At 38.3% G+C, this 275,256-nt stretch overlaps 72 protein-coding genes and 2 pseudogenes across 74 annotated transcripts; 38 read left to right on the top strand and 36 right to left on the bottom strand.

Moving 5' to 3' along the window:
* Nucleotides 1–5,259: 5,259 nt before the first annotated feature.
* On the top strand, nt 5,260–7,448 carry GCK72_002577 (uncharacterized protein; the record flags this gene model as incomplete). Its single annotated transcript, XM_003111835.2, has 5 exons — nt 5,260–5,409; nt 6,077–6,192; nt 6,242–6,862; nt 6,974–7,286; nt 7,335–7,448. 5 exons carry the CDS (start codon nt 5,260–5,262, stop codon nt 7,446–7,448), a joined length of 1,314 nt encoding a protein of 437 aa, XP_003111883.2.
* Nucleotides 7,449–8,227: 779 nt separating this feature from the next.
* On the bottom strand, nt 8,228–11,428 carry GCK72_002576 (uncharacterized protein; the record flags this gene model as incomplete). The annotated part of the gene is made up of 9 exons (XM_003112122.2): nt 8,228–8,339; nt 8,387–8,691; nt 8,735–8,974; nt 9,021–9,367; nt 9,418–9,593; nt 9,642–9,817; nt 9,865–10,597; nt 10,640–11,220; nt 11,267–11,428. The coding sequence occupies 9 exons, from the start codon at nt 11,426–11,428 to the stop codon at nt 8,228–8,230; spliced, it is 2,832 nt and encodes a 943-aa protein (XP_003112170.2).
* Nucleotides 10,222–11,430, top strand: GCK72_002575 (uncharacterized protein; the record flags this gene model as incomplete). Its single annotated transcript, XM_053723495.1, has 3 exons — nt 10,222–10,263; nt 10,813–11,103; nt 11,308–11,430. 3 exons carry the CDS (start codon nt 10,222–10,224, stop codon nt 11,428–11,430), a joined length of 456 nt encoding a protein of 151 aa, XP_053592140.1.
* Nucleotides 11,431–12,372: 942 nt separating this feature from the next.
* On the top strand, nt 12,373–13,027 carry GCK72_002574 (uncharacterized protein; the record flags this gene model as incomplete). Its single annotated transcript, XM_003112034.2, has 4 exons — nt 12,373–12,516; nt 12,562–12,707; nt 12,751–12,898; nt 12,944–13,027. The coding sequence occupies 4 exons, from the start codon at nt 12,373–12,375 to the stop codon at nt 13,025–13,027; spliced, it is 522 nt and encodes a 173-aa protein (XP_003112082.2).
* A 182-nt stretch (nt 13,028–13,209) lies between these two features.
* On the bottom strand, nt 13,210–19,403 carry GCK72_002573 (uncharacterized protein; the record flags this gene model as incomplete). Its single annotated transcript, XM_053723494.1, has 17 exons — nt 13,210–13,692; nt 13,746–13,879; nt 13,923–14,110; nt 14,157–14,272; nt 15,315–15,389; nt 15,436–15,539; nt 15,639–15,893; nt 17,311–17,395; nt 17,440–17,516; nt 17,712–17,973; nt 18,022–18,261; nt 18,309–18,521; nt 18,570–18,687; nt 18,862–18,937; nt 18,993–19,200; nt 19,254–19,294; nt 19,349–19,403. 17 exons carry the CDS (start codon nt 19,401–19,403, stop codon nt 13,210–13,212), a joined length of 2,730 nt encoding a protein of 909 aa, XP_053592139.1.
* A 1,424-nt stretch (nt 19,404–20,827) lies between these two features.
* GCK72_002572 (uncharacterized protein) lies at nt 20,828–23,890 on the bottom strand (the record flags this gene model as incomplete). Its single annotated transcript, XM_003112115.2, has 6 exons — nt 20,828–20,918; nt 20,965–21,100; nt 21,147–21,222; nt 23,275–23,470; nt 23,516–23,669; nt 23,722–23,890. The coding sequence occupies 6 exons, from the start codon at nt 23,888–23,890 to the stop codon at nt 20,828–20,830; spliced, it is 822 nt and encodes a 273-aa protein (XP_003112163.2).
* Nucleotides 23,891–25,181: 1,291 nt separating this feature from the next.
* On the top strand, nt 25,182–28,725 carry GCK72_002571 (uncharacterized protein; the record flags this gene model as incomplete). Its single annotated transcript, XM_053723493.1, has 10 exons — nt 25,182–25,550; nt 25,596–25,895; nt 25,943–26,374; nt 26,421–26,723; nt 26,816–26,977; nt 27,029–27,418; nt 27,466–27,727; nt 27,772–28,082; nt 28,128–28,303; nt 28,356–28,725. 10 exons carry the CDS (start codon nt 25,182–25,184, stop codon nt 28,723–28,725), a joined length of 3,075 nt encoding a protein of 1,024 aa, XP_053592138.1.
* A 4,910-nt stretch (nt 28,726–33,635) lies between these two features.
* Nucleotides 33,636–35,601, top strand: GCK72_002570 (uncharacterized protein; the record flags this gene model as incomplete). The annotated part of the gene is made up of 7 exons (XM_053723492.1): nt 33,636–33,677; nt 33,995–34,151; nt 34,259–34,457; nt 34,504–34,645; nt 34,762–35,121; nt 35,170–35,454; nt 35,503–35,601. 7 exons carry the CDS (start codon nt 33,636–33,638, stop codon nt 35,599–35,601), a joined length of 1,284 nt encoding a protein of 427 aa, XP_053592137.1.
* Nucleotides 35,602–36,158: 557 nt separating this feature from the next.
* Nucleotides 36,159–36,695, top strand: GCK72_002569 (uncharacterized protein; the record flags this gene model as incomplete). Its single annotated transcript, XM_003112117.2, has 3 exons — nt 36,159–36,221; nt 36,267–36,382; nt 36,626–36,695. 3 exons carry the CDS (start codon nt 36,159–36,161, stop codon nt 36,693–36,695), a joined length of 249 nt encoding a protein of 82 aa, XP_003112165.2.
* A 116-nt stretch (nt 36,696–36,811) lies between these two features.
* On the bottom strand, nt 36,812–38,211 carry GCK72_002568 (uncharacterized protein; the record flags this gene model as incomplete). Its single annotated transcript, XM_003112250.2, has 4 exons — nt 36,812–36,924; nt 36,974–37,107; nt 37,231–37,387; nt 38,157–38,211. The coding sequence occupies 4 exons, from the start codon at nt 38,209–38,211 to the stop codon at nt 36,812–36,814; spliced, it is 459 nt and encodes a 152-aa protein (XP_003112298.2).
* Nucleotides 38,212–39,786: 1,575 nt separating this feature from the next.
* Nucleotides 39,787–40,885, top strand: GCK72_002567 (uncharacterized protein; the record flags this gene model as incomplete). The annotated part of the gene is made up of 3 exons (XM_003111903.2): nt 39,787–40,052; nt 40,577–40,728; nt 40,773–40,885. The coding sequence occupies 3 exons, from the start codon at nt 39,787–39,789 to the stop codon at nt 40,883–40,885; spliced, it is 531 nt and encodes a 176-aa protein (XP_003111951.2).
* Nucleotides 40,886–45,193: 4,308 nt separating this feature from the next.
* Nucleotides 45,194–45,450, top strand: GCK72_002566 (uncharacterized protein; the record flags this gene model as incomplete). Its single annotated transcript, XM_003112174.2, has 2 exons — nt 45,194–45,273; nt 45,324–45,450. The coding sequence occupies 2 exons, from the start codon at nt 45,194–45,196 to the stop codon at nt 45,448–45,450; spliced, it is 207 nt and encodes a 68-aa protein (XP_003112222.2).
* Nucleotides 45,451–45,785: 335 nt separating this feature from the next.
* GCK72_002565 (uncharacterized protein) lies at nt 45,786–47,074 on the top strand (the record flags this gene model as incomplete). The annotated part of the gene is made up of 7 exons (XM_003112073.2): nt 45,786–45,845; nt 45,891–46,179; nt 46,314–46,439; nt 46,487–46,641; nt 46,689–46,793; nt 46,860–46,957; nt 47,002–47,074. 7 exons carry the CDS (start codon nt 45,786–45,788, stop codon nt 47,072–47,074), a joined length of 906 nt encoding a protein of 301 aa, XP_003112121.2.
* Nucleotides 47,075–47,583: 509 nt separating this feature from the next.
* GCK72_002564 (uncharacterized protein) lies at nt 47,584–51,967 on the bottom strand (the record flags this gene model as incomplete). Its single annotated transcript, XM_053723491.1, has 14 exons — nt 47,584–48,073; nt 48,166–48,491; nt 48,541–48,651; nt 48,694–48,784; nt 48,976–49,103; nt 49,154–49,482; nt 49,540–49,678; nt 49,729–49,906; nt 50,464–50,553; nt 50,736–51,087; nt 51,136–51,263; nt 51,442–51,610; nt 51,665–51,782; nt 51,839–51,967. 14 exons carry the CDS (start codon nt 51,965–51,967, stop codon nt 47,584–47,586), a joined length of 2,778 nt encoding a protein of 925 aa, XP_053592136.1.
* Nucleotides 51,968–56,075: 4,108 nt separating this feature from the next.
* Nucleotides 56,076–57,165, bottom strand: GCK72_002563 (uncharacterized protein; the record flags this gene model as incomplete). The annotated part of the gene is made up of 4 exons (XM_003111849.2): nt 56,076–56,397; nt 56,443–56,546; nt 56,590–56,658; nt 56,755–57,165. The coding sequence occupies 4 exons, from the start codon at nt 57,163–57,165 to the stop codon at nt 56,076–56,078; spliced, it is 906 nt and encodes a 301-aa protein (XP_003111897.2).
* Nucleotides 57,166–57,771: 606 nt separating this feature from the next.
* Nucleotides 57,772–58,759, top strand: GCK72_002562 (uncharacterized protein; the record flags this gene model as incomplete). Its single annotated transcript, XM_053723490.1, has 5 exons — nt 57,772–57,927; nt 57,975–58,105; nt 58,212–58,293; nt 58,337–58,468; nt 58,514–58,759. The coding sequence occupies 5 exons, from the start codon at nt 57,772–57,774 to the stop codon at nt 58,757–58,759; spliced, it is 747 nt and encodes a 248-aa protein (XP_053592135.1).
* Nucleotides 58,760–59,212: 453 nt separating this feature from the next.
* On the top strand, nt 59,213–59,760 carry GCK72_002561 (uncharacterized protein; the record flags this gene model as incomplete). Its single annotated transcript, XM_003112151.2, has 3 exons — nt 59,213–59,287; nt 59,337–59,474; nt 59,602–59,760. The coding sequence occupies 3 exons, from the start codon at nt 59,213–59,215 to the stop codon at nt 59,758–59,760; spliced, it is 372 nt and encodes a 123-aa protein (XP_003112199.1).
* Nucleotides 59,761–66,833: 7,073 nt separating this feature from the next.
* On the bottom strand, nt 66,834–67,649 carry GCK72_002560 (uncharacterized protein; the record flags this gene model as incomplete). The annotated part of the gene is made up of 1 exon (XM_053723489.1): nt 66,834–67,649. One exon carries the CDS (start codon nt 67,647–67,649, stop codon nt 66,834–66,836), a length of 816 nt encoding a protein of 271 aa, XP_053592134.1.
* Nucleotides 67,650–71,344: 3,695 nt separating this feature from the next.
* On the bottom strand, nt 71,345–72,265 carry GCK72_002559 (uncharacterized protein; the record flags this gene model as incomplete). The annotated part of the gene is made up of 3 exons (XM_053723488.1): nt 71,345–71,637; nt 71,683–72,055; nt 72,194–72,265. 3 exons carry the CDS (start codon nt 72,263–72,265, stop codon nt 71,345–71,347), a joined length of 738 nt encoding a protein of 245 aa, XP_053592133.1.
* A 4,886-nt stretch (nt 72,266–77,151) lies between these two features.
* GCK72_002558 (uncharacterized protein) lies at nt 77,152–78,551 on the top strand (the record flags this gene model as incomplete). Its single annotated transcript, XM_003111840.2, has 7 exons — nt 77,152–77,207; nt 77,267–77,323; nt 77,371–77,943; nt 77,987–78,055; nt 78,102–78,245; nt 78,290–78,409; nt 78,455–78,551. 7 exons carry the CDS (start codon nt 77,152–77,154, stop codon nt 78,549–78,551), a joined length of 1,116 nt encoding a protein of 371 aa, XP_003111888.2.
* A 2,805-nt stretch (nt 78,552–81,356) lies between these two features.
* GCK72_002557 (uncharacterized protein) lies at nt 81,357–82,747 on the bottom strand (the record flags this gene model as incomplete). Its single annotated transcript, XM_003111957.2, has 8 exons — nt 81,357–81,509; nt 81,618–81,767; nt 81,819–81,983; nt 82,031–82,101; nt 82,152–82,371; nt 82,421–82,509; nt 82,555–82,618; nt 82,667–82,747. 8 exons carry the CDS (start codon nt 82,745–82,747, stop codon nt 81,357–81,359), a joined length of 993 nt encoding a protein of 330 aa, XP_003112005.2.
* A 635-nt stretch (nt 82,748–83,382) lies between these two features.
* Nucleotides 83,383–83,824, top strand: GCK72_002556 (uncharacterized protein; the record flags this gene model as incomplete). Its single annotated transcript, XM_003112263.2, has 2 exons — nt 83,383–83,607; nt 83,654–83,824. The coding sequence occupies 2 exons, from the start codon at nt 83,383–83,385 to the stop codon at nt 83,822–83,824; spliced, it is 396 nt and encodes a 131-aa protein (XP_003112311.2).
* A 119-nt stretch (nt 83,825–83,943) lies between these two features.
* Nucleotides 83,944–85,363, bottom strand: GCK72_002555 (uncharacterized protein; the record flags this gene model as incomplete). Its single annotated transcript, XM_003112070.2, has 8 exons — nt 83,944–84,103; nt 84,146–84,439; nt 84,487–84,601; nt 84,648–84,766; nt 84,812–84,930; nt 84,978–85,115; nt 85,163–85,274; nt 85,317–85,363. 8 exons carry the CDS (start codon nt 85,361–85,363, stop codon nt 83,944–83,946), a joined length of 1,104 nt encoding a protein of 367 aa, XP_003112118.2.
* A 341-nt stretch (nt 85,364–85,704) lies between these two features.
* Nucleotides 85,705–86,610, bottom strand: GCK72_002554 (uncharacterized protein; the record flags this gene model as incomplete). The annotated part of the gene is made up of 5 exons (XM_003112245.1): nt 85,705–85,986; nt 86,040–86,151; nt 86,197–86,375; nt 86,421–86,526; nt 86,579–86,610. The coding sequence occupies 5 exons, from the start codon at nt 86,608–86,610 to the stop codon at nt 85,705–85,707; spliced, it is 711 nt and encodes a 236-aa protein (XP_003112293.1).
* A 305-nt stretch (nt 86,611–86,915) lies between these two features.
* GCK72_002553 (uncharacterized protein) lies at nt 86,916–87,746 on the top strand (the record flags this gene model as incomplete). The annotated part of the gene is made up of 4 exons (XM_053723487.1): nt 86,916–87,014; nt 87,063–87,358; nt 87,403–87,565; nt 87,615–87,746. 4 exons carry the CDS (start codon nt 86,916–86,918, stop codon nt 87,744–87,746), a joined length of 690 nt encoding a protein of 229 aa, XP_053592132.1.
* A 6,645-nt stretch (nt 87,747–94,391) lies between these two features.
* On the bottom strand, nt 94,392–98,716 carry GCK72_002552 (uncharacterized protein; the record flags this gene model as incomplete). Its single annotated transcript, XM_053723486.1, has 11 exons — nt 94,392–94,460; nt 94,512–94,615; nt 94,668–94,750; nt 94,926–95,230; nt 95,287–95,406; nt 95,925–96,100; nt 96,795–97,406; nt 97,621–97,689; nt 97,748–97,880; nt 98,074–98,118; nt 98,399–98,716. The coding sequence occupies 11 exons, from the start codon at nt 98,714–98,716 to the stop codon at nt 94,392–94,394; spliced, it is 2,034 nt and encodes a 677-aa protein (XP_053592131.1).
* Nucleotides 98,717–103,160: 4,444 nt separating this feature from the next.
* Nucleotides 103,161–114,993, bottom strand: GCK72_002551 (annotated as a pseudogene). Its single transcript has 12 exons — nt 114,981–114,993; nt 112,851–113,045; nt 111,860–112,118; nt 111,645–111,814; nt 111,352–111,600; nt 110,848–110,987; nt 110,703–110,799; nt 104,664–104,773; nt 103,860–103,957; nt 103,743–103,816; nt 103,539–103,696; nt 103,161–103,328 (listed from the first exon to the last, which is right to left on the bottom strand). Coding segments are annotated over exons 1-12 (1,731 nt in total).
* A 975-nt stretch (nt 114,994–115,968) lies between these two features.
* On the bottom strand, nt 115,969–119,883 carry GCK72_002548 (uncharacterized protein; the record flags this gene model as incomplete). Its single annotated transcript, XM_003111997.2, has 6 exons — nt 115,969–116,082; nt 116,164–116,460; nt 116,506–116,757; nt 116,852–116,950; nt 119,229–119,310; nt 119,543–119,883. The coding sequence occupies 6 exons, from the start codon at nt 119,881–119,883 to the stop codon at nt 115,969–115,971; spliced, it is 1,185 nt and encodes a 394-aa protein (XP_003112045.2).
* GCK72_002550 (uncharacterized protein) lies at nt 117,234–118,317 on the top strand (the record flags this gene model as incomplete). The annotated part of the gene is made up of 6 exons (XM_053723485.1): nt 117,234–117,356; nt 117,401–117,535; nt 117,582–117,704; nt 117,753–118,000; nt 118,053–118,141; nt 118,190–118,317. The coding sequence occupies 6 exons, from the start codon at nt 117,234–117,236 to the stop codon at nt 118,315–118,317; spliced, it is 846 nt and encodes a 281-aa protein (XP_053592130.1).
* Nucleotides 118,521–118,915, top strand: GCK72_002549 (uncharacterized protein; the record flags this gene model as incomplete). The annotated part of the gene is made up of 3 exons (XM_003112015.2): nt 118,521–118,663; nt 118,714–118,765; nt 118,811–118,915. The coding sequence occupies 3 exons, from the start codon at nt 118,521–118,523 to the stop codon at nt 118,913–118,915; spliced, it is 300 nt and encodes a 99-aa protein (XP_003112063.1).
* A 510-nt stretch (nt 119,884–120,393) lies between the features above and the next one.
* On the bottom strand, nt 120,394–121,044 carry GCK72_002547 (uncharacterized protein; the record flags this gene model as incomplete). Its single annotated transcript, XM_053723484.1, has 3 exons — nt 120,394–120,577; nt 120,624–120,948; nt 120,993–121,044. 3 exons carry the CDS (start codon nt 121,042–121,044, stop codon nt 120,394–120,396), a joined length of 561 nt encoding a protein of 186 aa, XP_053592129.1.
* Nucleotides 121,045–122,136: 1,092 nt separating this feature from the next.
* GCK72_002546 (uncharacterized protein) lies at nt 122,137–122,920 on the bottom strand (the record flags this gene model as incomplete). Its single annotated transcript, XM_053723483.1, has 3 exons — nt 122,137–122,317; nt 122,510–122,819; nt 122,872–122,920. 3 exons carry the CDS (start codon nt 122,918–122,920, stop codon nt 122,137–122,139), a joined length of 540 nt encoding a protein of 179 aa, XP_053592128.1.
* A 1,476-nt stretch (nt 122,921–124,396) lies between these two features.
* On the top strand, nt 124,397–126,099 carry GCK72_002545 (uncharacterized protein; the record flags this gene model as incomplete). Its single annotated transcript, XM_053723482.1, has 3 exons — nt 124,397–125,149; nt 125,251–125,689; nt 125,741–126,099. The coding sequence occupies 3 exons, from the start codon at nt 124,397–124,399 to the stop codon at nt 126,097–126,099; spliced, it is 1,551 nt and encodes a 516-aa protein (XP_053592127.1).
* A 266-nt stretch (nt 126,100–126,365) lies between these two features.
* On the top strand, nt 126,366–127,658 carry GCK72_002544 (uncharacterized protein; the record flags this gene model as incomplete). The annotated part of the gene is made up of 4 exons (XM_003111912.2): nt 126,366–126,439; nt 126,486–127,037; nt 127,085–127,444; nt 127,490–127,658. 4 exons carry the CDS (start codon nt 126,366–126,368, stop codon nt 127,656–127,658), a joined length of 1,155 nt encoding a protein of 384 aa, XP_003111960.2.
* A 2,552-nt stretch (nt 127,659–130,210) lies between these two features.
* GCK72_002543 (uncharacterized protein) lies at nt 130,211–131,215 on the bottom strand (the record flags this gene model as incomplete). The annotated part of the gene is made up of 1 exon (XM_003112067.2): nt 130,211–131,215. The coding sequence occupies one exon, from the start codon at nt 131,213–131,215 to the stop codon at nt 130,211–130,213; it is 1,005 nt and encodes a 334-aa protein (XP_003112115.2).
* A 2,323-nt stretch (nt 131,216–133,538) lies between these two features.
* On the top strand, nt 133,539–134,522 carry GCK72_002542 (uncharacterized protein; the record flags this gene model as incomplete). The annotated part of the gene is made up of 1 exon (XM_003112099.2): nt 133,539–134,522. One exon carries the CDS (start codon nt 133,539–133,541, stop codon nt 134,520–134,522), a length of 984 nt encoding a protein of 327 aa, XP_003112147.2.
* Nucleotides 134,523–134,990: 468 nt separating this feature from the next.
* GCK72_002541 (uncharacterized protein) lies at nt 134,991–136,874 on the top strand (the record flags this gene model as incomplete). The annotated part of the gene is made up of 6 exons (XM_003112075.2): nt 134,991–135,118; nt 135,242–135,782; nt 135,827–135,961; nt 136,006–136,181; nt 136,234–136,594; nt 136,644–136,874. The coding sequence occupies 6 exons, from the start codon at nt 134,991–134,993 to the stop codon at nt 136,872–136,874; spliced, it is 1,572 nt and encodes a 523-aa protein (XP_003112123.2).
* A 163-nt stretch (nt 136,875–137,037) lies between these two features.
* On the bottom strand, nt 137,038–138,820 carry GCK72_002540 (uncharacterized protein; the record flags this gene model as incomplete). The annotated part of the gene is made up of 7 exons (XM_003111860.2): nt 137,038–137,353; nt 137,403–137,633; nt 137,681–138,130; nt 138,179–138,294; nt 138,340–138,477; nt 138,532–138,684; nt 138,734–138,820. The coding sequence occupies 7 exons, from the start codon at nt 138,818–138,820 to the stop codon at nt 137,038–137,040; spliced, it is 1,491 nt and encodes a 496-aa protein (XP_003111908.2).
* A 524-nt stretch (nt 138,821–139,344) lies between these two features.
* Nucleotides 139,345–140,056, top strand: GCK72_002539 (uncharacterized protein; the record flags this gene model as incomplete). The annotated part of the gene is made up of 4 exons (XM_003112236.2): nt 139,345–139,479; nt 139,523–139,653; nt 139,704–139,856; nt 139,906–140,056. The coding sequence occupies 4 exons, from the start codon at nt 139,345–139,347 to the stop codon at nt 140,054–140,056; spliced, it is 570 nt and encodes a 189-aa protein (XP_003112284.2).
* Nucleotides 140,057–140,293: 237 nt separating this feature from the next.
* Nucleotides 140,294–145,257, top strand: GCK72_002538 (uncharacterized protein; the record flags this gene model as incomplete). Its single annotated transcript, XM_053723481.1, has 17 exons — nt 140,294–140,308; nt 140,362–140,521; nt 141,616–141,788; nt 141,889–141,995; nt 142,051–142,171; nt 142,242–142,559; nt 142,611–142,918; nt 142,965–143,155; nt 143,203–143,429; nt 143,479–143,587; nt 143,635–143,871; nt 143,919–144,031; nt 144,082–144,271; nt 144,322–144,488; nt 144,555–144,807; nt 144,859–145,071; nt 145,127–145,257. 17 exons carry the CDS (start codon nt 140,294–140,296, stop codon nt 145,255–145,257), a joined length of 3,033 nt encoding a protein of 1,010 aa, XP_053592126.1.
* Nucleotides 145,258–146,684: 1,427 nt separating this feature from the next.
* On the bottom strand, nt 146,685–149,885 carry GCK72_002537 (uncharacterized protein; the record flags this gene model as incomplete). Its single annotated transcript, XM_003112173.2, has 6 exons — nt 146,685–146,709; nt 146,864–147,457; nt 147,788–148,614; nt 149,009–149,271; nt 149,318–149,455; nt 149,504–149,885. 6 exons carry the CDS (start codon nt 149,883–149,885, stop codon nt 146,685–146,687), a joined length of 2,229 nt encoding a protein of 742 aa, XP_003112221.2.
* A 3,914-nt stretch (nt 149,886–153,799) lies between these two features.
* Nucleotides 153,800–156,672, top strand: GCK72_002536 (uncharacterized protein; the record flags this gene model as incomplete). Its single annotated transcript, XM_053723480.1, has 11 exons — nt 153,800–153,856; nt 153,906–154,125; nt 154,227–154,486; nt 154,533–154,622; nt 154,671–154,825; nt 154,941–155,116; nt 155,162–155,299; nt 155,346–155,704; nt 155,755–155,869; nt 155,917–156,170; nt 156,559–156,672. 11 exons carry the CDS (start codon nt 153,800–153,802, stop codon nt 156,670–156,672), a joined length of 1,938 nt encoding a protein of 645 aa, XP_053592125.1.
* Nucleotides 156,673–157,281: 609 nt separating this feature from the next.
* GCK72_002535 (uncharacterized protein) lies at nt 157,282–162,290 on the bottom strand (the record flags this gene model as incomplete). The annotated part of the gene is made up of 9 exons (XM_053723479.1): nt 157,282–157,534; nt 157,584–158,134; nt 158,177–158,422; nt 158,468–158,689; nt 158,735–158,956; nt 159,002–160,696; nt 160,742–161,585; nt 161,631–162,181; nt 162,243–162,290. 9 exons carry the CDS (start codon nt 162,288–162,290, stop codon nt 157,282–157,284), a joined length of 4,632 nt encoding a protein of 1,543 aa, XP_053592124.1.
* Nucleotides 162,291–162,956: 666 nt separating this feature from the next.
* GCK72_002534 (uncharacterized protein) lies at nt 162,957–163,618 on the bottom strand (the record flags this gene model as incomplete). The annotated part of the gene is made up of 3 exons (XM_053723478.1): nt 162,957–163,073; nt 163,120–163,296; nt 163,343–163,618. 3 exons carry the CDS (start codon nt 163,616–163,618, stop codon nt 162,957–162,959), a joined length of 570 nt encoding a protein of 189 aa, XP_053592123.1.
* Nucleotides 163,619–163,950: 332 nt separating this feature from the next.
* GCK72_002533 (uncharacterized protein) lies at nt 163,951–164,436 on the bottom strand (the record flags this gene model as incomplete). The annotated part of the gene is made up of 2 exons (XM_003111979.2): nt 163,951–164,160; nt 164,320–164,436. 2 exons carry the CDS (start codon nt 164,434–164,436, stop codon nt 163,951–163,953), a joined length of 327 nt encoding a protein of 108 aa, XP_003112027.1.
* Nucleotides 164,437–166,930: 2,494 nt separating this feature from the next.
* On the top strand, nt 166,931–169,065 carry GCK72_002532 (uncharacterized protein; the record flags this gene model as incomplete). Its single annotated transcript, XM_003112178.2, has 6 exons — nt 166,931–167,031; nt 167,136–167,220; nt 167,271–167,384; nt 167,543–167,776; nt 167,828–168,871; nt 168,937–169,065. The coding sequence occupies 6 exons, from the start codon at nt 166,931–166,933 to the stop codon at nt 169,063–169,065; spliced, it is 1,707 nt and encodes a 568-aa protein (XP_003112226.2).
* Nucleotides 169,066–170,958: 1,893 nt separating this feature from the next.
* Nucleotides 170,959–171,354, bottom strand: GCK72_002531 (uncharacterized protein; the record flags this gene model as incomplete). The annotated part of the gene is made up of 2 exons (XM_003111871.2): nt 170,959–171,192; nt 171,244–171,354. 2 exons carry the CDS (start codon nt 171,352–171,354, stop codon nt 170,959–170,961), a joined length of 345 nt encoding a protein of 114 aa, XP_003111919.2.
* A 405-nt stretch (nt 171,355–171,759) lies between these two features.
* Nucleotides 171,760–173,915, top strand: GCK72_002530 (uncharacterized protein; the record flags this gene model as incomplete). The annotated part of the gene is made up of 10 exons (XM_053723477.1): nt 171,760–171,909; nt 171,955–172,139; nt 172,197–172,294; nt 172,422–172,678; nt 172,729–172,921; nt 172,966–173,122; nt 173,171–173,327; nt 173,375–173,632; nt 173,679–173,744; nt 173,790–173,915. The coding sequence occupies 10 exons, from the start codon at nt 171,760–171,762 to the stop codon at nt 173,913–173,915; spliced, it is 1,647 nt and encodes a 548-aa protein (XP_053592122.1).
* Nucleotides 173,916–175,184: 1,269 nt separating this feature from the next.
* Nucleotides 175,185–177,448, top strand: GCK72_002529 (annotated as a pseudogene). The gene is made up of 3 exons: nt 175,185–175,677; nt 176,417–176,632; nt 177,312–177,448. Coding segments are annotated over exons 1-3 (846 nt in total).
* Nucleotides 177,449–183,797: 6,349 nt separating this feature from the next.
* GCK72_002528 (uncharacterized protein) lies at nt 183,798–186,749 on the bottom strand (the record flags this gene model as incomplete). The annotated part of the gene is made up of 6 exons (XM_053723476.1): nt 183,798–184,163; nt 184,320–184,487; nt 184,538–184,681; nt 185,210–185,361; nt 186,147–186,345; nt 186,651–186,749. The coding sequence occupies 6 exons, from the start codon at nt 186,747–186,749 to the stop codon at nt 183,798–183,800; spliced, it is 1,128 nt and encodes a 375-aa protein (XP_053592121.1).
* A 6,629-nt stretch (nt 186,750–193,378) lies between these two features.
* GCK72_002527 (uncharacterized protein) lies at nt 193,379–196,749 on the top strand (the record flags this gene model as incomplete). Its single annotated transcript, XM_053723475.1, has 10 exons — nt 193,379–193,510; nt 193,563–193,645; nt 193,694–193,880; nt 193,924–194,054; nt 194,291–194,666; nt 194,716–194,784; nt 194,829–194,964; nt 195,012–195,872; nt 195,920–196,314; nt 196,360–196,749. 10 exons carry the CDS (start codon nt 193,379–193,381, stop codon nt 196,747–196,749), a joined length of 2,760 nt encoding a protein of 919 aa, XP_053592120.1.
* Nucleotides 196,497–197,126, bottom strand: GCK72_002526 (uncharacterized protein; the record flags this gene model as incomplete). Its single annotated transcript, XM_053723474.1, has 2 exons — nt 196,497–196,711; nt 197,105–197,126. 2 exons carry the CDS (start codon nt 197,124–197,126, stop codon nt 196,497–196,499), a joined length of 237 nt encoding a protein of 78 aa, XP_053592119.1.
* Nucleotides 197,127–198,266: 1,140 nt separating this feature from the next.
* GCK72_002525 (uncharacterized protein) lies at nt 198,267–200,847 on the top strand (the record flags this gene model as incomplete). Its single annotated transcript, XM_003112118.2, has 7 exons — nt 198,267–198,329; nt 198,528–198,905; nt 198,970–199,122; nt 199,170–199,320; nt 199,370–199,476; nt 200,531–200,737; nt 200,788–200,847. The coding sequence occupies 7 exons, from the start codon at nt 198,267–198,269 to the stop codon at nt 200,845–200,847; spliced, it is 1,119 nt and encodes a 372-aa protein (XP_003112166.1).
* A 165-nt stretch (nt 200,848–201,012) lies between these two features.
* GCK72_002524 (uncharacterized protein) lies at nt 201,013–202,969 on the bottom strand (the record flags this gene model as incomplete). The annotated part of the gene is made up of 9 exons (XM_003112104.2): nt 201,013–201,071; nt 201,118–201,293; nt 201,341–201,520; nt 201,565–201,842; nt 201,890–202,112; nt 202,164–202,438; nt 202,485–202,632; nt 202,676–202,848; nt 202,892–202,969. The coding sequence occupies 9 exons, from the start codon at nt 202,967–202,969 to the stop codon at nt 201,013–201,015; spliced, it is 1,590 nt and encodes a 529-aa protein (XP_003112152.2).
* A 448-nt stretch (nt 202,970–203,417) lies between these two features.
* On the bottom strand, nt 203,418–206,034 carry GCK72_002523 (uncharacterized protein; the record flags this gene model as incomplete). The annotated part of the gene is made up of 14 exons (XM_003111831.2): nt 203,418–203,487; nt 203,542–203,713; nt 203,760–203,912; nt 203,957–204,187; nt 204,237–204,302; nt 204,356–204,491; nt 204,540–204,832; nt 204,887–205,112; nt 205,165–205,311; nt 205,358–205,437; nt 205,491–205,594; nt 205,645–205,777; nt 205,826–205,940; nt 205,990–206,034. 14 exons carry the CDS (start codon nt 206,032–206,034, stop codon nt 203,418–203,420), a joined length of 1,971 nt encoding a protein of 656 aa, XP_003111879.2.
* Nucleotides 206,035–206,569: 535 nt separating this feature from the next.
* Nucleotides 206,570–210,239, top strand: GCK72_002521 (uncharacterized protein; the record flags this gene model as incomplete). Its single annotated transcript, XM_053723472.1, has 3 exons — nt 206,570–206,638; nt 209,908–209,997; nt 210,048–210,239. 3 exons carry the CDS (start codon nt 206,570–206,572, stop codon nt 210,237–210,239), a joined length of 351 nt encoding a protein of 116 aa, XP_053592117.1.
* Nucleotides 206,721–209,197, bottom strand: GCK72_002522 (uncharacterized protein; the record flags this gene model as incomplete). Its single annotated transcript, XM_053723473.1, has 14 exons — nt 206,721–206,827; nt 206,883–206,971; nt 207,028–207,071; nt 207,121–207,299; nt 207,354–207,508; nt 207,557–207,710; nt 207,762–207,895; nt 207,947–208,073; nt 208,120–208,179; nt 208,232–208,564; nt 208,610–208,739; nt 208,786–208,896; nt 208,945–209,043; nt 209,093–209,197. The coding sequence occupies 14 exons, from the start codon at nt 209,195–209,197 to the stop codon at nt 206,721–206,723; spliced, it is 1,827 nt and encodes a 608-aa protein (XP_053592118.1).
* A 189-nt stretch (nt 210,240–210,428) lies between the features above and the next one.
* GCK72_002520 (uncharacterized protein) lies at nt 210,429–212,063 on the top strand (the record flags this gene model as incomplete). Its single annotated transcript, XM_053723471.1, has 5 exons — nt 210,429–210,521; nt 210,564–210,713; nt 210,763–211,659; nt 211,708–211,950; nt 211,995–212,063. 5 exons carry the CDS (start codon nt 210,429–210,431, stop codon nt 212,061–212,063), a joined length of 1,452 nt encoding a protein of 483 aa, XP_053592116.1.
* A 644-nt stretch (nt 212,064–212,707) lies between these two features.
* Nucleotides 212,708–213,648, top strand: GCK72_002519 (uncharacterized protein; the record flags this gene model as incomplete). The annotated part of the gene is made up of 4 exons (XM_003112046.2): nt 212,708–212,803; nt 212,986–213,098; nt 213,306–213,436; nt 213,485–213,648. 4 exons carry the CDS (start codon nt 212,708–212,710, stop codon nt 213,646–213,648), a joined length of 504 nt encoding a protein of 167 aa, XP_003112094.1.
* A 1,225-nt stretch (nt 213,649–214,873) lies between these two features.
* GCK72_002518 (uncharacterized protein) lies at nt 214,874–215,430 on the bottom strand (the record flags this gene model as incomplete). Its single annotated transcript, XM_003112013.2, has 3 exons — nt 214,874–214,999; nt 215,050–215,272; nt 215,324–215,430. The coding sequence occupies 3 exons, from the start codon at nt 215,428–215,430 to the stop codon at nt 214,874–214,876; spliced, it is 456 nt and encodes a 151-aa protein (XP_003112061.1).
* Nucleotides 215,431–216,202: 772 nt separating this feature from the next.
* On the top strand, nt 216,203–218,727 carry GCK72_002517 (uncharacterized protein; the record flags this gene model as incomplete). The annotated part of the gene is made up of 10 exons (XM_053723470.1): nt 216,203–216,474; nt 216,841–216,945; nt 217,002–217,213; nt 217,260–217,474; nt 217,526–217,671; nt 217,714–217,828; nt 217,877–218,083; nt 218,133–218,243; nt 218,317–218,424; nt 218,515–218,727. 10 exons carry the CDS (start codon nt 216,203–216,205, stop codon nt 218,725–218,727), a joined length of 1,704 nt encoding a protein of 567 aa, XP_053592115.1.
* Nucleotides 218,728–219,728: 1,001 nt separating this feature from the next.
* GCK72_002516 (uncharacterized protein) lies at nt 219,729–221,576 on the top strand (the record flags this gene model as incomplete). The annotated part of the gene is made up of 7 exons (XM_053723469.1): nt 219,729–219,884; nt 220,038–220,430; nt 220,509–220,758; nt 220,807–220,910; nt 221,091–221,252; nt 221,296–221,370; nt 221,421–221,576. 7 exons carry the CDS (start codon nt 219,729–219,731, stop codon nt 221,574–221,576), a joined length of 1,296 nt encoding a protein of 431 aa, XP_053592114.1.
* Nucleotides 221,577–221,922: 346 nt separating this feature from the next.
* GCK72_002515 (uncharacterized protein) lies at nt 221,923–225,956 on the bottom strand (the record flags this gene model as incomplete). Its single annotated transcript, XM_053723468.1, has 16 exons — nt 221,923–221,996; nt 222,046–222,495; nt 222,551–222,762; nt 222,809–223,053; nt 223,100–223,276; nt 223,325–223,432; nt 223,484–223,655; nt 223,699–223,877; nt 223,926–224,007; nt 224,060–224,461; nt 224,512–224,742; nt 224,789–224,870; nt 224,919–225,051; nt 225,104–225,460; nt 225,506–225,778; nt 225,825–225,956. The coding sequence occupies 16 exons, from the start codon at nt 225,954–225,956 to the stop codon at nt 221,923–221,925; spliced, it is 3,309 nt and encodes a 1,102-aa protein (XP_053592113.1).
* Nucleotides 225,957–228,320: 2,364 nt separating this feature from the next.
* On the bottom strand, nt 228,321–229,485 carry GCK72_002514 (uncharacterized protein; the record flags this gene model as incomplete). The annotated part of the gene is made up of 4 exons (XM_003111874.2): nt 228,321–228,568; nt 228,623–228,781; nt 228,831–228,965; nt 229,131–229,485. 4 exons carry the CDS (start codon nt 229,483–229,485, stop codon nt 228,321–228,323), a joined length of 897 nt encoding a protein of 298 aa, XP_003111922.2.
* A 3,912-nt stretch (nt 229,486–233,397) lies between these two features.
* GCK72_002513 (uncharacterized protein) lies at nt 233,398–234,053 on the bottom strand (the record flags this gene model as incomplete). The annotated part of the gene is made up of 2 exons (XM_053723467.1): nt 233,398–233,573; nt 233,903–234,053. 2 exons carry the CDS (start codon nt 234,051–234,053, stop codon nt 233,398–233,400), a joined length of 327 nt encoding a protein of 108 aa, XP_053592112.1.
* Nucleotides 234,054–236,730: 2,677 nt separating this feature from the next.
* Nucleotides 236,731–237,767, top strand: GCK72_002512 (uncharacterized protein; the record flags this gene model as incomplete). The annotated part of the gene is made up of 6 exons (XM_003111828.2): nt 236,731–236,802; nt 236,855–237,053; nt 237,099–237,201; nt 237,249–237,373; nt 237,424–237,512; nt 237,561–237,767. 6 exons carry the CDS (start codon nt 236,731–236,733, stop codon nt 237,765–237,767), a joined length of 795 nt encoding a protein of 264 aa, XP_003111876.1.
* Nucleotides 237,768–239,823: 2,056 nt separating this feature from the next.
* GCK72_002511 (uncharacterized protein) lies at nt 239,824–242,120 on the top strand (the record flags this gene model as incomplete). The annotated part of the gene is made up of 2 exons (XM_003112203.2): nt 239,824–239,888; nt 241,913–242,120. 2 exons carry the CDS (start codon nt 239,824–239,826, stop codon nt 242,118–242,120), a joined length of 273 nt encoding a protein of 90 aa, XP_003112251.2.
* A 2,953-nt stretch (nt 242,121–245,073) lies between these two features.
* On the top strand, nt 245,074–249,294 carry GCK72_002509 (uncharacterized protein; the record flags this gene model as incomplete). Its single annotated transcript, XM_053723465.1, has 12 exons — nt 245,074–245,104; nt 245,160–245,244; nt 245,336–245,573; nt 245,675–246,106; nt 246,826–247,012; nt 247,060–247,577; nt 247,760–247,997; nt 248,044–248,555; nt 248,600–248,729; nt 248,822–248,926; nt 248,977–249,156; nt 249,209–249,294. 12 exons carry the CDS (start codon nt 245,074–245,076, stop codon nt 249,292–249,294), a joined length of 2,742 nt encoding a protein of 913 aa, XP_053592110.1.
* On the bottom strand, nt 246,226–246,545 carry GCK72_002510 (uncharacterized protein; the record flags this gene model as incomplete). Its single annotated transcript, XM_053723466.1, has 2 exons — nt 246,226–246,459; nt 246,504–246,545. 2 exons carry the CDS (start codon nt 246,543–246,545, stop codon nt 246,226–246,228), a joined length of 276 nt encoding a protein of 91 aa, XP_053592111.1.
* Nucleotides 249,295–249,344: 50 nt separating the features above from the next.
* GCK72_002508 (uncharacterized protein) lies at nt 249,345–259,828 on the top strand (the record flags this gene model as incomplete). Its single annotated transcript, XM_053723464.1, has 39 exons — nt 249,345–249,567; nt 249,616–249,675; nt 250,334–250,510; nt 250,560–250,990; nt 251,065–251,477; nt 251,534–251,604; nt 251,668–251,784; nt 251,834–251,968; nt 252,146–252,225; nt 252,276–252,468; nt 252,517–252,685; nt 252,732–252,843; nt 252,888–252,999; nt 253,070–253,184; nt 253,231–253,361; nt 253,407–253,555; nt 253,626–253,733; nt 253,945–254,058; nt 254,103–254,216; nt 254,263–254,325; nt 254,420–254,555; nt 254,607–254,944; nt 254,992–255,084; nt 255,131–255,280; nt 255,373–255,481; nt 255,533–255,607; nt 255,657–255,825; nt 257,129–257,372; nt 257,423–257,551; nt 257,600–257,763; nt 257,815–257,951; nt 258,041–258,211; nt 258,258–258,383; nt 258,432–258,661; nt 258,706–258,783; nt 258,826–259,002; nt 259,048–259,151; nt 259,328–259,766; nt 259,814–259,828. 39 exons carry the CDS (start codon nt 249,345–249,347, stop codon nt 259,826–259,828), a joined length of 6,171 nt encoding a protein of 2,056 aa, XP_053592109.1.
* A 361-nt stretch (nt 259,829–260,189) lies between these two features.
* Nucleotides 260,190–263,618, bottom strand: GCK72_002507 (uncharacterized protein; the record flags this gene model as incomplete). The annotated part of the gene is made up of 10 exons (XM_053723463.1): nt 260,190–260,292; nt 260,339–260,570; nt 260,617–260,709; nt 260,956–261,011; nt 261,054–261,173; nt 261,216–261,434; nt 261,478–261,952; nt 262,011–262,101; nt 262,147–262,365; nt 263,556–263,618. 10 exons carry the CDS (start codon nt 263,616–263,618, stop codon nt 260,190–260,192), a joined length of 1,671 nt encoding a protein of 556 aa, XP_053592108.1.
* On the top strand, nt 263,512–265,996 carry GCK72_002506 (uncharacterized protein; the record flags this gene model as incomplete). Its single annotated transcript, XM_003112058.2, has 5 exons — nt 263,512–263,703; nt 263,749–264,001; nt 264,164–264,708; nt 265,199–265,565; nt 265,608–265,996. 5 exons carry the CDS (start codon nt 263,512–263,514, stop codon nt 265,994–265,996), a joined length of 1,746 nt encoding a protein of 581 aa, XP_003112106.2.
* Nucleotides 265,997–268,568: 2,572 nt separating this feature from the next.
* On the bottom strand, nt 268,569–269,323 carry GCK72_002505 (uncharacterized protein; the record flags this gene model as incomplete). The annotated part of the gene is made up of 3 exons (XM_003112209.2): nt 268,569–268,843; nt 268,893–268,990; nt 269,070–269,323. 3 exons carry the CDS (start codon nt 269,321–269,323, stop codon nt 268,569–268,571), a joined length of 627 nt encoding a protein of 208 aa, XP_003112257.2.
* Nucleotides 269,324–272,488: 3,165 nt separating this feature from the next.
* On the bottom strand, nt 272,489–274,799 carry GCK72_002504 (uncharacterized protein; the record flags this gene model as incomplete). Its single annotated transcript, XM_053723462.1, has 10 exons — nt 272,489–272,556; nt 272,861–273,065; nt 273,255–273,490; nt 273,547–273,790; nt 273,843–273,901; nt 274,229–274,335; nt 274,381–274,490; nt 274,544–274,588; nt 274,644–274,715; nt 274,761–274,799. The coding sequence occupies 10 exons, from the start codon at nt 274,797–274,799 to the stop codon at nt 272,489–272,491; spliced, it is 1,185 nt and encodes a 394-aa protein (XP_053592107.1).
* Nucleotides 274,800–275,256: the final 457 nt, after the last annotated feature.

Here is a 275,256-nt window from a genome sequence, read left to right as displayed (position 1 = left end):
CGTGGGGGGTTATAATAGAAGATTGCCTGGTGTTTTGATATGAACCCCCACTTTCCACTGTGGGGGGCTTTAATGGTTTCATTATAACCCCCCACACTTTCTGTTCCATTATAAAACCCCACAGTTATAACCCCCCACTTTTCAGTTGGTGGGGGGTGTATTCCAACATGCGGGGAAGCTATCGGTGTGGGGGGGTATAACCGAATTTTCCCCTCTTCCTCTCTTCGCCGAAAGCTTTCAATGACATCACCCGAATTTTCAGATAAAGAGAAAAAACCAAAAAAAAATTGGCGAAATTGAAAAGTGATGTGTTTGTGTGTGTGCAGGAGGGAGAGGGGGATGATTGACAAAACATATATTGTCAGGGAGGCGAAAATTGGATAAATGAATGGAGAAAATGAAACGAAGAAGATACGGGTTACTGTAACTGTAGAGACGAATGGGCATTTGCGCGTGGCGGTGTTTGCGGACTGTGCACCGTAAAAAGTGTGCCCTGATGTAATAAAAGTGAAATTTCGGTATAGCGCGTTTCTAACAAAATGTGTATTTGTGATCTCCGATTCTGAATAGGTTCCTACTGTACCCGAAAACAACTGAATATTGACAACAAGTTCCATTCTTCCGGGACGAAAAAAAACATTTTCCGTATTTTCCGGTTAAAAAGTCATTGATCATTCAGTTCCCAAATTTACCATAAACTCTGACCTGAGGATAGCAAGCAACCTGGGAGAGTGATCCTGTCTGGAAATCAAAAATCGTTGTTTTTACTTTCCATTGATCAAACTGATAAATAGTATTAAACAAGTTGTTGCAACCAGTTGAAATGATATGTTAATGTTAGGTTTACCCCCGTCTTTTCTCTATTTGTATTTTTAACTTTTTCGATGTAAGTACATCAACATTCATTCGAGAACAACGGGTTTTTCGACAAGTTCCATTCGTTCCGAAACGAATAAAAATCGGATTAAAACAGAAATGAAACTCAAAAGTGGCACACAAAGCGAATTCAATCAACGTTTTTTTGATCATTTTACTTTAAGTTTGTCATGATATAAGTAGGTCAACTTTGAAGGTGTTTAACTGAGTGAAAGGTAGTCCCATTACAGAAAATTCTAGATAGGATTATAGAAAAACTATAGATTTACATGTTTCTATTTGGAAACATTTTGATAGCAGATCAAGGCTTCGATATACATGCCTTTTAAGTCAAGAAGCTTGAGAGTGAGAGGGCGCAGAGAAGCGAGAGTGTCTGTCGTCTCTGCGTCTCCCTCTCTCCTACATGATTGTTTTGAAAGGAGCATATTATCGAATTACTAACCGAAAACTTGAAAAATCATATGTTGTCTTACTGTAGATTCTCTCCCGAAAGTGCACCATTCTTCTCTTCCCTAAAAGGACTTTAATAGATGCACTATTCGTTTCATTACCCAATTTTAAGACTCTTCTTCTCCATTGTTTCTCAATTAAACAGGTGTTTCGCATCTGTCAATTTCCATTTCGAATCGAAGAGCCTGCCCAAATACTCAGTACCATTCCCCCTTGTCTCCCACTCATCATTTCCGCACTTTTCCACAACATTTTTTCATATTTTGTCCCATCAACTCTCAACATTCCATAAACTTTTGTGATTTCTCTGACTTTTCCACACTATTTCCTCATCATTTGTTGTCGTTAATCGGTGGATATTTGTGAAGAATCTGTTCAAATATGGGCTGTACAAACTAACATTTAGGCATCATGCTTTGATGTTTAAAGTTGGACATATTTGGGATTGATAAAAAACAATAAAAACAAGAATCGAATTTGTTAAAAATAGATTTTTTACTAGACATGTTGATTCCGTGAAATATTGAATTCTTCGAAAATAGTGCGTGATCCGTATAACCTGGCTGCCAGAGACTCAGATAAGGAGATCTGCTCTGCGGTCTCGTGGTCGATCCTGTCCCAAAATTTTCAATTTTTGAGTTCTAGTTTCCCTTCCATTCATAGAGATACCCTTGCTCTTCGATACACTCTTTCTGTTCTGCAGAACTTGTTTCTTCCTTCTGAATTATTAACTCTTCTTCAACCCCAAAAAAGCCTTCTTTCCACCCACCCGGAATGTTTTAAAGAAGAAACAAGAAACTTGAAGAAATTGACATTCTGACGTCTGAATTCTGATATAAATCTTTTTTTAGCAATTAATTCATCTCAATTTTCAACCTTTTTTAATCCTTCTGGGCAACCTAATGACGTCTTCTACTCAAATTTCTCAATAAATCTTTTTCTCTCAAAATAGAATTAATAATGGATATAAGTAAGCTTTGAACTGTGTATACTTCGAAAAAGAGAAATTTATTGACAAAAAAAAGTAAAAAAAGAGAGAAGAAGACGCCTAATTAGTGAGCATAATATAAAATAAGAAATTCTGGATTCGGACGAGAAAAAGAAGAAGAAATGTGTATCTCAGAAAGAAGAAGAAGAACTCAATCCGAAAATTGAGAAAAAAATCTAATTGCAAATAAATAAACGAGATTGAGACACTAGATAGATGAAGTTTTTTTACGAATGTGTATACTTTTTTACTTTTTTTCTGGCTATGAGATTTAAAAACAGATAGAAAGGGAGATTTTAGTTCCGGTCAAGATCTAGATTTCTGCTGACCTACCGTATCTAGCAGGCTCTTTTCTGCAAGTGCCAATGGAGCCACATCGAAATTATACAAAATTTTGGAATCTGGCAAAAAACTGAATATATTGGAATGTTTGTACAGTTGGGTCATCTCAACAAAATCGCTCAAACCCCGGTTTATTCAATTTTATGGGGTTTTTAGTTGAATAATTGTCAAACTTTAATAGAGTACCACGGTGTTCATGTTTCAGATTTCTAGGACATTTATCTGAGGTTGTAAAACAAATCTAGATATACATTTTTGAAGTTATCAACTTTGTTTTATCACCTTCAAAGTTAGACGACAGAAGGAGGGAAGAGGGCGCAGAGAAGCGAGAGTGTCTGTCTTCTCTGAGCCTCTCTCTTGCTAAATTCAGCAGCTTTACTTTGAAGATCTACATCTTCAAAGCCAGAATAGCTATCAAAATGTCGCCAACTACAAAAATAAAGATCTAGACTTGAACTGTACCCTACAAAACTATTTTTCCGAGTCCTTCTGAACCTGGAAGTTTTCAATTCGTATCGAATTTGTACTGTTTTTCTCCAATTAGTCCCCCTTAACTATTCAAAACTTCGAACCCCTGCCATCCGTCGTATCTAAATATACCTGAATACGGAAATGACACTTTCAGTGATTGATAGAATCGAAGTACTCCAAAATTAGGGAGAAAATGTGATCTACTATATTTAACTCTCCGTTTTCCTCCGTTTTTTGATTTTTGAATGACCTTTGAAGGAGAGAAGATTTTTAAAAGATTCCTCTGACAGATAATAAATTAGTCGAGGGATGGACAAAATAAGTTGCCAAAAGATCATCCATTTTGGTTTTATTCTGGAACTTTCCCTCTCTTTTCTCTATTATCCTCCTTCTCCGTGGACAGAGAAAGTCGAGAGATCACGTGAGACGAAGAGACGCAGACAAAACGGGCAAACAAGTGCAGCCGTGAGGCTTCGAGAAACTTCGGGAGAATTCTTCTGTGAATATTATAAAAGAAAATGGGAGAGTTGGGAAAAAACTTTTTACAAAATTAGTCATTCACTACAAAAACAACATTTCTCCTATTCTGAAGTCATGAAAAAATACCAGAGAAACCAGGTAAATATTATTTTTCTTCCCAATTGTACCCCACCCAATTCCCCAAACATCTTGTTCTTTTTGTGGTCTCCTGCCCTGGTCAACCCGGTTTTTTCTCTCTTTGTTTGTTAAATGAAGGAATGAGACACGTGCTCTTTGAGCAAGTTGCTCATCGCGTGAGTCATTATGAAAAACTGGAAAATTGACGTTTAGTTGTAGTAGCAAGTCATTAGGAGAGGCCACACGTCATAAGAATTTCAGATCTTAGAAATAGACAAATGTTACTCCAAGTTGCGCAATATGTTCCAACAGAAGCGTGTACCGTATCTCACGCTCTAGACTGTGACCCTCCTACGTTTCCATTTCAGTTTCCAATCCAGTGATCATCTAGATTCTAGACGTCTGAAAAGTAAAACCAACAAAAACATACGTCATTAGAAATTCTAATGGTGCAGCATTTGAGTTGGGTGAAGCCTAAGGGTGTATTCGATAAATGCAAATTACTCCACTCCTACTCTCTTCTCTTTCTTTTTTTCCACATTCATTTTTTTTCTTTTTTCTTTATTCCTCAGTTCCAGATGACGTTGTCTTCAGAATGACATCATCATCATCGCGGTTCTATCGGCTCTCTCTCGTGCTTCTCCTCTCAAAAATAGCCCATGAGAGGACTCTGAGCCAGCGTTCTAGTGTCTCCTCAATCTCCACTCTCTCTAATTTTCTCCATTTTTGCGAGGGCGACTCTCTCCCCTTTTGCATCGAGGAACCCCTCTCCCCTCCCCTTTCTATTGCGGTCGGCGCCAAAACAAAATGACGTCGTCGCGCGAAAAGGGGCGGAGCCTAGGCAAGTGGGGCGGGGTTTCAGGGGCAAAGAGAAAGAGAAACACATTCCTCTCATATACGTTTATTTTGTGAACAACATTATACTTCTGTTGGAAATTCTGAGATTTACTAAGAGTTAACTACAATGCGAGGAAGACGTTCCCGCACAGTGATCGCTTATGATCAGTATGGAAACATACAGAAAACAGTAAGTTGATTTCTCCGTAATGGGTGCAATCTCATCTTTTTCTCTTCTTCTTTTTCAAAAGTTTCCTTCTGAAAAAAGATCGTGTACCGTAACTTTTTTGAGTTTTTTTGCAAACTGCCAATCTCTGATCCGCTAATTTTCGAAAAATTACAAACAATAAAAAGTGTCAAAAAGTTTGTTTGATTTTCGGAATGGCAGTGAGTAACTTCTTCGGGTCAACGAACAAGTTCACTCAGAGATCTTTCGAAATCTAAAATTCTCACTTTTTTCGAAACTTTTCACTTTTTGTCACTTCTTTTTTCTCTCTATTTCAGCACTTTTCGTCTTATCTCAAAATTATACAAAAGGGGCAGAAAATGGGAGTTATCAGTGGAGTGGGTTGACAAATAAAATGGTCGAAAATCACTTCATTCTTCTAGATTTTTCTCTTGAAATTTAATTTTTCTTTCTCCTTTTTATTCTTCTAAAAATTCGAATATTTCAGTTGGCACCACACGGATCAAACAGAATGAGGAACAACGGCTATCATGGAAACCAAAACCAAAACAATCAGTACCATCATCAGAACAATTCGGCCCAGTGTCATCAAAATCAAGGATATCCGGAGCCAGTGATCGAGCAAATCGTTGAAAGGACAATGTTGTTGGCTAAAGGACAGGTACGGTAGCTTTTTTTAGATTTGTGAAAAAAGGCGAAAAAAAAAGGGAAAAAAGTTTTCTGGCGCTTTCTGAAATTGAAAAAGTCTCTACTGTATTTCCAAATGATTCAAGATTACTGTAGATACAGTAACACTATCTAGTGTAAAGTTTTCAAGCTTCTCCCCCCTTTTTCCTCTGAAAAAGAATAAACCAAAGGTTAAACCACACCTTTTTCCATCATGGAAAAATAAAACTTTTTGAGAACACCTGATCAAACAGTTCCCTCTTCTTTCTTTTTCCCTCTACGCTCCTCTTTACTCTGCGTCTCTCAAAATCGAATAATCTCTCACTTTTGACAATATGTCACTGAAAACCTTACACTTTCGATGTCTTCTTCCATATGCCACCCTCTGCCGCACGAAGAAAAAAACAAGCTTCTTCTTCTCCTTTTCAACATCACAAGCGCATCAGAAGCTGACTGATGACGTAGAATGGAATGTGTATTTCTCTCTCTTTTTCTCTCTTAAAACAGAATAAGAATGAGAAGAGGAAAACTAGAAAAACGATGCGAGTTTTAATGAGGCTGAACAACTTCTGAATCTGATATCTTGCAGAGAAAAAACAAAAAGAAAACATACGGAAATGTTGAAAAAGAACAAGACAGTAACTCATGATTTTGATTTTCAGATGAAACGACTCCGAGCCGTTTTGGATGAACGTGTCGAGATTCACGGACGTGGAAATTTCCCAACGATTTCTGCTCGATTGGTTGACTTGATTCGGTGTCTTCGGCAATGTTTGGGGTTCGTTTTTTCGTCAAATTTTCAAATTTTAATTTTAATTTTATTTCAGATCAGTAGATGTTCGTGCTAGAGATGTCCGTTTGAACGGTGGTGCTGCCTCGTTCGTTGCCTCTTCCGAAGACTTTACATATGCCGATCTCGACTTGATATTCCCGATTCAAATAGACAATGAAGGAGACGAAAATGCGCAGAAAATCATATTCGACTCGATTCGCGACGCAGTTTTCATGACAATCCGAGAGCTGATGCCAGATAACATCGGAAAGGAGAAATTTGATTTCGAGACTCTCAAGGATGTTTATATTCGGAAAATGATCAAAGTCTCTGGCGACAATGACACATGGTCGTTGTTCTCACTGAACAACGAATACGGACGGTGCATTGAATTGAAGTTTGTGAATAAGATGAAGAGACAATTCGAGTTTTCGGTTGACTCATTCCAAATTCATTTGGATCCACTTCTCGATGATATTGATGGAGTTGAACTGAAGAAAGTAACAATTGAGAGCATGTATGGAGATGTTCATCAAGCAATGACACATCTTCACGAGAGATTGATTGATACTGTCAAACCGGAAGAGATTCGTGGAGGTGGTCTTCTCAAGTATTGTCATCTCATCATCAGAGGATACAAACCAGCCAAACCATGGAATTGTCAAAAGTTGGAGAAGTGAGTTTTCGTTTCTTTTTCTTCTTCTCTGTTTCATTGGCAGAGAGTGAAAAGTTTGATTTCTCCACAGTTAAAATTTTTAAACAATTTACCAATCCATCAACTTTCCAGATACATGTGTTCCCGATTCTTCATCGACTTCCCAGATTTGATCTCGCAAGAGAACAAACTCCGCAACTATTTGGATTCTCACTTCGGAACCTCATTCAACGGAGTGACATACGATCAATGGTCGTCATCTGGATCGGATACTGACTCGGAAGCTTCTACTTCTCAGGCAACAACATCTTCACTTCTTGTCACTGGACAAGCCAAATACGACTTCTTGATGCTTTTGTATCGAGTTATCAACGAGAGCACCGTTTGCTTAATGGCTCATGAAAGACACATGACATTGAATATGATTGATCGAGTTGCATTCCAGGTAAGGATCGAGAAAAGCTCTTCTTTTTTTAATCTGCATCCTTTTCAGCTTTCAATGCAATGCTACCCACCACCAACCTTCTCATCTGGCTCATCAACTCCTCCACGAACGACTCTTTTCTATTTGCCTCCAGACGCTGCCACGTGGATCCCAGTCATCTGAATGCTCTCAGATTCCCATTTTCTCGCCAAACTCATCTCGATGGTTCCTTCTTCTGAAACCTCTTCTAAACCCAAAAAAACTTCTTTTAAACTTATACATAATTGTTAATAGGCATCATCATCGTCTATCTCTTTCTTATCCTTCTCTCATTGATTAGATTCCAAACTGTAAATAATGTTTCATTCTGTCCGGCTAGTGTTTATAGTTTTTCTGTCTCCATCCCCATTTCATGATACGGAAGTATTTCTTGTAACTTTCCTCAACGATTTTGGCTACTGGTGCATTTCTTCTAAAGTTTCTCTTCGTTCTGTATTATCCCATTACCGTTACACGAGCTCATTGCCGGCTGGCTCGGTTTGCAGCTCGTGCTTCATTATATTCACCCCATTTTTCCACATCTTTCTCCCTCTCATGCCCTGTCTCTGGTTTTATTTTTGCTAGCTCTTAACGGGATCATCCAACACTTTTCTGTATATTTCCTACGAAGTCTTATCAATCGAAAAAAGAAACAAAAAACCTGAACAAAATAAAGATTTTCCCCTTATAATTTCTAAATTCCAGATCACTGATTAAAAATCCGAGAAGATAACAAGTTATTAACGAGCGCTTTTCATTTCAGAAATAACACGTGCCCTAGAATTATAAAACATGCACCAAGAAGAACATGCTCATAAGATTGGGGAGGGATATATAAAACGGTCAGACGACCAAGAATAGAGTGGGACATGGGTAAAATAGATCGAGTTAGAAGAATATGATAATTATGAGCTTGGGAATGCTTAGGCGTTGACACGCTTGTTGTGGAGATCAGTTTGTTGATAAGCGAGCTCCTTTGTCAAGTCCTTGAGACGGTTGCTCTCCGATCCCTCGTTTTCGATCGGTGCTCCCTCGCTAAAAGAAGAATATTAAAATCTGCGAACTACTTAGTTTTCACTCACGTCTTCTCGGCCCAGAGAGCACGACCGCGCTTAGCATACTCGTTAGCCACATACAGTGGTGTTGGAACCGATGTCGAGAGAGCAACGATTTGATGGTGATGGCACAAGGTGTAAGTGAGCTCTTCGAGTCTATCCATCGGAGCATTGCAGTCGTCCGCAAGAACCGAATACAATGGAGTCTTTGCCGTTCCTTGGAGAGTGGTGTGCGCATTCAAGAAGAATTGCTTGCAGGCAGGGTGTGTAACTGCACTGTCCAAAACAATTCCTGGTGGAATGTTCATGTCGGTAGCTTTGGATCCGCGAAGCTTAACAAACAATTATAACGAAGTTTAGGTATTTTCTCCTCACCTCATCACGGAAGAATCTATAGCTGTGTTCTTTGGTGACAACAATGTAGATCATCTTGATGTCTTTCGAGTAACCGTGAATAATGGCGCGAGCCAGTGGGATTTCATAAGCGAGAATCGATGGATGAGATCCTTCTGAAGCTCCACTTCGGTATATGATGATTCTCTTTGGAAGTGTTTTGCGGTTCTTCTCATACATGTCCAGAGAAGACTTCAGGACATCTTCAATGGAAGACATGGTCTGAAAAATTTAATTGAAACATATACACAAGAACTGTAAAACAAACATCTTGTCCAACAGAAGCAAGGACGAAATCACCAACGAATTCGTGATTAGCGATTGCGTTCGAGGCGAATCCAATGATCTGCGGGTTCAAATGACCCTTTCCTTCGAGAATGAACTTCGTTCCTGGTGGAGGAGCAGAGATTCCGACTCCAATCACAAGTTGTTCATCAGTCAAGCTCTTTTTAGCATCACTGACAGTGTAGTTGAGACCACCCAACTTCATGTTAGTCTTGTTGAGGACATTCTCCAAAGTCAATCTCTTTCCGTCCTTGGCAACCGATACAGCTTTCGACATTTTCATGTCTTGGACGATCATCATTGTTCTCTGCTCGAGTGCTTTATACTTCTCTGTAGAAATTAGATATACCATCAGTGAAAACAGTAAAAGTGAAACATACGGTGGAGATGAGTGATATTATCGTCGGTGATAACGAAAACGAACTTGCATTTGCTTTCAGAAACACTCTGAAGCTTGTCCATAATTTGGTCCGCATGAAGAAGACAAGTTTCAGCTGGAGTTGGGACTTTGATTCCTTTTCTTTGAAGAGTCTCCATAAACATGTTACTGAAGTTACTGAAAACAAAAAAAATATAAGATGATCTCGCACGAGTATACACTTACTTCAGGTCTCCTGCACTGAATCTAGACTGTTGTGTTCCAACGGCATACATTGCCCAAAGATCTGGGAACGCACATGGTTTGTTGTAGCCTCCAGGTGGTGCGCGCCACTTTCCACTTTCAGTGTTGACCTTTCTGTCGTAAAGGATCTCTTTGCCTTCAAGCTCGCGTGCTTTGACCTGAATAATATAAAAATCACCAAGAGGAGTGTTTAATAGTGTTATACCATCAATGGTTCTGGATAAACTTTGATTCCGAGATTCTTGAGCAGTTCATTCTCGTCAGTGATATTAATCGCATTTTTTCCGGTCACAATGAGTCTCTGGCGAACATCCGGGAGAACAGCACATTCCTTGGTAGTCTTTTGAGATTGTTGACCAGTTTGTTGTGGAATAGTTACACGCTGATTTTTGGTGATGTTCATCAACTCAGCTGGATAGAAATTTCGGTTTCCACGCTCTTTGCAAATAAGGAGATTCCCTTCTGGATATTTCAATTGCACGTTGTACTTGTCTTGGAAATACTGCTGAACGGTACAACTTTTTCCGTCTGGAAGTTCGAATCGGGCTTTTGCAGCACAGTCATGATGAAGTCCTTCGATTCTCAAGTGACGTTGTCGGTTGGAGTATGTAGTGTAGCAGTCGAGAGCTTTGATGACGTGACTTGCCTTCTCTCGATCGAAATCATTCAGAGTTTTTGACGGCTCTCTGCCAGTAATCTCGTAGATCTTTTCGGCAACATTTTGTTCTTTGTGGAACGCAGCTTTCATTCCATCGATCACAATAGATGGATTATTCTGTCCACGGCCGTATGGTCCTTCGATGTACTGGATGGATTTCTTGACTCCTGGATGGAGAACTTTTCCATCTCCAACCGAGATACAGTCACGTGGGTCAAATCCTTCCTCTGTTGGTTTGAGGAAGTACACTTTTCCGTGTTCGAAACATCCGAAGCGAGCTCTTAAAATTAATCATAAGTGATGAATAGAGATTACTACTCACGTCTCTCTAACACAATGTTGATTGAGCGCAAGCTCCAAGAACTGTGTGTATTCACGGTTATTGACTTCGGTATTTTGATCAGCAGTGCGTCGTCCGAGATTCTCAGCAGAAATGACAAGAGAGTTGTCGCGTGGAGCGTAGATTTCCAACAAAATGCATGCAAGTGATCTCAGGTCTTCGTTGCTCGTATCAGCACCGTTGATTTCGAAAATACGACTCTTCTTATCTTTGGTGTCAGTTACCGAGAACAAGCTAGTCGTTGTATAGAGAGTACTTTGTCCGTCGTAGATGATGTTGTTTCCGTCCTTGATTTTGAAGAAATCAGGGTTTTTCTCAACTGCGTGGAAGAAGATGTTGCAGCACTTCTCATGACGATCCAAAACAACGAAGTCTTCTTTTCCCTTCTTTGTGAATGTTGCCTCTTTGGTGGGACTGATGTCAGCTTTAGCATGCACCATATAACGGTAAACGATAGTTTCCTTCTCCACTTCAATGCCAAAAATATTTGTTTGAATATCAGTGGGCTTTCCGAGTTTTCCTGGTTCCGATGGTTTCAAGTAGACTTTTGGCGCTTCCTCAACCTGAAATTTCGTTGGTCACCGGATGGTTTGGTTAAAATAAACTAACATTGAGTTGCTGAAGACGCTTAATGCACGCATCATTTCCAGTTTGTTGATGCATATCTTGTTGATTGGCCGGAGTCGGTGCCATCGGTGTCATTGGTGGAACCGTCACCGGCGGCATCGGTGGCATCGGAGGCATTGGTGGTGCTGGTGGATGTGGCGGCATGATTATTACAGTTCAAGTAATATTATTAGTGCTGTAAAATCGGTAATAATGAGAAGAACACGACATTGATACACGTGTATAGAATTTCGAGTTCGTAGAATATTGAAGACGTGAAACTTGAATATAATATCGGGGGCCTAGCTGGCCGTTTTCAAGAGTAGCTGAAGAAAGGTCGAGACGAGGCAAAAAAAATTTTGGGATTTCAAATAAGAAAACTAGTAGAGACTACTCTGTTTAACTGGCGGGTTCGATACTAACGTCGCGCATATATGGAAGATTGATAGTCACGCTGCAGGCAAAATTAAAGGGAAACGACCGTGGTTCAATTATAATTGCGGCTCGTTTAGGATATTATTTGCAAAAAATTGAAAAAAATTTAGGCCACAAAACAACTCTCTAATTAGTACTAAGATAAGGCTCAGCGAGCTTAATATTAGTACTAAGATAAGGCTCAGCGAGCTTAATATAAATTTAGGACTCAAAAAAATTTTATCTGGAAAAATTTTACAAGAAAAACCTTCGTCGAGAAGACGCGAGCAGGAATGAAGCGAATGAAAAAAAAACTGAAATTGTTGACAACAAACACGGGCGACGAAAACATTCGTGGGTGCCACCGTAGTCTGTGCAAAAACACTGCGAGACCACTCACGCCGATTAATGCATGCCCCTTTGAAATTATATTTGTCAAACGCGTGAATGAAAACTGTTTCAGTTCTCAAAACCGCCTCTCATGTAAGTTTAAACTTTAAAATAAATACATTGATAAAAATGTCCAATTATTAGAAATCAAAATGGAATTCATCGTATGCAACAAGTGCGGCTGCTCGCCCAGTAAGAGACAGTTCTACATCACTTCTTGCTCTCATGTTTTCTGTGAAACATGTCGCACAACGCCTACTCCAGATTATTGTCATTTATGTAAAATCCCAGCAAAATCGTTAAAAATGGACGGAAGTTTGCCGAAAAATGTGAAAAAAGTGTTCACCGATATTGGAACATTGAGCGCTGACATAAACAGACGTTTGTCGAAAATTATTGGATTTCAGAAGTTCCAAAAATCAATTCAATTGAAAATGGAAAACAAACGAGTAAAAAGTTTGAAGTGTTTCTTTATAATAACAATTATTTTCTAGTCAGCAATGAGAAAAGAGCAAATTGGTAAAATTGAGAAGAAGACGCAAGAGTTCAGCGGCCAATTAACGAAGTTATCGTCTTTCGAAGAAAGCAATCGAAAGAAGCTGGAAGATACAGAAAAAGAAAACGAAAAACTTAAACATTTGTAAGTTTTCACCACATGCTTTTCTCCAAATCTTTCTTTAAAGAATCAAATCACTTGAACTGGAAATCGCGAGTGCCGTTCCACTAGCTGATAGTGATAATGAAGATGACTTCTTCCTAAAGAACACTCCGACGTCGTCGAATCCTTCTGTAGCTGGATCGATCACAGATAATGAAGATATGTTTGAATTCGTAAGTTTTTATCTGAAGCACTGGAATAATATTGGTCCCTTTCAGGATCTGCTGGGACTCAAAAATCGATCAGATTCGTCGTCATCAAGTTGTTCTTCTCAATCGAATCGAGCAGGATCACTGTTCTAAATTCCACTGTAGTTTTTATTGCATGAATATTATTCTTAAGCACTTCATTTTATTCGTCCTTTTTTGTTTGATACCTTGTAAAATATATATATATATATATAAATTTTTTATAGAACCAAACAAAACAAGAAACAAATGAAAGGTAAATCTCTACTACTAAAAATAACTAAACTAAAAGAATATCAAACAACACGCTCATTTTCTGGGGACTCTGGAATTGCTCCGTTAACAAGTGGGATTCGCCGAAGAAAATCGAGAATTTTCTGTTTGAAAGAGTTGGATGTCTGTGCTTCAGCCACCAGACGACGTGCCAAGTCTGAATCCAGTTCGAGGGTATTGAACATTCTTTCCCGCCCCCAAAGCATTGCATACATGGCTCCAAAACTAACAACCATTTGAATAGCAGCGCAAGTAGCCATTACGGAACGGGCTGGTTTTGATCCTTCCCATCCGAGTGTGAGAAATTCCAGAAGATTATTCACAACTGGCATTGATTTCGATCCTCCTGCAGCGGCTTCTTTGTTAATTAGAACATAGTGAGCCAAATATGGAGTTGCAAGCATGGGAAGAGCAATTCCTGTCGTTAGGCCGATTGCAATACTGTTGATGACGAGGCAAGAGGGGCACGGTGTCAATTCATTGAAAACTTTCGGTGTTACAAGCATCTGAAAATCAATTCATGATAGTAATCTTGCAGCAAAATTCAATATTTGAGTACCTGATGAAGCATAAAATACGTGACACCTGAAGAATATACACCGAACACAAACGGAGATTTCGGACACCGTTTGACTGAATCGAGGAATTTCGCTTTTGCATCGTATAAGAACATTTCCGAATTGATTCGGGTAGCTGAAATTTATTAGAATTCCCTATATTTCCAAATCCTAATTACCAATTAGAGAAGAAGTGACACAATTAGCTAATAATCCGGCATGAACTGGCCAAGTCAACGCTCTCCGCTCTTCTCGAAATGGCCAAGTGGAGGAGAGTCGACTCATTAAATGAGCTTGATCTGCGGAAGACATTGAAGATAGATTCGTCCAAAGAGTAGAACGATTCGAAGGATCTGATGAGGAATCTCTGAAAATTTATGGAAATTAACAGGTGAACCATTGTCTTTTTCCACCTTGTAGCCGCAACCAATCCCCGGTTCATCGCATGTGATTCCATTTTTGCCAAGTTTTCTGAATTTTGCCATAATGACAGAAACTGTGTGTCATCTTTACTATCTTTTTTGTTCATCTGAAATTCTGAATCTAGTTTCTGAAAAGTCTGAAAGAAACCATAAGCAAGTATTCACAAAGCGACAGAGAACCAAAAATGTTTCTAGAACTCGAGGGATTCAAATAATGAAAATAATTTTATTTCGTCTGTAGAACGTTTTTGAGAAAGCCGGGGTGGATTTGGTTGGGAAAATTTGATAATAACTTACAGGAAATTAGGTTAATTATAGTTACATTAGTTATCAGCACAGTTTCGAATTATAAAAATAAGTGGAAAATGGAATAAAGAAGATAATTTAGAAACAATTAAAGTACTAAGCGCGCGAAGAAAGTTAATCACAATCCGAGGAGAAGAGGGTCTTGACTGGAACATCCGGGAAGGGGGAAAGGGTTGAAACTAAAGCCAAATTTGAAGATTTGGAAGCGAGAAATAAAAATTTTTCACAACTCGAGGGGGGAAAACGTATGTGACTTATTCAAAAATGAATTGGCAAATATCAAATTGCATAACAAAAATTAATTGTATTCATACGAGAAATAGTATATAAAACGACGACTAGGAGAGACTTGGCATTGTAGTGATGGAGTGTACGGTAGAGGAGAACTATAATCGAGTCTGAAAATTAAAAATATATTGCGGGGGGTCAGGAAGGTGACGGTTAGAGAAACATGAATATACAGATGCAGAGACGGAAAGACAGATGAACAGGCTACAAAGCAGAACACTGAAACTCTATGAAAATCAAAAAAAGAGCGACATTTCAAAACCAGAAACGGCTCTGGGCCAGTCGAACATCTAACAGTGAATCTAAAAAAGCAGTTTCTTCTACCGATTATTATAATTATTTTGTATCTGAAAATATCTGAAAAACTACACAAAATCCAGCAGGCACGACAACATTCAAGGTACAGATTGTTACACGCTTAAAAAGGACAGACGGGTTAGAAAACATTAATTGTGTGAGAGGATCGGGAAAGAATACCTAGGAGATGGAAAGAATTGATAGAACAGAAGAAGAATTGAAGAGAAGTCTTCACGCGGTTGCCGTGTCACCACTCACTATTTCTTCTGTTTCTTCCTGCTCTTCAGGCACTTTTTCGTCAGTTGGCTTTGGTTGGGCGAATAGTCGTTCCACCTGGAATTTTATGAGGTTGGAAGAGTTTGAATCAAATTAAAATCACTTTTTTCTCTTTCTTTTCTACACTCATCGCTTGCCCAGCATCACGATAAGACCTCCGTAGTGGTACTCGAGACATTGAAGATACAGGATCACGAGCCGAATTCGCTGAAAAAATAATTCAGTTTGTTTGGGGGTATACCAGTGAAAATGAAAATTATACAGCTCCAATTATTTCAGTTTTTCTCGATTTTATTTCAAACGAACCCCGATCTTCAGCCATCGCTGACACATCTCTATTGTAGAGTCTCGTTGACTCTCTAGCTGTTTGAGATCCAAATTGAGCTTGTTCCCTCGGTGTGGATGTGCTTGCACCTCCATCTGGTACAGTAACTGTCATATTCAATCCTTCTCTTTCAGATTCTCTATGTTGACGGTGTCCAGTACCAACTATCACTGTTGTATCGTCTTCGTGACTACTTCCTTTCATCATCCTCCTACGCGACGGTGATTGTTTGAGAGCTGAAATTTATAGGATGAGAGATTGAAGTGGTAAAGCAGATTTTGGGCACAGAGAAGGCTCCAGTTCATATTCTTCGAATATATAGGCACATGTACGAGTATGAATTGATAAATTGAGAATACTTTTCTCGTTTTAATTATATAAATATATTCTCTCACGGCCTTTTCTTTTTGGAATGTAGTCTCTCAGGCATGCTAGAATAAGAAAAAATAAGAAGAGAATTTGATAAACTGAGATAAAGTGAACGAAATTGCAGGCAGCTGATAAGGGGGGAATAGGACCAACCACAACAAGAATTAGTTCGTTTTTTGCTGCATTAACCGACAAGCGAGGACCAAACACAAACCACTGAACAAATTATGAATATAGAGCAGTTGTTAGTAGTAGACTTTGAGAATTTCCAGACGATTCTAGAGTATTTTCAAACTTTTCGATTTTAAAAATGAATAAAAGACAACAAAACTACAATAAAAGTCATAAAACGACAATCTGTTATTGAACAGAAGAACCAGATTAAATCATATTCAGATGCTTAAAATAAGTGACGCGACGAAACAAAAATTCCATTGATAAATAAAAATTGTTGAAATATAGAAAAATTCACCGAGATAACTGTGGACCAGAGTGCGAAATTTCGCGCTTCTCTTTTCGTCGGCTGTAATCGTTAATTGGGAAGATGATTAGGAGTTGAAGAGAGGTGAGAAGTTAAATTAGTTAGTCTTTGGTCAGATTCAGAAATCGTCACAATAGAAGGTTAGGTTTAAAATCAGGTGGAGAGAAATTAAAAGGAAATCAGTTGGAGAAGTTATAATTGAAATTAATTACGAGGGAACGTTTAAGAAAAATCATAATCTAATGATAATTTATCATGAAAACGTAGGAAACATTGCCCTGGGTATCTATTGGAAATTTCAGGCAATTAAAATTTGTTAATTATGATTAGTCTTTTGTAATTCTATGAAGTCTTATTCTAAATCATTGAAAACCACTATTTCCAGCGGATACTTTGAAACATAAAAACACGACCCACAAACTTTTCGCAAAATATTCTGTATACACAAACAGCGGAGCGTTTCAGTTTTACAATTAAAAGATATCCCTTCTCCACGACAAAAAGCAAAACCTCTCAAAAATCACACTAATTACGGTTGCAGGATATGTATTCAGCGTCATTTTGCAAAAACTTTGAAGAAAATTTCTGGGAAAACATTTCGGAAACGAAAAGCTCTTTCTATTCATTCAAATTAACGATAGGAGAGGATTTTGTGATAGAAAACTGTTTTGGATTGTGGGTGCTGAGAAATGAAAAATAGAAAGAGAGATAGAGGAAAGAGAAGAAAATAGTGAGAGAGTAGAGAGAGAAAGGAAGGAAGGGAAAGTCTGAAAAAGAGATCCATATATCTGAAGAAAACGTACCTGTTCCCTTTTTGAACACTTTTTCAGTCATAAAACTCAAAAAGCGGGAGGCATAAAAATTCGGATTGTGCACCGAAATTGTGTCCTGAAAATGGAATTTCAGCGATTCGAATGACAGTGAAAACTTACTCCATCGTGAAGAATCGCTTTCCACGTGTGTTCCATTTTCTTCAGCAACCGATAGTTTTGAAGAATATCAATAATACCTGGAAATTAGTTATTGAGATCGATTTAAGTGAGCTATTGTTCATCCTTTTCGAATCAGAACCACTTTTGAAGCTTCTTTTCAGCTTGACTGAATTGCCCAAAGAATTTTCAAAAATTGTACAACTTATAACAATTTCTGACATTCTCTAATTCACAGTGGCACTTATAACTTGTCTCAACAAATGCATTCTTACCTAAATAAAGAACCAGCCGATCTCCATTCGAATTCCTCGCTGGAACACCCCCGTGAGGCACTTCTCCATCTCCTGTATCCCAAACACTGAATTTCTCTTGCAGAACCTTATGATTCTCTCCTTTTTCTCCAGTCTGCTCGTTGGAAGTTGATGGAGCTGGCAGAGCTTCTCCGTTCAATTCTGCTCTTTCTCGAATTCCTAACTCAACGTTGTGAATACCAACGAGAAGTGAATAATCCATAATTTTGAAACTTTCCATCACCTAAACAGATGATTCTTCATTTCTACTCTTTTTTAGAATAAAACTTACTAAGCAATCTCGACTTATCGATCGCATGAGTGCATCTAAAGCTATTGGATCAATGAAAATGCCATCTTTGTGATTTTCCAGAAAATCCAAATCTTTCAAAGTTGGATGAGGTTTCGCTCGTTCCGCTTTGTTAGCCATTCGTTTATACGTTGATCCCTTCAAATCGTATTTCTCGTGAAGTGTAACAGTTTGTGGCAGCAAATTATTCATGACAAGTAGCCGAATATTCTTTCCCAGACTCTGGAAAATCAACGTTGCGAACTCGTTATTTATGGAAAGTGACTCACCTGATAGCAGAACAATCCGAAGAATTTGGGTAGAAGTGTTCGTGGATTTTGATTGAGATTCATATAATAACCGGGAAGAAGTTTTTGTAAGAAATCCGCTTCTTTGTGTTGAACCGTTTTTATTATGAACTGATCATCTTGTGACACGTAAAATATCGATCCGGATGCTCCAGCGTTTGATAACTCTTTCAGTGGCTCAGTGCAAATTGATCGCTGGAGAGAAAAACAAATTTTTTTTGAAAAGTTTTGTTAAAAACTTACTAAAAAGTCGGCAGGTTTAATGTGAAAAAGGTTTCGGAAATATCGAAAGGCAATTGGGGCGTACGTTCGAAATCGGAAGTCGCCGAACGAGTGAGAGGGTGTTATTGACGAACCAGCGCTGAAAAATAAAGTTTTCAGGCGAGTTTTTTCTTGAAAGTTTGAGTTTTCAAAAAAAAATGGGAAGCTGAATATTGAAAATTCTGTTTCAGAACTTTAAATCTCAGACATATTAATTCTAAAGCGTCCCAATAATTTTATTTTCGACTGATAAATTTTTAAAGAAAAAACTTACGCAGGAAACGCGATGATGTCGACTTTTTCGAAATCTTGGAGAAGCACATCTCGATTAGGTAGAGAAGCCAGACTACCTTCGAAAATTTTGTTGAATGAAATTCCTAATTTGAAAAATCACACGTTAATTACCTATTGAATTCGAAATTCCTAATTGAATCGCTTGCATCAAAGCATTCGTCGGCACTTTTTTGTACGAAACACCTCCTTGCTCGTCAATCCGCCGATGACCCAACTTTTCTTTTGTATTCTGAGGCTCTCGTGACGTCTGATTACCCAAAGTTGTGTTCAACGGAAGATCTTTGGCTTCATTATCCGGTCGGAGAATCGGAGCTTCTTGCTGAAATGAAAAATGATTTGAAAATTTCAATTTTATATTAAAGAACTTCATACCTTCTCCCCGCTCTCTCCGCTTTGCTCGGGTGGCTTGCCTTCTGAAAAATTTATAGATATTTTTTGGTTTTTCTGGTAGAATATTAAAATTTTACCTTCATCAGCATCGCCAGTTCGTGTGAAGGCGATAGTTGTGGTCCGAGCAGACATGATCTGTAAAAGAAAATTATGGAAAAGAAGAAAGAAAAAGGCAATAAAGCTTTGGAAAACAAGAGAAAAAAGGTGAAGAAGAGCAGAAGAAGAAGCTTTATTGTTTTTGCTCTCCTCTTCATTTCTCTGTATTCTCCAACTTTTCCATAAACTATCCTCTATTCAATTCTTCCAAACTGAGAGAAAAGAACAGAATTTCATGAGAAAGAAAAAAAACCGACGGGCGGTTGAGGTGATGGGAAAAAACGAGGCAGATGTTGATGATGTCGTTTCGCACCGTCTGCGTCTATCAATTTCGTGTTGTATTTTTATTTGTTGAGAACTAGAAAACTCAAATAATGAAGAAACAGATAGGAAGAAAAAAGGAAAATGCTCGTTTTGGAAATGTGGATAATCGATTGAAAAGTCTCGAAAATCGAAGAAAATTACAAGGTGTTAACTTATAATTAATTTTAAAACGACACTCCGAAATAACGCGAAGAGTGTTGTTTAGCGGAGTGAAAACTCAATTGTGAAATTTCAATTTTCAGATAAACTGAGTTAAACTTACTAAATATGCTCTCACTGAAACCGAGAATATCATTGAAAACATCATTAAAATCGAAGTAAGACCAAAAATCTGAGAATTTGAGTCCAATTTATTCCAAAAGTACAAAATATCAGAACTTCTCTATTGCTCTAAACATTTCAAATTAGTTCTTCTATTCTCAGATCACTGTTAATCTTGATTCAGGCCAGAAATTTCAATTCTGAATTCTCTCATCACAATAGATGGCAATTTGAAAACTTCCTAGTAGACATTTTGTTTATTTTTCAAGAATCTCTCCAATGACCGCTTTGAAAATCATTCAGAGTACAGAAAAAACCTCTGCCGCAAAGCTTTTGATCCTAAGTTAATCATCAAACGGAAAAGTGGAAGACTCTGAAGAAATAAAAGGAAGAAAATGGCAAAAAAGAAGAAGGCGTAGTTGGAAAAAAGAAGAAAAAAGAAGAAGTGGGAATGGGTTGCGGGGAAAAGAGCACAGAGGGAGAGAGCTCCACAGCTCCCTTCTTCTATCGCTCTTCTCGCCTCCTTTCCTTCCTTTTTCTCTTTTTCTCTATTCTTCGTCATCACCAAAACCGGATCGATATAGAAGCGCCCCGCACTTGCATTTCGAAGAAGAAAAAAGTATGAAGATGTGGGTGGGAGGACCAGAAAAAAGTTTTTGGCAAAGAAGAAAAAGATGAAGTTTATCAATAATTAAGAGAGTTATCAATGAAAAATGTCTTTCGATAAGGTTCTTTCTGGGAAATCTTGAAAGCATATCATCTCGAAAAAAGGAAAGAAACTATTTTTTATTATCACAAAACCGAAAAAAGCACAATGAAAAAAACGGAAAGTTTTCATAAAAATGCAAATTCCACATCATCATTGTCAACCATTGTCAATGGCAAGCCGGTTTCGGCAGGAATAGACCTGCGGCTGCGAAAATGTAATCTTGTAGTCCTGTTGGAAGATAGGAGAACGGAATAAACCTGGAAATTTGAATAAATGCGTTCAGTTTTCCAAAAGAGCGCTCACAATAAAATGCTGTCCCATCCGATTTGATATCTGGATCGTGGATATTTTGCAGTGATTGCATGGTAATATGCATCGATAACCAGAGAAATTTGAGAAGAAGCAATCGAATTCAGGAAGAGTTGAGTGGATTGGCGAGCTGAAACAGTTGTAGTTAGGATATTCGTAATAGAAAGAAGGTGCACCATCATTGAAAAACTTCTCTCCGTATTCTTTCTTCACGTCAGAAGGTGCCTGCTCCCATGCTTCTGAGATTTCAGCCTGAAAAAAAGAAAAATATTCAGGCTGTGTTTGAACTCCGGATAACTCGCGGATAAAACAAAATCTCAACCTACTGCGCCACGCCTGACCACACACAGGTAAAACGGGGATGCCGAGAAATGGGGTGGTCGGCGGCTTGAGAACCGCAAACAGGCGAAGGATGGCCGGTCGGCAGCCGAAAAACCGCGAACAGCTGAAGGGTTGCCGACTAGTGGCCGGCAGACCGCAAACAGTCCAAAAGTGGTCCAAAGTAAAAATTGCTAGAGTTCTATAGAAAACCGCAACTTTTGTGGAAAAAAATTTATGTACGATACCTCAGAATCCTTTCTAGTCTAATGACAGTCTTTATTTCTAAAAATTTAATAATTTTGATAAAGTGGCTGATTGGCGGCTGAACGGCGGCCGAAGAACCGCGGGTTGGTCAGTGGTTGCTTGTTGGCAGGCCAGTGGCGGCCGAATGGTGGTTCAGGGTGTATGTCTATAGTGATTTTAACAAGTTCTTGTAATCAGATTTCCGATAGAGTGAAGAAAAGAGATAAGAAGATAACGTTTTCATAGAATGTAGATTAGGATAACAAGATTAAATACAGTAATACCTATAATATAGGTGCTCCCAGTAGGAAGAGTTTGGAGCTCAATATCTCAACTGCTTCATGAGCTATCACATTTTTTCCAACTGAAGAAATATTTTATAAGTATTCAGCTATGTTTTGTCTGTTGGCAACTTTTTGATATCTCCTTTAAGGAAAAAGATATACCGCGTTGAACATAGTTCTTTGTGGACACCTCATTAGAGGTGTTACGGTAAATTATACACTGTAACTTTCAATTAGTTAGTGTTGCCAAATTCCCAATGTTCGAAAGTCTTGTTCAGAGTACTAAATGACTCATGAATCAACATAACGTTTCCAGTTACACTTCTGAAATTTTGATAAGTGTTAAAACAATGAAACTACTCTATGTTTTCCGACACTTGTAGAAAAGTTTTTTTTTTCGAAACAATCTGTTCTTTCTCTGTTCTTTCTCTGATTTTTTTGTGTTTTCTGTGAAAATTCGCTTTAAAATCTGTTTTTTAATAAGTGATTGACTCACAGCCAGCGAAGCAGTGAAGCCTCTGCTGTAAAGCGCAACGACACTCCGGTATCCCGGCCGAGCGTGTTGTTTACCGTAAACCCACACCACATTTATTTTATTCGCCGACACTCTTTTTTCCCAGTTTCGAAGCGTATTTCGCTTAAACTCGAGTTTTTTCACTGAAAACAAGTTACAAAATGTAGAGAAAAGTTAAATGTATCTATTGGAAATTGTCGGAAGCTATTTTCGAAACAAAATTTGGACTTTGGCAACGAAAATCGGTTTTTCGAAAATCAAAATAGAGTTTCCTTTCGATTTTCATTTCGGAACAGTCTAATATATGATTTCAGGTGGATAAAAAGGTAAGTAAGTAAGTTTTAACTGCTCCGAAATGAAAATCGGTTGAAAATTCTTATTTTTTGGGCCTTGTGGCGGAAGTCGGTTTTCAAACACCTTTAAATGAAAATCGGGTTGTTTCGCTAAATTTCTTATTGAAACGAAATTAATATGTTTTCAGTTGGAAATGAGGTAAGTCGGTAGGTTATCGTTTCAAAAAGAAAATTAGTTAAAAACATCTCTGTTTATCAGCCGTAACTTGTTTTCAAGTGAAAGAGATTGAGTGAAAATCGAAAAAAAATCACAAGTCCGGAGAATATGGGAAAATGAACGATGAAGGAATTACAATACTACATTAAAACACATTGATAACTAAATATAGGACTAATTAGGTAGAAATCGTATTCAGAACGAAGTATAATACCAATAATAGGGGGTAGGTGCTGCCCAAATTTTGAACCGCCAGCAGCCCAAAGGCAGGCTGCCGGCAGCCCGGGGTTTGAACTGCCAGTTGTTCCCTGGCAGGTCTCCCCCGGGCTGCCGATCACCCCATTTCTCGGCTTCCCCGTTTTACCTGTGACAGCCAATGCTCACCACCAAGGTCAACAACTAGGTCTACGACCACCCATACAATAAACTCACATCAATTTTCTGCCTATTTATCAAAGGAGTATCAAAAAATCCGGGTTCCAAAATGTGAACAGAGATCCCGAATGGCCGTAATTCTTGCCGAATAACATCACAATATGCAGAAACACCGTACTTGGATACTGTATACGGACCAAGACCTGGGAGTCCAACACGAGCACAAATACTGGCTACTTGAATCACTCGTCCTCTAGAAAAACACTTTTTATTGTAATTTCAGTTGAATTGAGAATACCGTGCTTTTTTCAAAAGTTTCTTGACAGCCATTGTAGCTCTAACCGGTCCCCACAAGTTGATTTCTGCTACTTTCAGATATTCATTCATATCCAAAAAATCGTCGGCTATATGTTTTCCGGTGATTCCAGCGTTGTTCACCAAAGCATGTAATCCTAAAATTTTTATTAAAACCGGATGAAATTCCTTCCCTAAAATGGCGAATACCTCCAAACTTTTCACATTTCTCTTCAAGTCTTCTGGCTACTTTTCCAACCGACTCGTCACTTGTCACGTCCATCAAAAACGCGTCGAGAGACCGCCCGTTTCCGATGGATTTTCGAGCCTCTGCACTAAGACTCTCGATTCCCTGAAATGGGCAACCATTGAATGACATTTTTATGTGATGGCTGGCGACGAGGGGACTTTTGAAAAATGAAAATTTGTTTGTTTTCCGGAAAGAAAGAGACAGTTATGGTATTCCGGTAGAGACGATACAATCAATTAATTGATATGGATTGATTTGATAAATACAAAAAAGAGTAGAACTCCATTTTTGTAGTTGACAACTTTTTTACGGACAGTCCCTAGCAAATTACATATTGACAAAGTAATTTCTCCCTCAAATCGTCCCATTTCAGTGCAAAATAGTGCGATTTTTGAACTGTTGACTTAAAATTACTATAACTCTTTAGAGAGTGTCCGTACAAAAAAGTTGTCAACTACAAAAATGGAGTTCTACTTTTGGTCTGTTCGATCCCACAAAAAGTTATTTTGTGGGACAGTTAGTTTTACTAGGACACACTCTCAAAGATGGACATTTTCAGCTGAAACTAATCAAAACTAGACGAATATACAAAAGACCACCTGTTGAGTTAAACATCCAGCAAACACGGGCATCCCATTTTCCAGACATTTCAACGCTAATCCACGACCAAATCCTGAATTTAAAAAAAAAATGCAAATTTTCAACATTTTCAAAGATTCACCCGTGTCACATCCCGTTATAAACACGGCTTTCCTTGACAAGTCTCCTATTTGAATTCTCTCTAAAAAGTGGCGAACCACTAGGAATAACACGAATAAAACACCGATCCAGAGAGTTGCTTCCAGTACAGTGAGATTTAGTATCCAGCCAACAAAACCTATCATATCAACAGAAAATGATTCAAAATCTGAAAAATAGACCTTTTGAATAAGGAAGAAAACTAAAAAAGACCAGACGTATAGTGTGGTCGGAGCAATAACTCGAGTTGTTAAGTACCTGTTTTGTGCTCTTTATCAGTAACATTTGTTGATAGTGATAGTGACATGTTGACAGACGGCATCACGGTAGAGTTTAGCCTAGACTATGCTAGATCATAAGGACAAAATAAGAGGAATCTGAAGGTTATGACGAATTTTCGCATATTGGATTATACTTTTCACACTTTCCCCGAACTGTTTTAATCTTTTTCATTTTTCTTTTCCCTCTTTATATACCAGTTCAGACCTTCTTTCTTCTAGGTGGAAAGACCGTAATCCTGACACGAGAATGACGCAAAGGGTCGGCAAGGCGCATAACTCGTGCTGGCGCAAATACAGTTTTTTGAAAAATATCTCGGTACTTTTTTCATTTTATCTTCTGATTTATTGAGTTTTTTGTATTTTTTTGATTAAATATAGTCAATTAATTTTTCTTTTTCAGTATGCGGACCAAACTTGACGGTCGTATTCGAACTCAAATCGAAAATGGTGTTGCCACTGGACACCGTTCAATGTTCGCATTAGTAGGAGACAAATCAAGGGATCAAGTGCCCATTCTTTATCATATTCTATCGAAATCGACAGTTTCTGCTCGTCCAAATGTGCTCTGGTGCTACAAAAAGGAGCTTTCCTTCTCAACACATCGTCAGAAGAAGGCGAAGAAAATGAAAAAGGCGACGACTACTATTTCTGGAAGTCTTCCAGATGCTGATCCATTTGACGTCTTCATTTCATCAACGCAGATCAGATATTGTTACTATAATGAGACGGAGAAAATTCTGGGAAATACTTTCGGAGTTCTTGTTTTGCAAGTGAGTTCTATCTTCAAACTAAAGTAAAAATACATTTTAATTCAGGATTTCGAAGCAATGACTCCAAACTTGCTTGCTAGAACAATCGAAACTATCGAAGGAGGTGGCATGGTTATTCTTTTGATGCAATCTGTTCGATCTCTTCGTCAGCTCTATACGATCTCAATGGATGTGCATAATCGATACCGTACTGAGGCTCATAATGAAATCACGGCACGTTTCAATGAGAGGTTTATCCTTTCACTGGCTTCATGCTCATCAATTCTTGTTCTTGATGATCAATTGAGAGTTTTGCCGATTTCTAGTCATATCGAGAATGTTGAAGCGATTCCAGCGTCTCAGAAGGTAAGTTTTGGATTTTGTTTCAAAAGTTAAACTTCTTCAATTTTCAGAAAAGCCAAAGCGAAGCAGATGCAGAACTAGCCGGTTTGAAAGAGGCGATGAAAGAAACGAAGCCAATCGGTCCACTTCTTTCGCGTGCTCGCACCGCTTGTCAAGCTAAAGCACTTCTCCGATTCCTCGATGTTATCACTGAGAAACAGTCGAATGTGACGTGTTCGTTGACTGCTGGTCGTGGACGTGGAAAGTCAGCAGCTGTCGGATTGTCATTGGCTGGAGCCATTGCTTTCGGATATACCAACATCTTCGTGACATCTCCATCCCCTGAAAATTTGAAGACTTTATTTGAATTTATTGTCAAAGGGTTTGATGCTTTGGACTATCAAGAACACACTGATTACGAGCTCATTCAATCTGCAAATCCAGAATTCAAAAACTGTCTCGTTCGAGTCAACGTGTTCCGTGAGCATAAACAAACTATTCAGGTTTTTCTCACCAGGGAAACTTTAGAAATTAAAAGTTTATTTTCAGTATATCAGTCCTACCGACGTGCAGAAACTAGGCCAATGCGAGCTCATTGTGATCGACGAAGCGGCTGCAATTCCACTCCCTCTTGTCAAAGAACTCATCTCTGGACCATACATCTCATTCTTGGCGTCGACAATCAATGGATATGAAGGAACTGGACGTTCTCTCTCACTTAAACTTTTACAACAATTGAGACAACAATCAGCTGGAGGAGAAGCTAAGGAAGGAAAAAGTGCTTCAAGCAAAGGAAGAACTCTTCATGAAATGCATATGGAGGAGAGTATTCGTTACAAGCCCGGAGATAAGGTTAGTGGATAATAAGTTTAAAAAATACCGAGTAATTACAGATCGAAAAATGGTTGAACAAACTTCTCTGCCTCGACGCAACGAACTGTCAGCTCAAACTTGAATGCGGTACTCCACCACCATCTGCTTGTGAACTCTACATCATCAATCGAGATTCACTTTTCTCGTTCCACGATGCTTCTGAAAGCTTCCTCCAACAAGTTATGGCGATTTTCGTCTCTGCTCACTACAAAAACAGTCCGAATGATCTTCAGGTAAGTAACAAATTTTCAAATTAATTTTTTGATAATGTGATTTCTTTGTAGATGCTCTCCGATGCTCCAGCTCATAATCTGTTCGTTCTTATGGCGCCAATTGACAAGAATCGGAAGACTCTTCCCGAAGTACTGGCTGTTGTTCAAGTATGTCTTGAAGGTCGTCTAGATTCTGACAATATTGAAAACGGACTGGAGAGCGGGAAACGAGCAGCCGGAGATCTTCTTCCATGGACTGTTTCTCAACAATTCATGGACAAACGGTTCGGAACACTCTGTGGGGGACGAATCGTTCGTGTTGCAGTTCATCCAGATTATCAATCAATGGGCTATGGTAGTCGGGCGGTTCAGCTGATTGAACAATACTATTTGGGATTGGCAACATCTTTGGATGAAGAGGAGACTGTTCCACAGAAGAAAAATGTGATTAAACAAGTAAATGTATGTTAATTTCACACTTTCGTTTGATCATTATTAATTCATTTCAGGACGGTCACACAGTTGAACTTCTTGAAGAGCGTATCGAGCCAAGAGCAGACTTACCACCACTCCTTCAACGTCTCGACGAGCGAAAACCGGAGAAGCTTGACTATTTGGGAGTATCCTTCGGTCTTACAGTTCCACTTTTGAAATTCTGGAAGCGTTGCGAGTTCGTACCAGTCTATGTGCGCCAGAATTCGAATGATATCACTGGAGAACATACGTGTATTATGCTGAAAGGATTGGAACATGCTAGTGCTGATAGTGATGGTAACTTTGGTTTCTTTATTATGTTAATACGTTTTTTCTTTCAGAAGAACCTGTTGCCACGTGGCTTCCAGTTTACTGGCGAGAGTTCCGACGTCGTCTTGTCAACTTGTTGTCATTTGATTTCTCCACTTTCCCGGCTCAAATGGCTCTTTCTCTCCTTCAACTCAAGAACAAAAATGTTGAGAAACAGATGAAGCGTCTCGTTATCGAGCGTCCTGAGTTGGCACTTCACTTGTCGAACACAGATCTGAGGAGAATGGGACAATATGGACGTAATATGGTGGATTCCCATATCATCACTGATATTTTTCCTATCATTGGAAAGTTGTATTTTGAGCAACGAATGCCTCAAGAGGTTAGATGATCATAAATTAGTCAAAATCTTATATTAACTTTACAGCTGAAATTGGCTGTCACTCAAGCCGCTATCCTCCTCGCACGCGGTCTTCAACACAAGCAATTTGACGATATCTCCAAAGAATTGGATCTTCCGATGAATCAAGTTTTTGCTCTTCTCACTAAAGCAGTCCGTCGTATCGGTGATTGGTTTGATGAAGTCTGTGAGAGTGCTGTCAGGTGAGAATGAATTCCTATCGCTGCAATTGTTTCAACGATTCTTTATTTTCAGAGAAAATCTCGATAAAGAATCTGAAGCGGCTGCTGCCAGCAAACCGATCTCAACACTACCAAAAGCAGTGCCATTGGCTAATTTGGAAGATGAACTCGACGCGGCTGCAAAGGAGATTCGTGCTCGCCATGATCGCGATCGGAAGGCGCTTCTCGCGGAGTTGGGCTCGGATTTACAAAAATATGAAATTACTCAAGACGAGAAGGAGTTGGCTGAAGCCTATGAAGCTGTTAATATGAAATATGCAAATAAATTGGTTAGCGTTAAGAGTAAAAGAACCGCTGTTCAAGCTCAAATTCCTGATGCAAAAGATCCATTGGAGAAGAAATCGAAAAAGAAGAAGCGTTTCTCAAATGGAGGTCGTCATTAATTCACCATATTTTATTCCTAAATTGTTGTTGTTTTCATTGTTTATCCATGTTTATCCCATTGTTACCTTTTGTTGTTGTGCTGATTTTTATAAAAATTTGAAATTGAAAAAAAGAAACGTTGCAATGCATGTATCAACTGTGGCATTAGAACTTGAGATTTAACAGAAAAACCAGAAAAAGAAAAAGTTAATGGTGATGAAGGTAGAAAGGTAAAAAGTTGAGAATCAACGTGAATTTTCGAAAGGAATGAACACAAGACAAATAAATAATCCTAAATATAGAACAACAGGAAAACAATGGGAACGAAAGAGTCACTCATACAAATAATCATTTCCTTCGGCATCCCAATCGAGAGCCATTTGTTCGAGACGACGAAGGGCGGCTTCTTGTACGTCGTCACTCTGAAACATCCTAGCAGGATTGATACCACACTTACAGAGGAAACTAATGAGTACCTGACAACCAAGACATTGTTTCGGATCATGATCGACGCTGCTTTTCTTGATTAACTGATTTGCAACATGAGGTGTAGCCTGAAGCGGAGCATGAGGTGTGAAGACTGTTGTAACTGGAAAAAAAGAAATGAATGTTGGCTGGATTATACCACCTAACCACTTGGTGTTCTGATCTTAATCAATCTGTCAGATGTCGCTGATATGTCGCTGTTGATTCTGAAATTATAGAGTTTCAGATATTATTTCAATTCCAAGTTTAGTACTTTGCCAATTTCAATTCGGCTTGGCGAAGAATCTCGTCATCGGTTGTATTGTCAAATTGTATCTGAAAAGAAAGAAGAATTTCGAATACTCCGAAATCATGCTCACTTTCTGCGACTCAATCGCGAATTTCTTCATTCGTAAGTCTCTGAACATTGTAGTTGTCGCCTCGAGAATCTGTCCCATCATATCTTCCATCTGTTCTTCAGTCAACAATTCATTGTCATCATCTTCTGCTTCAGCCTCCTCGTCTTCGTCATATTCAATCTCTTCTTCATCCTCTTCATCATCTTCATCCTCATATTCATCAGCTTCGGACTCCGATGAATACAATGGTTCAATCTTCTTGTCACCCTTAGCCTCTTGTCTCGGAGTGTATCGTACACTGATGATACTACCCTCTCCAGAAGATGTAATGGAAGCATCTGTTTCAGTCTGAGCATCCTTGGTAGGAGTTGGCATGAGTTTCTGTATGAGTGCGGGCTTTTCTGGTGTTTTTTGAGCTAGAATGCTTCGTTCGTGTTTTTGAGTTGATTCCAGAAGAGCTGCCTCAAGCTCATCTTCTTCTTCGTCCTCTCCGCTATCATCCGATTTGTTTCCTTTTTTGGATGGTGTAACAATAGTTTGATGACCTGAAATTATAAAAGCCTATAATTCAAAACTGTACATATAGAACTCTTACGTTCAAAAGATAATGGAGTAAGTTTCTTGTCAAAAACAGATTGTGTCGGTGAAGCAGTAGCCCTTGTAGGAGTAAGAATAACAGATTTTGTGGAGAAATGAGATGTGTTGGCAATATCGTCACGAATTAATTGAGAAACCGCAGATGGGACCATTGATTCTCGATTATGTGAAAGTGGAGAGAAGAACTGAGAATTGTTTGCAGATGTGTAATTGTCTGAAGCAGATCCAAAACTGTGGAAAGTGTCGTCACCGAAAGAGCCGTCATCTTTGATCGACAACGCTTCTTCCTCTTCTTTTTCAATTTCTCCTGCTTCTGGACTCATATAGCCTTCTCTGAAAAAGAATAATAAAGTTATCAGAGTTATCAGGTGAGTGATATTTGAAAACTTACAGACTGTTAATTACAGTTCCTATATGTTCTGCCTCTGTGGTATTCACGAATTCGTAATCGAATTGCAGAGGGAATAACGTTTTCATGTCACGACGAGACACCGAACTGGGTATGGCGCAATAAAACGCATCCGTCGAATAGAATGGTCTGAATAAGATTTTTAAATCGTTTTTAAAATTCGTTTCATCTACAAACCCATAAGCTAGAAGTGAGTTCATCTTCGTAATGTACTTGTCGGTAACAGTTTTAATTGCCTCGTAGACGTTCTCATCGTGAGTCGCAGATGGTTGGAGACACGTTTTCCAAGCTTCGAACAGCACTCGCACGTCTTCAGAACCATTGGAAATAAGACGAACTGATTCGACGAGTTGCGAGGTGCGAAGGCGAGCAAGAGCGGGGACAGGTCTGCTGGAATTTCTTGGGAAGTTGGAGATGGGAAATTAGGTTTGAGAGCTAACTTTAGAGAAGTATCGACTATGGCTTTCCAACAATCTTTTTGATGTTTTGTAAGTGACAATTGGGGGGCGATAACTGGAGCTGATTTAAACGTCAATCCAGATTCAGAAGTGGTCGATGCGACGACTGACAGAGAAACGAGGTAGAGCTGAATACATACATCGAAATTTGTCAAAATCATGGTACTCTCACATTCACATCCAACAAGGAGCACTCCGAGCTTTTATTGTACTCTTGAGCATTCATTGTCAGTGGGAGTTTTGAAAACAGAGAAGAGAGTAGATCAGTTTTCAGAACATTTTTGTTGCGGAGGTAGAGCCAGAGAAGAAGACGAAGAAAGTATTCATCAGAGATATTCTCTAATGTAAGTTTTGATTTGAAACCGATATGGACGTTAACATCCATTTCTGAGGCCAATTTGAGGGCGGCTCTGAAAAATAATTAGTTGGAAACTGTGAACTGCGAGATCGAGAATTTAATCTTACACAAAAATCGAATTCCTTACAAATTGAATATTTGAGCTTGCCAACAACAAATCGTCCACGATTCCGTCGATGTTCTGAATTCGTGGTTTTTATAATTAGTTACTGCAATGAAATAGCTCACAATTTCGACGTCCAGTTCGTAGTTTGGGTAATCAATCATGTGAATGGCAGTCTCTGAACAAGTAAGTTATTCTCCCGTGTTTCAATGCGATTTCTCACAGACCAAGAACGACACGATCCGCCCATTTCTGCAAATGTGTAGCCTCCTCTTTTTCATCCGGTTTCAAGTCAGGCACGATAGAGGAAGCAATGAGTTGGGATAATTTGTAAAGAGTTGGCTGATAAGTTAGCTGTAAAATATAGTCTCTAGTTAATCGTTTATTAATTATCGTCATACCTTTCCCAAAACAGTGAGAATATTTGCAGCGAGTTTCAGAAATACTGAAAGAATTAGCCTCTGCATTCCCATTGTTGATAGCTCTTCGGCACGCTCGTATAATGAGATTAATCTGAATTTTTTCAAAAATTAATTACATTTTAAGTCTGAAAGCATACTCTATCAGTGAACTTTGATATTGAGCTGTTAAAGGAGAATGAAGTCGCAAAACTGCTGAAATTTGTTCGTGTTCCTTTTGAAGGCAACGGAAAATTGTGGTTGGTGGTAGGGTGTTCTAAAAAATAAAAATAAATGAGAGTAAAGTCTCAAGAAATTGTGCAACCTTGTCGCGAAACGATTCATTGAAGCTTTCATCCATTCTGCTCCCGTGTGGTGATGAGGCAATTGCTGAAAACGTGTCGTTCAGCGACATCCTAAAAAACCAAATTGTTGAATTAGTTTCACAAATGAATGAGAAAGCATTAGACAACGCATTTGATTATTTATTGTAAACTTTTAAAGTTGCCGCTGCGAAACCCGAAACTAACAGTGTCGTATGAGACTTTTATTTCTACAGTGCATCAAAAAACGCTCGCTGTGGACAGACTTGATATTGAAATCAAATCACTGTATCCTAAAAATAATTTTAGAGAATAAAAAACCTGATAATAATCACAGGTTATAGAAATTCCACATATTTCGGTCTCTTCCTAAATAATCCGCTTAGCGCTCCAAGCCTAGCAACGGGGGACCACCTTCCTCTCTTAGCCATGCGGAGGACGTATCACATTTCCTATTTCAGGATAATTACGGGAATTTTCTCAAGCCTACAATTTCTTTGCAGGTTTCGAAGTGTGTTTCTGCTTCTGTTTCTTCTCCTTTATATCCAGCTTTCCAGCTTCCGTGCCCTCTTTTTCATTAAGAATCATATTTCAGCCTTTGTCTATAATTATGGAATCAATCAATAATTATGCTGATCGCCGATGGGCATCATGCGAAAGAGGCGAAAAGAAAGTTATATGCATTGAAGAGTGAGAGAGACGGGGAGTACGATCAGAAAACAATTTAAAACAGCAAGCGAACTGAAGAGACACAGATCATGAATAGTTTTGCGGACACCTATAGACGGTGCGCCACTTTCGGTGACTGCATACAATACAATATTTGTTCTCTCTCTTCTTCCTCTTCTCTTCCCGCACCTTTTCCCTTTTTCCATTTTCAATCCATTCCTTTTTCTCCTCACTATCAGTTAGTTTTCTCTGTTTCACTGGGTTCTCTTGTTTCTGGTCACTCTATTCGAGCTTCCACGTATTGCCAGATGTTTCATCAGGGAGGAGAGAGAGGATCATACGCATGCAGTCAACTAGAAATTTTGGGAAAATGGATCTCATGTTTTTGGTTATTCTAGTATCGGGTGTAGTGATTAGAAAAGACGTGACTCGTAATCACAAAACTCAATTCATTTTCGACTCAGTTTTGCAGCAATTACAGTTTTTCCCTAATTTCACAATTATTCTACAGTATGATAAGTGTTTACTCTCGTGGGCATGGATGTACCCTTATTTGGAGTGTTATGAAATATATTATTCATTTTTACTGATAAACTTAGCAAAAAATGCAAAAAATTAAAGTTTTTTGTTAGGAGCACTGATGTTACTAATTATCCCGAAAAATGTTTTCTCGCCATGCTCCGTTTAATATAAACGTGTTCATCACACGGTAGCCACGTGTCTTCTACGTTCTATATTCCACACAACTCATAAAATTAAATACTTTTCAGGCTCAAAAGGGAGAAATCGGTATGTCGATTTCGGGTCTCTTCATTTTAGACCTCAAAGGAAATGTAAGTTTTGACTTGATTTTTATAAATTTTCATAAATGTTGTGAAGAAAAGCTGCTAGAAAAAATAGAGGGAAGAAAAGAAAACGTTTTCGAAAAAAATGGAGAAAAAAATAACTCAAAAACGAAATTTTTTTCTTCGCTCTCCGTTTTTCATATCTCACAAAGTGTCGTATAATTTGATGCATCCTCACAACAGACACTTGATTTTACGCCAATTAGAATAATCAACAGATTGGCTGAAATTGGCTGAAAATAAACAAAAAGTGGAAAGATAAATAAAACAAAAAGAACAGCGCAATACAAATACTACAATTTTAGGTGGTAATATCCCGAAACTATCGCGGAGATGTGGATATGTCGTGCATCGAAAAATTCATGCCTCTATTGGTGGAGAAAGAGGATGAAGGCACGGCTTCTCCTGTTTTAGTGCATCAAGGAATCAGTTACACATATATCAAATATATGAATGTTTATTGTGAGTTCAAGTTTGAAAACAGCTCTCGAATCCGAAACCTCGGAGTTTAGAAATTTTGAAAACTACCGTATCCCTCAATCGGGTTTTCTGAAATTTCTTTCTTTCAGTGGTCACCATCTCTAAGAAAAACACAAATGTGATACTTGTACTCTCTGCTTTGTACAAAATCGTCGAAGTGTTCTGCGAGTATTTCAAAACTTTGGAAGAAGAAGCAGTTCGTGATAATTTCGTAATTATCTACGAGCTTTTCGATGAAATGCTCGATTTTGGATATCCACAAACGACGGAGAGCAAAATTCTTCAAGAGTGGGTTGTTGAATTATACGACAAAGTTTCAAATGAAGAATTTCAGATTCATTACTCAACAAGGAAATCGTTTGGAGACTGTCCGTCCACCGATGGCGGTAACAAATGCCGTTTCGTGGAGATCTGAAGGAATCAAATACCGGAAAAATGAAGTTTTTCTGGATGTAATTGAAAGTGTCAATATGTTGGTGAGTTTTTAAAGAATTTGGAAAAATCTGATGGGCGGTGATATAAAATTTGAGCACTTTCAAAATTAACTTTTCCCCGAGAAAGTTAAATTACTTCAATATTCTCAACTTCCCAGGCAAACGCACAAGGAACTGTGCTCCGATCGGAAATAGTTGGATCCATCCGCTTCCGAGTTGTACTCTCCGGAATGCCAGAATTACGGTTGGGACTCAACGACAAAGTGTTCTTCCAACAAGCCGGCGCTAGCTCGAGACGTGGTGGAAATAGTGGAAAAGGTGTCGAATTGGAAGACATCAAATTCCATCAATGCGTCCGATTGTCTCGTTTTGATTCGGAGAGAACTATCTCATTCATTCCACCGGATGGAGAGTTCGAGTTAATGAGTTATCGATTGACAACTCAAGTGAAACCACTGATTTGGGTGGAGGCATCGGTGGAGAGACACGCCCATTCTAGAGTTGAATATATGGTTAAAGTGAGTAGAATACTCTGAAATCAATGTTTTTCAATTTTTTGATTTCAGGCCAAATCCCAGTTCAAACGTCAATCAGTGGCCAATCACGTCGAAGTCATCATCCCAGTCCCTTCTGACGTCAGCGCTCCGAAATTTAAAACTGGAGCAGGAACTGCGAAATATGTTCCAGAATTGAATGCAATCGTCTGGAGCATTCGAAGCTTCCCAGGTGGCCGCGAATACATTATGCGATCATCGTTCATGCTACCATCAATTACATCAGAAGAAGTTGAAGGACGACCACCGATTAATGTGAAATTCGAGATTCCTTATTACACTACGTCTGGTTTACAGGTATGTCTCATCTTCAATTTAATACTTTTTCACATTTTATTATTTAAGGTTCGCTACTTGAAAATCATAGAGAAATCCGGATATCAAGCACTTCCATGGGTTCGATATGTCACTCAAAACGGAGATTATCAATTGAGAATGACCTAGATTTTTGAACATTTCCCCTATTTTCCTAAAGCCAAAAAGTTCATCCCTGTAATTGTCTGAAACCCCCTCAAATCTATTCAATCCCCCTCGCCATTCGGTCCCATTGGTTGCCTTAAAAAGTGTTTTCGAGTAATATTCCAAAAAAGTGAACAACTAGTAATTTATTAACTGTGATATTAATTCCTTCTGTAATTTTCCGCTTCCCCCTGGTTTTTATCTGTTTTACCATTGTGTTTCTAAATTTTTATTGCATCCGGAGTTGTTTATGAACAAAGATTTTATTGATTGTTGTTCTGGTTACATGGAATCTGAAACGATACGTTTCCGGGAATACTTACACACGGAAGTGGAAAAGAGAGAAGAAATGTTTAAGAAAAGAACCCTCCGAAAACAAAAAAATGTGTCAAATCATACCGAAACAGGAAGTGAGAAAAGTATATAAGAAAGAGCTAGAACCATTGGATAATCAAAAATGAAATTCATTTTCGTTTTTTTCGGCTCTTTTCCTCACCATTGCTTCTCAAAATGCAAATTCAATTGATGTCGGCTCTGGAGATATGGTCAGTAGCCCAGCTATTCATGTAACTGCGACATTGGAAGATGATGTGCTCTCTGTTACCGTAAGTTTCAAGAGATTAGGGGAGACGATTCTAATGAAATTCCAGACGAGTTGGACAATATTGAGAGACAATAATTGTGACGTATACCGGAAACAAGAAACAACAAGAAGTGCTCGAGGAATTGCCGTGGATATTACAATTAGCTGTACTCATAGAAGAGTGTAAGTTGGTTTTTATTTTGAAAGATCCACCCATTTCAAAACACTACGAGAGCTGTTATTGGCTCGGCAGAGTTCTTACAACTGCGCTCCACCGAAATGCCCTTAAAAAAACGTATTTTTTTTCTGAACCTCTCAATTTCGCACACAGTCTTTTGGGTTTCGCTAGAGCGCGGTTGTAAGAAGCATGCCGTACTAATAAGAAGAAACAAATGCCTAATTGGCTGTCGAGTTTTCAATTTTCAGATGTGGATCAGTCCGTGGTCCAGGACCAGCAGTCCCTATCAGTTGTGACGTGTTCAATAAAAATATGTGATATTTTTCATTGAATAAATCGTTTGCACATGCCTTCAATTAATTGTACTTTTCTTAGAAATTCAGACAATAATATTTGCCACGTCGTGATATAGTTATTAGTTCCCATCGAACTATTTATCGTTTCCCGTAAGAAGAACTACATGTGTAGTACTGATAGTGTGGTGCATACGGTGGACAGTCACAGTAGTATCGAGGAACTTGACCAACGTAATCAACGAATTGGGCTACTGTAAGAAAACAGAAGATTCTAAATTACAAATTTCCGATTCGACTTACCTCTACATTGTTGTCCGTAACCATACCCAGAATATCCATAGCCTCCGCCTCCGCCATATCCATTGTTCATGCCATATGCTGCGCTACCGAATAACAATAAATCAACAAGGTCAACACCACCACGACTGCTGCTGCTGAAATATAGAACTTTTATTTGAAGAATAGTCGAACGATAAAGTTTGACATGCAATAATAATGGTTATCTTTTTATACCGATATGTTGCAAATACCCAACCAGATCAGAGTTAACAGCATACCTGTAACTTCTGGAAGAAGAATAACTGGAAGATCCACTTCTTCCACCCCATCGACCTCGTCCACCGCCACGTCCTCCTCCCCATCCGCCTCCACCTCTACCGCCTCCCCGTCCACCACCTCCGCCACGACCTCCGCCTCGTTGGGCTTCAGTTTGGGCTGAAAATTAATTGAATATATTGTGGTGGGTATAAAGATGCAAAGCTGGGCATAACCATTTTGCTTTGGTCGTATATGTACAGTACTGGCCATAAAGAATGCAAAACTTGCAGTTTCAAGTTGAAAATGGTCAACTTTGTGAGTGTGAGACGGGCTCACTGATAGTCTCACTATATCGATTGTTTATGGAATGTATAGATCACAAAAAGAGCTTCATTTTTGTGGTTGACAACTTTTTTGTACGGGCACATCCTAAGAAGTTACAGGCAGTCTATGTGAACATCACTAAAAATGGCAACAATTGCGAAAAATTTCTGTGACGATTGATAACTTCGTAAGATGTGCCCGTACAAAAAAGTTGCTCACTACAAAAATGAAGATTTATCTTCGTTCTGTATGGATTATACATAATTTCTCTTGGTGGGAGAATTAGTGATACCGTAACACCCTCTCAAAGTTGGACAATTTCAACTGAGAACGGCCAGAGTTTACAACCTTTTGACTGGTGCTGTATATTTATATCGCCACCGTAGGATATTTATCTTTGCATTGGAAAAACCAGAGCTTTGGAAGTTTCTCAATGTATCGGGAGCCTCATTTTCATAGTTGACAACTTCTCCGATCGACTCTTCTCTAAGTCATTACCCACAAATAAACTTAGGGAGTTTGGAAATTCGATATTCTCAAAAAATAGCTCTTTCCAAATGGAACTGATTACTGAATCTACGGTACTCTCAACGCTCAAACCCCTTGAAAAAATCTAACTCACCAACGAAGCAGGCTAGACAAATAGTCAGCAAACACAATACAGTAATCCCACGCATCCCGAATGATATCTGGTTTGCTTTCCCAGAGAATCAGTAAACTTTTATAGGATTTGAGGACAACAAGGAAGTCAAAGATTCGACGAATGGAGAGAAAGGAGAGTGAGAGAATAAATGGTCATTATTCGTACTGGTTTATGCTAGCTGATAGATTGACCAGGTCAGATTAAATTGTGTGTTTTTTCTCTAGTTTAATCTGAATTCGGAGATAGATTGAAGAGATAAGTGGGGAGGAGGAGGAAGTTCACATAAGGAACTTGTTTCATTGTCTGCAGATTGATGAAAAATGATGAACTGAAGTTCAGGGAAGAGGCTATGAAGCTTGGCGGATAGATCAGAACAACACAGATCCATAGAAACTGTTTGGGGAATTCATTTTGAACGAGGAACTTCTGACTCATTATTCGTATCTCCTATTTAAGATGGATAGTATAAAAGTAACGGTTTTCTGAACGTTGAAGGTTTGAAACAGGAAAAGTTGCATTTTCAATTCGTTTGGTACTAGCGGGAAATTAGTATAGAAGTATGGCTGATCTGAATCTTGAACTTCTAGTTGTTTGTATTTGGTAAAATTTTTCATCTAATTCTGTAAATTTCCAAGATTCTGAGTTTCTGAATATGTTTTTATATATACAGGTATTGTCAAAAAATATCTCAGTTTTCAGATAATCACTTCGTAGTATCAGCGTTTAGAACTATCCAAAACTAATTTGAAAATCACCAAAATTCGAATAGAGACGATATTTTGGACAATGCATATCCGAAATTTTTTGTATTCGAGAATATTTTTTAGCTTGAATAAAAGTGATAACTGATTCTTCTTTCCACAATTGATTGAACTTGTTTAAAATCTTCATCCGTGTATCGTATTGAGAATGCGACCAGTTTCTGGCAAAAATCAAAGTTCCCATTTTCAGAATCCCCATTTTCATTCTCAGATTTTCAGAGCATACTCTTCCAAATAACTTGTCTGCAGCTTTCTCCGTTCAATTACTGTAATCAGAACGTCATTCGAATTATTCCAGTGAAACCAGGAAGTGTAATAAATCCACCCTCTTCTCTTTCTCTCTTCCAATACCAGGAAGCAGAAAGAAACTAGAAAAATCATCCCAGAATACTCCATTCTTGCATTTGCTAATCAGAACATTTGTGACGCCGACCTACAAACCAAAAAGTCTTTTCTCACGAGATTGATAAGAAGACGAAAAGAGGAGAAAAGAAGATGAAGAAGTGATCAAGGAATCAAAACAGAAACCGTTTCGTGATGGCGTCATTTCGAATCTTTTTACGGACAGAAAACGAATCAAATCAATTGATTTTCTTGTAGATCAACCATCAGAAACGGGACAAAAAACGAGAGAGAAGGAGGCGGAAACCCATATATTTTCGTATCATTTTGATTCGATTCGTTGGGTCGATTCGGTTCAGAAAATGAATCAAAAAATTCTCATTTTGCTGGTGTCTTTTGTTGTTTTGGGTAGGTTTTTGATATATTCTGGTAGTGTGAACCGGGCATGTCACGGTTCTTTTAACTACGATCTACAGACCTGAACTTTTTCAATTTTCAAAAAAAAAATGTTGAGCGCCCGAAACTCCAACATTCTCCCCTCATCCGTGTTTTTTCCAGGACTCGTCCTAGCAGAGCATGGGGACCATGGAGGCCATGACCATGGAGGACACGACCATGACCACGGGGGTCATGACCACCACGATCATGACCATCATGACCATCATCATGGAGGATGGGGAGGAGGTCATGATCATGGCAGCGGAGGGGATAACAATGGTGGAGGTGGATGGGGAGGAGGATACCGCCCGTGGACTGGATTCGGAGGGAGAGGGTTTGTTACGAGTTGTATTCTGGCTCATGAATCTGTTCTAGCTCACTCACACAATGTTTGGAGAAACACAACAGGATATATATCGCTGGAAAGCTGACGTTTTCTTGATTCCGAATCTATATTCAGTTATTGCAGTAGCCCTCCCAGTTTTGAGAAATTCTGCTGTAAAGTTTGGGTAAATTTTAGTGCTTTAAACTCAAGTTTCCAACCCGCATGTTGCCCCAACACGTAAATCCATTTGGGGATAGAGAAATCAGCCATGCGGGTCGGCAACTTGAGTCCAAGCACTAAAATTTACCCAAAATTTGGAGCAGAATTTCTCAAAATTGGGAGGGTCACTGCAAAAACTGAATATAGGTTCGGAATCAGGGAAACGTCAGCTTTCCGGAGATATATATCATGTTGTGTTTCTCCAAACATTGTGTGAATCATTCCCTAGTCAGCATGCTTCTTGTTTGTAAAAGTTATTTTTATGAAACACACATAGATTTATAATCCTCACGACATCTCCATTTAACTTCCAGGTACTACGGTGGAGGTGGTGGCGGTGGTTTATTAGCTCGTCTGTTCGGTTGGAGAAGACGTCGTCCTTATTACTATGGCAACGGAAATGGAGGATACTATGGGGGATACAGTGGATACCCGAATTATGGATATAGTCAAGGATTCTGTAGATGTAAGTTTGATTCGATTATTACTCAATTTCAAACAAGTTTACAGTATCTCAATTTGTCGATTACGTAGGAAGAACACCTCGTTTCTACTGTGATTGCCCACCGTATCCTCCAAGTTATCAATGGAATCAGTGTAGTCCGATGCCTGTTTATGGATGAGAAACAATTATTGGATAAATAGTTGAATAATAATAATAAGTGACCTAATTTCAAAATTATGATAATTTATTTTTAATTGAAAAACAGTAAACTTTGTGTGTGTGTCTGATCAGGCTGATTCAACATTCGTTGGTTGTGTAGATCAAATCTAGAAATTCATTTTTACAATTTTTTGATTCCTTTCTTAATCTTTGAGATGTGTGACTTCAAAGTTAGGCAGTCCAAGAGTGAGAAGACGCAGAGAAGTTAGACACTCTAGCTTCTCTGCACTCTCTCTCTCTCTCTCTTTCTAATGCTCAGTCTTCTTCAAACGCTTTATCTTCGAAGGCAGATAACTTGAAAGCTAGTACATCTATCAAAAACTCGTCAACAAGAAAAATAAAGAGCTAATCTTTCTCTACACAAAAAGTACAAATTCGAAACAATTCGAAATTAGCTGACTTCTTGGCAAATCTCCAAATGTTAACAATTTTTCAACTGTAAATGCCTGAAATTTTCAAATATCTTTATTTAGCAACATATTTTCAACCTGATAATAGTACTTTTTGCATACTAACCTAGTAAATAAATAAAATTATTTTTCTTTTTTATCACGTGGTTGCATCTTTATCAAATTCTTTTTTTTGAATGATGTCAAATGACCTCCCTCACCGAAACAACCAACAGACAAACGGATTGATCTCGGCGAATTTGGAGGGAACAATTTAGACCGAATAGAGTGGATTCTGATTTGGAATGAGATGTTTAGAGTATTGCTTGGAAGATGGAGAAAATGTTTTACTCTTTGACCAAAACTCGAATTCTTATTGGCTATTCGCCAATCTCATTCTCACTTACAAACCGTATAAAAGAACAGTTTAAGGAAGCTTAGATATCGGATACAAACATGCAAAACTCGATTCTATTGTTGGCTTTTGCAGTAATTGCAGCTTTTTTTGGTAAGTTTTCTCAAAATTTCAGAAGAAACTGAAAATATTTTCGGAGACCTGAAAAAGATATTTGTCTTTAAAGTCAGAAGTAGGAAATCGAGAGAGTGGATGCTCAACTCCTTAGAGATTAATATATACCAGAAGTTATACCAAAAATAGTCAAGAGCAAAAATGTAGAATTAGGTTACATGTTCACTAAAAATGGAAAGCGATATGAGATTCGTCCCAAATATCGTTATTTTCAATCTCAGAAGCCACAAAACGAATACAATTTTTCAGTGATCTCATGTGAAGCAGCTCACGATCATCACGGAGGTGGCGGAGGTGGCGGATCAGATCATCATAGTGGCGGAGGCGGTGGTCATCATCATCACGGAGGAGATGGAGGTGGAGGAGGACACCACCATCACCATCATTCACATCATTATGACAGCGGTTCTAGCTTCAGTGGATCAGACAGTTCAAGTTACAGTGGAGGAAGTGGATATGGTGGAGGAGGATTTCTAACACGTCTTCTTTTCGGAGGATTATTCAGAAGACCATCCTATTATCCATCCTATTATGGTTATGGAAATTATAATCGCGGATACTGTAGAGGTGAGGAGTTTGCATTAAAAAGTCCATATCTAATCAATAATTATTTCAGTCGCCCAATTTGTCGACTACGTTGGAAGAACACCTCGATACTACTGTGATTGTCCACCGTATCCTCCAAATTATCAATGGAATCAATGTGTTCCAATGAATGCTTATGGAAAGAAGTAATTAGTTGAATTTATTGACACGGCAAAACAGAAATTTGCTAAGAACTTGACATAACGATATTGTGTGTGTACAATTACAGTAGCGAGCATAAGTGAGCACCCCTTTGTACTTTTATATGTAACTCTGCTGAATCGTGTCCGTTTTGCATAAACTTTTTTTTGAAAGAAAGCCAAAGTATTCAGCAATAACAAAATATGTTTTTTGAATAATTTCCGTCACTGATTTTTTCGATGATCGATTTTTCCTGATCTTGATTTGAAAATTCGAAAAAAAACTTTTTATTTTTCTCTTGGAGTTATTGAGTTTTTTGTTTCAAAATGTTGGAAAATGATCAAATAAGCAAAAAATTATGTTGAATTGGCTTCTCAACCTCTGACCATCGTGCTAGAGCTCCAGAAGTCAAAAGTAGTGCCCTCGGGGAAATAATCATAACTCATCAAAAAATGCTCCAAATTGATTAAGACATGTACCAAAATACGCGTTTTGAGTTTTTCTACAAACCAACTTTAAAAAGTTACAATTAAAAAAAATTAATTTTTCAAATTTTTTTCACTCAAAAATTATTTTATTCTCATTTTTTCTCAATTTCCGTTATGTTCTGGCTATAACACGAACAAGGAATACATACATGTGTTTTGTTATTCGTGACAAAGCACGTTGCATACAGTTTTTGAAAGATATGTACGTTTTATAGCCAAAAAATAACGGAAATTGGGAAAAAATGGGAATAAAATAATTTTTGAGTGAAAAAAATTTGAAAATTTTTTTTTTCTAAAATTGTAACTTTTTAATGTTGGTTTGTAGAAAAACTCAAAACGCGTATTTTAATACATGTTTCAAAAAATTTAAAGCATTTTTTGAAGAGTTATGAAGATTTTCCCGAGAGCGTTACTTTTGGCTTCTGGAGCTCTAACACGATGCTCCGGGGTCGGGAACCCAATTCAACATATTTTTTTGTTTATTTGAGTGTTTTCCAACATTTTGAACCAAAAAACTCAATAACTCCAAGAGAAAAATAAAAAGTTTTTTTTTGGATTTTTAAATCAAGATCAGGAAAAATCGATTATCGAAAAAATCAGCGACGGAAACTTTTCAAAAAACATATATTCTTATTGCTGAATACTTTGGTTATTTTTCAAAAAAAAGATTATGCAAAACGGACACGATTCAGCTGAGTTATACATAAAAGTATAAAGGGGTGCTCACTTATGATCGCTACTGTAATAACTGCCTGACTTTATCTGAATGAAATCTTATGATATAATAAAAGTTTTGAAATAATATTTTGATTCTGTAAGAATCTTATTTTTAATAAAATGGTAAAAAATGACAAACTAAACAATAAACGTCGTCATGGAAACTGCCTATGTTAGTAAAAACTTCATTAAACATTTATTAATTTTTTGAAACTGTTTTATAAATCACCATTTTCCTCAAACTGCGATGAAAATTAACTCTTTTCTTGACCGGTGACCTGAAGATCTTTTATGGCACTTGGCGAAAACATGATCATTAAGAATTTTCTAGAAATCAGGCTACTCACGACGTCTCGCGTGAAAATTACAAGTCTCAGTTAGATGTCCTAGACAGTGAACAACGAAATCCTCGACCATCCTTACTGTACCGTGCAGTAAGATTTACAATTTTGCCTTTTTATGTTAAAAATGATCAACTTTGAAAGGGTGTTACGGTATCACTGATTGTCCCACAAAGAAAATTATGTATAAACCATACAGAACAAAAGTAGAGCTTCATTTTTGTAGTTGAAATCTTCTTTGTACGGACACTCCCTAGAGAGTTACGGTCACTTTGAGGGGACAGCTATTTTGCACTGAAATGGCACGATTTGAGGGAGAAATTACTTTGACGATATGTAACTATATAGAGTGTCCGTACAAAAAAGTTGTCAACAACAAAAATGAAGCTCTACCTATGTTCTGAATGGTTAACACCCTCTCAAAGCTGGTCATTTTTCAATTGAAAAATACCAAATTGTATATCTTACTGCATGGTACTGTAGTGGAACCAAAGATTTTAATATTCATGAAAACAGGCACTGAATTGATGACCTGAAGATTGTTTTCGGCACTTGGCGAAAACCTAGAATTCAGGCAACTCACGACGTCTCACGTGAAAGTTATAACTCACAGTTTGAATTCCTAGCCAGTGAACAACGGAATCCTCGACCATCTTTATGTGATTCTGAAGAATGAACCAGATTGAAACTTTGTTTCTTTTTGATTTTTGATTTTATACCATTTACGACAACTGAACTTTCGGACCCTTCTAGCCTACAAACATTATCAAAACTGTCTACAAAAGAGACGCAGAGTAACTAATGTGTTTTGATAATTTCAGAATTTGATAATTTCTTCTAAATTCAAATTCTTTAAAAAAAATCAAATTCTGTTCAGTCATTTTCCAATTGGGGAAACATCACTGGAGATGTACTTTGTACCCACACAGAAAGATCCTCAAACAACTAATAAAAATCACAAGAAATAAAGTATAGGCTACATCCCACTGATCGTGGTTTCTGTTTTATTCGGCAAATTCGAGTGAAGCTTCGAGTATATAAACTTGACTGAAAGAGGAGTCGAATCCAACGGAAAAAATGAAAATCTTCTCCATCGTCTCCTTCATTCTCATCTTAATTGCTTCTTTATTCGAGCATGTCGATGCTCAGGCACTCAGGTTACTCTGTTTTTTGGTTGTTTTCCAAATTTCCATCGTTTTTGTTTCAGCCCATGGGGAAAAATCGGGTTAGCCGCTCTTGGAGGAGCCGTTGTGGATAGAACATTCTCTCGGCAGCCGACGAATAATTACTACTACAGTTATCCCGGATATTATACTTATGGAAAGAAAAAATAAGATGTAAAAGATTATTTTCTGAAATAAATTATTCGTATTGAGCAAAGATTTTCTCATAATATGAAATTACTCTAGGCACAGTAAATGAGACAAACAATACCATCGGCTCACGACACGCTATCAATGTCGGCTTTTCAAACTATTTGAAAATTACATGCATCTTTAAACAGGACCGGTAGCGATTCGTGAGTTTTACTGTAAATACAGTGACCCCAGAATGCTATTCAAGTGACACCCTCAAAACACATAAAACCATTTTCCTCATTTCCTCCAACATAAGCTCAAAAATCATTCGATCATTTATTATTTTTCGTTCAAAACCGCCAGAACAAGACATGTCCGATGAATTGGATATCAGCGCTGCACTCGGAAACAAGACGCCAGTCAAGAATACGGTAAGCTCTCCATTACTCTTCGATTCCTGATTCATCCATTTTCAGCGCAAACGTAAATCAACTTCGAAAGAAGAATCAGGAGAGGAGAGTCCAGAGAAGACTGAGTTTCCTTCTGTGTTCGGAGCAATCGGAACTCCGATGGCAAAAGTTGAAAATGCGAAAGAATGGGATGAGTGGAAAGAGAAAGAATTGGAGAAAGAAAGAAGAAAATGGAAGAGATATTTGAGATCAAAATGGGATTTGGAACAGGATAAGTTGCCGAAAAAGTCGGATTCGAAGCACTATTTGGGAAGACATGATCACTATGCGAATATCAAAAAGGCTAGGGAGGAAGGTAGGATTTCTTTTGAGGAAAATGTTCATAAAAAGATTAATCAGGTAGTATAGTTGACAACTTTTCGGTTCTGAATCCTCTTTCGATCCTCTTTCTTTTTCGAAAAAATAAGACTGAAAAATGCAATTTTGCAGTTGCCGATGGTCTGGATGCAATACACGAGATGAATTTCAACGTCGGAAAAGGAGCAGCCATCAATATTCAAGTCAATGGGAAGGAAATTCCAAAGAAGAAAACGAAGAAGTTTGCAGCTGCTGTTGGTTAGATTTCAAACCATTTGCTTCTTTATAGACCGGTTTCTTTCCAGAAAAAGCCCTTGCCGAAATGGGAAATCCATCGATAAACGAGATGTGGACAGACGATATGGATGAAGAGGAGAAGAGAGCTGAAGCTAAATGGGCGAGAAAAAGAGCAAAGAAAGTGAAGGAATTGAGAGAAATTGATGCGGATATTCAGGAGTTTGTGAGTCAAAAAACAGGATTCTCGACCGATTTTGAATGGTTTTTCAGGAAGAGAATGACAGAGGTCGCCTGTTTGTTCCATGGGATGAGTATTGTCGAGAGCAGGAAGAGAAGGGAAAAGCTGATAAGATTGGAGAGAATCATTATAAAAAGGTAAGCCGAAATTTCGCATCGAACACCTTGTTTGTCTGCGATTTTTCATAATTTTCAAATTTTCAGTGGCTCGAAAAGAAGATGGATGAGAATAAGGTTTCTTCGAAATTCAATGCTTATCAGTTGGATCTCATTTGTCTTGATGAGGATGCGTTCAAGGACAAGTAATCCCCCGACTCTTTTCATTTCCAACTCTAATTATTTTCAGAAAATCGTTGAAAAGTGTTGTGAAGGGTGTCCAAAACTTCTACCGTAAAATGCGTGGACCAAAAAAAGACTGAAGAAAAAGCAGAAAATGACTACTAGAAGTACTCGATATACTTGCGAAATTAAATTGATTGGGATAAAGATTTAAAAATAAGTCTAAATAACCTATAATTCAGATGAACGTTTATTATCACCAGCGCGTAAATAAATTATTAAACTGAAATCACAAAAAATTGGAACGAAAATCACAAAGAGAACCAATAAAAAGAGAGATTTGCATAGCAACCATACCCATAATAAATTAGAATTTTCGACTAGGATCAAACAATAAAAAACAAAGAAAAAAAAGTTATCTATATAGAACTAAAGTTAAAAAATCAAAAGTTTTGAGCTCGACATCGGATAAATATTCCACTTTCACCATCTCTCCAATCCGTGTAACTCCACTTAAATCCGTTTTTTGAACCTGTTTTACACCCAATTTCACGAGAAGATCGATTAGAGATGTCTGCAAAATTTTCATATTGATACCGTCATTTCTTTTCCAATTACGCTCTACCGGCCTTCGCCGTTTTTAGGGATTTCAGTAGAGCGCTATTGCACCCAAAAATACCTTGAAATCAGCTCCACAATTGTTCATTTTTTCACTTGAACACGATGTCGCATGTCGATAGAAAATCATTAATTGCCTTGATTCAGATAATGGTCGGACGGTTAAAAGTTGAACATCACAAGGGAAATTCAGATTAGAATTCTCTTCGATTTCCTCAATATCTTCCTCTTTTTTCGGATTTCCATCGAAAAGAATCGGGGGATAAATGACTGACTGAACTGCTTGTTGAGCACGGAAACTATGTGTTGAGTAGTGGATTTTCGGTGAATCCTCATGATCCAATTGATCGAAAACTAATTTAAATTTCATATCAACTGGTTTCATATCGACTGGAATTGCATCTGATCCTGATCCGAGTCCTTTTCCATCGTCTTGATTCAAAATTCGATCGATATTTACTTCAACACTTCCGTTCTCCAAGAAACGGGCGCCATGTTCAACATTCGAAACGATGGAGACTCTGAAATTATTAAAAATGCGTTTTTATTAATTAAAAAAAACAGTTTGAAACTTCAAAAAGAGCTCCACACTTTTGGCAATTCAGCAACGAACCGTTGCTTTCCATTTTGCAAAACTGCAGCCGTTGGCATTGGATAATAGTTATTTTGAACTGGCATCTTATAGTAGTCTCTTCTTAACAACTGCATTCCGACACTATCAGTAAACGTGATTGGTTTTTCCCAGTTCGTTGAGAAACGAGTCATCAATTCTGTATTTCTTTCAGAAGTTATATCAATGGACATCGAGATATCAACTTCTTCTCCAGATGGTCCTTCAACATTAACAATACTTGTTCTTTGCAAAATATTCTTCGATTTCTGGTAAACGGAGTGTCTCAACGGACCAGTTATTCTCATCCACTGGAACTCTGTCACTTCCTGAAATTATTCAGATTGGGATTCAGTTTTAGTATATTGACTGAGATACCTTTGGATTCGTATGCAATCTCATCAGATAGGCTCCGCCTCCGGCTTCTCTGTATTGATGCCACGACTGTTGGCAATCGAATTTCGATTTGTCGTTTTGTTTGATTACGGTCTGAAAATAAATGAATTATACGTTGCCGAGTTTATTCGAAACCTGTAGAGATCCAGTGGGATCAAATGTAGCCTTCAAGAATGGCGTCTCCATTTCAGATGAAGATTCTGTTGGGGCTTCAACTTTCCAGTTCCTGAAATTACAAAAAATATTAAGAAGGAATGAAAAATTCAGAAGAATTTTATGTTGCTATTCAAAACCGAAATGTCCGTAATCCACAGCCTGGAATCTCAAGGCAGTGTAACCGTCTGTTCAAGAAGAAAATTGGCTCATTTTTTTCGAATTTTTTGTCAACATTTTCCAAAAATGATTGTTTTTCCTTACTTTCCCAACTCCCAAGCACTTGAATCCTTCGCTTCCACTTTAGCCATCTTCGTCATTCCTTCAGAATCTCCTTTTTGAATTTTCACTTTTATCATACTCAATGGAGGTACGGTAGCTTTGAAGAGCAGCTGAAAAAAACAACTTGATTTTTTTTCAAAAAACAAAAAAAAACACTCACAGTGAACGAGTCAGCTTCAGCCTTGCCCTTTTGGAAGTAAGGCTCTAGTTGGGCTTCAACCGTTTTTCCTTCAATTGAAACCACCACTTCTCGATTATTGACTCGAATCCCAAAGACGTCAGTGATAGTAAAAAGAAGACTATTGAAGATTTTGACCTCCTTTTCTTTCTTTTCAAAATCCACAACCTGTTGAATTTCCACTCCATCATGGACCCTTGGATAGATGTCAATATCACTTTTCGTCAGATTTTCCAACACGATTTTCGTTGAAATAATTGAGTCATGAAGGAGTTCCGAATAGTTATCCATAACGCTCACTTTCGATGTTCCTGGAAAATTTTTTGGATTAATTGGAATTCAAATATTTTGAAATGGTGATAAAATACCTGTGATAGCATCGTGATGCTGGAAAAGTGATAGACTTCTTCTAGCTTGTTCTAGTCTCTTTTCATTCTCGACGATCTTTCTCTGCTTCAAATTTCCACGGAGCATTGAAAGCATTATGTCGGAATTTCTGATGAGAGACTGAAATATTTATGTTTGAGGCTGATTGTAAAAAGAGTCTCTGGACTCACATGAAGAAGTCTTCCCTGTCTTTTGAAGAATGGTCTTGTCGTGTAATAACCAGTCCAATAGTCTCCAAGAGCACACATATACGGGAAGAAGTCACCGGAAAGAGTCGATGGTTGAGAGTCTTTATTCTCGGAATACCATTTCTCGAGCTCATCGAAATAGTCAGTGAAGGTTCCAAATCTAAAAAGGATCATATTGATAACTGGGGTCGACAACATTGCTGACCATAATTATTCAGATTTCAAAGAGTGTCACAGAGAAAAAACTGAATAAAATAATCTGAAATTTAAGTTAGAAAACATCTAGACTTTCATTTTTGTAGTGGATAACTTTCCTGTTGTTCTTACTTTTCCATATGCCGTAAAATAGAGGCGCACCCGCTAGCAAGAAATTGGAGCATCCTATCTCGGCTGTCTTTAAAGATATGAAAAATTTCAACTGAAGAGATATTCTATGAGTATTAAGTTATATTTTGCCAGTTGGCAGCTTTTTTATATTTCCTTTGGGAACCCAGATATACCGCTGCAAAGAGGCACCGCTAGATGGACCTCTATTACAGGTTTTACGGTACGCCAAGTGACAAAGCATGTGAAAATATTATGAGAATCGCTTTAATTGTTAGCAGTTTTTCATTTGGTCTGCAACATTTTGAGATATCGTTTTTCTAGTAATGATATATAAATTACGAGGACGCAACGAATATCATTCCCATTCTCTTTAACATTCTCTCTACTAACCTTATTTCCACTCTCGATCCTTTATTAATTTCATCGAAAACTGGAAGGTAATTGTCATGTTGTTGATTCCATTCCTCAATCATATCAAATCTGAAATCTCAACATTTTGTGTCATCTTTCAGAGCCGCTTATTTCATGCCTGAAGTCATCTCCATGCATCATCAGAATCACTGGAGCTTTATACATTTCGGACATTCGTTCCAGTTGAGTCGTTAGTTTTTCAGCTCTGATATTTCAAGATTTTATTTTTTTTCAACTTCGTTGAAACTCACTTTGCAGCCACATTACTTGAATCAATGTTCACTGGTTTCGGACCAGGACACGACCAATGAGTGATTCTTTTGAAGTCGAATTCGCAACAAACGGAAGCATCAGAGCCACAAGAATTCAACACATCGTAATGGGTGTAGGGTAGCACTTGAGTCAAAACATCATCTTCACCATCTCCATCAAAATATTGTCTCCAATTGAAAGGAATCGCCTGTTGACTTTGGAGAGTTCCCTTGATTTTATGATGAATTCGATTGATTACATTCCTGTGAACACCGGATTTTTTGAACAAATATGGGACTGAATTAGAGTATCCAAAGGGATCATTTGACCAGATTGTCTTCGGTTTTATTCCTGAAACAGATTGGAAATTATTTCAGAGAAAAGAGAAATTCGTCTTACCGAAATTATGATAAATGAATTGGAAACCTTCAACAATATTATCCACAGAAACTGGGAAGTAAGGGTTCGCTTCATCAGTCATTACCCAGGATCCAGTAGCCAATTCGAGACGTCCTTCGGAGACAAGTCTGAAAAATTTTGGTTGGAGTTTGGATAGGAGTCCCTGATTATTATTATTAGTATCTGCTATGTAGAACGTTTTCTAGTCAAGATGACAAAAGTTTCAATTTTTCAAAAAATCATGAAATGACGGAAATTAGGAGAGACTTCTACTTATTTTCCAAGAAAATTGCTCTGAAAACTCACTTCTTAACATCGTCTTTGACTTGATCTTTCTGTAGTGACCACCACCGTTCGAAGAATACAAACTCCGCCCACATGAACCTCATTTTCTCATTTTTCATCATAAATTGATGCATATTATCCAATATTTGATTGGTTCGTTTTGTATAACTTTCGAATGTTTCCAACCATCCTGGAAGAGTTTTTTCTTGAAAAATTGAATTTCAAACTATATTTATGGACTCACCTGGATCCACATGAGTAAACGGTAGTACGTAAACTTTCAGTTTCTCCGTTCTCGTCTTTTTGGAAGTTTGTGGAAGAGAGCCACTACCGGCAACTACTTTCTCGAATAGGTCAAACGTCTGAAATGATTGAATTTCACATAAAAGAAACTGAGAATTAAAAAGAAAAAACTTACATTGAAATCAGTCTTTGTCTCATCTGGAGGTCTGCTACAAACTCCTCCGTCGTTGCTTTTCACACGTTTCGGTTTTTCGTGAATAGGCTTATTTTGGGTGATATTTTCTTCCCTCGATGAGGATCGCATATTGATGATTCGAGAGTAATGGATGTCATCTCTGTTTTGAAACTGAAAATAGAGATTTTTGAAGGTTGAGAAATTTGAGATAACTTTTCAGTACTTCTGAACAAGTTATTTAAAGAAGAAAGCCGCCTCTTGTCTTTGAAACCGTATATCTCAGTAACAAGAAAAGCTATCAAAAAACTGTCAACTACAGAAATGATTAGCTTGAGATTTCCCACATTTGAATAGTTAGAAACTTTTGGATATCTCTTTTGACTCATGAGATATTCGTTCTGAAAGATGAGGAATCTCGAAATTGGTGATTTTTGAAAGTGCATATATCAAAATCTGAAGAATTGTGAGAAGGTGGACAACTACGAAAATGAAGTCTTAGATCTCGTCTTTTTGAAAAAAGTAAAACTTTTTAGAATTGCTCAAACTATGACGCTGTGGTTTGCTCACAACACCTAGAGTAGATTCAAACTTCTCCTTCTCAATTTTCAGAAACTATTTTCAACTTCTAATTTAAAAAATATGAAAATAAAACAAACCTGTCCTATTCTATGATGATAAGCCAATAAAAAAGTGAAAAATATGGCCACAAAATAAACAAAACAAGTCCTTGGATTGAGTAGTACTTTTCGTTTGGCTGATACCGCAAGTCGATACATTTCGTTTGCTGAAAGAAGAGAGATTTGGAAAAAAGGGGTGTAGAGAGAACAAAAGAGAAAAGAATATTTGATGAAGGAGTGTGGGAACATATAATAATACTCATTCAAAAGGAGAAAATAGAGAGTGCATTCAGAGTTTGAACAGCTGAAAAGGAGAGGACATGCGTATGGTGGTACGGGGGGGACAGGAATGGAGATAGAAAAAGAAAAATGAGAAAAATGATGAATGCTTTAATGAAATGATAGATATATCTTATCATATCCACAAGGAACAAGCGTAATTTCCGGTCACGTGGCGCAACCGGTAGCACTTTTGTACCCACACGCGAGGGATCATGGTTCGGTACTTTCCCCCCAAAATGGTATTTTATGTGATCCCACCGAAATAGTTTCTAGAGACAAGTAAAATCAAACCAGAGAAAAAGAGAGAAAACGATAGACATTTGGAGTGAAAGCTCCACGTATAAAACGAATTTATTGTAGTCGGTTGCCACGAGAAAGACACGAATATTCTCTTTTATTGAAAAAGGAATCGAATAGAGCGTGAATAAACATGACATCCCCACTTCTTTTTTTGGTTTTGAATTGAAAAATTGTATATTCGAAAGGGCAGACTGATAGTGATAAACTTTTAGAAGAGTTCAAATGATTGATGTTACTGTAGAAATTTTTAGAAAAGTACTGATTGGTTGGGGAGCTGGGAAAGGGGTGTATCGACATGGAATTTTAAGATATATTGCGTTATTTTTTTATTTTCAAGATAAAATTTGTTAGAAATCAAATTAGGTTTTCAAGGTAATGCAATTCAGACTTACGAGCTCAAAACTTCAATTCGAAAATCCTAAAGTTGACTTCTTTCCACTTATTTAGATGATTTCCTGTTGTAAAAATTATAATAAATTTTTATATGATCCTATCTTCAATTATGGTTACTGGATCTCTAATCCAAAGTTTAAGATCCATAAATCAGAATTCAGAATGCGGGATCATGTGTTCAGAATCGGGAATTCAAAATTTGAAATCTAGAAATCACAGTTTAGAATCCGAAGTTTAGAATCTGATAACTAGAATCATGAACCTCAATTTTTGACTTCTATAGCATGAACTCTAGATCTGAAAATTCCAGGAACTAGGTAATTTTATCTTCAATTTTGTCAAGTTAGTAATAATCAAAATTATTGCTGTTTATTTTTTCCTTTCGTCCCAATAAATAAATAAATAAATAAAATTCACCAAAAAATAACTCAAAAAATACTACAAAACAAACAAAAACTGACCAAAAAATAGCCGAAACTCCTCATAAATGCATATAGAAAGCACAGGAAAGGGTTGCGATGTGGATGGTTGTTGGTAATAAAAAATGAAAACGGAACGGGGAAAAAATAACAAAATCAACACTGAAAACGGTGTATAATGCGATTATTCAAATGTTCAAAACTATACAGAAAGTTGTATTTCTAGAGTAATTTTTTTTTCAGAATCCTAAGTTTATTAGAAAAAAGAAAACGTTTCAAACTTATTGAGGAAGAAACTATTTAAAAACGAAAACTAATTAAAGGATTATTCCTCATTTCGTTTCTTTTTCGGGCAAGAATTTTCTATTTGTTTGACCTGGAAACGAGAGAAAATGTGTGGAAAAGAATACAAAGCAATGCAACACGAAAAAAAAAGAAGCCAAAATCATATTGCACTAGGCAACAAAAAACGGATTATATACGTCGAGAGAGGGGTTTTATGTTTTCATTTTTGAACTTTCAGATTTAGAAAAATCACATTTCGAGGGAAGCCTTTTCCTGCAGAAATAGATGTCCTCGGGTCATTTTGTTTTAATCTGGGACGAGACCTTTCACTTGTCATCATGACGTTTGAGTGCAGAGAGTCAGTGGAAAATTGTTATCACTGTGAATCAATCGATCATCAAGTGCAAACTTATAAATGTGAAAGTTTCAGTTCTAATTTAAATTTTTGATACAAAGAGAAGGGGTTCTGACAGAGAACTTATTCAGGTAGAATTCTGCAGAGTTGCCAAAAATCTGATCTGAATCTGAGAAACGTGAGTCCAACTGTAAGGCACTAGATATAAGGCTACGGTAACACATTCTCACTCCTATTTTATAATACGCTGATCCAACAAGGCTCTCAAATAAAGGTTTGATTGTGAGATTACAAAGAGAGTCAAAAGAAGTGATGACTAGAAAAACTGAATTTTCAATCTGAAGGAGACTATCATAGTTAACAACGACTCTTATCATTCAAATTCTTGTTCACTTTTTCCATTTTGATAATTTCGGAAGTTGAGGTACCAAACGAAAATGAAACTGAGGTTGCTTCAATCTGTTTTTAGTTGAAATTATCAACTTTGAAATTTTGAGACAGTTTTTTGAAACCCATTTTAGGTGTCTTTCAAACAATGTTGTTTTATAGCTGAAAATGGAAATTATTCCAAAAAAAAGAAAATAATTTTTTAAACAGTGGCGCAGTACGAAAACCTGACAAATTCCTATAGAATAAATCAGGAAAGAATTTTAGTCTAGATCATTACTACAGAATCAAAGAAAATTTTGAAAAAAAACTGACAATATATACAATTGAAGTTTTTAAAGTTCTGAGTTTTGAATTTCAAGTACAAAGCCTAAAATGAAAACAACCAAGATCGGCTCTTTCTAGTGTTAGACTTGAAAAATTCTCAAAATCATTCTGTACAAGAAATTGAAAAAGCATCTACTCCTGAGCGTCTGTCATAATATTTCACACACTCTCTCACATATTCACCATAAAACCTTGATTCTGTGTCGAAACACCATTCTTCTCCGTCTATTTATCTTTTGAATCATGCACACTCCACGTCGTTTTCTGCACTGAATAGAGTGGTATCTTGAACTCGCTATCACACGGGCAACGCCTTTTTCGATAATGGACAGTTATTTTAAAAAGTGATGTGTGGGTCTTTGCAAAAAGTTGTCTGAAAACAATATAATAAAGGAGATCAAAAGATGAGAAAGGCTTCAGTGAGAAAAAGAGAGAGGAATAATGCAAAAGTTTAGTCGTCCTAGATGTGTCTCCATAACAACTGAAAAAATGTGACACGGCAGAGAAAAAAAAGAATTTTGGAGTTAGAGGAAATGAGATAGAACTCATTCAGATTTCTCACTGAGGTATACATCCGTTGAGTCCTTTTTGTTGGTTCAGTCACAATTTTTTTGGGGAAAATGAAGAATTCTGATTTGGATTCGCAGAAAGATTTTTATTCATAGTGGGAGTTTCCGGAAACAAGCAGTTTCCTTCCTGTTTATCAGTTCTAATCAGAGATCTCAAAACTCTTTTTGTGTTGAAGAGATCTGATCTGAAAATTGAGATTTTTGGGGTACAATAACGGAAAAGCTGAATCGAGAAATTTTAAAACTGCGGTTTTATTTAACAATAACAACATAAAAACCAGCAGTTGAGTAAAAAAAGTAGAGTCAGTTTCTACCGAAAAGACATTTCAAAATCATAGTGATAAGGAGCCAGACACAGTGAAGCATCAGTATGATAAAACTACTTCCATTGAGATCGTCTTCCTCGTTCATATCTTCTACAAATAGGAATGAAAGATATTCCGAGAGAGGCATCATCTTTTTGGTGACCCATTTTCCGGATGTTTCGAATTCCAACTCTTTAGTTTCCGAGGAAACCACAATGCAGATCAATGGTCTAGAAACACGACAGCGACGAGCCAACTTGAGGAGAATATGCTTCGATGGATTATCCGTTTTGATTAGAATTTCTTCATTGGTTTCAGAGCTGAAAATGATGTATTTTTCAACCAAATCCCAGGAACTAACTCACATTAGTCGGTCTTTGAACACAACTGCAAATTGATGAAAAGTGTGATGGTTGGTTGAAGTGACTCTGAATGTTGTGCCGATTGGGGAATCATTTTCGATCCATTTCTGAACAAAAAAGGTTAGATTAATAAATTAGAAGTAGGGTAACCTCTGCCAGTTTCCAGACAGCATCTTTGTTTGGTAGATCTCGGATTCTGAGTAATTTCGCGTTCAAGATCTGGAAATTTAGAAATTACTTCGGATTAGAGCATTTTCGAAATTTTCCCCACTTCGGTGGAGAAGTCGCCGCTTTTCAAGTTATTTCCCAACATACCGCCGGATCCTCGATCAAGCGTTCCATCGGAAACTTCTGACAACCATTTGCATCCAAATGAATCGACTCGTTAATAGAATGGAGTTTTGAAACGAAAAACATTGTCTCCTGATATGACAATATTACTCCATGGAAATTCTTAATCCTAAATGACGCTGGCTCCAACATATTTCCGAATACATTGACCCAGTCTCTTTGACGAATCACTTCAATCGAAAATTCATTGATAATCGATGTTTTGAGAATGAAGACGAGCAATGGAACGATAGTTTCTGTGAATCGAATGGCATTTCTAACGGAGATTACATAAATTTCTTTCTGTGAGTTAAGTGATGGAATGATGGTGAGTTTTTGAGCGTCATAACCAGATGGGATAATTGCGTTAATTGGATATGGCAGAAGTCCTTGCATTTGAACATGGCCCATTTGGAATTGATGAGCATCAACGAGAGCTCTTTCTGTTCGTGAGGTACTTCGGAGGAGGAATCTGAAAAAAGGACAAGGTTGGATGTAAAGCAATACATTTGAAACCTTGTTTTGAAGTCCAGGTGATCAATGCACTCTAATTTCATCTCTGGCGGCAAATCGTTCCATTTTTCAAAAGAAGTTAGAGTTTTCGGACAGCTCATTTTGTTTCCCATCTTGCTATTTTTCTGAAATTACGACAGTTATCAGTGTGTTTCGGATCCATCAGTGGTAAAATCGAAAATTTGAACAAAAAAAACAGATTTTTGTTTTCAAAGTTTAAGCTACAGTAACCTTTCCGCAGTTTTGCGTAAGCTTCTTCACATTTTCTTTTTTGAATTTTACAGTTTGAGATTTTCTTTTTTCAGTATTTTTTTCTTTTCCTTGCCTAACTTCTATTTTAAGCATTTTCTCACTGTCAGCAAAAAGACGAATAAACGAAGAAACTTATTTCAAACACCCTCGCAAAACTCAGTGTTCAACAGAGCGTTATTGCTCTTACTTTCATTGTTTTTATTTTTCTTCAGTTATAATCAGCATTTTGCAGCTAAAATGTCATCATCCGACGGATATTCGTACTCGCAATCTTCAGGAGATTCGTCACCAAAAACAGAACTCAATAATGAGCAGATTCACGCTCTTCTCAACAAACTTTCAAGTGATGAACAGAAAGAGTTGACGGAAATGATGAGAACTTGCACAACAGAGGTTTGTCATATTGTCGAATAATGGATTATCAGTTCATTTAATTGCAGGTTACAATGGCACGTGGGTTGCCAATCACAGGAGTCGTTCTCGGAAGTTTCTACCTAGCCAGACAACGTCTCCCCGCTCAATATCATTTCGGTCCGAAGGGATGGCCATTTTACGCAATTATGGGAGTGGCGTTAGTTTTTTTTTAAAATAACTATGCATATATATATATATATATATATATATATATATATATATATATATATATATATATATATATATATATATATCGTTTTCAGCTCCCTTACTGCTTCGAATCTTATGTTTATGGGCACGTGTAGAGACAGGATCAAACCAAGAATTGATCAGCTTTGGAATAAGGTATGTAAGTCATAATAAGAGTTTACAAAACATGAATTTTCAGTATAATCTCGCTCAATCGGCCACGAACTATGATGAAATTCGTCGGCAAAATCGAGGTGGAGCCGGAGAAACATCTATTTCAAGAATGCAGACGAATCAACGAGAACCAGTTCATGCTCCTCAAAGAGCCGAGGTTTGTCTCTTTTTTATTACTAGCCAAATTTTTTTGAATTTCTAGAAACCAAATCCATACGACTACACGTACTCAGTCCCCACTGAAGAAACATCATCTTATGGCGATTCATTCACTTCTTACAAGCCATTAATTGGGGAGACCTCAGAATTTCAACAATCACCACGTGTCCGACGCCCGTCTCCGCCCATTTCTTCGTCATTTACCGAAGAAGATTCTGGTTTTATGTCTGGAACACCTTCTGGACAACCATCTTCTTCGGAAAAGACGTCAGGGTACACTTTCCAGTAGAAATCGATTTTCGTTAGATGTCAATAGTTTATTTATCATAGATTTCGTTTATTCTCAGTAAAATGATCGCCGGTTACTTTTTTGAATCCCATGTTTTTCTCTCTTGTGAATAAAGTGTTTCCATCTCATCCTGTTCGGTTCGGATTTGAATTTAGGGTTGTCTCCATCTTCTCTATTTCTCTATTTCTCATTCATGCTCTATGGCAACACCGAAAGTTCATCCCGCTATTAAAATCAATGTAATTCTTCATAGGGCGTTTTCGAACATTGATTCTCACAATAGAAATGCAAATAAAACCGACTATTCATATTCTTTCATTCTTTTTTACATAAGAACTGGAGATTTTTTTAAAAATCACGTTGAAATTTTTTGTGTTTTTGCCATATAATTTACACATTGCCTTCCATCAAATTATTGCTCTCTCATAAACGGCTCATTTTATAGGTCTCAATATGCCAAATTCCACTTGCAAACCATTCCCGTGTCGAAATCCAGATAACTTCTCAAAGTATTGCGAAAAAAAAGAGGTGAGTGAACGCATTTCAGTACCGTTGTCAAGCAAAGTTTCATTTCCAGTTAGGAAAGAAAACAGATGATAAAATGCCAGTCGTTCACCGGAATGTAGAAGGAGAGAATAATGGAGAGTGCTTCAAAATTAAGGGCCCAAAAACACCGTTTCTTCTGACTCATTTGGAGAAGAATTATGTTGATAAGGTAGGTGTAACCGTTGAAGTTGTTGAGCCTATAAATATGCTTCATACTTTTTCGTGAAGAATTTCTAGCTTTCCAATTATAAATGTGTAATTAGTTGAAAGTTTCATAAGTATTCTTTAATTTCTAGCCAAAAGAAGAACCAACGACAAGTGAACCTACAACATCTAAAGGAACGAAACGAGAACACTCAGTATCAGATTCTGATCAGGAACTGGAAGATCCAAACGAACCATCAACGTCTTCTTCAACGACGAGAAAAAGACCACGGGCTCAGCAAAACTCATAGTTCACCGTTTTTCAATTCTCACAATATTTGTACATATGTACTTTTTCTTGTTCCCAAAAACTATCAAATCTTATTTATCTCTCTTGAAGCATTTACGAAAACTCAACGATTCAAAGCAATAATAACAATAGTTTAAAAAATATATTCCTTCGATGTTTTAAATAATCTTTTTTTACAGATTCAGGTAAGGTACCTTGAATTCTATTTCTTCTGTTATTTTTCCTATTCTGAATTTCAATTTTAGTAGTTCCAGAGTGTTGTGGACAAAAACAGCTATAATTGATCTACTGCAAAGGTAACTACTCATTTCGACTTTCCACTCTTTGACCACCTCCGATTCTACCAAAGTACTTCTTTTCGTCGTTTCTCTATCTACAGTACTCCTCTCTTTGATCAATTGACTCCGCCCATTTCACTTTGATCGTTCATCCTCTTCTTTCTTTCTCACTGAAGAAAGAAAAGAAACAAGACGAGTGGCGCGCCCGAAGGAACTAGAAAAGTGTCTTCTTCTTCTCCGATGCCGCCGCCGCCAACATCGTCGACGTCGTCGTCTTCTTCTTCAGAATAGGAGGAAGAACCCCTTTTCGCCTCCTCCTTCTTCCTCTTCTCCGCCGTTTCGAATCGATCGACTCTCCCTGTGTGTAGAAGAAAAGCGAGGCCACCGATGGATGTTTAGAGCAGTCGTCTCTCTTCTCTCTTAACACTATTTCGCAATGTGTGTGTGAGTGACACACCATCCCGCCCGGTCTTTTCTATTCGCGTGTGTCTCTCGCATACTGTGTTTAGACCTCTCTCTGCGCCTCTTCTCCGATACACTCTCCATTCAGGTCTCTACTTATCTGACTCTCATCCTAGTTATGTGTGCAGAAGAAAGGCCCGGCGGCGGCGACGGTCGGTTTTCTCCATCCTCCCCATCGCTTCGTTTCCCTCCACACACATCGCTCTTCTTTCTTCTTTTCTTTCTCTCCCCCCTTCAATCGTCGTCGTCGTCGTGGCGCGCCTCGCGCCCGCCCCTTTCCGTCATTTGAATGGACGGACGGACGAAGTGGGGAATGGATGAGAGAGTGTGGAGACGCAGCGAGGACTGATGGCCTAGAGACCGAGGCCCCCGAAGCACACTCACGTCCACCACACCATCCCACATACATACACACAAAACCCCCCACCATAATAAGGCACATAGAAAGGAAAAAGGGAGGGAAATGGAAAGAAGGAGAGAGATAGAGAGAGACACTGCCGCTCTTCCCCATTTTCTCTTTTGCTGCAAAACCCTCCCGAAGCTCTCTTTTTCCTACTTTCTCTCTTTCTCTTCCCTCTCTTCATGGTCCAACCCGACGACGTCTTCTTTCCACCGTCGTCGTCGTTGTCCACTCTCCCCTTTCTTTTTTTGGTACTGAGCTCCCCTATGTGCATGTATGCAATGTGACGCGCTCTCTTTCTCTCTTGACCAGTGGCCAATCAAAAATGGGGTGATGATGGGAGAGCAGCAAAAAAGAAAACGAAGGAGGAGGAAAAGGGGTTCGCGACGAGACTCTCGGTTTTCTTTTCTTTTTTCTCCTATCTCTCTTCATCTTTTTTGTCTCTCTTCCACTTTTTGACTTTTTAAATTGTTTAGAAAAATTAATTCATATTTGTCCGGAATAGTTTACTGTTATTACATAGTCTTCTTGCACGAAACCTGACACTTTCATGTTCAAAACGGTTTGAAGCGTTTGTTACTCGGTTTTGGCTTCGCTAAGTTTCGGCATTTTTCATTCGAACAGTAAAATCAAAAATGTCAGCTTTAAATTTGTACCTGAAAATCTGAAGTTAATTTTTCATCCATTTTATAAATATTTTTCTGAAACTAAGTCATAACTTGTATCTTCTATTTTCAAATTGAATCTGAAATATTTTGGCTTACACACTTTATTTTGAATAACCACATTCAAATTTATAATTACAAATCCCTTTTGAAAGATTATCGTGCATTTATCTGAAGTTTATTTTCACGTTTTATAGTCTGCAGTTGTTAAATTCATATAACCGGCAGATTCCCAATAGTTGAATCCAAAAAAAACAATGTAAAGCAAATTCTACGGTTTTCTTTTCAATTTTTGAAATTTTTTTGATCTACCGTTCAAAATTGTACGCAATTCGATATTTCAACAATAACATTTTCATCATTTTTCTACTCGATTTTTCGAATAATTCAATGAGAAAACTCTGTAAAACTACATTTTGATTCTTTGATTTCCCATTAAAATGCATCTAGTACTAAATCTAATGTTTTTTTACGAAGAAAATGCAACATTTTTTGCCCGAAACTTTAAATTTGATACTTTTCGTTTTACAACTTTTCTTTTTCAGAAAATTATCTTGTTCAGTAAATATGTGAAAGAAATAAACTAGTGCATTACTTTTTTGTAACCAAAAAACTATTTTTTTGAATTCCAATCTTGAAAGTCAGGTAATTTTTTTGTTTCGACTTGTAATTACAATAGATTAACCAAAAAAGCCTTTTTGGCTTCATTTATACCCAAAACTGTCGGTTTTCTATATAACCAACTCTGAAATTAAAAAAAAAACAATTTCAAAATAATATTTTTGGTTTAAAAAATTAAGCAAATTTCTTAAATTTCATTCCTATCCGTATATTATAATTTTCATGAATCAATTTCTCAACCCTATCTTCTCATTGAAATACTATATAAAATCAACGCGGAGCAATTTCCAAATAGAAGTAGGATTACGGTAGGTAGGTCTCTATCAACTCGATTAAGCTCTGTCAATTTAGAAAATTAAATCAAAGAAAAATAGGAGAAGTTCATAAACGCAGAGATTCAAACAAAAAATGATTCTTCGTTTTCACTTTTCTTATCATCGTTCATTTGTTTCCCACGCTCCCAAAAATAAGGTGTTGTTCCATTAAACTACTCAAATATGTTTCTCTCTCTCTGAAGAAAGTTCATTTGCTTCTTCTTCCTTCCGTTTTCTGCGTCTCTTCAACATTTTCTTGTCTCTCGTAGGGTTCGTTCTCTTTTGTTGTTATATAACCTCCTTCTCTCTCTCCCTTTCCTTGTTTTTTTGTGTGTCGCGAACAGTTGAATGACTGTGTGATAATGAGAGGGAGTGAGAGGTTATGGTTATGATCATTATGACAACATCAATTGGGTGATAACGAGAGGTGAAAAAGGAGGGCGAAGTGATACTGTGTTATAACAGGAAACTAATGTTTTTCTCTGTGTCTCTTACTGTTTTTATGGACCTGTTGAGCTTCAGAATTTTTCGAAATTCAGTATTAAAAATAATTTTGAGTCGTAGCATCTAGAAATGTGCCAAAATTTCAGCAACATTGCTCTACCGGAATTTTGAAAAAGTTACGGTAGATCAAAATTCTGAAAGAAAAACTGTTTTCAACTTTGAAAATTAACCCCTCCGTTTCTTTTATCATTCTCAAAACCCCAATTTTCTGAAGACTACCGTAACCTGAATTTCTCAATCTCGTTCTCTTCACCCGCGAAAACTTTCAAATTTAAATTTAAATTTTTTGCAGACAAAGAAATCCCTGCCAGGCCGTGCTGTGTCTCCAAAACTCGTTCAGCACGGGAGACGAGGGAAATAAAAAAAAACAATTTGAATTGTCTACAGTACACATCAAATTGATGGTTGAGCCGGCGTATTATGTGAGTTTTTTGAATTTTTTTTTTCCAATTTTTCAAAAAAAAAAAACTGTAATTTTCCGATTTCCAGAAAGGAGAACACTGAAACAGAGAACATGCCGGGAGATGAAAATGCTGTTGGAACAGAGACAAGTGAAGAAAAGGTAGGTTGACTTCTGAAATTTTGAATGCTGTAAAATTGATATATTTCCAGCCAACTACATCAAATGAATCAACCACAGAAGACCAGACACCGAGAAGTGATGAGTCGCCGGCGCATCCACAGAAAAGGGTAAAAACAGGACAACCGACGTCTTCCTCTTCGTGTTCTCTTTTTTTTCTGCAACAAAATCCGAAAATCACTCATTCCTCTATATCTCTTCATCTTTCCCACTATTTCCGCGTTGTCTAACCACTCGAATGGAAAATGGGAGGGCGATGATGATCGAGGGGAGGAAGCAAAAGAAGAAGAAGGTCGCTGCTGGCTGCTGCGTTTGAATACTTTTTCTCTCCGTCTCGATTCGCTTGTGACTAGGCCATCTGTCTCCCCCTTCTTCGTTTAGTTGTCAAAGGAGCTCTGCGTCTCGCTGATTCGTACACTCTCTCACTTAGTTGTCTAGTGAGGCCGTGGCCTTCGGAAAACGGTACTCTCCTCACTTGGGATACTATATCAGCGTCTGATCTGTCACGACTCTCTCTAATGTGTACACTCTCTCGTCGCATCGGTTTGTGAAGAGAATGGACGACGGGGTCGCAGCAGTCGTCGCTCGTTTCTCTCTCCCCCTATATATTCTGTACACACAGCGCAAATTCTGCGGCGACTCTCTCAATTTCCAGTGATATTTCTTGTGGTCGTCTATCGTTCGGTTTTTGAAAAAGACAGCGACGAAGGCGACGCCAGCCCCGCATGACGGGACGGACACACATACACACGGAGGGTGGGGTAAAAATGAAAAGGAACGGGGGAAGCCAAAAGCGATGGGGGACGGAAATAACATGGAAAAGAGTAGAGAGTTTAGAGACATCATTCTATGAGTCTTCGTCACACTAATTTTCGACTTTTCGGAAAGTGATAGAGTATCAATTTCAATTGATAATGATTATGATCACGAAACCATTTTTTATAAGAATTTGAGAGAGTGAGATAAGGAGAGTAGAATGATTTAATGAGCCAAGGCGTGGGCCAACGAACACGGGAGTTAAAAACATGCTTATGCAAACACGCTCCATTGCTAAATTCGGAGTCTGAAACTTCAATTTTTTCGATTTTGGAAATTTCGGAAATATTTGGAACGGAAAATTTGCTGACAGTTTCAAAAAACCAAAGATTTTTAGAAAACACGAAAGTTTTAGATGATACTATTTATATAATGGAGCGTATTTGCATGGTTACTTGCGAAGGAAGGGAAGTTAGGATTGTGGTTAGCTAGGAAGTTGTCAATTCGGTTTAAGGTTCTCGGACGACTTATCTGGCTGAGTTCGAAATCAGATCTCGTCAGGCTGCTACAGTATACGGCACATGAGAGAGGTTACGGTATAAACTGAAATACCGGACGTTTCTATGAAAAACTGAAAGGATTCTCAACTTCTAGCCTAGAGGGAAAAAAGTGTCAAACATATACGAATAAAATATGGAGAGTTGGAAAAAAGAAACATACGCGTTGCCCGAAAATCGGGAAAGACTGAAAAAGGAGACCTCTTCTTTGCCTTCTCCTTTTTCCTTTTTTATGTGCTTGCTTCCCATCGTCAAGCACATACGCACACAAAAAGAGACACTGCTTTCGTTGTGTTTTGGAGAAGCATGGACACCTTCACACGGACACCTCGTGATGACGTCGAGAAGTTGTACTCTCTCATCAGCCTCAGCAGAAGCTCTGCTTCGTTCAGAAAAGAGGTCTTAGCTATCTGTCACTATGAATAGATATGTTTTACTTTCTCCTCTATTTCTCCTCACTCTCACTCTCTTAAGCGGAAGAATATAGAAAGACCGACGATCACATCGGAAACGAAACACACGTTTCGTGATGACGTCACTTTGGTTTCGTCTCGGAGAAGAGGTGTCCCCTTTTTCTTTTTCTTTTTCTTCTTCTGCTGTCCTCCTCTCGATTGGAGAAAAATGAAAAAAAGGGGAGGCCTGGGAAAGTGACGAATGACCAAAGATTACACAGAGAAGTTGAAGGAGGGGGAAGGGGGAGGCATATGAAATAAACAAGCCATCACTCTTTTTCCTTCCGACAATGAGAAACGAGAGACAAACATAATGGAGAAATAGACGACATGCGGAAATAGAATGATGTGATTAATCATCTAAGTCTCATACTCTCTCTTCTTCAGACTGACCGCCTCTCGAACCTTTCTCTCATGTTGTTTGTTTTTGTAATGACCGATGATGATGATGACTCTCTCCGGTCTGATGGACTCGGTCTGACGGAAAACGAGAGAGATTGTTTATTGGTTAGAAATAGACACATGGAGTATGAGAAGGAAACCTGAGGTTCAAAATGTCCAACAGCTGGAATGTGAAAGTCTAGAATATGAGCAGGTTTAATTTTATCAGGGAGTCAAGAAGGGAGTAGCTTCAGAAGCTCTGTATACCTTACCAAGAATAGCGTCAACTATAAGAAACCACAATTCCGAAACTTTCCAGTATCTCAACAAATTCTCATCACAGAAATCGGAATCTCCATAGTCGAAAGTGTTCCTAGTCGATTTTGTAGACTTTTTGAATGTTGCTCATCTTGCATATGTGGATGATCATGTTTTGATCATTATCCACAAGTCCCTAGGGAATTCAAAATCAGAAGTTTGCATTCATTTACCAAAATTCCATCTAATTACTTGTTTACCGGCGAAAACTCTAGAATCTCCTGAGCTCATGATTCTGATTATACCCCCTCTAGTAATGCTAGATTCGAAATTTGAAATGTGTAGGCTGCCCTATGGCCAAATCCAAACTACATCCGCTCTCCCTCGCCTTCCTGGTTGTGAGCCTCCTACGATAATACCTTAATCACCATCGCGCTCTTTCGTGTGTGTACTTTATAGAATACGTCTATATTCATATATCTGATGAAATGGATGATTGAAAATAGCCCCTCTTCACCACTACCATGAATATACGGCTAATCCTTCTCTCTGGTTTCGTCGTCGTCGTCGTCGTCGTCGTCGCGCGTTCATAATCTGCAATCCTATGACGCGACTACGCCCTTCCATCCTTGTGCCTTTTCGAAAATAAGGTGAAGCTGAGCGTATGAAATGGCGAAGCGGTACGATGGAAAAAGAGAGCCTAATGAGCTTGTGATAAGGGACAAGGCTAATGAGATATGGGATGTTGACAGCAAAAATTGAGAATATGCTCATTGAACTGAATAGTGGAAGGAGAAAAAGAGATTGCGGCGGAAAAAATTGAGAAGACACGAGAAAATGTTAAAACTACAGTAACCCCAACTTGATATTTTCAGGGTGAAGATGCTGACAAATACGCTGCTTCGGTAGCTGAAGTAGCGCATGGAGGTGGAGGTCCCAAAAAAGATGAATCGGCTCCTGCATCTGTATCAAATGCTCCGCCACCCACTCCTCCTCAACCTCAAATCGTACCTCCACCCCAACAACACCAACATCCGCCACAACAGCAGCAGCAACCGCCACAACCTCATCATCCTCAACCACCACAACATCCTCCGAATGTGCCGCCGAACAGTTTTGCACCCCCTCCAGGACATCATCCCCCACATCCCGGAATGCCTCCAATGGATTGGAGGCCTCCACCGCCTGGAGCAGAACATCAGATGCCACCCGGTTATCCGCCTGGATATCCTCCATACGGCATGCCACCCCGTCATCATCCCGGATATCCTCCACCACCGCCACACGCATATGGATATCCTCCACCTGCGGGAGCTTATGGTTATCCACCACAAATGATGAGACCGCCAATGATGGGACCAGGTGACATGGTACGAATGCCACCCGGACCAACACCGACCGAATGGGCAGCACAACAACAACAAGCTCAGGCGGCGGCTCGAGCTGGAGTTCCACCAACGAAAGAAGGACCGAATGGGAATCCGACGACACCCTCATCATCGTCGCAGCCGATTCCATCACCATCGGCTTCGTCGATAGCTGAGGAATCGTTGGACGAGAAACCGAGTGGGACAAAAATGCCACCACAACAGACACCTCAACCTCCACAAATAATGTCGCCAGCGCCCCCACATACACCGCAGGCGCCGGCGCAACAAGCATCAGCAAGTGGTAAGTTTCAGAAATCTACGCTGTTTAAAAAAGGAGCTAACTCATTAGGTTCATTTCTTTTTTTTGTGTACTACATACTATTTGTACTAGTGAACCTAATTATAGAAAACTTACTATACAACAAAAAGATTGGCTTCCTTACAATGTCTAAATCTTACACTCTCTGGTTGAACATCCAATCAAAAATAATAGGGATTTCAGCATCCGCCACACCTTCCACTCCATCCGAAACACCGCGAGCGTCTGGAAAAGTTTTGAGCAAAGCGGAGCTGTTGGAGAAGCTTGTCGGTCCTGTCACTCATCACAATCCTATTCATGTGATGCACGAGAGAAGAATGTTTTTCGAGAGACTAATCGACTTTTGTGAACGAAATGGCGGAGAGCCGATCACTATGGTAACTGAATAGAATAGAGAAGGAAAATAGATGAGTCAACCAACTGTTCACAGTTTCAGGTCCCACAAGTGTCAAAACAAAGTATTGATCTACATCGACTCTATATAGGAGTGAGGGCGAAAGGTGGATTTCAACAAGTGACGAAGGATAAATACTGGAAGAATCTATGTACTGAGGCGAATCCAGATCTGGCTGAATCCTCAGCTGCCGGATACCAACTTCGAAAACACTACCAAAAACATTTACTTATGTTAGAGTGTCGAGAAACCGGACGAAATCCGGAGGATGAGGTGGCTTTTGCGGATAAAATGAAGAGACAACGAAAACGTGAACCTGGAGGCGCGGCGGCAGCTGCGGCAGTGGCTGCAGCCGCCGCAGCCCAACAAGGAGGAGATCAGAAGGCCCAACCCGGAGCACCGGGAGGTAGTGGATTACCACCGCCGGGACCACCCGGACCGCCAGGTCCTTATCCAGGTTAGTTCATGATTAAAAGTGCAAAAAATGCCCTGGAGGATTTAAAAAACACGTACCTGTGAAATTCTTGCATGTTCAAAAAAGATAAAATACAAAATATGGAATAGGAATATTCGTCGTGGGGAGTACAATTTCTATTAGCTATATTCGTAGCGGAAAGAGGCGGCACTAGATTCGGTTTCTATGACATCGCCATTGTCGCACCGTCTTCTGCTTCGTCCTCTTTCCCCGGCAGTCACGTCTTCTACTTCTTCCTTCCACCACCGTTGTCGCTTCGAGAAGCGCGGCTCTCCTCCGGTGAGCAGCGCACGGGGCTAGCTGTATATAATAATGAGGTATATAGGGCGCCCGCCTTCCCGACTCACCCTCTCATGTACGTCGTCGTCAACCACAGAGTCGTTGTCTCCCTTTCTTTCCCGTGACTATCAAAACTCGGTTATGACTCCGCCCCCTAATATTCTACGAGCTTCGCTCCTAGGCTTGGCGCTCACCTCTTCTTCCCCTTCTTCTCGTCTCACCGTGTATGTCCATCCATCTATTGTGCCCATTCTACTAGATGGAGAGAGGCGGAAAATGAGATGGACGCATCGTTTCTTTTTCCTCTTTCCCTTTCCCAATCAGCTCTCTCTTCATCTGCTCCTGCTGCCGCTTCTTCTTCTTCTTCTTCTTTTTCTCCTTCTCCACCTGCTCGCTCCCGTTGTCGGCTCACTTGGCAACCATCATATATGGAATATGCATATCGACCTGGTTTCTCTATTTCCTACTTCCTCTCGTTTCTCTCGCCATGTCACCCTTTTCTCCTTCTTCCCTTCTCCATAGCTTGCTTGTTATCAGTAGTTGTGCTTATGCATTGGGGCTCTTTTGTGGAGAGGAGAGCTCTTACTCCTTCTTTCCCGTCTCTCTATTCCATCTCTTATCAGCGACCCAGCAGTCGGCGTCGCCTTCTTCGTTTTTCTTCTTTTTTTCGGGCCGTTGCCGCTGCTGATGGTTATGGTGATGATAGAGAGAAGAACAGCCGTAGTTATTAGATACCCTTTTCCTTTTTTCAATTTTTTCACTTTCTCTCGCCTAATTGAATCGTCGTTGTCGAGAAACGATCGTTTCTCATCTATCCCTCCCCCAATTTTTCTTTCTCCCCAGTAGAAACAAAACGTGTGTAATGTTTGTTTTACTGCAGTGGATTACGGTACCAAAAAACTGTAAAATCGTAAGAGGTTGTATGAAAATGGTGAATCATTGACCCATCATGCTCTGATGGCACACTGAGTATTTCTCACTGGCTCTTTCTCTATTTTTCATGTGAGGAAGCTGATTACAAACTTTGATAGCGAAAACACTAAATTATCACCTCGTAAATCGTTGCCCTTTTTAAAAGTGCACCGAATTTTTCATTTTGAGCTTCTTTTGCAACGTTTCCCCTGTAATTACGGTAATCGCTCCGAGACCTCGCGCATAATTTTATTTTTCTGTGCGTGCGCCTTTAGCTGGCTACTGTCCCTGATTGAACCGTTCAACTCCGTTTTGATATCGAAAAAGAGATGTATAGACGTAAGCATATTTATTTTGAAGATTATTTCACTTAAAACATGCTGACATTCGAAGAAAAACACGAAAAAGGTCATTTTGCTTACTCTGCATTCATTTTTCCCTCGTCGATGTTGTTATTTCGCTTATCACACCTTATACGCTTCTTGGGACAATTTTTCTTCTCCGTTTCTTCTTTCTCTTTTCTCTACCAATTTCTCTTTTCCCGTGTCTTTTTCTTTCTAATTTTCAAAACGTAAATCACTCATTTTTGTCTCAATGTACTGGTTGCGCTATTGCACGACGATGACGACGCTTGTCAGTTCTCTTCATTTCTTCTCCTTTTCTTCTTCTAGGTGATGTCGCTTTTCTACAACACAGGCCACGCCTCTCCTCTCTTTTCCTCTATCCTTTTCCCTTCTATTTTTGTTTTCTTCTACGTTTTCGTCGATGTTTTGATGGCGTCTGCTCGTCTAAAATCTCGCTGACTCTATCTTTCACGTTCCTTTGTGTCGCTTTCTTGCCGGCTTTCTGTACCAGTATAAGCACCGCCCACTTTTATGGTTCTCTCTCTCATCAATTTGTATCTTTTTGCGCCGCCAAGTACAGATGCACTCTTTCTTTTTCTTCTTTTATTAATATGCCCCCTGACCTGTCTTTCGAAGAAGTAAACGTTTTCACGTGTTCTAATTAGAGACGTGAACGCTGAGGTGGATTCTATTGACAGAAAAACAGTAAACGTCCGTCTCGTGAGCCGAATTAGTCGAATTTAATGGAGAATTTACATCATTTTCATACTTTCCTAAGTTCGCCTCCGAAACCATCTTATAATTTTGAAAATTAGTTTCGCTGGCTTACACAATACATTTTCACAAAAAACATTGTCAATTTTTTCCTGTAATTTTCACTTTCAAAGTCAGATGTTTCATAGTATAAAAGGGTGAAACACTTTTTTGACTATAAATTGCATTCATTAATTCGCAAAAAAGTTCTCCCTTCACCGACCTCCTCTTTCTCTCTTTCGCCGCGGAGCTCTTTTTCTCTCTTCCTCTCTCCTTTTCACGCTTCCTTATGATTTTCTCCCCGATTCATAATTAGTTTTCAACAGAGACTAACAGCACCGTGTGCTCACTTCCGTGCTTCTCAAAGTGTCGACGAGGGGCAAACGAGGCGGAGGTGGTGGGCGTTCATCGAAATCATCAACACGCTCCACCACCCCATCCACTTCTCACTCTAATCAATTACCGCCACATTATCAATCACAACTTGAAATTGTTCCACCACCGACACAGCTCAGCCAGCACCCAGATTTAGTGAGAATGGCGAATGCATCGGCGACGTGGTATCCAATGCCTGCACAACAGTCTCAATCATATAATCCATCACTACAAAATGGTTATCTACAAGTTCCGAATAGCTCATCAGGACAACCATCACCCGGGTCATCATCGCAAAGATCTCCTGCAAGTAGTTATCCCATGCAAGGATATCCAGGCGCTTATCCACCACAGCCGTCGCAAGGACACATTTCTCGTAGTGAACAGTTTTATCGCAGTCGTGGTTTTTTTCCTCCAGGGTACCACCCACTAGGTAGATTGGGATTTAAGTTCAAAAAAAGAATATATTATAACATCTATTTTCTATAAATGATTCGCTTTTTTGCAGGTAACGGAGCACCAGGAGGACCACCAGGAGCACCACCCCAATTCCCTGGTCATCCGGGTATGGATCCCAACTATCATTACTATCAACAACATGGAATGATGCCTCCTCCACACCCTGGCCACCCTGGCTATCAACATATGAATGCATTCTCTCCAGGACAGTACCCAGGTCATCAGAGGCCTCCAGGAGCACCGGGAGCTCCACCACCGGGAGCACAAGCGATGAGAGCACCGATGCCACAGCATATGCAAGAAATGGATGAACATCAGAGACAGTGGTACGCGCAGCAACACGCTCATCAACAGGCTGCTGCTGCTCATCATCATGCTCAACAACAGGCTGCAGCCCAAGCACAAGCTGCTCAAGCTCAAGCCGCGCAGGCTCAGCAGGCTTCTACGCCTGCTCCCTCAACAACGCCGGCGCCTCCAACTGCTCCATCGTCTCAAGCAGCTCCAGCAAGTGGTTCCAATACTCAACCAGCAACGCCATCTGCCTCAAATCAACCACCAACCCCGGCGCCTGCTTCCACATTGCAAGTTGATCCTTCATCTGCTACCGGAGGTAGTCAGGCAGGAAGTCGTGCTCCAAGTGTAGGACCCGGTCCAAGTGCAACACCAGATAGTTCGTCTTTGCCTAGTACGGGAGTCGATGCTCAACCAACAACGAGTAGCGAAACTTCAACACCTGGAGAACCTGGAACGAGTACACCAACAGAGACACCTGCTCCTTCTACAAGTGCAGCGCCACCAACACCAGGACAGCCACCACAACATCAACAGCAACCACCAGGACCTCCTGGGCCGCCTGGACCACAACATCCATATCCAGGGTACCCGGGGTATCCTCCACCAGGAGCCATGAGACCCGGCGGATTTGCTCCACCACCCGGAGCTCCGTATGGATATCCTGGAGGTCCACCACCACAACAGCCAGGTTTTCATGCTAGTCATCCTCAACATCCTCAACATGCACAGTACCTTGCGTGGCAGCAGCAACGTTATCATCAACACCAGCAGCAACAACAGCAACAGCAACAACAGCAAGGAGTTCCAGGTGCACCACGTCCTCCATACCCATATCCCGGCGGACCAGTTCCACCTGGTGCTCAGCAGAACCGAATGCAACCTCCACCACCAGCTCAGGGAGCAGCTTCTCCATCTGGAGGGTCCGGGTCGAGTGGAAAGCAAGCAAGATATGGAACTCGTGAGTTTTCGTTTTGTATTTAACTGTGTTTCAGTCTAGAACTAACAATATGCCATAGTGATAAAGTTAAACCTCAAATGTTCTAGTAATATGATCGAATAGTTTCAGCAGCTCCGCCATCAAGAGCAACAGCACCAACACCTCAACCACTTGCAGCTACCATCCCAATTGTTCCACCATCGACATCTGGTCAACCAACACCGACCGCTGGAAGCTATCTCGCCAGTACATTGGCAACTCCAGGACAAGCTCACATTCCGTCATCTTCTCAGCCGACCCAACATATGATGAGCCAACAACATCAACATCAGTATCCACCAGGCTGCATTGAAGCTACAGCAACATCTCAAGCTCAAGTCAAAAGAAGGAAAGTTTATGCTCGAGAGTTGATCAATGCAACACCACGACGTCTGATTATGTCTCTTCGATCTGGACTGGAAGCAGAAGCGATTTGGGCTATCAATGCTCTGAATGTACTTCTCTATGACGATACGAATCCACAACCATCTCTGCAACAAATGCCAGGACTTGTGAATGTTATAGTGGAGCATCTTTATGCAACTCTTTCCATTCTTTATCCATCGGAATTCCAACTAACTGAACCTGGAAAGCCCATAATATTAGATGATTCGGAAGAACTCATAGATAAATTGATGAAACCGGAACGGAACGAAGACATGAAAATGATAGTCGCAAAAATGCCAGTTGTTCCGAGAAAAGGAAGCGATAAGACCGCAACCTTCACCATGGTGAGTCTTTTGAAATATGAAATGTAGAAAACTGTGTATCACTTCATCTATTTGCATTAAAAATACCCGTTTCAGATGTCACGAAATGGTCTTCAAGTCCACTATCGAGATGAATCCATTCCAGTGTCACTTCTGAAGCGTGTAACTCGAGAACATACTGAACGAGATGCTGAAAGTTTGATTGATAACTCTATAAGTTCTAAGTTTGTTGCTGAACGAAATTCTGTTGGATTAGGCGGAGGTCTGGCCGAAAGAATTGCTACTCGACTTCGTGACAAATTGTTCCATGAGAAAACACGCCCACGGCCTGTATTTTCGAAATATATGAAGGATGATGACGAGGAGATAGAAACTTCCTTAGAACTAAACGTGAAAAAAGAAGAGATCGAAGACGAAACAGAGAAAGACGTACTTTTGATGCGTGGAGCTCGCCCCGATGAACTGTCCGATTGCAAGCATGAAGTAGAGCTAGCGTGGCCACGACAAACTGCGCTTTCACCGAGAAGTAAAGCAATGGACGATCTTGCGCATCGAGCACTCGCTCTTTCCAATATCCTGAGAGGTTTCTCGTTTGTTCCCGGAAGCGATCATCTTATGGCTAAAAACGAGGCGTTGTTGTTCATCATCGGTAGATTCATGAGACTGAATGTCAACGAACGCAAAATCTCCACCAAGAGACCTGGTGCTGTTTTGAATTTGGAAGAACTGAAGAAAGATCCGAAATCGCTTACTGAAGATGAAAAAAGAGCGAAAGAAAGATCAATTCTCGATGAGGCTGATGTAACAACTGCACAGATGGTTGAAACGGCGAATACATTGAGAGATGATGCGTTTGTGATGCTCACTCATATGAGTGTCTCGTTGAATTTGTACGAACTTCCGGATGCGATTGCCTACCCAATTTACGATGGATTGCTGAGATGGGCAGTGTCAAGAGTACCAGAAGCCACTGATTCAACGATACCGGCTCCCGTGTCACCAAGAGATTATTCGTTAGAAATTATGTGCAAAATGGTAGTGATTGAACGGAATGTCGATATGTTCTTGTCAACTGGATCCTGGTCTAGAGTTGAGCAATTTGTTCATATTCTGTCTAGATTGCTCACTATGAATGAGGAAACTCATTATCGGTAAGATTTTTCCGTATCGTGGCATTTTATTGAATTTTCTCATTTTCAGAGAATTTGCCATCGTCATTCTCAACGCTCTCTGTATCGCTTCTGAAGCCGTTTGCTTTATTTGTGCAATGGAAACCACCACTATTTCGAATCTCATCCTTTTCGTCGATTCAGCTGATCAGAACATGCACCAAGTTATGCAAGCTCATGGAATGAATGCTCTTCGTGATAATCCAGAACTGATGGGAACATCAGTTGGAATGCTTCGTCGTGCTGCTTCGATGCTTCGACTATTGGTGAAAGTTCCACAGGCGTACAAAATCTATTTGAAACATCAAACACGTCTGCTACAGTTCACCATGAGCCAGTTGGTAAGTTTATTATCAATAGAGCGAAAAGAGAAAGTTAGAAAAACAAGAAGAAACGCTTATAATTTATTTTCTTAATTTCAGATGGACTCTCGTGTAGCTGGAATGGTTGCTGACACATTATACGAAATTCAAGAGTATGTAAAGGAGTTCGGAGAAGATATTCCTGAGCCACTGAAAATCACTTACTCTGAAGGTTTGTTATTTTGTCGAGCAGTAATTTCTAAAGCCGTCGTCAAGCTGATTCCAGGATACCAACCAAGTATGATGGACGAAAAAGAATCTCCAAGTGCTTCCGAACCCGAACCAGAGAAGAAGAAACCTGTAGAAGAGCCCCCAGTGGAGGAGCCCCCGAAGGAAACAGTCGAAGAAGTTATCACACCATCGGAGAACATTCATGGAAATGGCACAGTAGAATGCGACACGAATAGGCCGTCATCTTCAGAAGGTATCTCGTCGTACGAGAATCATCATAAAAATGAAGAAGAAGAGTCGAAAAAAGATACAGATGAGGGTGAATCTTGTGATGGCTACGAGTCGGAATCACTTCGATTATCCCAGAAACGGTCCGCCGCTGCACTTATCGACGAGGTGAGTGTCTTATATTTTAATTGATTCTAAGTATTTTTAATTTGATTCATTGTGATAAAATGTCTCTGATTTCAGCAATCTCGTTCTCCACCTCCAACAAAGAGAGCATGTTTGACGAATGGGTTTGATAAATCAAAATCATCGGTATCAACGAACGGGACATTAAGTGAAGCTGCTCAAAACGATGGTGCATTAACAACTGCTGTTGCCTAAACATCTTTCATCTCTCTAGTCTCTTTTTCTCTTTTTGTTTCATTTTTTAGTTCCATTTTCCTATTTTTCTCTCCATTCAGATCTACTACCCATTTTTGTGATCTTTTCATTGTTCATTTTTCAAAAAACTCTTTTCAAGTCCTCCCTATCTCAAATTTGTTTGCTGTCTGAATATGCGGGTTAATTCTTGTTTTCAGTGAAATGCGTGTACTATATATCAACGAAAAACTCTGATTCGTTTTCTTTTTAAACCGAATTTCTTGCTTTTAACCAACTCGGAGGTCTCCCCCCTCCAATTACATTGTCTGTTTCATAGAAATTAGTTTTAAATTTTACTGCGATATTAATTTATTTCTTCCCCACTCTCAACACCTCAAAAATCTCTCTTCCCGTGATTTTACTATCCACAATTTTTAACACCTTTCACAACCACTTCTATGTTACTCTTCCTACCCCCACATCTCTGCAAACATCATTAAATTTCGGTTATTGACTATTTTATGCTCCTTTTTTGGTCCCCTTGAAACGCGCCCTCATTATGATTGGTTATCATTATGATATAACTTTTTATCTCTGTATTCGAATAGAATGAATAAACATCATTCAAAACTAATTCTCTTGAAGCATCTCACATCCACACAACTTTCAGAAAACGGAAAACATCTGTTCACTTGAAAATTAATTGTACTCTTACTGGTTTTAAAAACAAGTGTTCAAAAAAACTGCAAAGTACGGTATCGCGACGAAGTTCTAAAGGAAAATAATTCAATGCGCCTTTAAACAAAAATGTTTCATCATCCATCATCTCTTTTCACTTGGCAAAGCAACGCTTTCGTGTGGTTTTTTATGTTGATTTGCTGAAAACTTAATGAGAAAACTTACAAAATTTGTGCAGAACAACTATTTCTAAAACAATTATCTTATTATCAAAATAAAAAAGTTCCGACATTTTTTCTTACGACAAAATGCAGACTCAGTACAAAATTACTACTGTGTCTGCATTCTGACGTGAAAAAAAAAGTCGGAACTTTTTTATTTCGACAATAGCTCCTTGAAGTTTTGCCTTTTTCATGTAATAACTTAAATTACTCGATGTTATAGTTTTCAAACATTATCGATATCGTCATCATGATTGATCGCGTTCTCTCCCAAGCTGAGTATCTAATGTTTTAGGTAACTAACCATCATTAACAATGTCTGAATCAACTGTAAGCTTTTCACTTCTAACCGACGAAAACGGAAAAATAAAGTGGGTTATAACTCATGAGTTTGAGTACTCGAAGCAAACACAAGAAAATATTTTTTCAGAGTCGATTTCAACGGCGCCGACAAGAAACATGTTAGTTACGAATCGGACTCCCAGAGGTATACATTATCATCTTAACTACTTTGATTTAAATGTTCATCTCTAGACTTTCACCATGTCCTTCGTTGGCATCTCTCGTTAGTACCACTGTCGAATCGGAAGTTTTGGAAGCTGGGAAGAGGAGACGTGTCGTGTCGATTTCTACCGCATCTCTCAACACTACTGACACGTTCTTCGATAACGAAGATATCGTTCAGCGGACTTCGACACCACTTCCGCATGACCACGATGATACTGATAGCATTTCGGAAGTCTCGTTCACTTCGTGTGTCTCCAGAATGTCGGAGTTGTCAGTTGCGAAGAGTTGTTCGCAAGAAACTGTCACTTCGGCTTATATGAGAGACAAAGAGTTTCAGAATGATAATATTTCGGTTTCGAATGAGAACAAACACGAAGACGGAATCGCTGACGGAGATTGGAGAACAGTCAAAAGAAATTCTGAATCTTCTAACAGAGCCGACAATTTCAATGTCAGCAACTCGTTTGATACTTTCAGAAAAGTCGGAGAGCTGCCTCCAAGAAATTTGATTTCTTATGAAAAGAAAAACAAAGAGAGATATGGTGGATGGGAAAAAGTAGGAGATTGGAGACAGGATATGAAAAAACCAAAGGAAGCGAAGTGAGCGACGCAAATAACAAGTTAAAAATCATCCTTTTTCCAGGTTGGCTACTTCTAGCACTTACAGCACTCCGATGTCCTCTTCATTCTCTCAAAATAGTCCATATCAAGGGTAAGAAGCTCCAAAATTATTAATTTAATCGCGTGATCTTTTTCAGATCAGCCAACTCGAGCCATTCCAAAAGTCGTATTCCATCTCTCATGAACCCTCCAGTCTATTATTCTCCAAATTCTTCCCGCCTTCTTCCATCAAAACGTGTCAGCGCCTCCACCGGATCATATGCATCTGCGGCTTCTTCCAAGTAAGTTGTGAATTCATATTCATCTATGCATTTTATTTTCTCAGGACCCACATTCCCCCTTTGATGACTCCGAAAATCGCGCCTATCGTCCATAAAGTTCCACCGACTATCAAAAAGCAGCCAGTGAAGTTGACAATCACTACCGATTCCGCGGGCAATATGAAGTAAATTGAGTAATTCTGTGCGCTGCTAAATTACTTTTCTTTCAGAATCAACTTCTCGAATGAGTGCTCTCAAGAGTCATGGTCGGTCACTGGTGCCATCGGACGTTCGGAGAAAATTGAGGTTCACAAGATGCTCAACTAAATCGGTCTTCCCCCTCTACGGCATTAATATATTAATTTACTTCTGTTCTTAATATGCGAGTACCCCTGAACACCGTGCACACTTTCACCAATTCAACTTTTTGAATTCTTTCGAGGGATCTCTAATATGTTATCAAATTGTTGCTGTTTACGATTTTCTACATTCGATAAATTTGGTAACAATGATGATTTATCGAAAACCCTAGAAATTTGAGATATAAGCAATAGAAATAAAAGAACAACTGGCGAATATAGAAAATCACAAGAATGGTCAGCGGGAAAAATGTATATAAAGAGAGTGTGAACGTGAATGAATCATTGAGGGGTAATAGATTTTTCTACAATTCCTGCGGCAATTGTGTTTCCACCCGATCTGAATGTGACCCTTCCGAGTGCTCGACAACTCGTGAATGCTTCGATTGCAACATCATGATCAGTTTCAATTTCAACAACAGCAGACATTCCTTTCGCAATGAAACGTGGTTTCTGTTTCAAAACTTCTCCATTCGATTTGTTAATTGTGTGGATGAGCTTTGTGAACGTGCACGGGATGCATAGAGAATGCGCATATAATTCGGATTTTGCTCCCTGAAAAATGAATAAATAATTGTTGAAAGACACGAAAATAATGCTATAAGTTACCTTGATGATCGGCGTTGCAATTTCAAATACCACTAATCGAACTTGGAACTTTCTAGACGGGATCAGAGTATCTGGTCCGGATTTGACGACAACTGAACCAACTTGAACAGATTCAGGTTCGAATGTTCCTTGTAGAGTAAACATAATATAATCTCCAGCAAAGTAGTGTTTTGAGCCATTATTACTCGCGCAATCTGCAAAAGCGTTTATAAGAAATTTTAGGTTGAAATGATTGTTAACTTACCTTTGATTGTGGCAGGTATAACACTTGGCATAATATACACCTTATCGTCTTTGTCAACTTCTCCAGACTCCATCTTTCCACTGACGACGACCTGATTGGCAGACACTTTATGGACATCGCTAATACCAATTCTTAACGGACCGTCCGATGGAGGTTGTGGAGCCACGAAGTTGTCTAAAATTTATCATTTCTTTGAGTGGAATTGATCTCTAAAACTCACCTATTAACTCCAATAAACATGGTCCGTCATACCAATTCAAATCCATCCTTTTCACTAAGTTCTCTCCGGTGAATCCAGATACCGGCACGAAGATTGGCTTGGAAAATCCAGCTTGACGAGTTAAGAAAACTGATAGATTGTTTCGAATCTCTTCAAATCTTTCGAACGACCACTCCACAGTATCTAGTTTATTAACAGCAACCACCAGTTGAGTTACACCTAAACTTCTAAGCAACAACGCGTGCTCTTTCGTTTGTCCTCCATTCTCAAACCCTGTTTCGAATTCACCAGTTGTTGCATTCACCACCAGAATAGCAGCGTCTGCTTGTGATGTTCCAGTAATCATGTTTGAAATGAAATCCTTATGTCCTGGAGCGTCGAGAAGGACGATTCGACGATTAGAAGTTTCGAAGCTTGTTCTTCCGATATCCATCGTTACTCCACGTTCACTGAAAGGAAGATGTATTATTAAAAGGATTACGGTAGAAGCTGTCAATTCATTTACCGTTCTTCTTCCGTTTCATCGAGAACCCATGCGTAGGCAAACGACGCTTTCCCACTTCTGGCTGCTTCGTGCCTGAATTTGTCAATAGTCCGAGTGTCGATTACTTCCAGCTATAAGAATAAACATGAGTTGATTGAGACTAATTCAGTTTGAAAACTCACATCATGTAACAAATGACCCATCAAAGTACTTTTTCCCGCATCAACATGTCCAACAACAATAAGATTGATCAAATCTTTTTCAGCAACTCTTGGTTTCGGAGTCTTTCGTGGGACTGAAGGAGCTTTTGCTATATTCTGGAGCTGATTGCGGCGGTAAGCAGTTAAATCAACTTCAGAGGACGGGCGGCTTACATTAGGAGTCGCAGACTCTGCTTGTAGCTGAAAAAGGAAAATTAATTACTTTGATTATGTTCTAGAACTTACATTTTTAACTTGCTGTGTTCTTTTTGGAGTATTAACGTTACTAGACCCTTGTGGAGTGCTCGGACGATTATTCACGTTTTTCGGCGGCTTCTGATGTTGTTGAAGTAATGGGGCTGTCATATTTCTAACTATGGAAGCCGAAAATGCAGGAGCTACGGTGGGAGCGGCTGTGGAAACTGGTGGATAGTAGGATGATGTGGGGACATTAGCTGCGGGCGGTGGAGCCGTCGGAGTGGGAGAATTGCGACCACTATCAGTCAAATACGTATAGTAATTAGCTGATAGAGAGTTGCGGTCGTAGGTGTACGGTTCTGGATAATTCAATAATTAGAAGTTTCGAATAGAACAAAAACTGACTCTCTGATTCTTCCTCGTCTTCATAATCATCATAATCATCATAATCGTCGTCCATTTCTGAAAAGCAGGGTGACGTCAGAGAATAAGATTTAAAAAATGTTAAAACTCACCATCTTCAATATTGATATTTCGAATGTTACGGTGGCGAGACATCTAGAAATTATAAAACATTAAAATTGTTGGGAAAACGTTAAAGTTAGGGGGCAGTTAGTGAGAAAATTGGTGATTAAATTGATGAATGAACGAAGGTAATCTCGGGGTGACGACCGATGAGAACACAATTCCAAGAACACGATAACAATGATTTAAACAATAGTTTATTCAGGAAAAAAGTAATAACAGCTGTCTATCAACAGAAACAGATATTGATTGCTAAAGGCTACAACAATTTACTAATATGGAAAACATCTGAATTATTTCTCGGACATTGTGGGTGGTGGATGATAGAAAAGATTCGAGTGAATAACAGTTTCAGTGAGCGAAGAGATCAATGACGGCTCGTATTTTCCTACGGTTTCGAATGCTTTTCCTTCGATGACATCGATTCGTCGCATATCTTCGGCGAGCTGAAAAGAGAAAACTTTTAATGGAATAGACTTTTGAAAGGAAAATATTCCGCAGGTACATTGTTTCTGATTTGAAAGTTTCCTTTTCAAGGGAATTCTGAGGCATACCTTATCCAATTCGTTATTCAACGCTTTTCTCTTTTCTTCTGTTTCCCTTTTGTGGTCCTCAACTTGCTTATCGTATCTTTCGTGCAATTCCTCTAGTCGTTTCTCCTTCTCGTTTTCCACTCGAAGTTTCAGCTGAGCTTCTGCCCAAGCCTAAACAAAAACACTTTCATAAAAGCGGAATTCATATATATCACCACTCACTTTTCTAGTTTTCACATGAGCTGGCTGTTTTGGAACGTGATATGAAATTTTAAGAGCAGCAATCGTATTCTCGAATGCTGCTTCATTACGCTCTCGTAAAATACGAAGAGCTTTACGGCGCTCGTTGATCACTAACCAGATGCGATGAGTTAGCCAAGTTGGCTTCTGAAAATTCGCAATTTTGAATAAAAAAATTTGCAATATAGTATTACCTTCTTTGTCTCTTGCCCGATATCGTTCACCAGAAGAGACCAATGTCGGATGAGAGCAGTCAACCAGGCAACTGAAAGAATATAGATGAAGATTTCCAACAGAAAACTCAATTTGACATACTTTTCATTTCCAAACTGCTTCCATCAAGTGAATGTTGACGAACAGATTTGATAAGACTCTCTTTCCATTCTTGTGATAATTCTCTTCTCGTCGCCATTTCAACACTGAACACTTTTTTCACCGATTCGGGAGCATTCGAAAGAACGTCTAAATCTTCATATTTTGCCCGGATTTTTGACTTTTCGATTCGTGGCAATCCGAATTCAGTTTTTTCGAGAATCTAAAAAAAATGTAGGTGTCGGTTTCAATAAAACAGTATACTTCCTTACCAAATTATCAGCGGCTTTCAGACCCAAATCACGTTCACTGCCGATCTTCTCGTAATACAATTTGGAGAGAGCATCAATGTAGTTTTGATCTGAAATTCTTATGAATCAAACATTCGAATACAATGAAATCTTACCCAGGGGCAACTCTCTAGCTTTCTTCTCGAAATAATCGGGATCTTGCTTGGCTGGGTCTGTTACCTAGAAACAGGAACTTGTTTATTGTGTTTTTTGTGATAGAAACCTTACTTTTTGATGAACATTATAGAAAGCGGTTCTTCCACGTTCTAGTCGACAGGAAGTATGTACTAATCGACGGAGGTTTATCATCTGAAAGGAAAATTACAACAGATATCACAAAACAACGGTTAGAACGACTTATTGATTATTTGATAAGAATTGAACTAAGAAATATATAGACTTTATCAAGCTCAAAATTAGAAAAAACTATTAAGCAATTAAAACCAGAAGTTTGCTTTGCTCAAAACTTTCTAAGTGATACGGCTAAATATAAATTTAGTATGACCGCAAACACCGCGCCGCGTAAGTACACAAAAAAATTATCAAAAATGTTATATCTCATTGCTTGAATTACTTTTTTCTGTAAACTTTTATAAACTGCAGCTCAAAAATTCGTAAAATTACAAGTTAAAGGATTTTTAATTTATTTGCGCATAGGGTCCCGCCACGATTACAGTCTTGACCATTTCAATGAAGAAACGGGCTGCCTTCTTCAATTTTTATGTTCTTCTCTTTTTTATTGAATTTCAACCATGCTAAATATCGATTTTCGTTCATTTTTTAAAAACACTTTAATTGAAACAATCGTCGCTTTGTCCACTCAAGTTGGCGCGGGCCAGATTCCGGCAGGTGACCGACCATCCAATCTGCTCTGTTCCATGTTGCCGACTCTCTTTTATTACCGCTTCGCTTAAATTTTCATAATCTACAATTTTTTTTCAGTGATGGCCACCCACAAGTTGAGCTTCTTCGAGAAGATTGCTAACACCGCTGGTGCACTCTATCGTCACCAGGCCCAGCAGTTCCCACGCCGGCTCGCGATCTTGAAGGCTGTCGGAAAGCACGAACTTGCTCCACCAAGATCCGCCGATCTTCCAGCCATCAAGGCTGATTGGGCTAAAGTTCAGAAGTTCATTCAGACCAAGCAGTACACCAATCTCACTGTCAAGGTTTGACCAGTTTGTGTTATGTTAATAAACTAATAATTAAATTCAGGAAGGACTTGTCTTCACTGCTGTCGCTCTCGAAGTTATTTTCTGGTTCTTTGTCGGAGAAATGATTGGTCGTCGCTACGTTTACGGATACATCGTCCCATCCGACTATGTATCGAAGGACACTAAGGCTAAGGTCGCCGAACAGAAAAGAATCGCCGCTCTTGAAGCCTAAACCATCGAAAACTTGATCCCGTTTTTTTGAAAATATAAAATTTTGTCGTCTTTTTAGAGTAACATTTTCTAGAATAAATTTTTTTGAATGCTGTTTTTATAATCTTAATGAAAGAAAAATTAGACACCGCTAGTTTCTTCTCCAGATTCTCTCGTGTATTCTTTTCGATTCTCCTCAAACGTCTCCACACCTTTTCTGCCCTTGTTTTGTCTCTTGAGTCTACGCCCTTTGAAAACATGAGTGATGATTGTCGGGCCGAAAGTGATTTGGTTCAGAACGCTGAAGTATCAGTCAATTCGCAAGTAATAGAAATTCACTCACTCTGTGGGTTCTTCAACACTAATCGTATTGGATTTGTTCGTCTTCTCTGGTGGCTGCTTCTTGATGAAGTCAATCGTTCCTTTCAACGTATTCAGAAAGACTATCTCCTTTCCACAAGAGTTTTTGTATCTCGTGTAAACAGTTTTCAGAGGATCCGTCATGATAGTCTTGCTGCTAGTTGGCTCAACGACTCCTGAATCTTTAACATTTCCTCCTGCCGTCAATGTCTCAATCATCGTTTCAGCAGTAACAGTATACTTTCCTTCTGGGTCATCGTCGACAGATTGGTCATCTCTGAAATAAAATCAGATGAGTTTTGAAAAACTGTTAATTCGATTTACTCATTCCCACTTATCCAAAAAATATCATCAGTTTTCTTCCTCTGACAACGAGACATCGGTTGACGGAACCAACTCTCATGAAACGTCTTTCGCTTGTCGTCAGTTGTATTCAGAACTGGAAAAATGTGGGGTTTTCTTTGTTGGGATCAACTTGAACGAACCGAATTTCTCAACATGTAAGGGGACAGGTGTTGTAGCTTTTGCTTCCACTACAGTATCCTCTTTTCTCTCTCTTTGAGTCGTTCCCGCAATACGAGGAGTCATCGGATCTTCCATAACACTGAAGTAAGTTGTGTGTTAAGAGAAAACAGTATTTAAGTTCAACCTTTTGCTCTGCTCATATTCTTTGAGTAACTGTATTTTTGTAGCTTGTTTGTCTTTCCGTTGTGCGATATTAATCCGCTGTTTCTCTCGCAAGTTATCCAATGCTTTGTCATGTGCAACCTGAAAAAAACAAGAATAATTCTAAATGTTCAAACTCAAAGACGTACATGATCTCGAACCGAAACGAATTCCTTGTTCGGAGCAAAAGTATACAGATAATACTCTCTCAATCGGCCGAATTCAACTTCAATTTTCTGTCCTCTACTATTCATCACGATATTTTCTCTCGCCATTTTAGGATGCACCTGAACTAATTCGCTAGATTTGCGATCTCTTCAGAGGAAGAACGTACCACATCTGATTTTTTCGATTTGGAAACATACACTGAATTTGATTTGAATATCTCAAGTACTTGCTCTTTTCGATGCTCTTCCCAGTTTTTCAACTGTATCTGCGCGTCTATCCTTTAAAAACTAATTTTAATTTTATCTTTGATCTTTATTTACTTTTCCTTCTCAAACTGATCATCTGATATCCCGTATTTCGCAATCATCTTTTTCTTATAATTCAATTTATCTCTCGACGGTGAGAAACTGAGTCTTGCCAGTCTATCTGAATTGTTCTAAATGACAGCTGAAAAACAGACAAACTATCGCACTTTTCAAACCACCAAATCTTGAGCTCGTCATTTTATGTTGAGGAAATCTTTCAAAATAAATTTGTCGCTCCTGAATACAGGATGATAGAAAATTTATTGAGTTCACGCAGAAATTAATGAATTTAACACCGAATGAAAAGGAGCGAATAAGGGAGAGTTGGGTAAACATTTAAAAAGGCAGAAAAATAAATTAAAACATGGGTGAAAGTATAGAAATACATCGGAAGCCGTTAGAATTATTCGTATTGGCAATTGGTCTCGGCAATTGACCAGTCTCCGATAACCTTCTCTTCCTTTCCCAAAACGACGCCTTCGGTGGCATCGACACGGCCGATTTCGAACTCATTATCGGCAACGCAATCGTGATAAATGGTGAGCTCGAGGGACTTGCGGAGAACGGCTTCAGCGTCCTCGCGAGACAAATCTTCTCCCTTCTTTCTCCACTCGTCCTCGACAGCTTGATTGAGCAGGAATGCTCCGAGGCCGGTGGCAATGTGTTTCACTTGGTAGGCGCATCCCTGAAAAAGTTAGATAAACTTAAGTTTCTAAATGTTGAACAGAGTCTACTCACCTTTTGAGTGATGACACCGATGAATGGAGTGCTTGTCTCTTTGTTGTTTTTCTCTTCCTCTTCAACACCAGCCACGACGAGAGTGTTCCAGATTGGGTTCATCTTGCAGCGTCTGAAATGTAATTATTTTCTCTAGATTCCTTTTATTACCCTTTACCTTCCGTAGAGAAGGCTGGTGAGATATCCATGAAGAGCTTTTGGTCCGATGTCTTGATCGAAGCGCTTCCAAAGGAGCACTTGACGTTCGATCACATTCTGAAGCCAATGGAAATCGGCGTGATCTCCTCCGAATGCAATCAGAACATTGTCATTGACTTTGTATTGACGTGAGACGTTCTAAAGTCGAAGATATAAAATTAAAAATCCCTGAAACCTCGTTACCTTGTACCGGGCCATTTTTCCGTAGGAAACAACACGATCGGTGAGTACGACGACTCCAGTTTTGTACTGAAGAGCAATAACTGAAGTTCCAGTGCATGTTGGATTCCTAAAAATAAATTTATAATGCATATTCACCATTCCCGATAGATACAACTTACAGTGTGCGCTGGAGTTCGTCGTGAGCGTTCATTTTTACTCTGAAATATGATAATTAAGGCTGGAAACAAATAAAATGATGTGAGATTGAGTCAGGAAAAAGGTTTTCAGGCAAGAAAATAACGAAAAAACAGCAGCTGCATAAAAATTTTTCAACAAAGTCATCATAGTTCAATCGCGCTCTACCGAACTAACAATACATTTCCCGCGAAACTGCGGACCAAAAATTTTAGACACAGGTTTTTTCTGTTTAATTATGGAGTATTGATTGCTTTTCTCTTTTTAAATGTTCCTTTAAAATCACAACTTAAAAAAATGTAATTGTTGTTCAGGTCTAAAATGGCATCTCAACATGAAAAAGATGAGGAAGAGTACAATTCATCTTCAGACGAGGATTACGATCCATCGAAGGACACCGAACACAATCAACAGGATGAAGTAAGAGTACCGAGATATCGAGCTTTTATTGCATATTCTCCTCCACAGATCGATGATGCTGAAGACGGAGAAGAAGTTGCTGATGAAGACGTCGAATATTTACAAAAAGATTCGAAATCACAGAAAAAAGAGGAGAATTCTGAAGAAAGTTCTACCACTAATGGCGATGATGTAGATGTTGATGCCATTTTTGCTGCTCTCACAGGGCAAGCTCCACCGGTATCTACTGCTTCAAGTTCATCGAGTAGCAATTCTAAAACTGAGATCAAAGTGCCTCATGCGACTGAACCATCTTCATCCTCATCTTCTGAAGTGAAAGAATCACCAAAAGTTTATCCAAGAACGTGAGTTTCTGAAGTGAGCTTTATTAAAAACTGATAACTTTCAGAACAGAAATATCAGAAAAAGGAGATGTAGGAACAAGTTCTGCTGGAAAGAAACGAGTCGGATTACTAGATGCCGCAAAAGCATTGACAAAACGATCAAAAATGTCTGTACTCGAAAAATCAGATCAAGATTGGAAAGATTTCACAAGGCAGAATAACTTGAAGGTATTCAAATAGAGGAAAACGTTTTCAGTGTTGAGTTCGAAATTTACAGGAAGATTTGGAATCTCACAATCGCGGGAAGGGAGGTTACCTGAATAAAATGGAGTTCTTGAATCGAACCGACAATCGTCAATTCGAAAAAGAACGGGCCTTCCGGGCATCAGCCAGGAAGGATACTAACTAATTGTTTTTTCATGCTTTCAATGTCATATAATCTTTTCAGTGTTGTTTTAAATTCATAAATCAAGTATTTTCATGTTTCTTTAAAAACGGCTACAATAAAAAACGATCAAATGAATTATTCTTGCAGAAAACGAGGCGAAATTGTAGAGGCAGAAAATTAAAACACTAAATTCGAGATTATTAATAACTGGTCTAATGAGAATGGACGAAGGGAAGAAAATTAAAAAAAAACAATCACATGTAAATAAAGAAGGGCTACATTTTGACAGCGACACGTTTGTTTTTAAGGACATTTTTGCGGAATTTTTTTTGTCAGGAAAGTAAAACGACTACTATATTTTTGTCATTAAAACGGGGATTTGAGGAAGAAAGTTCGAGGGAATTTTGGAAATTTTCAGAGCATTTTTTGTGGGAAACAAACAAAGGAAAGGTGTATGAAGTAGAGAGCACGGAAAATGAATTAGGAAAGAACGAGAGAATGACGAGACGAGAGAAACTTGTTTTCTGAGTTAATTTTACAAAAATGAATAAGAGATTTCTGATGGGATTGAGAGGAGAGACAGGGTGGAAAAACACGAATAAAGCATGAATTTTTTTGAAGCACTTGGGGACATTCATACAGGAAACTGAGAAAGTAGGCTAAAAATACGAACGGAGAGAATTATGACAAGAATATGAAGAAGAAAAAAGCGGAGAGATTGATTAAGGATAATTTGCAAATAAAAGAAAGCGAGTATTAAAATGGAATGAAGATCTTATTAATCATCCAAATCGAGATCATCGTAGAGGTCTTCGTCTTCATCCGAAAAGTAGACCTGGAAGAAAAATTACGGAATAAGGTCTCAGGGAAGAAGAAAAATGTGAAAGGTGATTTTTTTCCCCACGACATCTTCTAACCTGGTTGTTGATAACTCCTGAATTTCCATAGTTGGCGTCATCGAAGCGTTCACGTTTGACAGCTGGTCTGAAACTATGAAATTCATTAATTTTCGTCCCAAATAAACGTTTTCACTTACGCTCTAGTATTAGTTGGAGCCTTTCTTTTCCTCTTCTTTTGAGCCGCGACGTTTCCTTTTGCTCTTTCATGACAACGGAATTCCAGAACAATTGGGTAGATTTTAGACAGAACTTCTAGAACATCAGCTTCAGAAGACGCTCCAGTTACAGTAATTGATCCAGTAGTGTGAATTCGAAGAGTGGCTTTCGGTGTGATTGATCTCCAGACAAGACCAACAGACAATTCAGGTTCATAGGTGGATTCAGATGGATATTTAGCAGCAACTTCTTCGATTTTGATTCCGAAAGGTAAACGGCACGTGGCGAGAACATTGTTCACCTGGAACATAAATTTCATATTCAGATGAGATTTTGAGCGACTCACTCTATAATTTCTAATTTGAACTTTCTCTTTCGTCTTTCCCATCACACGTTGCACATGCCTGGCAATTGAACGAGCCGCCCGTTTACAGTCTTCTTCACTTCGACATCCAACAATATACACCTTTCCGGAACTGTACACTTTAATATAGCATCCAGGAGATCGTTTCTGTTTCATCATAACTCCTTTCTCACGCTCGTATGTCACATTATGAGTATTCATTGCGAGTTTTCGGAGATCAATGTGAAGTGGAAGAGTGTAATTGCAGACAACATTTCTAATCTGAATAATCGGATGGTTCAGAAAGATTTTTTATTCTGACACTTACTTGAATATCAATATCACTATCATCTGGCATTGGCTCTTCTTGTTTCATAGATGAGCTTGGTGGTGGATTTTCCGGTTCTTCTCTCTTTATAACGACCTAATAAATTCAAAAATTAATAGCTTAAGTCCCAAAAGTTTTTTTCTCACCGGTTCAGGAGATGGTTCTCTCAATGGAACAGCCAGATTCATGCCACGTGGAGGGAATACTTGCTGCTGTTGAGGCTGTTGAGGCTGTTGTATGCGTCGTTGTTGAATCTGTTGCTGGTGTTGCTGAACCATTTGATGCCGAGCCATTTGTGGTTGACCCATTTGATGGTGTTGAACTTGTTGTTGCCTGATTTGCTGCTGCTGCTGTATCATCATTTGATTATTATGTGGCTGCTGATTAAAGTTTTGCTGATGCTGTTGCTGATGTTGTTGCTGAGCAGCATGTTGCTGGTTCTGGAATATCCGCTATCTTGGCTTTGCGAAATGCTCTTCAGACTGTTTCATTTCCTTACCTGCTGTGGTGGTCGATGATGCCCTTGCATCACTTGGTGCCCCTGTTGTATATACACAGTTCTTGGTTGTTGTTGCTGCGGAATGGGTGTAACGACTGGAATTGCACCAGCAGGTCCTGCAGGTAAATTTACGATAATGGGTTGAAAAATTGAGATTTTAACGGATTATGAAATTATTTTTTCAGGGATTTCGGCGTGTTTTAGAGAAATGAAAGTATATAAGTATAAATATAAAACATGGTTTCTTTGCTTGAATTAGTGATCTCCGGTACATTCGAACCGACAACCAGTGTATTTATGATTGCTTAGATGTATCAATCAACAAAATTTTCTATTGTTGCCAGTTTTTTTAATACCAAAGTCATAACTCACTTTGGTACACTTGTTGTTGCATTCCGTTCCGTAGAGGAGCACCCCCTGCAACGCTACGTCCAGCTATGGTCCCCTGAAACAGGCAACACAATTTTACATTTTGGGAACAAAAAAACCGAACCCCTTGACCATAGTTTGCCTGAAAACCTTGACCAGCTGGAACTTGTCGGACGAAATGGGGACCAGTTCCATTTTGAGGAACTGGACGAACCAATGGTTGCATTATCTGCAAAATGAAAGTCTGTAAAGCGACACAGAAATAAAACATGAAATCAGAAGCTTTCTTTCTGAACATCGAAATGTTTTAGGTGAACTGAGGAAAAACTGATTAAGAAAACGAACTACTATTCAGAAATTCATAAATTTACAAACTGAAGACAATTTTGATTAACAAAATTATATCTTACTCTCTGCTGTCCATTTAAATCCTGTTGAACCATTCGAACTCCTTGATTCTGCACATACGCCACATTTTGTGGAACAGTACCGCCAGCTTGTGCAGGAATCACCTTTTGAACGAATGTTCTGTAACTTCTTACAAACGTTGCTTTCTGACTGTTAAAAATTTCTGGCTCGCAAGGGTTAAACAACTGCCAAAACTACTAATCTCACCTTTGGTTTCCCATCATTTGATGATCACCCATTTGCATTTGAACTGGTCGGCCTGTAAACTGAGTTCTTTGCAACGAACCAAGTACGAAACATAGAGAAGCGGAAAGAGTGAATAAAAAATTTTATTGATTTCGTAAGAACAATCTTAGGAGAACATGATTTATTTATGTCGCCGAGATGATTGGAAAAATATGCTGAAAAAAAAGTGTTTTGATGAAGATAGCGCTAGCTAAATTCAATGTGCTTGCGTCGAAAGACTAGCGCCAATCGATCGACGCAACATTTCGCCTCGCCTTTGGGAGAGATGCAATGTCCTTCCACCTGTCTTTTGTTAATTAGTGTGCATTTTCTCAATTAGTCATTTGTTATTATACTTTGAAGGCCGAAATCTTTGCTATATGTGACAGCGAATCGCAATGTTCGATTAATAAAACTCGATACAGAGAACGCAAGCGAAGCCGACGCAGCTGTCGTAAAATGTGATGCTTTGTACGCATCTATGGTGTTTGCGTACCTTTTTATACCGTACTTTGAGCTAAATTCCTATCGATTTCCAGCTTTGTATTCCGATTCTTCTCAATAGAACTCAAGAATCAGGCTCCTGATTTAGAAATGACGTAAGTGAAATGAAACAAAAAATGATAGTGAATACGGTGGTACACATTCTATCATTGAATCTGTCGCGTGAGACAGAGAAACACAACTATCTTTAAATTTTTACAGACTCATGATAGATGAAAACTTTAAAAAGCGGCTAGCAGTCAGTCGAGAACGCGTCGAAGATTTATTCTACTTCGAAAATTCCAAAGAAATCGGTAGAGGAACATATGGATTAGTGTACAAGGCAGTTCCAAAACATCCAAATGGACGATTTCCAAACAAGGAGTATGCTCTAAAGATGATAGAAGGGCAAGGATTCTCTATGTCAGCATGCCGAGAAATTGCTCTTTTCAGAGAGTTGAGGTACACTATCTCATTCTTTCTCAAACAATTTAAATATCAAAAATTTTCAGACATCCCAATTTGATCTGCTTGCAACGCGTATTCCTCACAAATGAAAAGAAAGTTTGGCTATTGTTAGACTACGCTGAGCACGATCTCTGGCATGTAATCAAGCATCATCGAACCGCCAAAACCAAGAAAGTTCCGATTATGGTGCCAAGGAACATGGTCAAGAATATTCTATTTCAAATTCTATCAGGAATGCACTATCTTCACTCGAATTGGGTACTTCATAGAGATCTCAAACCAGCAAACATTCTTCTTATGGGTGACGGACCTCCTGATATGCGGGGACGGTAATACAAAATATAATGTTGAATTAATTTTTATATAAAAATTTCAGGGTAAAAATCGCTGATCTCGGATTTTCAAGAATCTACGCGAATCCTCTAAAACCAATGGCTGAGTTGGATCCAGTTGTTGTCACTTTCTGGTACAGAGCTCCAGAACTGCTACTTGGTGCAAAACATTACACGAAAGCCATTGATGTATGGGCAATCGGGTGCATTTTCGCTGAGCTTCTGACCGCTGAACCACTGTTTTTCTGTAAAGAGGAAGACATCAAAGCGCAAAATCCGTATCATTATGATCAAGTAAAAAGGATATTCCATTTATTGGGTTATCCATCAGATACTGATTGGCCAGATATGAAAAAGATGCCAGATCATGCTAGGCTACTGAACGATGCGAGAAATGAAGGGACTCCAATTCAGACATTCCCGAATAGTTTGCAACGATATTTCGATAAATGGAAGATTAATTCACAGAGTTCTCCGTATCGATTACTCGTGAAGTTGTTAACTGTAGATCCAACGAAACGCGTTAGTTGTGAGGAGGCGATGAATGATATTTATTTCAGAGTGAGTGATTCTCGTCGAATCTCAAATTACAATTTTTAAAATTTCAGAAAATGAAGCGACCACCAAGAGAGACTGACGATGTCTTCAACAAATATCCTATCCCGTACGCCAAGAAAGAGCAACAAATGACTGTGAGTAAAAGTCTTTCAATTGATTTGATCGCACTTTTGAATTTGGTCTTCGCTTGTAGGTTCCAATAGATCATGTTCAGCAACAACAGCAGCAACAGCAACAGCAACAACAACAACAACAACAACAACAACAACAGCAACAGCAACAGCAAGTTCAAATGCAACAACCACAAATGGGGCCGCCACAAATGATGGGTCAACCCCAAATGGTTCAGCCGCAGATGGTTCAAAATCAGATGGGTCCTCCGCAAATGGGACAGCCACAAATGGGACAACCACCTATGGGCGGTCCACATCCAGGAGTGGTTCCACAGGATCCGCATGCTCATCAAATGATGCAACAACAACATCATGTAATTGAATATGAATAGAGATTATTACCAACGCGTGATATAGTTTCAGATGCAATACCAGCAAATGCACGATCCGATGCAGGGAGGAATGGATGAGGGACCACAGGCAAAGATGATGAGAATGGGAAATGTTCCTGTTCCAAGAGTTAGTTTAAATGGGGAACGGCGTCGTTAGCTTGAATTTTGGTCGTGTAGTGGTTTCCATATACATTTTTTCTAGTTCTGTGAAAAATTTAGTTTTTGTACGTCATTCATATTTTGTCAGAACTTGAGTGTGTCTGATTTAGAACGGTTTCCATATTTTTGTATATTTTCAAAAATGTTCGAATTTCGATGTGTATGATGAAACAGAACTCTTCGTTTTGGAAAATTCTTTAAAATTAGAAAATGTTGAATTTGAGTTTTTGAACTAAACTTGCCTTCAAATGTTCACATCGCTACTAGTTTCAGTACGGTCCGATGCCTCCTCCCTACGGTGGTCCTCAAGATTATCACAATCAACAAGGCCCGCCTATGATGCAAATGATGCAACAACCCGGACCATCTGGTTACTATGGACAGCGACCCGGGCAACCACAAGTACCTGGTCCAGGTCCTCAAGGATACATGAATCCGCAAATGGGAATGCAAATGGGAATGCGACCACCAGGAGTTCCACCACAAGCATATATGCAACAAGGACGAGGAATGCCGCCTCAAATGGGTCAACCAGGACCAAGCCAGCAGCAGCAATGGCAACAATATCATCGATAATTTGATCGTGACTTGTAACATATTTTCAGCATGTAATTCTCACTTTTACTCACTTTTACTTACTTTTCTCTGTGTATAACTTTCTGTTTAAAAAAGTTACTTTATAATTTCATATTCAATTTCAAATATAAAATGGCAGGTACGAAATGGGAAAGAGTTCGGTTTCAAGAAGCAAAGTATTGGAAAAATTAGTGAAGATTTGGAGCCGTTTTCGGAAAGTTGGGGATTTTTCGAGATTTCATAATTTATAGTGGGATTTAAAAAAACAGTAAATACTTTTCTTTGGTCGGGATGTGGGGGTCGTAAAAAAGAGGAATTCTAATAATTAAATCTGAATCTAGAGAGAGCAAGAGGGAAATCAGATTTTGAAGTCGGAGGTGATTCGGTTCAAACGGAGGATTCGATCGCCGTGGTACTTTGACATGTTCTGAAAAAGTAGTAATCGAAAAAAAACTGAAAAAAATGGAAAATTTCTCACCTCAACACACAAAACGACCAATTTATTCTCGCATTTGGTTGTTCCGCTCGACTGGAAAATGCTGGTATTTGAAGAGATATGACCGGCCAAAGAGGTGAGAGAAGCTGAAAAAACATTATATTTGACGATTTAGGTCAATTAAATTCTCCAACTGACCATCAGATCGTCTCCATCCATCACAGTACTGATCAGCTCTGATTCCTCCATCTTTCGATCCATGCCAGACGCGCTTGTCGGGCCTGGAACAGGTTTTATGATTTCTACAACATTCTAATCAAATTTTGGATATCACTGTTTGCAGGCGTTGGTGGGACGAAAGTTCAACCCCCACCCACTGTAAACTTTCGCAAAAAATACTGTAACTCGCGTTTCAATGAGAAATTATTTTTGAAGTTTTGAGAGAACCACACTCACCATCTCGAATCATTGAGAACATCGTGTCTATCGAATGAGAAGAGTTTCGCGTATTGACTCATTTGTGCTCCATTAACAAATGATCTCCAACTAGCGAAAAGATGATGTCCGGCAACATTGACAACAGGAGTGTCGAAGTCAACAGAGTGAACAATTCTAACCAAATCTTGAACGTTACTCGAAAGCATTGCACGGAATGTCGTACTGTATCCAGCGGCACGTGCTTCCCGATAACATTGAAGATCTGCTCCACGGAGTCCATGGATATTTCCAGAGAATGGTTGGGACAATGCGATCATGTGAATCTGAAAATTTTGAAATTTTTGACTATGGCAAATGCGCTCTATCGAAATCCGTTTACCACTCGATCCTTGTTATTTGATCCAGAATCTCTCTGTGGTTCCTCCAAATTCACTCTTGGACGCCATGGAGCCGCCACTTGTCTTTCCGGTTGAGCTGCGTCGTTTTGTCGCGAGTTTTGCTGAAAATCTCAATTCAATCAACACTTTTTTTGCTCTATAGAAATTAAAATTATTTACTAAAGAATGTGCTGGACAACTGCTTCACGAGACTTTTAAAAACCTAGGTGATGTGATTTAAGAGAGGGAATTGAGGGGAGACAAACTAAGCTAAACGGCTAAAGGATGTGAGTGGAGAATAGCTGATTAAGTGAGTTGACAACTCTAGAAATAATAAAAAAAAGGCGACAAAAACTAATATCGATTTACATTTGATTCTCGCGTGTGTCGCGATGAACATTTATGTCCAGTTTGATGGTTCTGAGATATTCGAATTTCAGATGGAAACGAAGCATAGAGAAGAGAAAGTAGGAATACAAATCACAATCACAACGTCTAGAACAAAAACTCACCCAGAAATCAATACTATTCGGAGAATAGCGTGAATCTAGTTCAATTGGCTAAAAATGGAAAATCGAAAACTTTTCAAAACAAATTCAAAAAGGGAATCCAAATTCAAAACTCCTAAACAGAAACTAACCGTGGATTGTTTTGTTTCCAGAGATGGATGAATATGTCCTCCCAGAAGAACTTCTTTCCATCCATTGTTGACTCGAATGAAAAGTTGTTGAGATGACGTGGCAAACGCCATTTGTCCGATGGATGTGGCACGGGCGGAAGCGAACAATTCGACGGTTGTAGCGTGAACATTGGTTCCTAAATTCACACCTAGAAATATAAGGAATTTGAAGGTTTCTTAATGGTTAGGATTAGGAACTTTGAAGTTTGGTTCCTGTGTTTGAGAGTTCAGAATCCTGAACCCAATTCTAAATTCCTGATTTCTAAATGGTTTTCTAGATTCTGGGTTCCAAATACTGAAACTTCGAACTTAGAATCTAGGAATACACACTCTGGGGTTTCAAATCTACATAAATTCAGGATTTACTTCTTATCTTTTTTTGATTTAAAAATCAGAATTCAGAATTTTGAATTCAGATTTCAGAGTCAAGAATCGAAATATCGGAACCACTGAAGTTTGGATTCTAGATTTTATTTTCTTTCTATTTATTAACCATCTCTTTCATGTAACTCTTAAAATCAATTCATTTTCACGTGTAAGCGGTATTCACCCTTCGATGAAATAAATAAATTAATTAATTAAAACTCCAAGTTACTTATTTCAGAATCGGAATTCAGAACTCAGAACCTTGCCTTTTCCAATTTCATCTCCTACCTTTCAAAATAAATTCTGGAATTGGAAAGACATAAACTGTGCCAATACCCGGCAATAATCCATAAAATACCAGAAGAAAAAAGAGAATTTTCTTTGACATTTTTGTTGGAACAAAAACTAAAAACTATAGCATTTCCACTTTCGGGAACATTTTCGTTTCCAAGAAAATAAACAAACCTCCGAAGCCACCAGCAGAAGCGGGAGCTCCCGGAGCACCAGGCGGTCCTCGTTCTCCTTTTTCTCCTTTTGTAGTATGAGAATGGATTCTTGGATTGTATTCGGGAAGATCTCCTCTCATTGGTTCTATATCTAGCTGCATCGTTTCCTTTAATCTTTGTGCACATCTGTCAATATCTTCGTCAGACATTCTCCCCCCTGCGCCCGGTCCTTCATCTCCTTTCGGTCCCGGTGGTCCTTGTGGTCCCCGTTGTCCCTCAGCTCCATCTGCTCCATCTCTTCCAGGTGCTCCAGGAAGTCCTGGTGGTCCCTGTGGTCCAGTGGCTCCCGATCCAACACCTCCAGATCCTGATCCAGGTGGTCCTGGAGGCCCAGCAAGACCCGGCATTCCAGGAGGTCCCGGTGGTCCCTGCTCTCCACGTGATCCATGCATTCCGGGTTGTCCATCAGCTCCACGTTCTCCTTGATGTCCATGTGATCCGGGAATTCCATCTTTTCCTGCTGGTCCCTGTGGTCCTGGCGCTCCTTGACATACTTTAGTACAATGACCTCCTGATTCTGAAACACCTTGGAATGGCGTCGTGGCGGCGTGTTGTTCATAAGATCGAAGATCTGAAATAGATGGGTTCAAGAGATGGAAAAATAGTGCGAGATTCTAAAGGATTTCAAACTCACACTTTTTCATTTTTAAGTTAAAAATTTTAACACTCGTCTCACTCCCCCGTATTTTCCATTTTTCTTTCTATATCACACCATGCAAAGCAAAAAAGTTTAGCAAAAAACAGTTTCTAAAGGGTTGAAAATTCTCAATTCTCTAATCCACAACCTCTAGCTGCAGGGCTACCGTAACCCCCAATAAAAGGAACAACAAGTGAGTCATCTGATAGGAATAAATCTGAAATGTTAGTTGGAAAAAAGTAGAGAAAATATCTAAATCTCTAGATAAAACTCACCTTGAACAGCCATTTGAGGCGTTGGATACGGTGGTGGAGGGGCTGGAGTCGGTGGGAGTTCGGCGATTTGTTGGATTTCATTGGATTCTGGAGACTTTTTGATTTCGTCTGGAGTTCCAGATCCTTCGACACCCTGAATAGAATCAATTAGACACCGTACTAAAATGAGCGAGTTTTCCAAGATTTCTCGAGAAGAGATCATTCTTGAAAAACTCATAATGGGGCCACAATTGTACAATAAGCCGACGGAGACAAAATTCTAAATCTAAGATCGATGACACGAATTAGGAAATACAGTAAGCTGGATCGGACGTGGCAAAACTTACTTTTCGCATTTGATTTTGCTCTTTTTCAAGCTTTCGACGACGCCACTATAGGGTTTTTTTGTTTTTAAATGGGATTTTTTTTCAAAATTTTAAGTCATTTGGTGAGGGACGCAGAGAGCGAGAATGAAAGGAAGAGAAAGACTTCTTTCCATCCATACTGTAGCATTAGACCCTACAGTAACCCAAAACTATTAGAAGTTGATCAAAAATAGTTAATTCATATATGTTTCCTACCCATTGTTCATCGCATTGCCGTGAACCTTGTGATGCATCATCTATCAATTTCAATTCTTGAATTGCTCCCTGAAAAGTAGAAAAAGATTACCTTTCCATCATCTTCAAATAGATTTCCATCATCGATCACTTCAACCATTTCCACCGGAATCATCACACTATTCGAAGTAATTTCCTTCTCTTCAGAAGATGCACGTGCTTGACGAACGCGTGCATCTTCAAACGGAACAACTTGGAATACGGTACCGGGGAGGGAGGAGTCTTCAGGAGACGTCGAGAATTCACGAACTTCTGGTTGTACTTGTTCAGAGGAGAGAAGGGGAAAATCTTCGTTTTCCAGTTCTTCAGCTCCTCCGAGCACCGAAACAAAAAGGAGGTGCACCACGAATAGTGCGACGAGACGACGCATCTGAGAGAGAAATAGAAATGGATGGGGAAATTTTATGAAGTAGGACGGAGGAAAGAAGGAAGAGCATGAAAATGATCTAGGATTTTTCGAACATTGACAATCAAATAGGCTAACATTAAGATTGCGTAGCAGAATCAAAGGCTGGCAAACTACATCAAACTTAAGTATTTTGAATTGTTGCAACCTAGTTCTCAATTCTTGTAGTTGACAAATTTTAGATAGTTCTTCTGGATTCATTCGTCTTCAAAGATTAACAACTGAGTTTGAAAATAAGCAAAGAACAGAGAAGCTAGAGCATCTTCTTCTCTGCATTTCTTTCCATTCCCAAGTTTCAGTGTTTACTCTGCAAAGGAGCATATCTCGGAGACTAATATTTAACTACAAGATTACAAAAGTCGAGACTACTTTTTTTGAGAAATGAGAAAAAGAGATAGCATTTTCAGCCAAAATCGTGAAGCTTGAAGTTGTGTCTCGATGACAGGAAATGTTCTACTTATTCGATGTTATGTTTTGTGTAAAGTTATATTCTATATCTATAATCTTCCAGTTGACAACTTTATACTAGCTCTTCAGGTCCTTGCATTCTGCAATTTTGAAACTTGTCAATTTTCCGTTTGTCTGAAAACCACCAATTCGGCTGAGAGAAGAGAGTGGAGAGAGGTAGAGTGTCTGCTTTCTCTGCGCTCTCTTCCTGACCCATTTTTAGTCAACTCACTCAAAAGACACATAATTATAATATTGATTTGTTAAACGAGGAAAAAGCGGAGACGAAAAAAAAGATTTGGATTTGAACTTTTCAAAAGTTGAGAACTGAGGTAGCAACAAAAATCAAACTCGAATGATACGAAAAGTCGAAAAAAGAGAATCTCTCATACTTTGATGTGAGCAACATCATTTCTCGAAGGTATCAACCGAACAGGCGACCTAGAAAACGGCGAATCGAAAGGGCCAACGAATTAATCATAGACTCTCGCTGCAGCATCTCGAGAGTCTCAGAAAAGAGAGATAGATATTGGAGGAATCTCAGTTCTTTTTTTTATATCATACGTGATGGGAGAGGGATTTGTGATTTGATATCAAAAAGAAGCACAATTTGTGAGGAGGTGTTTGTGGTATTGAGTGGATGATGGGAATGTGACAATCTTCGGAAAGAGCATCGAGAAATAATGAAATGTTATATTGGACACATTGGGGGCGGGGATTCGAAGAACAGAATTGTGTCATGATCGAGAAAATGGAAGAAGGGGAGGGTATACTGTAGGAATGAGCTGGCAAGTTGCAACTGTCTGAGAGGATGATTCATACCGAAGACTCATCTCAACTTTTTTTGTCTAGAGGAAAGGAAGAGAAGAAGGAAAAGAGAAAGAAAGGGCCATTAGAAGATGTTTTGCAAGCGAGATAATCTACTGGATCACAACTTTAGGAGTGCACTTTTTGGAAATTTTTGAAATATAATACAGGTAAAAACGAGAGAAGAGAGAAGCCGAAATGTCTTATTTCTCTGCTCAAAAACCAGCAGAGTTATCGAAAAGTTGTCAAACTCAGAATCTGAGACAATCTGAGACTCCAAGAAAACCTTGTAAAAATATCAGACTATCACATAACTTTCCAGACAAAAACTCTCTTATTCCACGCTCCATAGTTGTACGGAATGACATTTTTTGATTTCCGGAATTCGGAATTCGGAACCCCAATGAAAAAAAATCCCGGAATTCCGGATATTCCAGAATCCGGATTCCGAACAACTATGCCACGCATAAGATCGAAATCACAAATAAATCAACCATCAAAAATCGTCAAAAATTATTATCCGAAATCCTCACTCAACATCTTTTTTTATAAATAAACTTTTTGGAAGTGCATGCACTTTGAGCCAAAATAGTTTACGTTTTTCTCTCTTCTCTTTCGGAATGCATTTCGGATATACGAAACAATGATTTTCATGGGATTTTTTTCTATGATGATTTCTATGAGAACATTTTGAATTCTTGTTCTGGAGTAGTGAGGAGGATACTGAAAAGAAGGAACTGGGAAGTTATCGGCGTGTTGTTCGGAAACTGCAGTTTTTCGGAAACTGCAGTTACAGTAACCCCAGTAAACGGAAAAAACTATATTCTGAACTCTATTTAAGATCTTCTTGTTTCCCTTTATATAGAATTTTTATTATTTGTGAATGACACTGAAAACAATGAAAAATTTCAGCCAATTTCAGAGGAAACGCATGACACTATTAGATTCATCTCTTTCTTCGCCAACTTTTTGCAAAAAGTCACCAGAAAAAAACAGAGAAAAACAGAGAAAAATGAGAAGAATTATGTTTTGATGTGAGGGGGAGTCAAGTGTTCGAAAGTACATTCTCAGAATACACAAGATTCCATTCCTTATAAACTGAGAAGTTATTGCTCAGTTTGGAAGAGAGAACGGAAATAGCAACTTTTAATTGAAAAAATCCATTCTTATTGGAAAAGAGAAAAGAAGAGAATCTAAAAAGAAGAAAAGAAGAAAGAGATTGAGAGATATTGATAGTGAAAATATTGTTTCAAGTTTTCATCAGAAACGTTTTGCAGCGAAAGTAAAAATATTTGAATCAAATGATTGAATCGGATTGTGTAGAAATACGGTATTTGCTGCTATCGACACTCAGTCAAAAAACATGTTTACATCAACATGTACATCATTAGAGTAAACGGTGTACAGTAATTTCACACTGATGTTTTTCTCACCAATCCAGTAAAAATAGCTCAAATTGGCTCTTGGTTTCACCAATTGGTATGAAAACTATCAGTAATTTGGCTTTCGGATTTGGGCTGACAGAATCCTTGAGATTACGGTATTTTCGAAATTTACTCTTCACAGTCTCCATCCGTCTGTCCTAGGTCATGACGCAATCTGACCTTGTCCGCGGCTTTCTCAGACACTTCATTCAAAACATTTTTTGAGCGAACGAATATGTTTTTTCTAATCTTTCTGATTCTCTCTTCATTTGCTCAAAAGCTACTGACTGTGAATTTGTCCCTGGACTAGAATATTTGAAAGAAAAGAGACCTAAAAAGATTCTTCAGAAAACTCATCTCTCAAGATTTTTGAAAATTGGCACAAACCAGGTATTCACCAAATATTCAAAAACCTACTGACCGAAATTCATGAGCATCGGGCGCTTTTTTCTCTATCTACAAGTTTAAGTTTCAGAAAAGTTGATCAACTTTCAGCAGAGTTACGGCTGGTCAAAGTTAGGGCTAGCTGTAAGCGGGCTCATCGAGGAACAGTCGCTGGGGATGGAAAAAAGAAAAAGAAAAAATAATCATGTAGAGTAAAAAAAGAACAATACTCGTCGGATCACCAGATAAGGAGTGAACTGATTTCTCAATCGAATGAGAAGGTAAAGTGGGCGGAGCCTATATTCAAAAATGACATTCTCAAGAGAGCTCACTCTCATTCAACAATCGAAACGAGGCAGTACCAAGTACGGTAAGCACCGCCCATTCGACCTCATAAAGTGATGTTAAACGTGTGAAAACCCAATTGAAAAGTGCACATTGAGTAACCTTTTTGGGTGAGGAGAGAGTATGCGAATCGAGGAGACGACAGAGTTTTGGTGACTCAAAAAAGACATAGAGAGCGGTGTTTCTCTTTTGAGGTTTGAATGTTAATTGATTAAAATAATGGGATGGAAGGATTACGGTACGTGGGTCAAAGTACGAATATGGAGAGGGGAAGGAGAAGATTTGAATTTAGAAAAAGAGAGGAAGCGAAGAATCAGAGGGAAGGAGAAGGATGCAGATTCTACAGTAGCATTCGAAGGATCGAGTAGCCCAGTGCAACAGACACCTCAGAGTGTGAGAGTCGAATTTTATGTGTGTTTTCGAGACGATCTCGAAGGACCGAAGTTACCAAAATCGTTCAGAAGAGGGAGTATGAGTCACTTTGTTTGTCTGTATTTCCAGATGTCCGTTGATAAGAACTTTCAGATTCTAAAAAACAGTTTTTCGAAAAGTTTTCGAGTTTTCTGTTATGGAAAGCTCCGGAAAGAACGGCGAAAAACGAAAAAAAAACTTTTTCCGGACGTGAATAGCCCCATCAGTGTCTATTTGTCGCTTATTTCAACTCAATTATTGTATTTTCTTATCCCTATCATTATCTGTTTAGTAGTCTGTTTATCCGATAATCTGTGATATCTGTCTGTAAGTCTTGATGACCACTATGCCCTTTAGTACTCTTGTACTCTCATAAGAAATTATTTTCAAAATCGAAAAAGTTCAAAAGTTGTCAAAGAAGAAAGGAAAAAGGTTGAAATCGGAAGCAACTTATGTCAACAAAAACCACGCATTCTTTCTCATTTTTGTTGTCTTCCAATAAATGATTCATAGATTCAAAGGAGAGGAAAAGAAAGATTTAGTTGATATCCAATTTCTCAGATTATTACCAACAGGAAGTGTTTCCGTTTTCAGATGTCATTGATGGAAATGGTTTTGGAAGTGATCGATGTGGGTGATCTGAAATGAAAAAGAAGAAGAAGAAGGCGTACCTCGAATCCATTGTCAATGATTGGTCCGGCACTTGCGATGTAGAGTTTTTCTGCTTCATCGAATGAGAAGTCTGGCAGTGTTGTCACCTGGAAAAATGATTTTTCGAATGAGCTTTCTATCGAATAGTATTTTTTCTAGTTACTAATGTTTCATATAGAAGAAAAAATAGAATTATGAGTTTTGACATAACCTTTGCCAACCGTTGTAATATTTTGAAAATTTCCGAAGTTTTTAAAATTTGTGTTGCTCTAATTTCATTGAAAATAATAAATAAAAAACTTTCGGGTTTCACTGACCTGTCTTGAAGCAAATCGGCGACATTTGAAATAAAAGGTAACTGTTTGATCAATGACTTCCAGTGCGAATTGTGTCCATTGTTGAGAGAAATCTTCAACGAGAAATGAGACAATGGCGACGGATCGGACTATTAGAGAGATGTTTGTTTGTTTTGTTCCTGAAATTAGTCTTTTACAATATTCTCTTTTTGTCAGTTTTCTTACCAGCTGGCTCGATGAGCAATCCAATATCAACTGCCGAATCGTAGGCATTTACGGCAGCGAAAAGATAGCCTCCTCTGAAAAAAAGAATAAAGTGAGCTAAACATCAACTTTACGTACCGTTTGTCCATTGGTTTTATAGTTGCAAGGAGAGAAAACTGCTTGAAAAAATTTCGTGGAAGATATAATCGATAGGGGACTGCGATTTCGACGCCTCTCTGGAAAATGGGAAAACATCAGTCTAGGATGAGGAGTATAACAAATTGAGGATCCGGAATTTCAAATCTAAGATTCTGACTTTTTGACTCAGGATTCAGTATTCTAAATTCCAAGCTCGAGACATCACAATTCACAACAAAAGTTCAGGATTATCGATTCTATAATGGGATCCGATGTTCAAACTGGTCTTGGAATCTCGAAGTGATAATTCGAAATTAAGGTTTCAAGATTCAAAGTTCTAGAATACGGATTGAAGACTCACTAATTGCCTTTCATGTTTTTGAATTTCTTTGAATTCAAAAATATAAAATTATAATCCAAAGTTGGAAATTCAGCGTTTCGATACCGGGTTTTCAGGATTCATAGCTCAAAATGCAGAACTCATGATAAGAATCTTTAATTTCTAGATTCTGGATTTTGGTTTCAGGAACTCTTTTTTTTCAAACAAAACTTCTGGATCTCGAGTTTTGTTTCGAGATTTTGGATTCGGATTCAAAATATCAGTATACCGAAATCTGGAATAAAAAATCTACAATCTTGAATCTATGAATTCTGAATCCTGAATTCCAATTTTAGGTTCCATGATCTGGTTCAGGAATACCATTATCTGGAGTATTAATTTCGAATTCAAAATAAGGATTTTTGATTCTGTATTCAAAAATTGAAATCAGAATTCGTCTCAACTAATAAAATTGTATAATTTACCTGTAACCCGATAGCCGGCAATGATTCAATTCCTTTGGCTCGAAATACCCGTGCATCTGCATTCAGTGATGCTTTAACTGGAGCCAATAGATCAACTTCTGTTTCAGAATCTGAAAAAAAAACATATTTTCTGTTGTTTGACTCCCCTCTTGACCCCTCTTCTCAATGTACTAAATCCCACATTTTGCAACATTTTCTTTCTTTTTTCCTTTGGGAATTCTTAAAAATAAAACCAAAAAAAGTTCGAGGACCCATTATTTTTCTTTTATTTTCTTCTCTCTTTTCTTCAGAAAAAGAAGAACTGAAAATCTAAAAAAAGCAATAATTTTCTTTTTCTTCTTCTGAATTGACAAGAAAACGAACAAGAGAAGGGGAGAAAGAGAACAAGAAGTTTGTTGTTTTTGAGAGATAATATGTCTCTGGAGAATCGTTTTCTGGAGGTAGGGAAACGATGAAAACGGGAAGCGAAGGAGAGAGAGATGGGAACAAACATTTTTTGAAAAATGGCCATGTTCCGTGAACATTTTTTGTTGGAAAAGGAGATAAAAATAGTTTTTCAGGTGAAAAAACTATGAAAAATGAGATTTTACAAAATTAAAAACAACGGTCCAAATGGGAATTAAAAAGTTATATTTTCCAGACAAATTATTAAAAATTGCCTTTTTTGATCTACATATAACTCGAGAATATTAAAAATTGAATCCACACTTTGAGTCGCTCTGTTTCAGTTAAGATTTCAGACTGTCTACAGATTTGAAAAAATTATGATCAAAACTTCATGAATCAAAAAAAGTTTTGTCATTTTCAGGAAAAAGTTCCAACTTTTCCAGCCACTCCTACCGATGGAAGAAATCAAAAACTAAAATAGGCAGATTATTTTTTACAAACAGAGTGCTGAATAAAATAGTAAATCAAAAGCCCTAGAAGAAACACAGATTCTGACATTTCCGAACTTGACTTCTGACTTCCCCTCCTCTTTTTATTGTAAATTTTTATTGTATTCTATTGTTAATTGATTAACCTTCACGTATCGAGCATGCGTAAATAAATAATAATAATAATAATAATAATAATAATAATAATAATAATAATAATAATAATAATAATAATAACTTTGAGAGAACGTCACGAGTAGAAGAGTTTTTCTGAAAAGTGATCTTGTTCACTTCTGCTCTCTAAAACAGACTCTGAAACGCTTGTTAAAAGAAGACACTACACAATTTTTACTGCAAAAATGGAAATCTATATTCGAATAGCAATGGTAAAACTTTCAAAACATTCAAGAGAACATTAAAAATGTCATGCTACCCAAGTTTGGTTGACACGAAGTTTTTAAGAACTCTATGACTTTTTCTTTAAGTCTGGGTCTGCTAAATCTAGAAATTTCTTCAAGAGTTTATTGATCGATCAAGATTTATTGAAATACAAAAGATACAGATGTCTAAATCGTTCTGAGGAGTTTTTTTTATGTTTCCAGATTTGCTGGAAAATAGAAAAAACTTGACGAAACCCAATCTCCCTCTCAACTCTCGAACAGTTCATTCTTCTATTCCCTATTTTTTCGTACACTTTCTTCCGCCTTCTCCCCACACAAAAAAACTCATTTCCTTCCTCTATGAGCACTTTCTGGTGTCCTCTTCCCCTCTCCCTTTTGCTCATTTCTTCCCCCCGTCGCCGCTCGTTTTCTTTTAAAATTTGATTTATTCGCACCTCATTTTTCTTTTCTGTGTTCTTTCCGTAAGAGCATCCGATTTCTGCTCTTCTTCTATCTCTTTTCCAGTGGAAGAGGCCATGAGCAATCAATTACGTTCAAAAAGAAAAAAAGAGAATCGAAGGAGATGGATTGGAATGATGAATGATATCGAGGGAGTGAGAGTTAGATGGGATTTTGAAAAATTGAATTGGATTTCAGCCGACACGTGAAAAACTGAAATACCTCATAATCCTAGAATTGGGACATACGGATATTGTGACAAACAGACAAACAGACATACATATTAACACAGTACGGTAATCCAAATGGAAATAGTTGGTTTTCCTTGTACCTCTTTCATTCAAAACTTCAATTTCGGTAGAGCGCAGTTATAGAACTCTTGCAGTGGTAGTATGGAGTTCCTATGGTAATGCACCGCCGTCTGTCTGTGTGTCCATAACGTCAGGATTTCCCTTCATCAAACAAAACATGCTTTCAAACTGACTAGCTATACAGAAAAATTTCTGTCTGTGTATTGGATTAGTCCGGATGTCCCAAACATCGTATACGAACATGTTCAGTTTCAGTCACTGATTCTCATCCATCCATCAATCTATCCATATGTCCAGATGTTCCAATAACCACTTCCTGGCTCCTTCCGATTACCTAATCTTCTCGACCACATTATTACATTTTTTAAATTTTTTATAAGTGACATTGAATGGGTCCGCTTTCTTTTTATGAGTTAGGAGATTACCCCAGCCGTCGAATAATGGCATCATTAGGATTAAAAGTGAGAGAAGAGGAAGATTCAATGTGACCTGAGGAAGGGCATATGTTTGATTGATTGGTTTTAAGGCACTCGTGTGTGGTATCAAAAAGCGATAAATGTCTTCTTGAAGTCGTGTTGTTTCACATGATATATGTAACATTGGGAGATTACATGGGTACGGTATTCTTGAGTTTCTTTTTGAGATCATGGAAACTGAAAATCTGGGATGACAAATCAGAGAATGAATGGCCACTATTGAGCAATAGAGCAGCTGACAATTAAAGTTCAGGAGCTTATTATATTCAAGAACCTAACTCTCTCACAACTCCAAATTCTAGTATCACTCACAACTCCAAATTCTATTTCTCCTAATCCCTTTTCGATGTTCATTCTTCTTCGTTTCTGTCATTTTTCTTCCCCGATTTCTTCCATCAAATCCGTGTGACCATTAACCTCGGAAAACTACCTCGACACATCGATTTCGAATCGAAATGAATCAAAATGGACGAATACAAATCAACTGTTTTTCTCTCTTTTCTCCGTCCCGTTTTTTGTCTTAGCTACTGCTAAAGCGCATTAGCAATCGACCTTTATTATGTAATTTATTACATTTTAGGGAAGCGGAGAGACGATTCGAAGGAAACCGTCATAAAAAAAGAGGTTTGAATGGAAAAACAAAAGTGACGGAGTAATGGCGAGACACTGTAATTAGTTCTAGGTTAAACAACTGGGAAAGTTCGAGAATAAATGAATGGTGTAACAACCATGTGACAAGCTGAAATTGAAGGTGACTTTTGAAAGAGAGATAGAGCAGAGAAGCTAGAGTCAATTCCTCCACTCCTAACTTTTGAGCACTATATCACTGAATTTGGTAGAATTATCCAGAAGTTGTGACTGCAAAAATGTGTGAATTTACGGATTTTTTCTCAAACAAGCATTTGGTTTTTGCTGTGAGATTCACAAAGTTCAACTATCGTTTTGCGAGATTCCAGGTGTGAATTTCAATTTGAATATCACGGAAGTTCCAAAAGATAGCAATCTCAAAACCGTCCTCTGCCTGACTGAAGCGTGCTCTATAGTGCCAGTCAATGAGTTATGAACTTTGGAGGTTTTCAGTTTTGAGAGTGTGTTTCAGTATCACTGATTGTCCCACCAAGAAAGTTTTAATGGATCGTACAGGTCAAACCTAGAACTCCATTTTTGTAGTCGACAACTTTATTGTACGGGCACTTCCTATAGAGTTATGGTCATTTTAAGACGACAGCTCAAAAATCCAATAATTTTGCACTGAAATACGTCGATTTGAGGGAGAAATTACTTTGTCGATATGTAACTTGCTAGGGAGTGTCCTTACAAAAAAGTTGCCAACTACAAAAATGAAGCTCTACTTTTGATCTGTATGAACCATTTAAAAACTACTGTGTGTGACAATCTTAATTACCATGGCACACTCTCAAAGTTGGAGAAATTCAAATGTAAACGGCCAAAGTTCATAACCTATTCACCGGTACTGTATGCTTCGAGTGTAAGGTTTAAATTTCTCACTTCTGGGAACTAAATCCCAAAAATGATCCCAACTATTGCAATGAACTTGCAATGATCGAAGCTTCAATTTCTTTCTTTTTGTTGACGCTCCGAAGTCATTAAGCTACAGTACATCATCACAGCATGCTTATGTTTTCCCCTCCTTCACTCTTTAATTATCTCAACAATTTTCCCCACGTATCAATTATTAATAAGTACAACAACAAATGTACTAATATCTTGTCTCCAACTACTACAATATCTCCCCCTTCTTTCTTTTTCCCAATTTCCAAACACACTTCATCGTGGTGTCATAATCCTTGGTGGTCATGTCAATATATCTAACAAATATAATGATGGATGAATAAATGAAAAAGCGACACTCTCTCCCTCCCTCTCAAACCATTCGTCTCCTGTGGAGATACAAACCGAATACAAGAGATATCTTACGCTTCACGGGAGAAGACAAAAAGAGAGAGACGTCCCTCTCTTGGGAGATATTCGGGAGGAGAAAGGGGAGGACAACTAGAATCTCGAAGAAGAAGAGCTGAATATGGAGAGAAGAAAGGAAGAAGGGAATGACAGGTGCCAATTGTGTTCCGTTTGGAAGAGCAACAATTGCCACGTCAAGAGGAGGCGAAGAAGCTGGTGGAAAAGGAGAAGAAGGGTGTATTGGTACAAGTCGTCAATCTCGGAGAACATATCCCTTTTTTGAAAAATACAATTCTCAAATCGCCTAGAATCTAATTCTACCACAGAACTCTTCATAGCCTTTTTCAACGCCCTCTCACCAAAAACTTTAGTATAAAGTCTAAAGTCAATCCCTCAAACAACAATAAATCAAGTAGGAGTCCCCCAGAAACTCAGCACTTCACTTATACTCGTGAAGGTCAAAAGCTTCCAAAAAACATCTGTGTCGGCACAAAACGTCACACCTACAGTATGATGTTTTTGTTTTGAAAGCTTTGAGAGTACCGCTCATCTGTATACGTCATTGGGAGAACATATGTAGTTGGAGATGGGGAAAAATGGAAAAGGTATACGGATACAATGTGGGCCAGACAAATTTAAAAAGTTGTTTTTAGGATGGATTATCAGTTTCACACTTATTCATTCAGCTTCTGCTCGAACAGAGCTCTAAGAAACCGGAAATTCTCCAAGGTCTTAACCGGAAAAATTCGTATTCGAGATCTTACCGGATATAATTTTTTTTAGAAAACAGATACTCGATAACCGCTTTCACATAAAACCATACTTTTGTGCTAGAAAAAAAGAAACAACTCACCACCTGGAAGTGAATTCACCGCGAAGAATGTGGGAGGTTGTGCTTGTGAAACTCGTATGAAATAGAGAGCACAAAAGTACAGTAATCCTCCAAAATGATGTGGCAGTAACATTGGAGTTCATCAAGTGATATAGACAAGAAAAGACAAAAAGTAAGAAGTAGGGAATAGAAGAGGTTCGGGTAATTCCTTGGGATTATATGAGTGTCGACGATGGAAATATGAAAATGCTCCTCTTTTTGTTTTCTTTTTTCTTTCTTGCTTCTTCTTGGTTCAGAGGGAGGGACCAAAGTTAGTTATACATCAGAGTTGTTTCCCTTCAGTTTCTCTATATATCCGTGTGAAACAAAGCACGCCCAGAGAGAGGGACTTCTCCAAACTGTGTGGGCGGAGTCTGGTGGACGGAAGAGAGGAAAGAAGAAGACGTTGGGGGGGACCAAGACAAAAAAGAGAGGATGCGCTAGTTTTTTGATGGTGAGAGAAGGGACAACCTCCTGGGCACTACTACATTTTGATGGGAAGGAAGAAGACGAAGAATGCATTGTTTTGGTTTCAAGTGTTTTAGAGGAGAGATGTGCATAAATGGAGAATTCAGGAATTTTGGTAGAAGGAACTAGGAAGTCTTTTTTCCAAATTATATATAGTTACAATGTTGGACTAGTTGTCATTAATAGAAATCTGGTGCTGTTCGCCGGTTACTGTAACTACAGTAACCATACTGTGATTCTCCGAAAATACACACAAATTTCTACAGTATCCTCTCTCACCTGTTGATCTCTCCGAACAACCTCCACTCAACACATCCATTTCGTGAACGATGACACGTGGCATTGGTTGACCATCCCATTTCAATGATACAGAAACCTGAAATGAGATTTTTCTGAAATGAGATTTCACCGAAATTTCGCGTACTTTGAATGGTCGAACTTGTTGTCCGAATGGTATGTAGACATTCTGAACAGCATGAGTTCTGACATTTGCCATTCTAGTTTTCCAGACGATTTGACGATTTGAGTGGTCGCCGTCGGAGTAGATTTCGACTTTCATTAGGCCTGAATTCGGTATGAATTTATATTTGAAATAATGAAAAATAGAGATTTATAAAGGAATTTTCAGTAATGATCAGTAAACTTTGGAAGAGTGTTCCGACGTTACGAGAAGTCCAATCATTTCAAGATTACATTTCTCGGATTGGTCATGTCTATGACAGTCTTACTGTTTCAAATGTACAGTTCTCAACTTTTCAAATCTAGATCTTCATTTTTGTATTGGGGAACGAGGGTGGCCGTCATATCTCTGAAACTTGATGAGATCTCAAAAAATCTTGAACTACAAAAATGAAAATCTACACTCGTTAGTTTTCGAAGCGTGAGAGCAATCAGTGACACTATAACAATTGTCAGAAAAACTACCGACCAGGATGAAAATTGAGAAGAGCAAATCGAAAATAGAAACAAAGTCTCTGTGCATCCGGTAGATTGATAGCTGGAGTCGTTAGATGTGCAGGTGAAGAGGGATACTGTACCCTTGGACATGCTCCTGCATCTCTTTGTGTATACGTGTCATGCTTCTCCGTGCACAATTTCCAGTGCGGGGAGCTGTCGATTGCACACATTTCAGTGTCGTTGAGTCGACAGAACCAATCGAATCGAGATGTAGTTTTAGCTGGAATCAGGACTTTTATTGTGGTTTTCTACTTGGGAACTCACTCTCAGGAACCAAAAAGAGATCTCGAATACTCCACGGACTCTCACTTCCGTCTCCAGCAACAACTTTGACTGCTACTTCATATTCCTTTCCAGGTAACAATCCAGTCAGACGAACAGCTTTTGCATTAGAACGTACTTTTTGTTGGGCGTCGCTTTCATAGATACCGTAGCTGGAATTCAAAAGTTATGCGCGTGTTTGAAATTCTTCCACTTACTTGATCACATATTGTCTTTGAGTTGAATCAATTGAATTATCCGCAGCATTCTCCGGATTCGGATCATCCCAAGAAACAATTGCACTTCCAGGAATAGCCTTCTCATCAACTCTTGCTCTAACTGATGTCGGCGGCCATAATTTCTCAGTTTGACTTCCCTCAGCTTGCCGGGTTTTCGCAGCTACCATCACTTTTGTACCGTCTTCTCCTTCTGCTTCATTGTAGGCGGAAACCGCGAAAACGTAGTTTGTGCTGGGTGCTGGAAGAGGCAAGATTTGTAATTTTAGTATCTAAAATTAATTAATAATCAGAGAATAAGATAGTAAAGGTAAGCTATTGTGTTTGCTTTCTCTGCGAGATTGATTCAAATACCTACAGTACCGGTCAAAAGGTTGTAAACTTTGACCGTTTTCAGTTGAAATTGTCCAATTTTGAGAGTGTATCTTGGTAATTTTCATTGCCCCACCAAGTAGATTTTTGATGGATCATACAGATCAAAAGTAGAGCTTGATTTTTGTTGTTGACAACTTTTTTGTACGGACACTCTCTAGAGAGTTACGGTCATTTTATGATGACAGATCAAAAATCGCACTATTTTACACTGAAATTGGTCGGTCGATTTGAGGGAGAAATTTCTTGGTCAATACGTAACTTGCTAGAGAGTGTCCGAACAAAAAAGTTGTCAACTACAAAAATAAAGCTATACTTTTTATCAGTCTGATCCATTAAAAATGTACTTGATGGGACAATCAGTATTACCATGACACACTCTCAAAGTTGGACAATTTCAACTGTAAACACCCAAAGTTTACAACTTTTTGACCGATTCTGCATCTTCGATGAAGCCAACCTCCACACTGATCTACTAAAAAAATCTAATTTCGGGTTTTATTGCTCATTTTTTCAGAACTGGGTAGAAACACCAAATAGTCAAAACACAATTGTTCTGTTTGGCGCGCCTTTGACGCGCTTGATTTCCATCAGAACTCACCCAGCCTCGTAACAGTAAACGAAGTACTATCCGGTCCCTCTATCAGAATCCGCTGCGAAATACTTCCTTCTCCATATTCTACAGTATACCCTCTAATGAGTACTGTAGGATCCGGTGGGGCATCCCACCAGAGTGTCGCTGAAGTGGATTGGGTCTTGACACGAACATTTTGAGGAGCATTTGGAACACGGTCTTCTGAAAAATATCTTCTATTTTTTCATAATTCTCCTTCCCTTCAGAAGGTCAAATCAAACACCTGTACATATATATTCGTTCTTTTTCTTTCTATTTCTCGAAAACAATGCCCAATTTGTGCAAGACGAGAGAGCATTGAAGACGAAAAGACGCAGAGAAAAAGTGGTTGAAAACGGAAATCCGGAAGTCGAGGAGAGAGAGAAAGAGACGATTAGAACACGCTTTCGTTGACACCTATTAGCTGCTACTAGCTGCTCTCTTTCTTCCGGTAACATACCTCTTTTCGGTATTTCTTTTGGCTTTATTGTTATTGCACTTGGTATTCAGAATTATTGATTCAAATTTTGGAAACAAGAAACGAACCATGTTGAAAGAGCGCTCCAGTGGAATACAGTAGACCAAAAATGAGAAGAAAAAAGAGAAAATGAGTAGATCCTATCATTGTTCACTGAAGAGTCACAGAATTCAATCCATTTTATTCGATGTTCCTGGAAATGAGAGAGAATTGAGTTGAGGGATAGAGGAATTTCAGAGATGAAAACAAAATATTCTGATTTGAAGCTAAAAATGAAGATGTCAAGATTCAGGAATCTGAAATAGAATGTCTCACTATAGAATTAGAAGTTCTACACCCGGAAGCTTTGAATTGAAAATACATAGAAAATCAGAAAATCAGTAATTTTGAATTCCGAACTGGGGATCCAGAATTCAGATTTGAATATCGGAATCTGGAATTAATAATCTGGAAATCAGACTCTAAAATTCAGAATCTGAAATACAGAATCTGAAACTTCAACTCTTGAATTCAGAACTTTTAGTCCTGAATCCATGATTCAAAATCCAAATTCTTGAATTCTGATCCTCAGATGTCAAACCCTGAATCAAGAAAACCTGGAAAATCCAAAAAACACTAGTTTTCAAAAAAGAAAACAGTTTCAAAAATACAACAAATAAGGAAAAAGAAACCTATTTGATATTTGCTTATTTACTATTTGTAGATCATAAAATTCAGCTTTTCCTCCTCTTTTTCTTCTTCTATTTTTCTAAAAAGTGCACACGTTATTTACAGAAAAAATATTACAAAAAAGGGTGAATCTGGTGGAAAAGAAGAAGAAAAAGAAGAGATTTCTGGGCGGTTAAACTCTAAATTGAATCAAAATTCGGAGGCAAAAAGACACCTTTTCAACGTTTTCAAAACGGGAAAAGAGATGAGTTTTTAGTTGAAAAACGGAAGAAAAGAATCTTCTTTTTGTTGTTAAAAAGGATAAGAAAGCAAAAGTGTAAAAAAGAGAAAAAGTACGAAAAGTAGGAAGAAAAAAGGAGAAAAAGAGTTGATTTCTGGGGCACAAATTCGTTTTGTCCCAGTCGTTTCCTTTTGGATCCATGTTCCATTTTCGGACAAACATTTCTCGTTTTTATGCGAGAAGAATAAGGAATCCGTTCGATTTGATTCGTAAAATGTGACAAAAATTGAATTAAAAATGGGAAGGATGTTTCAAAATATATAGTTTATTGAATAGAGGGGACTCTGGCTCTTACTCTCCAGAAGCTACCGCCTTTGGATCTCCTAAGCCACGCCCCCTTTTCTTCTCGAGAGCCTTATTGGGTTATTATGGGTCAATGGGCAGGAGAAGCGGAGAGGGAAAGAAGAAGGGATTAGTAGTTCAATTATTTTTTAGATAGGGAACATGTTGAGATTTATTAAGGGAGTGTGAGAGTTGGAACAGGAAATGTCTGAAAACTGAATTAATGGGAAGAAAAATATAGGGGTTCTTCAGGAAGGTCATTTGAAGAAAGACTATGTTTTTATAGAAGACGATGTGAAGTTCAGAACTGAAAATACGCGTCACAGTAACGTTAGAAAAGTAATTGCTCGGTAAACTCGTTCAACTTTCTGCAGCATCTCTGGCGACTTTCTGTAGATGGCTTGCATACAGTCGGCAGACATGATACAGTAAGTTGGACGAGTTTACCGAGATGCTTTGGTAGTTTTCGATAGAAAACTGAAGTTGTCTAAATCTACTGCTAGAGTTCACTTTTTGGCAGGGACTCGTCCTAGAGTGGTATTACACGGAGAAGAGATTTTTTACAGGATTAAAAGACACATTTTGAAACATTCTGAACATCAGAACCGCCGATACACGATCTCCAAGTTCACCGATGTCTAAATTTTTTCTCAGATTTTTTAGATTCTTTCCAAATTTCGTGTTCTAATCCACAGTACACTAACTTCCTACTGGATATCCTAAACAGTTACGCTTCTAAACTAACAAAAATCTAATCGCTCTCTACTAGTGGTCAACGTTGAACTACCAGAGACTCATAAAATGTCCCAAAACTGGCGATTCTCTCAATCAAATATTCTTACTCTCTTCATATTCAAATTCACTTCTTCAGCTACCTCCCGATTTCTCCGCACAATTCTTTCGGAATCTTTTCAAAACTTCGCTTCAACCTTGCTCTTTTTCTCTACAGAGAAAGAGGAAATGTATAGAACAATTTACATAACTACTGCGCCTTCTGTCGAGTCATCGGAAGACATTCGAGTAAAAAAGTGAGGGAGGAACTTTTGAAAGACAATAAACCAAAGTCAGTGAAAATTGAGTTGAGAAGCAATCTATACGGAAATCAGATGGACTTACTTTGAGATTATTAAAGAAAGAGTCAGTTCCACACTGACGATGAAGCTTGAATTTTCGTTCTATTCCGCATTTCTTTTTTTTCAATGAACCCCGCAATTATCCTGTCATTTCGGATATATCTCTTCTTCTGTTTTTTTCAGTTTTCTGGAAGGGGAATTTGAAGTTTTATTCCCGTCAATAAAAATGAATAAAATAAATTAGGTTTTTCAAAGGGAAAAGGGAGCGAATAACTGGGAAATGAATACACACAGAGAATTGACAGAGTTGACGATCATCGGTTTTTACTTCTTCTTGGATGCAGCTTCTTCAGCTTCAGCAGCGACACGTTCGGCTTCGACAACCTTCAGGAGAGCCTCGATCTCGTCAATTGTCAATACGCGTTGCTGCAGCTCATCCTGTAATCAATTTTATTGCTAGTTGCAAAAAAAAGGGTCTAAAACTTCAACAGTGTTGGAAAGTTTTTTCAAAGTACTCACATTAACTTTCTTCATGACGGCAATTTCAATGTTCTGCGATCCTGGTGGTACAACTTGAGCCAAAGACTTGACGACAAGCTTGAGTGTGGTAGCTTCATCGGCAGTGTTTTCCTCACTGTAGTGCTCTTCAAGGTACTCGCGCACAGGCTTTTCTCCTCTTCCAGTTGAGTTGGCGACGTACTCATAGTATGCTCCGGAAGGCTCGGTTTTGAATAGACGTGGAGTTCCGTCATGATCAAATCCTCCGATTAGCATGGAGATTCCGAATGGACGACGACCAGGCGACTGAGTGAAGCGCTGAAAATTTTCCAATTTAAAATCTATTTTAAAGTTTTGAATAACCTGTTTCGTGTTTGCAATATATCTGGAGATGTAGGCGACAGTGACTGGATCTTCGAGAGTCAACTTGTAAGATTGGCACTCAATACGAGCACGATCGACAAGAACACGGGCGTCAGCGGAAAGTCCAGCGAAAGCAAGCATAACATGATCGTCAATCATGTGGATTTTACGAATTGTACGATCATCTTGAAGAGCTGGGATAGACTTCTTCTCCACTCCAATGACAATGCAATCTTTTCCGCGTACTCCGACCTGAAAATTCATTCAATTATCGATAGGGTTAAAATTAATTAAATATATCTTATTGTCTAATGGAAAACAACAAAATTTCAATTTACGAACTTACAGCGGTTGATCCCTTCTTAACAGCTTCCTGTGCGTATTCTACTTGGAACAAATGCCCATCTGGTGAGAAGATAGTAATAGCACGATCGTATCTGTTCATCTGAAAAAGTAAAAAGTAAGTTTCGGATAAATACCTGTATTGCAAAAGGTTTTAGAAATGTTTCAACTGGAATGATGATTTAAAAATTTGAGTGACAAAAATCGCACAGTTGAAACGAGTGTGACCGTACTCCTGGTCGCTTCAAGATATTCTCAGTACGACACTCCGAAATCACGGGCGCGCCTTGTTTAGATTTTACAAATTTTTAAAATTATTTTTTCGAACAACTTGTACAAAAGCAATTATACTGGTTTCTATATGATTTAATTCAATTTTTACAGACATGCCATATGCCAATCAGCCGAACATCGAGGTGACAGAACTGTCAAATGATTTAATGAAGTTTGTGTTATGGGACACAGATTTGAGTGTCGCTAATTCGTTAAGGCGTGTGTTTATGGCAGAGGTAAGGGAAGACTAATGATTTATCTTGAAAAAATGTTTTTTCAGGTTCCAACAATTGCCATCGATTGGGTGCAAATTGAAACCAACACTTCAGTTCTTCACGATGAGTTCATCGCACACAGAATGGGATTAATTCCGTTTCTCTCTGATTATCATGTGGAAAAAATGCAATACACAAGAGTGAGCAAAATTTTTAACTAAAAATTATGAGATTTTAAATTTAAAGGAATGTGAATGTGCCGAGTTCTGCGATGAATGTTCGATTCCTTTCATCTTGCAAATGAAGTGCAAAGACGAGGCAACTTTGGCAGTCACTACAGCAGATTTACGCTGTATGAACAATGATACGGTAATTGTTTGTTCGAAGAAGGTCTTCCCAATTCTTGCTTGCTTTCAGACAGTTCGTCCTGCATGCGGAAAAGCACTTCGTGAACGTGGAACAGGTCGAGAGGATTTCCACAACCGAGAAGAAATTTTGATTGTCAAGCTTCGAAAAGGTCAAGAATTGAATCTCAAAGCATATGCCAAGAAAGGATTTGGAAAGGAGCACGCTAAGTGGAATCCAACATGCGGAGTAGCTTTTGAATACGATCCAGACAATGCTCTACGTCATACGATTTACCCAAATGTTGAGGAGTGGCCAAGGTGAGGAAACATATTGTGATTGTTATGAAACTTACGTTTTATCATTTTCCAGAAGTGACCACTCTGCTCTGCCAGAAGACAGTACTGAGAAAGAAGCGCCGTTTGATCAAGACGGAAAACCGAACAAATTTTTCTTTTCGAGTAAGTTGTTCTTGTCCAGTGATAATAATCTATCCTTGCGTGTTTCAGTCGAAGGCACTGGCGCTCTCCCAGTTCAACGAATTGTTACGATGGGAATTGGAATTCTCAAAAAGAAACTCGAAGAACTCAATATGGCTCTCTCTTTGGAACTTCAAGCGCACGCCCAACAACAGTGATTTCAACAGATCTCTACTTCTAATCCGTTTTTATTTTTATATTGATCTTCTCGTTGACCCGTTTATAATTTATATTCTGAATGAACGTTTTTCGTTTGCTAATTGAACTGTTTCAAAGGCAAAAGAAGTCGTTTAAACCTACAGTAATATCTGAAAAAAAAATTGAAACAAAAATAGAACCAAATAATTGTTCAGACAAAAACATGGTTTGTGGGGATTGCGAGAAGAAACTGACAAAAATCGTCGGAGTTGATCCATACCGGAACAAGAAGGTTAATCGTAATGCAGACGGCACTGGACCAAAAACAATGACAACCAAAAATCGTCTGATCGGTGTTCAAAAAAAGTGAGATTATTCGGAATCTGTAATTTCAGTATTTACTAATACTTTTTTAGGGCCACAATCGTCGGTGCCAAGTGTAAACTGTGCAAAATGCTCATTCATCAGGTAAGAAATTAACTTATCATGTGTCATGTATAATTCATTTTGCAGGCTGGAAGTCACTACTGCTCGACATGCGCCTATCAAAAAGGAATTTGTGCAATGTGCGGAAAGAAAATCCAGAATACCAAGGGACTCCGTCAAAGCATTACATAACTTCCCCATTTGTCACTTGAACTCCCAACAAAACCTACTATTTTGATCTCTCTCCTGTATCATTCGCTTCTCTCCTTCCTATCTGTGTTCTTCTTCCAAGTCCATGTACATGTCCATTTGCTCATAGAGCCTCTTTTTTACATTCTAATACCAAAGTTCGAAAATAATCACTAATAAATCAAACCTTTTATCATCTTCTCTCGGACCTTACAACTTTGTTGTTCCTCTTCCCAACAATTAGCATAATACAAAACATTCCACCGATAACAACCCCTCCTAGTAGGAAAATAACAAGGGATGCAATACAAAAAACGAATGCAGACCAATAAAGAAGACCATCACATTGAGAACGATTCGAGTAGGCGGAGAAAACTAAGGCACTTCCGACGATTGTTCTGGAAAGATAAATTTGGAGAATACAGTGAGACTGTTATTTCAAAAATTAACCGTTAAATGCTGAGAAAATACTAAATTCTTGTGTTACAAAATCAGTTTGATGTTATCTTCGGAATTTCAAAAAAGATTTTGTTTGTAGGTCACAAAGACAACTCGTATTAGACTGATTTTCAGAACGAGCTTCGAGACGGCCACTTATTTAAAGTTGAATATCTGAAAAAGGAAACTTACGTTACGAAAATGGCCACTCGACTCAAAGAAATCATAGCGAAAAGCATTGTCGACCTGTTTTTATATCTCTCATTTTCCCATTCCTTCAACTTTCGTCTCTCGGTTATTTCGGGTCGTGGATTATTATTCACGAATTTCAGATCCATTGCCTGATTCATTGATTCCATCATTCTCTCTATTATCATAATTGCAGAAGTACAAATCATCCAGATCGGAATTCTTGAATCAGCTGAACAACTATCCAGTTTTATAATTCCAACAATCAAAAGATATAACGGAATTGCCAAAAGTACACATGTCATTGCAATGAAAGCTTCTGGAAACCGTCTTCTCACTTCCATTCAAAATCACTCAAAAGCTTACGTAAACCACAACATAGTGCACATAAAACTCCAATATCAGCTGACTTTGACATATTTCTTTTCGATCGAAGAGAGAGCGGTAAATCGTTGGAAATGTGAAAATAAGACATTTAATTCAAAAAGGAGTCACTTATTTCGGGGAGGTTTTCTTTGATAACACTTATCAGCGAAAGAAATTCAGTGCATTTTTTCGTTTTTTATCAGTTCGTGTTTCAGTTGAAATACTTGCAATTTGAAGAATTTGTTTGTCTCGTTGTCACTTCGGCTGAATCATCTTATCTGCCGCGCCTATGACGCATTTTTGTTTGTTAATGAAAGATGTGCTCTCTTTTTTGGTGAAGTTATAAATCTTTTAAAAACTTCACTTTTTATGTTGACTTTTCAAGTTACTCAGGTTACTGTACCTACAGTAATCGAGTCGTTCTTCGTGTTCAAATTAATATGGTAAGTTGAAATCAAATAAATCATATTCTTCAGCTCCCTCTATTCTTATTGAGCAAAACTGTCATTCATGAGAGCAACACAACAACAGACACATCCTAGTACACATGCTCCAATTATATAGAAAATAATAGAGAGTAGGCAATAGATAAAGGAAGTCCAGAAGACGAGAGGATTGCATTGATCGCTGATGGAATAGATTCCAAAGACGTAGACACATCCGAGAATGAATCTGAAATTGAGGTTTTTGTTGATTTAGGACCTTCAAACGTGCATACGTAATGAATTGAACCAGTCGAATGAATGCTCCGAGAACGGCAAATACTGATGATTTATTATGTTTTCTTCTTTGTGTCCAATCAATCAGAGCATGGTTATCACCATCTTCTTCGAACACTGGTTTTGGATTCTCCCGGATGAATCTTCTATCTTTAATTGTATTAACAGATCCAATGAATCTTTCAATTAACATCAAAACAGCCACAACAATCATCCATTTTGGGATTCTTGGATCAGCTTGGCAGTCATCGCGCTTAGTGATTCCAATAGTGAGCAAGATCAATGGAATTGCCAAACAGAATAGAGTGATCACGATTACACATGCTGTAAAGAAATGGAGTAGAACCAGTGACACGTGAAGAACTCACGAAGCAAATTGAAGAATGATAGTCTTGAAGTGACTGCTGCTTTCGACGGCATGATTCTGAACGAATGAAAGTATTTTTGAACTTTGAGTAGTGTAGAAACAGGGATGTGTTCAAAAAGAGATAGGAAAAGAAGATAGGTTTTCCTATCATCACAAGACAAACAAGTTATTTCATCTCAGAAGAGGTTTTAGTAGAGAATTCGGGAACGTTGATGAAGGTAACAGATGATAACATTTTGATATCTTTGAAAGTTTCAGGCATCATAGAAGTAGAGTATTCATGAAAAGATCTAAACTAATCTGTTGCACGAGCACTTTGAAAAATAAAGATATTATTAAATATCAGATGACAAACGTTTCGAGTGGAACTGATTTTTGACGTTCACAGAATGGGATAGAAAAAAGAGGATAAGAAAAAGTTTTCGTAAAATAGAATGGAAAGACAACTTTTTGACCACCAGAGAGAATCAGAGAGATAGTTGAAAGGGGGATGGAAACATCTAATACGTTAACATTTTAACACGGGTTCAGAGATGGAAGTTCTCAATGATTGGTGTATCAGAGTTTTGTTTTTGCAGTGTTCTGGTGACTAAATATCTTGATTTTTGTAGTCAGTCCATCAAAACCAGACTTTCATTGAAAACTTTTTACGATGGAAAAGTTTGAAGAAGATCACTACAAAACTGAAGGTCCAGATGTGTTCAGTGTACTCAACAAAAACTGAAACCATGGGATTCCCATATTTAAAAGAAAATTGATAAAGTTTGATAACTCTTCAGCCCGAAAATGTGATTTGATTGGTTGATACTGAATTCTACAGTATCAGTAATACTTTGTGTCAAACAAAATGTGATAGCGAAAATGATCAATTCGAGAACTATTTATATCTGGAACAGAACCAAAAGTCACTTTCCATCACATTAATGAGTGTTCAAGACTAAAAATTACTCGAAATTTCAGTTTTTCTTTTATGAGTTCCACATCTTGTTGTTGATGATAATTACAGATTTGTTTCAGTTCCGCTACGATCTTATCACTAAAATTTATCGGAACGGAAGAAATTGTTCATTCTTACAGTTAAACTTCAATATTTATTTGTTTAAAAGTCAAAGAATATGGAATTTCAGTAAACATTCATATAAATTTCATGAAGAAATGGTAATATTCAAAGCGAGTAAACAGCAAAGACAAGCGACGAGAAGAATGACAAGAGCATAAATGGAAATGGAAAGAACACAGTAGACGAATGAAGACCAGAAAACGAGTCCATCACACTTATCACGTTTTTCGAAGATTGAGAAGACGAATACACTTCCGACGATCGTTCTGGAATTTGGGACTCTTTTGTTTTTCATGCAGAAAATGTAGGGGACTACAGTAATCCGGCTTGGTAGATTCCTGTTAAAAATTTTGATTTTGATACTCTGTCTACGAAAACTAGCAGTGATATAAAAATACTACAAACATTAAAAACTAAAATCAAAACTATCTCCTCTATAACTTCAACCTTCAACTCACCCACAAAACACGGCAGTCCGAACAAAAAACAAAAGAACCATGAGACACGTGGACTGATTCTCCTTCTTCTGTTTCTCCCATTCATCCACCGCGTCTTCTCCTTCTGGCTTCGGGTTCTCCCTAATAAATTTCCTATCTCCAATATTCTTTACTGTCTCCAGAATTCTCTCCAATAAAATGACCGCTGCAATTGAAATCATCCAGATTGGAATTCTTGAATCAGCTTGACAATCATGGAATTTGATTATTCCGACGACGATGAATAGGACAGGAACCACGAGAAAAACTATCATAATGGACAAGTAGAATGCTGGAATTTCAGGTGATTTTACTATATTTATCTCGAATTGATTGAAACTAACGAAGAAGGCAACAAGCACACATTGTGGCCAGTCCATTTCTCGACGACATTCTCTTATTTTACTTGTTTAATTAGGGAAATGTTCAAAACTGCTTCCGAGTAGAACGAGAAATGGAATCTGAGTGTTTGGAGGTTCTTTTAAATAGTGTTTGTTGAACGGTTTCCACGTTCTCCATGACATTCCCTAAGAATTTGCAGGAAGAAATGATAAGAGAGTAAAGTGAGTTTTCATAGTGAGACGGGAGACTCCTACAGTACCTCTTTTACTGTGCTGAGATACCGGCTCGGCTCTCCCTGGATAGTTACAGTCTACCAAAGTAATTTCTCTGTCAACCCGAAATGTGAGCAGCACGAGTTCTTGTGCGGTAAGTTGCGAAAAGTTTGTGCCATATTTGAAAGATAGTTCAAATGTGTTGCCTTGATTTTTCCGTTGTCCGTGCTTACAAATAATTACAAAAGTTCCTGCAACTTTCCGCACAAAAATTCGTGCTACCCGTTTTTGCTTTCTCCCCATACAGTATGGCCTCAAGATTAAAGGCACATGTGATAACTCGAGAAGTCGCGCCGGGACCCGACTTACTTTTCAGCGCCAAAACTTGCCATTCAATTAATTTGTCGAAAAGTGATTGAACTAGTCGATAATTTTCTTAAAGAAATATTCGTTTTTCGCCATGTTCGCAAGGCGACGAAGCGGAGTGCATCGGACAGCGATTGCATCGCCGAAAAATATAGGTAGGTTCTAAATAATTTCTTCAGGACTTTTAATTTGATTAAAAAAACATTTGTTCAGTTCGCATTGTCTTAGTCGATCGTCAATTCCAATTCTTACGGCCAATACTAAATGGGTATCGATATTTTTGGGTACCTACTCTTTGGGTACCAGGTGATCGTTGGGTTCCAGTGATCTTTGGGTACCAATCTGAGATGAGTATTCTTTGGGTACCAAGTGATCATTGGGAACTAGTGTTCTTTGGGTACCGATTTCTGGCGCCAACTCTTTGGGTGCCAAGTGATCTTTGGGGCCGCTGATCTTTGGGTACCAGTTTCTACTTCTTTTTGAATTTTTTTTCGAATCTCAATACTCAACGAACAATGTTATTGAATCTCTGAATGGAAAACTCAAAGTATTCACTTGGAAAACTAGAAAGACAAATCGTTGGATCCAGACCAACTGAATTGTGACGACTTACGTGTAGTTCTCTTTTGGTTGTTAATTGAATACTTTCAGTTCTTCATTCAGAGATTCAATCACATTGTACGTTTAGTATTGAGATTCGAAAAAATTATTAAAACGAAAAAAAAATTCAAAAAGAAGTAGAAACTGGTACCCAAATATCAGCGGCACCCAAAGATCACTTGGTGCCCAAAGAGTTGGCGCCAGATATCGGTACCCAAAGAACACTAGTACCCAATGATCACTTGGTACCCAAAGAATACTCATCTCAGATTGGTACCCAAAGAGTAGTTACCCAAAAATATCGGTACCCATTCAGTATTGGCCAATTCTTACAGCTCGCCGAACAACAATGAGAGCTTCGGCACTACCACGCCCCACTGAGCCTCTGCCGAACACTCTGACAACTGGGCGCCACTCAACACTTGGACATACGGGGTGTCCAACACTCAGAGTGCCGATCGGAATCCATCCACGCGTCTCTACAGCAGCTAAGCTTACAGCGACGACTTCAAGAGCAGGGAGCACGTCATCTGCACGTTCCACTACATTGAGATCTTCGTCTGTTGCTAACAAGACTATCGCCGCGCCGACTGCGAGAACGAGTAATATGGCTCGTGCTGTACCAGTACCGTCTCGTCCTCCCTCAGAGGTTGCATCTCTCAAGTCAGAGATCACAAAGTTGAAAGAGGAGCTCAAGACGAGAGAAGAACAGTTAAAACTTACGAGTGAAGTACTGGAAATGCAGAAAACGAATCTTACACACATCAATGCGCAGTTGGAGAACGCCAAAATCAGGCTAGACTTAGTGGAAAGCTGTAAGATCACGCTGGAAGAACAGTTGAAACTATTGAAGGAAAACATGCAGCAAAAAACAGCTCACAACGAAGAAATGTGTCAGCAGCTGAACGAAAAGGAAGCCATCCTGAGAAAGTTGCATAATGATGTCGTTGATATGCGAGGACAGATTCGTGTGGCGGTTCGCGTTCGCCCGATGCTCAAGTCAGAAGAGGAATCCAGTAATGATGGAATAGAGTACCCGGCTGTGAACGCGATTGCAATCAATCAAGGGACAAAGAAGGGAACAACTTTGATGTTCGAAAAAGTTTTCACGCCTTTGTTTTCGCAGAAGGACGTTTTCGTCAATATTGAGGACTTCATACTAGTTCGTTGGTTCTCAGAATTAATTTCTAACTTTTTTTTCAGTCAGCACTTCATGGTTACAACGTCGGATTGATTGCATTCGGTCAGACAGGGAGTGGGAAGACACATACGATGAGAGGAGGCGATGCTGAAGAAGAAGAAGGAATTATTCCAAGAGCTGCAACTTTCCTGTTCAGAGAGTCGAAAAAACTTGAAGCAACGGGATGGAAGTTCGAATTTTCGTTATCTTTCCTCGAAATCTACAACAATGAAGCTTATGATCTGCTCAACAATCATGCGGCGGTCAAACTCCGATTAGTGAACCAAACAGTGACACTTGATGGCCTGTCGGATCATCCGCTGGCGAAACAATCTGAAATTGGTAGTCTCCTACGAACTGCAGATAAGAACAGGAAAACCGCTGCAACAAAATGCAACGAGTATTCGTCTCGTTCTCACGCCATCTACATGTGGAAGATCAAGGCTCATCAGCAAGCCACTGGTTAGTTGTGATATTACCATGTTTTTGCACAAAAAATGCTATTCATTTCAGGTATATCGACGTCTTCAATGCTCAAACTAGTAGACTTGGCCGGATCTGAACGCGCGAAAGAGTCTGGAGTCATTGGACAACAGTTCAAGGAGATGACCAACATCAATCAGTCCTTATCCGTTCTTCAGAAATGCATTAGCTTGCAAAAATCCAAATCCCAGCATATCCCGTATCGTGACAGTAAGCTCACGCAAGTGCTAATGGACTGCTTAGGAGCCGGAAATTCTAAAACGATGGTCGTGGTCAACATCAATCCGTGCAATGATCAGGCAACGGAATCCAAGCGAAGTATCGAGTTTGCGTCAAAGATGCGCGACACTCACATCGGATCAGCCGTTCAACAGCGTGATCTCTATTGAAAGATTGGGCAGTTCGCTCTATAAGTGACCCACTTTCATAACAATATCCAATGTAAAATAACCTATTTATTCGCTTGTACCATATCATCACTGTTTATTTTATTTTATATCATCACTGTACTAACAATAAAGAAGTCTTGAGGTTTTTGGTGTATATGCTATCATGCAGGTATTTTGAAGCCAATGCTTTATTTCATTAAAAAATGAATGCTTTGTGTTTCATTTCTTGATTAGTCCTCTTCATAGGGAACGAACCGAATTTTAAAATGACTTCCGTGCGAAGAAGTACAAGACGTTCTTCAAGATTTTCCTTATCGGCCGAGGATATGGAAGAACAATTGTAGTTCTTTGAAAACTTGAACGAGAAAATTATGATTTTTTAACAGGCGGGAACTCAGAAGATACGAACAAGCTATGTTAGATCGCATGATTGCTCAAAATATTCAAATTGGGGACAACCAAGAAACACAACCTGCTCCACCACAAGCTCCTGGTATTGCTCCACGGCGTGCTGCAGCCATCCCAATGTTATTTCCTGATGATGAGAGTGACTCTGATGACGATGTTGCCGTTGTAATCCGAGCTCAGCAAGAAGCTCGGGCAGTTTCGTCTCCTCGTTCGCGTGTAGTGTCGGCTGGTTCCAGTAGCGACGATGTAGATACTGGTCGCAGGACATATCATGATAGACCGATCGCTGTTACTGGGCCTCGGGCGCAGTCACGTTCACCTGCGCCGAACCGAATTCGTCCAGGAAATTCGATCACCGCGAACTTTGATCAACATCCTGCTGCCGAACCAATTCGAAGAAGAAGTTCTCGACAAGCTGCTGCACGTCGCAACAACGCTACACATGCTCCTGTGCCGCGTGGAGTAGTAAGAACATTGTTTGATCACATATCTGCCACTCGCGGAGTCCTACATCCGTCAACAATGGGAAGGTGATTATAGAAGGTTCTTATTTTTGAAAAAGAAACACTGATTTCAGAGATGCCGATATTAATGTTCATCCAATAGTACACATTGTTGTACCGAGTGATAGTAGTTCAGATGAGGATAATTTTTATAACAGACTAAGAGTCGTTCCCATCGGTGGAGTTAGAGCCCCGACCAACTCGATACGGCACAGGAATGTTATTCCTGAAGTGAGAATTCCTCGTGCAGGAATGTATGCTTCAAATGATCCGAACCGACCATATCGAAGGCTACCTCGTTCTCCAGTTCGATTCGGCACACCGTTTCGAGTCGGTACTCCGGTTACCACTTGGGGTAACTGCACAATGTGTTTTGATAGCCCGATCGACCCGCAAGGATGCAATAGATGTCAGCAAATTCTAGGATGTAAAACGTAGGTGGATGAGTTAGATGGGCGTTATAAAGTATATATTTTCAGGTGCGTCAACAGCTGGTTTGAGTCTTCCGAAAGTCCATCGTGTCCACTATGTCGTCGCAAATGGGCACGAAAACCAGATGTGGCCAGAATGACTACGATTGACAAAAGGAAAACAGCAAAAGCCACTCGTCGCGTTCCAAGACGCTCTCGTCGTTCTCAGGTTGTTTAACTGAGTAACCTGAAAATTCAATAGATAATACTCATTTGATCTTTTCCCCGTAAAACTTCTTATTTTTACTGCATAGTAATTGTCACATTTAATACTCTTATTTATTGAAATGTTTTCCATTTGAAATTAATTGCTTCTCCTCCTTTGTTTATGTGCTGGAATGATTGTTCCATGTCACAATTTTTTGTGAAGAGAGTAATAATAAAGAGATAATTTGTTGTATTTCGAAGTCACGAAACGAGGAACCCACAAATAATTTCAGAAAAAAAATTTTCATATATTTATTGTCGCAACAAAAAAGTTCCGACATTTTTTCCCCCTCGGTGTTTGCGGACTCAAGCCAAAATTTGATAATTTTGGCTTGAGTCCGCAAACACCGACGAGGAAAAAATGTCGGAACTTTTTTATTTCGATAATAATTGAAAACAATTTTATAAAGAAAACTACTTGAAATGTTTTCTTTTTCTTAATATTTGACCAATTATTAAATTATTATTAGTGTTTTCGGAAAAGTTCGAAACTGAAGTATAAAATTGAAAAATGACTGATTACGGTGCTATTTCATTTCCAGGTTTTACTTTAATTAGAAAAACTGTGTCTATATCTCAGAGTCACAGTTAGTCGCATGATGGCAGGTGTAGCGATTTCGTTAACTAATAGACAAAACACTTTAAAAAAAACATATTTTATTAAAGAAAAACAACAAATAAATATGAAGAAACAATTATTAAGAGGCGTTGTCTGTAAGATGAGGATTCCTCTTGGCACAGTTGCAAAAAGTTGTTTCAATCCAAACTCTTTTTACAGAATATGTACCCCTATGGTAGTGATTTACAAAAAATATGTCACCAGTCCTCTATGACGTCATCATAGGAAAATATGGCCAATAATTGACTTTTCACCCAAAAATTCATGAAAATTTCAATTTTTCAAATAACTTTAGGAAACTTTGGCAACATGTTAGGAGTGATTTTGACTACCCCTACACAAATTTTCAGCCCCTCAGACACCCCAGAAACCGTTCAAGTGAATTCCATTTTCATGTTTTTCCAACTTTTCTCCAAAAATCCCTCTAGAAGTACTCAAATTTCAAATCGTATTCGTATTCTCCGCAAAAAGTTCTATTAGGTCCAGTTAAAATCATCAGAAAACCATTGCACCATTTTGAGATTTTTTAATTTTTTCAAAAATCACATAAGGGTCCCCCCTTATGAAAAAAAAATTTTCACGAAAAATTCAAAGAAAAAATTTGTTTCGAAAATAATCAGAATATTGAGAAAAGACTTAGAATAAACCAATTCCGAGATTATACATCTCAGAAATTGGTTTGAACCGATTTCGTTTTTTTCTTCATCGAAATTTTTTCCCATTTTTTGACGTTTTCATCAATAATTTGTACTGAAGTACACAAATTTCAAGTAATGTACTTGATACTCGCTACATTTAACAAATAATCAAAATAAGACAAATGAAAAACCATTGGACCATTTTGAGATTTTTCCATTTATTTCGAAAATCACATAAGGGTCCCCCCCATGGAACAAAATTTTTATCGAAAAAATATTTCAACATTATTTTGATTCAAAAACGTTCAGAACATTGACCCAATATTACAAGACGTTTTGTAAAAGAGTTTTGAACGTTTTTGAATCAAAATAATGTTGAAATATTTTTTCGATAAAAATTTTGTTCCATGGGGGGGACCCTTATGTGATTTTCGAAATAAATGGAAAAATCTCAAAATGGTCCAATGGTTTTTCATTTGTCTTATTTTGATTATTTGTTAAATGTAGCGAGTATCAAGTACATTACTTGAAATTTGTGTACTTCAGTACAAAATATTGATGAAAACGTCAAAAAATGGGAAAAAATTTCGATGAAGAAAAAAACGAAATCGGTTCAAACCAATTTCTGAGATGTATAATCTCGGAATTGGTTTATTCTAAGTCTTTTCTCAATATTCTGATTATTTTCGAAACAAACTTTTTCTTTGAATTTTTCGTAAAATTTTTTTTTTCATAAGGGGGGACCCTTATGTGATTTTTGAAAAAATCAAAAAATCTCAAAATGGTGCAATGGTTTTCTGATGATTTTAACTGGACCTAATAGAACTTTTTGCGGAGAATACGAATACGATTTGAAATTTGAGTACTTCTAGAGGGATTTTTGGAGAAAAGTTGGAAAAACATGAAAATGGAATTCACTTGAACGGTTTCTGGTGTGTCTGAGGGGCTGAAAAATTTGTGTAGGGGTAGTCAAAATCACTCCTAACATGTTGCCAAAGTTTCCTAAAGTTATTTGAAAAATTGAAATTTTTATGAATTTTTGGGTGAAAAGTCAATTATTGGCCATATTTTCCTATGATGACGTCATAGAGGACTGGTGACATATTTTTTGTAAATCACTACCATAGGGGTACATATTCTGTAAAAAGAGTTTGGATTGAAACAACTTTTTGCAACTGTGCCAAGGCCCAACACAAACATTCTCACTCTTACAGATAGTGCCTCTTAAATTATTAAAAAAACAACAGAATCAGTTATTACAGATTATCAGGATCTTTTGACAGCTGGAATCTCGAAATCGTCGTTTCTTGGTCTCTTCTTGTTCTTCTCTTGATTCCAGACGAAGAGTTGAATGACTTCGTAATCGAATTCGATGGTACATCTGATTCCATCATTACGAATGAAATCGTATGAATCGAAAATACTGATTTCTCCACCGGAGTTGAATGGAAGGAACCGGTCATTTTGGATGCTCGGATCGAATTCAGAAATCTTGTAAACTCGTTCTTCTTTCATCTCAACTGCATTCAATCCTCTGATTATTTCTATTTCGTTGAATCCTCCTTCCTTTTCGAATGTCAGCACTTGCAACTGATTATTTCCGTTTCCATTTTTTAAATAATGAAGAAATTCGTTGATTTCCTTGTCCGAGAACGAGACATCTGCCAAATAGATCACTTTGTTCTTCATTTTCTGGAGAATTGCAGTTGTGATCCATTCCGAACATTTAATTTTGAGCCAATCGATATCGAAAATCTTCTCATGTTCCGTTCTCAATAGAATTGGTCCTCTCAACGATAATCCTTTTTTGAAATTGACAGAATTGAGTAGAGCATTCAGATATTCTTCAGTGAAAGCATTCTGGTATTCGAGCATGAAATATGGATCCAATCCAACAGAAAGTACAGTACACTCCATATTAATATCATAGAAATAATTGGAAAATGATGGGCAAATGGAGAGTTGATCGATGGGTCCGGGGAAGAGCTCTCTCAGTTTATGAAGAGTTTCTGAGAGATTTCGAAGGAGAAACGACTTGTTTTCTTCTTGGAAACTGCAACGGAAGTTCTGTTTGAGCATTGAGATTTTGAATCGACGTTCGTCAATATCCACATGATATCCTCCTGATTTGATATGCAACAGTTGAATGAACTGTTTGAATCGTTGATTGGTGTCAGATAGAGGAATCAACGAGTCCAAAGGCATTGACTTGAGAAGAATAGAAAGTGGAAGAAGTGGGAGTTCCATAAGAGGAAATGGGGTAGACGACATAGTTAAGTGAATGAGTGAAGACCAGCACAGACACAAACAGGAAGAATGAAGAAACTGCTGAACGACGGTTGTCTTGCTCATAGTGGGCGGAGTCTGACACTGTAATTATCAAGTACTGCGTCCGGTCTCTGGGAAGAGACAGAAGGGATCTGGGAAGATAATTAGGGGAGGATTAATATAGGAACTGAATAATTCGAATAAATGATTGAATTATCTGAAAAAACAAACAGAATGAAATGTTCTAGACGATTGCTCTGAGACTTCCCCAGAATCCCTGAACTTATTTCGAGATCTCATTGGAATTTCAAACAAGTCTAAAGTTGTTCAACATTTTCACGTTTTGTTCGAGCATGTAGATTAATCCTGGATATTTGTTTTTTTTTCTGTTGATGACATAATAGTTGCATAATATGGTTTCTTTGGAAAATCGTTCTCCACTTTTCCGAATTCTCGACATTTGAATTTCAAGACTACAATGTTTGTTTTGCCAGAAAACCAAATTGTATCGTCCCATCATATACTCTTATCGTTCATCTCATCAATATACTCTCTTGTTTTCTCTCCTCGAAATTATCCTCACTACGTTGTGTGACCTCGTCAGGAACAGTTGTAAAAAGGCTGTAAATCTTTCTGTTCATATATTATAAATTTACGATGAGAATGTGTGAATCACAAAAGGAAAAACTATTTATGAAAATATGTAATTCGTAAACTCAAGAGTTGAGAAATCTATGGAAAGGAGTGATAATGAAACAAGCAGAACTACTGAATGGAATGCTACAGTACCGTTCAAAAGGTTATCAACAAATGGGTCGGATGGCCCTGAAACTTTGGGAAAACATTTATTATAGAGTAGAGTTTTTGTTATATTTAATGAACATTACAGGTAAAAAATCGTGTTTCACAAGTTTGAAAATCATGAAAAATCGCATATTTTTAATTCCATGACCGGTGCATCAAAAACAGAGAGCATAATTAGTGTTCATGATAGTTTTTGAACAAAAACTGTCTTGATTTTTTAACCGCTGGACCATTACTCTTGACTTGTTACCTGTATCTCCCGAGCCGTCAAAGTTTGGCAGTACTAAAATGTGGAGTTTTTAATTTCAAACATCTATAAAACCAGTATTTATTGTAGAAAACAGTAAATGACAGGCTGAGCGGTATTTAACGATTAACCGAGAACTTGGAGAATCAAGACCGAGATGAGGTGATATTTGTCCAAGAAGATATTTTGTCTGTAGACTTAGTATTTATTTGATTTTTCCAAGAACCACCACTCTTCTTCTGCGAATTATCCAACTTAAAAACCAGTCGTGTTCCCTTTTTTTCAACTTCGAAGCACCCTTGATTCTCCAAGTACTTGATTGATTCACAAATTATTTTCAGGTTGTTCTTTTCAACACTCAAATCAGTAGTTCTGCTTGTTTCATTATCACTCCTTTCCACGGATTTCTCAACTTATGAGTTTACGAATAACATATTTTCATAAATAGTTTTTCCTTTTGTGATTCACACATTCTCATCGTAAATTTGGAAGAAAGATTTACCGCCTTATTACAACTGTTCCTGACGAGGTCACACAACAATGTGACGACAATTTTGAGGAGAGAAAACAAGAGAATACATTGATGAGATGAACGATAAGAGTATATGATGGGAGGATGTTTTTTTGGTTCTGAAACTGTTATGTCATCAACAGATTAAATAAATATCCAGGATTTATCTGAATGCTCGAACAGAACTTGAAAATATTGAACAACTTTCGACTTTAGTCAAATTCCACTGAGATCTCGAAAGAAGTTCAGTGATTCTGGGGAAGTCTCACATGGAATGTATTTTGACTGCCCCCCCCCCCCTTAAAGTACTCTTTTTTTGTTGCTCATTCGATGAGTTTTTCGAAACAAAGTGATCCACAAAGGGTTTTCCTGTGATGTGATCTCGTTTTTGAGAAATTGAGATTTTTCAAAAATGCCATTTTTTCGAAAAAATTTTTTCATAAATTTTTTAAAATTGTTCTTCAGGTTTGTTCAGAAAAAAACAATTTCAGAAAATGTCAGAGCAATCTTCTAGTACATTTCTTTTTTCAAATAATTCAATAATTTATTCGAAATATTCAGTTCCTATAATAATCCTCCCCTAATTATCTTCCCAGATCCATTCTGTTTCTTCCCAGAGACGAGACGCAATATTTGATGATTGTCAGACTCCGCCCACTATGAGCAAGACAACCGTCGTTCAGCAGTTTCTTCATTCTTCCTGTCTGTGTCTGGGCTGGTCTTCACTCATTCATTTAACTATGTCGTCTACCCCATTTCCTCTTATGGAACTCCCACTTCTTCCACTTTCTATTCTTCTCAAGTTAATGCCTTTGGACTCGTTGATTCCTCTATCTGAAACCAATCTACGATTCAAACAGTTCATTCAACTGTTGCATATCAAATCAGGAGGATATCATGTGGATATTGACGAACGTCGATTCAAAATCTCAATGCTCAAACAGAACTTCCGTTGCAGTTTCCAAGAAGAAAACAAGTCGTTTCTCCTTCGAAATCTCTCAGAAACTCTTCATAAACTGAGAGAGCTCTTCACCGGACCCATCGATCAACTCTCCATTTGCCCATCATTTTCCAATTATTTCTATGATATCAATATGGAGTGTACTGTACTTTCAGTTGGATTGGATCCATATTTCATGCTCGAATACCAGAATGCTTTCACTGAAGAATATCTGAATGCTCTACTCAATTCTGTCAATTTCAAAAAAGGATTATCGTTGAGAGGACCAATTCTATTGAGAACGGAACATGAGAAGATTTTCGATATCGATTGGCTCAAAATTAAATGTTCGGAATGGATCACCACTGCAATTCTCCAGAAAATGAAGAACAAAGTGATCTATTTGGCAGATATCTCGTTCTCGGACAAGGAAATCAACGAATTTCTTCATGATTTGAAGAATGGAAACGGAAATAATCAGTTGCAAGTGCTGACATTCGAAAAGGAAGGAGGATTCAACGAAATGGAAATAATCAGAGGATTGAATGCAGTTGAGATGAAAGAAGAACGAGTTTATAAGATTTCTGAATTCGATCCGAGCATCCAAAATGACCGATTCCTTCCATTCAACTCTGGTGGAGAAATCAGTATTTTCGATTCATTCGATTTCATTCGTAATGATGGAATCAGATGTACCATCGAATTCGATTACGAAGTCATTCAACTCTTCGTCTGGAATCAAGAGAAGAACAAGAAGAGACCAAGAAACGACGATTTCAAGATTCCAGCTGTCAAAAGATTCTGCTAATCTGTAATAACTGATTCTGTTGTTTTTTTAATAATTTAATAATTGTTTCTTTCATATTTATTTGTTGTTTTACTTTAATAAAATATGTTTTTTTTAAGTGTTTTGTCTATTAAGTTAACGAAATCACTAGACCTGCTATCATGGGACTATCTGTGACTGTGACACATACACTCAAAGTTTTTCTAATTAAAATAAGACCTGGAAATGAAATAGTACCGTAATCAGTAATTTTTCAATTTTATTCTTCAGTTTCGAACTTTTCCGAAAACACTGAGAAAACGTCGAACTAATTTCTCCACTTTTTTCTTATTCTCGTGTCCCTCTTCCCTATCTTTCACGTGTTCCAATTCCATATCTCCCCAGAAAATCTCTGCAGAGAAGTTCATTATTTTTATGCTTGGTTTAAAAATTAAACCATCAATTCTGATACGTTCTCGGGCGTGCAACTCAAAGAATTAAACCGAAAAAATGCGAGAGGGATGCGAAAAATCACAAGACAAGCAAGAGAAAACAGTCACTGGAGACACGAAAGAAGTAAAAGGAAAGCTTCGTCATGCAAGATACTATCATGGAGTTCAGAAAAAAACGGAAGCAGAGTGAGATTTTGATACTCAGAATCCCTCTGAAATGAGTGAATTAGTGATAACCAGAGTAGTGACAACCTAGTTGTTTTCCTGTTTTTCACTCGAATATCATCTCCGAATTTGACCAAATTTCAGGAAACTAATGAAAGATTCGTGTCCTGGAACCTTTCTCGTAAGATCAAGTTTGCTCAAAGAAGGTTTTAATGTTACTCTATTTCTCTCGGTCAAAGTTTTGAATGGAGAAGACGGCTCCTGTTTTCATCATTACATCATTGAATTTCGAGAAAAACAATATTATTTAATGCAACACTATTGTGATAATAAAGGGAATGGAAAAACGGAAGAATCGAAACCGTTTCCAGAAATAGCAGATTTGATTGCACACTACCAACACCATCGACTCGCTTGCAAAATTCGATTGGGAAGACCATTCAAATATCCGAGATGGCAACTGAAAAATTTTCAAGTCAATACAACTGGAAAACTTGGGGCGGGAAACTTCTGTACTGTTTACAAAGGATTCGTGACTCATCGAAGAGATTTGAAGGGTGTAGATGTGGCAGTTAAAGTATCAAATGAGCAAAAACGAGATGCAACTCTATCGATGGAAACAAGAAATCTGTTGTTTGCTGAAGCGAAGATTATGATTAATTACAAACATCCTAATGTTATTTCGGTTAGTTCATCCTTTTTCATACAAAATTTCAAGAACTATCTCAGTTCTACGGTATCGCAGCCGACCTTCCCCCTTACATGGTTTGCATGGAATTCTGTTCTGGTGGAAGTCTGGAAGATGCTCTCAAAAAATATGGAAAAGATATGGAAGAATTCGAGAGACAAATTCTTCTGATTGATGTTTGTTCTTAGTTTTTTTTCTCTAATTTTCAATTGTGATTCAGGCGGCCCGTGGTATGAGATATCTCCACTTTCAAAAGTGTATTCATCGAGACTTGGCTTCCAGAAATTGTTTGATTTCATCGGAAGGACTAGTCAAAATTGCTGATTTTGGATTGAGTAAAACTCTTGAAAAGAATCAGACAGCGTTCAAGGAGGCACTGAAAGAAGCACCGCTTGCGTACGTTCTCCATAAGGTTTTTTTCAATAAAAAAAAATCATAATTAATTCAGATGGTTGGCTCCAGAATGCATTCAACGTGAATCTGAATTCTCTATCAAAACTGATGTCTGGGCATTCGGTGTTGTCATTTTCGAAGTTTACAATAACGGAGGAAAACTATTTGACGGGGAAGATGACACTGTTATAATCAAAAGAATCCGAAAAGCCAACATGCCGACAATTGAAGAGAAAACGAAATTGCCGAGTATGCAACAGGTTCTCAGCTCAATTTGGACACGAAAGCCAGACGATCGTCCTGATTTCCAAAAAGTACTCGAACAACTTGTGTCTGCGCTCTTGCCAATTAAACAGGAAGATTTGAAACGAATGCAAATCAATAACTTGAAAGGAGTCTGTAGAACTCAGATGCCGGTGAGTAAAGTTACGAGTATGGGGTTAAGAAATCGATAACATTTTCCAGAACACGAGTTTGGATAAGGATATAATGATCACGAATGAAGATCAGGAACAGGATGTGTCATCTGAAAAGAATAAAAATAAGTCGAGAACTGGAGAGACAAAAAGAAAAACTGGAAATCGGAAAGATCGAAACAGTGGGAAACGAACTCCACGCGAAGAGACACCAAAAAGTAAAAAGCCGGTTCCAGTTCGTAATACAATTCGAAAAGGTCCTGGAGTCACTACGGAATGAATCGATCTGAAATTAAAGATTCTTTTGTACCGGCAATAAACTATTTGAATTTCCCGAGTTTGTAAATTATAAATTTTCATGCACAGATCATTTTTCGGGAGAGAACAAATCAAAAAGATAATATTATAACGGAAGACATGAAATTGAGAACTGTTGTAGCATATCAATAATCAGATTGAGCCCACAACTTGAATGTACGATCGAACGCTGAAGAACACATCCATTGGCCATCTGGACTGATATCAACACAAAGAATTCGAGTGTCGTGCCCTTGAAGTTGTCTGAGGGGTTGCCAACCAGTAGTCGACCACATTTTTAGTGTGCAATCGAAACTAGCAGAAACGAGATATTGTCCTGCTGAACTTGCGCGAACACGTGTAACGACTGAAGTGTGAGCAGGCATTGTGTAAGTGTTACGACGCATTCGGAGATCCCAGACTTTCATAGAGTTATCCGAGCTTCCGGTTATCATTTCGTAGCTGAAACGAATACAGCACTCAATTGAGAACTTTGGTTTTTTTAACCTACCCATTCGGCATCCACTCAACAGAGTGAATCTCTTTTGTGTGACCATCAAGGAACATGATACATCTTCCAGTTCGCATATCCCATACTCTTCCATAACAGTCATGACCGCCGGTCAGTGCTACAGATCCATCTGGATGAAATGCCACGTCAGCTACTGATTTCGAATGACCCTCTTGGAATAACAACTCCTTCCTCGTTGTTAAATCATACATACGCCAAGTTGAATCGAAACTGAAAGAATAATAATCGTAGATATAATATCTCACTATGTAACTTACCAAGCTGTTGCTAGATGTAGTCCATTTGGATGGAATGCTACCTTCGAAACTCTTTGTGGATGTTTTTCTAGCTCACCGATCGGAGTTTCTTGTGCCAATGACCACAGAAGAACAGTTCCATCGTAAGAACAAGATACCACATTCAAAGAAGCATTGTCGTTCTGAACAAAAGCTCCTGGATGGAAACGAGCACATCCAGCTTGTGCTGAATGACCAGTGAACTTGATTTCTTTTTCGCATTGATCTCGTTTCCAGACAGCCACTGATCCAGACCAGCCAGCGGTGACAATATGTTTAGAATCTGCGGAAAACTCGCAATAGGCAACAGGGCGTGTATCAGCGACTTGTGAGGCGTGCAAATTAATTTGTTGAACCCATTTGTGAGCTTCTTGTCGAGCTAACGCTTTCTCGTGAGACGGCTGAGCAGCATCTTCACGGGCCTTTTCCAATCTGGAATTCAGATTGATTAATCAGATTTTTAAAAAGTCAGATTCAAACCTTAATTTAGCTTTTCTCAGCGAAAAATCTGCAATAGCGACACGAGCCTTGCGAAGCTCAACTGGTCCACGATGGTACCATGTGACTGTTTCTTCATCGTTTTTGTCTGCGTTATGCTAAAAATTGAGAAATGTTGAAATTTAGTCCTGTTTTTTTCCTACCTCATCAGTATGTAAAACTGCAGCAATTTCATCTTCCGACATTGTTGAAAGTAGAGCTCGGAGACGTTCTCGTCTATCCAATGCATCTTCTCCGAACAAGCAAATCGGCTGGTTTAATGCACGAAGTTTTAGCTTCACCTGTAATATTAAAACAATGCCATTAAATTTTCTAAACAATAAGTTGAGAATTACCTGAACATCATCTGTGGGTAGAGTTAGTGTCCTTGCCCTTCTTCTTCTGTCAAACTCGGCGAGCATCTCAGCATCATGACGGGAATCTGCTTGATTTGAGACTTCCATTCTTTCCAGAGACACTGTTGGTCCTTGACTTTTTTGAGCTGCGTTCTACAAGTGAAAGGTGTCAATAAATATATTTGAAGATTAATAAACTAACCAAGATAGCATTGACGCTTTCTGCATTTGCCAACGATCCGAACTGTTTCGGGGGAGCTGGAACCGCAAATTTGTCGTCTTCTCCCATTTTTCCTCTGGAATAAAAAATGTATAGTCAGGAAGATACGTCGTTTAAACCCAAGGAACAAAAAACAATAAGCATCGATGCAGAAAGTTTGAAATCTGTCGTTATGCTACAAATTTTTAAGAGAATTAGAAAGTTAAGCTTCTTCTTTCATTAAAAAAAAATTAATTTGATTAAAAAAGCCATAATTATTGGTAAAAGGGCCAAAAATGTACGAAAAAAATTAAAAATTACAACTTTTGTGTCGGTCAGCATGTGCGCTCTACGGTCAATGTGTGAAAAATTGAGATTTTTCTCCGCTTTTTTCTCGATTTATTTGCACTCTAATTTTATTATGATTACCCACTCTTTATCGGCTTTCTCAAAATTGATCACCCTTCTTAATACCTTATGCTTCCGCTTTATATTAATTATTTTTAGTCTAATTTCTTATCACGCGACTAAGCGGTACAAGAATGAGCAATACGCGCAAAGCTATATATTTTTATGTAAATGATTTGATTATAAAGTTTCCAGTGCACTAAAAGATGAGGCGGATGAATTTGATTGTCGCAATGGATTCCGAGGGAGGAATAGGAAAAAACGGGACATTGCCGTGGAGAATCAAGAAAGATATGGAGTATTTTGCTTCTGTCACGAAGCAGGTCACCGATCCTTCCAAGGTTAAAAAAAGAAAGTAGAATTTCAAAAAACATACAAATTCAGAGAAACGCAGTGCTGATGGGTCGCAAGTGTTGGGAAAGCATTCCAGAATCCCGTCGACCTCTGGCTGGGCGTCTCAACATTGTGCTCAGTCGACAGCTTCCTGAACAAAAAACAGATAATCTCATTTTTGTGTAAGTTTAATTTTTAGCTTTTCGAATAAATTTCATTTTTTTTCGTTCAGAAACTCACTCGAAGCTGCTCTCAAACTTCTCGCAGAACCACCATTCGTTGAGACTATTGAAACTATTTGGAACATCGGAGGAGCTGAAATTTATGATTTGGCGTTACGCGAAAAATTGGTCGATGAAATTCATTTGACTCGTGTCTTCAAAAAGTAATACCTTTTTCTCTTTTTATTGCTCACCCCAGTTTTTGTATTTCAGTTTCGAAGCTGATGTTCACCTGAAATCGCTCGACATTAATAAGATGGAGAAAATAATCAGTGGTGAAGTTTCATCAGAGAACTCGGAAATATTCGAGGAAAATGGACTACAATTTGAGTTTGGAAAATGGAAAATCGCTGAGAAAAACTAACTAACCTAACCATTCTATATTGCCGGGTTAAAACTAACTTATTCGTGTTTATTTATAAACTTGTAAATTTGTCACATCTGTATATATATATTTTTTTTAATCGTATCCTGACGATTCTCAGTGTATCTACTATTTGTTGTAACTCCCATTTTCAGAAAGTAATATTTTTTAGACAACAGTTGCTTTTTCTTTCAAAAGGCAATCGCGTCTTGGAAAACTGGTTTTTTAACACATATTATGGCGAATAAAAAGGTATGTTATTTTTTGAAAGAAACGGTTTGGATTAATTAATAAAATAGCTTCAGAACAACCAAAACAAAAAGAACACCGACGGTCCGACAATGAACGGGAACAATACGACAGTCACGGCTTCATTGATTCATAATGCCTCCCATAATCCGCAACATTCAACCAGTCCTTCTCCCAATGCAATGCACCAAAACAACAACTCTGCGGCTGTAACAAGTGAGTAAAACGAAGTCCGGAGCGGCAAAAATATAGTACCGGAAGACAAATAGACAATAAAAAAGAAGAAAAATGAGAAAGCCATGGCCACAGTCCTTTTTTTCCCGCTCTCTCTTTCTCTCTCCCTCACATTTCGTTCCAATAACGAAAAACCTCCAAGTGAGATAGAAGTAGAAAATGTTGCAATAAATAAAAATATCGAATTGGATTTTTCATGCCTTTCGTCTATGCGACTTCTAGCAGCATAATAGACTATTGGCGTGTTTTGTATTTACGAAACATTTAGTTCTGACTCATTCATTTGTCATATGCTGGTCGGACAATATTGATAGCTCCACTCATTCCTGACTAGAATCCATTGGATTCGATGTCTTATTACTTTTATGTCTTCTCATCGGAATTTGAATTCAACTTCTTTTCTGGTAGAGATAATGAAAGGGAAGAGAGTCATACAAAAAAGAAGAGAACCAAAGGTGAAGGTAATGATTAGAAGCAACTTCAAAAATTACCGTAAAAACTGTATTAGAGCGACACCTTTAATAGAACGACACCTCTAATAGAACGACTCCCATCTATACTCAGGATTCATGAATATGATTATCCCCATACTTGTCACGGGCCGGGCCGGCCCGTTCGGCCCGTCAAAATATTGAAAAAAAATCAGCCGATGATCAGAATCAGGATCAAGAATTTGCTGGAGGCTTCTGAAAGTAGTCTTATCGAATCCCCCGACCTCTTTTTAGTATAAACCGAAGAAAAAATTTAATTTCCAAGACTTTCAATTCTATTTTTCAAAAATAATTTTTTGCTGCGGGCCCTGAAATTTTCAGCGAGCCCGGCCCGGCCCGCGGGCCGGCCCGTGATTTGACAAGTATGATTATCCCAGTGTATTTTCTTGATTCTGATTAGAAGCAGCGTGAATAGTAACCTCTAGCTCAACAAATAGAACTTTGAAAAAAGTTTTTTCCGTTTAACTTTAATGAGTTTCTGAAACCACAAAATTTTCCTGAGAGGCGGTTGAAGAATAAAGCGGCATGTCGCTCTAATACAGTTTTACGGTATATTTCGAAAACATTAACATTTGTTATTTCTAGATGGAACAACAACACCTACACCGTCTTCTACCACAACGACGACTGGATCACAACATCATCAGTCACAGAATCAACATTCTCATCAAAAGCCTTTGACGACATCTACATCATCGCAGCAAGCGAACAACTCGAAGCAACCGGTGAAAAAGGTACACCACAACGAAGTTGAGAAGGTGAATTTCGGTTAGAAGGAGAACTGTTTTGAAGCTCGCTGTTCGCTGTTTTCCCATTTCACTGAACAATTTCTCATTTCGTTTCAAGATTTTGTTACAGATAAACAGTAATGTTGGATCCCAATCAAGCCATGGAGGTGTTGGAGCAAGGGGTGGTGGTGGAGTTGTGAAACAAGATCCAAAACCAAAAGAAAAGGAGAAAGAGAAGTAAGAAGTTCATAAGAAAACTTCACTATTTATCATTTTATTTCCGTGTGTTTAGAAGTTTTCAAGCTAGTGGGAGGCAAAGCAATCAAGCGAATCATCACCATCATCATGTCCATCACAATACTGGAGGAGGTGGCTGTGGAAATCAACAGAATCATCGAAAAAAAGAGAATAAGGTAGGAAGAAAGAAGCAACTTGAATTCATGGACTCATGAAATAAATGAAAACATTATTTTCAAGTTCCAGAATCGTGACCAGTCAAATCAAAGTCATCGAGGTGGCGGGTCGTTCGGAAACAGCCACAGTCATCAGCACCAATCATCGCATTCCGCTGAAATCGCAAAATCTACCGGATTCCCATCGAACTCATCCTTGTCATCTTCGGGACAAACAACGAATTCTGCCGTTCAAACGATTCCTCCTCCAAGCGTGACACTGGAGGATAAAAAAGTACAAACCGATGAAATCGTTGAGAAGAAAGTGAAGGTGGTGATAAAGGAAGAGCCACCGCATTTCAAAAGTACAAATCCAAAAGATATGGATACGGTTATGGCTTTCAAGGAGGTAAGAACAGATTGATAAGCTAGTTTCTCTTCTATTACTTTTTATTTTCAGCATGACGACTGGAACAAAGTGGAGTTATTGTTAGAACTGTTGTCATTCCTTTCTCCAACCGATCTTCGTCTTCTTGGAAACTGCATTGAAGGTTCTGTACGCTGCTATACGAATCAAATGCGTCCAGTAGAGAACACTTCAAACAGTCCTGATCCAACCGCATGCCTTCCTGCGTTTTTATGTTCATTGACTCCACAACAACCTTCCTCATTTCCTGCTGCAACGTCTGAAAGTTCCCTGGTCAACCAGAGAAGTATGGTGAACAACTTGTTCGCTCATCAACATCCACCTGGTCTCCCTCCATTAATGTGAATATTCAACGACATCATTTTCTTTTTAATTTCATTATTTCAGACCGGCTATGATATACCCTGTAGAAACAAATTATCAGCAATCAACTTCTTCTATGGCACCCTCTTCTACATTACCTGTTAACACAAAAGAAATTTGTAATGGAACAACACCAACAAGTTCAACTAGGTCTGCAAGCAATACTCCTTCCGAACAACAACAACACGATTCACTGCAAAATGTTGCTAAAAATAGTAAACAATTGCATACTTTTAATCTTTTTCATTATGTCGCTTTCCAGTTAATGGTTCGATTACAACGAGCAATCCGCCGTCTTCAAAACCGTTACCCGAAGCTGAAGCACTATCACCCACTAGCGCTCGGACATCATCAGCCACGACGCCACAGCCTGAACCACCAGTCCCTCAAGAGCCTGAAAAGTTCCTCAGATCTGTTCGAGACTTGACGAGTTATCTGTACATGCTCATGGCTGTATGTGCTTCAACAAATCGCAAGTCTGCTGCTAAGGTAATTAGAGAATGCCACTGAAACCGAAACGGGTTGATTTCTCCTTCAGATATCAGATTATGTGAAAAATGTGGTCATACGGGAGAAGGGACAGATTCTTGAGCGTATTCCAGATGAACTCGACAAGATTGATGTTCTTCAGGATATTGGGAAAATTGGTGAGATAGCAATCATGAATTTAAAAGTTACTGTTCTTAAATTTTAGTGGCAGCAATGACTCATCACCCCGCAGTTTCTGTAGACGACAAAATGAAGTATGCAGACATGCGAGATGGTTTACGAGCTGAAATTGAATGTTTGTTCCGATTATACTACTCACCAGAAAAAGAACTAGAACGGAAGCGTGCAGAAGTTACGTCGACACAAGGAGTTGGCGATGTGGCAGATGAAGGAGAATCAGATGAGGAAGATGTAGAAGAGTATGAAATTGAGAGGCGCTACGGTATGATAAGTTTCACGGTCCAACGTTTAGATGAGCTAACGATTTAGAATACACCAATTCTCGATTTGGAAATAATTCTCAATCTTCTTCTGGAGCTTTCTTCATCACTCGGTTTATCGGGCGTCAAGTTGAGAAAAGCGACAATTTGTTCAGTTTAGAAGTAAAATTTTCCTGTGGATCTCCCTCTTTGATGTACAACCTATATTTCAGATACACTGGAGTGACGGTGATCGCACATTTGCTCAACGAACGAGTAACCAGTTGAAAGCTCTTCAACACCGGCTACTTGATGAGTTCGGACAGCAAAGAAGTGAGAAATCTCATCATGGAATGGCTTCATCCATTTCTTCATTTGACGAAGATCACAAAAAACTGTCGACAAGTACTTCCACTATGGAAAGTATGGTTTTTCGTTATCTCCTTTTAAAATAATTGTTTTTTTCAATTCAGCTTCTTTTGCTCCTCCTGGAGATCGTATCGTTCCTCGTCTAGCCCGTGACGCCACTCCAGTGCAGTATATTCAGTACATAAATGAACTATCTGACTTACCAGCACGTATGATGCTCTCAACTGTAATATGTGAAGAATTCAATGGAACCCGGTTACGAACAGAAGATGTGAGTTTTGATGAGTTGGGGCTCTCTAAGCAATCATGTTCTTATTCTGGCTTGAAGTTATTGCAGGAAACGAACGAAACATCAGACGGGTTGATATTTTCACGATGGAAGAATCCCCGTGCCAAATCTCCAGTCCGTTATTTCCAACGAAATGCAGCAGGAAAGATCGAAGCGATAGAACTGCCGATCAACCTTCAACCCTTCATATATTCTAATATACCACAGACCCAGATGCAAACGCTGTTTCCAAGTTGTTCCAACTGCGGTGGGCCGCATATGGTAAAAGATTGCAACAAACCAACGTTGCTGGATAAGAAGGGTATGCATTAATTCAAACGAAACAGAAGTTTAATCTCTTCTAAAGCTTTAGTAGAACATAAAATGCGCCTCGATCCAGAAGGTCCAGTGACGATGCCTCCTCAAATACCTGGTGTCACTACACCGGCTGTAGCTTATCCTCCTATGCATGCACAGATGCCTCATCCAATGTACCTTGATAATAATCAATTGCTGGGGGTGGGACATTTCGCTCATCATCAACAACAGCAACAACAAATGATGCAGAACGCAATGTTTCACAACGGTATGTCATGTTTGGAGAATCCTTTTGAATCATTTTGAATTTCAAACCTTTCCAGGTCAATTTCGGACAAATGGTCAGTTCGAAAATCCGGGTCAACTCATATTCTACCAACAAGTTGTTCCAAACTCAAATAACACAAATTCAAACAATGGGAATGGAGGTGCCAGTCAGAACAGTAACTTCTGAAAGTACAGTTCTACCCTGTTTTCGTATTCGCCTTGATAACCCATTTCTGCATCATTTCTTGTGATTTTTCGTAACTTCTTTATGTCTTTCTATTCACCTCATTTCTTCGGTGTCCTTCTCTTTTATTGCAGTTTCCCCAAAACGTGTATTCATGTTCCTCTGATCCATCACATCTCTTTTTGCCATCATCACTCAAATTATATGTTTTCTTTCGGTTTATCCAAATGTTTTACTAAAAAATGTCATCAGTCAGTTCAAAATGTTGAACATCTGGTATCCCCGTGTCACGCCATTTTCCTCTCTGAATTACCACCGGATTAGTTTTATTACAATTTTCTTTCAGTTAGCTATTCACGGAAATGCAGGTCATTTGTTACCTTTTCTTCACACCATTCTAGGTATTATTCAAGTTTATACATATTTTTGTTGTTTATATATATATTTGCATATTCGTCTAGTTTCACCCCTCTCTTGTTTTCAACGGAAAAAAAGGATTTATGTGTGTATCATCTCCATGTCCATGCTCTACCATTTCCTTGTAATTGGAACGATTCTAGGTGTAAAATGAACGGTGGATTTAAAAGTCAAAGTTTATTTTTACAAAAACAATTACAATAAGAAAAAACAACGATTTTGTTACTTACAAAGAGAATCATTAAGAGAATCACACTAAACCATCTATACAATGCTCAAATGAAATCAATGGAAAAAAGAAACAAAAAATAAGGCTACTCGGCGAAAATTCGGGGAAATATGCGGAGGAAATTCGGTAAAATGCAATAAGAAAATATTCAACGGTATACTGTAGTCAATCGGGATTACTGTAGTCAATCACTGTAGTAAAATCAAACGGAATGAACAATTGTTGGTCTAAAAGATGAAATGGAGGCGAAGCAACTGGAATTCTGAGAGGCGAGAAGAGGTTAGAAATGGCAGGAAAATGACAAAAGATAATCCTGAGGGAAAAAGTACGAATTTCAGATAAATTACAGACAATGTGATAAATATATGTCTCAATAAGAAAATCAAGAATTAGAGAAGTTATACTTCCCAGAAAATAGGGTGTTTGGTATGATTAATGTGTGGAGACAGGTGATGACAACTAGATTATCATCGCCTCTATCGGGTGTGTCCAGCCGCCACCAGATGGCTCAGCTGGATACGTTTTTGCACGGTTGAGCACCGAGTCGGAGGTTCAACCTTAATAGAAACGAGAATTGAGTTTTTCTTACTTGTTTTGGCTAATCCCATTACATATCTGAATTCAGAAAAGAGAGATTGAAAATGATAAAAGTGTGCGGAGGCAAAAACTGAAATACAATTGAAATTACTCGAAAAAGTGGAAAGTAAGTGAAAAAGCAATAGTGACTGGAGAATTATTGAAACCGTAGAAGTGTTTTAGCACTGGATACCATTGAACGAGTAGTTTATTGTTGGCTGGTTTGGGCACGGCTGAAAAAGGGTTGTTTGGTTGGTTTTTAGAATTATTTTGATAAGTTTTGGATTTTATTCTGAATTTTTGACTTGCATTGACTTGCTTACTGTATACATTATAGAAGTCAGACGCGCCGAAGGTGCGCCAGTTCTTCCTTTGTTTCAAGCTCACTTTGCGAGATTAGTAATATGACGTCTTCCTTGTGAATGAACTTGCTTTGATCCCATCGGAACATCACATCGACATACTGTACAGAAGAGCATTTCCTGTCGAGTCGACGCATTCGTTCTCATCACAAACAACCCTTCGTTTTGATCTACACGTGGTTGTGGGGAAAGCATCTCTTCTAATTTATCACGAACACCCATTGAATTCGCCAAATTGACAATTAGACGGACTGTGAGATTCGCTTCTTCGTCAGTAGTTGGTTGGTCCGGACGATTTCCACGTAGTGCTTCCTTTGCACGTTTTCTGAGTACAGTAAGACGAGCGTTGTAATCATCGGCTGCTGCTGGTCTCTGTCGACGAACTCGTTCGGTGAGTGGAGGTGTCTGCGGGGCTGGAGGAGCTTGAGCACTATGTTGACGAATGGAACGAAGGAGACTATTCATGCAGACTCCGCCCATGAAGCATACACGACGAAGATCTAGAAGATGCTCATTGGCTAATACATCGGTTACTGAAGCATTCGGTTGCAGAATTTGTTGATGAAGAGCGTCGAAGTTCGGTGTGAAAACGGAGAAGTTGTAGCTCTCGATGAGGTGTCTGAAAAAGAAAAAAACGTTGGGAAGTGATGTGGATAGTGTTTACAATTGGATTTTGTGTCCAGGGATTCAAATCGAAGCTATTTTCTTTGCTCAAAGGCTCAAAAACTTATTTTTCAAAACCGAAACAAAATTTCAAAGCCGTAATAGGGAATCCCTAATCCGGAATCCAGAGTGAGAAAATCTGGAAAATTCTTGACTTTTACAACTATAGTAGAGTCAGGTAAAAACTTTTAAAAATCTATCTGTAAATGTTGTTATCAGTACTCTAGGGCTTGGACTCACTATCGATTTAAATTATAAGTTTATCAAAGTTTAAGGATTTACTCACCTGTGCGAGCTAGGTCTGAAAGCTTCAATCAATCGATACGCAGTAAGAGCCTCTCCAATTGTAACCTCTGGTGGTGGCGGTCTTGGAATAGGAACATCAATGAATGAGGAGTCATCTGAAGCGGCGTCGTCTACTTCTTCTTCTTCTTCTGGGAACTCAACTTCTGGTGCCTGTTGACGTGCAAGTTCCCGTAATTCTTCTCTCATTTGAAAATCGAAATCTGGAACATCCGATATATCTACAACACGGACCTCCTGTGGGTCACGTGGCTCCTCTTCTTCTTGATCCTGCTCCTCTTCTTCTTGGTCTTGTTCCTCTTCTTCTTCATCTGCCCCATCTTCTTCTTCCTCCTCATCCTCTTCCTCCTCTTCATCCTCCTCATCTTCATCATCTTCCTCTTCATCTTCATCATTATTTTCTTCTAGCGCCGCAGCATTCGCTGCTTCTTCTGCTTGTCTCCTTCTTCTTGTCTCATTCAATGCTCGTACCATTCCAATTTGTCCTCCATTCGCCGGTCCATTATTCCTATACAGACTTCTGAACCAAGTGAACTGATCGATTTCTGAGTCATTTGAAACGTAATGATCATCGAAAAGACGTCTCATTATCGCCTCATTTCTAGTCGCAACCTCTCTTTCTTGAGCACTTTCTCGTTCTCTTCGAAGATGTGCTTCACGGAAAACAGCCATATTCCTACTTTGACCTCGTTCATCTTGGTCTCTCTCGGAGACAGTTCGCAGATCATCGGAAGGCGGTTGAGCAACAGGAAAAGTAGGTAGCGGGATTACGGGAGCATTAGGATTATTTGGTCGGAATACTACCATTTCCTGAAAAATGCATTGCTGTTATTGTTTGAAATTTTGTCAAGGAATTTCGTTTTTTTCTTCTTTTGGAAGTCTGCTCGGTAAACTGGTTCTACTTTTTGCAGCAAGATAGAAGTTTGCCGACTTTCTGGAGCTAGTTGGATTACGGTCGGCGTACGGTAGGTTACGGTAGTTTCGAACTCATAAACTGAATTTGATGAGTATGTGTCTAGTTGTCCGGATTTCCGTGCCTCCCGATTTTAGGAAGCCTGTTGTATCAAATGTTCAGAAATCTACATTTCTAAATTAGTTCTGTCTGTGTGTTTGAATTTTTATTCAATCTACAGTAACCCGGTACGGTATCTCAAATTCAAACCGTTGCGCACCATGAATTGAACTTCCGAAAACCAAAACTAACCCTCATCCAATCTGCATCATTAAACCTTCGTTCGTTCCTTATTGGATGTAGATTATTCCATGATAAATTGGTCGAATTTTCATCTTCCATCGTCTGTCCATTTTGCAATTTTGTCATATTTTGAATTATCTTGTACATATTCCTTTCGATATCATCGATCTTCTGAGATTCTGTTTGAAATTTTCTAAAAACTGACATTCTTTTAATTTTTTTATCATTCAGGGAGAGGAGACGAATCGCGTTGAAAACTGCTTTCATGTGTTCTGAAACACAGAAACTTTGAATTTCAGAATGAATCATGAGACTCACCACAAAGATCAGAGAGTGAGAGTGACATGAGTTCATTGACAGGAACATGTGCTCCGAGACGCTCAAAATTTTCATATTCTGGTGGATCACACTCATCGGGATCTGACTCTTTGATGAGACTCAATGCAGTGAGAAGCTCTGGAAATTCGAGGAAAATAATTGGAAAGAATCCTAAAAAACACTAACGCATAAGTTGAAAATTAACAGGAACGGTAGCAGGTGCCTGTATACTAATCTTCCTACATTCCGGACATTTGATGCCAATACTTGAGTTATGTTGTTCACTCGGAGCACTGCAACTGATGACACATCGAGTACAGTAAGTGTGTCCACATGCAAGTACTCTCGGTTGGTTGTTGGGAGTTTCGTAGTCATCGTAGCAGACGTGACATCCGTGAGTGTTATCTGCTTTATCTCGGATCAAATCGAGTACTGACTTTCCTTCTTCCCGTGGAACTAGAGCTAAGGAATCTACTGATGGATGTTCAACAACAGCTTCTGAAACTGCCTTCACACCCACATCAGATCGAACGTCGGCGTCGGTGATCACCTCCGCCGACTCGGACATTTTGTGGTGACCGGCTGTTTTCTACAGATGAATATAAGGATGGGGGTTGGTAAGGCTACGACGAAACTTCTGTAAAAAAGGAAATACATTTTTATCAATTTGTAGGAAATGATAAGAGAAAGTGAAAAGATATGAAATGTGAAAAGACTGATTGGTTAACTGAAAAGAAAGTTTTGATTTAAAAATAGAACGTCAGAATATAGTGGAAATCAAAAGAAGAAACAATATTCAGATGTTTCAGGATTCCAATTTTAAATTGAATTCGTAAAATTTTTTAAAAAGTCATCTTAGAACGACTGATATTAGAAGTGTGTCATGAAATCACAGATCATTCTTTTTCGACAGAACAATGTAATTTCAATCAAGGTTATCGTTTTAATTTCTTATCCGTTCAAGTCAGTTAAGAAAGAAAAACTTCAAAATACATTTTTTTGGTAGGAAAAGTAGAAAACGAAAAAGTGAGTCTCAGTTTCAAAAATAGAAACTAAAAAGTTTTGGAAACTCTTGACACCTCGGCACACCCTCAAATATCACTATGGATACATGTCGTCCCGAATTCAGAAAATGTGGTTTCTCGGAGTCTAGACTTCTATTCTGAAGGGACAACTCTATTGCATTATGTCTCAAAGGGGGTTTTAATCTGAAAAAGTTTCGGAAATATGAAGTCTTACGGTAGTCTTTAGAAGAAAATTGAAACTTGGAAGTCTGAAATGATGTCATGGAGTAAGGAAGCATCTAGACAATTAATGATATTGAGAAAGATATTGAGGGTAAAATGAGAATCAAGGTCATCAGCCATGTAGCTTCATTGTTAGATTCGTCTAAAAAGGTCTGAACAGGATGAAAAAGTTGAAAATCACCACTTTCTCAAATCTTTTCCATTTTAGGACACTATAACAGACAACAAAAACGAACTAGGAGGATAAAAAACTAGAGCACTTTGAAAAGTTGAACTTCTGATAAAGTTCAAATTGACTATTAAATTGTTTTTCTGATGTGTTTCGAAACGAAAAGTAATCGATTCAATTATTTGGGAAATAAGAAGAAGAAGAAGATTAGTTGGGCAAGTTGGCAATATCTGATTAAAATGAGAATCGAAAAGAAGAAGAAGAAGAAAGGGGAGAGAACAGAAGTATGTGACTTCTTTTACATTTCCAAAATATCTTATCATTTTTCTCTTTTTTCTTTTTTCTTTTATCTGTCAATTTTCTCTTTTTCCTCTTTTTTTCAGAACTGAGAATCTTATATCATCTTTTTTACATGTTCACACAAATCCGGTTTATCTAAGAAAAGAGAGAAATTTCGATGAAGGGATACGATGGCAGTTGTTCCAAACTATGAAGTGATCAAAATCGATTTTCGAACGAATTGATCAGAGTGTGATCTCGTTGTATCACAGAAAGTTCCTACATCTGAAAACGTTTCGATGCGAGACCGAGTCCGTGAACACTCTGACAATGTATCAGAGTTGACGCGCATCGGGAACTTTTTCATTCATTCGAGTACATGCATCCCCTCTGCTTCTTCTGCGTCTCTTGTCCGGTTTTTCGGTCAATATATTGAGAGAAGTGGAGGTGGAAAAGAAATGAGAGAAAACGGGGAAAAAGAAAGAAGGAAAGCGGCTTGCCGTAATACTGAACACACGACTCGTATTGTGATTTTTGGGTTTTTTGGGGTTTGGTCCAATTCAAAGAATCTTCTTATTTCTTCTCTGGAATACGTTTAAACCACGGAATGAAGAAATCGATGCACCATCTCCGACCGATGCACCTTATCAGGAAATCACTGATTTATAGCTTTTCATTATGCTTCTGACGTTGTTGTATTTGGTATACTGTAGCATCTATAATAAGCAACAAATAGAATAATCTGACCCAAACTTCCCACAAAAATAACTCATTGAAGAGGAATAGAATGACCTTGAAGCTCAACATAAACAAAATATTGAAAAGGTTTCCAATAGAATCTAATTTTTCATAAAACACATTATGAGAAAATTGCTGGAATTTCCCACCAATTGAATGGATTTCATCAAGACTTTAGATTTCTTTTACCTTTTTTAAGCTCACAATTTTTTTGTTTTTATTCAATCAGCTTTGTGGAATTGCAGCGTGGTGAAAGAGGCAATTGACGGATTTGAAACTTTTTTATTTTAAAAGATAAACTACTTCTGGAACTTTTCGGTTTCAGACCAACACTATGTCCTAAAACCTCTCTAACGCTTTTCATTAAGTTCAGAAAGAAGGGTTTTTTTTGTTTTTTTACAAATGAATTTTTATCGTTCCTAATATTTTCCACAATTAATGACTCATCTGACCCATGAAAATCGCTTTGTTTTGTTTCGATGATTCTTTGTTACAATAATGCTTGGCTTCTTTTCTTCTGTAAATGAATCATAATCGTTTTCGTATCCAGTTGTATCCACAATCCATGAATCAAATAGTTACTTTGTGCTCACCATACTCAGAAGTGTCTAACAAAACCAGACCGTCTGGATTCAAGAAACCAAATTTGCACCTCTGATCCCTGTAGGTTCATTTTGCAAATATTTTCTCGCTGAATGAGTAATGAAATCCTTCGGTCACTATTTGAAATCGCTAGACTTACAACATCATTTTGTTGTTTTCCTTTCGTTTGCCACCGACACATTTCCCTTTTTATGTCTCTTCTCTCAGTTGATGAATCACTCGTTTCTAAATATGTGAGATCTTTGTTTACCATTTTTTGAGCTTGGATTTTCTTTTAGGAAGAAAAGTGTGCATTTTGGCGTGACGGTGTATACAGACTTGAAAGTTAATACAGTAACCCTGAATAGTATTCTGAATTTGGTGCATTTAGAAACCCGCGTTCCTTTTCCATTTAGGAGTTCTGAAGTTACAGTGCGTATAGTTAATTTTAATTGTGCAAACACCACCACCTCTAATTGTTCATTCATTTTCATTTTTCATCCGCATCCAATTGAAACACCTTGTACATTTCCTCTTCCGAGATGAACAATTAGTTTTTTGTTTACGAAAAACCTCTTGTATGTTCCTCTTGAACAATATATTCTTTTCATAGGCATTGACGGGAAATCGAACAATAAATACAACATGAATGCATTCGCTGAAAGTTTTTTAGTCCGAAAGAGAGAATAATCTTTCGTTTTTCTGCCGAACCTTTGCCCGATTGCTCATTTTGTATTCACAGCTTGCAAAGTAAAGTCAAAATCATGCAGAATCAGTTGACCGAACACACCGTTCAAAAATGTTTATTTTTTAATGCGATCAAAACTGTTTTGCAAATCAAACTATATTGCAGAACATTATATAAAAAGTAGTTCAAAAACAAATTCAGAGAAGTGAAATGACAATTTTCTTTTGTCTCTCTCTCAGAAGATTTACACATTAATATATCTTTTTTTCCAATTGAAATCGTTTTCTCACATGTCCCGAGAGAAATTACCGATTTCTCAAACTGACTATACTAATTTTGACCTCAAATTTAGGTGTGTGCGCGCGCGGCAAAACCCTCTTCACAACCGAATAAAAAATGATGAGGTGCGGTCGCCTTGGCCTGGTTTTTACCTTCTTTTTTCGTTCGTTTCCAGACAATTGTTCCGAGAAAAACCACTATTTTGCTTCTTCAGCAAGTTTTTTGATCTTTGAAGATGTTTTATTTCCAATATATCATTATTTCATCTTTAGAAGCCCCAAAAATGACGATAAAACCTTACTCTGACGCTTATTAATGCTCCGCCCTTTTCTGTTTTCTATCACATTTTCGTCTGGTGCTCAGCTTGACGGCCATGACGATTATTTTTTTATTTTGTAGATATCCTGCTCGTCTTGTTTACCTTTTGCTTCTTGTTTGCTTCCCTTCTTGATTCTTTTTCGAATTCTAAATATATTTTTTCAATTTTCAGATCGATCTCAATGACGATACCAATCCATTATAAATTATTAACACTACTACTAGTATGCATTTCAGTCGTAAGTTATTCGAATAAACAAAAAACCTTCCATCTCTATTAAATTTCAGATTTCTACTACACCTTCTACAACACAATCCATAGAATACTCATCAAATCGAGGACCATTTCGGAGTAGTTTCGTTTTCATGACTGTTGAAAATAAGCGAACGGGAGCACGTTCGAAGTCATGTGTCAATTATCAACAATATCTGAAAAGCGACACTTCGTCGTCATTGATTGGATATGATTTTGAATCTGCTCATCCATTTCTCTTCAAATTTTGGGAAGGTTTGTTTTGTTTTTTAAAAATCTTTTCAGGCAGAAAGTTTTTATGGAAAACCTTCTGTTTTAAAATAGCGATAGCCATTTAAAAATGAATATAATTCCAGGACTTTTCAATCGCACAACAATTTGTCCTCTTCCTACTCCCCGACGAGGCGACATCATGTACAACGATGAAGTTGTCCCATTAGATTATCGAATCGACGATGACGGTACTCCATGCACCAGAACCTTCACAAACGGTGTCACTTCATTCCGGAATGCAAGTCAATTTACGGTCGATCAACTCAAACGTCACCAAGCCAGTGCTGCTCTTCTGATTTTGGATCGTGGGAGAGAATTCGTAAAGGGATGGAGGGACTACTTGGTAATTTTTATAACTTGAATCACCAAATTAAGATGCATCATTTTAGTTCTCCGACTTCTATGATCCATATATCAACAGCTCCGCTGCGATCCCAACATTCTACATCTATCGCTCCGATTTGAACAATAAGATCATGGTGAGAAAAAATGCCACAACTTCTCAAAAAATTGTGATAAATTTACAGAGTCTTCTGAAAGAAAACGACATTTCGGACGATCAAATCGAGGTTCGATTCCATCGTCCCGCAGGACCGCTGTTCGATCCATCATTCGTTGTGATATGGATCATTTCAATGATTTGTGTCGCTGGTGGAGGCTTTTGGGCTTTCAACAGACATCGGTTAGTAGATCGAGAAACAATGTGTTTATACGTGGTTTTCGATTTTCAGTTAAACGAGTACTCGTATTATAGTCTTTCAACTCGTATTAATCACTTGTTTACAAAACGTTTTCAGTGCTGGAAAGGACGTTTCTCTGGCGTCACAACGAATGGATGATGACGTTTCGTCAATAAATGAATCGGGAACGAAGGGATTCTTTGAGAAGTACGCCGGAATGATCACGATTGTACTCATGATGATCACTCTATGCGGTGTTCTTCTCCTTGGATATTTCTTCAGACCTGTTTTAGGTAGTTCTCGAAATTCCATTAATTTACTAAAACAGATCATTCCAGTTGTTTTCTTCAACATCTTCCTCGTAATCTTTGGAACCTGCAGTCTTCATGGATGCATTCGTGGCTTATTATCCAACTTTTCATTTAGTGAACACCGATGGTACAAGGCAAAAGTAACTTGGTTCCCAGCTTGTTGTGGTGAGATTACAACAAGAATACAGATATTTGAAATTTTTGTTTTCAGCTCGTGCAAACAAATATCAATACTCAGAACTGTTAATCTGTTTGTTGTGCTTCTCATTTTGTGCAACCTGGTTTACAATCCGTCGTCAACCATACGCATTCATTCTTCTTGATATCATCAACATGGCACTCTGTATGCATGTATTGAAGTGTCTCCGACTTCCAAGTCTCAAATGGATTTCGATTCTAATGATGTGTATGTTCGTTTATGACGCCGCAATGGTTTTCGGAACACCTTATATCACACCGAATGGTTGCTCCGTGATGCTCGAAGTGGCGACTGGATTGAGTTGTGCGTCAAGAGAAAAGACGAAAGGATATCCAATTCCACCAGTTGAACAGGAATCAGTTCCTGAAAAGGTTGATCGAAATAGAGAAAAGAGGAACATTTTCAACTGTATTTTTTTCAGTTCCCAATGCTAATGCAAGTTGCACATTTCAATCCTATGAACGAGTGTATGGATATGGATATCGAACTTGGATTCCAATTCACAATTCTGGGTCTCGGTGATATTGTGATGCCAGGTATAAATCAATTCTAAAAGCGGTGTCACTCATCAAGTAAATTTCAGGATATCTCGTTGCGCATTGCTTCACAATGAACGGCTTCTCCGAACGAGTTCGCCTCATCTACGGAGTGGTTTCAGTGGCTGGATACGGAATCGGTTTGATCGTCACTTTCCTAGCATTAGCCTTGATGAAGACTGCTCAACCAGCTCTTATCTATCTTGTTCCATCCACACTCATCCCGATCATGCTTCTTGCGTTTTTCCGTAGAGAATTCAGCAAGATTTGGAACGGTGTTCCTGCGGATTCAACGCCATTGGTGAGCGATAGAGCTGATATCGAGGGAAAGAAATGGGTACGCGCCAAATTGATTTTTTGAATAAGTTTAAGCATGTGCACGGTTGTTTTTTAAACTCTTTATACATCTGATTTTGTACTAATGGTCTTGAAAAAATTCGATAATTTGGAGAACGATAAAGAAAGCCGGGAGGAATTGATGCATGCGAAATCAACAGTGTGGTAACTTTCTAATTTGTATTGAGTTCCTATGTTCCCTTCACTATTACTATCCCCTTATCGTCTTTGAAGTCATTCTAGCATTCATAAGCGCTTTATTTGTTACCTCTTCTGTAATTGCTGTCTAGAACTTATCCTCTGTTTTTGCACAACCGGATGCTCCATTTCCAACGCATTCGTTCTTTTTTCAGATTAACAGTGACTCACCAAACGAAACGATGGAAGAAAGTCCTGAATCCATCCAGATCAAAATGTCCTCAACCTCTTCTTCTTCTACTCAAGAAAATCAACCAACAAACGTGTAACTTCCGTGGTCAAACCAGGATCTCTCCTCTCACTTTCCAAATGTCTTTTACTGTTTTCTCGAAAATCCCAATGATGTTTAACCAAAAACCTGTTTCATGTAAATACTTTTCTTGATTGTCTCGATTTGTTATTCCATAATTTTCTCTGAATTGATACGAGTATTCCTTTCCTATACTATTTTCTATCTGTATTTTTCAAATTTTCTTCTATTTGAAATAGAAGTTTGTCATTCGATCTGGAATAAATATTCTTTTCCAGACATGTTTCTCTAGTTTTCAAACCGGCAACTGTTACGAAGGAATCGTTTTAAACCCATGCTCACAGAGCAAAGCCAAATCGGAAAATCGGAAAATTTTTAATAGAAATCAGAAGTTTGGTCGAAAAGTTTTCTGTTTTGTCGAGCAGTTCTCCTATCGACATATATAGAGATAATAGGTCCAAATGGCGCGAAAGAATGCTGAAAATATCTCAAAAACAGAGCAATAAAACAATCTTCATTGTAACCGAGTATCGAAGATGAGTACATTTGACATTAAAATAGGGGGGTTCTGGATATTTCGATATGGCACAGAGAGGTTAGCATCGTTAATCGAGTAATGCAAGTAGAATTATTGCTGCTGACAATTCGATCGATTCTTTTTTGACGGAGTTTCGATCGCAGACTTCTCATGAGCATGGTCGTCTGGATGAAGCATTGTTGCGGAGGCGACGTTCATCGTCTTATCCTGTCGAGCGGTTTGATTGAACGACTTCTGATGAGCCTGGGAGGAGTTTGGTTGGAAGGAGTCTTGGGCATCCTCGAATCCATCTTCACTGATTGGTGGCTCCATGTGTGAGCTTTCACGGCTCAGTGGTTTCACACTGAAATTATATAAATTATTATCAGATCCTCACGAAAAACGTAACATACTTGAGTCTAGCCTGTTGAATGAGTCCCAAAACTTTCGGTGGTGACTTGACACCTTTCAACTGCTTGATTTCAGCTTCCAACTTCGAAATCTGCTCCTTATATCCACTTTCTTCATCGTCAAACTCATCGCAGACCTTCTCCAGTCTCTCTATTTCCTTTTCAGCTTTCTTCAATTTAGCATCAAGAGCAGCAATCTGACTTTTGGCTTCTTCAAGGGCGGCGCTCTGCTCATTCTTCTCGTCTTGAATGATAGTGATATCGTGGTGAGCATTCTCCTCAACTTCTTCAACGCGTCGCTTCGACTCTTCCAACTTCTCAGCCATCTCCTTCATCTGTTGTTGCATTTGAGTCAATGATGCAGTCATCGTTCCTATATTCATTGCTTGTGCTTTCCACTCGTTGGCCTCATTGAGCCGTTCCTCGAACTGACGAGACATAGTTTCGATACGAGACTCAAGAGTGACGACAGTGTTTTCTTTGGAGGAAAGCGCTTGCTCGGCTGCTTCAAGTTTCTCGTTGCTTTGTTGAAGATCTTGTTGGAGTACAGATTTCTAAAAATATTGAATATGAAAAAGATGTTTTGGTAAAATAACCTCGCTCTCCACATTTTGTTTCATCTGTTCTAACTGTTCACGAGCCTGTTCGAGTAGATTATCTTTTTCAGTCTTCATCTCTTCAGCTGCCTTCTGTGCAACAATGACAGATGCCTCTAACTCGTCGATACGAGAAATAAGCTCCTGAGATTTCAACTCGGCAGAGTGTTTCGAGTCATCGAATGCTTGAATAGTAGATTGAAGGTGGGAAATCTGATCTTGATACTGCTCAGCTTGGTTCGTGAGCTAAATATAAAAATAAAACGATTATTTATCAAAAACGACACTGACCTCGGCCTCCTGCTTCTCAATTCTAGCAATAGACTCTTCTATTTGCACCTTTTGGTCTAAAATTGTCTTCTGATAACTTTCAACTTCCTCCTTGAGCTTTTCGATCATTTGTTGATTACTCTCCTCAGCTCCTCTAGTCAGACTGTTCGAGGCTTCAATTTCTTGAATTGTCGATTGCAGTTTTTCCAGTTGTTCTTGATGTTGCGCGGATTGGATGGATAGCTGAAAATTTCAATTTTACTGAAACACTCTAAAAATTATATCAACCTCAGTCTCATACTTCTCGACTCTTGCCACCGCCTCATCGAGTTGCTCCTTCTGTTCTGAAATCGTCTTTTGGGAGTTCTCAACTTCGGAAGTCAGCTGTTGAATAGTTTGTTTTGTGTTCTCTTCGGCTCCTTTAAAAAGATTGAACGATGCTTCGAATTCTTGGATCGTTGACTGAAGTTGCTCGAGTTGTTCTTGATTGAGCTTGACTTGAGCAATAAACTGAACATTTAAATACTTTCAATGACATTATACTTTTTCACTTACATCAGCTTCTTGTTTTTCCATTTTAGCAAGTTGCTCTTTCTGCTGTGAAATCATTCTATGTGAACTCTCCACTTCCGCCCTGAGCTCCTGAATAGTCTCCTGATTGATAATTTCAGCTCCAGTGAGTTCAGTGCGAACGTTTTCGAGTTCTCCGGTCAGTTCAACAATTTTCGATTGAAGATCGAGAGTATCAGTGGCCTTTTGTTGCGACTCATTGATTTTAACATTTAACTCGGATACTTTGCATTCATGTTGCTCACGAAGCTCATGAATTGCTGCTTCGCGTCGTTCTACTTTATGACGAGTTGATTCGAGTTCTGCGTTAATTCGATCCTTTTCGTCTTTTTGATTCGACAAATCTTGTTCCAGAGATGCCAAGGAAGACTCTAACTCTTGGATTCGAGTTTCCAAAGTCAGCTTATTCTGGTCAAGCTCTTCTTTCTTTTGAGAAATAATGTTAAGTTCTGAACTAAGAGATTCGCGAGCAGCGACATGTTGGGCTTCCACAGTTTCCTTCTCTCCTCTGAACTCATCAATCAACTTCGTTGCGGCTTCAAGTTGAACCCGAAGAGACTCTTCTGATGAACGCAACTCTTGGATTGTCACCGTTGAAGTCTCAAGTTGTTTCTCCAAATCGTTCACCGATGCAGATGTTTGATGAGCAATTTCCAATTGAGCTTGGAGGTCCTCAATCATAGCGACGGAACCGTCGACTTCTGAACGCAGAGCTTCGCTGATATTAGAAGATTGACGGAGAGCGTCGAGAGATGCTTCGAGTTCTTGAATCTTAACTTGTGAAGACTGTTCTTTCTGAGCTGCATTTTCCTTCTCCTCTTCAAGTGCTTTGATGTTAGCCCACAATCCTTGATTCTCCTCCTCAGCTTGCTTCAACTTGTCTTGATACTCGCTACTCGTCTCCTCTCTAAGAACTGATTCTTTCTGCGTCTCCTCCAACTTGTTCTTCGCCTCCTGAAGATCTTTCTTGCACTCTTCAACGACTTCTTCGAGTGATTTACGAGCGGCTTCATGTTCTTGAACAGTCAGTTCAAGATGTCTAATCTTCGCACAGCTTCCTTCCTCCTCGATATCAAATTCTTGCCGAGCAGCTTCGATCTCAGTTTGGAGACAGAGAATTTCCTTGTCGGAATTCTCATTTTTCTGGCGCAACGCATCCATCTGTTCTGTAAGCGAATCAAGAGAAGCGACGAGCTCGTGAACTCTAGCTTCCGATGCAACCAATTGTTCCTTTAATGTCGATGTCTCCTCCGAGCTGAGCTTGACCTCATCTAACTGCATGTGAGCTGCTTCGAGAGCAATATTGAGCTCATCGACTTTAGCTTTCGAAGATTCGAGTTCAGATACTTTCTGCGAGTTTTCAGCCAGCACTTGTTGAAGAGCATTCATTGAATCTGTCAACTCGATAACCATGCTCGCCTTCTGTTCCAATTCTATTTGAATTCCGTCGAAGTTTTGTTTATTGACTTCCAATGCAGACTCCAATTCCTGAATTCTAGCTTCTGCAGTCTCGTACTTTCCTTCTAGTTCCTTGTTGACGCCAGAATTATCGCGAGCAGACTCCAACTGTTGTTCCAATGAAGCCATTTCGGAGATCATGAGCTTTCTGTTCTCTTCCAGTTCTTGTTCGAGCTCAGTGACACGGGCATTGTTGGCTACCTCTTCGCGGAGTTTTGCAATCTGAAAGATGATATTTAAATCTAAAATAATTAAATCATTGATTACTTCTTCCATCAGTTCCGCAACTTTTTCCTTAACTTCATTGAGTTCAACTATCTTCTCTTGAGCTTCGATCGCGGCTGCTTCTTGTTTGGCAGAGAAATCAGCATGGAGAATATCCTTGTTTTCGACAGCTTGAATTGCTTCCGCTTCAAGTTCTTGTATCTTCTTTTGAAGAGTTTCAATCTCTTGAGTTAGCAGGTTTGACTGTGAATTTTCAGATAGTTGTGATTCAAGAAGCGTAATTTCATTCATGAGCATTGTGCGAACAACTTCGTGTTCGGCCTTCAAATCGTCCAGTTTCGTGGAAGAGCACAACTCCTGACGAACACGTTCAACCTCCTCATTAGCTTCCTGAACTTTCTTCTCCATCTCAGTCGTTTTCCGCTGTAACTCCTCAATTTCTTGTCGTGCATTAGTGAGCTGAGCCGAGTTTTCGAGTTTGAAATTTTCAAATTCGTGGACCCGGTCCTGATGTTCAGCTGAATTTTGTTGCATTGCATCAACATTCACAGCTTTCTGAGTGAGCTCTTCAATCCGGCTGCTGAGTTCAGCGAGTTGCTTCTCTAGTTGTTGCTTCTCCTCGTCTGGCTCTTCCAACTTTGTTTTCAGCTCATCAGCGATTTGTTGCAGTGACTTTTCTCTTTCCTTCGCTGCTTCACGGTCGGATTTCGCCTTTTTATTAGCTGCATCCATTTGTTGCATCAACAGTTGCTCTTCGAAAATACGAGATTGATTGATCTCCTGCATCTCCTTACGATGCATTTCTTTGAGGTTCTCGATCTTCTCTTGAAGTTCTTTGACAGTCACTTCATGCTCAACTTTTTGCTCGAGGATCTCGAATTCGTACCTGAATTGTTGTATTAACTGTATGAAATAAGAGATGTGCACTTACAGAGAATAATCAATATGAGGCTTCGCATTTCCAAGTGGCGACTGAATTGATTCAACAGAATGAGTATCAATTGTCTCCAGTCCCATTTCAGATCCTAAATGAAGTGCCGTGGGAGCAGTAGGTGTTGAATCATCTCCCATAACAATTGGACTAGGAACACGAGGAGCTGTAGGAGTTGTCAGTGTCTCATGAAGGAACACTTTCTCTTGGAAGTTGCTTGCCAAAGTGATATCTGCGTTAGTCTCATCGCTTTCGTCTACCATGCTCAAGTCTTTCGTAGAGTTTGCTGAAGTTCCAGCGGAGTAAAGTTCGGTCTCTTCTAGATTGGGATCCACTTCGGATCCACGATAGATGGTTGAAGCATCCGTGGCATCCAAAGTAATATCCTCCGAAGCTGCAGAGTTCGGACGGGAATCTGTTTCGATTCGAGTCTCCTCCAAATTTGAATCTGCTAGGTTATGAAATGCATTTCCGAAAAGTCGTTTGGGCTCTTTGCCGATACGCGATTTTGGAGTCGCAGCCGAGAATGGTGACTCGATTTGCTGCCGTTTCTGAAAACATCGTTTATAATGAAAATTGTAGAAGACTTTGGAAAAATTCAAGCAAACGTACTTTTCCTTGTGGCTTGTTTTCATCGTTGAAAGACTCGGAAGTGTCCATGATTTGGTTTCGAGAATGAATAAATCGATTCACCTGCCAATTTGAACAAATTGAAATTGAGAAAGTACGAAGAATAATGTAGAGCACTATGTTTCACGGGAAAATAAAGAGCAAATGTCAAGGTTATTCGTTTACGAAGACAAGAAATAACAACGAAGAAAATCGAGAACAACAATTCGCACAGAACTTATCTGCGACTTTAGAGACGGAAAACTGTATTTTTAACTATAAAACTCTCAGCTTGCAGAGAGATAAAATCTGATTCAGCTGAGAGGCGCCAACAATTTGAACTCAAATGTTTCCCGCCACTCTGTTTTCTCGTCCACGCTGTCTCGCGCTCTTCCACGGCCACCAGTTTGTATTGAAAAAAAGCGGGCGCTTGAATGAATGAATTGGGAACAAGCTGATGGTTTGAAAAGTATTTTTAAAAACTATGCAGATGTTCTCCGAAGGCTCTAAAAACTATCTCAGTAAAATCGCTCGAAAGCTTAAAATATTCATTTGTGAAATATGGATGAAGAATACAAGAATTTTCAGGTTGAGAGATTGAGAGATTGACACGGGTGATTGATTGAGATACTTGTTTTGAGCGGATTGAGGTGGGAAGTTAATAAATGACAACGTGTTAAAAACTGCGTAATAATAAAGTGGTTATCTTCTTTTTTGTTAATTCAAAAACTCGAAAAAGTTCCATGTTTCAGTGCGTGGGCCGCATACTTGTGCCAGGATTGCCATGCATGTGTGAATTCCGAAAGAAATACATGGAACAGTGTCGGCGAAGCCCTGAAATAGAGTTTGACGATTTCAGTTTTTATATAATAACACATACCGTGTCCTGAATCACACTGATCAACATTCCAGTCACGAAAATATTAGAAACGACTGGAATTGAAATACTGATGATTCGGTTTCTATCGTAGTAGTACGTGCCGGTTTGTCCCATCATAGCCATTCCCATGAACAATATATAGAATACGATATTGGTCATGTACAGTAATCCTGACCACTGAAAATTAAATTTCTTATAAACTTTGTATTTTGAGTGTTCTTACCGCCCATTTAATTTCCAACAAGTAGTGATTCAGAACAACAAGAACTGAACAAACTGCCATTCCAATATTTCCAGCAAGGGCATTGGTGCGACGAGTGTACTTCGGTGCAATGACACACACTCCCAGGAATAAACAAAAAATTGATCCGATGTAAATTATCCAATCCACCTTGAAACGATGTAGTCCTATTCGAACATTAGCATTTAGATCAGGATGAAGCCACGTGTAGAAGTATACACTAAACATGAGCCCCAGAATGTTGATGAGACTGGCCATCCTAAGAAAGAATTATTAATTTTTCAACAGGTGAATTTTTCAATAAAATCTGTATAGTGGAGAAGACTCGCTAGAGAAAAATTTTTGTTATTAATAAGCCGTATTGAATTTCTTTTCTATAAACGCAGCTTTTCCCTATGGAACCGTTGGAAAGTGAAAAAAGAAATAATAAAAGCCGCTCCAACAGAAAACAATTGCGATGGCTAGTAATTGCCGCGTTTTTAGATCAAAACGAATGTATAATGAAATGTTTATTGATCTACCTACCGAACACAATTTGAGAAAAAACTTTTAAATCAACGATAACAGAAAAACTGAAGTTTGAAGAACTTTCACGAGAAAGATGGTCCTTGACCGAATCCACCGCCCATTCCACCTGATGATGCCATTTCTTCCTGAAGACGCTTTTGGAGAGTTTGTGAGACAAGATTCCACGATTCCATGAAACGGTCCATGCACCTCTGAAGGCATTGTTTCTCTCCGCTTGCTAACGAACTTCCTGGGGCTGTGATGCATTTGTTCGTGCACTTTTCCGAAATATCCTGAAATAATACATTTTAACGAAAAAATCTTTTGAAATTTCATCATGAATCTTTTTGAATTCAGCCATCACAACATTGTTCTATTTTTCTGTCTCATCTGCTCGTCGTATAAAAGCCACGAATCAATCATTCATGGCCTTAATCGATCATCTCACTTACTGTGACAAGATTCTGCGCGTTGGCGAGGGCAGCCTGCTGTTTGACTCCGGAGATCACTTGCTCTTGCTGTTCAGGCGACAGCTTCTTCAGCGTTTCCACATCGAGCAATTGATCCATTTCTCTCCTGAAATTTGAGCACTCACTATCAGTTGTTGAAATAGTTTGTTTAACAAGAAAATGAAAAATGGACGCATGCAAAAAATAAAATAAAATTCACTGGACTAAGAAGTTGCGAACTTTCTAGTCCGCCAGCCACTCCAAACCCCGCGATGCTTGAATGAGAAAGTTTTGTGAGTGTGTTTGTTCATTCTCTTTCTCTTTTTTCTGCCTCTCTCACATTCCTCTCTCTTTTTTTTTGTGTAGGAGGAGAACGAAAAGTGATGCGTTGAAACAAAAAAAAATCATTTCGAAATAGTTTCGAAAACGTTATCCCTATTTTGATTGTTCGTCCTTTTCTAGTACACCCCGAAAGAATCAAACTCATGTCGTATAAGCTCAATTTCCGTTTCATCAACAAACAACAAACAATATTTTTTGAATGAAAGTACACATAATTTCAACTCTTTCCGCCTTTTGTTCATTCATTCCAAGGTCATTCCTCTTTTTCTAATTGCGCCGCCTTCTTTGCGATTTTCGAATTCAATTCGTTGCGAATTCTGTGTCTCTTTCTTGGTAATTTGTTGCCATTTCAATGAGTGTCGCCGATTTTTGATCACTCAGAGCAAAAGAAAAACTGCCTTAGTTTTGAAGAATTAGTTTCAGTATTAAGTATATGAGATTTGGAATCTTCATAAATCCAAATAATATATTTGGATATGATGTTATAATCGGAGTCGTATTGACAAACGTTGCGAAACCAGTCTAATCTCTCGTAATCCAATATGCCCTTTGAAGATGTTTCACCCTATCGCTTCCTTTCATTTTCTCACAATAGATTTCAAATGTCTCTTTTCCCAAGGCCACAAGTGGATAGGCTATATATTTACATCTGGTCCGTTAATTTATGCAGAAATTTTCCATCATGTAGGATTTGTAAACTCGAATTTTTCATTTGTTCTCCGTATTTTGATTGAATATCTCTTCTCTCTTTTTTCCACTCGATTTAATGCGCTTGTTTTTCACTGATTTAATGTAACAACGAGGGAGGGAAAATACGTCGAGACTCATTTTTCTCATTCCTTTTCATTCAGATTAATATTTTAGGAATCGATTGCTTTCCTTTCTTCTTCTGCACATCTCCAACGCGACGCTACGTGTGAATGTGAGAAAATGCCTTGTCTTCTATTGATTTATTGTCTTTTGTTTTCCCGCGTCAACGTTGTGGTTGCTCTGCCAGATGCCGTCTTTTGAGAATTCATTCATCCTGTGTCAAATACGTCTGGTCGACCTTTCTCTCTTTTCGTCTTTCAGATGTTTGGCCTTCTCTCTTTTTCTCTATCCTACTCTCTCATTTACGCTCACTATTTTTCTTTGAATAGGCATGTTGCCAAGTTATGTGTTTGTATGTTGTTTACCATATACACTCATTTCTTCTCACTCTCTGTTTCTCGAGTCTCTGTGCCTATGAGCATAAAAAACGAAAGAAAAATGCTTAAGAGTGTGCCCATTGAGAGAGAAGAGACGAGAGAGCACGCACACTGCGCGCAACTCGCAAGAGCCGAGACCTCTGCCCTTCGAATGTGCTTGGAGCGTTTTTCTCGTTTTTGAACCCAGCAAGACCTCGTATATTTCACCTCACGATGCAACGTTTTTACACTTTTTGTGTAATTTGATATCCTATCTAATATCTTATCAGTTCAAATGAATTCCACTATGCAGTATTCGAACTTATTTGATTGATTGGTTTCCGAAATTCTTTCTTCATTTTTCGAAATTTGTTACTTTCAAATTGACACGACACGGACGGTCAACCCAGACTAAACAAGTAACGCGAGAAAATGCGTTTCTTTGATTCTCTCCTGTTCATACGGTCTTATCCTTTTCCAATCGGCAATTTCGCACCGCACCGAAATTTTCGTAAATTTCGGCAAACGAAAATGTTTCCAAAATATTATCCGACGAAGATTGTTCTGAAATGTACTTTTTGATGTGCATCGAAAGTTTATTGAAGGTTAAAGTTGAAGGTGCCTCTGTCGATTTACGGGCGTGGTCTCGTAGCGCTCACCTCGCGCCCGCTAAAATTCAAATTTCTAGCGTTTTCGTTTTCTCTGCGCTCTCTTGATTATGCACTGTCTTGTTTTTCTCATCTTGACTTGCTTCAACTTGAGAAGTTAAAATTCATTTTTTAAATAGAGAAAACAGGGACATTTACGAATACTGCCATTCTCCATTTTTAAGGTCACTCGGCGCGCCGTAACTCTCAAAGTACCAGCATCGGCCAAATTTTCGACAAACATTTCTCGTCGAAAGTGGTATACAACGAAGGCCATACGTATGCGTGTTGCCACGCTTCCTCCAGACATGAGAGTTTTTGTTATATAAAATTTTTTATCACCAAATATCAAAATGTTGACTCATCTTTCTATGGCGCCCATGATGTTCTCTTCCTATCTTCGTTTTCTTGCTGATACATTTTCAACAGCATCTTTTTTTCAGGGAAAAAACAATAACAATGTCGACTACGCGTAAAAGTACCCGTAGTTCTCGGATCGTTTCTCTAGAGCGTTCTGCCAATTCATCGCTCAGCAACGGCGGAGCTGGAGATGATTCCTTGTGAGTTCATCTTTTTTCTCTGCACCCTCCGGTTGTTGCTTAAAGCAACTTCCTTTATATTCACTCTGAACACTATAATTTGTATTCAGTAAAATGCCTTTCAGCGGATCCACGACATTGGAAACTTCCCGTCTCCAAGAGAAAGATCACTTGACGTCTCTCAACAGTCGTCTCGCCCAGTATATTGATGTAAGTTTTTTTTTTCTATTATTGGAAAAATTTAATTACTTGATTTTTAGAAAGTGCGTCAACTTGAACAAGAGAACAACCGCCTTCAAGTTCAAATTCGCGATATTGAAGTAGTGGAGAAAACTGAAAAATCGAACTTGGCCGATCGCTTCGAGGCCGAAAAGGTGATTTTCTTATGTGCTCTTATGAGTTGTGCAGTGTGGGAAACTAATACTGCTTGCTCTATTTCCCTTTCGGGGGTAAAAGTATCAAGACAAACATCGCTCGATTTGGACGAGCGATAAGTGTTGAGAAAGAGATTAGTATTATTTCTTGTTTTCAGGCTCGTCTTCGCCGTGCTCTCGATTTGGCTCAAGACGAGCTCGCAAAGTACAAGATCGAATATGATGCTGCGAAGGTTGAGGTCAAGAAATTGAAGCCACAAGTCGAAAAGCTTGAAAGAGAACTGGCTGGAGCCGAAGAGCAGGCCCTCCATGCCCAATCAATTGCTGACCAAAGTCAAGCTAAACAAAAGACCCTTCAAGCTCGCAACGACAAGTTGGTCGTAGAGAATGATGTAAGATAAATATAATTAATTGATTGTTTTTTAATATGCAAATAATTTCAGGACCTCAAAAAGCAAAACATCACTCTTCGCGACACCGTTGAAGGCCTCAAAAGAGCTGTCGAAGACGAAACTCTTCTTCGTACTGCTGCCAACAACAAAATTAAGGCTTTGGAAGAAGATCTCGCTTTTGCTCTCCAACAACACAAGGGAGAGATGGAAGAAATTCGTCACAAGAGACAAGTTGACATGACAACCTACGCCAAACAAATCAATGATGAGTACCAATCGAAGCTTCAAGATCAAATCGCTGAGATGCGCGCTCAATTCCAGAACAATTTGGCTCAAAACAAGGCCGCATTCGAAGATGCTTACAAGAATAAGTTGAACGATGCTCGTGAGCGACAGGAAGCTGCCGTTTCCGAGGCTCTCCATCTTCGTGCCCGCGTTCGTGATTTAGAGACTTCAAGCAGCGGAAATGCTTCTTTGATCGAAAGACTCCGTTCAGAACTCGAAACCTTGAAGCGATCATTCCAAGAGAAGCTTGATGATAAAGACGCTCGTATTTCTGAGCTCAACCAAGAAATTGAGCGTATGATGAGCGAGTTCCACGATCTTCTCGATGTCAAGATTCAGTTGGATTCCGAGTTGAAGACTTATCAAGCTTTGCTCGAAGGGGAAGAGGAACGTCTCAATCTCACTCAAGATAATTCGAAGAATGCTTCGGTTCACCACGTCTCTTTCTCAACTGGAGGTGGTGCCAGCGCTCAACGTGGTGTTAAGCGTCGTCGTGTTGTCGAAGTAAACGGAGAAGATCAAGATATCGATTATCTTAACAGACGCTCCAAACTCAACAAGGAGACCATCGGACCAGTTGGAATTGACGAGGTTGACGAGGAAGGAAAGTGGGTCCGCGTTGCCAATAACTCTGACGAAGAGCAATCGATCGGAGGATTCAAATTAGTTGTCAAAGCTGGAAACAAAGAAGCCTCGTTCCAATTCTCATCTCGCATGAAGCTCCAAGCACACGCCAGTGCGACAGTTTGGTCCGCTGAATCAGGAGCCGTCCACAGCCCACCAGATACCTACGTAATGAAGAAACAACAGGTTTGTTTAATTTTTGGTTTTTAATATATCGTAAAGTTATTTTTCTAAAATATTTCTAATTACAGTGGCCAATCGGAGAAAACCCATCTGCTCGCCTTGAGGATAGCGAAGGAGATACCGTCTCTTCAATCACCGTCGAGCTCAGCGAATCTTCCGATCCATCTGACCCAGCCGATCGTTGCTCTATCATGTAAAATACCACCATTCATGATTCTTCTAACTCGTACCTCATCAAATCTCTTAATATTCCTTCCTGTTGCGTTGTCTTAGAGTTGTACACCGATCTTCTCCACTTTTTTTCTGTCCCCTACGTTTTAACCATGTTCTTGTTGTTAATATACTAGAATTTGGCAATATTTTTGCTGAAAGGAAATTTGAAATCTCAAAATTTCACTGCCCCCCACTCTTTCTCTCCAAGAACACACCTTTCATTGAGAATAGAAACAATTCCCTATCATTTGAATTCACAAAGACCACTTTTTTCCAGAATGTAGAATTATCGTCTCTTTCTTTTTACCCACTCCAGAAAAAATCATTTCCTCGTCTTTTCACCCTGATATCCCTCTAATTTACTGATCGGTGGCACTCTTTATAAACATTTTAAAGTGTATTTCGTCTATTTAACCTCAAACATGAACTTTTCATTTAAAAATGGTGTCTTTGCCCAGTTTTTGGTTTCTTCCGAAAATTTCTGTTTGAGAACGAGAATGAGAAGGAACATATGTAATTATTACGCCTAAGTGGCGATTAGACCAACTGTTTTCTTTATTCACTGCCTCTATTCACTATTGAGCACAAATGAGCACTTGCAGATAACAGTCGGGTTGAGTGAGGCCATTGCATCATCCAATAAATGAACAGATAATGGAAGTCTCGATGAATATGGTAATTAATTTTCGTATCTAGAAAAGTATTAGTTTACAAAACTAATCTAACACAGAAAGCAATTTTCCTCCGACTTCAAAGAATAGTGTCGGCAGTGTTGCTTCACACATTCAACTCATAAAATCCCTCTGAATTTATCTATTCGTTTCCCTTTTTCACACCCATTTATACCGCCATTACGGAAAATCAAACATTTCGATTAGTTTTGTCGCCTCTTTTGGAATTAGAATGAGATGGACATTTTATGTGAAATGTTGGAATGGATACGGTATCTCATTCGAAGAAAGTTGGTATTTGGGCTTCAGAATTCGGAGCTTCTTCTTGGTTTCCAAATGAGAGAGAGAGAGTCGGGAATATTTGATTTCGCGCAAATTAATATGTTCTGTTCATTATTCTTATGGCCACAACAGATAAATCATCGCCGTGTTTTGTTATTTATCTTCCCACCTGTCTATGCTTATTTTATTCTTTTGAATAGTATTACCATCTCTCAGTGCGAACACACAGCGGGATACAACTCAGCCGAAACCACCTGCGGCGACGCGTCTGCTGAATCCACTAATTGGTTAATGACCCTTACGTAACCAATATGATATGCTCTTATGTTGCTTTTTGAGCTCCTCGCGCATTTTTGACACGTTCGAGGTATGACGTGGAATGGCGCAATATGAGAAGACGGTAATTGGGTTAATGTTCTATAGTATTGTATTGGAAGAAAGGCAACGTCTTGGAGCATATACTTTTTATTATTTCAAAAGTTAGTGAATAAAGCAAGTCAAAACTAATATTAGGAAAAGTACAATAGACAGATGGAAAGTGAATAGGATTTAGGAAAGGGCTTGCCAGAGAAGAATTATTAGCAGATTACTGGTAATTAGTGGGAAGTGATTGAACAATAGAAGGAGCAAGTAGTGGCTCACCGATCAGAAAACTATGATGAAGTGATACAATCCACTGAAAAACAGACGTTTTGTTTGCATTTCAGACATTTTGACACTGGTTTTTCGAGTTTTTGAATTCGCGCCATCAGGGATTCGACCTGAAAGTTGAAATTTTGATATAAAAGAATTAGAAGATTTTGCTTTTGAAAACTTTGTTAGTGGGAGCATACCCATCTTCAACAGCAGGAATTATATACTAAAGTTGTCAAATGTTGTCAAATGTTGAGAGCCACGTGCTTCAATGTTTCATTCGTTAGATCATTACTGTACCTTCGCATTAGCTGCATTCAGTTCTATTTGGAGTTTATGATTGGCATTGACAAGCTGTTTTATCCAATTTGAAGCCAACAAAAGCGTATTCGCTTTGCTCATTCGGCGACTATTTGCTTCATTTGGATACGGTAGACATTCACGAAGAGATTCGAATTCATCATTCAGCTCATGCATTCGGCGACGTTCTCTACTGTTTATGGAGTTTCGGAGTAGATTCTGTTCCTACAGATACAGTAATTTTCAGTTTCAAAAATTGAAAAGATGGAAACTCACTTGCTCATTCAGTCCTTGCATCTTCTTCCGACTTCCGCCTTCTGCTCGTTTCCTTCTCACATACGGCTCAAATTCTTCTGATTCGCCAGGTGGTGAAGCAGAAGAAGACATTGCTGGTGATGAGGGTGTCGGCGTTTTAAACATTCGAATCAAAGTGACTGATTCGAACACAACCAATTAGAATAACAAGATGAACGAGAAGTAGAAGAAGGCGTGACCATAAACCACCGTACTTCACTTCTCTCCATTGACAGCAGTCTTGAGGGTGGGGGCGTGGCCATGTTCTATAGGTTGGCCGGGTGTAATGTGCCTTCTTGACACGTGTCGACTCCTCCACATACACATTATTATAAGATTAGTAAGACCTGTCAGCTGGTGGTAACAATATCAGGATTAGTAGTGAATACGCAACATCTCGTAGACATTTTGAAATTTCGAGAGGATTGCAGCATATGGGAAATACATATGTCATGTATCAAGTGCATCAAGTGGAAAGAAACCAATATCTGTGTTTTCATGAGTCCCGAATATAGATTATTGTTTAAATTTCAGAATAAAGATGTCATCCCATTGGCAAAACTTCACAAGAATCTTGGCGAGGACCACTGGAGCACAATTCTCCGAGGGAATGCAAATTTGGCAATGCTACGAAATATATTCAAACGGGTGAGCACCATCTTATGAGTATTTCCAATAAATTTTTTTTTTCAGAAAATGAAAGGAAAACTGAACTATCGTCATATGTCAGCATTCCTCGTCTCGTCAGAAAACGTTCTGAAAGTTCGCAATACTGTAGTCATGGATGAAGTTGATAAACTATCCAAAAGTATTATGTCAACTCGACATAACTTTGAATTGAGAAAGTTGGCGCCGAAAAGAAAACTAAATAATTTGAAGTGAGATTTTCGGAATTCCGTAATAAAAGTTTCAGATTTCAAAAAAAAAAATTCCAGAGACTGCTACATGTTTGAGCACGAAACTATGAACATTATTCGTCGAGTTTTCACAATTTTCCGTCTCAGACAACATATTGGAAGCACAAATTGCGACAGTATGTTGGTGTGGATTATGAACATTATGAAACAAGAAAAGCTTCAGTATGTGCCCGATTTTTTATTTAAAGAAGGTTTAAAATTCTCAATTTTCAAATTAATTCATCTCTTTTTCAAGTTTTTCAGCTCCACTCGCTCGAGCTTTCCGTGCCAAGCAAGTGCTGAAAGATGTGGATCCACTTTCGAAACGATATATTCAGTTTTCAATTATCAATCATTTAAGAGGAGCTCTCATCTGGTGGATTTTCGCTGCTCTCCGCCAAATTATGATTCCAATTGATGTCAAGATGAAAAAAGTTTACTTGTGGAGAGGAGGATATTTGAAACTTTTGAGAAGAGAAATGAAAGATTTCAAAGAGCGATACAAGGTCAAACGAGTGATTGTAAGTTTCAAAAAAGCAAACGAAACCTTCGGGAAAAAACCAAAATTCAGCGAAAGCCGGCGTTCGTTTTGAATCCTTCTCCTAATTCGGTAGTTGGCCGACTCAAATTCGATATCGTCGAGAATAAATTTCGACCAATTATTCGAAGAAATCCAATTGATAAAGTGAAAGATAAGATGCATTGGAAGAAAGTGAACTCGATGTTGACCTGGTGTCTGGAAAAGGGCGGTGAAACCCGACAGAGTAACACTGAATTCTCTGTCTCAATAAGCTTATTATCCTTCCAGGTATCAATGCCTCATGTAAAATTCTCCTCAAATTTTTGCGAAGAAATGACACCTTCCCAAAACTGTTTGGTTATACGGCAGATGTTTCGAAATGTTTCTCAGCCGTCAAACATAGCACACTGACTTCTATCATTGAACGACATCTTCTCGAAAACCTGTAATTTCTTGGATTTTTATTTTATTTTTGAAACAGTGAGTATTTCAGGTGTGACATCTGGACGGCATGTGGCAAAGGACGTGATAAGAAAGGATTTCATAAACTGATTTTCTGTTCAAATGACTCTGAAGAAGGCGCGTATCAATCACTGAAAAAGAAAATGGAATCAAAACATGTGGAAGACCACTCCGTTATCTACTGTAATGTATGCTCAATATTGGACCAGAACTCTGAAAATTCATTTCTTTCCAGCAAACTTCTCGAAAGTGGCTCCTAGATCAACTCCGATCCACCATCTCATCTTACTGTTACAAACGTGGCAAGACCACTTTCAAAATTACAAAAGGAGTTCCACAAGGACATCCATTATCGCCTAATTTCGCATTCATGTATTTGAATGATTTCGAGAAGGAAAATTGGAGAAAAGTGGAACATGATGCAAGGATTATTTATTGTAGATATGTGGATGATTATGTTTTTATGATGACTGATAAGGACTTGTTCAAAAATGTTTGTGATTCTGAACGAATTTCAAGTTGCTCAATTTCATTTTCAGATCTCTCAACCCCTATTCACCGGTAAAAATCAACATGGTGTGAAAGCAAATTATGAAAAGTGCAAGGTATTAACCGTCATTTTTCTACATTGTTAACACGCTCTATTTCAGGAATCCGACGACAAATTGATTTGGTGTGGAGTGAAAATGGATTTGAAAAACGCCAAATTCTACCGACGAAAGCGTTGTTTGGACGGAACAATCCGAGATCATTTGATTAACTTTGACAAAAACTAACATACAAATAAAAACATTTATTTTCGATTCGATTCGATCGATGCTCTTACAATAAATAATAGAAATTCCAAAAATGTTAAAATATCACAAAATTCGAAAGCGGCAATGTAAGGCTAAGCGGGGTTTCGAAGCATGATTTTTCGAAGTGAAAGACAAAAAAAACCATTTCGTTGGAAAAATAATTAAATAAATATTTGATTTAGAATAAATATAATACTAGAGAGAACCGATGAGATAATCAATATGATAGATGAGAAAAATAAAACAATTAAGTCGACGTCTTCTTTGTCTTTTTCTTCTTCTTTTCGTCTCCACAAACATATTCGACAAGTTGTGGAATCTGACCATTTGTATGGTAATTGTCGATATGCGATTCACCTGAAATTGTTCAGAATTAATAGGGTTTCATGTTGTGAAGTGATAGCTACAACATACTTCCAATGAATGTTCCACAAATGAAAAGGTACGGTAATCCCTTGTGAGCAGTCAGTTGCTGAAGTTGTCTCTCAATGGCAGCTGGCTTGTCAGTCTGCAGAATTTTCTTATTAATAGATGTGGTCTCTATGTCCTTTTGGACCAATTTCTCTCCTTTTCTTTTCATTATTACCTTATCAACATAAAAAGTAACCAATGGTAATCCATAAGTTTCTCTCAATAATGTTTCCGTTTTCTTCGTGCTCTCATTCTTCGAATCAATATAGAGAACAGCCGGCAGTTTTCGGATCTGAAGGAATAAAAATTATTTGTGAGATCTCTTCAAAGTCCGAACCTGTTGAGTCAACGATTGACTTGGAGACGGAGTGACAGCTGACGACGTGGCAGAAGCAGGAGATGGGCGGGCTGTAGCTGATTTGGTTTGAGTGGTTTGAGGAGTTGGACGAATAGTTGCACGAGTTGGAGGTCTAGTGGTTGGTGGAGGTCTTGGTTGAGATTTTGGAACAACTGAACTTGGTTGAACAACTGGAACTGGATGAGTTGGTGGTGGTGGTCCACGGGTTACTGTAGCTACGGAGATCGGTTGAGCAGGTTGAACTGGTCTCGGTGGAACGATTTGTTGTTGTGAAATCACCGATCCATGGGGTTCCTCCTCGATGACACTGTTCTCATGGTTACCGTAAGACGTCGAATGATTTGGTTTCTGGACTTGAGACGGTCCTGGATACGTGTAAACTTGAGGTTTCGACTGTCCATTGTACGTGTTGACTTGTCCCAATGCAGCTGTTTGATAGTTGTTTTTGTATGTTGGTGGTTGAGTGATATACTGTTGTGATGCTGGTTGTTGTGGTTGTTGTGGAGGCGGAGCTTGTGGCATTGGAGCCTGTGGAGCTGGAAGGAAGTTCATCGGCTGTTGTGGAGCTGGTTGTTGAACTGGAGCTGGTTGTTGGACTGGTGGTTGCACGTATGGATTTGGTTGCATTCCTCCGTATTGAGTTTGTTGCTGTTGTTGTTGTTGTTGTTGTTGTTGTTGTTGTTGTTGTTGAATCTGTTGCTGCAACTGTTGTGCTTGCTGTTGAGCAAGTTGTTGTTGACGTGCTTGCTCTTGAGCTTGACGTTGTTGAGCTGCAATTCTCTCTGCCTCTTGCTGTTGTTGGAGTTGTTGTTGCTGTTGTTGAGCAGCCAATTGTTGTTGCTGTAGTTGTTGTTGTTGTTGAAGTTGTTGCTGTTGCTGCTGTTGTTGTTGCTGTTGTTGTTGAGCAAGTTGCTGGAAAGACCTCGTTTCAATTTTCAACTATATTAGAATACTCACCTGTTGCTGTTGATTGTAAGCAGCTAATTGTTGTTGATAAGTAATTTCAGCTTGCGTCTGCGCATTTACTTGTGGTTGTGGTTGAGCCACAGTTTGCGGATATCCAGAATAGGGTTGAGCAGCTGGTTGAGGCTGTTGTGGTTGTTGTCCATAGGTTTGTGGCACTTGGTTCACAACCTGGAATTGATTAATTTTACAGATAAGTAATACCGTTACGAAGCAGTCAATTGCTTCCAATTTACATGCGGAATGAGTCCATGTTGTTTAATTTTCAGTTCACAATTTCTGATATCATGACCGGCTATAAAAGTGAATAAGTCTATCAGAATTTTTATAACTCATGTTTGTTATTCTATCATGTTTGAACGGACGCCACAGTGTCAAATTTGCAGATATCTTTTAGACAAAGTCTCGATTTACACTTTTGTAGTCGACAAATTTTTTGTCTGAAGTCTAGATGCCTTCCAGAGGGCTCGGAAGGGATGATACAAAATAGTTTTAACTACGAAGAAAATCTCTAGAATTGCACAATCTAAATCAGATATCTTTTAGATAGTAATTGATTTCAGTCTTCAGAACTTGCTCTCAAAGTTCGCCAAAAAAAATCTAGGAACTTCTGAAGGAATTTAAAAAGTATCCCAACCTGTTGTGGCTGTTGTGTCTGATATCCAGCAGCAGTATTCGTCGCCACAGCGGCAGTATTCGGTTGCATCGTCAATTCCCCAGGAAGTTGGATACCATAAGCCTTCTGCAGAATATCCAAATACTGAGAATACTTTGCCAGATTCGCCTGATCAATTTGTGCGGGTGCTTGTACTTGTTGTTGTTGAGCATAAGTTTGAGCGTACTGCTGAGCAGCACTTGTGGCGAATGACGTGGCAGCAGCAGTTAGAGCAGCTTGATTTGGGAAGAATGAGTCTTGGGAGCCATATTGGACACCTGGTTGAGAATTATAGCTGTGGAATTGAAGGTTTGATGAAGAAGATTGTTGTGGAGTGGCTTGTTGAGCAGGTTGATAAGATTGAGTTTCAGGTTGAGTGAATGTGAAAGATGTTTGGAATGTTGATGGGACTTCACCTGGAAATTATTGATGAGAAGATCTTCCATTTACTCAATTTTCCCGATTCCTCAAATCAATCAATTAATCTATGATTCCCTAATCACAACCAGATTCCAAATCACTATCATGATAGGCCACTTGGCGCCCCTTTTGCCTCATTGTTGTTGTGCATTTAGGTGGCTTTGCTGCGAAACGAAATGAATGACATGTCGACAAACAATCGTGTCAAGAAACCACAGATACGGTTTCAGGGACGGGAAAGAGAGACAGAAAAGACACTTCTTCTTGACGTATCTCAAATCGATCTTTTGGATTTTTGAAAGGATTCAGAAGGTAGAACAACTGGTTACTACAATTCTTAAAGTTTTGGAAAAAAAGTTTTTCAATTTTTTTTAATTATAAAAAACCTTTTCGAGAACGATGAATGTCAAGAAAAATACTAAAATTATAGTTTTTCGTTTAGATTTGAAGCTAGGGCTGCTAGCGGAGAACAAGAAAAAAGGCACTACCGACATAAGTGAACTGCAACTTGATGCCTTAAGGTTCCCTAGTTTTCATTCTGAAAAAACAATTTTTTTTCTCATTCTAGATCCCAATGCCAATCTAATTCCAAAATTCACTTACCGTAACCCTGTGAATACTGCGGTTGTTGCTGTTGTTGCTGCTGATATTGTTGTTGTTGTACTGCAGCTGCTCCATAGATATTGGCTGAAAAACTCAAATTAGAAACTTTTGAAAAAAAAAGTTTTTATTGACATAAACCATTATTGGCGTCTGCTCTCTCTCTCTCACTTTTTCCCGATTTGGAAGTCAATAGAAACGAAAGAAAATACTTGAGACACCACTGATTGGATATCGATATATTTGGATAGAGAGGAGAGACAAGATAACGATTTATTGGATAAGAGGAGATTGGCAGGATACTGAAGGATGGGATAGCGGGAAAGTGTCTAGACGGAGTTGAGATATCGATTGGAAATTCTAATTAAAAAAAAAAAACAGCTGAATCAATTTGAGAAGCGTATGCCCCAATAAATTGATATTTTATTCTCTAATTCTCAGTGGTCATTTGACATGACTCAAAATTTCTGCGAAAAATAAAATTCCAAAATACAGATACCCTTTATAAGTTTCAGAATCAACTAAAAGATAGTTAAACGTTATACTGTTCTGGTTCTTACCGGTTCTGATTTTGGACCGTTTTCTTCCATTCTCAGGTTAAAAAAAACTTTTTGATAATGCAAAACACTTGAGTACTGATAATTTTTAGTTTCGAAGAGGTTATCGTAAAGAAAATTGAGCTGTCTAACAAAATTGTTAACTTTTTGAACCTTGTTAACTTTTGCGAAACGAGGAAACTTCCAACGAGGTGGAAATATTCTGATTATAAAAATGAGAAATCCGAGACTTTGTGAATGAAAGATTTAAAAGTTTCAACTTCAAAACTTTTTAGAATTCTCCTCCGATTTTTTAAAACTTTCATCACAACTTTTCTTTGGATTCAGAAAAAAAACTTGTTACAAAATTGTTCTAAATTGGTCTAACCAGTAAATTCTACTAATTTGAAAAAAATTTCGAAAAGTTACCTGAAGTAGATGCCACGTGAAGAAGTATGGACGTTACCAAGAGAAGGCGTCGTTGACGGGGCGCCATTCTAAAAAAAAAGAGAAATTAGAAGAAGAAGAAGAGGTTAATGTTTCTAAAGAAGAGAGGAATTTTTCAAATCAATGGGAAGAGAAGAATCCAAGGAGAATCCAAGAAGAACACACATGGAAAATAACAAAAGAAATTGGAAAAGGGCAGTTAGACACACACCGTCTGGCTTATGGGTTGCCTCCAGGAGTCTTGGAGCAGTGGCTGCTCCTGGGGGCGATAACAAACAAAAAGACATGTCAAACACACACAGAAAATAAGGGAGGCGGGGCACTGTAGAAGAGCAATTTCTCGCCGGAGAGAGCGGGCGCAAGCTCACTCCGGAGTCCGCGCGGACAGTCAGTTTGAGGAAAAGAAGAAGAAGGGGCACTCTCGTCCGGCGGAGAAATGACGGGTTGTGGAAGAAAAGAGAAAAAGAAATAGACTATTTGAGAGAGGGGTTTAGAAAATTGTGCGAATGAGGTGAACATTGGAGATTGTCGGGGAAGCAGAGGGATCACAGGCATGGGCTGATTAGGATTCGCGGGGTCAGAAAGAGTACTTCTATCTGAAAGGGAAGTGTATTCAATCAACGGCGAGGAGCTGAAAGTTGAATATGACATGGCTGTTTTCTGAGTTACGAGTTTTCTTTGAAATTGGACAATCATAGAACTTCAAATTAGCAGCTGGTATCGCAGTCACTATCAAGAAAGATGTGAGATGTGGACAATTGTGTGAAACTCTGATTTCAGAAAATTTTTAAAAACTAGTTGTTATTTTTTAAAGGATGTATGAAAAAATTTATCAACCACAAAAGTGAAGATCTAACTTTCCAAGTGCTAAAAAAATATTTTCAGAATGATGAGAGTTTGGAATCCTATGTGTCACAACTTTTAAGTCGCTGACAATGAGTGTAACATTCTCGGTTGGAAAAGTCAAGTTTGAGATCGCGTCAGGGTCTCAGGAGAAGCCAAAAAAGTAATAAATAGTTGGCAGTAAATGATAATTAACCTAGAACTGAATGTTTGTTATAGATCACGTTTTGTAAAAAAAAATAATATTTTAAGAAGAGCAGTACAAAGAGGTAGTCTCACAAAGTAGCAGTTAATCTTGAGTGGAGCACAGCTCTATCTCTTTTAGGCAGAAGCGTACAAAAAATATATCCACTATAAAAATGGAGATCTAGATTATTTATACCTAAACATCTTACTTTTGAAATACTTTTACCATTCTTGACTCAGTTTCAGATGTTCCAAGTTACGGTTTTTACAGAAAGTCACACGGAACACCCCTTATGGTCTCTAATATATAACTGGAATAACTTATTTGCCAGCATATCTACTAAAATGGATATTTAAAAAGAAGAAGAAGATGTAATTATTTTTAACAATGAAAGCCGTTTTACATGTCCTTGTACTTATATCGAGAAGACTTGAAATCTGAAATCTCTCTAAAATTTTGTGATGTCATTCAATGTTCCTTTCTTAATCATTGAATCCAGTTCTCTCTTTTCCCCATTCATCAACTGCCAGCACTTTCATGATGACGTGTCCAATACTTTACCATAATCCATATAAATTCCACGTCAAGTACGAGGAACACCAGTTTGGTTTATTTCAAGTACCACTTATAAGTGAATCGAAAAAATGAATGTTTTTGTTGCCGTCGTAGCTCAATGACATGAATCATTGCTCTTTTTGCCTCAACCATCCGCATTCCACTTGTTTGCAAACAAAGGATTACGGTAGGTACATTTACAGTAATCCGTTTTGGCGCCCCGAGCCTAAGTCCTGTTTTTGTGGCTCTCTTCGGTAGTTTCTGCTCGAGAAGAAAAACTTTGGATATTTTTATTAAGTCTATTGTTTTCAATGTGTCACTCATGTTTTGTTTTTCGGAGAAAGAGAGAAAAAGAATGGGCAGATAAAGACAATAGATGGATGGGAAGAGTTGAAAATCAAGCAGACGGAGGGATTCAAATTTCACACATTTTCTTCCTGTTTTCTTGTTTTCTTTTGATGTCTTTTCTCACCGGAAATCGGACAAATTTCAATTGGAAAAAAGAGTGTCTCTTTGAACTAACAAGGATTTTGTCATGAAGGGTAGAGATATGGATTTCAGTGACAAAATGACGTAAATGAATTGATTGGAAACATACATCCAGATTGTCAAGTTTTTCATAGAGCAAAATATATTTTTTAAACGAGAACTATGACTGAGCTCCATACAAAAACGTACTTATAGGGCAGAACAGTGGTCAAAATTTCAGTAAAGTTTTCCCGGCAAGGATTGCGTTATTATAAACTTAGTTCCGATTTTTTGCAGTTCTGTGAAAAGATACGAACTTCGGCCGTTTTCCGTTGAAACTGTACAACTTTGAGAGTGTGTCATGGTAATTTTGATTGTCACACGCAGTAGGTTTTTAATGAATTATACAGATTAAAGAAGAGCGCCATTTTTGCAGTTGACGACTTTTTTGTACGCACACTCCCTAGAAAGTTATGCCCATTTTAAAACGACAGCTCAGAAATCACTTTTTTTTACTGAAATTGGTCGATTGGAGAGAGAAATAACTTTTTCAATACGTAATTTTCTAGGGAGTGTCCGTACAAAGCAGTTGTCAACTTCAAAAATGAAGCTCTACTTTTGATCTGTAGGATTCATTGAAAAACCTACTAGCTGAAAACGGCCAAAGTTCGTATCTTTTTGCCCAGTGCTGTACAAAAACTGATCATATTAAAAATCTTCGATGTTGTATTCATTTGGTAAAACAGTCGGATTATATAATTTTATCTGATTGATGGTGCGAAAGGTTACGGTAAAAATCTACTGTAACATTTGAATAGAACATGATCCAAGCTCGAGTGTCTGACACTCTGTCTGAAACGTGCATTTCCAAATATTTTCAGTTTTTAGTTGTGCCATCGAGCGTAATTTTTGTATTTGACAACGTTTCATAGCACACAATTGAAATGGGCGAAGCAAATGCTAACAAAACAAGTGGAAAAGTGAGTACATTTCTGTAAATCAGCATAATCAGCATAGACATTATCTTCAAAACTTGCAGAGCTATCAACAGTTGCTCACTGGAAAATCTTTTTACTGGATGTCAGAGTGCTCAAATTGCGGTTTTCAAGACTTGACTGTCTGTTTCTCCTTTCAAAAGCGTTTCGCCCCCTCTCTTTAAATCCGATAGGTATGAGGTGGGCGATTTCGGTGGGCGGAGCTTCGCCAAAAGTGTCGAATGGTCTGTCAAAAACTTTGAGTCGCACTCATTTTTAGAATAACTTTTTTCGTTGTAGAGATTTTCAAAAAATTCTTTTTCGTTTGTTTTTGAAAACTTAATACGGATGTGGCGACTGTCAGGGGATAGATTTGGAGCATTTGGGAGAGAGTTATGAGCACAAAAGTAAAAACAACTTTTTTTGCTCAAATAAATGGCTTGAGAAATTCACGATTTCCGCCGTTTCCTACTTCGTACGGCTTCAGCTTTGAACATTTCTGGGGGATTTTTTGAACTTAAGATCTCTGAAAATCTGGCTATCGAGACATATAAAAATTATTCACAAATCTGTGAAAATGTGATTTATGGCCATAAAAGAAAGGAAACGACTTTTTTTCTCAAAATTTTCACTTTCCTTCTTATTTCTCGAGTTGTTTTGAACCGAGAGCTTTGAAATTTGGTACAGTTATGTAACTGGGGATGGCGGAAGTGACTAAAAAAACAGATTTCAAATTGGAGATGATGCATTCGAGTTATACTCAAAAAACAGTCAAAAAATGAGCAAAAAACTACCTCTCCCCCTTTTCCGGCCCAAAACTTTCACCGGCTCTAACTCGCTCAGTTTTAAGAAATTTCAGGATCCGAAAAAAAGGAAATGTGTAGAAAAAAAATCTCTATCGATCCATGTAAAATTCAAGATACTTTTAGCTGATAAAGCTTTCTGAAAACCGGATTTTGTGATTTCCGCGGTTTTTCGGTCCGGTTGGGATTTTTTCTATTCGCTGTCCTGGGAACAGGATTCACTGAAACGCTCTGAATTTTTGACACCGATCTAAACTTTTGGAGATTTAATGGAACCAAAAAGTCCGATAAAAAAATATTGACACCGGACAATTCTGTGGAGAAACCTGAATCTCCACTGACATTTTTTTCGAATACACTGACAATTTTGTCATTGTATGTGTCATTGTACAGCTGCGAGGAGCTCCCCTCTTTTCTATTCTCTCCATGACCGCGTTTTTGTGTGCGTCGTTGGCGCAGTGGAAGAGGGCGGGGGTGAGAATCGGTGGGGTGGGGGTTCGAAACCTTCTTATTCGTTTTTGTTTTTTTGTTTTTTGTATGAACTTTCTAAATGAATATGAAAGGAAATATTGTAAAAATTTCGAATGTTCTGATCGAATACGGGGAAAATAGGATCAGTCGGTGTGTCTGTTCTGAATTCAAAAGCTGGTCGTTCTTCCATTTTCCTTCAAATTCAAATCGAGCAAGCTATTAGCAAGGCACGCTTCTTACAACCGCGCTCTACCGAAACCAAAGAAACTTGTGTGTGAAATTGAGAGACTCAGAGAAAAATAGACATTTTTCACAGGGATTTCGGTGGAGCGCAGTTGTAAGAACTATGCCGAGCTAATAATTTTTGAATTTAAAACTTGCTAAGCACCGCACACGAGGCGCAGCCGAGTACTGCGGAGCCCGCCGGGAGGCGGGGGACGCTAGTCTCGAGAATATTGATATTGGAAAATGGAAGCTCGTTATCAACAAATTATGGATTACATGTAATGAAGATGAAGTGAGATTCAAGATGAATAGGAAAAAATTCATACGACAGAGAGCGGAGAGCCAAGAAGATAAAATGAAGAAATTGATCAACTTTTTTACCTGTGGAAGGTCAATCATCCCTGTGGACACGTTGTGTTGGTGTGACAGCTTGTCCAATGTTCCTTTAAAATCTGAAAACTTGCAGAAGCGAAGCGAGAAGTTGTGAAATTTATCTAACAGCTGGCAATAATTTCAGAAAACTGGCAAAATATTTTGATGACAAAAAGAGAAAAATTTCAATGGGCGGGGAGAGATTAGATTCAAAAAGAAGAGTGAAATGACAAGAAATTGAAAACTAGATTTGAAAAAATGAGTGAAAGAATCGGGAATTGACTGAAAACTGGCATGATTTCGATGTATTTTTGAGAGATTTTTTGATGTTTTTGAGTGAAAAAATAACACAGAAAACAATGAGTTGGGGGATAAAATATGTACAAAATGAGTGAAATCGGGAGAGGGAAATGGTGCAGGAATGAAATCTAAGTGATCTACAAAATTTGTGAAAAGATATTGGCGCTGTTTGGTTTTTTGAAATGTGCTCCACGAGAAAATGAAAAAGTACTTCGATGGAGCGCGGTTACAACAACTATGCAGCAATAATATAGAAATAAGCAGTTCAAATATTTACAAATAAATCAACATATCGACAAATTGTCTTGGAGTGACACGAACTGATGGAGCAGTTGTCTCACGGACACATGGATGTCCGAGACTTTTCCAGAAAAGAGCTTTACAATGGCAGCAAATGTGAATGAGATCAGCATAAAGCTCACGACATCCGTGGTATTTTTTGAGGTCGAAAAAGGCTTGACGCCACGATTTTCCTGAGGTTTTTTGTTTGATGATTTGATATTCTTGGAAGTGGAAAGTGCAAAGTGATTTCCAGATTTTATCTTCTCCGTCAATGAGATCTTGGAGAGCTTCATGAACTTGGGCGGTCTCAAGAATTGATTGATGATCTGGGAGGCGGCGGAGAACCATTAGGACTACCTATAAATAAAATACTATTATTCAGACTCGTACTTCTTTGGATTTTTTTTATTTCAAGAGGAGAAGAAGAGAGTTTAGAGAAGCTAGAGTGTCTGACTTCTCTGAGTCTCCTCTCACTCTCTCAAAATGAACCAATTATCTTGTTAAACAACGAACCTCTCTAGGTAGATCAAAGAAAGTCAAAGCCGCCTCATCATCGGCGTCAGCAGCTGTGCGTATATTCTTCTCCGAAATGAGATCAAGAAGTGATGAGGCAGTTTGATGATGACGAGATACTAATTGAGGTGAACCACACACGTTGACATTATCTAACCCGTTACCAAACTGCAAAGAAATTGAAGATTAAACAAGAAGTTCAAGTGAAAGAAACTCACATTTTTGACTAGATCTTTAGCAGTTGACACGTTGACATCTTCATTCGATGATCGGAAACAAATGGCAGTAAGAATACCCAAAAGAGATTTACGAGCAGTTGCGGAGAGGTTTGGGAGCTTTTCTTCGACAAGAATTTGGACTACCTGAAAGAGAAAAATAGGATTAGTTGGAGGGTTGAGAATTAATTGAAGAGTATATAAAGAATGAAGAAAAAAAAGAAAAAAGCCCTAGCTCTGTCTTTCTTTCAGCTTCGATTGGATACTTTTGAAAGCTCAAATCTCAGAAGATTGAAGAAATATCTAAAAACTGTCAACAACAAAGTGTGTGAAATTTTAAGTAGATTACTTTTGCAGTAGACAAAATCTTTCGAACTTTTGTCGTTATTGAGATACTCTCGTTGGAAAATCAGACTCTCTTTCCATTTTCCATCCTAATTAACTGCCATTCAAGATGCATATTTCAAAAACTAGAAGTGATACCAAAAAGTTGTCAACTACAAAAACAGATATTTAGGTTTGATCTACTCGATTAATCTAAATTTACTGGAACCGGGCGTTTTCAGACATTGCAATATCATTTAAAAGTTGACTGAATTTCAACTGTCTTATTGTTACATTCTCAAAGTAACCATAGCGTTCCATTTTCCTTATTTTCAGTTTCAAATACTATACCTTGCAAATAAAATTGAACCGTCTAACATCATTGACAGCTCTTGCCAAGTCGAGTCGATGGAATGCCTCCGACATACTCGTGCATCCAATGAACTCTTTGGAAGTGCTCTTGACGAAACAGTGTGGAATCCAATCTTTGTCATTCGCAGAATCTGTAATTATCATCTTCCGTCTATTTTTTCATTCCCTCTTCCTTCTTTTTTCTATAATGTGTTCATCCGATTTCCCTTCCAATTCTAGGCCAATCCATGTTCGTTTCCGTTCCGCCAGGTAGGCAGAAAGAGGGGATTAGGCATGGAGAGAGAGATAGACCGGAAAACAAATTGTTATTACTAAATAGGCACCGCCACAAATCCGTTCATTTCTCGCAGGTGTCCATGTGTTCTCTGCGTCTCTCTCGTTTACATACTCTCTCTTACTCATAATCTGGGGCTGGTGAAGAGGGAAGTTGTTAATGAATGTTTCATGCCTTTCCCATTTCTGATTCTCTCCGTCTCTCAATCTGTAGCATCCACTCAATTATAATTATCTGGTCACCCCGGTGAGAAGGTTTCCAGGAGGTATATACTTTTGAAAATATTGAAATTCTACAGTAACCTGGATCCTAAAAAAAATTCCCAAAAAATAAAATGTCTTTTTATCCTAAAAATCATTGCGAACACCAAGTGACGTATTCTCGTGTCAAAGCAAGGATAAGTGCTTCTTCACGTCATGTGGTCTAATCGGAGAGTCGCCACTCGGCGATCATATGTGTGTGCTCTCAGAGAAAAGAATCAGCTGATTCGTTGTTTTTTCGTTCTCTTATCAGTTTAGAGCACAAATGACCGGAGTTACAAACTTTTCGAAAGTTTACCTAACAATATCATCATCAGATTCAGAAATCAAGTACTTTACGGGCAAGAAAACAACAATTGGGAAAGTATGAAAAATCACTCACCAGAATCTTCGGCACTGCTTGATGAAGAATTACATCTTGGCAAAGACCCGCATGAACTATTCTGTTCAGAATCGTAGAGACTGAATTTTGGAATTGAAGATGCAGAAGAACCCGAATCAAGGATGAATTTTGGAGATGAACTGGACATAAGAGTTGGACTAGAAGACACTTGAGGGATGAAGATCGGCTCTGATGAGATCTGGAAATAAATAATTAAAAGTTGTTCAATCTGCGCTAGGGACAATTCATGAGACATATCTCATCACCGTTTTCGTAACTTTTTCTTTGATTTTGCTTTTTAGAAAAAGAGGAAAAAGCAAAACATCCCCGAGATATCCTCCATTTCTCAATGACACACATCATTTTCTCAATTTTCACAAGCCCCTCTTTTGAGTCTTGCAACCAAAATTTATGGCAGATGCGCGCATGTATATGTGGGTGTAATATGAGACAAGCGACTCGTCAGACACGGAGAACAACAACAAAGTACGATTCAGTTTTTACCTGCACTGGTCTCAGCTTAGTCTGTTCCCATCCATTCGTGTGTGGAGTTCGGACCCATGTCTCTCCGGGAGCACGCCAATCACGACCAATGAATGGCATATTTTTGAAAAAGTTGGAGAAAATTGATTCTGAAAAAGTAGGAGAGTTGATGGTGGAAGGAAACAATTTATGAAACGGAATGGAAGTAAATATTGAAAATAAGGAAAACATTGATGATAAGAATGGTGGAGTGGCACTATAAGGGAGGTACGTACTCTTCAGGAACAGAAAGGTACGGAGGACTGATAGGGAAATGTGGAAATGAGACAAGAATGATGTGTTGTTAAATACAGCTGACCTGACATTACATAACTTTTGAACCTTTCTTTTTTCAGTAAGAAATAAAAAATCAAGAGTCAATATTTTTCCCAAAAAACCTATTGTCTTTAGGTTGACTTGAACTCTGGATGCTCCTCGCGACACTGTTCAAAAAATGCTACATGGTTGCTCTCTCACGATACTCCCCGAGGATTTGATAAGCACGACTGAATCGACCACAAATCTAAAAGAAGAAGAGCCCAAAAAAAGCCACGCGTTGACTTAATTTGCCTTTTCCGTCGTCTCTTTCCTCAAAAGAGATTCAGAGATACAAAAAAACATGAGCTTCACGAAAGTCAAGTGTTTTTTCTCCACTTTTTCTTTATTCATTTTCGATGGTATAAGGAAGAGAAGAGTGAGAAAACAAAAACAAATTGAATGGTTGCTTTCGACTGAATGAATAAACAAATAAACATGTTGATGAGGAAAAGAAAACTGGAAGTATAGATATGAAGGGGAGAGGGAATGAAGAAAAAGATAATGGGACTGTATCTAGACTGGATTTTTCAAGATTTTCACTCTTCGGTGGTGTGAAATTTTGATGAAAATTAATTGTTACAAAACGTTTTTGAGAATTTTTCAATTATCTCTGATCTAGATCTAGATAAACAGAAAGTGAGACGTAGATATTACACGATTGATATAAAGTTGAACAGTTGCCTGGAAGTCTAGAAACCGAAAATGGTACGGTGAATGAAGTTTAAATTATTTGGAAAGATTTTTCAAAGTTTTGCTTTTTTTGTAGTTGACATCTTTCCGATTACTCAAACAGAATTTGAGATATATGATTTCAAAAGTGGCGACTAGAAAAGGAATGAAAAAGAGTATTCTACACAGTTTGCTAGTTGTAAACTTTTGGTAACTCTGTAGACTTCCGAGGTAAGCGTCAGTGACTGAAACAGATGTAGAGAGTACAGAGAAGCTAGAGTGTCTGACTTCTTTGTATCCAGTCTTTGTTTGATAACTCAGAAGTTTTTAGATACTTACTTAAAAAAAAGGGTTTTTTGGTCAACTTGAAAATAGGAGAGACACTGAAAATTTGTAAGTGTGAAGACTTTAAAACCACAATTCGAAAGTGAAACTTGAAGAGGTAGGTCAAATGAGAAGTGACCTTCAGATGCAATATCAGCTGCTTCTTCTTCTTCTTTTTGCTTTCTCTTGGTGGCCTAGTGGTCTCTCTAGACAAGCTTTCTCCTCAAAAAGACAAGGAGTTTTAGAGAAAGAAAGCGAGAGAGTGTCATGTGAGATGGAGACGCAGACACGCAGAAAACTTCCATTTTGAGAGCACCCGTGTCGAGAGAGTATGTAGGAGTGAGAGACACAGACGATTCGAGACAAATACATAAAAGCAAAAAGAGAAGAAAATGTGCGCGGAAAGGCGTGTTTTTCTGTTTCTCTCTCCGGGGTTTTTCTTGCATTCCAATTCTATTTTTTCCCTCTTTTCATCTCTATTTCTCTCTGTCTTTAATGCTGGCTTGTGATGGCTGAAAGCAGCAAAAAAAGGGACAAAGAAGAGTGAAATGGGGGAAAAAGGGAGAAAAAAAACGAAAGAAGATGCGAAATTTTGATTAGGGTGGGTATGTGTAATGTAGCAACGGAAAAAAGAGAGAAAAAGAAGAAGACGTTGACATCTTCTATTCTTCTTCTTCTCTTCTAGACACCACTGGACAGCTGATTCTAGGGGGAAATTGAGATGAATGGGCTGATGGAAATCGGAGTTGGGTTACTGTAGATAGAAAAAACCATGAAAACTGGATACAAAAAACTATAAAACTCAATAAAAATCTTGTGGATAGGAGGGTCCGAGCCAATGAGTCTCTCCAAAAGCTTACCAACGGCGCCATAAGTCAGGGCTCTCCTAACCGTCATAAGCTAGAGGGCTCAACTAATTTCTGGAAGTTGGGAGACTCTTTCAGTTATAGATCAACTCATTTAAAATATGTCATACATATCAGTCAATCGAATACTTATGACTCAATGATTTATGAAAGTCATGTTTGAATTTCAACACTCAAAGTCACCAAAGCTATATATTTTCGAATAAATTGAACTTTCAAATCTCAAAAACTAAAAAATGTTTTCAAAAGCCAACTGACCAATAAAAACCACTAGTCAAGTCTGGGATCCATCTTATTTTATATATCCCTTCGGAATGAAAGTTCACGTGAAATTTCACATGACAACTGCTCGAGTAAGTTCCCTCTCTTACTTGCTCAAATGACCCATTCGGATCTCTCTCTTTCTCTCCGAGACTACTCGTGTTTTTTTTTGCTTTTTCTCTTTCTCAAGGGACATGAAGTAATAGACCAAATGATGATGATGATAGGTGAGAACAGATGATTTGAGGATAAAGGAAGAAGGTCAGTCAGCTGGTGGAAGTAGTACTTAACAATTTGATCATTGATAACTTTTGGTTTGAAAGAGATCAATAAGAAAATATTTAGAAAAGCAGAATGTGATCTTGAACAGAATATGATCTCTTAAAATGTTTTGATTGGAATTTCGGGAAGGCATCTGACTGAAACAGATGAGATCAATGAGACTGGAATAGTTAGTTGATCATTTACAGATTCAGCACAGAACAGAGCTTAGAAGAACTAAACTCCGAAACATTTGCAACGACTCAGGGACTTGATTCCAACATGGACGAGAATGAACGTTTTTACAAAGATCATTCCAAACCTTAGAAGTCACAAAAATATTGCATTTTTACTATTTTCTCTGAAAGTTTTGTATAGAATTGTTTTAAAATTTAGAAAATGCTTTCTCGAATTTCGAGGAATCGGAGCCTCAAGACGTACCCTAGTTTAAAATCTTGCGAAAAAGCTGTTATGGAAACCAAGAAACATGCTATGTGAGTCCTGTTAGTTAGTCTTCAAATTTCTTTGTGAAAAACCCAAAAACAATTTGAAAATAGTTCTCTACTTATTTACAACATTGAGAAAATATGATGGCATGCCTTTCCGGAACTGCTAATTTTGCAAATTCGACTTTTTCAGAAATTGTTTTTTACTTCATGAGGGAACAACAGGTAACCAATGTCCGAATCTAGATAAGTATTCTCTGCAATCAATTCTAATAGAGAAAGATACATACCCTAACAGGTAAAGTCGTCGTATCACCTAACTATGCATCAGCTCGACAAAGCGACTGTTCATTTCTAATGAAATCTAGTGTTGAAAGAAAATGAAATAGATCCGAATCGCCAATGAGTAAAAAGAGAATGAGACTCGACCAGCTAATGAACACTGAGAGCAATTGGACTCCTTCCTCCGGATTTAAGAGCTCATTCCCATCCCAGACCCGCCCATTTTGACTGCACAATCTCTTATGACCTTTTGGTCAGCTGCACTTAACTGATGACCTTGATGAGTGAATGACAAAATCGTTTGGAAACTGAAATAAGTCTTTCAAAACCATATGACAGTTGCTCGAGGACGTCTGACCTTTCACCTTGAGATTTTTGCGTCAGACGGTGATTGAAGAGAAAAGAAGAGAAGTGAGCAATTGTTCTGGTGCAGAGTACGAAATATTGAGTTTTTGGACTACGTTTAACAAAAAAGAACCTATTACTACAACTGCAGTTGCAACTGGAACAGACATCCTATTCTATTTCCGAAAGTCACAAAGAATCGGGTTACTGTACATGGAAAAACAGATCATATATCTGCATTTTGTCGTAAATTGTGTCGCTTTTGTCGTGAACACGATGTCATCCGATTTTTATTTTTCTTTTCTGTTTTTCAGTTTCTTAAAAATATTTTCTCGTTACAGAAATTATATTTTCAGTATTTTCAGTAAAAAATATAATTTTAAAAAAGCAATAAAAGCTGTCAGGTATTTTTCTATCTATACCGAACGACCGTAAATTCGATTTGCAAAACAAAAATGAGGAGAAAACCGGACAGAAAAATGTGCGTGAGTGAATGAGTGAAAGTTTTTGGACGAAAAATGAAATTGTTAGTCTGGTTGTAAAGAATGCGATGAAATTTCTATCTTTCGTATGTCTTTTTTTGAGAGGGACCATGACGAATTTTCAATAAATTGTGTTGAAATTGGTACTCCAGTTCGAACTTCTCGGTGGTTTTAGATGTCTTCCACAATTGATCGTTGCAACTTTTTGACTCATTTTGATCATTCGAATTTTCAGAAAGTTCTATTACTTTGCAGAAAAAGCTCCAAAAGTACAAGGCTAGACTTTTTCCGTGAGTTTGAACCGATCAGACTGCTGTTTCAAGTTTTCAAATCCATTCGGTCAGTAGGAACGCATTTTTCATAAAGCCGTAATCACTCATCTAAATTTCGAAAGTTGTTGATCTTTGTTCCTAAAAATCGCCTCTTCCGCGTCCATTCAAGTGAATCTGAATCACGAACACGTAAATATAACATGAAAGAGAAGAGTTCTAGACAACAAGCCCGGGCGAATAAATTAACAGCCTCTTTCTCTTTCACTCTGAAGAGGTACGTTGCCACTCGAACGAAAAGAATAGGAGAAGGGGAAAGGGAAAGAGAAAGGAAGAATTCTGACAATTGAGTTGTTTCTACTACTGCTAACCCTTCCGTTCTTCTCATCATTATACCCCACATTCATTGATTTCGTCTCTTCGAAGCATGGAAGCGGATAATTCAGAATTCGAGTCCCGCTTGTTAAGAAGAAGTCTAAAAACTTCGAAGAGATCAAGATTCTTGTTCTCCAGTATTGCTCTCCTTGCACTTTTTGAAAATCTGTGTACTTTATCCCGTGCCCGGAAACTAATTCTTTCTCTCTTACGCTGTTTTCTTGTTCTTCCCTTTTAAACCCAACAAGAAACGAGACGAGAATGTTTGATGTGGAATGAATCATTCAGTTTGCACTTGTAATTTTCTCTACAATCTCTCATCACTAACTGGAAAAATGTAAAGTGCGAGAAACTGACCATTTCTCTGCTTCTCTAAATACCGTTTCCATTTTCTCAGAGCAGTATAAAGAGACTGGTTAGCTGTGTCAGCTTGGTCAAGAAAGAGAGAAAGTGAACGGAAGAGAAAGAGAAAATAGAAAGCAAACAGTAAAAAAGATTGAGAGGGCGACAGCTCTTCTTCGTCTCATCTTTGCTCTTTTCTTCTTTCAAGCCGATTTTTATTCACATAAAACTTTTGAAAAAGAATCTACATTCGTTTAGAAATTGAGTAGTTGAATTAGAAATGCTTATTTGAATTCTTTTCCAAAAAGTGCAACTCTTGCAAAGCTGCCGACTTCTTGGAAAGAAATTCTTCAAAAATTTCGAAACTTCTGTTCAATTTTCACATCGCCTTCTCCCCTTCCCGCTTGGCCTTGTGTCTCATTTGACAAAGAAAGACCTCGATTTGGAGAGAAAAAAGAGGAGAAATAATGACACCTGTCAACCTAAAAACTGACACTGGTACCAAGTTTCGAAATTCACAGCTGTCCAAATAAGTTCTTTTTGTTATTTTAGAAATAGTATCGGGTCGTGCTCATTTATTTCTTCCAGCTGTTTCTGATTTCACCAAGAGTCTTCTTTTCTTCTTCTTCGTTTCCTGAAGAACGCCACTTATAGTACGGTAGCCCTCTTCAACTGTGCAGACATATGTTGCTCATTGCTTGTTCGTTGGCACGTTTTACAACATTTCACCGCAGAAAAAGCTTCCAAAACAAAAAAAAAGTCGGCGCGCCTATTGAACGTCCCTCGAGGTATGGACCTCCCGGGAATCATCTTTTCATTTTCTCTTTCTGTTTCTTCAATTTACCTACTCTCTCACCGTCCATTCGTCCATCTGTCTATGTCTTTTTCTCTAAACGCCTCATGTTCCCTTACAATATCTCGTCGCGTTTTTCCCTCCGAGTGTCGGCCATTATGGTGGTCACACAGACGACGATGACGGCCCCGCTCTGGTTAGCGAGAAGACGTCGCCGCTTAACCTGTACCTCCTAAAGGCATTTTATCGATTTCTCATTTGAAACTTGAAGTCATAAATGAAGCTTGTTCCGATTTATCTCGCTCCTAAAAGCCAGGAAACTGGTGACATTGCGAAATGAATGAGTAATTAATCCTGCTTTCGACATGATCTATCGCTTACGAGATATCTAATAATTTGTTAGGTAGTTTACATTAAATTTCCATGATAACCTCACAAATTCTGTTGCACAAAAAAATTTCCTCATAAATTACTGATTTCGCCTTCGAAACAATCTTTAATCACTGTATTTCACTCAAAAATCTACTTTAATGTTACAGAAAACGACGGGAAAAATACGGGAACCGACTCGACTAAAACAACAACATTTATAGGATATTTCAACAGGGTTCTCATTTAGGTACAGCTTTTCTCAAACAGATAAAATATAAATATTATATTTTCAGATTAGTCAGATAATGCGCAAGCTTCGGCTGCACTTCGTCGTCACATTAATTTTTTGCCTTTTATACGAAGATGTCTACGGACTGAACAATTTCATAGATAACTTTGAGACGTTGAATTATCGGGCAACACATGTTGCAAATCAGGTAAGAACTCATTTTTGAACAATATTCCGAAATTCTCAAAAATAAATTACAGGTTTCTCGGCGAAAACGATCTATTGATACTGCCTCTTCACACTACCAAGAACCTATTGGATTCCGTTTCAATGCTTATAATCGGTAAAGTAGTTTTCTTTTGTGATGATTATTAATTTAAAAATATTTCAGTACTTTTCATGTTCAATTGCATCCCATCGACGATTCCTTATTCCACGAAGACCATGTTGCTGACGTGGATGGAGGTTTCGCCGATATCAAACCTAGTCATTTCTTGTATGAAGGATATTTGAGAGATGATCCGAATTCTCATGTACATGGTAGTGTGTTTGATGGCGTCTTTGAAGGACATATACAGGTAACTTTTGTTGATTTTTCGATTACTCATTAAAACATATCAGACTGGAGAAGGAAGGCGTTTCTCGATTGACAAATCTGCAAAATATTTTGAACGAGACGATCGGCCCACACAATATCACTCAATTATCTATCGAGACGATGAAATTAATCACAGAAAGTGGAGAGTGAAAAGGTTTTATCTTGAAATTTACCCATTGTATATTCTTTCTTTCTTCGATAATTTTGAAAATATGAAATCGGGAAAGTAACTGTTTATAAGAAAACATTCGTCTTTCACATAATTGTAAAAAGTTTTTCTATTATTCGTCAATTTCAACAAACTTCCAAACAGAAATATATTTATTCATTTACTTTCATAAATTTCCCAGTTTATTTTGCAAACTCATCGTTAAAATACGCATTTTCCAGAGATGCTGAGAATCTTGCCGAACAAATGCAAGGATGTGGTCTTTCCTCCCGAGTTCGTCGCGAAATGTCAAATATTCAGAATTCTGGCGAGAATTCCGACTTCTTTACCAACTATATGACGATGTCTGGACGATCGAAACGAGCGACTCGTGATTCTGAAGGTCTTTTCTCAGTTCGAACTTGCTCTCTGTACATGCAAGCAGATCATAAACTCTATGAGCATATTCGAATGAAAGAAGGAAATAATGATCCGATTCGAACAAGAGAGGAGATTGTCAGCTTGTTCTATAATCATATTAAAGCTGTTAACGAGATTTACGAAGGAACGAATTTTAATGGAATCAAAGGACTTCATTTCGTAATTCAAAGAACTTCGGTAAGCAATTTTGAATTGAAATAACTTTTTTCATCGAGTAAATATACAGATCTACACTCCCGACAGTTGTGATCGTGGAAGAGCCAAAACCGATTCAGATAACCCGTTTTGTGAAGAGGTATAACTAAATTATTTGATTATTTCAAATTGTATGATTTATAGAATGTTGATGTTTCCAACTTCTTGAATCTCAACTCGCAAAGGAATCATTCTGCTTTCTGCCTCGCATATGCTCTCACTTTCCGTGATTTCGTTGGTGGAACTCTCGGTTTGGCTTGGGTCGCCAGTCCCCAATTCAGTAAGAATTTATTACTTTTTAGGCATCAAAGAAAAAAATATTTCCAGACACTGCCGGCGGAATTTGTCAAGTTCATCAGCGTTACAATGAAGGAAGTCGTGGGTGGGTCTATCGATCACTCAACACTGGAATCGTGACACTTGTCAACTACGGAAATCGAGTTCCAGCGAGAGTCTCACAATTGACACTTGCTCACGAGATCGGACATAATTTTGGATCTCCTCACGATTTTCCAGCAGAATGTCAACCAGGTCTTCCCGATGGTAACTTCATTATGTTCGCTTCTGCAACATCTGGAGATAAACCGAACAATGGGAAATTTTCTCCTTGCTCCGTCAAGAACATATCCGCTGTCCTCGCTGTTGTTCTCAAGTCAATGCCTGTCGATCCAACTCGCAACGCCAATCCTGTGGGAATTGGAAAAAGAAATTGCTTCCAAGAGAGAACTTCTGCATTCTGTGGAAATCAGATATTCGAACCGGGAGAGGAGTGTGATTGTGGTTTCTCTCAAGCTGATTGCGATCAAATGGGTGATAAATGTTGTGTTCCTCACGAAGCACGAGGACTTTCAGGACCAGGTCCATGCAAGAGAAAACCGGGAGCGCAATGCTCGCCGTCTCAAGGATATTGTTGTAACCCGGATAACTGTTCGCTGCATGGAAAACACGAGGAAAAGATTTGTCGACAAGAATCCGAATGCTCGAATCTTCAAACCTGTGATGGACGAAGTGCTCAATGCCCAGTTTCCCCACCGAAACACGATGGAATCCCTTGTCAAGACAGTACGAAAGTTTGTTCTGCTGGACAATGTAACGGATCAGTTTGTGCAATGTTTGGATTAGAAGACTGTTTCCTTACTGAAGGAAAACCAGATGAGCTTTGTTTCTTGGCTTGTATTAAGGATGGAAGTGAGTTTCTAATCATCTTGTTCTTATTTAACTCTTTTCTGTTTCAGAATGTACATCATCTGTAAATCTTCCTGAGTTCGCATCTAACCGTACCAATTTCCTTCAAAATATGCGAAAAGGAAAGCCGGGACTCATCTTGCATCCTGGATCACCATGTAACAATTACAAAGGATATTGTGATATATTCAGAAAGTGCCGAAGTGTCGATGCCAATGGACCGTTGGCTCGACTCAAAAACTTGTTATTCGATAAGAGAACTATTGAAACATTAACTCAATGGGCACAGGATAACTGGTGGGCAGTCGGTGTCGGTGGCCTCATCTTCCTTGTGATGATGGCTTTGTTCGTGAAATGTTGCGCTGTGCACACACCGAGCACGAATCCAAACAAGCCGCCAGCTCTGAATATTTATCAAACGCTGACTCGGCCTGGAACTCTCATTGTAAGTATCACCTCCTAGTTTGCCTATTTTATGAATGTTTTCCAGCGACAACATCGTCAACGTCACCGTGCGGCGGCTGGAAGCGCTCCTACTGCCCCAGCGGGACAATCCCGTTCTGCCGGTGCACCAACTTCCAGAACAACACCATCAGCCCGTCCTTCAGCTCCTCCACTTGTCGCTCCTCAAGTTCCAGTTGCCGTTCCTCCGCCACCAGGTGTTGCTGGTCCACCAATTCCTCTCATTGCTGCGATGCCACCAGGAGCATCTTCATCGTCTCCTGCTGTGATCGTCTTGGAACCACCTCCACCATACACGGCAGCCGATCCGGGATCAGCAATGGGTGGACCGAGAAGAGGACATCGAAAGAACAAGAGACAAGCGGCTTCTGATGCGGCACCTTCGTCAGGAAACGGCGGAAAAAAGAAAGGAAAGTAAATTAGTTTTCCCCCATGTTAATATTTCCATTTTTCATATTCAAATCTTCTCAAGTGTATTAAATTTACGGTTTCCTTCCCCGGGCTTTAGTTTTATTTTTCAATTTGTTCCCCCTGTTGACTAACATCTTATCCAAATTGGTTTTACGTTGTTTCATCTTGCCTTTTTCCCCTTCTACTTCTTTCAAATTGTCTCCATCACTTTTGTATTCATCAATTTTCAAATTCCCCTCTCATTCCCCACGACGGTGCTTCATTTCTCTAACTTTTCTTGTACTATATCTAACTTATTGGTCACTTTATTATCTACAGGTTATTATGCATTCTACTACCCAAATTTTATATACTTCTCTTACCCAATTCGTGGTTTCGCCCCATGCTTTCAAACACCTCCAGCCTTTTGTTCGTTTTTCTCATTTGAAACATTTCACTTTGTCATTTTGAAATCAATAAAATAACAGAATTAATATGAAACTGTATTGATGGCTCCACAAAGTTCACGATGTCATCGTGAGACTACAACAGGAAAACATGTTTTCTTTTCAGATGATTTCAGGTCATGAGTGACTTCAGATGATGCAACTTTGTTCAGATGAAAGAAGGACATTTCAGATTCTGCACTTGAAAGGCAATCGAATAAAGAAGGTTGGGTTCTGATTGATTGTTCCCAATTCATTCGTTTCTTATCACTGATATCTTATCTTTCACATTCTTTTTTTCGCAACGTCTTCTTATTCTTTTTCTGTGTCTTCTTCTGTATTCTGTGACGGTGACGTACTCGATTACCTGTGCTATCGTAGTTCGATACGTTCTTTGTCACCCCATATTCATTCCACTTTTTGTATTCTTTGTCTCATTTCTTTCGACGAATCCTCTCTGAAATATCTGAGTTCATCGTATGACTTCCGGTCCCTGTGCAACGCGGTCAGATGACACCACTACTTCAGAACATGATCCGGTTTTAAAGGTTTCCACTATCTTCAACACTGCTCTGTAGATTAGACTGAGTGAGGACCGTGTGGCGCAGTTGGTTAGCTTTTGCAATAAGGAGGTAGAGTACCGGGGTTCGAATATACCTTGCAATTTTTATTAGTTTTCTTTTTTCACTTCACTTTTGCAAACTTTTTGATTTGCTTTACCTCTTTCATAGTTGATAGGCTATAAATGGTTTTTTGAACTCAATTACCCAGACCATCAATCATGTATTTCTGTCCTTGCAAACCTTCAAAACGGATGGGAATTCAAAGATCTATCATTTATCATCTATTTCCATTATCATCTTCATCATCTTTCAAATCATCTCACCATCTTCCAATTTGTATTCTGTGTCCTTTAAAATTTGTGGCCCGTCTGATCTCATTTCATCATCTCTTTCATTTCTTCCGCCTGTCTATTCTATAATTGTCCAACCTCTTTTCCTTCGATTGATAAAGATTTCGAAGTTTGTGATCATATTCATTCTGTTACATTCATTTCTATTCTTTTAGTGAAGAGACAGGCAACTTCTGACCAACGAAAATGACTATAAAAGACAAGAGAGAGTTCAACGAAACAGATGAAATTGTGATTAGTAAAGAGAAGGTGGGTTACTGTACAAATGTCTGTGCGTCTGTGTGTTTGGATGCCCGGATCATATTTTGGTTTCTTAAGATATACCTTTCTGTATGTCCAGATGTCCGGATGTTTTTTTCAATTTCCGTAGTTTCATTTCTAAAACTATTATATCAAATCGATATTCATCTAGATTCGTTTTTATTCGTAAATTCATTTATTTTCCAGCTCGACAGTTTCGTTCTCGAATGTCTCTCAAAAGCAGGATGCATCGGAGATCATGCACAACAACTAGCTGAAACCCTCCTGTGCTCTGACTACAGAGGTCACTACTCCCATGGAATCAATCGTTTGCACATCTATGTTCATGATCTGATGATGAAGTCAACTGCCGTCACTGGTACTCCACAAATTATAAAAACAAAGGGAAGCACCGCATGGGTCGATGGAAACAACCTATTGGGTCCAGTCGTCGGTAACTTTTGCATGCAATTGGCAGTGGAGAAGGCTAAAGAATTCGGAATAGGATGGGTTGTTTGTCGGAATTCAAATCACTTCGGAATTGCTGGATGGTATGCCGAATATGCCTGTCGTCAAGGACTTGTGGTATGTTGGAGGGTCACTGTAGGGGTACTGTAGTTAAAGGATTCACAAAAATCAAGTTATTCAGGGAATGGCATTCACGAACACTTCTCCATGTGTCTTCCCAACTGGATCTCGTGAGAAGTCTCTCGGATCCAACCCCATCTGCATGGCTGCTCCTGGAATGGATGGGGATTCGTTCTTCTTGGACATGGCTTCGACCACTGTCGCTTATGGAAAGGTAATCCTCTGAACACATTAACAAGTTCAACAACTTTCTGTTTCCAGATCGAAGTTGCCGATCGAAAGGGAGAAACTTGGATTCCCGGAAGCTGGGGAGCTGATAAGAATGGAGATGAAACGCATCAACCAAAAGAAGTTCTCGATGGAGGAGGTCTCCAACCACTCGGAGGATCTGAGATTACTGGAGGATATAAAGGTACAGTACCTCTACTACAGTAACCCAGAACCTCTCTCTCCATTTCTAGGTACCGGATTGTGTATGATGGTTGAAGTTCTTTGCGGAATCATGGGCGGTTCGGCGTTCGGAAAGAACATTCGTCAGTGGCAAACAACGAGTAAAACTGCCGATTTGGTGAGTTCTAACAATTCACAAAAATCGGTGAAAAGGGAGAAAGGCGCCAATTTGGTGAGTGCCATTGAACTGGTATGTGTTGTGAGATTGTCTTCAATTTTGTATTGTTGCATGCATCACACATGATGGCACTCGCTAATACTCATTGATTGTTTTCAGTGGAACGTTCAGATTGGCACTGTGGTGAAATCTCGGTGTTGGTATGAAACAAAAATCAAAGAATACATAAGATTTTATGGGAAATTTTTGTTTTTTTTTACAACTTCTCAGACTTTATCTTTCTGGAACATAGTTGTCCAAAATTCGGATTCCGGAAATCCTGGTTCTTTTTCATTTTCAAAATTTTATTCCGGTTCCAGATTCCGGATTCCGGAAAATGAAAAATTTCATTCCGGTTCCTGTTTTTTTGAGTTTCCTATTTCAGGAATACGGAAGTAAAATTGTTTTAATTTAGTTTAAAAGACGACTACAGTACTTCTTTTTCGGTTTTGATCCTTAAAACTAGTTTTAAACTTTAGATATTTATCATTCAAAAAAAAAACACACTCGGTAAAATGACTTGGTCTTGCAAATTTAGCAATTCATTCGAAATTTCGGATTCCGGAGTTCTGGAATTTCAGGTTTTTCTTCATTCCGGAAAATTAAAAATCCCATTCCTGATTCCGGTTCCGGATTCCGGAAATCGAAAAATGTCATTCCGTACAACTATGAAACTGAAATAAAAGTAGCTTATCTGGATAAGTGAGACTAATTTTCCAAATGTTTTCTTTCTTATAGTACTCAACTATCTACAGTAACCACAACTTACAGTATGACCATAGTTCCAATAGGCCATCATAAGAATCCAATCTTTAGAATCCGTACATCATGTTATGACATTTCTTACTGTAAATAGATCTACAGCATGGCTCTAGTTACCGTAATATTTCTAAATAAAAGTCTCTGAACCTTAATTTCCATTTCCCAACCAATAATAAAAAAACAAAAAAAATCCTTCACTCACTGCATGGAAAACATCAAAAAATCTCAAAAATACAAATATTCTTATTCTCAGGGTCAATGTTTCGTCGCCATCGATCCTGAATGCTTCGCTCCCGGATTTCCAATTCGTCTCCAAGAATTCTGTGATGAAACCCGTAATCTGACCCCAACCAATCCTGCTCGTCCACCACAAGTACCTGGTGATCCAGAAAGAGCTCATATGAATATGTGCGATGATTTGGGAGGAATTGTGTACAAAAAGAAACAATTGGATCATTTGGTTTGTTTTTCAAAAATTTTAAAAACATCAAAAAATGAATTTTGTTTCAGAAGAATCTCGCCGATCGTCTCGGTGTCATAATGAGACTTGTCGACGAAAAGGCTCAATAACTAGAATCTCAGGAATATACATTATTTTTTGGAATTATGTGGTGTTCTTTTTAAAATAAATAAAGTTCAAGATGTATTCAAACAAAATTAGTAAAATCAACAGAAAACAACATATAACAGATATTCAAAAATTTCCAGTTAGCTTCACGACCTCCACAGCATGACTCAAGTAGAAATTTCTTGGATATTTTCCGATGGTTGACTAGCGAAGAGATAGCGATGGGCTGAAAATTTTAAAATTACTGAACAGGAAACCATGACAGGGCCTACATTTACAATCCAGTTTCTCGTTTTTGCACTGATATCTACAACACTTTTTGCATTTGCTCATAGTGCATCCTTGCCCGGCAGGCTGTTTACATCTGGCACATGGAGGGAACTTCGTTCTTTTGGCTTCAATTATTCGGGCGCCTGCTAGCTGGCGGCGTTCTCGTTTACGGGCTTGTCTGGAATTAGAATATTGATTTAATCAAACGATCAGGGGTATAATTACTTCATAGAGACACCCATTTCTTTTGCAGTTTGAGCCAATTTCTCTTTCTGTTTCTCTCTAAACGTCTTCTCTCCTTCCCCGACAATTGATTCCTTTGCAACTTCCTTCAGCCTAAAGTATGGTTTTGAAATCCAATGCGGCTGTTTTGAGACCTCAATAGCGTCCATCAGCTCTCCATTTCTACAAAAACTTCGTTAACAAAAATTCATTTTTGTTATTTTTACCTAATCAACTCAAACAACTTCCTCGCCTCCTCCTCTCGTTCCTTCCCAGCATCTGCATCCGCCGTCGCTCGTTTTCCAAGTTCCTCAACAATATTTTCAAAATCTTCGACTCGATGTTCTAATGAGACGCGCATTCGGAGATCCTCGTATTCTAGGAGACTATGATGACAAATTCTGAAGACGTGAGCTCGAATCGCACTGGTTCCTGCATGGAACTTTTTAGCGTATTGCAGGTATTCCGCAGCAATCTTCCACGTGTCGATATGAGCATTTGAGTCCTGGAATTGATGAATATATAAAAAATTAAGATTAAGAATCAGCTTACATCAAAAATCAATGGATTGTAAAGAAGACCTTCGGCTGACATGACTGCAACTGCTCCAGTCGCTTCCATGCACCTCTCGACGTCTCCGGGAAACTGGATATTTCCATTCGCCATTACGGGTACTCTCGATCCGACTGCTTCAACCACATCTCGAATTCGACTCCAATCTGCTAAACCCGTCTCAGCTCCTTTCATATCTCGTGTACGACCATGGACTGTCAACCTGAATACGATTGAATATTTGAAAAGAAGATAATTCTGTGACGAAACTCACATCGTCGCCCCTGCATCAACCAATCGATTCGCGTATTCCACTGTCTGCTGCCGATCATCTCTGACTCGTATCTTACATGAAACTGGCAGTTTACAGTAATCCCTAACAGCCGAAACCATTTCACAAATCAAATCAACTTCATCTTGAAGCCACGAACCATATCGACCACGTTTCGCAACCATTTGAGGACATCCTAAATTCAAATCAACTCCATCACAAACGTCTTCAACCAGTCGGCAAGCAGCGAGGAATGTTTCGACTTTGTTGGCACAAAACTGTAATCTTCTTCTGATTTTACATAAATATAATTTACTGAAATACCTGCACAACAAGAGGCCGATCCGCTTTGACCAATGCCAAAGAATTTCTACGATAAGTTCCATCATTCACAAATAAATGAGCGTGAATCATAGGTGTGAATGTCAGCTGGGCTCCGTATTTTCGAGTGAACAATCGAAATGCCAACTCACTGAAAATTGTAATTGAATTTTCTCAAAACAAAAGTGACGAACCTTTGATCAACCATCGGTGCGAGAACTTTCGTAATTTTCTGTTTTTCAAGAGTTTCTCTCCAAAATCGTAAATTTTTCGCTATAACTTCATCGGTATTTTTCACTTTTTCTGCTAAAGTCATCTTTTTTGGCATTCGGAAGACGTTCAGTGGATCGTCTACATCGAGAGACGTCTGGAATTTGTTGAATTAGAATTGCAATATCGAAAGTTCAAACCGTTTGCCCCTCATCGACCGCTTCGCATTCCCCGCATTTTTCCACCTCGTAACCCTCAGGAGCCGTTTCACCGTTCATGAAGCTTCAATTAAAATAAGGAACGTTTTTGTAAAGTGCAATCTTTATAGATAATGTAGTTACCACGTTGATACACGGTACAATGGTACAATTATTAACAGTCGTTTTGAAAAGATAAATTTGTATTTATTATGTTTTTTGATATAATCTATCCGACCGAATAAAAGAGATCCGACTAAAAATAGAGACGAGGTAGATAGATCCCAGGCGATATCTATTCGAATTTAAAAGAATATGAGAAACGCAAAAAGAGTTCTTGAATGAGAATCATAAGGTAAGAGATGATTGCATAAAGAGAAAATGAAGGCAAGGAAGTCAATAGACGCCTACAGTTTTGACACAAAAAAAAAACAAAAATAAATTCAAGTTAAGTGACAACAAAGTAAAAAAGTGAGAACAGAGTATACTTATCAATATTTCAAAGTTCATTATTTGACAATTTCTGCAATTAATATCTGTTGTATCCTCCGCCACGGCTGTTTCCCCCTCTCCAGTTATCCCGGTTATCGTGGCGGTTTCTGAAAGATGTAAATTTAAAAAAAAAAAACAGTTTTGTCAGGTTTCAGTCTTACCTATCGTTATATGCTCCTCCACCACCTCCACCGTTTCTCCACCTATCACCGCCGCCGCCGCCTCTCGGATTGCCGTACGGCGCCGATTTTCTGCGATCATCGTATCGACTATTATCATGATAACTGCCTCTTCCTCGATCATCACGTCGATCGTATCGATCGTCCCTACGATCTGTAAAATTATTATACTTTTCCAGTCAACGGTTTATAATTATTACCACCACCATTATTGTAATCTGAATAGCCATGTGATGGATGTGGTTGTTGTTGATGATGTTGTTGCTGTGGTGGCTGTTGTGATGGTGGCGGTCTGTTAAACCCACCAGCTTGTTGGTGATACTGAGGTTGTTGAGTCATCACTTGCGGAGAAACTGAAAAAAATGAATCAGAAAAACCCCGAATACCGTAGACCTACTCGGCGGTGGTTCGAATCTCCCTTGATAAGAACCTGCATGTGGTTGTGGAGAAATTATACTCGGCTTCTGAGCTTCATACGCATTCTGATAGTTCTGCTGAACCGGAGCGGCAGCTGCCTGGTGCATGATCCGAGGATCTCTCTGCTCGAATTGTGCTTGGTATGCCGTTGGAGCCTGGGGAAGTTGTGCTGGCCGAGGCGGTGGAGGTTGTTGCTGCTGCATAGCGGCGACTGAAAAGTTTTGATTGTGCTATTTTATCACTTTTTGAGATTTACTTACATCTAGGATCACGAGATTCGAATTGAGATTGATAGATCGTTGGTTGAACAGCTGCAGGGGTAGCTACTGAAATTTCAGAATCTTCGAGAAGTTTTTCAAACAGTTCCCTATATTTTCACCTGGCATTGGTTTATGTTGTGTAGGAGGCGGAAGCCCGTGTTGTTGTAAGGCAAGAGCATATTGAGACGGTCCTCCTTCGCTGTCTTTTTTAATTCTTGGATCAACTACGGATGGTGGAGGAATAGCTGGTGGTGGCTGAAATTTCAACAACTAACAAGTACAACATTTCAAGAATAAAATTACCATTGAAAACTGATTGGCTCCGAGAGCTGGAGGTCTTCCTTGGAATGTTGAAGGGATCGCTGCTGCAACTTCTGCGTTTCCTGCATTTTGTTGGAACATGTCTTCATCTCCATCTGCAATTTTCTTCAGTCCCAATTGCATAATTCTAGACTGAAGAGATGGCTGAGATGAAATTCCAACAAGAGCTTGTAGTGCTGGCTTCATCATTGGAGCTTGTGGCCGCTCGTCTTCGTCTATTTCCATGTCAACTTGATTTCGATTGTCACCCCACCCTTGAGACATTCCACGGCTATCTGAAAAAGAAAACGTTCGAGTGAAAACTCAGTGACCCAAAGCAAACCACTCACTGTAGATATCTTCATCGTTAGGAGAGAAAATACCCGGATAAACTCCTTTCTTTTCCATTTCAACCAAATCAGTGTGCACTGCTTTGATTCCATCTCTGAAGTTAACATACGCTTCCTCTACAACGAGAACTTCTCGTTTTTGATGTAAAAATACACGTTTCGCGAGTTCAAGTGTTTCTGAGAGAGCCATCATTCGCTTCTTCTGATCTTCCATAGAGTGACGAACCTTTAAAACATGACAATTAATGGATTTGAATGTATTGGAACTTAAAAAATACCTGAACCATCGTATCTATCGCTTCATGCACCTCTTGCAGAATATGCGCCCCTTCTTCCCGATCTTTCATCCCACTTCTGCATTTTTCTTTGTAATCGAAATCCCCTTCGGTTACATACTTCATCATGTCAGCGATTACATTTCTTGCCTAGAAACGTTGAGTTTTTTTTAATTGAAAAATTTTCCAAACAAACCCCGACGAAATTTGTGATTTTCTTGTACAAATCATCGGCATCAACCTCAAGCGCTTGATCTTCCGCATCGTATCCTTCATCTGTATCAGCGTCTATTTGGCTTTCGAGAGGAAAGTTCAGTTTTTTTACTCACCGAGCAAATTTTCCATTGCTGTTGTACTCGCTGTAGAGAATACGTTTCGAGATTTGAAAATTTGAATGCACCGCTTCATTACTCCCTTCACCTTTTCTTGTTTTCTGGAGACGGAAATTTCAGATTTTAGGTTTTAAAACCGACTTATAAATACCTTCCAATTCCTACAGCAGTAAGCACAGCTGGTTGAAAAGCTGGAATAATGGTATCAGCGTGCTTCATTTTCGCCTTTTGTACCACATCATTCATGACATAGAATAAAGCAATCCGTTTACTGTCCGTTCCAGCTGAATTCCCAAACATTGTTTTTATAGAAACTCGAATTAATTAATTACCTGTTTTGAAACAATTCAACCATCCGTCAACAATCAAATCAATCGATGCTTTGTCTTTGTAATGCATAATCCACAATGACATGGTCTCAATTGCCTCTTGTGTTGGATTTTTGATCTGGAGCTTTGAAAAGTTATACTTTTTCAACATTTAAACACAAACTTACATCCTGCAAACGGTTGTAGACAACATCGGATGTGAGCACAACCATTTTTGAATTATTTGAATTGACGAATCAATAATTCACATACGAAGTTCGTTTGGAGAAGTCACTGTAAAATTGTCCAAAAATATAAATAATTGCAACGAGAGCGGTAGACGCGCTAGCACGAGAAATGCGCCTTTGAGAGGTGCGAGACGAAGAGAGCCGAGTGAGAAATAATAGAAGTGAGAAGAGAATGTTTTGTAGGGTATTTGTATGGATGGAAACTCCAAACATCAAGAAAATAAATATTTTTTGAAAATAAAGTCACATTTTCGAATCTTCGTCGTAGAACCCGACACCATTTTGGTGCATGTTCCTTTAAATTAAGGAAGAAATATACAGTAGTCTATTTTATTTTTAATTATCATTTGACAAAACTTCTCTGATAAACGATACTCCTTATTCAAAAAAAGAATAGATTTTTCAAGTAGTTGCTACTTTCAGATCGAAGATACTCGCCAGAAGCCTCATCCAGTTCTCACGTACGTTTCTTAACGAAACAACAGAATGAGACATTCTCTTTTCAGGTCGCCTCGCAACGATGCCTCTTGCCGACATTGCCGATGTGGATATTGACTCGAAAGGAGTCTTCAAGTACATTCTCATTCAGGTGGGAAACAAAACATATAATAATTAGAAGAAAAGTTTATCGTGGGAAAATTATACAAGATAAAATAGAAAGTTTCAAAAATTTAAACAGCAAAAGAGACATAATCACGCTTCAATAAGGCAGTCGTTTCGTTTTCTTCTTTCTCACAAATCGAATCCATGACATCGATTGTTTTAGAGTGACCAACACCTGAAAAATGCTTCGTACCGTTTGATTTTCTATTTCCGAGATAAAAAGATCTTACAGTGCTTATGGAACTCAATTTTGTCAGTTTTTATGAATAGAGCTCGTGACAATGGAGATCTCTGTCCGTCTTTGAAGACTGCGGTGGCACTAAAATGTGTTGTTCGGGTTTTTCAAAAATTTATCGGTAAAAAAGTAAGGTTTACCTAAACATGTAGAACCAATCGAAGCGTAAGTCAGGAAATACTACCTGAAAATTTATACATTTTTCTTTGAGAGCCTTCCCTTTTTTCATTTACCCTTCTTCCATTCACTGGAATTTTCTCCCACTCGGAAAGAGATGCATTGGGATTTTCTGTGAAATAGACAACATAGTTTTTGACTTCATGAGATTTTTTGTAGGGGGGTTCCCATGTCAACTCGATAGTGTTGGCATTCAGCCTAGTTGCCAGTATATGTTGAGGACTCAATTGAGGTTCTGAAACAGGCATTCATTTGACTTTTTGAAGAAGTTAAAGAACTAATTTAGTACCTGTATACTGCACCAAGTATACTGCTTTGCTCTCTCCAAATTTGTTATGAGCAGTGATTCTGAATTCATAAAGAGAACAAGAATCGACGCTCATTATCTCCACTGTATTCCCTTTAATTCCTCGAAGTTCTCGAACTTTCGCATCTTCATTATGCCTGAAATTATTCCGTCTGAAGATCAGAGAGTGAACAGAGTCTGCTCACTTCAAACGATATCTGATGTTATAAGTCAAATCTGGGTCCGGGGAGAACGGAGGCGCCCATGCAAGTCTGACAGAATACGCTGAAGTGCTGACAACTTGACAATCACTCGGTGGATCTGGTGGGAGACGAGCAAACATGAACTTTTCGTTTGGCACTGAAATATTTGTACTTTAGAATCTATTGAAAGTCAATCAGATTTACTCACAAACATGACTTCCACGTCGTTTTTCCTTCTTCCTCTTTGATTTTTTCCTCGCCAACTCATTATAATCTTTGTGAGCAAATATCATCCCTTTCGCTAGTTGAGCCAATAATGACGCCATCGCTGCTCGACGTCTTCTGAAAATGGAAAAGAACAAAGTTAAATTGTGATTTTTGGTTAAAAGCAACCTGGCTTTTGCCTCTCTCAGCAGGTAGAATGGGTTATTACTTTTGAGTTTTCTACCCAAATAGTGAATTTCCTTCAAATACATTCTGCCGACGACGTCCATACACATAGTGGTTAGAATCACACCAACTGGAATAATTTCTTCAGAATAGTTTTTTTTTTAATTTTGACTTACCGACTACAAAAGCCAAAGTAACCCAAATATTTCCTGGTGATGGACGAATGTCTCCGAAACCTTCAACATGTTTGGTTTATGGAGATTTCTATTTATTTTATTTCTAACGTACCTACTGTAAGAATACTGATAAATATAAAATAGAGACTCTCCACATAAGTCCACGTCTCCCAGTACCGTACTACCCACGCAGCAATACACCCGTATACGAAAACAAACATAAATACTGTCAACGGGGGGAATCGTACTAATCGAACACGATCTAGGATCTCCTCTTCATTTTCATCATCTCCAAACATCGGTTGAGCTGGATCTGCTTCTACTTCTCCTTTCCGCTTTCTCTTCCACTCGAGACATTTATTCCAAAGTTCATAATGAAGAAAGAATATTGTTTCGGAGAGAAATTTAGCAACGTTTGCAACTGTTACCAAAGTTAGAGGGATTCCTGAATTTGGGTGATCTAATTTGCGATTAAAATTAATTTTTTTACCTATCAAACAATAAATCACTCCGAAAAGCCTTCCTCCAAAAGTGCTCGGTGCCACATAACCATAGCCGATTGATGTGAGCATGGTAGTGGTAAAAAACACCGAATTTGCGAAGTCCCATGTAGGGGAATCCTCAAATTTAGGACGATTATCTAGAAGTACACAGAATTTGTTTTACCTCATCATATCCATGTCTCACTGCTCGATGAGCATAGAATACAGTATCCACATAGTCGAAAAAGTCGTCTGATGTTTTTGCTTTTACAGATTTTATTAAATCGTCTACGTTCTGAAAACATTTGAATAATACAAGTCATCAACAATCTGAAATTCTCACGTCAAATTTGTCTTTTTCTTTTTTAGTCAAATCCCACAACCGATCTACATAATCTTTTGCATTCTGATCTATCCGATCCATATGTTCCTTTTTCAGAGTCTGAAATTTTATGCATTTGAGATCGGCCATTTCTTATACCGAGACTCACATCAAGATGCTCTCCTTCAAGCATCTGGAATACAATAGCTCCAAGAATAATATATAGTACTACAGACCCGATTAATAGAACGTGCAATGAGAGAAATCTCGCCATTTTATCGCTTTCAACCTGAAAACAGCTCATTTCGAAAAACAAGAATAGACTGGTACGAAGAACCCGGAAAAGGTTGACAGTAGGATTACTTGCAAACACAAAATAGAGTGATCCATCATTTTTTGAAAAAAAGAAAAAATAGGGGGACCTGCAAATAATTTTACCCAACAAGAAAAAGCATGGACAAACGAAAAAGGGAGGAGAAGGAGAATCAATGATTTTTGAAAACATAGGGAGAAAAAGGAGAAAAGAGATGAAATATGAGATGGGACCTGGAAATTCGGCGTGCACCTGGCTATGAGTTCTTGATTTTCAAGTATTCAAAGTTGGGGTTTTTGGGAAAAAAGTGAGACTAATGAATCAGTTGTTTTTCGAACCTAAAAGTTGTGGTGAGAAATTCTACAACAACCCGAAACATGGGTTTGTATGTATGTCAAGTGTTAGGGGTTGTGTGGTGAAGAGCTCGAAAATGGGAAGGGGAGGGGAAGAATAAAGAGCCAGATATATCTGCAATACTCCGAAGAGCAAGAAGGAGCCCATCACAAGAAATCGGTCCCTTGAGACTCCGAACACGCACACTTTTCTACCCCGCAGAAACACTACTTCTCACTGTTAGAGAAAAAAAATAAAGGAAATTGTAGAATACACGTTCATGGTCCCACAGGGGAACGGTTGAAATTGTAATGGGGGTCGAAAATTTTTGTTTTCAGGTGACGGATACCGAAACGAAAGAGAAGAAGTTCGTGGTCCGCGGTTACTATCGATGCACTTTTCATGACGATATTCTCCAGGAGACCAAGGTTACTTTTTTCTTTTTCAATGAATTATCATCATAATTGTACTTATTTAGTCTTCTGCTCCATCCGGACTCAAGTTGAAATGTGTTGGTGGTGGACGAATCAAGCACGTTGATTCAGGCAAAGATCTTCTGGTTTATGGATACTCGCAAGGATACGGACGTGCGGATCATCAGGTTGCAGTGGATATTCTGAAGCAGAAGTATCCCGATTATCACATCCATTTCTCCAATGATGGATATTAATTTATATCTGTTTTTTCTCAGTTTTGTGTATAATGTCTCATTAAATTGTACGAATAAGGTTATATTTTGTAAAAGATTTATTTCGATTTTGATAATTTTTCCTCAATTACAAAACGTGAACTCAACGATCCAAGCAGAAACATTTAAAGCTGTTCTCGAACATGTTTCATTTATTTCCAAATCGAGAAAATGGCACCACAAACCAGGAATGGCAGGAAAAAAGTTGTCAAAGTTATTCCCGGAACAACTATCGAGCTGAAAAAAAATTGCGGTTTTAAATGGGTACTTTTATACTAGAGTTTCAGATTTTCATTCAAATTTCAGATATTTAAAAACGAAAGGAATCGGTATGGACGAATTGGAAATGACATTATTAAAGATACCATTCTGAAAATAGATGGGATGACAACTGGAAATAAAGACAGTGACCGGATTCTGAATTATTACAGAAATGCTCTTTCTGATTGTATTAACGTGGGTTTGGAAGGTGATTCACCGGAAAACCGAGGCAACTTTATTTCAGATTTTTCCGGAATCTCATGAAACTCCTGCAGCAAAAACACGAAAAATCAAGAAAGAGTTAGTTGTGAAAGAAGAAGTTGAAGCAGAAAAAGAGGAGGAGACGATGACAATCTCTGAGACTTCATACACTTCAGAAGCGTTGGCTGTTAGAAGTGAAACATTGACGTCTTCTGATGATGAGTGTGATGAGACGGCGATATCGCAACAATTAGAGGAAATGTCGATAACTGAGGAGATGGAATTGAATATTCCTCTTCATACGAGTACTCCATTGAGAGAGAATTCTATAATTTCGGTGATTAAACAAGAGGAAATTCAAGTTTTTGGAGTTGTGGAGAAGGCTGAGACGACTCAAATTGATGGTTCTGAAGTGAGAATTCTCAAAAGTTCAAATAAAAAGACATTCATCTCACAACGGAAAGATTGGATTTCAAAGCGGGAAGTGAAACCAACGTTAGGACTAGAAAATCAGTCGGAAAGTACTATCAACTTGGAAACACCAACACACTCTGGATACCGTCGGAATCTGTTTGCTACAAAATCTGAAAGTATTGTCTCTACCATCCCGAAACCAGAGCCTTCCATTCTTCGAAATCCAAAACCAGAGAATATTGAAAAGAAGAATCATCTCTCGTTCCTTCGGTCGAAAGTTCTGAATACAAAACTTGAAAAAGGTCGTGAAATAATGAAACAGAAAGCAGCAGTTATCGAGAGAAAACCTGTTCAAATTGAGAAAAAATCGAGTAGCTACAAGTCGCCAGCTCGAAATATTCCAATTCTGAAAAGAACAGAAATGATGAGTTCTCATCATAGACCATTGAAGAAGACTCGAGTTCAGACGTTCCCGGAGAAAGAGAAAAAGGCGCCTCTGCTCAAAACTCCGGTTCCAGTTCTCTCGGTGAGACCTTTTTTAACTGAATTTAAAAATAATGCTTTCTTATTTCAGATCCCGGACACCACTCTTCAAACTAATACACTCAAAAAGACTGATACATCGTACCAGAATAAAACTCTTCTTGATTATGGGCTCGACTATTTGAGCAATGAAGAAGATACAGATGATGAATGTAATCCGAAAAATAAGATTCCAAGCTGGGCAGCTAATTTTGATGTGATCGCAGATAATGTTCGCAAACAATTCGAAAACCCTCCATTTGATATCGTTGAGTTTTTTGGAGAGATTGAAAAGGTTTTGATTGAGGACTCCAATAGTTGTAATTACCTTTTTTCCAGCCCAACCTGTTGGAAATTTTTGGCACCAAAACTCGTGGCAAAAAGCGTGGATCATCAACATGCTGGTGATCAACACTACTCGAAACTTGAACTTTATTTCCAATGTTCAACAGCGTCTTCCAAGAAGTGAAATGGTTTTCCATAAAATGAGAATTCATGTTCAACTTTGTATTACTGTATTACTGTAATTTCAGGCAACTGATCGTATTCCTGGCTTTGAAGTCGAGCTCGAATCCAATTTGATTTTCTGTTTTTTAATTCTTATTTCCAGAAGAAATATTAATCAAGCAGTTTGCTATATCTAGTTTTAACTAGTACTAGTTTTCTCACAGAAATCCGAAATGCATTTTCAACTTTCCGCCAATTTCTATGCGAAAGAGTACATCCGAAAGAGAAACGCAGATGCATGCAGAATGAGAAGCGTATTGTGCGTCGAAAAGTGTATTGGAGTGTATTGGGCTGTGAAGGCGAGCCGTCCATTGAACAGGGATTTTTGAACTGATTTTATTGATTTTCAGTGATTTTTCCGATATCTGACTTACTTATCGTAACAAACGATTATTTGTTGTTACAGTTATACTATATTATAATATTTTTGTCTCAGCCTTTCTTGAAAATTGACGTTGAAAGTATCGATTTTTGAGTTTTACATTGCCGGTTCTTTTATGTTATTTTCTACTGTTTTATTTAATAATCTCATCAAGTCTTTCAGGATGTCACTCTCACTCTTGACTCCTCGTCTGGTGACCAAGTGCACTGTTGCACGCATTCTTGTTGTCAGAAACAGCTCTTCTCGCTTGACTCTCAGCGTAAGTTTTTTTTTCAAAAGGAAACTTCTCAATCAGAAGTCAGAAATTCAACAATGAAATCTCGAACAACATTATTTTAAAACACTGTTCTGAATATGATTCTTAGTTATTGGATGATAGGGGTTATGCGGTGTAAAAAATTGTATTTTCTGATTGCAATCCATGATTAATATTTTTTTCAGCACGAGCAATCTATCAAGATCAACGACCAACAAGGATTCTTCAAATATCAACGTGATGTCTCTCGTGACGCTCGTTATTCCAACCCAGCCAAGCCAGGAGATACTGCTTCCAGGTAAATTTTTGTCAAAAATCAGTACTAATAGCAGATTCTAAGTAATTGTTTTTTTTTCTATGATCTAAAGCTGTAAATTCGACTATTTCTCGAAGCAAAATCAAAATATTTACAAGCATTGCTTTTCTCGTGAAAATGTATTTATTGTATGCATGTCGTGCCAGAAATTTATCCTCGATCAATAATTTAAATGATTGTTCATTCCAGATTCATGTTCCGCAAACTAGGACATGCTTACGAGATCTACCCACTTTTCGGACTTCTTGCTATTTGGTGCGTTCTCTTCGGATATACTGTCTACTACTCATTCGAGAAGGCCGAGATCTGGCTTGACAGAAGTAAGCTGATTCCCTGAAGTGCTTACTTTTTATTCAAATCAACTTCAGGCCACACCACCGCTCCATGGGACTGGGAGAGAATCCGCAATAACTACTGGAAGAAGCCAACTTTGGTGTTCGACCCAACTGGAGTAACCCACCAGAGACTTGAAATCATGGAGACTCTTCAAGACGAGATGGTCGCCGCCGCCAAGGAAAGAGGAACCAGATAAATCAGTATATGTCTAGTTCTTCTCTATTTCTCTTTTGCGTTGTAGTACCTTTTTGATCGAATTCTCTCGAATGAATAAAAATGCTGTGGAAACTTTATTCGTCCGCCAAATAAAGTTGTGAAAAATGTTCACAAGTAATTACCGTGAGAACTGTTGAATTACACTCCACCAATTTCAAAAGACAAACACGAATGTTTAAAGCATACTTGTCACGGGCCGGGCCGTGCCAAAATCAGGATAAATCCCGGCCCGTTTTGAAACAGTTTTTGAAAATTTGATGTTTTTTTTTGGAAATTTTTTGAAAAAAAAAGGTTTTCGAATAAAACTTCAAAATTCAATAAAAAGGTAAATATGTATGATAATGTAAGCATTTTTACTCTAAATTTTCGAAAAATTTCAGAAAATTGTGTTACAAAGTGAGTACACATTTTTGAATCCGGTCCGACGGGCCGGCCCGATTTTTGACAAGTATGGTTTAAAGTATGTGGGCACTGAAATTTGTTCTGGACGGCTTCAAAAATCAAGTTTCTGTACAACACGAGGCTTGTTTGTTAATTCGTCTGAACGTCTGGGATTTTCAAGCTAATGATTTCAAGAAGCTGTCATATTCACGACATGAGCATTCGTTGAATACATAGAAGTGGATCACATCTGTTTATCTTCATCAATGGACCTATTCTCAAGGTAGCAAAAAACGGCTCCGGGACATTTCGCCACTAGACGTTTCGCCACCGGACATTTCGCCACCGGACATTTCGCCACCAGACATTTCGCCACCGGACGTTTCGCCACCAAAAAATGGAGAATTTCCAAAGCTTTATAGGGAAAAAAGCACATCACTTTAAATATCACAATCTATGCGTACTAGTGGTATGTTTTTCTCCGTATGAAGCTTTTAAAATTCTCCATTTTTTGGTGGCGAAACGTCCGGTGGCGAAATGTCTGGTGGCGAAATGTCCCGGAGCCCAAAAAACTATTTTTGCTATCTTGTGCATAGGTCCATAAATATTTCACTAGTTTCTTCCCTTTGATATAATATTTTAAGACTCAATTCGCAATCATCAAAGAATCGTTGGGAATCAAATACATGTCCTCTTACGAATTTTGAGTAAGCCCGCTGCAGTATTTCCGAATTAGGCCTTCGAAGAGATCGGAATACGTATTGAAAGGAACAAATAAAACGATAAACAACTTTGAAAACAAGTTTATTGTTCAACAAATAACTTTACTTGAGTGGGATGAATCGGGAAGAGTGGGTAGCTCCAATACCTGGTCTTCCGTGCTTGACCGGTTTGTAGGAGATAGCGAACTCTCCGAGGTAGAATCCGATCATCTCAGGCTTGATCTCAGTCTGAAAAATCATTAAATAAGGACCTTTTCCGAATTATTCTGATTTCTCACCTGGTTGAAAACCTTTCCGTTGTAGATTCCGATGACTCCACCGACGAGCTCTGGAAGGATGATCATGTCACGGAGATGGGTCTTGACTGTGGCTGGCTTCTCGAGAACTCCAGCGGCCTTCTTGGCCTTTTGGACCTTGGCGATGAGTGCCAAATGCTTTCTCTTGAGTCCACGGTCGAGACGTCTGCGCATGCGGCTCGGGAGGAGCTTGGTGAACTGCTCGCTGAAAATTTTCAAATAACACACTTATAAATCTAATTAAAAAATTACTTACCGGGACATATCCAAGAGCTGGTCCAAATCGACTCCTCTGTAGGTGAACTTGCGGAAAGTTCTCTTCTTCTTCAACTCGGCGAGATGAGCATCATCTTGAGTAGCCATGTTTAACCCTGAAAACCGAAATATAACACCTGTTTAAAAAATTAGAAAGCAAAGTTGGAACAATACGAGAGCCACTGAAACTAACTGAGAAAAATCGATTTGTTGGCAATATTTCTGCCTAAAAATTATTAATGCTGAAAACTCATTTTTAATAAAATTTATATCTTCATAGATATTCGAAGTATTATAAATGTACTTAATGCGATGATTTCTCAGCTTTTAACGAAATTTAGAACAGAAATGTCGGCGTTTCAGTAAAAAATCAAGAAAAAAAGGCGAAATTTGGAAGAATTTCTACTGTTGACCGAGTTGTGTATCACTCATCATTGGTTGAGTCGCTGTTCAGTGAATGTTGGCGACTGGCCAGGTTTCGATGGAGCGCGTTTGAAAAAGTACAATTTTTTTTGCATTTTCCTTATTTTTGGCCTGTTTCTGTGAAATTATTAGTTTTGCAAGTATCTAAGGCTCCACCGTAATAACTTTGATCCATTTATCAAATAGAAATGACAAATGAGCTATTATGCGCATGATTTAAATTTCATAACCGAGATTTACAATATTATTTTGAATAGAACAAAAATATTTGCTAAATTCTATTAAAATTCTTCTTAAGTTTTTTTCACTTCAAAAGTATTCCTGTGAACTGATGTATTTTACATAATCTCAACAAAAAAGCAAATATATCTTTGGTTTTCAATTCTGTTATCATTGCCCTTCTTATCACACTCATTTTCTTCTATTTTCCAATACTTTCTCACTTTTATTTTTCAGAATGCGGTTACAACTCCTCTTGTGTCTTTTATATTATGCTGTAGCTGGTTCAATAAATCCAGAAGTTGATCAAAAAGAGTTGCGAGGAGAATTCCACGATGAAACCCGCCAGTTAGTCGATTATGAAGATTTTTCAACAAATCTGACAGATTATGCAAGTAGAAGAACCAGTGATGATGATAAACTCTCACCGGAAGAACAAAAAAAACGAGAAAAAGAAGAACCAAATAGTGACGAAGTCGATGACGATTCAAGTGATATCAGTGAAGAGAGGTAATTTTCCAACTTTTAAAACCAAGTAGGAAAAATATTCTGTTCCTAAAATAATTTATTAACACTATTATTTTGTTCAAATTCAGACTTATAAAATTGTGGGGAAAATCAGCGGATTATGACAAATTTTTCGACACTGCTACATCATCTCATGAGCTGGAAGATCTAGACGGGTTTCTTTTGAAATGCTAAAACCGCATGCCTCTGCCACTCTCTTCTCAATCCTATTCTTTCCACTTTTTAGTTGCCTAATTCTGATTTTCCTTTCAAATTCACAATTTTGATTGAAACCATTTTCGTCTTACATGGGATGTTTGTCTTCTACAGAAAATAATTTTGATAAATACCAATCATCTTGATGTTCAGAGAACGAGACAGTGTGGATCATCAACATTTGAAGTCACTGACTGCTATCAAACCAGAGAAACTTCAACCTGTTGCTGGAGTCATTAATTCTGCTTTCAACGACAGGTAAGTGTTAATTTGTTCAACAAAAAACAAAAAAATTATTTACTTTTTGCTTTTAGAAAAACCTTCTCTTGCCCTCGAACAAAGTTGGAATTGATGACAGGACGTTCTGTTGCTGATATCTCTCCAGAAGATATCACAATCATCGCAGCAATGGGAGATGCTCTAGCAACAGGTATTGGATTATGGCCGAATGCTGATATTGAGTTTCGAGGGGCCAGCTTCCCTATTGGAGGAGACTCGACGATTGATGGGTTGATCACTATTCCTAGTGAGATTGATTTCACCGATTTTCATAAAGTTAAAACTTTTTTCAGATATTCTCCGAGAGTTCAGTCCAAAAATAGTCGGAGTGTCACATGGAATGGGAGCTGATCTACCTGATCATCAATTAAATGTTGCTCAAACCGGTGCATCAACTAAAGATCTCTACAAACAAGCTGTTGAATTGACACGAAGAATAAAGAAACTTACTGAAGTTAATTATTTGGAAGAGTGGATTATGATCATCATCACGATTGGAACTGAAGAGGTATTTTCAATATTTGATTTGTTAATACATTATTCAAGCATTAATTTTCAGATCTGTACTCGATGCGACGGTCCATCATATGAACACATCAAGCGAGCTATCGAACACCTTCAAATAGAAATTCCAAAAGCACTTGTTGTTTTGTTGGGACCTGTTCACGTTTCATCATTCCATGAGCAAAAATCTAATCTTCTCAAGTACGTTAGTTATTTGTATCGCCAAAAAAGTTAAATGTTCAGAAGTCGATGTCAATGCTCTCGAAATCAAACTGAAGGTTTCATGTACGACGTTTCACGAAAATGGTCTAAAGTTTGGAGAGATATTCAAAAATATGTGGAGACTGGAGTGACATCGGTAGGGGGATCTCACTATTGGCGTAATTTTATTGTAAAGTGTTTTCAGAGACCCACATTCGGAATGATCAGCTATCCGATGGTGACAATCACTTCCAGATATCCCAGTGGGTTGTTCATAAGAGATAAACCATTGTTGAATCGAAGAGGTCACAATTATGCGACGAAATGGTTATGGAATCGATTGATCGGTGGTGATCTCTATAATCTGTCATCAGCAACTCTTTCACAAGATAATTACTTTTGCCCATCTGTTGTAAGCTTTTAAGAGAGAAAGAAGCTAGAAAAAGTTTCTTGTTTTTCAGGGATGCCCATATTTCCGAACGTATGCAAATCATAAGAAGTGCACCACACTAACGCACGATGAAGCTAAAGACCAGGAATTAGTTTCGCATAACGGAAAAACTATCAAAACGGTAATCATTTTAATGAATTTAAATGCTTATGCTTTAGTTATGCTTGCAAACCTGCATGATTTTTATTTTGTAGTCTCGTCGATCGATTCGGTTTCTGTACAATTTGGCTATGGTGGTTGTCGGTGCAGCATTCTGTACTGTCTGTATTCTTGGAACGTTCTTCTATCAGAAATCAAAAATGGTATGCCTTACTTTTTTCCATTTCGATTTAATAATTTTCGTTTAGTTTTAAAAATATAGATTTAACTATCGATAATTTTTTCTGTTCCAGGGCGATCATGGACGATTTGAGATTGTTGAAGAACCACAAAAGAAGCTTGAAGAAGCACAAAAAGAAGAGCAGAAGGCTCTACTGACCCGCCAAAACACTCGAGCACAATCAGAATTGGCTCAAACATCATCAGGAATTCAATTGGCACCGATATCCGTCGGAAGACACAAATCGTTCCTTGGCACAATTACTGAAGGAACTCCAGATGTATGATGCTCCTATGGAGTGCATTTTTTACCTTTTTTTTTTATTAGTATCAGTTTAGTTCCTGTCAGAATTTAGTTGTACTTTTTGTAATCTGTAAATTTATCCAATTTTATCTTTGAATTCTTTAATTCATTCCATACACTTCCATGCTTTATCTCTTTTTTTCTAGAATTGTATATAATTTTCCAAATACCTTTCTCATTCCAAACACTTCCAAATCTAAGTCACTTAAAAACCCCAATGACAAACAGAGTTTTACGGTCTTTTTAATTCAGTTTTTTGCATTTCTTTTGATCAACGAGTCATTTGATTGTGGCCTTTAACAACATGTTTCTACTTATACATTTCAATTTTTTCCCCCAATGCATTTTCGGTGTTTTTTCGTTTTGTGATAAAGATTTCTGTTTAATAATTTATTCCCATTCAGACAATATATTTCAGCGTTCTGCAGAGATAACCCGGTTTTCAGTATGGAACATGATTTCCTAATAAATCTACAGTATCCCAGGGTGATCGGAAAAAGTTCGAAGTTTATGATACTCAAAGTACTGAAAACAAAAGGTTCCTTCAAAAATGACAGTCTATTGGCTCAGAGAGCATCTTCAATCTACTTCACTAGCGGTTTGGTTTATTTTAAGCGTTTTATCTCACTGTGGAAGTGTGGCTTGATGTCAAATATTGTCTGTTGATCTCAATAATTTTTTCAAGATTACGAATCACATATCGCTTCATTTCTTTGATCTCTCGAAATCTGAAAAACTCATGATTTTTTATCACATTAAACAGCAGAGTACATAGAAAGTTCCTCCCACAAACTCGATCAAATATATAATCCATCCGTCGAAAGGCACAAGCACAAAACCCGTGTTCTTTTCCTCTGTCTGTCTATTTCTCTTCCCCACAAACCACACGAGAATTCGATGACATAAACTACGCGTGTGTCTTTTGATATATAACTGAATTCAACTACAGCATGAGCTACTCAGTTATTTTCTTCTTACGAAACCATGACTCTGAAGCCGAAAACTATTCTGGAGAATGGAGATGGTCTATTCGATACTCATGTTACTGTCGAGGATTTGGAAGAAGTGATTCAAGATCAAATGAAGACAAATTCCAAATTGGGAAAGAGTACCAAGTATACTGTAATTGGAGAGGGAAACGTGAGTTATGGCTTAAAGATTTTGTAGGGTGGGGTGACATGTACTCTACCAACTTCTTTTGAGATCGTGTCACGAAATAAGAAATTGTCACAAAGTTCTCAGTTTCCAATAAGCAATTGCTCCTCTTCAAATAGTTTTCTCCGTCATTTTCAGGGAATTATGAGTCGAGTCATCCTAGTCGAACCCCAATGGACTATATCCGACGACCATCTTCCATCGAAATTCGTTCTGAAAATCCCATACTGCGTCCATATTCAAGGATTAATTGGCCAAATGCTTGCGATGAATCCAATGTCTGAAGAACAAGAAGCTGGATTATGGGCAATGTGGGAGTCAGAAATTCAATCAATTCATAACAGAGAAGTCAATATAAATAAGATTGTGGAGAAATGGGATAAGCGAGAAGATCTGTTGAATCCAAGAGTCTATTTCTCAAAGAAATATGATTCGGAGAACAGAAATAAAGGATTCATTGGAATGGAGTATGCGGAAGATTCTATTGTGAGACATCTTTATGTCAATGTCAAACCAAGAGAACTCTATCCGGTTAGTGTCAAATTATTTCTTCTTTTTGTGTCTTTTAACGTGATACCGTAACCTGTACAGTAACCTTCACTTTTCTAGGTCCTCAAATTCGTAGCCCATTTCCAAGCCAGTGGTCTTCATTTGACTGATGAAGAAAAACAAAGTATCAGTGGATTTGATATCGAAAAAATAGCAGGACCCCTCATGACTGAAGACGGAATTAAAGGAATTCTTCAACAAGTTCGAATGATGAATCCGGCGAAATTCGATGAAAAAGTGAAGAAAATTGAGGCGTTCGGAATGGAAATTGTGAATTTCGAACTTGCTAGTAATCTAAATAAGTATGTTGGTAAGGATGAATCAATTGGAATCTGATAAGTGAAATCTGGATTTTCAGGTATCGATCAACCTGTTCTGGCTCATGGAGATCTCTGGGCAACGAATGTTTTATGGAAAGAGAAAAAGGAAGAGTGGATCGTCAGCAAGATAATTGATTATCAGGTAGGACAAGAGCTTTTTGAAATAATTTTCTAGAGCGCGGGTTCTAACTTTAGACTCACAGCTCACGGGTGCAAAAGCGTGACCAACTGACCCACGCACACCCACACTTAAAAGCCAACTGAGGATGTGATCAACTAGAAGTTATTGTGTTTTTTGCTAATCTCATCATTGATTTTCTAGGGAATCCACATGGGAAATCCTGCCGAAGATCTCGTTCGTCTCTTCGTTTCCACACTCTCTGGTCCAGATCGTCAGAAATATTGGGAGGAACTTCTGGAGAAATTCTACAATTTTTTCCTGGAAGCCCTTCAAAGTCAGAAGGCTCCGTACTCTCTTGAGCAGGTTGTTTTGGCAATTTAATTATTGTTTACAATACAATTTTCAGCTAAAAGAATCGTATCGTTGCTATTTTGTGTTCGGAGGAGTCGGTTTGGTTCAATTGTTTGGACCAGTTACTCAGGTTTGATTATTGGAAGAAAAATTATCCTGAGAAATATTTTTATTTTTCAGAGAAAACTGACAATGTGCTCTCCGGATGAAAACGTGGAAGAGTATCAAAAAGTCGTTTTGGGAAAGATGGAACATCTTCTGGATGACGTTGAAAAGTTCCATCTCCACAGCAGAAACGTGACCAAAAGCTACAAGAAACCAGTGACAAGAATTTAAATTTGCATCTCCTTTTTTCTCAAAAAAAAACCATTCCAGATTACTTATTTTTTAACAAATTACTTATTTTTCAACAATAAAGCGCTTAAAACTTCATTGGGACGAGTAGTGGAGCATAATTTAACATGAAATACAAAACGTGACTTTACAATTTTACAAGAGAATTAAACAGAGTAAGTAGAAATGTTTTAAAATGATAGAAGATGAGTATAAATATCTAGGGTGCTTGTAAAGAAATTATTCTTAAAAACTCGTAATCAATGTTCACAAACAGGCGGTTCACAGTAGTGGGGATGAGGAGAAAATGGAAAAGAGATCATGCAGTTAAAATTTACTGAATACACAGTTATTCTTTGACATAGTTTCCAGGGAAGAGACCGACGCGATTGTTATATTTCCCTTGCCACCAACCAGAGGCATCTGGAAGATTGAAAATACGAAGTGACTAGAAAAGAGGGGAGGTTCCTACCTTTATTCATCAACTCAATTTCAGCTCCAGCTTCGAAACTGAGCTCATCAACATCTTGAGCCTCATATGGATAGACAGCAATGACGACTGGATTCAACTTTGGCTTCGCTGGTGGCGGCGGTTTGGGTCCACGTGCTGGAGGGGGACCTCTTCCAGCAGCTGGATTATTATTTCCAGAAGCAGTCATGTTCATATTGTTCAACTGACTGATCACATTTCCCATCACAGGAATTCTGGCGGGTTCTTGATTATACTGATGATTCGTTGAAACTGGAGAAGGAGCTGAAGAATGTGGTGGTGGTTGATTGTAGTTGTTGTTGATTCCATGGGCTGGGACCGGTGCTCTCATCGGCTGCGGTCCATTTGAGTTTTTGTTAGTTCGACGAGTCGAAGTTCTCAATTGATCCCTTCGGGGAGTGTAACCTCCTTGTGGGCGTTCAGTCGATGGTCCTGAAATAAGATATTCTGAGTAACATGCTCCGATAAAAAAGGATATTCAACTAACTTGTAGTATTCGGCATTCCAGTTCCAATACTGACATTCAGCACTTTTCCATTTGGTTTCAATGTCTTCTGGGCTGATGAGCTACCATCGCAACCGAATTGCACAGTCCGTTTACCATCCGAAAAGTCGAATTTCATCTTTTTGTAACTCACAATGTGTGAATTTCGGAAATCCAAGTGAAGAGTGCCGTTAGTTCGTTCCTTGTATGCTTTTCTGAAATAATAAGGATACTATTTTTCTTTTGAGAAACGACACCCACGATAGAGCAGTGCAAAATTCAGTTTTGAATGGTGTTTCAAGAAGAGAAGAGTAATCTTCTCCACTAACGTAAACTATCACAAAATCGTCCTGATATGGAGATAAACCAATGGATTTGATCTGTGGAAGGTCGAGTTGTCTCTTGATAACTTCAACAATTTTTCCTTTCTCTGGCCCACTTTTCACTTTTTCTTTTCCGATCAGTGTCAAATGGTTTGCAGTGAGAAGTACATCCAATTTTGACACCTGTAAATAGAATGGTTAGTGTTGAAATGATCTGAAAATGTCTTACTCTGAATTTTCTATCATATTTGTTGGCAGTACACGCGAAAAGAACTCTTTGTCGTTTTCCAACAAGAGACTGGAGTGTTGGATGATGCTCCAATCCAATGTAGTCACCGACAAAGTTACGATTCAGAGAATAGCGTCGTCGTTCCTTCTTTCCATACATCAGATCAGCAGCTTGTTCCTAAAAAAGTAACATTACCGTAAGCAATTTAAAAAATTGGTAACAAACCTTCTGCTTGATATGTTGCTTTCTTGCGGCAAATTGTCTCCACGCCTTCTGGATAACTCTGGCGAATCCATCAAACTTTCGTTCACGAGTTTCTTCTAACAAGAATAACTGAAAAAAAAATATTGAAACTGAGATAAAAAAAAGTATAAGAAGTCATACCGATTCTGGATTCTTTACAAAAATTTTGGTCCGTCCCATCTGGTATTGACCCTTTTCCATATGAACCGAATCACAAATGATCTCACAGGCTCTCTGTTGATCTCCTTGGAAAGATGGCCATGTTTGTGGGGAGACGATAGCGTAACGTTGTGCGAATTTGTCGAATGCTCGTCTGGAAAATGAAAAACAGAATTTTGTTTGAATAAGGTATTTACCGATAAGCGAATCCAGCTCTTCTCACACGAATATTTTCTCGAAGACCGAGATATTCAACTTGATGTTTTACTCGACTTTCTTCCCAATCATTCGGTCGTTTCGTTTCATTTGGTTTTATACACCGAACGTAATGAGGAGAACACTTCATCAGTGATTCGACGAGAGTATTCGCTTGAGTCTAGAAAATAAAATTACTGCAATTGGCGAAATTCGTTAATTTACTCACTCTGATTTTTGTAGAGAATGTTGTTGGCCTTTTTCCAGCGGAAGCAGCCACATTTTCAGGGAAGAGCGACCGAATAAATGCACTGTAAAAATGGATTTAAATGAAATCACAATGCACAAAAATGTTGAACTCACTTGGAAGATTTTTGCATCAGAAGAATAAGATCTGGATAGAGAACATCTCTGTTCCTGTCACAGAACCCATCAACATTATATGTCACATCACCAGCATAATGTTTTATTAAGAATGAATCGGAACCAGGAGCAAAATGAGGGTGACCAGCGAAAGATTTCGATAGAGTTGTCAAAAGTTGACGATCGACTCCTTCTCTTTGTCCGTGATTCTGAGCACACGTGTCATCGAGAAGACTCATTATTCCAGGAGGCCGCTTGATTTCAATCAAATCACACACGATTTTATTGTCGAAATAATCGATTTCAGTCCATTTGATACCTTCTCGAACGTATTCTTCTTGTTCTGCTTTGAGTGTCAATTCGATGAAAATTTGTTGAAGTTTTTCATTAACGAAGTTTATACTGAAAGATATTAATTGATTATTTTTCACACGACTGTAAGAAAAACTAACCAAAACTGTTCAAAACCATTGTTGTTGAAAATTTCAAATCCATAAATATCGAGAATTCCGATCGAGAAATTATCCGAAGACGATTGACTAGTGATATTCAATGCATCATTGACTTTTTTGACCAAATAATCGAAAAGTCTCGCATAAATCGCTTTCACCCACGCATCTCTCGTGTAATTCGCTTGATCCACATTCAGTTTCATATCGATTTCTTCTTTTTGTGTTCCCCATCTGGAAATATTGACATTTCGTGGGAAATAAACCTAAAATTACTTACTTGCTCTCCATTTTTCTACCAGTGAGCTTGGCTTCGATGTCAGCATTAGTGAGACCGAGAAGGAATGCAGGGAACTCGAGATCTGAAAAGAATAACTAAAATTTAGTCTTTAAAAGTTCAGGAATCGTACAATCTTTGCCGCTGACAGCTGCAAAATTATTTTCTTCTGTGAATGCAATATTTCCAATATGGAGAACAGCTGAAACGATACGGAGTACTTCCAGTTGCTCTTGATCATTCACTCCGACAACTTTCATGGCGTGCTGTAAATGTAAAACACTTGTACTTAATTCTACTTTTTTGTATAATACCTACCAAAGTATTCTCCAATTCTTTTCCATCATCAGTGTCGTCTGCTTTGAAAACACCGCTCATATTCAAGTAATTATAATACTGAAGTTCTCCGATTCCCAGTGTACTTCTCAAATTTTTATCGGCTCCTGCACACAATTGATAGAATATGTGGAAGTTTCTGTCTCCCTCGTTTTGATGGACAACTCGAGATTTCTCCAATAAGAAATTCGAGAGCTTCCCACCAATCGGTTCTCCTCCTCTACTGAATACAATCTCTACATATTTTCCGAATCGAGAACTGTTCCAGTTACGAACTGTCGCACTGTTACCGAATGCTTCCAGAAGAGGATTCGATTGCAGAATTACATCTTTCACGTGCTGAAAATTAGAATTTGCGGCTAAAACACAAAAATAGGGTTCTACCTGAACTTTCTGACCTCCTCCAGAAATTCTCGAAATGTAATTCATAATGAATTTCGCATTGACCGTTTTACCGGCTCCAGATTCTCCCGAAATGATCACACATTGTGATTCATTGTCAATGAGCATATTTCTGTACATGTTATCAGCCAATGCGTAGATATGTGGAGCATTTTCATACTGAGCAGCACCTTGATACAAAAGCATTTCTTTTTCCGTAAAATATGGCATCTGTTTGAATGGATTCACCGATATTAACACTGGGCCGATATATGTCTGAAATTTATAATTTTCGATAAATTTTCGAACGCTAGGAACTTACAAAAATACTATTTGCTTGTAGTCTTTTTTTCAGGTTCTCTACTATACTCTGCTCAGTAAGTTTCGGTAGAAGAACCATATCGTCCACCCCCGCATGCTGGACGTTAACTTTCGATTGCCAGTGGAACGCCATTATGAACCACTGGCGTTTTTTTTCTGAAAAAAGGAATTATTGTAGAAGAAAATCGAAGAAGCAAACAAAAAAAAGCAAAAAATAAGTTGGATGGGAAAAGAAGACGATCGGGATTATAAATGTCGTTTTCGACCAAGTTCTTGACGCGTTTTATTACAGTTGTAGAGTAAAAAGAGAGAGTAATCCGGTAATTTCGATCATAATTGGAGGGAGAGAAGAAAGATTGATGAGGTGGAATTAAAAGAGAAAAGAAACAAAAAGTGGAAAGGAACTTTGGGACCAAGAAAAATAAAATTCAAATACTTCCGAAAACATTCCGTTGAAAGCGGGTCAAAAACATTCGGAGAGACACACATGAAGACCAATTGAGGTGAGACGATTGACTTTTTCAAAAGGAAAAAGACCGAACGGAGAGGGAAGAAGGGAGTGACCACTTTGCAATTGTGCCCATCTTCATTTACATCTTTGCCACCTTTCAAAATGACCTTCATCGGGGCGCAAGGAGTGGAAGAGGTTTATGTTGGGTCCAGGTTGGTTCATAATTAGGAAGTGTGGAGAAATGTGCGGATTAAAGGACAGAGAGTAGGGCCTCTGTGAGCGCGTTTTTGTCAGAAATTCGATTAAAGACTTCTGATTAAAAAATGAAAGACTATTACGATTGCATTTTACGATGGCAAGCTAATAGATAAATTGTGAAATACTCTGTGTATTCAGTTCTAAAGCAAGTACATACAATTGGCAGAAGAACGAGGAAAGACAACAGAGAAGAAGAGACGCAGACATGCGAGGTGATACTGGATGAGTCATTTCACGATATGGGACTTATTTTTAAATTCTCGATGACCGTATTTGATATGTTTGATTAAGATGCGTCAGTAACTCATACATACATCTTCGTACAACGAGAAGTCGGAACAAGCTTGAAGAAGAACTGGTAAATAAGTGATCTGGAGAGGAACAAAGAGAAAAAATAATGTTTGGGTAATTATGATGCCTAGAATTCTTTTTCAATCTATCGAATAGCGTTTTCACATTAAAGAATTTAAGATTTCCGAATTCAAACTGAAGAAAAAATTAATTATCCAATGTAATGCTGTCACCGCGTTCGGCCGGTGAAATGTGTCGGCACGTTGTTTGAATATTGAACTTCTACTGGTTTTCTTTATTATTTTGGTGACTAAAATCTTACTAATAATAAGAAAATGATTCATTTTTTCCAAACTCGCAGCCTTATCAAAAAGAAAATGTCGCAAAAGCGAGTGCTCAACATTAGAGAGAGTTGTCTACAGCACGAAGGAGTGGAAACATTGCCATTTGACAAACGAAAAAGGAGAAAAAATGACGAAATATACAACAAAAACTATGGTCGAGGAAACGAAACGAAGAAAACGAGGCCCGGCGAGAGTGTGCAGATCACCAAGAGCGCCAGAGAATTAGGCGGTGATTCATCGATGAAGAAACGGGAATATAAACATGTGTTCCTGGATTTCATACTGATCATTTTAGTGTTTCAGTATCAAGTTTCGGGGAAATTGTAGGTTTCCTTGTGTTCAAATGCAAGGAAGCTGCATAAGAACAATGATGCTTCGCGTTCCGTTTCGATGTTCATAAAAATTACAGTAACCTCTGAAAGTTAAAGGAACATGTACCTTTTGAAAACCTTCGTGGCAGGACCACTCGAATTTTTATTATATATTTCAAAACCAAAGGAAAGAAAAAAAGAAAAATGTTCCCAAGTTCTCAATCAAGTTTTTTTGGAATCCTATTGTTTCTGTATTGCTAATAATTATACCGGACATTTAAAACAAAACGCGACAGAAAAAACGAGGCGAATCGTCCGGTTCTGACATGTCCTTTTCCCTCTTATTCTCTTTTTTGCTTTCCGTATTTTATTGACATAACGGAAAGGGAAATAGGAGGAGAAGTGAAGAGAAAAAGAGAAGAAGAGTCAGGTAAATAATGATGATTCTCCCTCTGTGTTTTCTGTGAAGAGGAGGTGAAGAAGGACAGGTGATTAGATGAAATTGGAGGAATAGAGGATTAGAGACAACGAGATGGACCTACCTGAGTGGTAATGTCAAATGGGGGAAAGTCTCAATTGAGTTCAAGTTGGATTTTATATTGTTTTCTCAATAAAGTTTCAGGTAATTCGCAGCTGGCTGGCATGAAAGTTTTGAATATGTATAAGTTTATTATTAGAAAAGAAACCAGTGAAAATTCCGAATGTTAAAAAAAAGAAACATTCCAACGACAAAGAAGGCATAATTTTTGCAAAATTTAGAAACATGAATAGTTGAATGACTTGATATCACAATTCCAAAAACTCGAAGTTTACAAACAAATTCGTCACTCCTCTCTTTCTTATCATTGGCTATTTGTAGTTTCCACTACTCCACCAGTGACGTGAACCATCGTAAAGTGATGTTCAAGATGTTCTGGTGCCACGAATTCGGCTAAACAGAAGTTGCAGCGGTAGGAAGTTCTGTGGACATGGGTGACATGAATATGGAGATCTTTGATAAGTGGGAATGAGCATGGACAGAAAACGCATCCGAATGGAATCATCGGGTTGAGGCGGAGGCGAGGAGAGGAGTCGACAGTTTCTGTTCCACCTGAAATGGAAGTTTTAGTGATATGGTTTACAGAATAAATAAGGTTCAGTTTACCATTAATCTCACTGATCAAACTGCTATTCGGACTTGGATCTCTTGATGCTTTTTGTGAGATCGGCATTTCAAGAGCAGTCATCGAAGTGCTGGCTTCTCCACTTTCATTCGAATGTTGACTTGGAATTTCTCCATTTTGAACTCCAAATTTTCTATTGACTGAAACATCTCTGTTACTTAAATTTCATAAATAGTTTTCCTTGCTTACTGTCACTGAGAAACTTTTGAAGAGGGTTGTCTCCTGCGAAGATTTTGAAGTCTGGCTCTTCGAAACTTTTGTCCGGGGCAGTCAAGATTTCCAGTGGAGATGGGGAGATTCGTGGACGCTTCTCCGCGATACGGACTGAAAATCAGAATATTTTTGATTTTAAAAAGATGTAGTCTAAAAATAGTTTTACTGTGAAGCGCAAGCTTTCCTATGTTCTCAAAATTTGCGAACCGAATTTCCCGGGAGTTTTTTCAAGAAAATACAACAAGTATTTTCTTTCTACCATCCCCTAAATCTTACCATCACTCTGGCCCAACTCCATCTGATTCACGAAATTCGCCAAAATCTGATTACTGGAAAACTCTTCCGTATCCAAAATCATCTCATCTGATGGCTCTACTTTCACTTTATAATCAATATTATTATTTTCTGTTTCCCCTTTTCCAAGGAGCAACGTGTCACTGCTCTTCATTTTTCTCTCTTTCGAACGCTCACTGACTCCACCCATTTTGTGAAGAAATTCTGGATGTTTGCATCGAAGATGACGAATGAAACCACTCGATCCATTGTCAATTTTATACATTTTCTCACAGAAACAGCACTGGACCATGTTCTTGGTTTCAGTTTGACGGGCGAAAAGAGTGATATGCGACATTTTCTGAAGGGAAAGAAGGAGTTAGAGTCCAGTTGAGAAGGAAAAAGGATCATGAGGACAAGAAAAGAAGAAGAAGCAGGTGATAACGATTATTAGTTTTGGATTAAAAATTATACGTGGCATATATTGGAGAGTTTTTTTTTTCAAAAACTCAGAGAAAGAGAAAAAAGTAATCCGAATAGAAATGACAATTTTGCCAAGGAGACTGACGTATTTCAGATAATTGATGGGTTTCCAAAAGTACGATGATACTAAATGATATAGGTGACATTCCATGAAGATAATTTGTATAAACTTTAGAAAAATTATATTTCTAGATTTTGATCCTTTTATTTCTAAGAAAATTTGCACTTTTTCAGCACTTTTGAGTGAAATCTGGAGACTTTTGTAAGTGAGATTTGAGTATTTGGAAGCGAGAGTTACGTTAGAGAACTGATGGCTTATAAGTTGGTTAGTTGAAACTGAAAAGTGTATTTTTGAAAGAATGTCATAATTTTACAAATTCTCCTACTGGATAAGGAATTCGTAGCTACTTAGCTCGAGTCAAGATACACATTTTGATAATTGAAAATCTGTTTGAACTCAAAAAATGAAGCTCCCACTTGGAAAATGTTAGTAACTTAGAGCAGAACCTTTAATTTTTCTCCGTTCCATATCCTTATCCATTGTCTCAAGATCATGCCTACTTCGAGTTCCATGCATGCACACAGATGATTAAGTCAAGGATTGATGGATTCTGAAGTTTTCAACAATTGGAGAAAAAACTCAGGAAAACAGAGGAATTTGAAAAAATTCAAAAGGAAAGAAGACATGAATCAGAATTACGTATATTATTATTTCTCCGTAAAGATAAAAAAAGATAAGCAACTACCAATTCGGCTCTTCACGGGGTCATAACTCTGTCCATCCACGAAAACAGCTAAATTAATAAACATATATTTCGATAATATGACTCACAGGACACATCCCACCATAGTATAAAACTTCTGATTTGCACTCTATTGAACTACAGGCACAGCGTCAAGGAAAAGTTGGCATGGTGCCAAGAGGCGCTACTCACGAACGCCCACTCTTAGAACCTTGTGGATGTGGCATGCAGTCCTGGCCAGAGACCATCCAACGAGAATATGTATATCGATAACTCGAGAGGAATCGAGAGGAATGATGTGTTTACAGAAAGGACTGAATGGGACGGTCGTCGACCATATCTCTGTGTCTCTTTTATCATCCAATCCATTCGAATGGGAATAGAAAAGAAGAGAGCTCAGTTTATGATAATGATGGGAATATTATCTATTGGATATTGAATGGATTGTTGAATAATCAATGGGGACGGTGAATAGATAAAATAACAATGAGGTGCGGGTACTGTAGCAGAGTGAGAGAGATCAAGGATCCCTTTTTACACTCCCTTTTCCCGTCATAACTGTGTGAATCAAGAAAAAATCCCAATCAAAAGTGTCGCTTCGAAGGAAATTGATATGGTTAGAGATAAATAAAAAGGGCGGTCTCTTTGGAGATTCAGTTCTTTTTGGATTGAACCGACGAATGAAAAAACGAAAAAAAAAAAGAAAGAGAAAGTGAAAAAAGGGAATTTGATGGGATTGATAATAGGGAAAAGGATAGGAAAAAACGGACTGTGGACTGATTTGTGTAATAATCTGATATGATTAAAGGAAGTTTTTCTGCGCCGCGCGTCGATGGATAAGTAAGTTTGGTTAGTTTTGAACTTATGATTTTTTTAAATGAATCAGTTGAAAGACGTTAGTTACTGTTAGAGAGAAATATGACTCTTTTTTTAAAGAATGAAACAATTCAGTAACGGAAAAACTGGCATACTGTAGTTCCTAGAAGGCGAAAGATGAGAAGATTCATCATGGTAGCTGCCGTAAGTTCGCTATCAATTTTTATCAATGTTAGTGTCAAATTGAAAATCTTTGTTTGTGCTAAATGCAGAATTGCTTGGATAGAAACCGTTCAATCCGTTTTAGAGTCTCCATAACTCGACGTCTTCTAACATGGACATTGCGGTAAATGTTTACGTATTGAGCTTTGCGTGCCAACTCTGAAAGATCAACCTTCGATCTGCTCCATCGAAACCTTCGATCTGCTCCCTGTTGGAAGTGTCAAATTGTCGCTTCATATTTTCAGAGCAGGATACTGTATTTCCGAAAAAGGGTTACCATATTCTTTCCTATTGCTCAAAGCATGAAACAGTCCATCCACTCACCCAATTCTTCTTCTTTTCTTCACTCTCATTATATCAATTCTCAAAAAGAACACGACATCCCCCACCCCCCTATAAAAAGGAAAAAACTAGTCCGAAAGAACAAAAAGAGTGATGAGTCCATGAAAATGAAGGGGAAAAAAGAAAGAAAGATGGGGGTAAGAAGGACTCTCTGATTGAGTGGAAAAGAGGAGTTGGTCCAAGAAAAAGAAAAAGCGAATGGAAGGAAAAAAGGGATCGGATTACTCCGGTTTGAAACAGAGAAACAGTGAAATGAAACAGAAGAAAGATAGGATATTTGGGTGGATCACTTGGAGTGCTGAAATATAAAAGTATGAAGCTGATGAAGGAGGAGATTTCGAAAAAAGGATCAAGATGGTCTCACTAGAGAATTCGCTCCCTTGACACTTCGTGCTTGAGCACAGAACTGCTAAGGATGTGATAACCGAGGTCATCTCAGAACTTCAACCACCGCTCCAAAGAATCCAAACTAAAACTTCGTGATCCGTTTTCAGGCTCTTCTAATCAAATAAAAAGGTGAATGAAATAAGAGATTGAGCAGGTGAATCTTTCCAGAGAAAGAGCTCTCGACGGAGCACGAAAGCTCTCTGTCGTCAAGGAGTAATCTGCTCGGATCACTGAAGCTTGTCCATAAAATTCTCTTCTTCTTCTTCTTCCGAAAAAGAGAATAGGATTGAAGTGCCTGTGCGAGATGCTCAATCTTGCTCCGCATAAAGGAAGCCCACTGAGGAGAGGATATAGATGGATGGATGGGTCCGCCGCCCCGTGACGTGGCAACCGGATACACTTGTATGTGTTTGTGTCCCTTGGGGGAATGCGAAGGGATGCTTCTTCTTCTTCTCCTTATTCTTCTTTTTAGTGTGTGCAAGAGAGTCCGAAAGAGTCCTTTTAGGAGCAAAAAAGACGGAGGAAAGAGCAAATCTCTGTGCACAGATCCAATGTCTTTTTGAGAGAGTGACACATGAATGTGAACACTTTTTTGAATGAGATGGGCGATTGAGACAGAAGAAAATGAGGTACTTTATGTAGATGGGGATACTGTGGTTGTGTTGAAAGCGGATTTAGACTTTTGATCTACTAAAATGCTCCGAATGACTTTTTAGAAAACTTTAATCCTTTAAATTTGCAAAAAAAAAAGAACCAGACTAATTGCTGTTTTCGGATAAGTTTTGAAGGGGAAAATGGGGGCGGGACCGAACTCCAGTCTACTTCTTATCACTTGCTCCCAACTTTTTTTCTTTTTATCCTTATTCCCAATATTTTTCAGTTGCCGGTGATCCACTTCTGAGAAAAGAGAAACTGATCCAAAGTGTAAAATATCACCTTTTTACACTCTCCCCTTTTCATTTTCTTTTCATTCCCATCAATCAAAAGAGAGACGGAGCGAAGATCTTCCATTCAAATGATATGTTTTTGAATTTGCATATCATTGGAAATATCACACGACGATACCATACTGTATTGAACAGAAAAATGTACATGTTTGCTTGTTTAGTGGTGGTGAGCATGAGTCAAAATAAAGAAAGGGTTACTGTATCTAGTTGATAGATTCTTGGTTCATCTCTCCATATCTGAATCTCGTACCAAAAACCAAAACCATGTCATGTCATTATTCCCTCCCTCCCTCACTTTATCACCCCCTAATCAAATTTCCTCCCGTATAATCATAACCAAATAAACTCACATTTTCCCGTTTCATTCGCCCTGCGAACTTCTTCCAAACTCGCATCGATTCCCTGATAAAACTCCCGAATCGGCAGTCCTTTGTGATAGTTTTTCATATGAACTCTCGCGTTGTCTCGTCTCGAATGAATTTTCAGGCAGTATGGGCAGACGCAGGCTGCAAAAAATGAAGGTAATTGAAAACATTTGTTCACCAACCTTTAGCCAGTTCATCACTTGAAAGAACCCAATTGATAATTTCAACTCTCGATCGGCTCGTAACGTCCTCTCGTGCTGCAAACATTTTCGGAAAATGACTAAAAGACTAGTTTGAATGTTCTTTTATACTAAAAAGTCAGCCAGATAAAAAGTACTAGGATGACATCTAAAAGTGCATTTACCCTTTCGTCTCCTAGGAGTCTACTGCGTGAGAATAATGAGTAATTTCATGCCTAATTCCCACTTCTTACACCTAACAACTCCTAATGATAGAGGAGAGAAACTCACGTCGTTTCAAGTAGTTTTTCTTTGAATCTTTCTGAATTTCTCCTACGGGTAAACTGCCGGATCGAATGAAGGGACGACCGGATTCGGAATTCAGATGAGCAATGAATTCTGGTGTAATCGACTCGAAGCATTCTTCGTCCTCGACTGACATGGCTGGAACTAACTGAAAGATGGGGGGAGTACGGTATCAGAAAACAATGTGGAAAATAGAGAGACGCAGACAACAGAAATTTAAATACCATCAGATTGTGAGGGATGGATTCTGATCTGTACGACCAGGTAGCTCTGCCACTTATGATTTTGCACTGATGACATTCAGGCCAAGAGTTCAATTCCGTCTCGCAGAAATCCCCAGCTCCGTCAAGTTTCGGCAGAGCGCGTTTGCTTCCTCATTATAGCTTCACTACAAGAAAAGCCCAAAGCCTAGTAGTGATCCAATTTGCAACAGTTCACTGACTTTCCTAGCGTCTAGCCCCTTCTAGAGAACACTCAGAAGTTTGTGTTCTGCACTCCTCATCTCTCATCTCTCATAATAATGTTTCACCCTTTTCCTCCTCCTAACAAAAAACTTCTGTCGGGGGGCAACCAGGGCAACGAAATAGGGAAATAAGAGAAAAATTGACGGAGGGGCTGCCTAACAGCTAGTCAAAGGGGCAGCTATAAGACTCTCTCTCACTTCTCTTCTCCCTTCTTTTCCCTACTTTTTTCACTAGGAAAGTCTCCCGGAGTCTAAGCTCCGCCCACTTTTTCCTGAACAAACTTCTTAGGGAGAAGAGAGGTTTTCACTTGAAAAAAGCTGGGTTAATGGTATAAAAGGAAAGAGAACGTAATGAGAGGAAATTATTGAAAAAGAAGACAGCTTTGTCTGTATTCTTATCATTTTCCGGGAGACGAAAAACCATAATAACTGGCAAAAAAGATAAATGATGAAGTGGTAAAGGTAATATTGATTTGAATGTTTCTAAAAAGAATTAGGTGGGTTACTGTATATATCCAAAGTTTTTGGAGAAAACTGTGTCCTTTGAGAGCGCATCAGGAAGTTATCAGTGATCAGAGGATCTTCCATTATTATTTATAGACTTTGTCTAACCTATCAATATTTTCATTTTTGCAGGTGACAATATTTCTGTAGCTTCCATAGTTTTCGATAGGAACATCTGGTTCTATACGTTACACGTTTGACTAGTTAATAATTTTCGGATAATTCTCACAGTTTTGAAGTTAGAACACTGAAACTGAGCATTGGAGAGATTGTTGAGAATCGTGTCTTACTGTGTCCTCCCCGTCTCTAGAATGGCATTGAAACAACACAAAATACATAAACATAGGATCGACGGTTGTTATCAGCAGCTCAAAAATGCCATTCTCTCTGTCACCCCTGTTGTCCCTCAATGTCTTTTTAAGGAGCAAATCGTTCTTGCAAAAACTGTCAACCGTGAACCATCAACCTCCACAATACTCTAGTTCAGCGCAATCTGAAACCCCCACCACCTCACTTTTTCCTTATTTTCCCCACACAATGGCCGGTGCAGACGTTGAGAAATTGCTCAAGTTTTCCTGTTAACTTTACGAGTTTTTCAATTTCGAAATTTCAGAGAGGAGCACATAAAAGTGGATGACTTGCTTACGGATGGACCAAACAATCGATTGAATCTACAAATTCATACGGATGATACTACAGTAGGAAATACGAAAGGAGGGAAGAAATCAAAATATAGGAAAGCTAGTCGCCGGGTTCACAGAACAATGATGATTACGAAGCATGAGTAAGTCATGGGGATCTGTAATCATAATTTTTGTATTAGCACGGCACGCTTCTTACAACCGCGCTCTACCAAAACCGAAGAAAGTTGTGTGCGAAATTGAGAGACTCAGAGAAAAAGAGACATTTTTCTAGGGCATTTCGGTAGAGCGCAGTTGTGAGAACTGTGCCAAGTAATCCCTCTGATAGACCAACATCTATTTTTCGAACATCAGGAAAACATAAATATCTCTCTAAAAATACTTTACATAATTATTTTCGTATGAATATTTTTCCAGAGATGTTCTTCCCGTATTCCTTCCGATTGTTTTCTTCTGTGGAGCTCTTCTTCTTTTTATTCAATCACTTATTGCTATTGCAATCCTTTTTACACCGTTTCCTTCAAACTGATAATGATTGAAGTTTTCAGTTGTGAATAAAGTTGAACACAGTTTTTAGTATTCCTACAACTGTTTCTTCCATACTTTTGTTTCTTTTTCTTTTCGAAAAAGTTGTTTTTGCAAAATGAAATTTGTCGCTTTCAAGACCGCCCAACAGGAAAAGTCGACGAACCACCCACGAGGAAAAGGCGGTACACAAACTAATTTTTTTGTTCGTCAACGGTTCTTAATGGACCTACCCACGAAGGAAACTTGTACCATTTAATACACTTTTTCTATTCACGAATACAATTTAATGCATTTTTTCATTTATGTGCTATAAAAATGCATTGAATTCGTGAATAGACAAGTTATCTTCGCGGGTAGGTCCTTAAATTAAAAATCAGAAGATTTTATTAATATCGAAAAAAAATTATATTTTGAATATCAAATGTTTGATTGGTATATTTTTCCCACTTTTTTATTTCGAGAAACGAATTTTCATGCGAGATATTCTCTCATATTTGAATGAACACGCAACACTACCGTAATCCTTGCAGTCTTTGCAGTTTCTTCATGGGTGGTCCTTTGCAGTTTCTCGTGGGTGGTCCTCACCTCACCATTCATCTCATTCTCACCCGAATTCTTTCGAATTTTCTCCATTTTTTTTTGGGTTTTCACTAATTTCACTCAGTTTTCAGGGTTGAATGTACACCGAGGTCCGTGAAGTCGTCAATTTCGTGTGCAGATATCTATTCGGACGGATTCCACGGAGACCTGTGAGTTGATTTTAGGGCCGAAAAATAATTATTTGAAAATGAACAATTTCAGACTGGTATTTTTGCTTCGGAGCTAGCGAATTCTCTCGTCTGCCAATTCTCGTCATCATGGGACATTAATAATCCAGATAATGGCCAAATGGAACGTGTGGTCTACATAAATTGTAGAAACGAAGGCTCATCCAAATGCTTCGGGAGTTGTGCACAGGAAGCTGGACTCAGACGCGAGGAAGTTCTCGGACACTTGCCAAGTACCCCCTTTTTATAATTGTTCTCTATTAATAAATCTTTTTCAGTTAACGTATGCGTCTACGCTAGCCCCGGAAAAGTCTTCTTCCGTGGTTCTTTGGACGGGATCGAGGTCCCAATATGGAATGGAGAAGTGAATGCTGATGACACGTGAGTCCATTTTTATTTGTATAAGTTTAAAAAATGTTTAATTTCAGTTATCAGCCGGTGGCGGAGTACATTGTGAGATCTGCTTCCGGAAGAGCTGAGTCCGTCTCAAACCTCGGAGCTGCTCAGAAACCAGTCTTGATCGGAATGAAACCTTTACCGACCAATGACCCGGGTAAATACCCGAAGATTATTGAAAGTATCTAAAATTATTCTCCTTTTCAGCCATTCACGAACTGGTCAACAACATGTACATCCCACTTGGACTCGAGAAATGCGATGAGGACTTTTCGAACCTTTCTCATATGCAAGAGGTATTAAAATAGTTATAATCATTTATGATTTTATTATTTTATTTCCAGAGATACCCATACTTGTTCGCCTTCAAACCATCATCGGCTCAAACCTACACAGGACTCGAATTCGCTCAAACTCGCTTCGGATCGAGCAAGTCTCGTCCAGATCTGCAAACAATGCTCAATATCAAGCAACTCTCCTCTCAACACGCCACCTCTTCAACCAATTTCTCGGCTCCAATGAAGGAGCAAATGATTTATTCGCACTATTAATGGCACTGCTCCCAGAGCAATTTATCCACTTTTTATTGCAAGCTTTTCAACTTCTCCATGTTTTATTTATATAGATTCATCTGTTTTATACGTTTCTCCAGTTATAATTAAGTACGCTTTCCGGTGCTCTTTCCCCACATTCTACTGTTCCATTCCCCAATCATGTTTCTATTGCACAGTTACGATTATCTAATCATAATTATAAAATAAGTTATCCAAGGATTCAAATGAATATTCATTCATTTTTAGTTTTTCATTTTCCAACTTGCATGAAGTCCCTGTCCTCTACGCAACGAACGCTGGTTCGGTTCCATCGACATTTGTCTTTGGATGATGAGCAAATTCCAAATGTCAACAGATTTTTTCCACCTTTTTGAAAGTTTACACACTGAAAGCGCCGCTAGACCTCCTGGCAAAATAACTCGATTTTCTGATTCTCTTCAAGGAAACCTGAGCCTCATAATAACAAAAACAGTTTCATAGATCAAGACTGTTTTTAGTTTTCATAAGAAGTGTCAAACAATGATGTTACCTATTTTCAGTATGATTTTAAAATGTTCATTTCAATAAATTCGGCGCCTCGTGGTCTGATTTCAGTCACAAGACGAGGACGAAGAACGTCGAAATGAGTGCTTCTTGATGCTAATATCGATAAGATAAGACTCTTGTTTATGACTGAAAAAGGAGAACTGTGGATTGTGTGATGTCGGAAACAATGAAATGAATGAAACAAGGAATTGGTAGGAGTAGAGGAGGAAGTATTTTGTGTTTACAGAGGAAATGTTAGTACTCGTTCACTCTGTTTTTACTGTTTATGGGATGCAGTTGAATTTGGAAGAAAAAAGAAAAAGACGTTATACTGTTTCCGTCAGTTACAGATTTTGAATTTTCGTTTTATTACAGAAAATCGCGGTAATTATGTGAAGTCTCGTGCGTTTTCGGCGCGTTCAGCTGGGAACTAACTGTAGTCGTGATCCGATTCTTCAATTTTTTCGTGAAGATTGACACAATAATTTCAGAGAACAATGATTTCTTTTCAGAAAAATGTATGTTTTTCGAATTTTTAGTTTTCAAATTTTAGGCTCCTTTGAGATTAGAGACACCTGAAGATGGGCCACGGAATTAAATATTTCTAGGTTCGATCAGAATCTGGGAACGAAAACCGAGATCCGTTTTATCAGAATAAGTAATTTAAGGATATTTTTGTCTCGTAGTAAGCTTGACCTATCGTACAACGAAAGTGAGTACGGTAGACCGAAACTTTTAAAATTGAAAGAAAGTAAGTCAAACTCTCTCGATAGGCACACAATCAGACGACGGTCTATTTGATGGCATTGATATAAACAGCTGTGAAATAAAACACTCCGAACCCAATTCTTTCAAATAGTGGACTCAATGATTCTCTATTTTTCTGTCTCTCCTTCTCTTCAACTCTCTCAAAGCGCACAGAACAACAACCAGACGTGGTCGGTACCTTCGATTTTTAAAAGAACAAACATTTGAGAGGTGATCAAATACACACTTTAAAGATCACAAACTTCGAATTCAAAACAATGACGTCATCACGTGGGAACTATTGAAACAACGTGATATTTATACGTCACGTGGTCAGTGCCTTCGTCTGAAAATAGACAGTGTCATACGGGAGGAAACGAAAAAAGTGATAATGGAAAAAAGAAGACTTCTCCTCTTCTCTAACCAATCTCTTTTTCTCCTCTTCGGTGTTCTTTTTCTCACGAGATCACAATCACTTTTCTCTTTTCTTGCATCATCTCTTGTCATGTGAAAATGAGTGGGGTGGTCTCTTGTAGTACCACGTCACGGGTGTGTAGTTTCAGATCATATATATAATATCATGTTCAGATGGCTATTGACGCTGGAATTGGTATCGTCTCTCGTCTCTTCTTTCCCTTTTACGGGTTCACTCTTCCATTTACAGTACCCCATTAGACCCCTCCATGATTGTCTTTTGTTGTTAGTTCATGCTTATTATAAAGTTTTTAAAATTTATTATACCTTTGTCATTTTCCTATTAAAAGCAGTGGGAACTCAAAAAATGAAACATGAACAACCTCTAACCTTTTGCCCGTTTGGGCTTCCAAGTCTCCCAGTTCTCTCAGGGTTACTGTAGTGACTGAACCCTCTTTTTTGCATTCCCAACTCCCTCTAATATCCAAAAATTAGCTTCTAAAATTCTTTTTTGTAATAATCATCCTACTTCTACCAATCTTCAACCAGTCTACCAGACGCGCCCAGAAATAATTCACATTTTAGGCGTTTATTTTTTCAAAAATTTAATTGTAAAATCTCATTTTTCCACCCGTATCTTTTCCTGTTCTCTGGTAGTTTTCCCTTTTCAATTCGAAAAACAACCAAAGTTTGACTAGTGTTTGATGGATTGTAGAGTTCCGCTAGAATGGAACATGTACTTTGATGTTAATATATATTTTTCTCTTATTTTCGAATATTCTTGTAGTAAAATAATTGGACATAAAGGATATTCGTTGTTGTTGTTTTTAGAGGTGTATATTTATTACTGAAATTGTGCCACAGAGCCAAGAATCTGGTAACTTCTCTAAGATTTGCTAGGCGTATACGGCAGATATAGATCTTCATTTTTGTAGTTGACAATTTTTTGATTGCTCTCATGATTATCGAGTTTAACGCTTTTGAATTCATGCTTCAGAGAAAGAAGGGCTCAGTGCAGTCAGATACTTTAGCTCTCGCAGGGCTATCCAATTTTTTTTCAACTACAAAATTGGAAACCTAGATTTATGTCACAAAAATATTAGAATGTTCCAAAAATCTAGCTGAAACCCCGTGACCCACTCTCAAATTTGGTTTAGTTCCAATTCTCGCTAGAATATATTTTTTGATAAAACGTGCAATAAAATAGTTTAAAATCTAAATCTTTGAACTTCTCTACATTCCGAAATGTCTTTTCCCTTGCTGTCACTGAAATATTTCTGAAAAAGAAGACCTTCAATATAATAAAATAATCTACATTTTGTTCTCGTACTGGGTGCCTCTGAAGTGCCAAGAGGTGCTGGGGCAAAACGAGGGAGAGGCAACGTTATTTTGGTCATTTTCCGCTCCTCTCTGTCTCTTTTCCTCTCGTTTTTTTACTCGCAAATAATAATTATTTATGATTCTATAATCCTCTTCAGCTGTTGGTCTTTTCACTAGTAAATAACGGCCACCCACAACTGCAGTCCTTTTCATTTTTTATTGACGAGACGGACTGAACACTTATTTCGAAAAAAAGTAGAACACACTTTAGTTTTGACTTTTTTAGTTGGTAAGAGAATTTCGTCTTTCTGAGGTATATTTTTGAAAGATTCAGTCAGAAACCTGAAGTGAAAACACAAAAAATGTTCCGTTTTTCACTTTTTGATCTGAAAAATCAAGTGATGATCAAGGAATAAACAGTAACTTTCTTAACTCGGGAGCTTATTTTTTGGTTAGTGTGTCAAAATGAAACTCTTGATATTTTCTACAAGTTGATATAGTTGAAAAGTTACAGACCTTAACTGATTTTGCTTTAAAATCTGTCTAACTAGTAAAGCCAATTGCTGTTTTCTGATATTATTACTTCATAGCTTTTGAATACAAGGTTCCTGAATTTAAGCATTTTGGAAATATATATGTTTTATAGAGAAATTCAAGTCCTTAAATTTGTTATAAGTTTCAATACATTATGACTACAATGAAAAAAGTTGCAAGCTAACTTGTTCAGTTTTTTCTTCTTCCTGCCGCTTTCCCCCGGATTTCCTCCCTTTTTTCCATATCCCTCACTGACTAAAATATCAAAATCTCAAACTACAAAACACTCCATCATCTATCATTCATTGTTTCAAAAAAAGAACAGAACCGCATCAAAGATTTCGGAAAAATGATGAAATCTGCCCGTATGATCTGTTATCAGTGGACGAGGGGGGTGGGTCGGAAATGGGGACGAAAAGAAGAGAAAAGTAGAGAAATTGGGGTATAAAATGAAATGGAAAAGACCACTTTTCACCGAAAAAAACGGGCTGCTAATTTTGAATTCTTATTTTTTTATTTTTACTTGTCTCTGACTACCGTATAACCTTATTCTTGTCTCTTATTCGTTCTTATTTCCTATTATTCATTTTTTCATTTTTCAGAACTTCTCAAAATCTTCATCACAATATGTCCGGCAAATTGGAAATCATTTCCCTCGAGGAGTTCGATGAACCATTCGAAGAAATCCTCAAATCAGAAGCCGAAGAGGCTGAAAAATACGCCGACAAATGGAGTGGAAACTCGATTGATACATGGGAAACTGTCAGTTCTGTCGGTGTCAACGTCTCCTATTCCAATTATCAATTCTGAAACTAAACAAGTCTTCTGAATCCACGTCTTCAAGGAATTCCAAAAAGAAAATATCACTTGTCAACCCAAAAGCATATCTCAATTTTTCATAATTACGGATCTCATTTTCAATTAAATCTCACTCTTTTTTAGAATTTCACTTTGTATTTATATGTACTTGTATACAATTTTATATAAATCATTTCATGAAAATAAATGAATTTTAATACGAAATTCTATTTTTTTTTTTGCAATAGCAAGGTCAAAACACAACTCGAGCTCTTTGTGCAAAAGCAGCAATCGTTGACGACTCGGTTGCTCGGACAGGATATAACAGTTCTGAAAATGAATATACATTTTTTACTTGTGTTCAATTCAGACTCTATTTTTTCAAAAGCTGTGCCACCAATCCTCGTATCATAGTGAAAATCAGTTTTTGGTCCAAAAATTGAACATTTCCTCTTATCAATTTCGTATCAATTAGCATTGTATCTTATCAAATGAAACAAGAGAAAAATTGAAAAAAAAAAAAGGAGTGGAGAATCGAATCGAAAAGTCACGAGAATTGCACGAGAAGAAGAGAAAAAAGAGTGAATCAGGTGACACCTTTTGAACTTTTTGTCTCTTTTTTTTATTGAATAGAACGAATTGGAAACGGGAAATTCGAAAAAAAGAACGATTGTAAGGGAGTTTTCTTCGCTATCTAATCTTATCTTTCATCACATTACTTTGCAGAATTATGGGAGAGAGTGGGATGATTGAAATGGGTTTCTAGGGTGAAGATGATGATGGTGATTTTGGATCAAGAAGAGATTTTCGAGAAATCGCAGGTGTCAAGGCGAAAGATTGGAAAAGAGAGAAATGGTATCAATTTTTCTAAATTTTAATTATTACCTAAAGACCTCTATCGGAAAACGAGATTCTAGTTGGTCGTGATTGACTTCTCCTGAACGGCATCTGTATCAATATGTACAGTTGCTCATTGAAAATTTATGAAGTTGAACATGAGATTGAATAACCAGTAGCCAGTAAGGTTATACAATATCTTAATTGAGTCAGCTCTTTGGACATAGGAAAATACAGAAATGGCTACAGACAAGAATCCTGGAAAAGTTCATGAATCATCTTTCGCTGCCGTTCTTCAATAATTAGTGCCGATAATTCCAACTTCCTCACTTCAAGAAAAATACTTCTAGATTACATCTTCTATAATATTTCCAATCCTGAATTTCCAAGAATTCCACAAGCCAAGAATTGATGTAATGTTGCTTCTCAACTTCTTGAGAAATATAACTTTTCATTCTCCTCACTCTATCATTTCTATCAAATGTTCCATTTCTTCACACACCTTCTTTTCATTTTTTGATTGATAGTCTTTGTTCAATTTTTATTCCAACCAGTAACTGCAAAAAGGACAACGAAGACGAGAATAGTAGGGGAACATCAGATTCGGTCAAGGGTGTTAGTTGTGTAGCTTTCGAATATTCACGACGTTGAACATCGAGTCGGAGGTTTTTGAAAACATTCACAGAATTGAAGCGTACTGTTATAATGGGATGAGAACACTACGAAAAACATCAATTGTCAATTTAGAATTTTGTTTCAGACAATGTGAACAGGATATGTTTTATAACTAGCCCATTTCCAATATTTCCGATAATGTTGAGTTACAGAACGGCTCTGAAAATTGTGGTATTTCTGCAATAATTGTCTCAGTTAACAGGTTTTAGACGATATCAGAAGTGTGATTTACAAAGAAAATCAGAAAAAAAAGCTGTGAGAATGGTGTTAGATTGATAAAACGTGTCGCGTGATAGCCTGTGATACCATCTATATCTTTCTGATGATATTGGATCGGGCATCTACGATGACATTTATCTTCAAAGATAGAGGAACCGAAGAATAAATCAGTCTTGCAATGGGCCGGGCCGAAATCAGAGCTATTCCGGCCCGGGCCGGAAGTTCCGTACTGAAAAAATTCAATTTTTTTTTCGAAATTTTCCGATTTTTTTGGAAAAACACATCTTGAGAACGATTTTTTGTATTTTCAAAAAAAGTTTTTGAGAAATAAACGTGAGAACAAAATATAGAACATTTTCAGAAGTGTAGTGAAAAAAGTTCAGCAAATTAAATCCAGATTTCGCAAGTCTGGAATAATTTAGATTCATAAAAATGTAGATTTTTCGACAGAATAATCAATGTTTCAAAAAGCTATCTGAACAGTCTTTGTCCATATTTGTAAGCTATATTTTAATGTAAAGTGGAACGGGAAATATAATGAAATTTATTTGTTTTCTACGTTATTATTTTAATGTATATGTTCTCGGTTATTGTGAAATGTTGCAAGTCTGATTGTTGCTAATGAGATCTGCATGAATCGGAAATGAACAAGTAATTAAGGGTCGTCATTTTGAAGCAAATTGACCTTGATTCGGTAGTTCTAAGCCATACCAATTCTAATTTGGGCAGTTCCTTTTTCCCTTTCCAAAAAAATTAGAGCAGCATAATTCAAACCAAACAGTTTTCTTTCACCTTCAAACAAATTGAATTCAATTAATCTACAAACTGAAACAAAGATAAAAGCATAACTTGTTATCACTCGATGCCACTCCCTTTCCCCTCCCTCACTCCCTCTGTCTCCCCTCCCAAAAAGTGTATCTGTCGTTTGAGTCATGTCCATTTCGAGTGCTCTTTTCGTCTTGCTCCGCGAGCCAGTCGCTAGAGATTACTGTAGGAGAGAGAGACGCAGACATGTAGAGAAACATGATAAGTGATGATGATAAGCACCTGTTCTTTCCTCGTTTCTCTTCAATTTTCTGCGTATTTTCACAAAATTTCACAAAATTTCTTTGGATCTTGATTATTCGACATTTCAAATGATAATATTATGACGAATTTGAGATGGTTTTTACAAGTTTTATCTTGTTTAATTGTCTTGGGTTACTGTACAGATCCGCGTTACAATGACTCCGATATGTATGAGGATTGTTTTCAAGGGGCACCTGGTAGGTCAAACCTTGGAGAAATAAAAGAAAGTGGAGACTGAAAATTGAATTCCAGGATGGTACCATCTTACTGCCACGTGCATTTTTCCATTGACCCAATTCGAACGAAACTATTCGACTGCTGCACAAATGTGTGGAGCGTGAGTTTTCGAAAAGCCTGATCCGCCGAAATTCATTTTTTGCCCCAAAATAGTCAACTTTAAAAATCCCAATAACAAAAATGAATTTCAGAGTAAACCACAGCATCGGATATCGCGAAACGAATTGGTTGATAGCTCAACAACTTCTGGAAATGTTTGCGAGTGAAAAGAGTCGAAATCTGATGAAATTATATTGGACTGGATTAAGTGTTGGAAATGGATTGAATATTGTTGTTGAATCAGAAGATGCTACTGATGATACAGTTGCAAATGTTGCTGTTTTCACTTCAATGTATAATCCGTTATGGGCAGAAGGAGAGCCACCACAGGTGAGTTGCTTTGCTAGACATATAGAATTTAAGACATGAGGATTTTTGAAAAAAAAAACTAGAAGAAAAATGACAAAAACAAAGAAAAACACATTTTCCAGAGCCTCGCATCAAATGAGCTCGCTGGCTCCTGTATTGCTCTGGATCTCCGAAATTCCTCGAATTTCGGTTGGAGATCCCTCCCATGCTCCTCCCAACTCCCTATTCTCTGCCAGAACTACGCTTGTCTCCCTGGAACTTTTCGATGTGCTGACAATTCAAAATGCATTCCATCGTCTTTTCAACACGATGGATTCAACGATTGTTTGGATGGATCTGACGAAATGCCAGTGACTCAATCGATTCCATTGTCTTCTTCTTCAACTCCAAACTCTCTTCTGTCGAATGTTCTTCGTGAAAATCCGGTATATGAATGGCCAATGATTGTTTCAAGTGGAGGAATACTGTCACCAACTACAGTAAGATATGGAAGAGGAGAGTGTACACACAGGTGGACGGTGCTGTCTCCGAACGATCAGCATTTTATTATTTGGGTGAGTTTTTTTATTGTTTAAAATATTGTTTAAAATACAAAAATATAAAAAACAAAAACTCGTTCACAAAAAATAATCTTATTTGTTCAAACAAAAATGTCGCGTTCACAACGAAATCATCAAACAGCACACTTTTTACACAACTCTTCTCTCATGGAAACGATGAACGGATACATGTTTTGATATGAAGACGTCAGATTGATTGAGTTGAACAGCCCAATACACGGTGCACTGATTTCTGGAAACAACACGCTGCATGCCACGTTGAGAGCCAGTTGAGAGCCCAACCAATCCGTTGGAATAGCGATTAACGGGTTGCACATGATGCAGAGATTTTGGGATGAGGAGTGACTCTGGAAATTGAGTTTTGGACTTTCGAGGGGAATATTAAACTAACCACAAAAACTGCAAGTAGAAGGAGAACAACGAAAAGTTTCATGTTGAAAATGATAATTTTTTGAAGTGATGGCAGAGTTTTATAGTATTTTCATGTGGGAGAACTGTAAAATTTCTCATGATTTCCATAAAGAAATTCGAAGTAGATCAAAGAATTCAAGGAGCTGCAAACTGAAAGGTTGCAACTAAAATATGTGAGAATTTTTTTAGACTGTAACATAAAAAACTTCAAAAAAAAAAGCAAATGTACAAGTGCACCAAAAACACACAAAAAGGAAAATTGAAAAAATCCTTTGGTTCACCAAATTTTTTTCGATTTTCAGATAAAATGGATGTCCCCAACCACATCAACTTCAATCTACGTCGAGGGGAAAGATCAAAACGGTCGAATTTATCTGAATTCAAGAAACGCCACGTCATCATTTACCCTGCTCTCCTCTTCTTTTGTATTGACGGCATCTGATACGGACACCAGAAAAATTGAATTTCAAATTCATTATCAGGAAGCGGGTAAGAATTTCTATGACACACATAACTATAATCTCAAGCTTTTCCAGACAAAACAATCTGCAGAATCACTGAAAACAATCAGCTGTTTTTCAATTCTGAATCCATTCCGATGTCTTGCAATTATCGATTCACAACTAAACACCCGTCTTCATACGTGGCAATTCTTATTCGAAAATGCGAGGGACCATCCCCCACTGTATCGACAATTCAATTCAATAACTCTACAGTATCACTGACTCGAAGACAATCAAAAAAACTATTGATCATCCCATCGAATTCTCTGAACATCCATGTCAATTCCACGTGGCCTGGAAGTGAAACTCAATTGGATTTTCAGTTTTTTGAATTGAGACCAGGAGAGGAAAGTGTGGATGTATTCATGATTGATTCTGATTTCGAAATCGAATGGATTCCGAAATCAAGTGAAATTTGTATGGAAGGACAGTTTAGAACTCTTACTGTTAATATGATCTTGACGTCGTCAGATGAATCAGAAAATAATTCACAGAGCTCCACGTGGAATGTGGAAAAGTTTCAGAAGAGTTGCAGTGAGGATAATGTTCAGGTGAGACTATTTTCTTGAAAACGGATTCGTGCAGCTCAGTTTTTATGAGAAGGCTTCAAAATTTGAATTTGATTTCCTAAAACCTGAATCCAAAAGTCTAGATTATGAGTTTTCCAATTCGAATGAATTCCGGTTGTACATCTGAAACAAAACATTCTGAATCTCAAAATCTATTTTTTCAGATCGTCTCCAAAAACCAATCAGCATACGTGTCTAATCTGGGAAGCGTCACTGGTTTTGGTCCAACTACAGTAGTCATTCATCAGTCTGCAGAACCGTTTGAATTCTATTCCATCTATGCCCTTCAGGGCATTGCTAGAGATGGTTCTGGATGGGCTTTTGATGAAGGAGTTTCAACAACGACCATATCAACAACCTTATCAACAACAGACATAATATCAACAACTACTTCTAGTCCAAGTGAGTTATTTTTTCAGAAATGAAAACAAAAACTATGTAACTTTAGGCAGCGGAACTAAATGTAAGCTTCCAACCATCAACAACGGATATATCAAAGCAGTATCCGATCATGCGTATTCCGTCGGAACAATTGTATCTGTCAATTGCGACGAAGGATACATGCTCGACAGTCTCCCTTATAACATTCAATGTTCTGATAACGGAACATGGATTGATGGAGAGAACAGAGCATATCCACCTGTTCATCCAATTGTCAAATGTCTTCACATCAATTGTCCATCTGAAACTGGCTACGAGATAGATAATTCAATGACTCCGGATACATATGAAACATCTTATGGAACAGTCAGAAGATATCAGAATCGCTCTACTTACGGATATCAACCATTTTGTATTTGTGGAGATGACAAAAAGTGGTTGGCGGATTGGATGTGTTACAATACAGAACATTTGACAAAATACGAGATACCAAACGGATGTATTATTCCAGAAGTTCATGATGCTATCTTTGTTACACAACTTCCGAATGATCAATATGTCGCTCCGTCTGGTTACACTGTGAGTTTTTCTGTTTGGAACTAGCTCTGATGGTCGAATTTCAGATAGAAATGGACTGTATGGTTTGTCCAACAGTGAAGAAAACTTATAGATGTCTTGATGGCCTGTGGAGAGCATCGGATGGTAGTGTTCAGGCGTATGATAGTTTCGAGTGTAGATGCCAAGATGAACCAGGTGAGGCAAATTCAGCTCTATTTTCAATTTCTGAAAAACTGAAAAGCAAAAAGAATATCGTTCTTATCAAATACTCAATCAATTTTTCCCAGGTTGGATTGATCCTTGTCTGCCTCACGGCACCTATGTCCAATATCAAGGATACTATAGCTGTCAATGTGAAAACGGATGGAAGTATGGCGACGGAACGTGTGTTGGTTTGTATCTAACAATTTCAGGCAGTTTTTAATTCTCAAACTAATTCCAGACATCGATGAGTGCAATGAAACTTCAAGTTTCTGTGATCCTTTTGCAAAATGTGTCAACACGAATGGAAGCTATTACTGCGAGTGTCCAATTAATTATCATCTTTTCAATGCATCGAATTTCAATCCTTCTCAATGGGGAAGTATTCAACGTTATCTGATTGATGGATACAGTTGTGTTGGTCCGTTTCGTTGTTTGAATTCATTTCTTTTACTGAAAATAATAGATTACAGAAACAACTTGCATTTATGATATTGACTGGTCCCCGTGGAATATCCAAGTGATCACACCGCCAACTCTTTCATCTTATTACAAGTAAGAACATTTAGATTTCTAATTTCAGAACCATTTTTCAGAAGTGGTAACTCAATGGGTTACCTATACGCAACAAATATGTGTGATTCTGATTACAAATGCCTTCTCCAATTCAAAGAAACATGTCTGAACGGTGACTGGCTCCCCAGGCCGAATCCATTGGTTGCTTGCAAAGCTCTAGACCAGAGTGTTTATTCTTTTCAACCAGTTGCTCCCTATTTTCATGTGTTCCAAACAATCGACTTGGCTTGTAATCAGGAGTCAAAGATAATGATCGGTAGCTTTTGAAACTGAGTTTATTTAATAATCGGATGTGTTGTTTTAGGACGTCCGAAAGTGTTCTGTAATGCAACGGCCATGTGGGAAGTCTTACCGCAGTGTGTTTGTAGGTTTTTAACTTTTTAACTTTTTGAAATTCAGGAGATGATATAAGAAAAATAACTGATACATTACCTAATCTAAATATGTGCGAGACTCTTCCGGTTGGGTTCCAGTATGACAAGTCTGAAAAAATTAAATACAGTACCGTGCAAAAAGATACGAACTTTGGCCGTTTTGAGTTGAAATTGTCCAACTTTGAGAGTGCGTCATAGTAAAACTAAATGTCCCAAGAAATAAATTTCTATAGATTGAACAGACCAAGAATAGAACTAATCTATTCTTGTAGTTGACAACTTATTTGTACCAGCAACTCCGAGAGAGTTACATATCGACAAAGTAATTTCTCCTTCAAATCGACCCATTTCAGTGCAAGTTGTGCGATTTTTGAGCTGTCGTCTTAAAATGACCATAACTCTCTAGGGAGTGCCGAACAAAAAAGTTGTCTACTACAAAAATGGACCTTTTTTTCTGATCTGTAGGATTCATTAAAAAGCTACTGGGTGTGACAATCAGAATTACCATGACACACTCACAAAGTCGGGCAATTTCAACTGAAAACGGAAAGAGTTCGTATCTTTTTGCGCAGTACTGTAAGCCTTTCGACGGGCAGAGTTAACCGATAAGAGACTACGATAAAGATTTGAAATTTTTTGTGATTTCAGATCAAAGTTGCTCAGACCTCACTCAATTCATTCCTCCACATATGACATTTGGAGTCGTGAATCCGTTAGGAAACGGGTTCGAAGCTGGCACTGTAGTTTATTTCTCATGTGATCATGGTTACATACTATCCCCTTTCGTAACTGCTACTAAATGCGTAGAGGGACCTTCTGGATACAGTATGTTATATAGTAGCCATTTTATGGAAAAGAAAGAAAATATTTTCAGTATGGAGTGAAGATATACCAACATGCATTCCTCCAACAAGTACTGCAGGTTCAACACTTGCCACGACAACTTATACAACCGGTTCATCGCCATTCACATTTCCATTTATTGGAACTACTCTACCAGCAACTCCTTCAACTTCAGTTGCTGGATCTACTCTATCAGCAACTTCATCTTCAGTTGGATCTACTCTATCAGCAACTTCATCTTCAGTTGGATCTACTCTACCAGCAACTTCATCTTCAGTTGGATCAACTCTACCAGCAACTCCTTCAACTTCAGTTGCTGGATCTACTCTATCAGCAAATTCTTTCTCTACAGTTTCTGGAGAACCATTCGTTGCCTTTGATGATGTTGTAATTGAAGGAAGTATGACTTTTGAGGAGAAAAATATGTTGGATCAACCGCAAATTTGGACTCAAACTGGGGATGTGAGTAGTTTTATTTATTGTTTTTACTATCTGGAGCTGACGAAATCTCTTTATTTTTATATCAGAAATTTCAGTGGATATGGACACCTTCTGGATGCATTGTCCATCAATGGACGTTCCCAATCTCTTTTTTCGTAACTTCTATCCCAATCCGTTTGAATTCAAATCAAATTGAACTTCTCATTGACATTTCTCAATGTAACTCAAGTGTTCAAGTCAGTGTCACCTCTTCCTCCGATGGATTTATCCCTCCCATTTCCGATTTCCGACCTGTTATGAATACAACGTCTTCTGGAAGTTTTGTGGTGAAACTGAGCAATCTGAAACAGTATTTAGCAGTGGCTATCACTGCAAACGGATATGTTCAAGTGTGTGGAGTCACCATAAGAGAGAATATTTGTGATGAAGTGGATTATAATGGATTGCATTTAGCATCATCCATACCGTTTTCAATGAGAAGATATCTTCCAGCTACTTGCGGAAGCAGGTGAGGAGATTCTGTAGATCTATATGACTTTTATATTTCAGAGTAACACCAATAAGCGGGTATTGTGATGGCAGAAGGGGTTGGGTCATTCAAAACAAACCTTGTATTTGTCAACCGACACCTCAATGTAAGTATTTAAAAAAAGATCAGATGTAACCTGTAAGAGTATCTTGAATCCAACCTTTTCCAGGTGCCACAATCGCTCCAATCCGTCAACTCGACACATTTTCTGAATGTTCTTTGAACTCGTGTCAAAATGGAGTTTGCCAACAACATGATGGTTACTTTAACTGCCTTTGCAATCAGTGTAAGCGCACAAAACTATGGAAATCTACCCAAAATCAAAGCCTTTTTAGATTTCATTAGTGCCGTAACAGACGGAGGAGAACCATACTGCAAACCAGATCATTGCTCATTTACAAGTGATTCTCGAAACAGTGGATATGATTGTGAAACGGGAAACATTAATAATAGTAAAACGTGTAATGAATGTGAGTTTTTTTCATTCATTCTTCTTCGACATATTAGCACGGCACGCTGTTTACAACTGCGCTCTACCGAAACCGAAGTAAATTGTGCGCGAAATTGAGAGACATTTTTCAAGGGTATTTCGGTGGAGCGCGGTTGTAAGAACTGTGCCGAGCTAATACGTCAACTTTAAATTTCAGCTTACTTCGGAAACTTTTGTCAGTATAAAGGGACGTTAGCAAATAACAGTTACATTTATTTATTGGAGTACGAGTCAGATGTGAGTTAACGCGTGAAACCCTGACAGCGTTAATCTCATCTCTTTTCCAGGAAGCGATAGCAACGAATGTTTGTGAAAGTGTGGATACTGAATACGCAATGCATCAAGTAAACTGTTCAAATGAACCAACAACAACCCTGTTGCCAAATAATCAAGATCCATGTACCCTTACCTGTCATGCTGGAAGTTGTCAGAGAAGTCCTCCGCCGTTCAATGGAGGTGTTATTTGTATGTGTGACACAGGTACTTATTTCCAGTAATCGTAACTATTGAAACAATAAAAAATTCCAGATCAATACGGTCGACAATGTACGGTCAGCAAGTTCTGTTACAACGAGTCGGCCAGTAATCATTATACTTGTCTGAATGGAGGAACATGTAGTGTGCGCCCTGACAAAAAATGCTTTTGTCTTTCAAATTTTGGTGGAGATTATTGTGAAACACCCCTTGTTGAGGATAAGTGAGTATTCTGTATTTATTGAATTGATTTTTAATGAAAATTGCAGTTGTTACGAAGGAGAAAAAGACTGCGTTCATGGAAGTTGTCGCCGAGAAAATGATCGACCCTATTGTAATTGTGATTCTGGTTTCATAAGGGATTCTGATGGAAACTGTACAGTATGTGAAGAGTCTGAAGGTCTCAGCCAATAACTAACTTTCAGGTTCTTTGGGACATGTGTTATCACAATAATCCATGTCAACAGTATGGAAGTTGTATGTTCAATGTGACATCGGGAGTGCAGAACTGTAATTGTACGAGTTCGGGATGGCAGGGTACGTTGAGTTTTCATAGATTTTTGTGTCATATTTGTTTCGTTAATAAATGTCAAAAATAAATCTTCAGGTGACTACTGCGAACTCCCCCCAGTACAAACTGATTGCTCCGTTTGCCAACATGTGAACAAATGTTTCGATAATTTCACTTCCAATGCTAGATGCCAATGTTCTCCTGGATTCAGGTCAGATTGGGTTATTTTAAAAACATTTTTTAATGTTATTCTTCAGTGGTGACTTCTGCTCGGATCCTGTTGAGGATTGCCTTTTTGAGCCGTGTTTTAATAGTGGAACATGCAATTATTTCAATGTGGACATCGATGGAGATTTGATTGAAACTTATAATTGTACATGTCCGACAGGTATTGATATGATATCGAGTCGCTCATTTGAAAACATCTATCCAGGTTATAACGGAACAAACTGTGAAACAAGAGTTGTCCCTGATTGTAATACATTCATATGTGAAAACGGAGGAACTTGTGAGATGACTTCTCATGACACTGCGAGATGTCAATGCACTACACAGTTTTATGGAGATCACTGTGAGAAGAGTGTAAGTTTCACTACTTCATTTCTTGCAGTATTTCAAAAACTAATTCACTAACAAATGAATGTGTTTTCAGTGTTCACATGAATGCGCTCATTCTTATGGATGCACTCAAAATACTAATGGATCGATTTTGTGTGATTGTTATGATGGATTTTTACCGCCGTTGTGTGATAAAGTGGATGTAAGAGTGCCTTTTTATTAGCAATATTGATAAGAAAAGCGCGCTCTAACGAAGAATAGAAACGACAAATGTTCATGCACGCGCCTGCTCATTTGGTAGTTTCTTACTGATCAAGAAAATTTGCATTGAAGCGCACTTGCATAGTTTTGGCTTAACCATTAGCCTATTTGCCAGTAATTTTCTCAACTAATACCTAACTAAAATTTTGAAGGATGTGTGTAAAGCTAACGTTCTCTTCTGTCAAAATTCTGGAACTTGCAACTCGACTACCGAATCGTGTGACTGTCCGAACTACTACGATGGAACGTATTGTGAGAAGAATACGGTACTCTCCTCCTGACTTGATCGATATGAAAAAAAAACATTCAGAATCTCTGTGAAACCAACTCGATCTTTTGTGAAAACGGCGGAATTTGTAATCCCTCATTTGGAAATTGCACATGCTCTCCGAACTTTACTGGTGATCGATGCGAGAATCAGATTGTATTTATTCCCACGTAATCCACTAACAACATCAGCATGTTTTCAGAACACTTGTCGTGATATTAACTGTTTTAACGGCGGAACTTGTCTTGATTACAATGCCACGTGTGTATGTGTGCCTGGTTCAACAGGTGACAGATGTCAAGATTTGGGGGTTTGCCATTAGCAGATAACAATTTGTGATGAGTCAACTCCTTTTTCAGCAACCATGTATCATCTACAACCCGGATGGGTCTACTCAACCGTATTGTAAAAATAATGGAAATTGCACAAATCTGGAAAATGGAGCATCTTGTGACTGTAATGGAACTGAATTTACCGGAAGGAGATGTGAAATAAGTGAGTATTAAGTAGTTGATCATGTTTTCAAAAGTAAAAGTTTGTTTCCAGGAGCAAATTTCAATTTCAATTTGGTATTCAACGGGATGAATTATGCACCCGAAATTGTTTCCAGACCATTCTATGATGTATCAATCGCTCAATTCACAATTTGTTCATTTGTTCAATACAACCATCCTGTTGTTGAGTCAACTGGAACACCAGAATCAACTATACCAACTCTACTTCCTTGGTTGGTGGTCAAAGGATACTCTAAATCACAAATGATGGTTTTTGATAACAAGGGATTCTTCATTTGTAATCCGGATGATGCCGAGTGTACTCGAGAAGAAATATCGAAGAACAGCAATTTCAGACAGACTCCAATTACTGCAAACACGTGGCATCATGTTAGTTTTACTGCAATTGGAAGAGTTCAAACGCTAGCAATTTTCAGTACTGCATAGTGAGTCCAGAGGATCAAACTAGTCCAAGTTACACAGTTTATCTGGACGGACTCCCGTTCCCCCAACTGGCTCCATTATTCAATGTAATGCTCATTGGTAATATGTCTCATTTCATCATTGATTTTTCAGCCAGGTACAATTGGATATCTTCAGTTGGCGCCTCCGGATTTGACAAAACGAACTGATGATCGATTTGTTGGAATGATTTCAATGACTCAGTTGTATATCATAAGATTGAGTGAAACACAAATCAACCAACTTGCTTTTGATTGTTATACGGTAGGATTCTGATCTCATTCCTTATTATAAGAGGCAAAAACTGAAAGCCATATTTCAAAAATCTGAAACTCTGAAAATCCGGAGACTTTCAGATCATTAGCGAGACGAATACTGAAATCGCAAACAACACACTGATCAGTTGGAATGGAGGATTTACACGTGTTTCTTCCTCAAATCCTGGTGTTTTTATTGATCCATCTGGTACGGTACCCCACACTATTATCCATTCAAAAGCTCATAATATGATTTCAGGAATATGCAGCAGTGTGAAGTGTATGTTTGGGCGACAAGCGAAATCAAACAACTATAATTCAACAGGATCTTGTGGTCGGTTTTTTATCTTAATTCAATTTTTCGTAAAGTAGATTTATTTCAGCGAAAGATCGAATCTCCCCAACTGTTTTGAAATGTCCGGCGAATAAAAATGCAACCACAACGGAGGATTTCATTAAGGTCACCTGGTCAGATGATGAGATTTCATTTTTCGACAACATCGGAGTGGTTCGAGTTGAAGTGAACTATCACAACGGACAACAGTTTGGAGTGTAAGTGGGAAGGGGAGAGGAATGGAAACTGTCGTGAACTGGAGTTTCTGAAGTAAATAGATTTTGGTAGAATTGTGTGAAAATTCTTCGCAAAGATCCTTTCCAAGAGAAAATTATGTTCAAGAATATATAAGTAACAGGAAATACATTTCTAGAGTCGTGAAATGTTCAAGAAAACTTTTTGCCTAATACAGTACAGCTCAAAAGGTTATCAACCCGTTTTCAGTGGAAAATGGCCAACTTTAACAGTGTATTTTGGTGTCGCCTGATTGTCCTACAAACTCAATTTTGCATGGGTTGAACAGAGCAAAAATAGCACATCAATTTTGTAGTTTATCATTTTTTGGTAGGGATACTACCTTGAAAGTTATAGGTCACAAATTAATGTCTCCCTGGAATTGACTAATTTTAGTGCATATTAGCGAAGTTTTGGAGCTTTTCACTTTCACAATCTGTAACTCTTAATATAGTGTCCCTAAAAAAATGGCTAACAACAAATATGATGTGCAATTTTTGCTCTCTCCAACCCATACAGAGTTTATCGGACACCGAAATACTATATCAAACTAGTAATTTTTCCCTGAAAACAGCCAAATTTTATTTTATTTTATTTTATTTACGTCCGCGAGGGTACGTGATAGACAAAAATATGTATCAGTTCAATTTAGCCGTGTTCCAATTTCCTGTATCCGTAGCACAAATGCAACTTTTTCTTTTTCTTATTTCTTGGAACGAACGTTTTTTCGAGGGAGATTGGAGATGGATTTGCATGCTTATAGTTCTTAAACTCGATATCCAGTGTGTCCAAAGTCACGATTTCACTACGAAAGATCAAAACGAAGATACGAAAAGCTATCCAAGTTTGGCGTCTGATTTTCATCACCTTCTTCCTCTGATCTTTCCGGCGTTTCTTGAGTTTTTTCAGCTCCCGCATTCTTTGAAGTTTGGCATAAGCCTGCTTTTCGGCCCATTCTTGCTTCTGCTCACTTACATTCCGTTTGATTTGTTCTCTTTTTTTCGCTACTCTCCACCTTTCATGTCGCAGAACTTCCTTACGAAACTCAGCGTCCTCCCGAAATTCCTTCTCCAACCCTTGCACAAATTTATCGATAGAGTCGTTGATCAACGTGTCCCAGCTCGCGTCATCAAATACCATGTCGATTGCCCGTTCGATTCCTTACTTACTTCTTTCTAACAAATGTTCGTCCGACCTCCCATGAATGAAAAAAACGGGGAATGTAAATTGATAATCTTTGGAGCGGTACTGTACGTCGTTTATCCTGAAATTCTTTTCTCTTTTCAGTGGAATCACGGCTGTCCGTTACATTGCCTACGACGCCGCTGGTAATTCAGCTGAATGCACGTTCGACGTGATAGTAGTCCAAAAATCGTGTCCCTCCAATGATCAAATAGTCGTGGATAATGGAAGAATCAGCTTCGGACCGACCAGAATGGCTCCGTTCACATCGAAAGTTGTGCTGGTCGAGTGTGACGATAATCTGTATCCGATTGACAACCGTCCTGGATTCTATGTTTGTGATATTATGGTTAGTTGTCTTATTTTGAACCTGTATTTTGACAAACCTTTCATTTGAAGGGTAACTTCAATTATGGTGGATGGGTGGATGATACTCAGAAGAAGTACTACTTACCAGCATGTGGAAAAACAGTTCCAGCAGTGCAAGAAATCAATGGAACAGTTCTTGGAAATGGGACTTGTAAACAGGTTTATTCCGTTTTTCGTGGAGTTTTCTTCCAAATTTGAATCATTCAGGTGTTCGAAAAGCTGAGGGAAACGATCTGGTCGGCAGCCAACTGTAATCAACAATCATCTTGTAGTATCATGATTCTTCCTCCGTGTAATGAAACAAATTCCGTCGGAAACACAAGAGAAACCGAAAATGATGACTTCGCGTTGCAATACACATTCTCAACAAGGTATCTGAAAAATATTTTCGTGTTTTTCAAAAATCAAAATCAAAATTTCAGCAATGCAACAGAAACGATCAGCACGAGTGTTTTAAAGGATCTTCAAGATAACTTCAGATTAGTCCGTCAGGATTCTACAGTAGACTGTGATCCATCATTTCCAATTCATGATACAAGTGGAAATGTCACGGTTTGTGGTGAGTTTATCTGAAGTAAAGCTTTTAATAGCAAGGTCTGGAAAAGAATTAACAGTTATTGCCATATAACACTGCCATATGATTTTCAGTAAGCTGTGCTGATGGAACGTTTGCCAACACGACAGCAAATGAATGCACTGATTGTCCCATCGACACATACCGTAACTCAGCAAGTCATGATCAGTTTGCCTGTACTTCTTGTCCGGATAAAATGATAACTGGAGATGTGACAGGAGCAGTTGATGAGTCACAATGTTATCGTATGTTCTGAGTAAGAAGAGATCAGAACTGAAGAGTTTTTTTTAGAAAACTGTATTGCGGGACAATATGAATCAAAAGGAGTGTGTCTCCCATGTCCGGAAGGTACCTTCGCACCGAGAGAAGGGCTTCGAAGATGTATTTGCTGTGGGTTTGATCTGTCTACTTATGGAAGTAAGTTAGCTGAAACCCCTTGAATTTTTCAATAGAATAATGTTCCAGATGGCTCAACAAGTTTCGATGAATGCCAAAAAACATGTGATCCTGGTCAAGAAATGATCAGAAGCGAGACAGAATTTGCTCCATATTGTCAAGATTGTGCTGTTGGATTCTACAAAGAAGACACTCGAGGTCCTTGTATTCAGTGTCCACGTGGATTGATAACAGCTTCACATGGATCGAAATCAATAAATGATTGTAATGTTCTTCATTGCATTGATCAAAACACAAGGGTAATGGATATTAAGCGTTGCTCTAATTGTGAGACTGTTTTCAGAGAAATGGAAACATAAAAGTGGGACCGAATACAGTTTACAGTGAAATGTGTATCACTTGTGAGCAGGGAACTTTTCAGGTAATTACTAGAACCAAGCCGTGCTAATCATACAATTTCCAGAACAAACCAAACAGTGATTCATGCATTCAATGTAGTGATCTATCAGATGATATCACTGATGTTCCAGTCACTTGTCAATCCACGTGTTCAGCTGAAATTCCGACGGAAGGATGTAATTGTCAGTTACAGAAGAATGAAACAAACTCGATGATTATCAGAAATTGTGTTCCGGAAGTGGTAATGAAAAACTAACTGTTAGATTGATTAATTGATTGATTTCAGCAACCTGATCATAAAAATTCGAATGCAATCAAGATTATATTGCCAATTGTGTTCGGAGTATTGTTGATTATTATTGTGGTTGTGTTGTTTTGCTTTAGAAAACAGTGAGTTGGAGTTTTTACATTTGAAAATCTAAAGTTAGTGGAAATCCAGATGGATTATCTGATGTTCTGAATGCCAAAAATGTATAGAATCCGCTGCGTAATAATGCCACGTGCATCGGAAACGTCTAATTTCTTTGAGAATAATCCTCCGAACTTTTCAAAATCCCGAATTTCAGAATTATTGCATGGGTTCGGAAAAGTGATACAAGTGACAACCAACACGTGGCAGTTTCCCATTGGAATCCACAGCGAATATCTGAAGAATATTCTCCACACTATACATCAGATTCTCAATCGTCGATTCGTGCTCGAATTAAGCCTCCAGCTCCAACAATTCCTCGACCTAATTTGAGAATAGTGACATCTCGAGAAGAGATGGATCAACTTCCACCCCTTCCATCTTCATCAACACCTTCATTCCATGTTGATTCAGCATATAATAACAGCAAACATGTCGGATTTTCAAGTGGAATTCCAAGTTCTTCTAGAAATTTGAGATCCAATATTTCTACGATTCAACCTCTGAATTCTTCAAATAATATATTTTTTGAAGCTAATGGATCACCGAAAATAATTAGAGAAAGGACAGATACACTTAGTGATGACAGTAGTTTGGTGAGGCTTCTGATTAATTAATTGAACTAATCTTTGTTGATTTCCAGGGTTCATTCTTCTGAGATTCGTCAGCTCATTTTGCCAAATACTTTACGGGATTTCAGATATTTTATTTATGTTTTTGTTTGTTTGTTTAAAATAAAATTTTCATTTCATTTTTTTTAAATAGACCTAAATTTAAAGAGACGCAGAGGAAAAACGCTTTAATTGTAAGAAAACTTCGGTGAAACAATTTTACTCGGATACATTTTCCCTGAATACGGTCAAGCTAAAACCGAGATGAAAGAGCATTTATTGGACTGAAGACAACTTCAACTTCCGGAAAAAAGATGTTCAAATTGTAACTTCAATATTTATTACTTTAAATTAAAAATCTATTATTAGTACTATTATTATTGTAGTTGATCTACGCATGGATTCATATTATTTTCCGATCACTTTCAGTCCAGACTTGATTCTATCCGAACGTTTGAAGTTTGCCGATTTGCCGCAGACATAAAACTGAATCGAGAAATCGTGGAAATCGCTAAAAATTTTCTAGAATAGTCATGAAAGATGGTTGTTATTCTTACTGAAGATGAAAGGCATTATCATCCTCTCGAACAGATATACGAGCTACCTCTTTTGCCGACAATTGTCTGAAGTTATAAGAATTGAGGAACGTCGTATTAACGGCTACATTGCTGTCCCAACTAGCTAAGTATCGATTTGCCCCATTATCACAATCCACTTTACATGGAGCTCGTCCTCCGAGGAAATAGTGAGATAACACTGACCCTGGATTCTTCGCAGGATTCGGCTTCACTGAAAATTTACAATTATTGATTGCAACAGTTCTCATCTCATTCACATTTATCCAAAACCTTCTTATACTCGTCATAAGAATCGAAACCAGAGAGTGCCGCCCCAAAGTCCTCACATTTCCTAATAGCGGTAGGATAATCTGTAGGGTTGTTGTTTTCAATCTGAAAAGTTTTGCTTAAGTGGTTATCTATTAGTGCGGCACGGTGTTTGAAACATAGCTGAAAGGCCTGAAAAATAACGAACATAATGACAGAAAACTCGGTTTTTACGATCAAATCGAACAACTTCATAGTTATTGCCAGGTGGTGCGGGAGGACATTCGGCGAATACCCAGTTGAAGGTATCTGAATAATTGTTTTAGATTAATATCAAAATAGATACATACGAAGAGTGCAGAGAGCAGGCGCTCTCATTCCAGCCATTGTTGGGAACCGACCATCCCTGGAAAGAGTTTTCAGAGTGAGTAAATTGAGCTCCGCTTACTTGTTGAAACTCAGACTATGTGAGTGACAGTAGTTGTCCTTTCCTCGTTGTTTACCCTGATACAACTGGTAGTCAGCATCGTTTCCATTCTTTTGTTTGAAATCTTTCAGAGAACAACCGCTGAAAAAAATTATTCGAATCTCGAAACTTTGAAAAACCTACTCATTCTTAAATGCATTAGTTAAAAAGAATCGTTGATCCTTCAGATAACTCTTGACATCATTGAACTCTTCTTCAATTGCAGTCATTGGATAACTATTAACATTGAGAATGTTTCCAATACTCGTACAAATATCTCCAATGTTATCAGTCGTGAATTTTTCAGCTTTACCATCGTAGTTGGATTGGTCGTTGATGGGACGTAAGCCTGTTTGGAGAACTCTGAAAAATAAATATTGTACGGTTCTTCCGGCAGAAAACTAACGTCATAAAATTGGCAGAAGGAATGATTGCTCCACCAGTATAAACATGGATGGGATATATCTCACTGTAAATATCAGCCAAATAAAACATCTCAGCCATTGTCATTCCAGGAGTATACTCGCATATTACTTGATGTTTTGAAAGATGATCATCCATGAGAATATCTCCTTTTCTGGTATCAAATTTATATGCTCCATCTTGAACATACACCGCCGCATTCCCTTTTCCATTCACAAAATAGTCTCTGAGATCCGAAACGTAAACCCATGCATCAAGAATACCGATCATATCTTGGAGATAATTATTCATCGTGATGGAATAGTAGTGAGCAACTTTCGGTTTCATCAGAGGATCTTTTCCTTGAGTATTGGCGGAGCACTGCTCGATTGCTTTTTCCCACGTGTATTTCTGATCAAAAAGTTTGTAGCATTTTCCATGGATTTGCCAGTAGTCGTCAGCACATTTTAGGTTGATTTCTGAAATGAAAGCATTTTGAATTCTAGAATTACTATCGCAGGACGTTTGGTCACTCACGGAATGTGCAGGTTGTTGTTGCTTCTGCTGTTGGCTTTGCTCCAATAATGTAGTACGGGAATCTGCTTTCGCAATAATCCTTTGCGTGGTCCTGAAAATGTGTCTCATTTTTCATTTTCCACCTTCAAAGGCTCACGTCGTCTTTTGTCCAAGTCTGCATGTTCACTTCGCATTTATATCCTTTCTCTTCATTATTTGGATCCACATTCGCGATTTTACCATTGAACACGAAGCAATACAACATTGAACTACGGTCCGCTTTCTTGTCATACTGTAGTTGGAAGTCATTGAATTTATTACCATTGTCGCTTCTTGCCAAAGGGACCAGAAAGAGAGCAGAAAGAAGAACAAAATTCTGTAAAAACAGGACTAGAACTGCACGAAACGCCTCGAGTTCGAAACTAACCATTGTTCGCTTTCAACGATTCTTTTGTTCAGTCTTTGAGCCAAACAGTCGATTGATCAACACGAGTTCTTGTTGTGACTTCTTTCTTCCTTTTTCCTCCTTTTATGTAGATCCACGATCTTGTTTTTTACGGTTAGTAGGTTTCGGATACAGCACACGGTTTCTTTTTTTATTAGTTTTTTTCGAAATTTGAGGTCCCGTAGTTGAGTCTGTTCGGGTTTTTTGATCAAGTTCACGTGTTAATTTGAATAAAAAGCCAAATCTGCAAATATTCACGTGTCACGTGTCAAAGAGATGGTCGAATTGCACAGTAAAAACTCTTCCAAAATTATTCAAATATGAAAGGGTTTTCAGGATCGAGGTGATAAAACCAATGAAGAAATACTGAGAAGAGCTTGGAGAGACTACAGAATAAGTTCAACAAGTGGTAGAAAGATATTTGTAGATTCTGTCTTTGAAACAAAATTCAAGACATTTTTTGCAGTTTTTGCGGTTATTAACAGGATTCCAACGCAGACTTTCGGCGAAAGAGCAACAAATTGGAAACGGAAGCGGAAGGAGTGCAGGCAGCAGTTGGGCAAGCGGTGACCGTGGTTGGAAGAATTTGAGGAAGAATTTAGGAAGTTTCGATCGCAGAGTAGTTGATTTGTAAATTCATAGCTGATCCACCTAAAAATTTAATTAGGTAATTCAGAAAGATTTTCCGTCCTCAAACAGATCAAATCTCTCCAAAAACAGTTGTCATCTTCCCACAAAACGGACAGATCACATGATTCAGCACATCTCCTCTCATCAGACATTTTTGGCTTGGTGTATAACCACAACTCGTTAAAATTCTTGGTATTTGCTTCTTCTATTCTGAACTGAATCTTTTCTGACATTTTCAGTTCTCATTAGAATTCTAGTATTCAGATGCTGTGATAACTACAGTAACGCAAATCGTCAGGAGAAGAAAACGTTTGCAAAAAAGACAATTTTCATCGGACGTGAACAGGTTCGACTGTAAAACGCGATTTTTTCTTAATTTGACCTTTCCAACGAAATAAACGTTTTGTTAGAACCTTTTCGTCAATTAGTTTGAAAAATTCGATGATAATGATGATGAAAATACTCATCACTTTCGGTTTCTTTGTCCTCACCAACTCCCAAGTGGATCGTGATTGGAGTTTCCAGAGTATGTGTGCTTTCTGGAATGGAGACATTTCGTATCGCCCGAGAACGAATGGACTTCAGTCGATGGAAGGAGACAAGTGCACATTCGATTTTCCAGTTTCCACTGATACTCAGGTTCGTTATGGAGAACTGATGCGAAATGAACTGGATTTTCATTAGGAATCAGCAAAAAGGTATTGTGAAGAGAATGTTCCCTATCATATCAACGACGCAACACCTGGATTTCCAACAAAATGTGCAGCAGAAGCGACATTAGTTTGTCAATCTGGATGGATTCAGTTGTTTGGGAGATGTTATAAAATGACAAAAGAACTTAATACAAGACAAGATGCAGTGGTTCATTGTAAGGCACAGAAGGATGATGCAACGATTGCTTTCATTCATAGAGAAACATTGCCGTTTCGAATAAACGGTGGGTAAAATTCTACTGCATCAATATAAAATTATCAAGTTGACTAGTAGTGTTCTATCTCACCAGATTGGCACAGTGCCAATTGACACTGGATCGATACAAATATACACTTACGCGCGAAACCATATGATACATGATGACAGCTATAAAAATGAATTTCAGATTATTTCACTCGTGTTTCTCGTATCTGGGTGGATGCAAGTGAGGCCATCACAAAGGATCTGATCGATAACAATGTAAATGGAAACCTAATTTTGGCACTCGATGGATTCGAGTATAATCTTCCAAATCTCGCATTGACTCGTGTGGATTCTTCTGAAACTGCGATGGTTTTATGTGAATATACGCCTTCGATGACAATAGCTGAAAGTCATTATTTGCTTAGAAGATATGGAGAGATATACTATCCAACTGTCTTCACTTCTGAAAAAGCTTATGTCCGGTCGACGAGTAGTATTCAGAGACATAATGAGAATAGAATGGCAGATAATGATTATTGTTCGAAACTATTGAAGCCTTTCCTCGGAAATGTTAAAGCTCAATCTGCAGTTCCGACGGAAGAAATGTTGAGAGGAATTACAGTAAAACGGGATGCAACAATTATTCGAACTTCAGTTTATTCCGGAGACGCGAAGAGAGATAGTCGGATCAGTTCAGATTGTACTCCAAGTAAAGCGAGGAACTACGGTATTGATTACGCAGGAAATGTGAGTTATTCAGTTATTTTCTTCAATCATACAATATACAGTACCGTTAAAAAGTGTATTAAGGTTTGCCTTTTTTCCGTTGAAAATGCCCAACTTTGAGAGTGTGGCATAGTAAAACTAACTTTCGTACAAAATAAATTTTTGTGGGATCGAACAGACGAAGAGTAGAATTCCATTTTTGTAGTTGACAACTCTCAAATCAAATCGTCTCCTGTCAGTGCAAAATGGAGTGATTTTTGAGCTGTCCACTTAAAATTACTATAACTCTCTAGGGAGTGTCCGTACAAAAAAGTGGTCAACTACAAAAATGAAGCTCTACTCTTTGTGTGTTTGATCCCATAAAAAGTTATTTTGTAAGAATGTTAGTTTTACTATGATACACTCTAAAAAGTCGGGCATTTTCAACTGGAAAAAGGCAAACCTTAATTCACTTTTGAGCGGTACTGTATGTCATGGTTGCTGGCATCATACGACCATCTCTTGATTTCAGAACGGAAATCCATTCTTTAAATCACTGAAAGACGATCCAATTTGGAGAAGTGGAGAGCCGAAAGAAACGTGTGACGGTGGTTCGTGGAGTACTGGAATCTCATTGAGTCGAGATCATGACAAGAAACTGGAAGCAATGTCAGATGCTCGCTATGCTCCCATCTATTGCCAGACTAACTTCGAGACGATGGGTTATGGAGATTGTCCAGATGGGTTTCAGACGTTCTATCGTAAAGAGATCGGACAGAAATGGTGTCATATATTTGTTTCGAAAAAAAACACATTTGATGGAGCAGAGTTGGAATGTCAAAAAATGGGAGGCCATGTCAGTGGTTTCACGAATCAAGAAGAGTTGGATTTGATGGATAGTAAGTTGAAAATATGATTATTACGAAAAACATTTTGTTCAGAAATGTGGGGAGACTCTGGAGCAGATCCGAATGAAACGGCTTGGATTGGTGCCAAGAGGCGAGAGGAGTGTATCACAATGGGGATTGCTAGTAAAATAGGAGGATTCCATCCAGATGACAATAATCCTTGTTCACGTCTCCGCGTATTCGAATGGATCAACGGGGTTGCTCCGAATCCTCCGGATTTCCTTACTCGCTGGATTGCTGATTACGAGCCCAACTTCTCCGGTAACGACGAAAAGTGTGTTTCGCTTTTGAAAGGAACACACAATGTAATAGGATGGTCGAGTAAGCCAATCTTTGCAACAAAGAAACTGAATGATATTCCGTGCAATCATGGTTTCTACTATTTCTGTGGACGAGAGGCTCCGATTGTGAGAAAGAGCTAAGAAAGTCTATTCTGAAAATCGAATGAATAAAAGTGTTGAGATAAACCGCATTTTCTGAAATTGAATAAGAAGGAATGCAATATTTGTATTTTTAATGAGAGTAATTTAAGACTAATTTAAAACTTTACAAATTCAAGAGCTGAGTAATATTCACACATCTCTCCGTAAAATTTGTTTTCGGGTTTCTGTATTTTGGAGAAGATATTATATTTTAATAGAAAGTTTCATAAATATATAATTGGGTTTTAATTTTTTGGCTCCGGATACTCCCCGACTGAACCTTATTTGCCGTTTCGATCCCATTTCGGTGCCACACCGGCTAACTGCCATTTACCTCGGCTAACTGCCATTTTTCACGGCTAACTGCCGTTAACTAACTCCCGAAACTCGTGGCTATATCCCAGATAGGTGCCACTTACGCGCCAAAAATTACGTGAGAACCTTTGAGAGAGTTAAAAATCTTCTTACAATTACAGAAACTTGATTTACATACAATCTTTACTTATCTTCTTCACAATCACGGGAAATCTGTTTCCAATTTTCATAATATGTTTACGTGTTCTACTCATTTTTCAACAACAAGAACATAAAATATACCTGACCTCTGTGACATGTTCCCAATTAAATATAAACCAGGACAAGGTCAAATCAGGAAATGTCTTACTGTAGTTGACCACAACAGTTTGAATCAGTTCTCGCTTTTATAACCCTTCAAATTGACGCTCTCCTCTAACCTCCTCTCTTCTCATCTTCCTGTCCTTCACCACTGGAGCAACCGGTCAGAGTGTAAGTTTCAAATCAACTGGAATCCCACTGGTCTGAAAATATCTCTTCCCAATGGTACTGTTGCAGCGGTGCATAGAGATAGCATACTTCACAGCATGCGTTCCGTTGCAGTCAGATGAGACACAGATGGTTGAAGCTAAGGAACGACGACGGACGACGGACTGCTGCAGCAATATTGGAAACAGGAAAAGAGTAAGTTAGTTTCACTACCGTCCTCTTCTCGCTAGAGTTTCAACTTAAATCATCATAGACTGTGACTAGTGGGACTAGGGTGTTTCGAAACTGTCTGGCTCGTCTCGTAGAACAGCATCAAAATTCTAAGTTTCCACTCTTCAATTATCTAGATATACAGATAAAAGTCATTCCAATGTGTCACTCACTCATTACATAGTCTATTCTCTCTAGTTCTAAAGTAGTTTCTCTTTTATTTCTCGATTAATTCATAGCATGAACCTTGGAGAGACGAGGCCTCATCCGAAATCCCATTTCCTTTTAAATCATCTTACTCCGTGTCGTAACCGCATAGGTAACCCAGGAAACCTGGAGAAATGCTATACAACGCGGGCTGAGGTTTACTTCAGTAGACATGAGTTTGAATTCTCCCGGTCTAGAAAATATAAGGAATATTAGAAATTGGGATACTTTCTATTCATCTGACCTCTTCTCACCATTCTTACTCTGTGTCGTAACCGCATAGGTAACCCAGGAAACCTGGAGAAATGCTATACAACGCGGGCTGAGGTTTACTTCAGTAGACATGAGTTTGAATTCTCCCGGTCTAGAAAATATAAGGAATATTAGAAATTGGGATACTTTCTATTCATCTGACCTCTTCTCACCATTCTTACTCTGTGTCGTAACCGCATAGGTAACCCAGGAAACCTGGAGAAATGCTATACAACGCGGGCTGAGGTTTACTTCAGTAGACATGAGTTTGAATTCTCCCGGTCTAGAAAATATAAGGAATATTAGAAATTGGGATACTTTCTATTCATCTGACCTCTTCTCACCATTCTTACTCTGTGTCGTAACCGCATAGGTAACCCAGGAAACCTGGAGAAATGCTATACAACGCGGGCTGAGGTTTACTTCAGTAGACATGAGTTTGAATTCTCCCGGTCTAGAAAATATAAGGAATATTAGAAATTGGGATACTTTCTATTCATCTGACCTCTTCTCACCATTCTTACTATGTGTCGTAACCGCATAGGTAACCCAGGAAACCTGGAGAAATGCTATATAGAGCGGGCTGAGGTTTGCTTCAGTAGACATGAGTTTGAATTCTCCCGGTCTAGAAAATCTTTAAAATTGGGATACTTTCTATACATCTGACCTCTTCTCACCATTCTTACTCTGTGTCGTAACCGCATAGGTAACCCAGGAAACCTGGAGAAATGCTATACAACGCGGGCTGAGGTTTACTTCAGTAGACATGAGTTTGAATTCTCCCGGTCTAGAAAATCTTTAAAATTGGGATAGTTTCTATTCATCTGACCTCTTCTCACCATTTTTACTGACGTCTCACTCATCCTCAATCCATTCTCTCTTGTTCTACAGTAGTTTCTCTTTGACTTTTCTCTAACTCTTCACTAATTCATAGCTTGAATCTTGGAGTGACGAGGCTTTCATTTCGAATGTTCACCCCTTTTCTACTGAATAACTCTTGACCACTTTTCAAACTCGAGAATTTTTATTAAAAGAATATTTTCAAAGACTTTAAGTGAAGCCATTCGTAGGTTTTGGTACCATAATGTACAATTATCAGTGTAAAAAGAGGTCGGCAGAGTTAAGAGATCGTGATGCGGTTGCACAATGGAGCGAGGTTGCGGACACCAGTTCCAGCTACACAATTACATAATTGACGAACTCCGGCGGTATCGAATCCAGAGTTGATGGCGCATTGTTTGGTAGATTGAACGAGAATGCTATCTGGTGGGAGATCGAGTCCGCATCCAAGTTTCTTGTAGCAGTTTCCAGTTGATCCACGATCCATACACTTCATCACACAGGTGGCGAATTTCTTTCCGACTGAAAGGAAGGCCTTTGCTTCGGCTTGGATTCCTGAAAAATAGAAAATATTGAATTGAACTAAGAGTTTTGATTGAGTTACCAGATCTCTGCAGGATCGAGTTGACTTCAGTGAAAGCGGCAAGTTTGAGAGTCTCTGGATAACGCTTACGGACCATTCCACCTCCGGATCGGGAGCATCTGAAAGAATAAATTGAGAGAATAGTAATCTGGCTGACAAGTATTTCAAATGTTAGATGTCGATAGGGAAAAAACTCACGCGTTCTGAAGATTCGATTTCTGACAGTTGGCGGCTCTTGTGATAGCTGGCTCCTTTTGGAGCATGCATTGTCTCAATGCTGGATAGTTTGCACCCATTGCTGCTACGTGGTTTTGACATTGATCTGCGCATTTCATGAATCCTCCGGTGGCACTTCCGAGACACTGTTCAATCTCTCCGCAGCCACATTGACGAATCATTTGTGATGTGGCAAGAGGCACGATGGATAGGAATAACAGTAAGGAGAAATGCATTCTAGAAGATGAAATTTTAAGAAAATGACAAAACCAATTATACAAAATTGTAAAAATGACGCGGCTTCAATGGAAATTCAAAACTGAAGCCAGAGAAAACACTTTTTTGTAGAAGACCAAAAGAGAAGAGAACATGAAATCTCTCAGAAAACATCTCCCATTTATACTCTTTCTCTCCAATGCTCCTCCCTGTCTCCCGACTCCGCCCACTTTTCATCTTCTTCTAACCAGTATCATCTCCGTATACATTTGTTTGTCTGCGTCTCTCCATCTCTTTACGGAATGCCTGACGTCTTCTTCTTCTTTCTTTTTTCAACATCTACACCTACTCGTCTGAAAATGTTGTTTAAACTTGTTATTACCATAGAAGGACACAAGAGAAATAGGAGAAAAAGAGAAGAAAAAAGAGAGAAAGAGGACCGAACAATGGGTCAGAAATGGACATTTCAAGGACAGATGGATTGTTTCGAAATGGAAAATGACCCTTGGTTTTTTATGGAAATGATTAGAAATCTAACCGTCTGGTGATTGCTTTTTGTCTAGGAATCTTTTGTTTGGCTTCAAATTTTCCTTTTTGATTTATTTCCTTCCGTTTAGCGTTGTTTCGATGGTTCTCTTCTTGTGTTCTGTAATTTTTAGCTGAACATTATCAGTTTTCAAGACGTCACGTTGAGTGAAAGTTAGCATCTCCATATACCGTATCCTACCAGAAAATTAATCAAGAGCAGTCTTTAGCAAAAAAAACATGTACCTTTTTCACAAATGCATTTAGAGATTCGGATTTTTAGAATTAGGAGAGGTTTATTTTGTGAGTAGCCTTTATAAAAGCCTAACAGTTACAAACACATCTGAAAATTTTGAAGAAATCGAGATAATCTCAAAGTTTGTTGTACCATTACACATTCTTAAACTTCAACATTTCCGACTGGAGACAACAAAGCCAATCCGGTTGATTTTCGGCAAGGACTGCTCGGGAAGTATTCAAAAATCCCAAGTTTCTGTTATACAGAATTTAATGTCTGGTCCAAGCAAAACAACTACAAAAACTAAAGTATTTTCTAAAGTAACATTAATTTTTCGTTAAGTGTTTATTCCTTTCAATTCAATCCTGCAATCCCCTTTCTTCTTGTCCTTTGTACCTTACTGGTCTCTATAACGGATCAATGTCCATATCTCTCAAAGGGTCATTTGAAACAAAGAAGAGACTACACTTCGTCTGAATCGTTCCTCGACAAACTTTTGAATCATGACGTCGAATTCTTTTTGATGAATTGAATCGTTTTTATGTTTCTTTATTTGAAAAACATAACACTTGAACTGTTTTAGTAGTTGTGAAGTTTGAAACTAAAATTACGTAGTTGGTTGAGTGGAGAGAGGGTAGATCAAATGAACAACAGTCACACTTAATCATCTTAATATCTCATAATTCCAGATCAGAAATCTTATCATTTCCATCGAATTCGAAGGAAGTGAAATGGCTATTCGTGTTTACTTTGGTTTCTCTCTCTCCCCCCATTTCCTTTTAGTTGATCAAAACGATTCATTCTGTGTGTCTGTTTACTGTATCAGTATTGACTTGTTTGTGATTTCTAAGACTTTTCAGATGACGTCAACGGGATCTATTCAGAAGACATTATGTTACTGTGTTTACTGAACGATCATATTCACACCAGTCGGTTAACGCAGCCTAACGGCTGCTCAACCTCCTTTTCTACACCGCCCGTGTTGAAAATTTGAAGAAATGAATTCATTTGAAGAATGAAAATGTTCTATAATTATTTTCCCCGTGAACTCCTATTTCCCTATTTCGGAAGCAAAAGCCACTGAAAGGCTTGAAAACCACGTTTTTTCACCTAGTGACCTAGTTGAGACCTTTTCTAACTAAAAAAATAGACGGGCATCATTAAGAGAAAATTTCTGATCTGATGGTCCAAATTTGAAGAAAATCGGTTCAGTAGGAAGGGCGGTAGGATCGGCGACAGACAAACAAACATACAGCCGTTTGCGTTTGTCAGATGAAACGAATGGAATTCTTTGTTTTAGAGATTTTGTTTTTGGAATCGAAAAAGATGCACCAGCTACAGTACATTTCGAAAAAGAAGCTGACATTTGTGTAACAAAAAACGCGCTTCAGGAACGCCAGAATGTACTTTTTTTTGTTTTTTCTCTAGAATTCAACCAATTTCAAAGACACAAAAAAATCGTATTCTCATTCGAAACTTCCCCGTTTTTGTGATTTCTACTCTCTCATTTTCCGTTCATTTTCTCTGATTTCAAGTAGTTTTTCGCCTAAAACGGATGATCTAATTGAATGATTCGGATCAACTTCCTTTTATCCTCTTCGCCGAAGGAATCCACTCATTTTCTGACATCATCATTTGATGACGTGGCATCTCGAACTTTTATACTCCTTTGTCCATCTTTTTTTTGCAGAAAATGGCATTGGTCGAGAATTAAAAGGGTTCTCGAGGAAAGGCGATTTTCTTTTATTTCCGAGAATAAAAAGAGTTTTTTTGCCATTGAAAGTTGAGTGACCTTCGTGTCGTTTTTATATATCAAAATTCTCTTTTTTCTTCTTTTTTCCTTTTGGTCACATACTATAAATCACCTACCGAACGAAGAATTTTTGGCGAGAGGACACAGATGTAAATAAACGAATAGTTTCTACTTTTTTTCGAAACTTGTTCCCATTTTAGTATGTTTTTTTTGAAATGAGGGCTTGTATCAGTACGAGTGGTGCCATAAAATGATGGAGTATGGTGAATGGGTCACTTCAGAAGTAGAAGGATCTACAGTAACCATTTATAGAACTAAATGTGTTTTAAATAACATGTCAGTTAGTCGAACCGCCAATTGTAGCAATAATGCACAGAGAACCTGAAAATCACGAAAATTGAGACAGAAATATAATTTTTTGTAGGATTACTGTAGTTCCAATACAATACACGTGACTGAATATGCTAAACAAGTGAGACCGATACCTAATCACCATGGTTCTAAGGGCTTACTACGCACCAGTCATCACATTTTCGATTCGTTTAAAAAGTGAAAACCAGTTCATTGTTTGATTAACCCGCACTAAAAATATAAAAATTTGAAAGACCAATATCGAACAGAAAAACTAAACAAAAATGTGATGAAAATTCAAGATATCAATGATATAATTCACGGAATATTTGAAGCCGTATCGTATTTCTCTTTGAGTCGATCAAGCATTTCCTGCTGGTCAATCCCTGCAAAAAGTTTTTAGATGTTTCAGACGAATAGAATGAGAACAAACTCTGAAAGACATGGGGCGCAGAAAACAGAATTCCGCACGTTCCTCCGACAGTGATTCCGAAGAAAACGTAGAGAAGAAGTCGATCGATTATCATTGCCACGTATTTCCAGTCGTCTCGGAACTTTAAATTTGGAGTTGATACACGATTACATCCCCCATCAAAAAAAGACAAAAACTCGCCGATTTATGTTGTTCATCTCGTTTCAAATGTTCTGTTATATACTCGATTGCATCAATTGCTCTGAGAGCATCCGTACTTAATGGATAATATGCAGACGTCTCATTGAGTGCAGTATTTCGAATTGTAGCTGTTCGATCGTCAGCTGATGGACACAGAGGATGATGGGCGGATGGGCTGAGAGTGAATTGACCGACACCCGGTAGTTGAGCCATTCCAGAACGGACGGCACTTCTTTCGGAAGCGGATTTCGGTCGTTTCATGCAGACAAGTTTTGGGAGATACTGAAAAATAACTATTTTTGTGAAACTTAGCTACATATTATCTATCAAGTGTGGTTTTTTGAGCCTTCCCACCCAATTTTTTGAATTGAATTTGGGTATTTCAGGAAAACGTCTCTTCCTCATTTGGAGAAAAATTTCCTCCTTCAGAAAACCATCAGAATACCTTTTTTGAGCTAAAAGTGCACTCACTTGTAAGAAAACGACGCGAACCCAATGTGGCATTCGATGAGTTCTGGGTCCACGGAAGTAAACATTGATGATGATTACAGTAACCAGAATAGTGATGACATTTAGTACGAAAGTGAGTAGAAGATATTTGGCCATAAGGGGAATTGTAGAAGAGGTTGGTGGAAGAATCTTGGAGACAAGAAGTAAGAACACTACGATGGAGAGCAGAACAGAGATTGTCAACGTGATTTTCTCTCCTGCAATTTTTAATTATCATTTTCTAAGAATTTCAAAAATTCTCAGAAATACTAACCTGAATCCGTAGGTAAGAAGAATACAGCCATACTCAAAAAAGCCATTAAAACAGTTGGAATAATCAATACAACAGTGTAGAAAAGAGTCTTTCTTCGAATTCGAACTTGAAATTCAATTCTTGATCTTTTATTGACCAAAGATGCTGGAACATCTATCACATCCCAGATGGAGCTGGCGGAGTATTCTGACACATCGACGAGTTCTGCCTGCACAAATTCCAGTTTGATCTCGTTTTCGTTGTACTGAAATTGAGAAAGTTTTAGAGGATGACAGGGGAAAAATGAAATAAATTACCGTCCAACTACCAAACACCAAAGTGCAAACTTGTTCATCGAAGGGGAAGAACTCGACATCTGAAATATTCCAGAATCATGTGAATTGCATTTTCTCTTCCAATTTTCGTTTAAAGTTTTTTGTTTTAAAGGTAGATTCATTTTTGTCGAGGAATGGAACCTCAGAAGTGTATTGCAAAGTTGTAGATAGTCTGTCAGTCTCCATTTTTGTGTGGGATGTAGATCAAATATGGAGATTCAATTTTGAAATTCAAAGTTTTTTGTACAATTTCTTCCGAGATCAGAAGAGTGTACTTTCTTCTCTTCAATTGCATTATGCTGACTAGGTCAAGACCGTTACCCAGCTACTTTTTTCTGTTTTTTTCCTCAAAATTCCGAAAAACTCACCAATAATACAACTGCTCTTGTAAATTGCCGGCGGTACCCATAACATATCTCCTTTATGATTAATTACAACATTACACATAAAGGATACTTCGTAATTTCCATCAGCGCTGAAAATATATACATTTAGTTTCCTATAAAAATAAACAACTCACTTATTGAATAAAACAATATCTGGAAGCCAAACTTTATCAGGAGACACTCGAATCTGTTTGATTTCTCCATAGTTGACAGGATTCCATTTCATTTGGAAATCGTGCCATTGCTGGAATAAAAAATCTTGAATTCTCCAAGAAAAAGAAAAAAAGTAAAACTAACCAGTGTCAACCAGACATTTGTGTGCATAACTTGATCTTTCTCGTCCTAAAATTAACATAATTTCCAAATTGAAAATTAAATAAAAAGAGAGGCGACAAACCACATTGATGAGCAGTACAAGTTGTAGAGCCATTTTAACAATTAGTGGGAGTTCGGATGAATTTCGAACCGGCTGAAAATACAAGTGTGATTTGATTAATTATCTGAAAATTATTACCTGAATGAGAGAATTATATCCTCTGAATACATCTACCATTAATCTTTCCTCATCATCTGACGCCGAAACTGAAATAAGAAAAATTATTTGGTATCAGAAAAGGAACAAAAATTGAACCAACCCATTTCCAGATTCAGAGAAGTAGGAAAATAGAAAAAACAAAAGTAAAGTAGGTCAACAACTGTAAACAAATCATATGGAAGTGTTCACAACTTTTTGCATTTTCTCGATCCCCGAGGGAACTATTTGCACGTATTAACCGACACACGAAAAACGTCGAAAAATCTGAGAAGGGGGTGGTGTTGAGGGAGAAGATGGAGAAGACGTCAACGCCTTCTTTTTGGTTTTTATGGGTGGTCGAAATAGGATCATTATGCACTTTTTGAGAAAGCGGGGTCAAGCTAGGTCGTTTGGCTCAAAGAAACCAGTTTTGCATATTTCCGAAGATTTTTTGAATCGAACGTGTTTCCGGTTAGAATAGTTTGTCTGTAATTTT

Source organism: Caenorhabditis remanei, chromosome I (genome assembly GCF_010183535.1).
Source record: "Caenorhabditis remanei strain PX506 chromosome I, whole genome shotgun sequence".
Taxonomy (NCBI): domain Eukaryota; kingdom Metazoa; phylum Nematoda; class Chromadorea; order Rhabditida; family Rhabditidae; genus Caenorhabditis; species Caenorhabditis remanei.
The sequence above is the reverse complement of the archived record's forward strand: the minus strand, read 5'-3'. Positions and strand labels throughout refer to the sequence as shown.